At 44.6% G+C, this 224,612-nt stretch overlaps 6 protein-coding genes, 2 long non-coding RNA genes and 2 other non-coding genes across 24 annotated transcripts; 2 read left to right on the top strand and 8 right to left on the bottom strand.

Annotated features, from left to right (window-relative positions):
- Nucleotides 1-34,899: 34,899 nt before the first annotated feature.
- On the bottom strand, nucleotides 34,900-36,514 carry CDKN1C (cyclin dependent kinase inhibitor 1C). Its single transcript, XM_072865315.1, has 3 exons — nucleotides 35,932-36,514; nucleotides 35,717-35,843; nucleotides 34,900-35,600 (listed from the first exon to the last, which is right to left on the bottom strand). The coding sequence occupies exons 1-2, from the start codon at nucleotides 36,380-36,382 to the stop codon at nucleotides 35,722-35,724; spliced, it is 573 nt and encodes a 190-aa protein (XP_072721416.1). The 5' UTR covers nucleotides 36,383-36,514; the 3' UTR covers nucleotides 34,900-35,600; nucleotides 35,717-35,721.
- A 54-nt stretch (nucleotides 36,515-36,568) lies between these two features.
- Nucleotides 36,569-42,157, top strand: LOC140653333 (uncharacterized). Of its 3 annotated transcripts, none has more exons than XR_012043085.1 (4): nucleotides 36,569-36,941; nucleotides 37,863-38,193; nucleotides 40,156-40,346; nucleotides 41,164-42,157. It is a non-coding gene; the product is annotated as an uncharacterized lncRNA (long non-coding RNA). The 3 variants fall into 3 exon arrangements; XR_012043084.1 differs by having other exon boundaries at nucleotides 37,863-40,346; nucleotides 41,164-41,318; nucleotides 41,652-42,157; XR_012043083.1 differs by having other exon boundaries at nucleotides 37,863-40,346.
- LOC140653334 (uncharacterized) lies at nucleotides 37,862-42,444 on the bottom strand. Its single transcript, XR_012043086.1, has 2 exons — nucleotides 42,269-42,444; nucleotides 37,862-41,806 (listed from the first exon to the last, which is right to left on the bottom strand). It is a non-coding gene; the product is annotated as an uncharacterized lncRNA (long non-coding RNA).
- A 9,078-nt stretch (nucleotides 42,445-51,522) lies between these two features.
- Nucleotides 51,523-119,271, top strand: SLC67A1 (solute carrier family 67 member 1). 5 transcript variants are annotated; one of them, XM_072864712.1, is made up of 12 exons: nucleotides 53,721-53,771; nucleotides 53,903-54,032; nucleotides 55,614-56,412; nucleotides 58,380-58,477; nucleotides 61,127-61,272; nucleotides 62,023-62,155; nucleotides 93,300-93,415; nucleotides 93,904-94,014; nucleotides 99,998-100,098; nucleotides 109,933-110,034; nucleotides 113,803-113,923; nucleotides 119,006-119,271. In XM_072864712.1, the coding sequence occupies exons 3-12, from the start codon at nucleotides 56,230-56,232 to the stop codon at nucleotides 119,191-119,193; spliced, it is 1,299 nt and encodes a 432-aa protein (XP_072720813.1). In that variant the 5' UTR covers nucleotides 53,721-53,771; nucleotides 53,903-54,032; nucleotides 55,614-56,229; the 3' UTR covers nucleotides 119,194-119,271. The 5 variants fall into 5 exon arrangements, with proteins under 5 accessions (XP_072720810.1, XP_072720814.1, XP_072720811.1 ...); XM_072864711.1 differs by having other exon boundaries at nucleotides 53,731-53,771; nucleotides 53,906-54,032; XM_072864709.1 differs by lacking the exons at nucleotides 53,721-53,771; nucleotides 53,903-54,032 and adding an exon at nucleotides 51,523-51,654 and having other exon boundaries at nucleotides 56,204-56,412.
- A 1,481-nt stretch (nucleotides 119,272-120,752) lies between these two features.
- On the bottom strand, nucleotides 120,753-122,270 carry PHLDA2 (pleckstrin homology like domain family A member 2). The gene is made up of 2 exons (XM_072864290.1): nucleotides 121,716-122,270; nucleotides 120,753-121,188 (listed from the first exon to the last, which is right to left on the bottom strand). The coding sequence occupies exon 1, from the start codon at nucleotides 122,146-122,148 to the stop codon at nucleotides 121,750-121,752; it is 399 nt and encodes a 132-aa protein (XP_072720391.1). The 5' UTR covers nucleotides 122,149-122,270; the 3' UTR covers nucleotides 120,753-121,188; nucleotides 121,716-121,749.
- Nucleotides 122,271-140,777: 18,507 nt separating this feature from the next.
- On the bottom strand, nucleotides 140,778-170,134 carry NAP1L4 (nucleosome assembly protein 1 like 4). 5 transcript variants are annotated; one of them, XR_012042944.1, is made up of 17 exons: nucleotides 170,007-170,134; nucleotides 168,188-168,228; nucleotides 165,979-166,010; nucleotides 164,699-164,760; nucleotides 163,057-163,156; nucleotides 162,155-162,296; nucleotides 161,961-162,047; nucleotides 160,282-160,407; nucleotides 159,439-159,510; nucleotides 155,467-155,606; nucleotides 153,313-153,458; nucleotides 151,655-151,677; nucleotides 150,887-151,006; nucleotides 150,563-150,592; nucleotides 149,160-149,237; nucleotides 147,967-148,004; nucleotides 140,778-141,757 (listed from the first exon to the last, which is right to left on the bottom strand). XR_012042944.1 is itself a non-coding variant. In XM_072864046.1 (17 exons), exons 3-16 carry the CDS (start codon nucleotides 165,990-165,992, stop codon nucleotides 147,999-148,001), a joined length of 1,125 nt encoding a protein of 374 aa, XP_072720147.1. In that variant the 5' UTR covers nucleotides 165,993-166,010; nucleotides 168,188-168,228; nucleotides 170,007-170,134; the 3' UTR covers nucleotides 140,778-141,757; nucleotides 147,967-147,998. The 5 variants fall into 5 exon arrangements, 3 of the variants coding, with proteins under 3 accessions (XP_072720147.1, XP_072720145.1, XP_072720146.1); XM_072864046.1 differs by having other exon boundaries at nucleotides 149,160-149,216; XR_012042945.1 differs by lacking the exon at nucleotides 147,967-148,004.
- Nucleotides 158,084-158,204, bottom strand: LOC140653778 (small nucleolar RNA SNORA54). The gene has a single exon (XR_012043217.1). It is a non-coding gene; the product is annotated as a small nucleolar RNA SNORA54 (small nucleolar RNA).
- On the bottom strand, nucleotides 161,616-161,743 carry LOC140653779 (small nucleolar RNA SNORA54). The gene has a single exon (XR_012043218.1). It is a non-coding gene; the product is annotated as a small nucleolar RNA SNORA54 (small nucleolar RNA).
- Nucleotides 170,135-176,195: 6,061 nt separating the features above from the next.
- Nucleotides 176,196-212,473, bottom strand: CARS1 (cysteinyl-tRNA synthetase 1). 2 transcript variants are annotated; one of them, XM_072864447.1, is made up of 23 exons: nucleotides 212,391-212,473; nucleotides 206,211-206,456; nucleotides 203,237-203,328; nucleotides 202,329-202,417; nucleotides 201,923-202,019; nucleotides 201,361-201,459; nucleotides 200,232-200,381; nucleotides 198,860-199,000; nucleotides 197,430-197,518; nucleotides 196,169-196,290; nucleotides 194,192-194,304; nucleotides 193,510-193,638; nucleotides 193,166-193,295; nucleotides 192,739-192,842; nucleotides 191,626-191,723; nucleotides 189,969-190,158; nucleotides 189,379-189,447; nucleotides 186,461-186,542; nucleotides 181,857-181,937; nucleotides 181,403-181,470; nucleotides 179,953-180,012; nucleotides 178,800-178,883; nucleotides 176,196-177,693 (listed from the first exon to the last, which is right to left on the bottom strand). In XM_072864447.1, exons 1-23 carry the CDS (start codon nucleotides 212,413-212,415, stop codon nucleotides 177,559-177,561), a joined length of 2,493 nt encoding a protein of 830 aa, XP_072720548.1. In that variant the 5' UTR covers nucleotides 212,416-212,473; the 3' UTR covers nucleotides 176,196-177,558. The 2 variants fall into 2 exon arrangements, with proteins under 2 accessions (XP_072720548.1, XP_072720549.1); XM_072864448.1 differs by lacking the exon at nucleotides 206,211-206,456 and having other exon boundaries at nucleotides 212,391-212,466.
- A 269-nt stretch (nucleotides 212,474-212,742) lies between these two features.
- Nucleotides 212,743-223,624, bottom strand: LOC140653770 (uncharacterized). 4 transcript variants are annotated; one of them, XM_072866270.1, is made up of 10 exons: nucleotides 223,243-223,617; nucleotides 221,724-221,817; nucleotides 220,733-220,891; nucleotides 220,418-220,529; nucleotides 219,748-219,821; nucleotides 218,949-219,044; nucleotides 217,965-217,999; nucleotides 214,838-215,173; nucleotides 214,308-214,356; nucleotides 212,743-213,485 (listed from the first exon to the last, which is right to left on the bottom strand). In XM_072866270.1, the coding sequence occupies exons 1-10, from the start codon at nucleotides 223,273-223,275 to the stop codon at nucleotides 213,190-213,192; spliced, it is 1,284 nt and encodes a 427-aa protein (XP_072722371.1). In that variant the 5' UTR covers nucleotides 223,276-223,617; the 3' UTR covers nucleotides 212,743-213,189. The 4 variants fall into 4 exon arrangements, with proteins under 4 accessions (XP_072722371.1, XP_072722373.1, XP_072722372.1 ...); XM_072866272.1 differs by having other exon boundaries at nucleotides 220,733-220,880; nucleotides 223,243-223,612; XM_072866271.1 differs by having other exon boundaries at nucleotides 220,733-220,864; nucleotides 223,243-223,609.
- Between the last annotated feature and the right edge of the window lie 988 nt (nucleotides 223,625-224,612).

Below are 224,612 nucleotides of genomic sequence, written 5' to 3'. Positions count from 1 at the left end.
GCCATCCCCAAGTGCTCACTGGAGACAGGTCTGACCTTTCTGCTCGGAGGACCGGACTGGATTTATCTTGCCTGCTGGGGCTTCATACCTCAACAACTTCTCCTGGAAGTAGGTACCTCAGAATCTTTCTTTCACAGAGCATTGTGGAACGGCAGCAGGAGGAAGATGAGCTGAACAGTTCAACGCTGGACCAGCCTGAAGTAACCAGCATTAAATGAGTATGTGTTTCTGCTGAAGCCTTACCTGCTGGTGTCTGCTGTTCATCCAAACTGTCTAGAGTGGGTTTTTTAAGTGGGTAGGAAATGTTTGTAAATAGCTTGAAGGGGAGCAAAGGAAACTGTAAGGTAGGCAAAGCCTGGACGTTATAATTTTCTACCCCATTTTGTAAACTGTGTTAAGGCATCTGAGGCTGCAGAAAGGAGTCTCTTTCGTAGAGCAGCTCAATAGCAGTTTGCATTTCAAGACTGGTGTAAGCTAGGCCTGGACCCCCATCCCTGCCTAAAAAAATAAAGGTCAGCTAAAAAAAAAGTAATCTAAAAAGAAGTGAGCTGGCTCAGCTTCCCCAGCCTACCAGGGTCTAGGTGCTATGCCGGATACGGAAGGTAGGAAGCCAGTGAATAGGAGAAGAGGAGAAACATGGGGCTGCCCAGCTGAAGGTGGTGATGAAAGCTCACCCTGTCTCAGTCCACAGCAGAGGCAGACAACCATGCAAGTTTGCAAAAAGAAAGATTAATGGGGCTGGGGGGATGTGTGCAAGGGAGGAGGTTTAGGACATGAGCAAAAGCATGGGCTTCTGGTGAGGGGGGTATGTTGGCATTCAAGAGACAGAAGCACTGTGCCTGGCATCAGCATTAATCTACAGTGTGACCTCAGGGCGAGTCATTTAACCTGCTGGGCCACATGTGTTGCCCGCTCTCCTCCACTCAGCCCACTTGTCTATTTAGCCCACAGATTCCTCGGGACAGGGACGGCCCCTTTCTATGTGTTTGCTCAGTGCCTACCACAAAGGGACCTGCAGTCTGGGGACTTGAGGTACCATTCTTATATAAATAGTTACTCAGGAGGTAAAAGCCAACCTGGAGCCCTGCTGTATGCAAAGTCTTTATTATTCTGAGCCCAAGGAGTTTCAGAGTTGGAAGCGCCTGCTGCCAAACTGACAATTAGAGGATGTTGGGGTTTAGATCCCCTTTGACAGCGTATCTTACAAAAGAAGACCAGAAGTCCAGCCATCGCTTATTTTCACTCTTGTATTTTAAAGCAGGTTTGTTTCAAATAATGCAATGGGCCAGCACTATGCTCGAATACTAGCTGAGGCAGAAATCTTTGGATGTCAGCGGATTAAATAGCCATTTTACTGCAGCAAGTTAAGGGCTTTTGTTGCTAGCAGACACCCCTGGGCTGATTTATCACCCATCAGTTCTGAGGAAGGTAGAAATATTCCAGGGCACTGAGCTGAAAAGATCTGGGCAAGAAACAAATTGCTTTTTGGAATATAAAAAAGTAAAATACAAGAAGATTTGCTTTTCTGGGAGTTTAAAGGAGAAAAGGTAAAAACAGTTTTAAGCTAATCCTCATGTACCCTGCTGAGATGGGTATTACTGTTCCCATTTTACTGATGGGGTGGTGGTTTGGGAAGAGAAGAGGCATTGAGAAGAAAAGCAAAAAGATTAAAGGTCTGATGCGACTCCCATTTATGTCCTACTCCTGTGAAAATGTACTTGTGCGCTTCATTTATACACAGGAGTTGGGCTATTGCCTGCAGTGGGACTACTCGGCCCATGTGGGTCAATGTAAGCCTTTGCAAGTTCAAAACGTGTAGTAAAAACGCCTTTCCATGGTCTTTCAGTGGAAGCTGGGCTCAGTTGTGTATGCAGTGTTGCTTTCCTCGTAGTCAGAGAGCCCTGTGAATTCACAAGTTTCTGTTTCCCATTTCTGTTTTCAAGTCATAGGTTTGTAATACTCTTGCATGCCACTCGTGTTTTCAAGCCACAACAATTAGCGGTATTTCTTTCCACTTCAGTGATATGAATTTCCTTACCTACCACACTCAAACACACACAATGCAATGTTTCTGCACACAGAGCAAAGGCTTTTTAAATGCCCTCCAACTTCATTTAAAATAGCTTGTGTAACATTTTGCATCCTGGGCTCCCTGAGCAGCGGCAGCTGTGATGAAGGTGCATGAAAGGCAGTGAGTTGTTACACCAGCGTGATGTGGAGGTGACACTTAGCTACATCCCAAGAAGGATTTGCTCCCATGCAATGACCAAAAGTTGTTGAGTTCAAATCGAAAACAGCAAGTAATTCTGTGAACACCGGCTTTTTTCTGTCTTGTCCATGGGCTGACTTTGATGTCTAAGGAATGCAAATTTCAGCTGAAGCTTTTTTTTTGCAGTTGCGATGTACAGCAGGTTTGTTTTCTGTGTCGTTCCCCTGGTGCCCAATGAGATGTGCATTCGCGCTCAGCCTTTCCTCAGCAAGGACGTTGATACCGCCCCTCTCTCTTCTACCTCAGTGCCTATTTTCACAAAACTTATAAGAACTTAATTATTTTGTAGACCTCTACCCTTCTGTCAAGTTGAGTTGAACAAGGTCGACGGGTTCAAAAGTTATTAGGGAGAGGCAAAACAAACACAGCATGAGTGCATTAACCTTGTTTCCACAGGAACTAGGCTAAAAGTCCTCTTTCCCCCCTGAAACCCAGAGGCCTGGAAGAGATGTAATCCCTCACGTTGGAGCAGAAGACAACTTCTAACTTCTGGGGTGAGGAGGAGACTTGCAGAAGACATGTTCTTGGAAGTTGGTGGCTCCTGCAAGGCTTGGTGCACGTTGCCTTTGGATCAGCTATTGAAAGATGCTGGAAAATAGCGTTTTTTTCTTATATTGGTCCCAATGACAGCGACCTAAAAGCTATATACAACAAAATGCTTGGCACCACAACAAAGAAAACGCAGGTGCCGGATAGGCGTATTATGAAACACATCCATGCACGTTATTGTAATACGGCGTGGTGTCCGGTGAAAAGATGTCTACATCGCTGGCGAGGGAGTGCTGCTGGGGAAGGGCCGGCCCGAAAGAAAAGGCATTGTCCAAGTTCACATCGCTCCTGCATGGGCTGGCAACTGCTGCCTGTGGGGAGACGCTTCCCGGGGGCCTGACGTGAGGTATTATGCTCTCTGCCCATGGATTTGCGCCTAAGAAGAACTGATCTATAAAGCCGGTCTTGAAACCATCTTGGAGCTGCATTTGCTTCAGAGCTAGCATTGCTCTGGCGAGCTGCCCAGGGATTTAGGCTCTGTTAATCCAAGCTCGGCTCTCCATGGCAGACACCCGTGGAACAAAGGAAATAAAGCTTCCATGACCCCATCGAGTAGCTGGTCAATCACTTGGCCAGGTGCAGAAAGTGGGCTAGGCAGCCTTCAGCGAGCTCTCTGGGATCAGAGAGGGGCAAATCCCCAGCGGGGGTGAGCAGACAAATCTTTAAAGATTTTTCTTGCCATAATTTCCCAAGTCTGGGAGCGTTGCACTCCAAGCCCCCAGTGCCTGTGCATTTCACACAACCTTTAAAGCCAGCTGTGCTGAAATGTGTCGCTGCTGCTTTTTCTGCTGGCAATCTTATAGGGAAATAAAAAATAAGAAGCCAAGGAGGAAAATAAACTCAGTTTTCAGTTCTGCTGTATGTTATATCCTTAGAAGTATACTGATCATTAATTAAAGATTAATATGTTAGATAGAGTTGTTACAAGCACTACCAGTGCTGTAAGAATGATAAACACATATGAAGTATTAGGATTACAAGCCGCTTGTGAGATGCTATCGTCTGCAACTGTTGCTTAAGCATTGCCTAATAATTTGTTAGTCCTAATGGTTGCCTAATGGGGTTATTGAGCTGTCTATAAATGGAACCTAAATGTAAATGTGATTCAGATTTTACTCCTTTTGCGTCCTTGGCCCTTACTCTGCATGTAAATATTCTGCTTTGATTCCGTCCCTTTTCCTTGATTTCCTTAGGGATTTCCTTCTAAGTGTTAATTGAAACACTGGATGTGGGTTTGATGGGCAGAGGGATACGTGACCTTCAGATCACTTTTGGGAACCATCAGGTAGGAGTTACTGTCGTGGTTTAACCCCGGCCAGCAACTGAGCACCACACAGCCACTCGCTCACTCCCCCCTGGGTGGGATGGGGGAGAGAATTGGAAGGGTAAAAGTGAGAAAACTCGTGGGTTGAGATAAAGACAGTTTAATAGGTAAAGCAAAAGCCACGCACGCAAGCAAAGCAAAACAAGGAATTCACTCACTACTTCCCATCAGCAGGCAGGTGTTCAGCCATCTCCAGGAAAGCAGGGCTCCATCAATGTAACAGTTACTTGGGAAGACAAAATGCCATCACTCCAAATGTCCTCCCCTTCTTTCTTCTTACCCCAGCTTCATATGCTGAGCATGATGTCGTATGGTATGGAATATCCCTTTGGCCAGTTGGGGTCAGCTGTCCCAGCTGTGTCCCCTCCCAACTTCTTGTGCACCCCCAGCCTACTCGCTGGCAGGGTGGTGTGAGAAGCAGAAGAGGCCTTGAACCTGTGTAAGCACTGCTCAGCAATAACGAAAACATCCCTGTATTATCAACACTGTTTCCAGACAAATCCAAAACATAGCCCCATACTAGCTACTATGAGGAAAATTAACTCTATCCCAGCCAGAACCAGCACAGTTATCCACATGAGGACTGATCACAACTGCACAAGGAAGTATTCTGCAAGCCGCAACATCTTTTTAATCATAGTTTGTCTTTTAAAATCTGAATGACAGAAAATGTGCTTACCCCTTCTCTCCTCTGCCTGTGCTGCAGGAGCTGCAGACTTGCACCCAGTGTGACGTGTGCTCACTTGCAGCCGTTATAGAATGGATTTTAAATAATGTGCTGGCTTAAATGGTTGCAAATGTTTCTCTGTTATTTCAGTCGGCAATCAAGCAAGTATTTTATTTTCCATTTATTTTCTCTCCTGTGCTGTGAGGTGGGGGATCCTCAGCAGTCACGGGACAGAAGCCAGAAGCAGGGGAGCAGAAAGGTGCACCAGAGGACAGGTCCTGTCTAAGCAAAAAGTACTGCCCCAGGCACACACGTTTCAGTCCCTGTTTCTTGCAACCCGAGCATCGCTTTTACTACCCTGGTCCTGATCTTCTTGAACCCAAGTGCTAAGCCTTAATACCCTGAAGTGTCCTGAACCTTACTTTCCATCAGGTTCTCCCACTCCCACAAGTTGATTCAGGGCTCGATCCAAAGCCAGCGGAAGGCAGCAAGGCTTTCGGCTGGCTCCAGTGGCACTTGGGACGGGCCCCCGGGATGTTTCCTGGTGCCTGCACCCCACAGGCGCGTTAGTCACTGCTCCTTGGCATTGCACAGCCTGTGATTAACATTTCCTTCCTACGCCAGTCCTTCAGACCGCCGCTTCGACTCTGACTTTTTGTTTTCCTCCTTCCCCCCTTCCCAGCCAAAGGGGAGAACAATTCCTGGAAAAGAAAAATGTTCTTTCCCCCACGTTGCCGAAACCTTCGCAGGGAGTTTCAGGGAGGAGAGAGGAGACTTTGGAGAACATATGGCTAAAAGCGTTTGGGGGTTTTCAGATGGTAAATGACCGATGAGGTCTCAAAGGGGTTTTATTTATAAATGATAGACTCCTGAGAGAGAAATAATTGCTGCTCTCCCAGGCGTAAAAAAGCAATTCACCTGACATAAAACCCAGGGATAAAATTAGCTAAATGAAAGCTAGATATGGTAACTGTATTAAGCATTTTTTTCCCCTGCTGAATGGTGAATCATTTTAATTTTGTTTTCCCCTCCTTTCTTGGAAGGAGAAAAAAAAACCAAAGCCAAAACAGTGCCTTGGGTCTGAAAGAACAGATGGTGCCCTGGGCAGCCCTCCGGAGCGCTCTGCGGCGTGCATTCCTCCACTCCGCCGCTCAGATAACTGAGTTATACAGCACACGACCATCTGGTGTATGACACATCTTGTGTCCCCCGGACAATGCCCCGGCAAACCTCTTCAGGGGAGAGGTTAGTTTCTAGGGTAACAGCAGCATGTGCAGCTCCAGGCCTTATTGAGATTCAGGGCTCCTCACTTGTCCCTATTCTTCTCCTCCCTATTGTTGTCACTTGAGCTTTTGCTGCTTGGTTACTCCAAGACTGACAATATCCATCAGTATTTTGTCCCTGGCCCAGAAACCATTGTCTCCAAATTTTGTTTCATTATTTATGTTTTCAATATCCAATGGCTGGCTGAAGCATCTGCTGTAGAGTGATAAGGCAAGTGCCTATTGAGGAGGACGGCACTGCTGCCTGACAACGATGGTTTGAATTATTTAGGTTGTGGTTGGACAAGCCTTTGCAAAAGCCAGGGTATCCATGAAGCGCTGAGGTGACTTTATTTATTTGTCTGCTTCAGTTTTTTTAGGTGCTCACATCTTTTAATCCAAACCAAAAAAAAGCTTAAAGCCTCCATAGATAAGTCAGCTCATGAAGAAGTAGGTCTGCTCATTGTCTCTGGATTTTTCCTTGCTGGGAACTATTTGAAAAAAATAATGGGTTTCACCTTCCTTTTGGATTTCTAAGGGGTTTCTTCTGAAGTGACTTTTATTTTTGAGTGCCTATATTCTCCACTTATTTAAAGAGCCAAGGTCTGGACTATAACCATGATCAAGCACAGGGACTATGCATAGTACTCTGAAATTCAGTTTTAGCAATGTAAGTCAGATGATAGTTTCATCAGCAAAAAGAAAGAGTAGATAGATGTTTTCTCCATCAATAAAAGATATATGTCCCACCAAATTCTTTACTCTGTTGCAGAACAATTATATTAGCAGTGTTACCTTCCTCAGATACCTGTAACTGTTGCAGCTAGCCAAAATCCCCCAAACTTCGTCTTATATCTGCATGGAGTAGACTGTTCATTCAATGGAGTTGAAAATACTTGTTTAAAAAATTAAAACATAAGCATGAGGTTTAAATAAGTATTAAAAACACACAATTAAGGAAATACCAGTGATGTCTAAGCACAAATATGCTGAACTGCAGGCCTAAGTGCTTTCCTCAGTCAAGGTATGAGTAACTTTAAAATACTGCATTGTATCTCAGGTTAAGGTCAAGTATTAGAAAACCAGCAAAAACAGTTAAGAGAGATTCTGTATCTATGTATCGAATAATAATAACTTATATATCTATGTTGATATTGTGGTAAGTTTGTTATAATGTCAAATGTGATTAATTATTTTCACTCATTTATAACTTTCTAGAGATTTTACTTTCAAAGTAACACTTTTAAAATATATATGTATGACCTAAAGGCAATTTTTAAAAAGATTTGCCTAAAATATTTCAGATCTACTATGAGGAAAAGAGGAAACAAATTTTAGGATTTTCCCAGCATGAAACAACCTTTGTTTTGTAGACCTCAGAGCTAGTGGCAGAAAATGACAATGAGATGTGACCCTGAGCCAGAAGACGACTGTTTTTAAATATTCTCATGAAATTCAGTTTTGATTTGCAGCATGTTTTGCCCTGACCTGTTCGTTAGGTGTGCCATGGCAATAAGTGTATTTACTTCATCACATGCTTGAGATGGCATGTGATCATAAAAGCAGAGACCACAGTAGAGTGCGTCTGCAAGAGGAGATAGAGCTGATGGTGAGCAAGACTTGCTTAGCTGTGTTTTGCTTGGCAGCTTTCAATAGCGAGGAGGAGGGGCTGGATATATCCTCCCTTTGTTATAGATTTGGACAGAGCTCCTATTTTTCTATCTAACTATTGAAAGTTATCAGCAATTTGCTCCAGCAGAGTCTCTGCATTATCTTTGTAGGTGTGAAGCCCTACATTCTGGCCAACAGAGCAGGGCCAGCTGGGAAGGTACAGTCAGAGCACCTGGGCTTGTGGTATTTGTGAGTGCGCGAGAAGGGTCCGTACATTGATATCACATAGATTGGAAACTGGGTCTCAGTTGTACAACCCTTCTCCCCCTCTTGCAGCCCTCCCTACCTCCCCTCTTCCATCCTCAGAGATGGGGGGCTGCAGCCCTGAGGTCCCTCAGCATCTCTCCACCTTCAGAGCATGAGAACAACTGAAAGTGAGCCAGAGCAGGCAGTCCGCTCCTGCAAAAGGTACTCAGTCTGAGAATAGTATTAGGTGAGGTATTTCTTTAGAAATTGTGGGAGCTGCCTGCAGTACTGAGCCTGCAGCTGGAGTGCTGTGTACTAGTTTGGTTACTTGAGCTGGATGAGTCTTTCCTGAAAGTGGCGTGGAGCAGAAGTAGGGTAACAAGGGCAGTCAGAGGAATTGAGAGCCTGTATTAGGAGTTCCTCTGTCTGACCTAGCAAAGCAAAAGGCTAATGTTGCTCTCCATAAATATATACAAGAAGGAGAAGTGCTGTTTCACCCAAAGGACAATATAACTGCAAGAACAAATACGTAAGTTGTCTATGAATACATTGTTGAAGGTTTCTAAAGATCAGAGAAGGGACAACAGCACCCCAGTGTAAATATGGGGGACCAAAACTCCCAGCTTTAAGAAGTCACTTGATTAATTTCTGAAAGAGATCACAGGCTATGACTGCCTGCAAAGGCAGGGAACTGGTCTACATGACTCAGGACATCTCTGCTGCTCCAGCATTTTGTAGGTTTTAAAGGCAGAAGAGCCCATCAGACCATCTGGTCCGAACTTCTGTATGACACAGGCCATAGATTTCACTCAGTTGCTCTTTGCTGAGCCCAGCAATTTGTCCGACTTAAGCATTATCTTACAAAAAATAATTCAGTCTTGACATGAAGACACCAAGATCCATTTCTTTCCCTGAGGTTTGTCACAGCCTTAATCCCCCCGCTATTAAAATGGACAGCTTTTCTTGTTTTGGTCTGAATTTGTTCACCAGTATCTTTGATTCTTATTAGGCTTTCCACAGACAAATTAAAAAGCCTTCTAGTGTAGGAAATGATCCTGCCTTACCAAAGATTACAATAAGCCTGGTCAGTGAGCGAAGACTAGGGTAAATACACTAACTGACCCGGAAAAGTTGAGGTTTTTAGCCATTCCTTCTGTGCTGTACCTTCCATGTTTAGTCATCCTTCTGACATTGTACCTTGGTATTTTAGAAGCTTGTTTGAAAGCGATAAAATTGCCTCAGTGCCGTGTTGCAGCAGAACCACCCAGGTTTGCCTCGGTGACTGTGGGTTTTGCACAATTCAGTGGTAAGGCTTTGGGATCCTTAAATATTCTTCATGTGCATTGTGGGGGCAGAGGAAAGGGAGGGGCAGGTAAAAAAGGAGATACTGCAGTATCTCTAGGCATGCCAGCTGCCCAGGTTATCTGCAGGCAGTGACTAGGGGACCTCAGTTACCATGGCTGTCAGTCTGTACTTACAACAGCACCGAGCGTATTTGAAATTATTTTTAAAATACTTAGCAAAGGAAAATATGCAGGACGATAAGACACAGAGTTGAACTCCTGAATGAGGATGGGTGTCCCTACATCTTTTTAGAGCAAAATAAAATGGTATCTGTGCTTTCCGTTTTTTTTCACTGGCCAGAGCATAGTGCTGCCTAATGGGTAAGACTGACCCTGCTTTCTTTCTTGTATAATATTATGGGGAGTTCCCTGTCCTGTGCTGATCCAAGCTGTTTTAATGAGTGTCAGTCAGACTGGCACAAGCTTCGTCATCTGAGAAAGTGAGGAGTGTGTATATGGATGTATGTGTGCGCATGTAGTATCCCTCTCCAGAGGAGGAAAGATTATATATATATGTGTATATATATAATTGTTGATCATTATTTAGAGAAATGTGAAGCCACACAGGCAGAGGCACAAGTGATACATGCAGTATGGAAAGACATCACAGAACTCACTTCATTTCTAGAAGAAATTATCACCCGCAGACTCAGCCCAGAATGGTTTGTCCAAAGGAGCTATTTTTATTTCTCTTGTGGAAAAAAGGAGCTGCCATTTTCTTGCCTCTGATAAATCCAGAGTGAGGAAGGTAAACCGGGCAGACACTGCATCTAGCAATATCCCTGCCTTTACTGCCCTGTCACTTCAGGGCAGATAATTAGGAGCAAATAGGGGCAAAAAGAGTTGTGATCATAAGGCTCAGCACAAGGGGTCTCCATCTGTGAAAGCAAAGGCCGCTTATAGGAAAGATCTTAACCGAATCAGGAGGGAACTACCATCTTTCCCATTTTACAGAGAGGAAGGACAACATCACAGAGAATAAAGCTTTGCTCGATTACATGAAGAGGTGATCATTTTGCTAGGTTTGTACTAAGACATCTCTGTACCATATGAGGGCCGCACTTGACCACTGACGCTGCCTTTGTCCAGACCTCCGAGACCCAGATGAAGCCAACCAGCTGTTCATAACATCTGCTTCTGTTGAGAGAACAGCAAAGGGCTTCTTAGCAAAGAGGTTTCTCTTTGGAAAGGACCGCTGAAGAGTCAGAAAGGCAAATTAAATTAGGAAGCATAAAGCAGAGTGCCATGAGCAGAGGGCAGAAGAATATACTGTCGTTCCCATGTGAAGCAGATCACTTGCGAAGGAGTCAAATGTACTCGTTTTTTTCAGGAACGTCTGAATATTTTTATACTTTAAAAAAATAATGGCGCAGTCTGTTTAGAGGAAAAAGCTAAACAAAACAAGTGGGGCCATGAGACATGATGCAGTTTGCATCTAAATACGTTTTAGAGATAAGAACGTGTTCAGAGGAAAACACAGTATTGCCAGTTCACGAGACTTACTTTCTGGTATCTTTGTGGGAACCAAATGAATTGCAAAACATCTGCAAGGTCCAAAGTGTCAATTATGCCTTTATGTACATGGAGGAAATGTCACATGATGGAGGCAGTCATTGGACATGGTCAATTGTAGGGTTTTATCCTCCGCTTAGCCTTAAAGCCTCACTCAACAGTCAGGTTAGACAATGGCACTGTCAGAGCGGGAGATGGATCAGTTTGGCCACTCAGAGGAGTTGCTTATCAGCACAGAAAGTGTCCCCGGCCTCGGACAGCACTGACATTTTGTTTGCAAAGCCTGGCTCAGGGCTTCTTCGAACAAGTCTGCTTCCAGATTTGCACATCTAGAAGCAGCCAAATGAAAAACCGAACACAAAGCACGGATATGGGCTAGGATTTGCAAAAGTAATCATGCAAATGAAGTAGGTTTCCCAAGTTTCCCTTAGACCAGATCTGTGTTTCTTTATCAGATTTCCTCTCCACAAGTTTTTTTTTTTAAATGCCAACTTTGCAGAAGCATCTTATAGCAAAATATAAAAGGAGGTTGTGCATCATTCAAGGACCGTAGGAGCTGCCAAACCAGAAGAATGGTTTTGAAAGGCCCATAAGTGTGACTGCGAATGCCAAATATCTTCATTTTAATGTCTTGCATGTTACAGTTCATATTAAGCACTTCAGCAAGTCCCAACAATATTCTTTCTGGACATGCAAACTTGCATTTCTTCTCCAGGAAACTTTTAAATCCAGCAGCATTTGTAATGTACAATTCGTGTGTGTTTTACTGCAGTCAACGTCTGCAGCAAAACAGCATCTATAGTCTGTAAAATGGCACAGCAATGCAACTGGCACCGTTTCCAGCTGCACTCCAGGCTGGGGTCCAATCTCCAGTTCCCACCATCTTTCATCACTCTGTTCAACACTAGCAGTATGCCAGATGACATGCTTAGGTCCTTCAAAGCCCACACAGGTGCTATCGCAACCTGTGTGCAACACTAATCTGTAAGAGGGGAGCCGTGGGTGACATTTTTGTGGCAATTAATGAAGGATGTTTCTGCAGACCATCAGAGAATGCTCCAAAACTTGATAGTTTCTCCAAAGTCCTGTTTCTAGGTTTGTGGAAAAAAAACTCCAACAGCCTGAACTACATCAGCCTTGTCACCTCCACAGCTGCAGCCAGCATCCTCTTACTCTTTAATTACACATTGTCTCATGCAAACTATTGGCACTGGCAAGTGCTGTTGGACTTGATACACCTCCCCTCACGTCAAGGGAGGTTTGGATAGGGCTTGTAATCGTTATTATATTTAATTATTATATTATTACATCACTATGGATGCTCTTGTAAAATCTGACATCTGTGTGACTGGGCGAACGTGTCTGGATTCACTCTGAGCGGGTGTCCCACCAAATGAGATGCCATTCACAAGATGCAAGCCGGGCTGGATAAGAAAACGAGCAGCAAATGGGGGGAAGGGGGAGGCAGGGGGAGGAAGTGTTTGATAACTAGTAAATAACTCTTTATGATTATGTGCGTGTCTGCTGTCGGACTATGGTATTGTTGGTGTCTACACTGTATAACACAGCCTTATAAGCTAGAGGGGAAACACAGAAGCTAAAATATGTCATTTGTAAACAGTCTGGTGCATCCTTTGGGGTTTTTTTTTCTCATTAGGCGTTGAGTGGTCTCCACATCATGCCAGTCCGAGTGCTCATATGTGGCATCTCCCAGCAGTAGTGTGAGCCCACGATAATACCAACATTAACAATTCTGAGGCCAGTCATAATACCAGGATTACCCAGCTAACATGCTCGTGACACAAGCCCTGGGCTTCACCTTGTGCTGCATGCCCCAGCAGTCCCTGCTCAACTGCCCGCACCTCCTCCTGCTGCACACCCGGGTGGCGATACTGCAAAACCCTGCAGCTCTCTGGGAAACGGGAGGAGAGTAGGCAGAGTAAGTCACTGAATTTTGTATCATCAAAACCACTGGCAGAGATTGTAAATGATTTTATTCTATTTTTTCATCTTGAGCTTGCAGAAATCCTCTTGCAGAATTTTGTTTCTGCCAGACCAAAAGAAATCCAGGAAGCCTGGTACAGAGTTCGAGACCAACTTGTTGCAGCATAAGCAGGGCCTCGATTACAACACATCCGGAAACAGCCGCTGGCTGGTGTGGAAACAGGGCCAAGGCAGGGCATTCGCTTAAAAATAACTCTTTAAGGGTTGAAGTAGAAATATTTTTTCCATTTTTGCCATTTTTTCGTGGCACTGTAGGTGTACGGTTCAGGCAAAGAGACAAATGAGCAGGAAGTGAGATGGAACAAATATCTTCAATTGCTTTAGAAAGCGTGCAGCCAGACCTGTAAATTATACAGTAAGGATAAAACCTGTTCTGAATTGTAGAAGCCTTCACATGGTTTTAACTTAGGTTTTTGTATTTAATGTAGCTATGTTTACCAGTGCCATTTCAGATAGAGTTTGGGAGAGATTTTACCTGCAGGAGGGGTTCAGGTCTCTACTGCAGCAGCAGCAGTCCTCCTCCCACTGCCCACTCCCTGCATCCTCCCGCCCTTGGCCTGCAGAGACTGTTAAGTCCTCATTCTTTCTAAAATACTGGTCAAAAGCCTGGGTTTAATTAATATACCCAAAAAATGAGAATGACAGTTTTGCTCCGGTTGTGGCTAGCTGTCATATCCAACAAGTTACGACAAGGTAACCCATATACTTAAATAAGAAAAACAACTGGAAAAGGGATGGGGCTTGCTCTGTTGTTAAGGAGTAAGTTGCCTAGTAACCAAAATGAAGGTATTTGTTTAAAGTTGTTGGATAAGCCTACCAATACAGGTATTCCAGGGAAGGATGGAGTTGTTTGTTTCACGATTCCAGGAATGAAAAGGAGTTTTATGAAGTGAGCAGACACGTTAGCACGTGCACAGTGAGATAAACCCACTGGACAGATCTGGAATGCAGCATGGATTTGGAAGGTTTAAATTGACATGAATTTGGCTCCATGTTTTGTAGAGGAGAGCTATACAAGACCATTCTCGCAGTAAAATTACCTGAAGAGATGATTTCTGGAAACTGTTTTTAATCTGAATTTTAGGGCAACAGTTTCACTGTGCCAGTGAAGCTTGTGTAAGTAACAGCTCTGCAAAAGAGAGCATTTAATACAGTGTAAAATCCAGCAGCCGACAGTGAATGGATCAGGCTCCAGCCTGCAAAAACCTCTCTATAGAAAATCAGTAATTGCCAGGAGGGGTCAGACTGTTGTCCATCATCCGCTGTCTCTGCAGAAGACAATGGTTTATATTTAGGAAAAAAAAATGATACAAAACCCTACAGTTTCTAACTGGAGAATAAGCTATCCATAAGAATTTATCATTTCTGTATTGGTTAATGTCCTTTCACATGTTTAGAAGAATTGTCTGCCTACTGAACTGTAACTCAAAATAGAAGTCCCTCATCTTCTAAGCTCTTGTCATCAAGAAAAAAGAGCACAAGACAGTGTTTTATGGACTAATACTATTTTGAGTTCTTGAGGAGTTGCTGAGTAACCAACTGCTAGGGGTAGGATTCCTTCAAAACCAGTTGTGCATGGGAAAATGCAGGTTTATCAGGAGAACGGTTTGTATTTCTTCAAGACATTACACAAAACACAAAACGTATAGCAAAACATGTTGTCCTTTACTAAGCCTACTGAGAAAATGCCAGATATGAGGACTATCTAGATGGTAGTTTCTTCTGGACTTATTTTGAGAGTATAGGTGGCACTTCCAGCTTTATCCTGCCTTAAAGGTTAGGATAGAAAGCTACGAACACAGTGATAGCTCCTGTTAGGTAATGTGCTGTCTGCAAAACAGAAAGGACTGTTTCTCCTCCAGCTGCCTTGTGCCTTCTCTTTGATACATTCACTGCTCACAGGTAAAATAAGAAGGCATTTTCTACTCTGGTTGCAATGAGGATTCATTGAGATTGCACGAATGCACTGTTCATCCAGGCCTGATGTACCTGCTGCTGGAGTTGGTGAAAATACTGTAAGGGGACGCAGTGGGAGCTGAGCCAGGCTTAGCATTCTTCTGGTTACACAAATTGTAGGATGAAGGTTGATGTCTCCCAGGAAACCAGCCTGCCACACCAATTCACTGCTAGATATTACGCTATGGCTTGAAATGAATGGTATTTAGGCTATGAACAGGGAAAACATAGCTGCTTAAAATGGCAGCATTGCCATTACTTGTGACCAATGATCATCTGGTGACTTGTTTTCTGAGAGTCACAGCTTCTGAAGCCATAGGAGCACATGGAATTCTTAGGTCTTTTGTTACAAAACGTAGCTTCTTAGCTCTCTATTTGGGGAAAAAAAAAAGCTAGGAGGTGTGATCAGATTGCAAAGCATCCCAAAAGCCAGCAAAGCCTGATTTGTATGCACCTGGTACATAATTGACTTCAGCTTGCAGCCTCTGAGCACTGCTGTGCCCTTTGCTAGATCTGGGATGCTCACAGATGTGGGATGGCCAGCAATCTCAGAAGCAGGAATAGTCTTGTGAATAAAGGTCCCTTCTCCCTGCTGATCCTTTGCTGACCCTTCTTACCTAATTCCCTCTGCAGGGAGCCTTGGAAAAGATGATGTCCTAGGTGAGTAGTAGCACTACTAAGCTGTTCCCAAGGAGGATGGAGGTACATCTGTCTAGGGGGTAGTGGTGTTATTGTTTTAGTTTTTCTGTATTTGCCTATATAGAGTCTACAAAACAGCTCATCAGGTCCTTTTTCTGATAACCACAAGCAAGGAGAGGTTAAGCTGGTATTTTCCTTTTGATGTATTTTGGAGTTGTTAGCTAAACAGGTTTGCCCTTAGTTGAGAAACCTACTCCATGCTGGTTTATCAACAAAAATCAAGAGCAGAAAACATGTACAGAGCTGTTAAAAAAAGCACCGCCATCTCTGATGTTATCCACAGATATACATTTAGGTTTTAACCAGGTATACTGTATAGGGGAATCATGCAATATGCTATTTGGCAGATATACAAATGCTTCAAGCTGCTACTGATGGATAAATATTTCAAGTGTTAGACAGGGTCTCAGCAGTTGCTCAGCTAAAGGTGGCTGTCCCCTAGGAAAGAGACAAGGCAGATCAGATTGGGCTGGTTTTTTTTAGAGCCTGCTTCTTCACAATGCAATGACTCGATCCCCAATCTATCTGTTTATAACATGTGTGCTCCTTCTCTAGCTCAGGGCCTCCTCCTCCCCTGGGGCTGCTGCCTCTTCCACAGCCCCATTCACCGCAATTCCACCTGCTTATTTTTCTTCCCTTTCCATATTCAACAGCACAAAAACAAGTTAAAGCAAGTTTTCCATATGTAATCAGCAATGTTAAGTCCCTGTGTTTCAATGAACCTAGCCTGAACCCTCTTGAAGATGGATTTTGGCAAGAACAAAGCACCGGACAGCTGAAAACCAGGACCAGTTGAGATCCCCACCATGAGGCACCCAAATTTTCCAAACACTGTCACAATCCTGCCCTTCAGTTCTACGCTACTTTGACTAAAACTTTTCTTCTTTACACTCTCACTGTTGGCCACACTCTCACTGTTGGCCTCACTAGTTGTCTGATATTTTTTTAGATCTCTAATATGTTTATTCAAGTAGCTTTTGTTACGATTTGAGCTTTATCTCCCCTGTTTGAATACTCCTCCCATCCCTTTTTTTTCCCCATTTGCCAGTCTGGGATTCTGTACATTTTGTTACCTCTTCCTTTTACTAAATACTCCTCTTAAAAATATCGCATTTGGTTTTGTATAATGGTAGATTTTGCTCCTGGAACAACTCTGCCACCTCTCTTTGGCCAAATTACATGTACACCAGTTCTTATTAATGAACCATTATCTAGCATGACACTTATGGTATTTCAAATATATCCAAAAATCAACATTTAAATGCTTTAATTTTACTATCACTCACCTGGCTATTGTGAAAAAGCATTATCCTCATTTTAAAATCACTTCAGATGTTTTCTTTGTGCAATAAAACTAAAACTGTACATACTTGTCTTAAAAAAATCATCAAGGTTACTCATTATGTTCTCTATGTTATCACTAGAGATTTAAAAGTGCCACATACTCCGTGGCCAATTAAAACACTCAGTGCTCTGTGAGTTCTGTTCTAATTGCAGCAGTCAGACTGGAGTCTGGGTTTGGAGGGGTTTGGGATGGGTGGAGCAGGTGGGAAGTGGGATGGCAACAAGGGCAGAAATTTCTCCATTTATTCCTGCACAAAATACAGGAATACATTTCAGTGAAACACAAATAAAATTTTAAGAAACTGAAACTTCTAGCCCTACCACATGGATAAACATCTTAAATATCAAATGAGTTAGAAGCGTTTTTTTATTGCCGCCTTTGGTCTGAGAAGACAGGCAAAACTGTCAAGGTTTTGAAAGTGCACCTGAGGATCTGCACTGGTAGTTTTAAAGCTGATGCCATTTGCCCCCTTTGTCTCAAAGACAGGCTAATTCTGAAGTACTGCATTAAAAAGGTAATATTAGATATGAGCTGTTCCAGTGCCAAACATCTTGGTTGAAAAGTCCAACTGTTGTGAGAACAGGAGCAGTACAAACACTTAAATTTTCCCCCTCCAGTATCATTAGCTCTCCCCCTTAGCATTTTGTAGCTGTTATTAAAATCGGCTGTGTTAAGCTCAGCACTGACACTGGAGTAGTATCTCACTGGAGTTGAGCAAGTGACTTTAATTCCTGGTGGGTGGCTCTGGACATGTGTCTCAGTCCCAAAATAGACTTGCTTTTTTGTTGCACTTTCTCACCTGTTACTCTTGTTTCCCTTGTAACCAGAGGCAGCGCAGGTTGTCTCCACAGCCCACCTTACCTAGCCCGGAGTCGCAGCTTCATGTCCTGCTCAATGTTAAGGCCTCCACAGCCAGAGCAAAACTGGGGCTCCACACACACCTCTTCACCCAGAAACACTGCAGGACGTGGGAAAATGTACTGTAGCTCCTCTGCTTGTCTGCCTCCTCGCTCCCTTTGGAGGAGGGAGGTGACACTGCAGCGAGACATTCACCCAAGGTGGGAGGTGACATTGCAGAGAGATAGGGTGTGAGCTTAGCGTGTCGTTTTCCTCCGCTCTCCTTTTCGAGGTGGATGCTCAGCAGCCTCGGGGGGAATGCACTTGTGCACGTTGACTGCAATGTCGATTTTGGACAACGGCTCAAACTACTTTTTATCGAGAATGCTTAGACACGGGCCCACGCACCGAGACTCGCGTCCTCTCTCACCTCTGAGTGCCACGCTCCCACCCACGGCAGCACCCCAGTGAGGCCGAGGGCTGCGCTGGGGATTTTAATCCCTCCCCAGAAGAAATTTGCTGTGTGCCTCTTTTTTTAATTGCGGCGTCTGCCTTCAGCTGCGCCGCCGCCCAGCAGAGCGGCCGGGGACCCTTCGGAAGGGTCGTTCATCGCCCCCCGCCGCCGGGGGCGCGGAGGGGCGCGGAGGGGCGCGCTGCCGCGGCGGCGCCAGCAGAGGGAGCGCACGCGACGCGGTGCCGTTGGGTGCGGGAACTGGGTGTGTTTGGGGGAAATGGTTATTTCCGAAACCGCCACGTTTGGCCCTTTCCCCACCCCGGCTGCAGTCTGCGCGAATGCGATTTTCCCATCGTTTTATGTTGCGACGTGATTTGGGCCGTTCCTGCTGCGGGGCTGAACCGTCGCGCTAAGAACGGTAAGGCTGTGCTTTGTCCATCAGAGCATCTCTTTAACCATACTAAAAACTCCACAAATAGCCACTTTCCTTTTCAAGCAGGCGCTGTTTCTGGGAATGCCATCTCCAATACACTGTTGGTGCTTGAAACGTGGTGACCGTCGCCTCTGCAGCGGCTGTTAACATCCCTGATTACAGATGCTGGAGCGATCACGCTCTGATGTGGGACAGGGCCCGAACATGCTAACGGACACCTGAGGACAGGTGCTAACAACTGTCCTCAGTCCCAAACTCTAGTGGTCCTTGATGCGGGACTGGTTTGAGTACATCTTTTGCATGAAAATTATCAAAATTTAAGAAGAAAACCAGGTCATACAAAGAAAAGACTCATGAAAAGACCTATGTATCGAAAAAACTGATTTCTGCATCTAGCGCTCAGAAAGGACCAGCTGCTTTGTAGACAAAACCCACCCCAAAGAGCCTGTGATCTGAGACGCCAGACTCACAAGCAGATGCTTCATGGGGAGCTCCTCCACCTGCGCAGAAGCCCACTGACTTCAGGGGAGTCTGCACAAACCATTTTGCAGGAGTAGACCTGAAGTCAGCAACACAGATAAGCAGTGTGACATCACTTTGTCCATTGCCCTGGATTACATTCTTAGCCCATCCTCGTGCCCTATCTAATCTTTATTTTCTATGTACAATGGGGGAAAATGGCCACTCCAGATGTCTCTAAGCTCCTCTCAAAAGACATTATCTAGCAGGTCTCTCTGCAGGACTGTGCTAACTGTGGGAGAGTTTGCAGTGGGTATATACTACCTATCCTCTACTTTGATGCTTCTACGAGTAAAAGATCTAGAGTTGTCTAACACACTTTAAGCAAATAATCAAGACAAGCAATAACAAAGATGATGGGGAAGGAAAAAAGCAAATGTTGGAAGGACCTGGATATTTTTGACAAGGATTAAGAGTAATTAAACTTGGATCTGCAGAGCTTTTTTTTTTTCCCTCTCCTGACAAGCCCAAAACACTCCCTGCCCCGTGAGCGCTTCCTGCTCACTACTTCTGTCTTCTTACTGCCTTTCTCTGACCTCTCTAAGACTCTCAGCTGCCAAGGTCCCCTCTATCCAGGCTGTAAGTCTGTGGGTTGTTCCATTCCCAAATGGTCTCCGCCTGCACATTCCTCCTGAACTTGGAGGGTGGAGGAAGAAGGCAATTGAAGGGAGGTAAAAAGAACGGTTTCTAGCCTGCAGAAGTCCAAGGTGTTTTGTGAGGTGGAAATAGCTTTCAAACACAGAGATTTCTTCTACCACTTCTCACTCCTGAGTGTGGTCCCATCAAAAGAAGGTTGAGGGAAGCCACATGGAGGGGAGAGGAAGGAGCTTGTGTTGCTGCTTCCCCTCCTGCGCACTCCCAGAAACCTGGGACTCTTTGGAGGCTGACACAAGGCAAACCTGAAATAGGCTCACCCTGCAGGAGCCTGCAATTGCCAGTACAGGTACTGCTGCTGTGCCATCCTGGGTTATATTCTCCTGGCACAGCTGAAGCATTTTGTATATCCAGCCAGGAGTTGCTGGTGGTCCCAGCTGCACTCCATGTTGTGGCTGCAGCCAGCAACACAAGGGGAATTGCAGCAGCAGTGGAAACCTGTTCCACCGAGCTATATATATATTAATCTCCTGTCCTAATTCACCAGAAAGGCAAAAAGATGTATGCTGGGATTTCTAGACTGCACTAAGGCTAGAGGGAAAAAAAAACCAAAACCTTTGAGGCTAACTCCAATCCAAATTCTCCTCCTTTAGAGTTTGCCAGGGCTGTCTCAGGACACAAAGTGGGCAATTATTTAAAGCACTGACTGCTCAAGACAGCAAACTGGCCTGCAGGCTGTTTTGCCTGTGCCAGAGCACCGTGACTGCTGTGGTCAAGGCTGGGATACAGGAGCGGGCATCAAGGAAGAGCATTGCCTTGCCGAGGTAGCACTGAGTGCTCCTGAGCTTGTCCCGCTTCCCATCAGGGAGCAGCCTGTGTCGGCACGTGTGTGCCCCATCCGTGCAGCAGCAAAATCCAGTCTTGCCTGTGCTGAGCAAGATCTTCCAGCTGGCTCTGCCTGTAGCCTGTTGCTTAACCCAGGTAAAACAGTGAACCACACAAAATCAGATACAGAAAAACACACGTACACACATGCAGATATAAATATATACCATCTATGCACCAAACATAAACAAAATAGTCTCCTCTTGTATACATTTGAGCACTTCTGCTTTGGTTATTATCCAACCAAACATCTTTGTTGGAAAACTTCACAGCCTTTTTTCTTTTTACTACAGAGGACACAGATTTCCTCTGCCTAAGTTTACAAACAACACCTATGTCAGATTTACCTTACCCCCTCTTAAAGATCCCGCTATTTAATAAGATGTAATGTCTGTTTGTAATGTCTTTCAGACACCCAACTTACAGTAGGCTACAAACTATTGTAGGCACCTCACCTAAGAGATGGGTCTATGGCAGCTCAGGCAGCTTTTTTTTCCTCGTTGCTGGTACAGGTGGGGTTTTTTTAATCCTATTCATATCCAACATAAATTATGCTAATGGATGCAGCACTCTGATCCATGTTTGATACCAGGTTTTGAAGTGGTTGTTGCTAGTACATCAGTCACGAGGGTAGGCAGAGGAGCTAAGCCATTGCCTTCAGTTAGGTGGCCCACTTGGTCAGGGGTGCTGCTGTTTTGTTCAATAACCCTTAAAATGTCTTTTCTAATCACCGTATGCTTTTTCCCGTTCCTTCAGAGCGCTTTCACAAACCCAAATCTTTATTTTCAGGCATCCTATTGTGTGCCCTTGCTATTGTACCTAGCTTTTCTCTCCCCCAGGAATGAAACTCAACCGTAACAGCTAATAAAGTCATTTGGGGGACTACAGAACATTAACACAAGGTAAACATGAGGTGAAGATGCAAAGTTAGTTAGCATGCCACCCGCATGACCAGGATCTATCCAGCTGTGGAGCGCTCTTATCTTACAGAAAGTAGCATCCACTCTGCTTAAAATACACTTTGAGGGTACAATGGGGACTGTAACACATTTGTACCCCAGTCCTGAACTGCACACCGGCCCCAGACGTTGCAAAGAGGAATGGTTACTGCTAACAGCTTCAAGTGTGGCGCAGAAAAGACCTAAGAAAGAGGGGAAAAAAGCAGGAAAGAGCTTATGCTTGGATGTCTAGGGCCATCTGCCACCGCAAAAGTACAATACTGGATTCTTGAAATGTAAAAATAGATCTCAAAAGAGACATGTTTTAATGAACTGAACACAAAGAAACATGGTCGAAATAAACTGAAAACAGAAGCAAGGTTCAAGGATCTGTTTGTTAAATGAACACCCAAAGCCAGAATATGTTTTTAGTGCTGGAGAATGCTGGCTGTCTGGTTTCTGCTAAAGCCTCCGGTCTCTCTTTGGGATGCATGCGGGAGAAGGAGGGGGTGAATGGCAGCCCTTGTTTGTCCTCTCTTGAGGAATCTAATTATGTATCAATTGATTTCAAAGCCTGGAATAGTAACTCTCTAGAAAACACTCGCTCAGAGACATTGTTCCAATTTTCGCCTGTTCATAATTTATTCACCTCCGGTTTCAATGAGAAGGGCGCTCCCTCATACTGATTCACCCCCCCGCAAGCTGCATAGAAAATCACAAGTTTGTGGACTTTTAAAAGAACAGAACACATGCACACAGAGCAGCGCTGCGAGGCGAGGGGAAGGCGCCTGGGCAAGCGGGAAGGAACAAAACGCGGCTCCTCCATCGCAGGGCCCACGCACACCCCCGTGGCGGGCAGCCCCTGCCATGCCCATCTGGGAGCGGAGTTTCTTCCCGCACCCCTCGCTGCCAACACAGCCTGGAAATAACGTGGGGGGCGAGGAGAGCCGTGCACCCGGAGGAGCGTTGCTGCTCCATGGCACCGCAGTGCCCTGAGCAACAGGGGTGCGAGGTGCAGGCTGCTGCTAGTCTCCGTGCCCAGAAAAACCCAAAAGGTTTTGGTAGCCCACCCTCCAGCCTCGGTGCCACCCTACCTGTCAAGCCAGCCCGGCTTGTGGCCATCCCGGGGCTCCCCTCTGCACTGTGGGTCTGCGGGCCCCTGCCAGCCTCCTGCCACCCCACAGCGGCCCCCATGGAGGACCCCATCCCTGGGCACTCGTGGCTCACTCACGCCATACGATATGGGGGGTGACCGACCAGGCCCACAGCCCTTGCAGCCCACAGGCCCCATGTGTGTGTGTATTTGGGGTGGGGGTCCCCCCGAAGCCCCACCTGTTTGCTCACAGGGGGAGGCGCGTGGTGCCCGGTGTCCAGGACAGCTGCCTCGTCCCCACCCAGGGCAGGGTGACGGCCCCCGGCAGGGCAACCCCTCCCCCAGGGGCTGAGGGCCCCCCCAAAAAAAGCAACGGCAGCGAGTTGGGCGGCTTGAATCCATCCCTGCCCCCTCCCCGAAAGCAGCCGAGCCACGAGTCTTCTGTCATTCAGCCTTCTGCCCGGCTGATCACTGTGAAAAGAGCCGCCCCGGTGACAGAAACACATGAATATTGACTGCAAACAAACCCCGGGGAGCGGCACCTGGGGGGCTGCGAGCGCCGGCCCCTCAGCCCGCGGGGCGGGGAGGGGGAGCGCGCTCACCTGCTGCCGGGCGCGGGGGCACACGCGTGCGCACGCACACACGCACGCACATATGCGCGCACAAGCGCCCGCCCTAGCACGCACACATCCGTGCATGCACGTGCACGTTCCCCTCCCCGAGCAAGGGTCTCCGCTCGGCTTCGCAAAGCCCGGCCCAGCCGCGCCGGGGGGCCGTGCAGCCCCGGCCGGGCGGAGGGGTCCGGCTGGCTGCAGCCCCCCCCCCGGGCCGGCCCGGCCCGGCCCGGCCTCCCCCGCGTACCTGCCGCAGGCCGGGGAGGCGGCAGCTGAGTCTATATAGCTGGTGGGTTATAATGGGGCTGTCCCCCGGGGGGGAGGACCATAAAAGAAACACGTTTCATTTACAAGTTTCCCCCAGCTGGCCCCCGACTTCAGTCCTTATTCCCTTTCTGGAGAGGGGATGGGGGGAGATGGCTTCCCCCCCTCTTTTCACGTATCCACCCCAGGCCGAAATCTTTGCTTTCACTTCAAAATCCTCAAGCTTTCCCAGTTTAAAGGCAAGAGTCATGGGGGAAGGGGGTAGGAGACAAAAGCTCTAACCCTCACGGTTTTCCATTTCTTTTTGGGGCATGGCATCCCTAATTATCCCTTTCCTCTCTAACATCCCCAGGGGGGGAAAAAAAAAAAGATTAATATTTGCTTTAGAAATATATTTTCCAACAACCCTTCCCCCCCCGGAATTAAATAAATAGCATCTGGAAGCTAATATATCACCAAATGCCCCCCTCCTTTTAGTTTTTCCTTCCCTATTGTTTAGGGCTAGGGCTATAAATAACATTTCGGTTGGGCTTTATGGACGAGACACGTTTCTAAGGTGTCCCCCCCGTTATACTGTCAGAGCGGGGTGCAGAGCCGGGGGTGCAGCGGGGCCGCCCCCCCCCGCCAAGCTCCCATTAACCGCCTATTACGGGGGTGGGGGCAGGGAAGGTGCAGATTTAAATGGTCTCTCCCCCCCCCTTCAAACGCAGACAATTTTGATGAGTGGGTTTTTGTCCCAATGGTTTGTAATGGTGCCTGTTTTGGGGTGTCCCGGGGGGTCCGGGAAGCTTTAATTCGCTCACAAAGGCTCATTTGCAGGTCAATGCCATGGCACACTCGCCTCTCCCCTTTGCCTAAATCTCCTTTTGTTCCCCATCGCCTGCTCCTCATGCCAGATGGCCGCGGAAAATGCTAATTTTCTCTCTCTCTCCCCCCCTTTTTTCTTTTTTTTTTCTTTTTTTTTTTTTTTTTTTTTTTTTTGCATTTAATTGCGGCCCTTTGCAGATGGGGGCTGCGGAGTGTGTGCTTCATTCAAATGAGGTTTGCTTTTTGGTTTCCAGGCACGTTTCTAAAAGTCCGATCTGAGTCAGGCAGGGATTAGTTTGACAGGGAAGTGATCAGATTAAAATCCGTGCATGAGCTCGGCCTCCTCACTCCCTCCCTTTAAAGCTCTCCTCCTTCCCCACCTCGCCTGCCACTTTCCTCCCAGGAAAAAGGCAAATCCTTCTCTTTCCTGAGCTGGCGTGAGCGATTTGCGGTGGGAGGCAGGGTTATTTTGCCTGAATCCAGGGAAAATTCATCTTCTTGGCGCAATGGGAAAATAAGCTTCCCTTAGTTAGCATCTTGCCATCAGTAGGGTCATAAAGCTGGATTTGGTGTGAAAATAAGCATTTTCTCTCTTTAAAACTTCCTTTCGAAAAGGCAAGTGTTGCTGTTGATGGGGAGAGGGGAGCAGGTGCCACCGTAGGTCTGGGTATCTGAGGGTGGGGATGGGGACCCGGGCGTACAGAAGGGCAGCCATGGGCAGCTGCCGGCACCACAGTGTGCAAGACCCCCCCCGGGGAGACCCAGCCTCCTCCAAACGTAGGGCGCAGAGGGGAGAGCCACCGAAACAGGTCAGGAAGAGATGCTGAGAGAGGTGTGCCCTCCTCCTCGGGGGTCTCCAGAGTCTCACTCAGTTTTAGTAGGATGAGCTTGCCCCAAATGGGGTCTGTGGCCTTTGAAATGCCTTAAAAGTGGTTGCACCTAAATGCTTGCTCTCAGCAAGGAAAAAAGTGCAAAAAGAACAAAAGTAGGGGTTTTTTTCCCCTCTTTAAAGACAGTTAGACAGTGCTTGCAGCAATTGCACGGGATGAAACGCAGACTCCTTCCCGCCTCCTTTTTATAAGGGTGCAAGTTAACGTGTCTCACTGCACGCTGGCAATCGGCTGCTGCAGCTCAGCTGCGCAGGGGTAGCTCAGGGCAGAGCCATGGGCTGGGACTGCCCCTTCTCGTGGGTATTTAAGCCCCGCACTCAAGGCTTTGTAACTTGGGGGAAGGAAAGGCTGTGCTCCTCTTCACTGCCCAGCAGCAGGATGGTTTTGCCCCTGGGGTAGAAGGTGTGGGTTTGGCTCCTGGATTTTAAGCTAGAAGGAGGGTTATTCAAGGCACATCAGCCATGTAAGCATTCCAACTGCTGTGCTGCTAACACAGCAAGCAAAGCCCCCAATTCCTTGTCCCTCAGCCATATTTTTAAGGTACTTCTGCATTTTGTGTGGCACTGGGTTTGGAAGCGTGTTCCACAGCAAGTCCCTCAATGGTAGGAAAGGTCTGGGGATCTGTCCCAGTTGGAGATGGGACTGGATGTGGATTAGGGACCACCAAGCTTTTCAGCTGGACCGAGGCTGGGGGTCCTGGGAGCACACAGAGGCAGAGCTGTAGGATGGCTTGTAGTGAAAACAGAGGTGGCACCTTCACAGAGCAGTAGTAGCTTGGCAGGGGAGAGTTGCAAGCTGGGCTTACAGAGGTACATGGGCCTCTTAAAAATGCTATAAGCCTGTTCCCGTGATGGAGGGGAAGCGGGACAAGTATATTAATGTTAGAAAAGTTTTTAAAACTATTTAACACTGCAGAAAGACAAACTTATCAGACAGCTTATCATTTTCTGTTCAGTCACAAACCTACACTTTAGTTTTCTTGTATGGTTTGTTCTGTTAGAGCAAGATGCTGATGTTTTCTTGCTGACTTTGGAGCATATTAGCCAACTGCTTTGCCCGAGTTCTCCTTAGTTTTGTGGTTTAATTAAAGCCAGCCTACAAACACTGACCCAGGTGTTACGAATGCTGGCAAATTGCTGGCACAGCCACCTGCATCCATGTCTGCAGGCTTGGGGAGCTGCTCTGGAGCAACGGTTGGCTGTCAGGTAGTACAAAATATTTCTATATATACATACATTTTAAACTTTTGAGTTTTGAATGATCTGTCTATTGTGATTTTTGGAGCTTAAGAAAAGTACTCATTAAAAAAATTCATCAGCTTTTGTGATTTGATTGTGCCCTCAGAGAGAAACTGCAGGTTTCAGCTATGGGATGTGTGGGTGAGAAGGAATTAAGCGATGCCTTTGCCTACCAGGTAGGACTCTGAACTGGTGGTGGTGGGGGGTGCACATGCAGTCTGCTTTTTGCCTCTCTTGCTGTTGGGGAGTCACAGTTCTGGATTGAATTGATTTGTTAAAAATGAACAATTGCATTACACTGGATATTAGGGCTTAATAACTCATTGTGAATATGGTCTAATGCAAAAACAGACATTCCCTTTGGGATAACTAGCAAAAATAAAAGAAAATTACAGTAGATAAAGATTTAACCCTAGCACCCCTTAAATCTTTAGTAATTATGTGTGTCTCTCTCTTTTTCTTTTTTTTTTTTTAATTCGGGTCAGGGAGGGGCAAATCCCATATATTCTGGATTTTTGTTTAAGTTAGATTTGTTTCTCTAAGAATTCAAGAACATTTATTTGCTTAAAGGCTTGCCAGTAAAAAGGCCCCAGGTCTAATCCCCTTTCTGCTACACACCAATGAAACTTAGGAAACTCTTTGACTATTGACTTTTTCACGTGGAAACCGATCTGCTGAAAGTGAAAAGAAACCATTTCTTGGGGGAGGGAGGGGGGGAGAAAAACCTCTGTGAAACTCTGTTTTGAAGAAGTCGTCGTCCTTGGCCTGTGGAGTAGCAGCAGAAGCAAAGGCTTTTTGATCCTCAGATTTGTAAACTTGTAGACATAATAATGCCATTTCTCTAGTGTTAGCAGGTGTCCTGTCTGGAAGTTGCTGCCTCAGCCTCCAGCAGAGCTGGGAATTAGAAAATTGTCTGTCTTTCCTGAACCGTGAAGTGCTGCTCTTAAATAAAGGCCAGGTCAGATGTTAAAGGGACATTCTTGTCTCCTGAAGCCGAAATAATCTACAGTCACGTCGAGAAATGAAGGCATCCTCCTCCCAAAATGGTCAATCTCTTTATCTCCCATTATAGTCCGCAGGGTCAAGAAAAAACCCTGCCATGCTGACATTTTGCAATATTTCTCCTCAGCCTGTAATTATCCTGGTTCTGTATAGCTGAATTTCAGGGAAATATGATAATTGGGAAAGTTTTATTCTCTTCCTTTTTTTTTTCTCCCCGCTGTTGTCCTTTCTCTGACAGAGTAGTTCAATGAACACAGATTAAGCTTCAAATATAAATTCTGTATTTCCTCTCTGCTTGTTAATAGCTCTCTAATGAAATTAGGAATTTTTTTTTAATATGGTTAAGGAGAATTTTTGCACCAAGTCCTTGAAATCCTGCAGGCAGGCACAAAACTGAAACCAACAAGTGCATCTTTGAATTTGCAGCTAATTCCGTCTGATAAGGTGTCTTTGTGCACTGTGTTTTATGGGTGTTTGGTAACAGTGATTATTATGGAAATCATCCCCAAATCTCCTGCTGTATCCCCCTGCAGAGGTAGTTGCTGCTGCTTGGCACGGTGCTGTCCTGTGCTGCACACCCAATAGCAAACGGAAACTGCTGTTTTTATTTACGCTGTAGAAAGGCTGTGCCTGGCCATTTCTCAGAGGAGCGCCCTGGCTCGGGAGCTGTGCTGATGGGGTTCCCCCTATCCCCCCCAGCCGTGCCCTGCTGCCCCGCTCGTGCCCCGGGTGCTGGAGGGGGAATGTGAAATTTGGCAGGGGGGTGGACTTTGTGTCAGGGAGGTGCCTTTTGCCATCCCAGCGCAAATTAAACACGTGTGTTCCCCAGTGCTGCCAAACCCCTGTAACATCCAGTAACCTGCTGCGCTCCCTGAGCTCCTCGCCAGCGTGGCACAGGACAGCAGTCCTGCGTGGTAGCTGGCGGAGAGGAGGGATGGGAGTCCGGGAGTGCGGAGGTGGGTTTCAGGCACCACCACACCCTCTCCAGCAGCTCTCTGGGCGGAAAACCTGGTCCTAACAGCTCCAAAAGGTTTGGTCTTGGCACGAAGGGTGGGCCTCCTTCTCTGGAGGGATACGTATCCAGATTCCCTTGGTTAGCAGGACGAAGCAACAGGTTTGGCCTAAAGATGCGCAGAACAAAATGGAGAATCAGGTGCCAGATGCTGTCACCCTTCTGGGTGAGAGCAAAACCGAAAAAAAAAAAATTCCAGAGCTTTTGGGACCACCAGCCAGCAGACGGGATGTTGTACAGCCCCAGCAAAACTGAAGCTATGTTAACTAGAGCCATGTTTGAAAACTTCTTGAATGAAAGTCCTAGGAAAAGCAGGCTTTGCTAAATCAATTACCCTTGGATGTATGAAAACAACTTAATTCGTGCCCATTGTTTTCTGGAGTAAATTGCTCTAGACTTCAGGTCCCAGTATGTCTCAAGCTGCTTAATGTCACCCAAACAGGGACTTTTTCTCAGTATTTTCATGTAACAACAGATGGGGTGGTGGTGGTGTATTCTTGGGGAAGGGTGGTTTTGGTTTAATTTTTTTTTTAAGGTGCCTGGTTTGCATGCCACCAGCCCTCACAGAGAGTGGTGTGCAAGAGGAGCCGCATGTTCATGTCTCTCTAACCTAATATCACTCAAAAATGGCCCCAATCAAAGCATCTTCCAGCTCTGAAAAACTCTTCTCCTTCCTCCCACCTCGTAGCCAAGGCACAGTGGTGATTTCCTAGGCTTGCTGTCATGGCAAGGGTGGTGGAGACCATGGTCGGGGGTCGAGGTGCCGTGCCTACAGGAATTTGGGAAGTCGTCCTGTCTCTCCCCTCCTGGAGAGTCGGCAGGGACCGAGAGGGTGGGACCGACGGGTGACAGGCAGGGGAAAAAAGATGCAGTGCGGTGAAAAAACTTGTCAAAGCTCAGGTAGTGATTTCTGCTAGTGTAGGGGCTTGAAAAAAAATATTGAATGTTTTTAGGTTCCTGTTCTAGGTTACATCCAGAAAATATTCTGGTGGGTTTGATGCGGAGCAGGCGAGGATGAGGGAAGACAGGGCCTTGGCTCTGCCCCCTTGTGTCTGTACACGACGATAAAATCTTTTAATTAAATGATCGCATTGAGTGCACAGAGTGAACGGTGCTTGCTTAATGAGCAGTTGCTCAATTTTGTTTTTCTTGCCGTTCAATGGACGGTGCTATGTCTTTTTAACTGTGCATTATTCAAACCCTGCTCAAAGACATTATTAATTTCCCTGACGGATTTATACGGTGCTGTTCATGGCAATATCTGAGCGCTTTCCAAACATTAATGGATTAAAATATAAATGGTGAGTGTTATATCCCTGTTTAATGATGGGGAACCAACATAAAAAGAGATGGGAGCTAATAATTAATTTGGAGTCCTGGTCCAAGGTACCCCATAGCCGACCCCTTCCAAGCCCTGGGCTTCATCTGGCCGAAAACATGTGCTGAGCCCGGTGCTCGGCAACCCCAGCTGCAGCCATAGATGCTCACTACCTTTGCAAGTCAGACCCAAGCATCTCCTATCAGATGCCCAACAAAGGTGGGCACAATTAGTGGCTGCTCATGAAAACTTCAAGCACCTTGCTCAGGACTGCACAAAGCCTCTGTTGCAGGAACAGGTCCGGAGGAGCCAACTGTTCTCAGAAGTGTTCTCCAAAGAATAAAAACCTGCATCCAACTGTTGGCATTGGATTAAGCGTGAAAGCATCCTGCAGGTCCTTGCTTTACTTTCTCAGCTTCGCTGGCAGGCGTTACCCAGTAATTTCCCCCTTGCCACACAGCCCAGATTCATCCTGCAAGGGAAAGCACTGCATAAAGTGGGTAGCGTGTGTCCTGAGGGAAGAAATGGTGTGCATGCCTGTGAAAATGCACCGTGAGCAAAGGATGTGGGCTGAAATCATACAGACAGCTCAGGCACCTCTGAAACTTGAGTGTTTCCTTCCCAGTCCTCATTCAGCATGTCATACACGTGTAGTGTGTGTACGAGAGAGAGCATCGAGTATGCTAAAGCGAATCTGGGAGGAGAGAGTGAGTAATCCTGAGGTGATGTGAAGCCTAGTGACTACTCAGCAGGTCTGGGGCATTTTAGATCCCACACTGACCTGAGCCACAGGGATAAAAAATAGCAGATTATCGTTAGTGCCCATCTGTATATGAGTTGAGGGGAGGGATGGGATGTTACTGGATGGGTTTCATGGGTGTTTGCTGGCAGCAGGTGTGTAGGGGCCAGGCAACCTCTGAAGGAATGGGCAGAATATACTTGAATATATAATGCAAAATATAAATGTCATGGCCTGTTCCCTTCTCTCCTTCCCCTCGCGCACACTGGCAGAGTTTGGTGCCCTCTGCCCAGCCTCTTCCAGCATACCCCAACGTCAGCCGTGATTCTGCTCCACCTGCGCCCTCTTATCCCCATCCTAGGTGTTTTCTGGTGCTGCCCCCCCATCCCTGCTTCCTGTTCCCTCTCCCTGCATCCCCATCCTCATCCTATAGATAGGGACACTGTGACACCACGGATGCAGACATGAGGCTGCACAACAACCACTGGCCACCTGTTTTCCTGGAACAGAGGCTTGGCCGTGTGGATTGGGGAAAGTGGCTCCAAAATTTAGTTTGTCCTGTGTTTAAAAGAGTTTGAGCTCTTTTTTTTTATCTTGTAGCAGGGCCTGCTTCAGGGCTTTTACATTCTGTACAGCTCATCTAACTGTTTAGCATCTTTCTTTCTCCCTTTTTCCCCCAAAATCTGTCCCAGTAAAAGTTTCTTGGAAATATATGGCTAAAAGTCCCCCTTGGTTTAAAAAACAAACAAACAAACAAAAACATTAAGTTATTTTCATCGGGAATTTCACCACTGACACCAAAAGAGATTGTATGGTCTTTAGTACTAGGTACTGTGTGACAGGAGAGGAGATATTTTATTCTCCTCCTTTCTCTGAGTCAGAATAACAGATATAATCCCATCCTTTCATCTTACGAAAAGACTTTTGGTTTGTGTTTTTGGCCTGCTTTGTGCCAAAAATGCTTGTCAAGAACATTTCTGAGAGGGTACAGGCTAGTGGGGGGGAAGGCATTGGAAAATCATTGAGAGTTTATTCTGCAGGAATAGGTGACAAGGTGGCTAAAAAAAAAAAATCCAGCTCCCTGATTAATTACTTTTTACTCCCTGGTTAGTTATTTCATGTATATATATGTGTGTGTTTGTATATATGCATGCACTCTTTCTCTTCGTATCTGTTTCTCTGCTTAAACATGGTCAATTCAATTTCCATCTCCCCACATGCGTCCTTTGCCCAGATCTCCCTGTGTAGCCATCCTACCAAGCAATTGCAACTCATTGCAAGTGAATTGGGCATTTAGTGAATTTATTTCCGTACCCAAACGTAGGAAATTATTCTTTAAAAATTATGTTTTTTTCCCCATCCTGTTGCCTACACCTCCTGCTCATTAGCGACAAATATTTGCTCAAGAAGTGGAAAGCAGCTTTTTGTTTATTTTAAGCAATAATAGAACAAGTTTTGGCCCGGAAAGAAAAGTCGCAGCTAGGAAGGAGAATGATTCCCAGTGTCAACCATATGTTGCATTCATCTAACTGAAGTGGCTTAATTACTGGTAGATGTTGCCGTGCTTATAAAGATAGCGCTAACCTTTTTGCCAAGATTGTTTGCTGATAATTGCATTTCCTAAAAAATAAAATAAAATTTTTTAAAAAAATCTGAAATACTTTCTCCACCAAGCTTCCTTTCTAGTCTTCCTGCAGTGCCCCTTCCCTTTCAGGTACCCACCGCAGGATTCGCATCGTCAGATGCTTGTATGAAACAAATCTCTGGAGGTCCAGCAATGCTAACACTCCTGTCTCGGTCTGTCTCGGGGCAGGGGAGGAACTACAGTAGCCATCCCCCAAACATGCGGCTCTGCTCCTCGGAAGAGGGAGCGGTGGTGATTTGGGGTAGATTATTCCTCTAATTGCGTAGCTGGCTTCAGCCTGGGATTAAGGCAGCTCAAACAACGACCTGACTTTTTGTACCTGTAATGAACGGCAAGCTCGGTCCTTCAAGACCCCTGATATTTTGAATCCTTTCCAAAAATATTCCTGTCCTCAAATCCAAAGTGGAATTTGGGATTTACCACTAAGGGGTAAGTGGGTTGGCGGTAACAACCGGCAGCCTCCCTCTGCTTCTGCCTATGCATTCTCATGATAAAGGGCACTTTAAAGCCCCTCTGACAATGAATGAGTCCTAGTTAAATATTTCAAGAACTTCTTTACATGGTTTCCTCTGATGCATGTACTGTTGAGACATCTGTCTTCCGTACTAATAAAGTAGTCTAGATTTAAAATGAACTTCATTGGATTGCTTTGAAACTATAGGCACATATGGTTCATAATTAGCTGGATATCTCTTATAGTTAAATGATTTTTTTTTTTTCTCTCTCTCTCTGTCGCCCATTCGCATCAATAATAGAAGCAAACAAAGTTCCAATTGTTCCCTGTTGCGGGACATTATGTGCCTGAATAAATGGATGTTGGCTGTGTCTACATGGATTTGCCATATGGCTACAAAGGCTGAAAGAATAGGGGCAGTGTGCTTTGTGCCGGGGCGCGGAGGGCCGGCCGGGCTGGGTGGGGCAGGGCGCAGGGGTGGCAGGCGGCTGGCCGCACACCTTCCCGCACCCCTGGGCCCTTGAGGAGAGCAGAGCCCAGGGGGCTGTGGGACGCAGCCCTCCCCGCGGCAGGCTGGAAACCCGCCAGCTCCTCTCGGGAGATGCCCGAGAGCTGGAATTATTTGCTTTAATAAAGAGCCCCCTGCCTAAATTCTCCCCGGGGTGAGAGCTTTCCTCCTGGGACGGGCTGGGCACACCTCGGGGCAGGCGGTGGCTCCTCCGGCCGAGGTAGCTGGGAGCTCGGAGCAGGGATCTTTCATTGCAGAAAGTCCTATTATTAGTTGGGGGCTGGGACAATGGAGGTCCCAAAGGCACCTGCTTTCATGAAAGCGAGAGAAAAGCCCATAAATCCTGGAGGATCCAGCTGCCTCACTCCGGGTATTGTTGGCTTTCATAAGGAAAGGGAAAAGCTATTTTTCTTTTCAAAGGGGGGGAAAATCGTATTGAGTCAGCGGCCACTGATGCGGGCGCGTAAAATAATCCCGTTCTGATTAAGCGATCACGGAGCTGGGGGTAATCAATGTTACTTTTACAGCCAGGAGCGTTTGGCGGCCGTGACGGGGTGGGGCAGAGAGGAACGCTGCGGGGGCTGGGGGGAAGACGAGGGGCTGGGGGAAGCCGATGCGGATAAACTCGGAGCCTTATTCACCCGGAGCCTTATGCTCTCGGAGCCTTATTCTCTCGGCTCCCTCCCCCCTCTGCAGAGCTCAGCGATGCCCTTGCACCCCCCCCACCCCACTGGGTCCAGCATGGGAGTGCAGCGCTCCACGGAGGTTCCGGGGTGGGGAGTAGGGTCTGAAAGGGACAAATCCATCCAGCCGGTCCCTGTGCCTCTAGGACCCCCGTCCCCCTTCCGCATCCCTGCTCCCCATCCGTGCTCCCCAGCACCCCAATCCTTGTGCCACCTGCAGCTGGGACCAGACCTGCTCTGTCCGCCGTTCCCTGAGCAGCACAGGGTTTGGGACCCTGAGCAGGGCGCGCATCAGGCTGTGCACAGATCCCATGGCTTTAACCTCCTGGGCCAAGGGGATGGGGTGTCCCCTGCAACTGCCTGGGGGTGCGTGGGTGCGACAGCACTGCCACCAAAGTGTTAACGCCAAAATGCTGGGTATTTTGTCTGTTGGGAGGGTTTATTCTGACTGTTGTTTTTATTTTTTTCCCCTCTTTTATGGGAGCTGGAATTGCTGGTTTCCCAGCACGGTTGTGTGTTTGCCCTGTAAATCATTGCTGGACTTGGACAAGAGGTACCAGGAAGTGTTTCCCTGCAGTAGCCACAGCTTCGAGCTCCAGGTTGGGGTTTGAGGGCCCACAGCTGGGGAGGGGTTTTTCACACACCCCCAAGGCAGGGGGATCCCCCCAGTGCTGAGCCCACCGAGGGCACTGTGGGGCTGTGGTCGGCATGCACTGGTGTCGTTTGTGTCCCCCCCCGGCTGTCCCCAAGTGAGGGAGGCAGCGGCCCGAGCCCTGATGCAGTGCTGAGTTGGGCTGCCCGAGCACCCACAGCACTGCCGGGTCCTGGAGGGGGCGCAGATACAGTTTTGGCAAGAAAAAGAAGGAAACGGTTTAAAAAAAAAAAAAAAAAATCATAAAATGTGCTGAAAGGCCAAATTCAGGGTGTGATGAAGGATGTGCACGCCCCCTCACACTTGGTTAACTCCAGCAGTGCTCGGAAACACCCGTTTTTAAGGGAAAACTCCTTTCCCCTCGGAAATGCACGCAGGTTTTGCGGCGCGGAGGTGGAAGCGCCGTCCCCGCGGGCGCGGGGTCCTGCTCCGCAAGGGAGGAGCCCTCCACCGCCCGAGCCTCCGGGGCTGCCCCAGCCCCCCGGGCTCCCCCCCCGCGGGCGCCTGCACAGTACACACCAAGCAGCCTGGCAGGGGTTTCCTGGATTTTTATTTATTTATTTATTATTATTATGGAAGTTGTGGCATTATTTGCAATGGCAGTGGTACAGACCGGCTCAGGAACCATTGAAACAGATTTGTCTTCAAGTAAAGTCTAAAAAATATTTTGATTCATAGCTACATCTTGTGAATTGAAAAAAAAAATCCCACTATAAAAATAAATTTACATTTTGTAAATAACAAAAGCAAATATAGTGCCCTTTGGCTTAACCAAAAGAAAAAAAAAAAGACTATTGGATGTCAAAGTTATCCACATTTCTGACATAAATAGAAATATAAGTTAGTATAACTCTTAAAAAAAGTTTTGTACAAATATACACTTGCTTTTTTCCTTTTTCTTTTTCCTTTCCTTTTTTGCACTGAGAGATCAGCAGAGATTAAACATTTCATATAAATGACTTTTAAAGCTTTACACTTCTGGCCAGTGTACTCACATTAGGCATAATACATTTCTATATAAAACGTAATACATTGCACAGTCGTACGTTAACACTGCTCCGTGCGCGGCCGCGGCCGGCGGGCAGGCGCTCCGGCTCCGGCTCCCGGTCCCGGTCCCGGTGGGCGCGGGGCGGGTCCCGGCTCGCCGCGCCGCCCGCCCCGGCCCCCCGCGCCTCCGGGGCGCCTTGCCTCCGGGGGCGCCGTGCCTCTCCCGTGGGTGCCGTAGTGCAAAAGTCTGGGGGGGAACAAAAAGGAGGAGAAAAAAAAAAATCAGGGGGAGGAAAAAAAAAAAATAAAGAGCGACGCAGAAAGCGCCCGGACACCCCCGCCCGCCCCCGGGGCGCGCCTCACCTGGCTCACCGGAGCCGCTTGCGGGGGGTCTGCTCAGCCGGCACGGCGGCGGGGGGCGGCGGGCAGCCGGCGGGGCGCTCCGCCGCCGCCTTGGGCTCCGCCGGCCTTTTCCTCCTCGCAAAGAAATCTGGACGGGGGACGGAGGGGGGGGGTCCGTCAGCCGCTGCGGCGGGACGCCCACCGCCCCCCACGCCCCCCCAGCGCCCCCCACGCACCTGTGATGCGGGCCGTCGGGCCCCTCCGGCGGAGCCGCATGCCGCGGCGGCGGGGCGCGGCGCGGTTCTCCCGGCTCAGGCGCCCCCCGGGCCCCTTGCCGGCGGCGGCGGGCGGCGGCGGGGAAGGGGGCGCCCGGCGGAGGGGGACGCGGCGCCGCCCCACCTGCAGCGTCTCCCGGTAGAAAGCGGGCACGGCGCCGCCCTCCACCTCCTCCCAGCGCAGGCGGCCGGGCCCCGGCAGCGGCGTGTCGGTGTGGAAGTTGTAGTCCCAGCGGCGCTGGTCGTCCTCCCCCATCTCCCGCAGGCGGTTCCGCAGCTCCCGGCCCAGCTCCTCGTGGTCCACCGGCCCGAAGAGGCTCCTGCAGACGGGGCTGCGGCCGTGCCCGGCCAGGGCTCGCCGGGCGGAGAGGCGCTCCAGGGCGGCGGCACCGGAGAGGTGCACGTTGGACATCGCCGCCGGGGAGGACGCGGGGTGGGATGGGGTGCGGTGGGCTGGGAAGGGGTGGGTGCCCCCCCGCCGCTCCTCGCCTCCCGTCCCGTCCGCGCTCCAGCCGGCCCTGCCTCCCGCCTCTGAGCCCCTGCCCCCGGCCGTCTGGCTTTTAAACCCCGCTCCCCGCGAGGGCGAGCAAAACAACCATTAGCATAAGAGTATTTCCCTGCCACCGGCCCGCCGCGATTGGCGGGGACCCCCCCGCCGCCCCCCGGCCCCCGGCGGCAGCCGTCCTGCCCGCGCCCTCCATTGGCTGCGGCGGGCAGCGCCGCGCCGCCGCCGGACGCATTGGCCCGGCCCGGCCCCGCCGCGGACCGGGGGGGGCGGCCCCGGCGCTGGCCCGGCCCCGGGGGGCGGCCGCGGCGCTCCCCGCCCGCCGCCGGCCCCGCTGCCTTTGTCTGCCGGCGGCCGCGGCTCCGCCGCCGCTTCCTCCCCGGCGGCTTTCGGGGTTGGCTTTTGCCCCCCGACCGCGTTGTCTTTTGAGCATGCGGGTGTGGGCGGGGGGGCATTATTATTTTTGGTATTATTATTACTATTTTTCCCGAGGGGTGTCGCCGGGAGGTTTTTCAGCATCATCCGTGGGGCGCGGGGGTTTGGGGCGGGGGAGGTGATGCGCGTGGAGGAGAACGGGATCGTTTCTGGCTCGGGGTTTTTTATTACGCTGCTGCAAAACAAAGCGAGATGCTTGCAGATTTCAAAACAAGCTGAAGGCTATTTTTAAAAATAGGGCTTCTCAGCTGCATGGAAGTAATAAGCTGCAGCCTTACTGAATAGAAATACATGAAAACCACAGCATTTTCCTCTCCTAACTTTAAAACCCACATAATATGTGTTTGTTCACTGCAGATGAACTAATCTCGCTATTGTGTTGCCAGGGATCAGCTGGCTTGTGCTTTACATTTTCTGCAGGTCACTGCAATCATTGCCTTTTGTTGTTTTGGGATGGGGGAGTATGAAAGGAAAGGGAGGGGGAGCATAATTAATACAGTGCTAAAATTGGGCCCAGAACATCATCGTCATTTTGATGCGCGCCTCGGAAGCTTGTTACCACAGTGAGCTTTTCATCTGCAAACAACAAGGGAAAAGATGGACCTTTATCGCTCTTTGCACATTTGGGGACAGCCTGTCTCTCCGTGTACCTATGGCTCTTGCCTCTGGGAAACTCAAACCCTTGATCAAAGACAACTGGGATGGTTTTATTCCCTAGAGGGAATGAAATTAATTTGAAATCCTAGGGTGGTGCTGGCTGTGCAGAGACTGCCCAGGTGCCAGCTTACTGCAGGGCTGGAGAGGTCGCAGCTTTAGGCCCCTGCGGGCAATGGTGACCGCAGGCAGGTGTCCACTTCAAGAAGAGGGGCAATAGCCTTTGCACCCATGGAAAGCCCTTCCTTTTCCCCAGCTGGGCCAAAGTAAGTAATCTTCCTCTATGCTGTTTCCACAGTCAGCGCACGTCTGTGACAGAGCAGCCCTCCAGCACCACTGAGGGCACTCGCTCCTGCCCTTGCCACGCTGGTGAGGAGCCTGGGGCAGCCGCGACGGCTCCCACAGGCTGCCAGGACGGCTCCCACGGGCTGCCACGTACTGCACCTTCAGTGGTGCTCCCAAGGACCGGCCACGCCAGGAGAGACCAGCAGCGCCCGCAGTTTTGGACCCATGGACCTGGGGTTGGCCCTGGCTGGTGCAGAGGTGCAGAGAGGAGGTTACAGCCTGGCTTACAGCACAGGAAAGGTCTTTCCATGCTCGGGCTGATGAGCAGCGAGACACCGCAGCAGGTTTGATCCCTGAAATAATTTTCTGATGTCCTGGGGGCAGGTGGGCTGCTCAGCAGGAAAGGTCTGTAGCTTTGCAGTTGAGAGAAGAAGAGACAGCAAATGTCTTCAGGGTGCAGAGCCGTGCTTGCTTCCTGCACAGGCATAGAGTCATGCCTGGCAGAAGACTTTGCCGGCTGATCGTACAAACAGACCACTCTCATTTCACAAATAGTGGTAGCACAGGTATTTTAGGATATATGAAGGCATTTTTTTTAAAGACACCCATTTAGATGTGGTGTTCTCAACAGGTATTCTTGGTTTCCCAAGTTTCTTGGTTTCCCTTGGTTTCTTGGTGTGAGCTGGACCACAACCTACCAATGTGGTGATTTTAGGTAAATACCACCACACCGTCCTTTCCTTCCCAAAACAGCCCTTGAGGGTGGCCAATGCAGAGGTCTCCTGGCCCAAAGGATGTCATTCAGTGAGCAGGTCACGAGAAGGCTCTCCTGGTTCCTCGTCACTAAAAGCACATCATCTTAAAAAGCAGGAGGTGAGCATCAGTTAGCAAGGGTTCAGCCAGGGAGAGAAGGGGTGGGTCCCGGGCCAAGCTGGGACAGTTGGGGAACATGTTGAACATGGCACAGTGTCCAGCTGGGACTTCTTTCAGCAGCCATCAGACGCACCTCTTGGGATGTAGGATGGGGTGGTTTTAGAAATAAATGAGCTATGCGGAGAAAATGCCTCGAGTTCCCCAAGAAACCTGCTGAAAAAGTGCCCTCTATTCAAGATGCGAGCCAAATGGCAATGGCCGGATCCCTGCAGACAGGGGCTCTTTGTGAGGAGTCCTCGCGAACCTGCTGCCATCCTCCCCCAGCGCCGGGAGAGGCCAGCGGCCGCCTTTCCTGTTTTCTGCCTCCTCGGTTTTATACATTCCTGCAACGCAAGCCGAGCGAGCAAACCTCCCTGCTATTTGCAAGATGTGGGCGTGCCCTCTGCAAAATCCACATCGTGGTCCTTCCAAACCGTTTTCAGACGTTAGCCAATATTTACGCAGTGCTTGAGGGATGCTAAGAACTAGTTTGAATGGGGAAGTATTTTCAGGGGTTACCTCGTGTTTGAGGCCACTTCACCTTCTAGCTCACCTGGGAGGTAAAGCAGCTCAAGTTTGAGGTTACCAGCTCTTTTTTTTAGCTCATCTTCCTCACTGCCAATGCTCCCCATCTCCTTGACCTGTTTTTTTTGTCCCATTATACACCTATGTTTTAAGCTGGTGGTGATAACGCTGGGGACTTTCCACTCACAGTCTCCAGTTCTAGCAGTCCATGCTTCTCTTCTGTGTGGAGATAGAGAGCATCCAGCCCATTTGAGGAAGAAATACTGCCTGCATGGAGAGATGTTTTTAATTTAGTGAATCCATGAACTCTAAGGCCAGAGGGGTATGTTATGATCCTCTAAACCAGCAGTTTGTGTAACACGAGCCACAAAATCTTACCCAAGAGCTCCTACCACCAAGCCCATTAGTTTCTTTAGAAATTCCTGCTCCAGAACACTGAGCGGAGTAATTACCGCTATGGTTAGAACAATGCCCCATAAGAATGAAACATTTTTTCTCAAAATATCCAAGTCATATCTGCTTATGTCAGAAAAAACAATGACTTTAACTAGCGTGTATTCCTGCTGGCTGCTCTGCTTTGAAAGGGTGAGGGGAGGGAAAGCAAACTCCTTTATGGCTTGTGCATCATTGCAGAGGGATTGTGACTGCAGGAGGTTTATTGCATTTGACTATTCCTGTTTGGAAAGAGTCCAGGTTGACCATCAGAGCCACGGCTGAGTCTGATGGCTTGGCAGATAGGGAAGAAAGGTCCTTGCACTGTAAACTGAGCAAGGAGTAACCAAGGAAATTTGATAAGAAGTTATGAAGGTAACAAAAGAGAGAGCCTCAGCACTGTCGTTCTGATGGGGCTGGTTGTTGTGGAGCTCCAGGTTAATTTCTGCAGCACAGAGGGCCTGGTGAGACGTTTGTGTATGGAGGCGAACAGGTCCCCATGACATGGTGCCACGGAGCAGCACTCCTCCATCTTCTGGAGAGTCTCAGGGTGAACATCTCCTGCAGGAATTGTCCTCAGTGTGCTGCCAGACAAGCAAACCCGTCGTTGGGCCCCTGAGGCTTGAAGGTTTGTGCTTTGCTCCCTTCTCATTTCCTTTAATACACCGTTATCGTATATGCTCAACAATGTTTAATTCGGGATTCTTCAAATGCTGTGCAATCCACATGCAATTGCTTTATTTCAGAACATGTTGTATTCCATAATTGCTTTAGCAGAGACACAGACCAACAAACATCGGTACTTTTTCTCCCATGCACTTCTCTTTTACTGTGCTTGTGATCACAAGCAATTCGCAGTTTTGCATTTATACCAGTGGCAATTTTGCGTGGTACTTTGGAATCCTGCTTAAATAAACCATTTGCAATTAACGTTCAAGTTAGCACGGACTGCCCAAACTTCTAATTGAGGCTTCTTCACCAGCGAAGTAACCCTTTGAATTATTAAAGCTGGTGTACATTCAGAATTTTCCATTTCTTGACACGGTCGTAAAAAGTCAAATTATTAGATTTGATAGCTAGGCAAAACTATGCTAGTTCAGGGTTAAAATGGGAAAAGATCATCTGAACAGAACCCTGAAAAAAATTCTGGTAGTTTTAATTAAATTTCAGTTGCTTTTTGTTGCGTTCTCAAAAATATGTAAAAGCTAATATCTCAGAAAAAATGCTTTATTTCATTTCCTTTATTTTTTTTTTTAATTATTCTTTCTGTTCTTGGTTGTTAAAAGAAGGGCTAGCCTTGCTGTCCAGCTGCTGCACATCATTAGGGTAGCACAAAGGTAGCGGTGAATTTAGCCTAATCTATTGATGGACCTGCCAGTGCACCAGGGGCCATCACATTCTCTCTTCACAATCTTCTTTTTCTTTCCATCGTGTTGTTTTACTAGATGAAGTCCACTGACCATCTGGCCCTTTGTGACTGGAAGCCTGTCTGGTTTGCGGGATGCTCTCCGTGAACCGCAGCAAGCCTTACCGACACCATGCTGTTAACGTGGAAAGCAGGCGGGAAATGGCGGGTACCAAACAGCATTTTGGGCTCACAGTACGTACGCATGGAGGGTGGCTCTTTTTTGCTGTCTCTGTAGTCATATTTGAGCAGCAGTTAAATACTCAATTTACTTGCACTCCCTGCTTTTCTGTTGGTATCATTTTTGTGAAAGTCATGCTCTACGCTCATAGGTACTGTTTGTTGCCATTCTTTGTATCAAACGAGAGGTCTGCATTTTGCTTGCTTTGACATTCCCCTTGCCTTTCATCTTGATCCATGGTAATATTATTTTTGGAGTAGCTTTTCATAGGTTATTTCTACTTTCTGGGGGGTTGGTGGTGAAGGGGCCATTACACACGTTTTATTTTTAGTTTCGTGTTTCTTAAGTAAACAGATTTTTTAATGCGGATAGTCTTGCACAAGTCCTAAGAAGACTCTTCATGGCCTGGACTGTTGCAGAGGGGAGGTGCCTGGTCCAAAAACAAGCCCAAGAGCAGCGGTAAGTGCATCAGGACTATCTTCAGATGGATCTCAGCGCACACCTAGAGGAAACGAAACCTAAGAGTATGAAAAAAAAAACCCAAAACACTAGAAGATGCTTGAAATCTGGCTATGAAAGGGACAGACTTGCGAAAAGTGGAGGGTGTCTAAAGAATCCTGATGATAAAGACTTTAAAAACAGTTTCAAGGGAGAGTAAATGAATCCAAGTCTTAACTGCCCCAGCCATGTCCTCTTCCCCGCCCCAGCCACCTATTCCTGCCCGCTCCCGTGCTGCCTGGAGCCCTGGGCCCGCGGCCCCAGCGCGGGCAGCCGAGCTGACTGAACACTGACCCGGCAATAAATGGCTGTGCCGCGGCCTCGCCCTCCCTCCCCGCTCCCGCACGTTCGTGCCCCTCGCCTCCCCACCGCTCGGCGGGGCGGCCCGGCGCCAGCGCTGCCGCCGGGTCTGCCGGGGGCCGGGCAGGGGAGCCGGGGGCCAGCCGGAGCCGCGCCGCATCCTCACCCTCTGCCAGGCTCTGCCTGCCCGGCCTGGCTGCAGAATAACGGAGAAGCACGGCATGCCGCCGGCTCCCGTGCCCGGCCGCTCCCCCCCAGCCCGCGGGGCGGACTTGAGGCAGCGCGGCGGCGGCGGAGCGGCCCGCGGGATGTCCGCGATCGTGGGGCAATGGTGCCCTCTAATGTCGGCGGGGCCCGGGAGAGGCGGGCGCTCGCCCCCGGGGAGCGCGGCCTCGCCTCGCCGCCGCCCGGCGGCAGGGGGGTTTCCAGCGCCATGCCCCACCCTCCCCCTGGGCAGTTGCAGCCGGTTGCCTTCCCGCGCCTCGGAGGCCCCTGGCTTGTTGGCGTATTCTCCCGCGATCCAGCGCCCGGGGATGTCTGCGCTTGGCCCCGGGACTTCAGGTGCCGTTCGATGCATCGCAGGAGCCCTTGGCTGGGCTGTACGTAATAACACGCTCCCCGCTTTCTCGCAGCTTGCCCAGAGAGCTCTAGGTAAGGTTTGCTGGGGAGACTGCTCTCCACGCCACCAGCCTGCAGACAGCCCTTTGCAGCTCAGGGGAGAGCAGCTTACTGAAACGTGCGGATTTTAAATCTACGTGACGTGCACAGTACTTCTAGAGTAATAAAATATATTGTAGCTCTATTCACCATCCTCTAGATTTTTCAGGTTGGTCTGAGTCCATCTGATGACAAGATTTATGAATAGAAGAATACATTCACTTTATTCTGTGAAAATTAGGGTTAAGGTATAGCTTGGCAATGATAGAATCATAGAATGGTTTGGGTTGGAAGGGAACTTAAAGATCATCTAGTTCCAACCCCCCTGCCATGGGTAGGGGCACCTTCCACTAGACCAGGTTGCTCAAAGGCCCATCCATCCTGGCCTTGAACACTTCCAGGGATGGGGCATCCACAACTTCTCTGGGCAACCTGTTCCAGTGCCTCACCACCCTCACAGTGAAGAATTTAATCCTTATATCTAATCTAAATCTACCCTCTTTCAGTTTAAAGCCATTACCCCTCATCCTATCACTACATGTCCTTGTAAAAAGTCCCTCTCCAGCTTTCCTGTAGGCCCCCTTCAGGTACTGGAAGGCTGCTGTAAGGTCTCCCTGGAGCCTTCTCTTCTCCAGGCTGAACAACCCCAACTCTCTCAGCCTGTTTTCATAGGAGAGGTGCTCCAGCCCCCGATCATCTTTGTGGCCCTCCTCTGGACCCGCTCAAGCAGGTCTATGCCTTTCTTATGTTTGGGCTCCCAGAGCTGGATGCAGTACTGTAGATCTAGGTCTAGATGTAGGTCTCACTAGAGTGGAGCAGAGGGGGAGAATCACCTCCCTTGACCTGCTGGCCACGCTTCTTTTGATGCAGCCCAGGATATGGTTGGCTTTCTGGGCTGCGAGTGCACATTGCTGGCCCATGTCCAGTTTTTCATCCACCAGTACCCTCACGTCCTTCTCCACAGAGCTGCTCTCAATCCACTCATCGCCCAGCCTGTATCGATGTTTGGGATTGCCCCAATCCAGGTGCAGGACCTCATACTTGGCCTTGTTGAACTTCATGAGCCCACCTCTCCAGCCTGTCAAGGTCCCTTTGGATGTCATCCCTTCCCTTTAGAGTATCAATGACACCACTCAGCTTGGTGTCATCTGCAAACTTGCTGTGGGTGCACTCAGTCCCACTGTCCATGTCCCCAACAAACATGTTAAATAAAACTGGTCCCAGTACGGACCCCTGAGGGACACCACTCGTCACTGGTCTCCACCTAGACATTGAGACATTGACCGCAACTCTTTGAGTTCGATCATCTAGCCAATTCCTTATCCACCAAGTGGTCCAGCTGTCAAATCCATTTTAGAGACAAGGATGTTGTTCAGGAGAGTATCAAATGCTTTGCACAAGCCTAGGTAGATGATGTCAGTTGTTCCCTTATCCATCAATGCTGTAACCCTGTCGTAGAAGGCCACCAAATTTGTCAGGCACAATTTGCCCTTAGTGAAGCCATGTTGACTGTCACCAATCACCTCTCTGTTTTCCATGTGTCTTAGCATAGTTTCCAGGAGGATCTGCTCCATGATCTTGCCGGGCACAGAGGTGAGACTGACTGGCCTGTAGTTCCCCAGGTCTTCCTTTTTGCCCTTTTTAAAAATGGGGTTATGTTTGCCCTTTCCCAGTCACTGTGAATTTCACCAGTCCGCCGCAACTTTTCAGATATGTTGGACAGTGGCTTAGCTCAATGGTAGCTCAAACCCTGGAAGTCCAAGAGAAGGAGATGCAGTTGTAGAGGATGCGGACCTCGAGACACATACCTGGTTTCATGCAGGGCTGGCATGCCTTGGGGAGCCTCAGGAGCTTCGTCTCCTCTACATCTTTCTGTGGCTGGTTCCCTCCCTAGGAGCGGGTGGCAAAGTAATATGGTGCTGTGGGATCTGGCTGTTCCTTCTCTCACTCCCCAAGTTAGATTCCCTCTTGTTATTTGCCTCTCCCTCAGGGCTCCCTCCTTTCCCTGCGATGGGCTGTTGAGATATCATGCGATGATGCAGCATGATGAGATAATTCCTCCCCCCTCCCCACCCCCTGGCTTCTTGTTTGTATTCTTTAATTAATTTATCTTTCGCCTACAGCTTTAAATTTGCTTTTAGCATAGTAACGTTCTGAGGACACAGCACTAAAATTTTATTTGCTCTTAATCTTGAAAAGCAATCGTTTTATAATTTCCCTGCTAGATTCATAGCATTAATTTTGCTGCAAGCTTTGAATGTGGACCAAAGATAACCCAGCCAGTGGTGAACCTGCGAAGGGAGTGGTTCGATGAGCTCCCTTGGGGGAGTCCATCACATCCGTTTTACTGCCAGTTTAACTATAATAAGGCTGCCCTGCCTGCAGTATGTATTCCTACAGAGCAGGGAGTTAATTGTACCAGCAGCACACTATAAACACATTTATGTCATGCAGAACAATTAGTTCTGTGACTCATTGCTGGGAGCTCAGCCTATGTTATGTATGGGGCAGTATTTAAGAATTCATATGTGCCACCCGCAGCAGCAGCCAAAACAAATCCCGCTAGTGTTCGGCATCCTGCAGATCCAAAGAGAAACCAAGTGCCATATCCCCTAACAGAGCAGAGAAGGGTGGAAGACCATGACTAACACTGGCTTAAAAGTTTTTTTAATGATTTGCATTACATCTACTGGCATAGCTATTTCTTAATGAGCTAGTTCTCGAATTTTGGACAGAAGCTGAAAGGACCTGCTGCCTTGGGCCATGGTCAGAAATGTTGCTAAATACTCTGATTACACGCGATTGTAATGTCCTTTGGTAGATGGTGGAGGCCAGGAGAAAGCTACGTTTTTTTCCTGCGCTGTGACCAGGTTGAAAAATCATCAGGTCATTCTGTAGCCTTAAAAATTACCCTTACCAGCTGCTCTGCCACTTCTTGCAGGAACCATTGCTAAAACAAGTTTGTAGGGCAGCCAGCTCCAGGTGCCCGACCCTGAGTTTTAAGTAGGGTGAGTTTTGGACTGAGTGAGGACAGGAGGGTCAGGCACGAAGAGATGCACTTGTACCTGACTCAAACTTTAATTTCATAAAGGTGCAATTAAAGGCACACCCTTATGCTGTGCAGGAGAGCAGGTATCTCACTGTCCCCCCAGCGAGCATGCAGTCACACATGAAGGCATTTCAAAATGGCATGGTACAAATTCTTCTAGTGTGAACCATGAGACACATTCTCAAACATAGTCATGACTGAATGAGTCTGAAACGAATGTTTTCCTAACAGTAAAAGCAGAAGAGGAGCTGGATGAAAGACCTGAAGATTAAATCCTGGCGGTATGGAAATCAGAGGCAAAATTCCCAGTGAATTGGGGTCAGGGTTTCAGCCTAGAGCCAAGTAATCCAGATCTTGCAGCTCTTCTCAAAGTAAAAATGAGTCAGTTGGTCATTGTTGGTATTCAAAAGGAAAATATAAACCAGGTGAAATCATTTAAGCTGACAGTGGCCAAGTGGTAGTGAGTTTGCTTTGGAAGGAAAAAAATAAATCTGGAGGTGCTATGTTTATGGAGTCTCCTTGCTTTCTAGATCGAATGCACTTGCTTTGCAGATAGGAGAATGGCTTTTTTTTTAACTGCCACCCTGCAAATTTAATCTAGAGCCTTGCCTTTTCATGCACCACAACTGTTAAGCAAGATTTTCTGCTGCCCTGCCCCTGCAGTCCCAACGAGGTCCTCCACCCCTCTGCAGTCCCGTGGCTTCCGAGGGTGCCTCCGGCAGGATTTGAGGCTGTTGTCGCTTTACCTGTGCAGAGCTGGCTGAATTTGGCAAATGATTTAATTGGCGAGGCTCAGGAGGAACATAACCCACCACTCCCCTGGCTGTGCTGGGCAATAAATAAGAAGAATAAATCCTTATTATTTCGTCTTGAAGGTAATGAGGAGAGAGCCTGGGCAGAGCTGCTGAGTAGATTGGTGCTGGTTTTAATAGGAGTCTCCAGGACCCAGCCAACATAGGAAGCCAGGGGGAATTTCTTCCTAGCACCACCCCTGGGGCAGTTTGACAGAGATAATCCCATTGCTGTCTGGTGGGGCATTAGGAAAATAAACTGGGATAGGCCCCTTTTTCTAGTGGCACGTTTTCTCTTTCTTTGTTTCAAATATCCTAATTATTTGCAAAATCCTCAAATCCAATTACTGCTTTGGCAGAACTGGTTCTCAACCAGTTTGGATTGAAAATTTGCAAGACTTGCTTGATTTCTGGAAAAGCCAGATGACGGATCCTGATTTTAGATGGAGACTTTGATGTAGGGAGTTGTGTGTTCCAGAAATGGAACATGTGAACCCAGCTCTTCTTGGGTTATTTCCACCCTCTCCAGAGTGTGAAAAGATTAACGAATGCCAAATGGTACTGACAGTGGCAAGTCCAGCCCAAGGACTATGCAGGAATTGCTGTTTTATGCCAGCCTTGCATTTGGCTTTAGGAATGGCCTAGAATTAGGCATCAATATCAAAGCAAAAAGCCTCAAAAACAAATACTGCAAAAGAAAATGTTTAGTGCATCCTGGTCACAGGTGTCATCCAGCCCTCCCATGAGCAGCAGCCAGCTCTGGTTGGGGCTGGCAAACTCTTGTCCTTTGGCAAGTTTAGAAGCACTAATTCCCTCTCTGTGCTCTTTCCAGGGCATAAATGCTTTTGACACTCCTTGTGGAAGGGTCTGGGTCTTTCCTCTGGTGGCAAGTCCACGGCAAGTGCTAATACCTTTGCTCAATGACAAAGAGTCAGGGGGGTTGTGAGCCTGCGATCATGTTGGGGAGAAGCTTTAAAAATTATTTAAAAATATTTTAAAAAAATAAATAGCTCTTAGGGATTTTCTCTTAGGAAAACTTCTGTGTGCCACTCATGTCCCACTTTAAATTGCTCCTGATGCCAGAGCTGGATCCTAACAGTGTGCAAAGTTTGCTCTGATTGTTTACACAGAGTCAAATTTTGTTCATAGTTCCTGGTGGTGTTCCAAAATAATTCTGAAGAATTATTGTAAGCAATGTGCTTTCGAGAGAGCACTTTAAAGACACAATTGGGCAAGTTTGGGGGCTTTTTTTGTGTCAGACATACCTGCAACATGTTAGGAATGCATCCTCATCCTTTGCTCTGAAGAAATGCCATGCCTATGGAGATTGAACTGGAAAGAAGAGAAGCAAATGGTACCATGCAGGTGCTGGCCTCTTAACAGCGAAGTTTCAGATGTATTTGAAGTGGGACTTATTCGTATGATAGGGCAGATTGACTGTAAGGATGTGCTTTCTAAACTTTTCCACCTCTTATCTATCTGTCCATGCTAGAGTTGTGTTCAGTGTTCAACATTGATTTAACTGAATTACCTTGAAAATTTTCCCCAAACCACTGAGAAGATTCCTGATATCCCACTCAAGAGCCATTAGTGGGCCCCCCCTACAACCTCAGTGCTAAGGAGCCCATGAGGAAATTCCACCTCCAGCAAAGGAGGTTTGATTTCTTTTTGTCTCAGGTGAATTCAAGTGGAGAGTAGATGGGAAGGCCAGGAGGAAACAGTGAAGGGTCTCCAAAGCCATCTGGTGGTTTGAACAAAAAACCATCACTCTTGGGACTGTCATCTCTCTTGTATTCCTAACTAAAATGAAGATGGTAATCATTCTCCCCAAGTAGACCTGGCTACAGCCTTTATCGCTGATGCAGGGGATGCAGACCTGGCTGGCAGAGCAAATACTGCCAAGGGCTAGTGTCTTCTAGAGCTTTAAAAACTGCATTTTTCCCAGGTGAGGTGGATTACAGCAGGAGTACGTGCTCTGCTCTGACTTGCAACTGTGCGAACCTGGGGGTTTGCTCTGACCATACAAACCCCATTCAAGACTTCAGCTGAAATCAAGTGGTATTTGTTAGAGGGAAAAAAATAAAGACCTTGGGCGAGACTTTGGAAGGCATTTAGAGTCCAGATATATCACGAAGTGTCCGGCCACTTTTGGGATTTCACCACCTCTGAGCTGCTGATAAATCCAGCCCAGCGTGACTATGGATACTTTTGTCCTACGTCTTCCATCCGAGGGCAGTGAATATCTGTGACGTAGGGTTGTCTCCCACTCACGTAGTGAATGGAGCCAGCTGGGCATGGGGGCAGCTGTCCCCTTCCCTCCACAGCCCACGTTGGCTCCACGCAGGTCCCGAGTCCATGTGGAGAAACCAGCCAGCCAAATGGAGCAAGGCTGGGAAGGTACACGTGTCTCCCCTGGCCCCGAGCAGATAAGGATTTGTCTGAGGGTGTAACACAGATCGTCCTCTGAGCCGGGAAGCCGCAGCTGGGATGTGCAAGGTTTTACAGACACATGCTTTGTCCTTCCCTAATTGCTTTATGCAGAAACGTACATTAACAGAAACACTGAATACACATCCGTATTTTGTTTGTGCTGTGTATAGCTTCGTCGGAAGGCTAACCGACAGAGAGATTCTTGTTACATTGTGTTGCTGGTGGTCTCCTGAATGCTCTAGAGTTATAAATCAGGCAATTGTTTAATTCTGACACAGGAAAATGTTTTGGTAAATGCAGCAGGCTTAAGACTAGCTGAAAATGTCTGGGGCTCCCATTGTGTGCAGAATGTAATGTGTTCAGAGGAAATCTGCAGCATTCCTATGGCAAACCACAACAAGAAGCTCCATACAGCCCCAATCAGTTACAATTCTCATATAAATTATAATGGCTTAAATGTTATTTAAATGATAAACAGCTTTTGCATTCCAGACATTGCTGCAATTCCAGAAGGTGGCTGTATAATACCAGCTGAATGAAATATTGCATATTGCAGGCTAAGTATGAGGCTTTATTTGTGTGTGCATGTATCCATTTTTGTCACATCTAGCATATTCTTTGGCTATAAACCTTGGACTTCCAACGCACTGTGTGTATCTTGGAGCACAGGGCTTCATCCATTATCCAGCAGCGAGTTGTCTGAAGGTCGGTCGCGCCAACATGCCAGTAAGCTGAAGACACAACCACAGAGGCGGCAGAAGTATCCATCGCTTCTGGGCCGTCACCATCCCTCATTAGCGTGTGCAGTTTTGCCTGGACCCTGCTCAGCAGCAGATGGTATAACCACTCCTTTAATCACAGTTTCCTACAGAGATGGCCATGTCACGCTTGCTTAAAACAAGTGTGGCTTGAGCATTAGGAAGAAGAATGGCAAGTCTGGGGGAGATCATCCCTTGCCCAGGAGAGAGCTCATCCAACAGACCTGGGCTTTCACTACGGAAAGAGTGATTTTTTTCTTGCCAATTCATCAATGTCCTAGCATAGTGGACCACTAGAGGCTGGTGGCATTTGCTGGCTTTTGATGCCTTCACTTGAAGGTTGGCAGCTGCTCTCCGGGCAGCCCAGCAGCCCTTCTCCACTGCGTGGCAGCAGCTCATTGAAACTTGAGGGGTTTCTGTTTGCCCAGGAGATATTTTGGGGCAGAGGTGGGCCACAGCCATGGCAGCACCTGGGAGATGACTCTGGAAGCGGTTCTCTGGCTGAGCTGAAATACATCCTAAGCAAGGTACCACTCGGTGTGAGCAGGTATGAGAGGCTTCTGCTCCCGGAGGTCCTGCTGGAGCCGATGAGTCTGGATGGGTACAAAGAACTGAGCTTTTTCTTCCTATTTGGTCATGTTATTCTCGGTGTAACTCTTCTGAATTCAGGCCATGGGATTTTTCCAAAACTCTTTTACAATTGACACAGCCTCTGCCCCATCTGCATATTTTGTTGTCAAATTCCAGCATTCAGAAATGTTCTCTTTTGGTTTAATTTTTCCAGAATATTAGAGAGGAGAAACTGCCCTGTGGTTAAACAACAGGACTGGCATCCAAAGGATGATGGAGTCTGGCTCCAGCCTCTTCCACAGACTTCCTCTGTGATTTCAGGCAAGTCATTAAACCCTTCTGTCTGTTAGGGTCCCATCTGCAAGACAAGGAGGATCTAATTCTTTTCTCCCATCTGAGTCTCAACCTCTTTTTGTGTTTGCAGGGCACCAAACGGGGCCTCAATATTAGTTAGAGCTTTGGGGCTTTACCATTAAAAAGTTAATAATAACCAGCCATATTTCAGATAAAATGTGATTTGCAGTTTAATATGCTAAGTAACAAAGACTTTACCAAAAGAATGAACAATAGCCTTTTCCATTTCACAAAATAATTTGCCAGGCAGAATAAGCGCACCAGCATTTTTATAAAAACAAATTATAAATAATTGCTTTCTGCAATTTAATACACACATAGGAAGAGCCAAAAGAGTTCAGCAGCCACCGGGAATCTGATTTCATTGCCGATTTGGTCTGTCTCTGTAGTTTTTATGAAAATCCCTGAAGACTCTGCTATTTTGTAAACTAAACATGGCTTTTTTTGCTGGCCATGTGGAGTTTTTTTCCATTCATTAGTGAGCTGCTTTTTTCGTGAACACAATTAGACAAAGGAATAAATCAGTCAACAAACATGGGACATCATAATTTTGGCAATACCGGGCCGTCTATGCTCTTATTTGCTTAACTGTATAAATCTTTCACCAGACTACAAATGATACCAGTTCCCTCAGTGTTGGGGTTGGGGGAAGAGAGGGATTGGGCCAGATCCTGTGGATTTGATGGCTCGCACTGACCATGGCTGGTGTTGAGCGGTTTCCCTCATTACGGCAATTCAGCATTCCAGCTATTGGGAAATCGCTTTGGGATACTTCTTCCTTTTCCTCTCTTGTATTTCAGAGCATAAGAAACATCACCAGGATGATAGCTCCCTGAGGGCTGTGTCTCCGTAAAGGGTTTTTATGTCTCTTCTTGCCTGAATATCTGCATGCCTCACTGGTTTTGGTGCAGTGGCCTCACGATGCTCTTGCAAGGAGAGGAAGGTACGCTCATAACTATTCATCTCGCACCTCACGTCCCTCCTGGCACCCCCCAGCACACAGTCCATTGAAATGCAGTTTCTCTTTGCAAGGAGAAATGAAAGCTTTGCTGGACCCAAGAGGCAGCAATTCCCTCCCTGGCATTCCCAGCCAGCTCTCCCGCCTGCCATAGGTATGGGTGCATTTGCAAGTGATCTGGAAGTGGATTTGCGAGTAATTTGCGAGTGGATTTCGCAAGTGGATTTGCAAGTGATTTGCGAGTGGAGCAGGATTTGGTTCATCCTACTGTTTTTTTTGTGTAGCTGGAGAGATCTGACAACTTGCATTCATAGAGGATTTGAGGCCTGAGAGATGCCCTTCATTGCTGAGCAGCACATCTGCACTTCTGTTCCTCTTCAAGGCTCTCTTGAGGCTGTGAAGCTTGTTTTGACCCTCTGCAGACAGGTGAATCCCACCCAGGGTACCTCATGTTGCTACAGGTCATATTAAGCTTCCTCTGTGAAAAAATAAAAGTTGAGAGAAGGATTCGGGATTTATTTCCCCGCAAATTATCCTTTTTCAACCAGCATTTTCAACTGCTGGTATTGCTGTGGTTGGATTTCCCCTCCCCATGCATACGCACTTTGAGCTGGCTTTGCTTCCCATTTCCAGTAATTTAAGAAAAGATTTCTGCCCAAGTAACATAAACAATAAGTCTTTATAAATTTCTTTTTGTAAAGATGTTCTCAGGTTTCCCACTCTGTTTTTCCAGAGATCACCAGATAAACAGCCCTCAGGAAAGATATACTGGGGAAGGCAACTATAAATACTCAAAAAATGTTGAGAATAAGTGTCAAGACTTAATGCATAGCTAATGGCCTAATCTGCACTTTCATCACAAGGCATTTATCTCCTTGCTTGCTTTCACCGTAGTCTCCCTGGAATATCTGTCCATTTAAAGTTTATTTATCCTACCCCAGAAAATTCATTTCCTATTCATAATCTATTCCTCCCCAGTTTTTAAATTAATCTTTATTTTTTAAAAATGTCTTGTCAGTGACTGAGTGCTACCTGCATTGTAGTCTAAAATTGAGCCAGAAGGAGCCTTTAGATAAAAATGCACTGCCAGCCTATGCTATCTGTCATTAATGGTGCATTATTGCTGAACTGGTCCCTACCTGGATGACTACAAACGCAGTGTACAGCGGGGCATAGCTGGGAACGGGGTTAATCTCCATCATACTTTAGCTCCTGCAGGCGTTTTCAGACAGGCTTCTCACTCGGGGGGGAGGAGGATCAGCCTAGTGTCAATCACACTGGCTGTTTTTCCATTGGTGCTCGTGCTGCCACGTTTAGCCGACTGATTCATGGGGCGAGATTTTAAAAATCAGGCACTGAAAGTCAGGAAAGTCCAAGTTCCTGTGCAGAAGACCTTGTGGGACAACACCAAGATGATTTGGGGCTGCCAACATCTTGGCCAAGTTTGAAGAATACAGCTCATCCCTGTGTCCTTGGGGCTAGGGCAGCATGGACATGGCTTGGCTCATGTCTTGTAAAGGTGGCTTAAAACTGCCACCCTCTTCCCTTTGTCCTGTCCATGCCAAAGTGCAGGGATGGGGAGATAAATGATCCTGCTCAAAGAGACTATTGCTAGAAGAGGATTACTGAGTTGGGCCCAGGGCTCTTTCTTACTTGCAGCCTGATCTGGGATGCTAAGGAGCAGGCTTGGGCACTGACCCGTCAAGAGGCACCCAGTGATGCACAGCAACGGAGTCCAGTGATTGTAGCTCATTCTCCATGGCCACCTCCACACCAGGCACTGAGTTTAGGTCCCCACTTCTCAGAGCTGTGTCTTTTGCCCCAGAGGCTGAAAATTAATCTCCATTTGGGTTTTTTTTTCCTCCATTTCCCTTGTTAATGCCAGTAAAAAGAAGCTAAATCTGAGTGAAAGCATATGGCTGGTTAGCTGTCTGCACTGCATGCCCTGGACAGGACGAGGCTCGTATCTAGTGGAGAGTGGCTGCATCTGCAAGTCATTGCTTCCCTCGGTCGCCTTGCTGGGATCTGTTTTCAGTTGCTGCTGAGACAAACTCACCAGTCAAAATATTGACACTTTTCAAGTCCAAGTCAGCAAGTTTCCCGTAAGCAGTGTTTTACATTGCATTTGCATGAGTTGCTTTTTTGGTTGTCTTGAAACCTCCATAAACAGAGTTCTGTCATTAATTTTACTCTTCTATTCAATGCTGGTAATTTCTACATTGTGCCTGTCCAGCAGAAACCAGGGAGTGACAATGTTGGTGCTGTGCTGCAGGACATTCAAAGTGCAGGCAAATCCATTGTTTCACGCTGAGATGAACCAAATGTTGACCACTGATCCCTTGCTAAATTGGAATACATGCTGGGTAATCTTCCTTCTTTGGTAACAAATACGACTTCTAGGGCATTGTGAGTTGGGTCTGTTTGAGCGCTGCTATCACTGTTAGGAAAGTCATTCTTTAAAGGTGCTTCTTTTACTCATGTTCTGTCTGAGTTTGCGAAAGGTTCTTTCTGTACAGCCTCCAGTGATAAGGTACCCGCCCCTGGTGAAACTTTAAACCTTTGGTCTCCCCCCTCTTTCACCAGGAGGCAGAGCCTGGCAGCCCTCACCAAATCCTGGGGCTCTGGGCTTTGTGGTGACATGTGTTGAATTCACCCTTTCCCTCGGCTTAGTTGGAAACCTGGGAGCCCTGACAACCACTCTGGATCCAAGCCAGCAAAAATCTGTGTGTGACCCTGTATTGATATGTCTGTGTCAGCCTTCACAGCTAGTCAAGCCTCTGCTTCTGAACGGAGGTGTTACTAAATTAGAGGGACTGGCTGACACAGTCAATAACGGAGCCTCAGGTTGGAGGGTCTGGATGAAAGGTGAGAGATGGGTCAACCAAAACCTCAAGGTTTTCAACAAGTTGAAAGTGGCGACAATTTGCCACAAGCCTGGAGCAGAATATCCACCTGTATCAATGCCAGCTGGGGACCGACTGGCCGCATAGCAACCCTAGCGTGAGGACTGTGGGTGATGGCGATGCTGTGTGAGCCAATGGTGCATGCTCATCAGGAATAAGGCAAACCACGTAATGGGCCATTTGAGGAGGAGCATGGCCAGGATGTCCAGGGAAGTTGTTATTCCCCTTTGCTTGGTGCTGGAGAGGCGGACCCAGTGCTGGGCCTCCCAGTTCAAGAGGCTTGTGGGCAAACTGGATTGAACCCAGGGGATGGCTTCCAAGAAGGTCAGGGGTCTAGACTACATCATCTTTGAAAGAGGTGGAGGGAATTGGGCTTGTTCAGCCTGGCAAAGAGGAGGCTGGGGTAGTCTAACAGCCATGTGCAACTATTTGAAGGGCAGCTCCAGAGATGATGCAGCGTTGGTAGTGGCAGCTGATACCATGAAGGACAACAGCCACAAGCCGCAACTTAAGAAATTCAGATTGGACATTAGGAAAAACTTTCCCAGATACTTAGGGAGGGGGCAGATCTCTCTTCTTGGAGATTTTCAAAGCTTGTCTAGAAAAAGCCACAGCTGAGCTGGTGTGTTCAAGCAGGAGGGTGGATGAGATCTCCTGAGGTCTCTTCCTACCAAAAATCCTATGATTCTACAAAATCAGGGCATTGGGATCTCTGCTTTCTTTTTCTCTTTATTTTAAAGATAATGCTCAACCAGACTTCCAGGCTTCAACAAGTAAGAAAACAAACAAATAAACCCCCAAGCAAACAAGCAAGCAGACAAACAAATAAAAGCCTAAGTAAACAAGCAAGCAAGAAAACAAAACCCCCAAAGGACAAATGAGTCTTGTTTATTTAATTCCCCAGTTTGCAGTCAGCCTCATGATTTGCGTGGATTTAATAGGGGTATTTTTTTAAATGTTTTTGGCATTGACTGGTAATTTGTAGTCTGAGTGGAGTTGCATGGGAACATTTGCTAGCTCAGTCTCTCTATAAATTTGCAGCACCTGGTGTAGGAGAGAAAATGGCTCAACTAGAGGTGTTGATGAGAGCAACTCTAACTGCGTGTAAGACCTGTGCTTGTTCCAGGATATGTATAAATCTACTGCAATAAGCATGAGGACTTCAAAATAGCTGTTCTGCTGTAAGCTTCACTTGCAACCTTCAAAAATAAAATTAAAGTGCCTTTCATGAAGAATTAAAACAGTCATCTTTTCCGAGCCACCAGAGGCAATAAAAGTGAAAGAAGTGAAAGGGTTAAAGAGTTGAAGAGTTTGTCACGTGCTCTTGTTTGGGGCAAGGTCCACTTTCATCCTGCTGGGACTTTCAAGCAGGTCTTTGTTGTGATGGTACTTGAAGCAATGAGCCCACCTGGTATAAGGCTGGAGAAGGAGATCCATGGTTTGATGCGTTGTTGATCCTGCCTGGCAAGTAAGAAAAGGGGAGAAAAAAAACAAACAAAGAAAAAAAAAATAAATCCCTGGCATGCTGACTCAGCACCTTTCACACTGCAAGTTTTGAACTACACGCAGCTCCTGCACCTTACCTATGCTCCACGTTCCTAGCTAGAAAGCACCTGCCTGTCATTTTTCAGCCCATCAGCCTGCAGTAAGTCCTTCCATGAGCGCTATGAACACAAAGGCCAGCTCTGGAGGTGAGGAAGAAGCCTCGGAAATGAGGACTGAGACCCTGGGGAAGAGCAGCTACTCAGGAGACGTCAAGAGGGGACAAGTGATCCTTGTTGCCTACCTGATTGCAACCCTAGAGCTGACCTTCCTCTTCATGCAGATGGGAGTCATGCCTGTGAGTATGGGTTGTCCTGCTTCACAGCATATCTTGCTTTCAATGCTAGGCTATGTAGTTTTCCAGCAAAGTCAGAAGAGAGTTTCTAGCAGGAGAAGGTGTATTCCTACCTAGCAAGCAAACTGTGACTGTGTTCAGGGTATGCCCAGGCAGTAAAAGATGGATTACTATTTGTACTGGCCTGATGGCCCTGGGTGAAGCTGATGTAGTTTCTGTCTTCTTGCTTGCAGCAGGAGAGTGACCCAACAAGCAGGCAGCAGAATCAGAGGTTTCAGATCAGAGGTGGGTTTTTCTGAGAGCATAATAAACCAGCTGTGAGTGGGAATCATTGCTTCTCACTTACTGGACTCTTCTGTCTGGTATCATAGAATCATTTAGGTTGGAAAAGACTCTTAAGATCATCGAGTCCAACCATAAACCTAACACTGCCAAGTCCACCACTAACCCATGTCCCTAAGTGACACATCTACACATCTTTTAAATACTTCCAGGGATGTTGACTCAACCACTTCCCTGGGCAGCCTATTCCAGTGCTTGATAACCCTATCAGTTATCATGAGAGGCCATTTCCTCTCATCCTATCACTTGTTACTTGGGAGAAGAGACCGACCCCCACCTCTCTACAACCTCCTTTCAGGTACTTGTAGAGAGCAATAAGGTCTCCCCTCAGCCTCCTTTTCTCCAGGCTAAACAACCCCAGTTCCCTCAGCCGCTCCTCATAAGACTTGTGCTCTAGACCCTTCACCAGCTTTGTTGCTTTTCTTTGGACACGCTCCAGCACCTCAATGCCTCTCTTGTAGTGAGGGGCCCAAAACCGTGCACAGTATTTGAGGTGCAGCCTCACCAGTGCCAAGTACAGGGGGACGATCACTGCCCTAGTCCTGCTGGCCACACTATTTCTGATACAAGCCATTGGCCTTCTTGGCCACCTGGGCACACAGCTGGCTCATATTCAGCTGGGTGTTGACCAACACCCTTAGGTCCTTTTACCTCCAGGCAGCTTTCCTGCTCTTGTGAGCTCCTGGATCTATGATACACCTGTCCACCCCTGTCTCTGATGAGCCCATGCCTTCTGGGAGATCTCTCCATCGGTTTTGTGCCTCCAGAGGCAAACTGCTCCCTCCTTCTGGGACTAAAGCGGCTCGTGGTGCCCTGAGCCTGTAGGCTGAGAGAGAGTTTATTTATGGGAGATCAGTGTAGCTGATCACCGATCAGTTACAGGCGGTTTGGGGACCTGAGTGCAGAGCACATGCACCCAGGGGAAGTGGGCAAGACTGGGACACCTCCACGCCTTCTGAGAGCTGAACTTGGCTGAGACTTTTAAACAACTCTTAGCAGATGACACAAAACAAAAACATGAATCAGAAATAGCTGTCTCTTGAGCATACAATTTTTAAATAAGAAACCCCAAAGGATTGTGGCCTTCAAGGTGTGCATCTGTGTTTTTTTGCAAGCTCAGATTGTGCGTGTATGATCCAGATTATAAGTAGAGGCAGTATTTTGCCCATGTTGTGCTTGCATTAATTCTGGCTTGCTCAATTAAACAACAGCTCCAAGACCTTACTGCAGTCATCTCCTGGGTGATGCTTGGGCTGCCCCAGGTGTTGGGTCTGGAGGCACGAAGCTACTTAAAATCTACCTCATCCCCCTTAGCAGTAGCTGAATACATTCAGCTGTGCAGGACTGCAAAGATAAAGGGTGGTTCAGATTTGTCACCTGGTGCAAAATTGATGGGTTTGATCACATCCAGCTGATCTCCATTAGCAGATGGTGTGGGATGGAGGCTTTTGGTCTTTATTAAGCAGCCTGTGTCTGACCTAACAAAAATTTTATCTGTAGGTATGGGGAACTGAAGGAAGTGCATGTTTGGAGCTGTAGTCCTCTCTACGCAGACATTAAGCTCTTTATTCAAAAATATAGCATACTTCATTTCCCCTGACTTTGTTGGGTTTTTTTCTTTTTTTTAGTACTTGGCAAAGAGCCTAGGTTTGGATTCAGTGGGGTTTGGCTACCTCCAGACAACCTTTGGTGTGCTCCAGCTTGTGGGAGGTCCCATTTTTGGAAGGTAAGTGAGAACAATTCTCATGACCCTTTTCATAGCTGAAAAAAAGCTAGGCATTTTTATACTTTAATAAAAAAATGTTTAGTTCTGGTTCGTGATCCTGGTGAAATGTTTGAAGATTTCATAAATGGGAAAGGGGAAAATAAATACTATAATTAGAAATACTGCAACATAGAACTAGCCTTTATATTAACTTAGCTATGTTTTAATGACACATTTAAGTGTAACAATATACTGGGAACAGGCTTAAACCATCAGAGTCCTCAGAGCCCAGGTCCTAACGGCTTAATCCTGCAACCATTTTACAGCCATATGTAACCTTAGAAATATCTTGTGACTGGGAAACCTAAAAAAAGAGGGTATTTATTGATGTTAAGTAGAGCTGTCAATGAAAATAATGGAGGGTCATGTTATTTCTATAGCTGAATTTCACTGTATCTACATCAGTGTTTAATACAAAGCTAGACTTAAATGAATCTTTAAAAACTGATGTATCTATAAGCTCAACTATTAAAGTAAGAGAAGAATGGAAAAGACTCAGGTTTCCTGCCTCTCTACCCCATGGGACACATACTCCTTTTCCTAACAAAATGTAAACGGCCCCAAAAAATTCAAGTGGTGGGGGAATGCATTCCCAAAAGGCAGAAAAAATTGAAAGAGCAGTGTAATCCAGTGATAGCAAACTAAAATGAGGCTGAGAAAAATCTAGCTTTTCGTCTTAGTCCTGCTACTGATCAACGAAGTAATACACGGATACAGAGCTGGTGTGTGCCTCAGTTTTCCTGCATGGGATTTACCATTCTGGTTGATGTAGATTGTGAGCTCTACAGGATCCTCTGGTACGTAGTGTGCAGCACTTCAAGGATCTGATCTCTAAAAGCCCTTGGACGCTACCATAATACACATTTAAAAATTAATAACGGTAACATTAAATTCTCCAGTGCAGCTTGGAAGAAAATGTGTTCCTAAGAATGGAGATGGTGCAAAGGGCCCAGTTTGAATGCTTTTTCTATTAATACACAAAACTGGAGTAATATTTCAGTTCTGGATCTGGTGCCATCTGAAATCTGGTTTTCCTCTGTGCATGTCATTCACTCATGTCAGAAGAGATGCTGAAGGGAAGGAAAAAGGCAAACCAGAATCTATCTAGGTCTGGACTCCCACTGGTGTAGATGGGACTGAAGGTGTATAGTGCCATATTGAAGCCAAAAATTGCAATGTAGGTTTGAGATAAAAAGGATTTTCCTAGGTGTGAGGCTGCTTTGACCTCAGTGTGAAGGCAGATAAAGAGAAAATGGGAAGGAAGGGGATAAGAGAGAGAAAAATGTGTAGTTTAGTCCTTGTTCTTCTTGCCTGATGCTGCTAAACAGCCATGAGAAGATGAAGCACTGAATTTACTCTTAAGGAACAAAATCAAAAAAGCCCTGGACTATCTAGTTAATCATGGTCTTTAGGTTACAAACAGCTAATATAAACTTCCTTGGCTTTCATGTAAATAGAGAAGCTTGGACCTGTACCTCTTCCTCAACACAAACCCCTTTAATTACTTATGCATAGCTTTGTAGACCAATCTTGGCATTTTTTTGTTGTTGTTTCTTTTAGTGTAATCACAACTAATTGCTATGCAAGGTAACATTCATCTGCTAACTGTAATATGCAACTTCAATAAAAAGAAGGAAGGAGGAATTAGAGTGAAAAACTTTATCTAAGGCCTATTTTATGGTCAGCGTAGTCCCTATTGCTCAGAACCCCTTCTGTGGTACTCTTGGACTTTGTCCAACTTAACTTTTAAAAGTATTTTGGAGTTGAATAAAACCTATACCAAAACCTCATCTGTCTGTTTTGGTTTTTTTCCCTCAAATAGAAGAAAATTTGAGTCACTATTGTGCAGTCTTTATCGAACCTAAATAGAAAGCTATCTATTTATTTTCTTTAAGTGGTGCTGAATGAGAAATGTTGCTTTGAACATCCTCTGGAAAGACTTTGGAATAACTTCTATTGCCATTGAACCTGAACTAAAAAATTAGCTAGCCTGATTCCCTGGTCTGAACCCACTCTAAGTCGCAAAGTAAAATTTGAGGGAACTATGTGCTCTGAAGTGATCACATTGAATGGGTTACTGGGCTGCCATAACTGCTTCTGCCTGTGGCTGGTCTTTAGCAGCTCTGAGATTAAATCACATTTATTCATTGAAATGCCAGTGGAAGGGACTTAAGCAAGCACATGTTACCTTGTGCTTACAAGGGGTCTGCAGACAGTCCGAGCGGTGGTAGCTGTCTGCATGTTCCCCTGTTACACCAAAGTGTCAGTGCCCACGTTCCCAGATGGGCAGCTGGTACTTCAGCACTGGTCCTTGCACTCCTCCTCCAGGCAAGGCTTCCAATTCTGGGGGCTTGTTTGGGGGTATTTTGGGGGGTTTGGGGTTTTTTTGCAAGGCAAAGTTTTGTATTCCCAGTAGTCAGCAATGAAGAGAGGTTACTCAGTGAGCTGAGCTCCTCTGGGAACAGAGCACTTCTGAGAATCTGGTCAGCGCTTCCCATGGCGGATAAATGAGAGTGAGATGGCCATGCAGTTCCATCCATCTGGGTGCATCATGGTTGTAATGACCTGCACGGTCCCACTTCTGACAGCCTTGTACCATTTTTGTACTAGGTTTATGGATCAATTTGGCACCCGAGCTGCCTTAATTCTCTCCAGTGCATCTGGAAGTGCCTTCTTCCTGCTCCTGTCCATCTCCACCAGCATCCCCCTCCTCTTCCTCTCCAGGCTGCCAGCAGTGTTCATGCACGGGCTACCAGGTAAGGTCAGTCAGGGCTGAGTAACTTTCCAAATTGCTTTTATTGCCTGATTCCTCTCTTCTTGCTCATGTTGCTGGAAGTCAGTAGGCTCAACAGTATGAAGGAAGGCAGGAGAAACACCTGATGGTTATCAGGGGTGAAATGGTGAGAACCTGAAGCAGCAGGTGTATTGGTTATGGAAAGCAGCACTGGTAACCTGTAGTCCCAGGTCCATTCTCCTGTATGATCTTGAGCAAACTGCTTGGACTTCACCATTCAGATGTGGGTGATGAATACTTGCTGGCAGTGGTGCTATCCCAAACTTCTCAGCTGCCTTCTTGTAAGCAGGATATTTTATAGGAGAGCTTTTCCCTTTCTCCTGGTAAAATGAGCATATTAGTCAAAATGAAACGTGGTTACAAAAATACCTTCCATTACTCACCAAGCTGTTCTACTTTAGTTGGCCTTTCCTAGCTGTTTCTAGCAAAAACCATACAACAACCTTTAGCTACCAGAAGTCTCTGTAACTCATGCAAGAGGACTCAAGTTGATAGGGTGTTAAGTCTCTTCTTGCCACTTGTGCAGTGGTTTGAGTGTTTTGTTTCCTATGACTGACAGGCTGAACCAATTCCACTCAGCAGTGTGCACAAGCATTTTCCCCGGGGTTGCAAGGACTGTTTTGTGGCAAGCACTGTTTCTGTGGCCTAAAAATTTATACCTGCTGGGCAGACCCTGTGACAAGCTTCTTTCAAGGGATTTGTTTCCCTGCAGGTGCTCAGAAGGTTATTACAGACCTGACTACTCCTTCCCAACGCGCTGACGCTTTGGGGAAGCTGGGTCTTTGCTTTGGAATAGGCATCATCATCGGCTCTGCCCTGGGAGGTGTCCTCTCCACCAAATTTGGGTGAGTGGTCCACTTGTTTGGTGTTGGCCTTGTTGCAACCATTAAGGGAGCTGCTAAGGGGTATTTTGCTCCCCTCCCCCCAGCTTTTGGTGATACCTTACTGCTGGTGGCAGTAGAGGATCATACCAGAACTCAAAATTTTGCTTTCCATACTGCTGCAAAGAACTACTCCCACTGTTTTTAAGGGGACCTTGTTGAAAATCTCATCTTCTGTCTACTTAAATTGATTTAAAAACAAGTTGAAGTGAGAAATTGAGTCTCTCTGTCTCCTGGTTGTCTTCTCTTTGGAGCTGAGTGTGCTGAAAAGCAGCCCATATTGCATCACTTGCTTTTAAGAAACAGTGTTAAAGAACTGAGAAATGGAAATCGGGAGCAGTGTGAAAATCATGGGGAAATTGGTGTGCTTGGGGGATGTTCAATATAGAGCAAGACCTTGGGAAAGGGGAAAGCAAGCTTGGGACAGTGGGGGAAAAGAGGGAGGTGGTCTAGCCCTGTCACAGCAAGATGAAGCACGTGCCTGCTGCTTCCGTTTGCTTTCCAAAGCCTGGCACATTGTAGCAGGCTACCACCTTCTCTTATGTGCTGCAATAGGAAAGAAATGCCTGATTTTACTGTATGTACTGGTCTCTGTTCATTATTAGGAAAGGAAGCTCAAAAGGTGTGGTGTGTCGGAGAACTTTGTGGGCAGGGAAGTGCACGTGGCTGTAATCTTCCTGGAAGATTCCCCAGCATTTCTCTGGTGGGGAAAAAAAAAATCCCTTGTGAACTTCTGCTCTATCTTTCTTTTGCTCTACTTCTTTTTATTACGGACATTTGCTTCTGCAGATTCAGGTTAGCATGGAAATAACTCTTTTCAACCTTTGTGAGCATTACAGCTGCTCTACAGCCTAGGATGGAGGTTAAAAATCATTAGGGGAAGCTCTGGCTTTCAGGAACTGGGCTTGTCCTGGAAGGGACCAGCGTCGCTGGCAAGTGCCAGTGTCCGCTCGCAGCCCCTGCCTCGCAGCCCCTGCCTCGCAGCCCCTGCCTCGCAGCCCCTGCCTCGCAGCCCCTGCCTCGCAGCCCCTGCCTCGCAGCCCCTGCCTCGCAGCCCCTGCCTCGCAGCCCCTGCCTCGCAGCCCCTGCCTCGCAGCCCCTGCCTCGCAGCCCCTGCCTCGCAGCCCCTGCCTCGCAGCCCCGCGCTTCTACAGCAATGCTCTCTCACTTACAGTCAGGCAGCTAAGTCAAACGTCACCGATTGTTTTTCATGATCCTTTACCTAGTGCCATAAGCACTGCGGAATGTATGTGGTGCTACGTCACCTGGGCATTTTGCATAGGGCACACTCGGTTACGGTGTTGGGCATTGTGCGTTGGTCTCTGAACCCTGGTGTACGTCCACGTGCATTCAGGTGCTGCAGGGATGGCTACCTTGCATCTCAAATCTTTGCAAAGGTTAACTGAGTAGAAGACTTTGACCTTGCTGCCTTAGGGAGTAGCCCCTGAAAACTCTGCTGATGTACCTTGGCAGTGTTGGGCCAAATTAATTGCTGCAGGCAATCTCAGGAGTTTTCTTCCTCTTACTTGGAACCTGAAAAGGTTTTCCTTAGTTCTTTTGTGGTTGGTGCCTGTTCTCTGTTGGATAATTGACACGACGCTGGCTAGGAGGATTAATTTTGTAGTTGTTATATGGTTACATAAAATGAAAATTGGAGATGTACATAATATTAACTAAGTTGGGATTTTAAAGTATTTATAGATGTTGGTGGTTGAGTGGGGTTTTAATGAGTATTATTTTTAATCAAATACAATGATCGTATCCCTTCTGCATGTTAACAGTCTGAAAGTAAAGGTTACCTCAGTTCTCAGCTTAATCTTTGGTTATACACCCATATTTAAACATCAACATTCAAGTAGCATTGTTATCTAGGAAAAATTTATGGGGTTTCACTTTCCAGCATGTGCATCAGTCACTGGTTTATAGAAAAATCAGCAGTGGGAGAGAATCCCCTCTTTCAGTTAATTAGTCAGAGTCACTTGAACACAGCCTGGCTCTTGGATGTCAGGGCTTGGTGCTGTCAGACAACAGGATGCTTCCAGACTTCCCAGATTGCTGCTCATTTTGAAAGCTTCTGGCCCTTACGTTTTGTGCCTGCAACACAACGCTGAGAAAAGTGAATGTTGCCCCTAATTATGGGAAAGTAAGGGACCTGCATCTGAAAAAGTACATAGCTTTTGACTTTCCCAGCGCAGGGGGTTGTTTCCCTTGCATCCGGCGGAGGGCAGCTTTGGCTCGCAGTTCACATGCTGCTGCTGGAGCATCCTGTCGCAGCGGTTTTGGGGCTGCTCCTGCCATCCCATAGCAGAACTGGGGCAAGCAGCCTGTCTGCTGCCAGCATTTGGTTTTCTCCACGAGGATCTGTGCATCCCCCGGGAAGGATGGTAGGAATTTCCATTAACAAGGGAGAGACCCCAGCGTGCTGGCAGGACCCTTCTGACCATGCTGATGTGCAGAGTGTTGATTTGATTTTTATGAACAGCAGCTCCAGGCTGAAGGACTGCACAGGGAGGCCACTCTGGGTGTTTGGTAGCCACCTTTGCTGCAGCCAAATCCCACCTTTGCTCTGACACCATGCTTAGCACCTCTGCCAGATTTCTGTGCAAAGATTAGAGGAGCAATCTACTGATTTTTAGTGTTTTGGCTGATATTGGTGGTGTGTGCAAATTCAGCCCTGCGAGCAGATGAAGACAGCTCTGTGCCAAGAAACAGCCCCCAGAGCATCACCAATGCCTCTGGCTGTGTCTGCAGCAGTGACCTGGAGGGAAAGGAGTGGGTGTCGCATTATGGACATACCCGAGGCTCCTTGGCCCTGTTGCCATATCCCACAGACTGGCTGTTAATCATCCCTCCCCGTTTCCCACGTTTGTACAGGAAGGCTCCGGCTGTACTTGGAGCTGCGTAATCACTTCCATTTTTTCATGGAATGACCCAATCTCCTTCCTTTGAAAATAAGCATTTCTGCCATGTCACAGAAGAGCAAAGCTGGAGATTTCTGTCCACTCTGCATTCTTCATTCTCCCTCACCACAAAGCTGGCCAGCATTCCCCGTCTGTTGTTGACAGCATTATTCATATGTTAGCAGCGGTTTGTATACAAGAGAGGGGGTAGAAATCAGTCTTGGTTCTTTAGCTGATGTCATTTTGGTATTATTCCACTGTATTGTATTTACGATTGATGTACTTGACCTAAAGAGCTGGTCTGTGGTTGTTTTCATTGTTGGAATAATATTTGTCAACCCGTATTTATTAAGGGAGCCCTGGAGCAGTTGAATGGCTTGTTCTGATTTGCATAAGACTTTTCAGATGTCAGATCCTGACCTCTGCTCCTAAGCTGTAGCCACCAGCTCCAGCCCTTCCTCTTCCTCTCTCTGAAGTACTACACTTTTCCTCCATGTTTTCCAAAGCTTCGAATGAAGCTGTAGCAAAGGAATTGTGACATTTAGATCTGGACATGTTTCATCTGTGAAATGTGGCTTTGCCTTTTGCAAATCAAGGAGCTGCTTGCCAGCTGGCTTCACCCTACCAAATTCAATTGCTGGAGACCTTGCTTTTAATATATAGCCCTGTCCACTCACCTCTGTACAAACAGTGCGTACAGCTGTGAAGAACACACTTTCTATGGGCAGGGTGATGGTCAGGCAAATTTGCACCACCTGAGGATCAGGTATAAGCCAATTTATTAGCACAAGCAGTTGTAATCTTAACATTTGGAAAGTGTTTTCATGTTTGTATGCTTTTTTTTAATTGGTGTTTTCTAGTCATTGATCAGTTGGATCAGGATTGTGGATATAAAATAACTAGCTTGAAAATAACTCCTGTAGTTCAGCTGAGGTCTCCACGTTCTTGGAGAGTCTGCAAACTCCATCACAGCTCATCCACAAAAGATGACTAAGAAAAGGAGCTCTGTATGCTCTCTGCACGTTACCCCCTCCCTGTACACTTACTGGAAAGCTGTTGGGGGACCACAGGCTGCAGGTGAGTGTGTACCCCTGGAGAGAAGTGATATGGTATTTGTAGTAGGCTTTTGTGGGAGCACTGTGGGTGAAGGGTGAAAGAAGAAGGCTGGATTAGTGCAGCCTTTCCCTTTTGAAAAGTGGAAAGATGAGCCTAGGTAGCTAATTACAGATATTTCATCCTTTCTTCTGGGACTATGATTAATTGCATTTGGCTTCTTTCTTCTTTCTTTCTAACAAGGACATACAGAAGCTCTGTTGCATGACCCAAGGTTTGTTTGCTTTCTATGGACAAGGAGAGGTTTCTTCATTTTAGTGACTCAGCTGTAGGCTTAAATGTCTTGGAGCAATTATTCTTTTGAACTTGGGATTTTCCTGGCCAAACCCCTTTGGCCTCTTATTTAATATTATTACAGCAGGCTTTGGGGATAGGTTGTTTTTTTTTTTCCCTTGCTGTGCTATTATCCTTCTTCCTCAAGGGGAAAAGAAGAAGCTTGTTCGCCCGGAGTAGGGAATTGCATTTCTTTTCAATAACCCATTTGAACAATGTCCTCTGGCAGGGAATTTCTCATTGCTTCATGGCAGAGTGGAAAGACTGTGGGTGTTGAAAGGGCTGAAGGTTGGGAGCTGGGAAGGCGGGAACATGGCAAAGGGTGAGAGGGTTGCACTCCATTTTGGGACAAAGCAGGGCATTCTGTTGCTGGGAGCTGCTCCCTTCCAGTAGAAACCGTGGTATTTCTCTGCCTGGGATGATGTTGATTAGCCAAGTAGCATGGATCAGTGACGCTTGTATAGGCATTGCTTTGTCCTTTGTATCAAGAGACTTTGGGGAGAGGGAGGTTGTGTCTGCTTGCCAGCAAGTCATCCACGAGCTGCAACATGGTCTGTCACTGTCAGTTGAGCTCTGTGGTGCCTTGGGAGAGATGGGGAGCGAATAGTGAATGAGCTGTTTGAGAAGGAGCTGATGGTTTGGGGAAAGCGCAGAGGACCTCAGTTGTGGCCTTCTGTGAAAAATAAACCAAAACAAAACAGGATCCAGAGATTTTCTCATTTACTCTGCATGACAACAATCTTAGTTTTGGAAGCCATGGTCTCAAAGATTGTCTGTAAGGTCTATGTTATTGGGTCTGGATAGAGGATCATGCATGTGATCCCTCCACAACTTCTTGGTTCAGAGTTCAGGTCAGGGGCACTCTTCTCCTCTCCTCTATTCCCAGCACCAGAGCTTTCTAGTTCTGATAACTTAACCTATTCTTAAACCCGAGAAATGCCTCGGTGCGCTTTGGGTGACGTTCCCCTGATCTTATACATCTACAGTGGAGACAGCTACACGTAAACTTGCTGTTCAGACTCTGTGGTTGATGGAGAGGCACAGACACTTCTACAGCACCACTTACCTCTTCATGAAGCAGGCCTGAAACAACTTGGGGAACAGAGTACTTCGCAAGCTTTCTGCTTGCTTAACACCTGAGTCCCAAAACACTAGCTCTGGCCATCAACACATTGTGCCTGTGGTCACAGTCCTGGAGTTTAATGCTGGATTGTGAATGTACCAGAAGTCACCAGGATGCAGGTCCTGAGCACTTTCCTCTGTCTATGCTGCCCTCATGCAACAGACAGGTCTGCGCTAAGCTCACCCCCAGCCCTTCCTTCCTGCAAACCTCTACCCCACCTACCACTTCTAGGCCACCAATTTTAGATTTGGGTCCACTGGCTTTCTTCTATTTACCCATTGGAAGACCACACTGATGCTGCAAAGGTGCCCTCATTCCCCCTTTGCAGACCTTCAGTAAACCTGGCTCTTCCATCCTCTCCCTACAACCCCTTGTCTGAACTTCAGTGGAGGGAGGCATGATGATGGGGCTGAGAGCTCCTCTTTGGTCCTTCACCCATAGGTGGGGCCCTTTCCCAAGGGAGGAAGAGTGGGGTTCAGGGCAGAAGTCAGCAGCTCATGGGAGGGAGAGCCCATGCCTTGGGGCTGCCCTCAAGGGTACAGGGGTATGGCTGAGGAGGGCTGGGCTTGGGTTGAGCTAATGGGGTGCTGGTTGGCAGCCCCTTTCTCAGCCTTTTCGGGAGCTTCCCATTTTCCTTCAAAACCCTCATTCCCACTTAGCTTTCTCCAGGGATTTGGTGGGAGGGCTGTGAGCACAGCTGTGCCAGCTCACAGGGGATGTCCACCTGCCCCTTCTCCCCACAGCACCCTCCTTCCTCCCTTTTCAGTTAGCTGCTTCATCTTCCCAGGGAAATCATGATGAAAAGGCATTAAAAAAAAAAAGTAAAGGGAGAAACTATCCAGAACTTCCTTGTGTGGCTGGTTTGTGCTGCTTAGACAGAGCTGAGGTTTGGGGGCTGCTGGAAATTGACATGGAGCAGAGCCATGGGAAGAGGAATTCCTGGCATGGTTTGCCTGGTGTCCCTCTGTGGGTTGACAGCAGTTACCCCAGCAGACGGACAGGTAGGAAATAAATAGGGGGGGAATATCTATGGAGGAGCTAAGGAAATTTCCCTGCTGCCTTCTCCAGCTTTCATCACGCCTGTGTGTGGGGGAGGCTGCCCCGCCACCCCATGCCTGGAGTCAGAAAGTGAGGGGGCGGCGGGTGAGCGAAACTGTTTTGTGCGCGTGGTGGCTAGATCGCAATCAAAAGCGTGTGTGTTTGTGAAGTTACCTCTGCTAAACAATTATGGATGTTTGAACACCGCTCCCCTCAGACGATGCTTTGAAAGTGCTGGGTTTGCGCACGGCGCGGTGCCCTGCCTGGTCGGTTGTTAGCTGTGTTCCTGCAAGGCTGCATTGAGGTGGTGGCTGATTTTTCTTGTCAAGCCTGGCTTAACAGCCCCAAGTAATAAGTGTAAAAAATGGAAAATAAAAACGCCCAAAACTTGAATTTTATGGAAAGGCATAAAGTATTTTGGGTCTGGCCTCGCTAGCAGAGGCAGCATCGGAGGGCTGAGCATGACCCTTACCGTGCAGGTTGCACAATAAGGCAGTGTCTGCTCATGACTCACTGGAGCTTCATCTGCTCTTCCCACTCCTGGAATATTTCACGACTGGGCAGCAAATCCAGCAGTATCACTGGGGATTGAAATCCACGGAAATACTGTTTTCTTTGTTAACAGAAAATAGAAAGCACGGAATAGGCTGTGGTTAAGTCCCTGAACTGGGATTTGGGACTTGGCTCTGCCACAATTTTCCTGTGATGCAAGTAAGTTGTCCCATCCGTCTGCACTGGTGTTCCTCATGCATAATATGGGGCAATGAGATGTTTTTTCCTTCCCTCTCCCAATACATTTACAACATTGCTATTTAGATTATACAGCCTTTGAGATGCAGACTCTCTATCACGAGTTGTGCTCATGCAAATATCTACTACCTTGGGGGAATGCATCCAGTCTTTCCTGGATGTACTCTTCTTCATCCCCTGGTGTCCTGGGCAGGCAGAGTCTTTGTGAGCCCAGGTCCCATCGCATTTTTTGGGCTTGGTGGTTTGTTTTTTTTTTTAAACTATTTATCAAAGTAAGTGCCAGCCTTTTGCTGTTTCAGAAAAGCAGCAGAAAAAAATTAGTTCAGCCAGCCATAGAGCTTGGTGGTGGGGGAGTCCCAGAGGTTGGGGGCTGAAGTGCAGGGCTGCGGAGCTGAGCCCAGAAAGAGCTAGCAGAGGGACCTGGAGGGCAGCATGGGGTGGCACAACCTTCCTCCATTCATGCCTGCACGTGTTTGTATGGACAGCTCTCTCCTTTACATCTCCTAATCCCTTAGATTCAAAGGATCATGCTTATGTTTCATTCTGATCTGCTTCAGTGAACGAACCCAGCCTTGTGGTGAAGTCAGGGCAGGAAGGATGTGGTGCTTGTGTGGGAAGGACTGTCAGACAAGGGAGGGAGGGAGGGAAGGTCGGGATGAACGGAAATGTGTGGATTTGGCATGTGAAGGGTGGACTGGGAGGAGTTAGGACTTGGGGAGCTGAGGAGTGAAGCTCTGCAGGAGAAAGGCTTAGTGCTTTCAGATGTATTGGGTCATCTGGGGCAGTAAGACTGGGGCATCAAGGGGCCTGGGCTGGAAGGAAGTAGTATTTCTGAAATAGGCCTTCATTTGCTATGGGGGAAGAAAGGGAACAGCACATCTGCTGCTCCTCTCCTGTTTTCCTCCTGCCTGAAATACGGCTGCTGTAAAGGATGGGTGGAAAAGCAGCCCTTTTGGAGGAGTTTGGGGTTGGGTATCAAACTCTTCCCGGCGCTTCTCTTGGCCACTGTTGCTGGATTGATGGGATGAGCGGGAGGCTGCTGGGTGGATGGGGAGAGGCAACACCCTGTTGTCATGGGGTGCTGGTTCACCGTGGCCCTCTGTGAAGGCCAGGCTGCTGGGATGGGGTGCTCAGAGGGAAATAAAAAGGGTGTGACCTTTGCATGAACTACACCAGCTTCCACGGCCCCACCCAGGGTTTCCGTTTCCTTGCAGTCTCTTTATGAAACCCTGCTCACAGCCACTCCGCCAGCCGGCGAGAGCCCAAGTATGTGAAGCATTCAGGCAGTGAAAGCAGCCAGAGGGCAAAGGAGTTTCTGAATGGCCATTTCCAGGCTAACACCAGCGTTTGTTGGGGCTTGTCTCTTTAACCTGACAAATCATGGGTTATCGCAGCCAAGGGAGAAGGTATTTCCAGCATCAGAAATGTTCTCTGTAGCATTCAGATTGCAAGCTGCTGACTGCTTGGGCTGAGCCCTGTGCTGTGCCAAGTAGCGCAGCAAACGCCCTTAAGCACCACTGGCAAACAGAGATGCTGGTCCAAGAGGAGGGCAATGCTGATGGTGTGATCTGAGAGGCCGAACACCATGGTGAGGGTCTACCAGTGCACAGGACATAGCACTGTGTGTTGAGCCAGGAACGGGTCTGTGCCATAGCACATGCAGAAGCACTCCCAGTTTGTCCAGCTGGCGTTTGCAGGAGGCAGGGCGACATGCCCTGTAGGGTTGTATCCTGTTTTGGGGGATATGGAGCAGCAGCTTTGGAGACGTAGCATATCTTCTTGTAATTAACTATTGCCTGGGAGAGACACAGACCCTATAGGCTCATTAGAATAATTTGCTTTGCTTTACAAACGTGTAAGGGGCTCTGCTCTGCTCTCCAACTGTCCTCTAAAGAGCAGCAATCAGGATTTCCATAAATTACTGTGATTTTCTTTGTCTCCCACTTGGGGATGTCTAACATGGATTTTCAGAGGATAGGAATTTAGCACTTTTGGAAATCTGGTCCATTTAAGGTAGTTCAGGATCTGAAAAGCTCAAATGTTTTTGAGCATCGGAGGTTTTCTTGTTTACTTGTTATTACAGCAATTGTTGCTTTGATTTTATTTTATTTTTCTTAGTGGAGAGGGGATTATACGTCTAATCCTTTGTGGTCTGTATGCAGTATTAACTTTCTTGGTCTCACTAAATGTTCCTTTATTCTGTGATATTCTAGGCTGAAACTTTTGGACTAATTACTTTACAAAACTTCACTGTGAATCCTTTTGAAATCTGCACCATCTTTATTTTTATGGGACTTGGTTTATTTCTCTTTTACCCCAGGGTATGTGATCTGAGACATATTGAAGTAATTGGAAGTGTTTCCTTTGAGTTTGGTTTTAAATCAAGCTCTGGGTAAAGAAATTTGTAAAGGAAGGAAGGAAACCTCCAGAAACCTAAAAAGATTACTACAGGATATTTCTTTAAAAAACCCGAATAATTAGAAATCCCCTTGGAAAGGCCATCTGGGGAGCATCTGAGCAATGCTTACAGCAGGCCAGAGTCTTAAATGCTGTTCTCAGACTTTAAAAAAAGGGGGGATGAAAGACAGTAATGGTTATTAAAGCTGAGGATGCTCATGCATCAGATGTTTAAGCTTACTTCCTACAGAAGCTTAGAAAGGCTCTTTCCTGATATAAAGCTGTATAACAGATTATCTGTATTGTGTGTGATGGGTTTCTTCCCCTCCCCTTTCTGACTGTCCAGACACAGTTGGATATGAGACAGATGATGGATTGATTCTTCTGGCTGATGTTTTCCAGTGTAGTCCTGGATGTGTCCCAGTCTTCCAGGAATTAGTTTTCATGGCAGAGACAGACCTACTTCTAGATGGACCTACTGATGTTAGAAAATAAATTTTGAAACCATTTGTTGAAGAACTCCTTTAGGGTAACCAGAGGAGCCTGTGGTTGGTGACACCAGACTTGCGCCTCGCACTACACCCACGCATGTTCTCATTGCATGTGATTACACGGTCTGGGATGTCTAATTGCCCGATTGTAATCTGTCCACCCTACCAAAAGTTGCATCACTTTGATTTTGCCTGGGTGCTGTGTGGCAAGCACTTTTCAGATGGAGTCTCTTGGCCCTTGAAGGATTCAAGAAGTTTTTCCTGTGCTTTTCTATAAAGCCTGATTATTATTTTTTTAGTTGTTTTATTTCTTGGGGATGGAGGTTCAGCTGTGGCAGGGAAGAATTTGCAATAGCTAGAAAAGTACATCTGTGGCACAAAGCTGCTCTGAATAGCAGTGGAGCTAAATTGTTCGAAAGGTTTCCAAAACACAAACACTGCCTTGACTATTACAGCATCCAGTGTGAGCAAATCCCGTTTGCCCTTCTCCAGGTGTGCCAATTCATGCTATTCTGTGTTGGTGAGAGGCCGGGTGCCCACCAGGAAAGGGAAAGCAATCGAGAGTCACAGGTCCAGCCTAACAGGACCCAAGGTCAGATGATGCAAAAATGACTGCCAAATATCCACCAAGAATAATCCAGCTAGGAGATAAGGCCTCACCTATCTGCAGGTCTGTCTTGAGAGAGAGATGCGGCAGCAAGCTCAGCGCCAGGCAGTGGCGGCACCTTCATTGCTGTAACGGGGCAATGAAGCCATCCGATGACACACCTTGGCACTTTATTGTGGACGAGGATCTATTTCTGGACTTTGGAAATGAGCCATCCAAAAGTAAATGTTTAGTCAGCCTTGCAAGCTGTCTGAAATGCATGATGTGCCTGTGACAAGGCGGTTTTATGGGGATGGGGCTGACGTTTCTTTGCCAAATGTGACTCTGCTATAAAGAAAACCTACATTCAAAAGAGATGGTAAGGTGTGGCTGAAGTTTAGTTTTCTGTCCTAGAGAGCTGAGCTGTAAGGGAGAAAAGGGAGTCTGCCACTTCTGCAAGGATTCATAAAGGGCATGGGAGGCTTTCCCCTCCATGGAGGGTGTGCCCTTCAAAACAAGCCTTGACTCTGCGGCTTAGGCACAAAACTGAGGGTGACTGTCAATATTTGGCTTGCAGCCATGAGTGGAGGCACTTGGCTTTGTGTTGAGGCAGGCTTCTTGCTTTGGCCAGGAGCTGCAGCTGTAGCCTGCGAGGGCAGGGAGAAGGTGGTGTAGTGAAAAGTAGGGCTCAGTCACAGTGCTGGGGATGCCATGGTTGCTGGAGCAAATGGGGATGTGCCTTCAGACACCAAACGGGCATCTCCACCTTGAGTCAGTGATCCAGGGGTATGCTGCCAAGCAGCAACAGCTAGCTCGAGTGGTGGGGCAGAGTGGGTCCCTGGGGAGGCACTGGGCGGTGTGGGGTGAGAGGGACAGAGGGCACCAGCAGCCAAGCGCAATGGCTTGCCCAAAACCTGGTTGAGAGTAGAAAGCCAGATCTACAGGCTTTGGCTGTTGGAGACCTGCAGCTCAGACTGCGTGACGGTTGGGTCTGGGGCTGGGTTTTAGTTCATTTGGGAGAGGAGCAAGTTACAAAATGTGGATCTGGGTTCAGGTTACAATTCTGCTCCCCAGGGCTATTCCAGGTGTTCAAATACGAACTTTTGGCCCAGGCTCATCTCTAATTAGGCATATTCTTTAAAAGTATTTTCCTTCCTCGGCTCCTGTGCTCTTGGCTTGTCTCCACTAGCCCTCTTTGCTGCGCTAGAGCGCAGTTTGCTGGGTATATTAATGGAACTGTTTACACACCTGGTTTCCTGCAAGAATAGACACCTAGCTGCTCCTTTTGAAAAGTCTAGCCCAGAGGCTGTAAACAGGAATTGTGCTATGTCTGGAAAAGCTGAACTGCTGCTTATCTGCACTCCCTTGGGCTGTGGGAGCAGCAGCAGCTGCAGACACGGGTCAGTTGAGCATGGAAACCAGCTTGCACACTCTTCCCACCAGTCCTGTCCTCTCACCTGGCTCGGATCCTCCAGCAGCTGAGGAGCCACCTTCTCCACAGGGTTATTCCCTTTTATTCTGATAGTGACAGGAGGGGCCCCACCTGGAATTTAGGTCAGCTCAGATGTGTATTTTGCCCTGTATATGAAAGCTGTGGGTGTCATCCTGGAGTTATGTCCTGTGCAGGACTGCTGCTGAGACCTTTCTGCTCTTTTCATGGCTTTACCTTCCAAGGTTAGTTTCTGTCCAAGCTCCCCAAAAGCAGTGGTGTGTTCATTACCCCTTATATACTCTTCTAATCATGGCTGAGGGGTATCTTTCATAACCTGTTGTGTGGCTCAAAGAATGATTGTGGAAAGAAAAGGTTGGTAAGGCTTGTGTAGCACGGATCAGGTGAAATAGTCCCTCACGGTGTCTTTGGGCTTAAAACATATAAGCATAAACGAGTGCCATTGCACAACTTTGATTTCAAGGTATAGGAGGAGGAGAAATGCAGCACAAAATCACTTGGCTGATGCTGTCAAGGATTTCTGTTTCCAAGTCATGTAGTATTGGAAAACCCCACAGAGATTCCTCAGATGCTAAAACAGACCTTCGGACTCTGCTGGGGAGTCCCCCTTCACACCAGTGTGCACTCTGTACTGCCTTAAAATGTGCTGATTTTGTGGACATACTATCAGCTTCTGAATCCCACTTTGCAGCCATTGTTTTACTGGGTGACATTGAGTTTCTTTGCTGCTTCATTTCTTTGCTGAACATTACTTGAACTTCATCTGGAAGATTACCAGCTAATCTCTGTGTAAAGCCATGAGTTGGGAGGGTTGGTGTACTGTGCCATTGGTGGTCCACAGGCTATGGGGTGTGGTGCTGATGTGCTGGGCCTTGGCATCTTTAACTGTCTGTACTTTTTGAGGTTTCTGAAGCACTGTTGGTAAAGGGCCCTGGAGGAGTCCCCCCAAGGCAGGCCCTTGGGAAGGGGCATGCAGATGCCTGGGCTGGGAATAGGGAATAGGAAATCAGATGCACCTTAGGGCAAAATTTGCTATCCAAATTCTAGTCCAGCTAGGAATGGAAAGTGCTGCTGTTCCCAAAGCACTGGGCTGGACTGGGATTACTCTAACAAGTTCCCAAAGGGGACACAAAGTCATCTAGTGGGGAACGAAAGAAAGCGTGTTATTAGCTTTCAGGTGTTTGTGCCATGGGGGAACTCCAGCAACTCTGTCTGGGACCAGCACAGCTCCTAATTGCCCAGCAAGCAGTGACTTCGTCGTTGAACTTTATGTTGGCATTGATTCCTGCTTGGCTGCTGAGTGTTGGTTATATGCCATAAATGTTACGAGCTGTAAGGGCTGGGAAATCTCAGCTCTGGAAAGAGGCCCAGAAGGATGAAGGTGGCAGGTACTTTCATCCAGGCTTGCGTCAAAACCCTTTGTGGAGGAAGAGGAGAGGGCTTACGCTATCACCCCACTTATCTTTTCCTTCTGCGCAATTGTGCCCCTCTGCCAAAAAAAGAAATCAGGGCTTTTGCTAGAAACCAGTGGCTAGCTGGAACCAGCGTGAAGTGGCATGACCGTTCATGCTGCGCTCTGTGCTCCTGCTAATGGTATCAAATCAAGCAGGAAATTATTTTTGGAGCAGCGAAGCATGTTGAAACCCAGCAGAAGGCAGCTGTTTGCGTAACCGGAGTTGTGGGAGAGCTGCCTCCCTTGTTGCCAAGCGCTTGACTTCCTATACTGGTGAGAAATGGTTTCCCTGCTCCTGGCAATGTGAGCAAATCCCTTCAGGCTTAGGAGGCTGGGCTTGGTCCAGCATCCATCATTCTTCTAGTGCCTGCTTCACTGCTCTGAAAGTCCCCGGACACTTTTCTGCAGGGCTCTGAACTACCTGATTTCTGACTCCTTAGATCACTACTCAGTCCTCTCCTTAAAAACAAGTGACCTGCAAAATAAAGGGTTTTGTCCAGAGTTTCAAATGCATTTCGGTTAACTCTCAGCAGAGGTCCACATCTGGCAAACAGCCCATGCTGGAAGTGAAACGTTAGTTCTGCCTCAGTCTGAGCATCTGCGCTGTGTTTTCACACCCTGGCTGGGTTTCCAGCACCGATTTGGTGCCCTGGTGGTACCCGCAGTGCTTGGCTGCCTTTGCAAGGATGTGTCCTGGCATGCAGCTCGTCTGGCTGCATTTCAGCAGCTCCTTTTCAGTTTGGCTCTTTCAGCAGCTCCCAACTGTGTAACAGGGGCTTGATTTTTTTTTGGGGGGGGGGGGCGGGGGGGGAGCAGGGAAGTGTCTTGGCATGCTGCTGCTTTGTCACTCTCTGGCAATACCATTTGTACCTTTTCTTTCTGCTCCATCACTGCAAGCTGGTGTCCAGGCACTGGCCTTGCCTCTCAGAGGTGGCTCCAGCTGTATGTTGATGGATCTCCTACGCAAACAGGTTTGTCACCCTGGGCTCTGCTTGGCTTTTATACCCTCATACCAGAGCAGAAATAAATCCCTTCAGTCCTACAGTGAAACATTGTGCCCCATAAAATAGCATCGTTAACGTGTGTGGTAGGATTGCATTAGCCAGAAAGAATGAGATAAAGCCACGGCTGCGGAGATGGCAATTGACCCAGTGCAGATGGGGCTTAAATTCCTGCCCCCAAAATGCAATGTTTCTGCACAGAAGGGAAGGACCAAGCCAGTGCGGAGAGGTTTCAAAAGCCACCATGGGGTTATAAAGCCTCTTTTGTTTGCAGATTTATTATGTCATCCCTCGGTCATGCAAATGTCGCCCCAGAAGAAAGACTTTTTGACATTACTGCCTTGTTCTGGAAAAGTCCCTCCCTGATTATTCATGACTACTGACTCCTTCAGCCATGTGCCCCTTTCCCAAGGGCTGTAGGGTGGAAAGAAATTCCCTGACGCAGTGAAAGGCAGGAAAAAAATCCAGTGCACCCAAACTGAGTCAGTCTGAAGTATTTATGGCTTTCCAGTTGGGTAATTAAGCTCTCATGCAGCCTAGTTATGGTTAGAAAAGGTGTCTGTCCTGTGCCGGGTTCAAGTTTGTTACCGTTACACAAATGTATGTTGGGAATAAGACCCCAGAGCTGGGGTGAGGAGCAGGGTGATTTCCATACTCTATAAAAGTCTTGGTGAAGTAAATTAAAAATTAATTTTTTTTAAAAAGCTGTTGTTTCACTTTATAGTAACCTTTCAACATAAGTGCTTGATGGTTTCAGAGTGGTTTGGTGTAATAGATGATGGAGCCTTTTATTTCTGCCTATCCCATCCATATCTAGGATTGCAGCTGTCAAATATTTTGCTGTCTAAGGCTGTTTAGTGTCTCATGGTTTTAGTTGCAAATCCAGTTATTTTTCCCTTGCCACTTAATTGCGCCCTGTGGAATCGTTATGCCCCGCGCCTTCGGTTTTGGTTTGGGAGGGAGACAGGAGGGGGTGGGTGTGCCCTCAGAGACCTCCCAGATCCATCCCTGTCCTGCCTCTCAGCCCTACTTCTTTTCTTTGAGCCCAAATGAGAGGATTAAAGAAAAGTGGTGGAAACCCCCTGTTTGGTGGCTGCTTTAACTGGTCCCTCATGCTTTGCCTGCTCCAAAGCCATCCTATAGTCCACAGTGCTTCAGCCCAAATTTCTTGGGACCTAAACTGAAGCATTTAGTAAGTTGTACCCCAAAAGGGAATCGCGTTTTCTGACAATAAAATACTATCCATCCCATAAAATGAAGTTAGTATGAGCCTTAGAGGCTAATATTCTTGCAATGCAAAGGAAGGAAGCAGCTGCAGAGTTTGAGGAGCAGTATACTAAATTAATCTGTTTGAAACCACTAAGGTAAGTCTTATTTCCTCAGATGAGTGCCATAGTTACATCTGAAGCAGTGCCTCTCTTTCTCTGCTGATCTTTTACAGAAGGGTAGCTGTAGGGAAGGGTTTAATTTCTTTTGTCGCCTTATCTCTGGCAATCACTTCAGTTCCATTTCAGTGACGTTCCTGTGAAGTGTAAGACTAAAAGGGGTTTATTGTCTCTTTGAACTGACTTTTGCTCTGAGGAATGAGGATACAATTGTAACATAGGAAGGAGAAACTGAACATGTTCAGGCTTGTCCTGCCTGATCTTTCCTCCCCCCCCTCCCCCCGCAGCTAGCACTCATGATTGGGATTTTCCAACCGATAGTCTTGGCTAGCCTAGGGGCTAATATGCTCTTAGCTAAACAAGATCTCTGGACGGCTGGATGTGCGGTTTCTTTTGATGCCAGCCAAGACCAGGGTTCGCCACTTTATTTGTGTTTGCCACCAGAGCATCAATCTCTCGCTGTTCGTGTCTGCGGGATGAGTGCAGAGGGAGTCTTGGGCAGATGGCTTTCATATTCCCTCTGGGATAATTTTTTCCACATGTTTAGTGATCTTTCAGTACTCTCTTCTGTTTTTTGGTCATGTTTGGATTTTATGAGAAATAGGTCTGTGGAAGAAATTAAAGGCAAATATTAACAGGACTTAAAGCAACCCAAAAAGAACATCCCTAAAGCCTTCAAATGCTGTGGTGTTTTGCTTTTAGGCAATCTCTTTATTAGTATAGTTGAAATACAGGGTTTGTTGGCTATATGTGTAAATACAATAAGTTGTGCTTAGTTTGTGTCATTCAGTAAAAAATTGCCTTTGAGGCTAGTTTAACTTCTAGCCTTGGCCTGAAGCAGGGATTAAAGATAAAGGTGTTGGTGCTGAACCCATACCATCTTTTTTTGTCAACTGCTGCTACCTGACGACTTTCTAAAGAGAAATTAATTTCAAGTCCTTTCCTGCTGCTAATCCACATCTATGTTCTGTGACTGGGCTCTTTGTACTGGGTGCTGCCATTTTCATGGGTTTTGGCAGCCATCGTATCTACACTGCTTTTGGGCCATATCCTGTAAACCATTTTCAGCTGCTACTGACTTTGCATCTTTTCCATGATGCCCCTGGTTGATCTTTTCCAGCCCCTTTTCCATGATGCCCCTGGTGCAGCTGGGATTGCAGCGTTTCTCGCTAACTCCTTAGGATCCGCATGGCTTGTTTTACTTTGACCCTGTGGTTTTTACTCAGTCCTTCCTCAGACAAGTCTCCACTGACTCAAATTTGTGTTTTAATTGAGTCAGGGCTCTAGGATGCATCCCCGGGGCGAAGCCTGTTTCTGAGGCAGCTGGTTCCCGTGGAGCTGGGCCAGCCGACACCAGTGCATGATTGCAAGGCTCCTCGGGAGGAATTCTTGAAACAGTAATAGGGATGTCACACCCTTCCAAAACCTACATATGTGTGCTTCTCCCGTCAATGGTGCTGTAATACGCAGTGCTGGTGTTGCGTTGTCAGGGTGTTGCAAGGCAGAGCGAGTTGTGGGTTCCTGTTGCATTGGTGTTGTGGCTGGGGCAGCAGAAAAGGTTTTCGGGGGATCCAGGGAAAAGAAAGAGGAGAGGAAAAGTGTGGTCCACTGAACTTGCATGTGAGACATGATTTTTAAGGCTTTTTTTCCACCATGATCTTTATGGGACCTTACCAGGGCACTTAGGTTTTCTGTGCTTCATTTCCCCATGAGTACATATGGGGTGTTTGCACCACCAGCACCCATGTGGGGCTGTTATGAAGATAAATTGTGAGATTTAAAATGTGAGTTTCTCAGCTGCTACTGCATTAGGTCTGTCTCTGTACGTAAGAAAGGAAAACTTTATATAAGGACTATTATGAGGACTGATGTGGATCCAGGTCTGGAGATGCTTGTACTTTGGACACCCCAGGATTTCCTTGGTGCTGTACAGATGTATGTCCAACAGGCTTGGCAGCACTTTGAAGTCCATGTTTTCATGTTTTTCCCCTGCTGCAAATAAAATTGAAGTGAAATGAAAACACACAATTCGTGCATTGAAAAGAAAAAAAAAAACCCAACCCACTAGTCACCTCAAAAGGTAAATAATTTCCTCATCAAGGAACAGACAAGTTTGTCTGTTTATGCAGCCATATTTTCTGCACTGAAAGCAGCCAGCTTCTGCAAGGCTCCAGGATATCACAAGCACCAGTCTAAAATCATCACTGCTGGCCCCTGAAGAACATGGCCCATTGCTGCCTTGAGTTACCTGGTTGTAGCATGTAAAGTACAGGTGTTCCTTAAGATGTCCTGCCAAAGAAGTGTGTGGCCTCTGGCTCTTGCAACACCAGATGGCTTGAAATGTAAATCTTCTAGGTACAGCAAACTCCAAGCGTGCAGCGGGCCAGCGCTTCGCTCATTGGAGCTACAAAAATGTATCATCAGAGGTTTCCAAACTCCTCTACAGCTGGCTGCTCACTCAGTGCTCACCCCTCCTTGTTTCCAGCTGCTAATTTGCAATTAAATGCAACTAAAAATACAGTAAACACTCTGCTCGAGATTTTCTATGTGAGTCCGTCAGGTAGCTTGCTCCATTCACCATCATTTGGTGGTGAATGGAGCAGGCTTCTGCTGTAAGCGTGTGGCTGGGTGGAGAGGCTGCCCATGAGGCTGCCTAAGATGTGGTTCCCACCAAGCACTCCTGTAAATACCAGTTCAGCATAATGCAGCTGATACTAACTGGCATCTCTGTAGGTGGTCTCAGTAGTGGGGCCAAGATGAAATGTGGTGCGGAGAATGAACAAAGCGCTTTTTCTCCCTAAGGGGAGTGCCTCCAACTTGAGAGCAAAGGTGTGTTAGGCAGAGCTGGAAATGCAACTGCTGCACCAGGTCTGCAAGTAAAGGATGTTCTCGTTCAGGGCTTTGGCAATGCTGGAATCCACTGAAATATGCAAGATGCATAGAAGATCCTGCAATTACATTTAACTGGTATGAAGTACATTAAATCTGTTTTCAATTCATTGCTCCAAAAAGTGCAAGCAACTTCAGTTAATATTGAATGTGCTTTTTAACCCAAATAAATTATTTTCTACTATGCTAAACAAAGTAGTTGCAAATACATCATTCAGTGCAAAGTTTCTTAGCTGTTCCTTGGCTAGTGTTTGTCCTACAGCCTGTGTAGGGAAGAAAACTACTACAATTTGCAAATATGAAACACAGAACAACTTCCTTTCTGAATATATTTAACATGCAGAAACCATTGTCGTTATGGGATGAGGGAAACAAAATACTTAATTGGGGGAGTTCAGTAAATATAGTAACAGTGAGACCACTCCTGGTTTGAGTGTAGGAAGCCTGCCCAAGCAAGCAAACTGTGCACCTTTAATTAATAGTTTTGCCCGTTATTGAAATGGAGTGACTCACTCTTCTCATGCAGATGCCTCCTTCTGGGGTAAAACTCTTCACAAAATCAAATCAGCTGCACCACAGCCCTCAGGCTCTGTCTTTGCTGGAGAAAGGGTTGCTTTCAAGGGGCCTGTTGTGCAACCAAAGAGGTTAGAGTGGGATGCTGGAAAGCCTTCCACCTGACGTGTGAAATGTTTTATTTGCGACTTTTGGGTATTAGTGTTCCAACATTGCTTCCTGTAAAAAATTCGCCCTAATGTGTCCTATTTCATTAAAAGGTCTTATTAGGCAAAAGGCGCTGGAGCCCTTGATGCAGAACGGCAAGATTTTTCACACCTCGAGGTAGGAGGCGTTGGCTGCCACTACTTTTTCTAAGGCAAGATCAGTCTGTGCCGTACCTCTGGTAGGATGCTGCATTTACAGTTACTTACCTCGAGGTAAACAAGTAACTTGTTTTGCCAGGGATTACGTAGCTTACAAATGTCATTCACGTGAACCCAGTCCTGGTAAGAGATGAAATTTAAGTGTCAGACTTGGCTAGTCAATGACTTCGCCATTTACCTCCACTAGCCTTTGGGCGTGGGGTGTGGAGGGAGCCCTCCCTTCTGTTTGTGTGATACAAGGATTGCTCTCTTGGATCATTGCAGTAGCCTCGCCAGTGCCCTACTTGCAAAAGGGACTGGCAGAGGAAGAAGCTTGAGTCCTTTGGTGGGCCAATGCTGGGACGCCTCCAAGCATCAGCAAAATAGGTAGTTGCCTGCAGCATCGGACTGTCTGCCCGCAGTTCTGTTGTCTGCTTGCCTGTGCCAGAGTGGTGAGAAGGTATGCTCATTGAGGAAAGCCAGAGCATCTGGCATCTGTGTCTGGTTTTGGAATGTGGGAGAGGTACTTTGGAAATAGCAGCCACTGCCTGTGTCTGTAGTGCCAGCAAAGGCAGTGGTCCTGACTCTCCAGAGCCCTCTTTGTGCTTTCTTTCCCAGCCAAATCCTACCCCTTCCCCTTGCAGGAACTACCTGAACCCCACCCCTTGTCCTTGGGCAGCAAAATTCAGCTCTGCCCACGTGTTGCTTTGAGCCAGCTCTGAGTAAGCGAGTGCGTCGCAATCGGTGAGAGGTAACTCCAGCTGATGCCAAACTTGCGGATCCTCCAAAGCTACCACTATGAGCCAAGACCTGACGTGCTGGGAGTGCAGCCCAGGTTACTATAGCAAATTCTCAACAGTTTCCTGCCTAGTTGAGTCTTTTGGAGTCTGAAGCGTTGTAACCTCATAAAAGCTAGAAAAAGCTTGAACTCATTCAAAGATTATTTTACACCACCTACAGTACTCTATGAAGTCAGACATGCTGTAACATATGATTAATGATGCGTTCAGTGGTGAGTCACCAGGTAGTCTAGCAAGCACTACTCGCCTTCTAACCAGTATGTGCGTGGGAGTCCTTACCCAGTGACACACCCAAACTGAGCATTTTAATAATTTACCACATTCTGAACTTGGAAGAGCACTTTTTGTTGCTTAAAAAAAAAAAAAAGGATTACTTAAAGGTTTTGCCACCTGCTAGGGAACAAACCTCCACCATGAAGAAGAAGGTTGGAGGAACCCCAAAAAAGTATTATTACTTTGTATGGTTGGAGTATCCAAGAAAAAGACTGGGAAAAATCCATGTTTAAGAGATGGGTGATTGCATCTTTGTGTTATATTAAACAGCCACTTGATAAGATACATGAACGTTTCTTGGACTGAAATGTAGCATTACCTTTTCCCAACTGAGCGTCCCAAGCGCAAAGTGAGAGTTGTTGTGTTTATTCTTATTTATTATCTGGAATGTTTAAGGATTGTAGGAAAAAAGTAGCATTTTCCAGGGAATGAGCAAAAATGAGCCTGTCTGGTTTGTGAGATGATGGTGGGAGACATGGTTTTGATTCCTGCTGCAGAGGAGGAAATTGCACTTGCATCTCAACATGAACTGGTATCCTTTCTCCGATAAAAATCATAGTAAGAAGCCTAGGGAAGAGAAAGAGTGGGACAAACTTGTATAATACTTCACCAATTACTTTTTCCAGCCTCCAACTATTTTCAACTCGGGGGATTTCCTGACATGAATGAATGTGGTTCGTGACTCTTTAGTAGCCTTCAATGGATCATTCTTCCAAGTGCTTGTCCAGTCTCTCCTTGTGCCTGTCTAAACCTTTTGCTTCCACAACACCAGCAGCAACAAACTCTACTGACCTTCTACATATTGTGGGAAGAATTAGGCCTTTCTCTTTGTTTTGAACCAATCTCTGACAGCTTTGTTTGGTGCTTCCCAGTTCTTGTGGTGGAAATGATCATGTCAGTCACTTTCTAACCCCCTGCTCCAAGTCCCTCACAAACTTATGGACCTTTATTAGATGTCCCTTGGACATCTTCCTGGGGTGAAGGCTCTCAGCCTCCTTGGGCATAAAACCAGTCACCATGAATTGTCCTTGTTGCTGTCCTCTGAACCTCTCCCACTTCTTAAATACCTTTTTGGGAGGAGGGAACCAGGATTTCATGCATTATTCAAAGTACTGGTGAACCAGGAGTTTATACAGTGGTCTAATGAGGTTCTCTTCTCTGTTCACTTGCTGTTTCTTTCATGGTAATCCCTAACGTTTGATTAGCTGAGCACTGAGCTGATGGTTTGGTGGAATAGTCTATGATAGTCCAAAGGTCTCACTCCTGACTAATAATAAGCAGTTCAGAAACCATCATTTCATATGTGAATTTAAGACTTGTTTTCCCTGCATGCATCACTAAATTTAATCTGCACTGACTTTCAGCTGCCATGTTATTGCCCAATCCCTCAGCCCTGTAAGGGCCATATGCAATTCCCCACTGACAGCTCTTTTCCCCAGTACTCTTTTAGTTGAGTATCCTCAGCAAACTTTCTTACCTGACTGCTGCTCTAGATCGTCCACAGATAGATTGAATGGCATATGTCCCAGCCTCACCAGTGGGATGCCTCTGTTGTGAGAACTGACCACTTACACCTACTTTCTGATGCCTATCTTGACCTGCCCCAGCTCATCTAGTATTAGCACCGCTGGGATCAAAGCCAGATGTTGCAAGCCCCTGTTCAGGGAGTGCAGCTCATACTTTGTCCTTGTCTAGATTCCTCCATTTCTAGACATACAGGGTGATACTGCACAGCATGAGGCAAGCAATGCCAGCTGGCTAAAATGTTTCAAGGAGTGCATCTTATTCTCCCATTTGTTATAAATGCATGTAAATGTGCAAGTGCTTGGTGCACCGAGATGCCAGTGGTACTGTCTATGTCATGCAACAGGGAAAAGCAATAATCACGCGTGTAAGTGCAAGCTTTGAATTAGCAAAGTGCAGTATTTTGAAATAGGGTGTTTTACCAGAAAAGAGCACATGAGAATAAATGATACTCTAAATTAGTGGTGGATTACGGGCAAAGCATATAAATCTGCCCATGTATCGTTGAAGTGTAACTGATATGCCTCTTGCGGCAATTAGCTGAGTTCCTCGGAAGAGCACTGCTTTGGATGAGGCAGCAGGACAGGCTGGCGCAGGCAGGCTGCTTTAGCTGCCTTGGAATTAGCATCCTGCCACAACCGTCCCCTTCACGCCCCAGCGGCGGGATCTGTCGTGCTTGAGCTGGGGCTGTGGCAGGGGCCAGTTAGTTCGAGCTGCTTTGCATTGCTGGGATTTTCTCTGCAGCAGGCGCTTGCAGGGGGACAGATAGCCTTGTTGCTGCAGAGCCTCTGATTGACAGACAGCCTTATCTGTTCACACAGAGCACCGCTTACATAGGGAGCTCTGACAAAGGAGGATTTTCCCTGTGGAAGAAGCCCAAGTGTTTTTTCTGCAAGGTTGAGTGTCAAATCCCACCAGCAACCCTCCTTGTGCTGGGTCAGTGATGCACACAGGAGCAAATGTCCCTTAAGGGAAATTAAGCCACGGGTAGCTCCGATGACTTTGGGGATGGCTGTGAACTCCTGGCCCCCTCCCACGCCTGGTGTCCCCAGCACACAGTAGCTCTGACATGCTGCTCCTGTTGCACTCCTGGCTCTTTGCCCTGCTAATGCACCAGTGCCAATCTTTAGCATCCCTCCCTCACCTAGTTCTGATGGAAATGGGTGATGCAGGATGCCCATACTCCCTTCATCTTCTTTTCCTTTCCCGCTACCTGAATTTTCCAGATGTGGCTGCCACTAGAAATAAGCTGTTGAATGAGCACTTTTCTGTGGGTGACTCATTCTCACCCTGTGAAGGGGCTCTGCGGAGGGTGCAGACGCAAAGTCTCACCATCTCCTTGGACAGCCTGCAATGATGTCAAGTTCACTGGAGTGAAAAAGAGCCTCCTGCTCTCCCCAGAGCAGCAGCAGCCAACTTCTGCTGCTCCTCATCTAAAACATGTGTGGCAAAAAGGACACCCTGGTCATGGTTTCCAGTTGCATCAGGGCAGTGAACTCCTTCCTTTTCCTGCTGATGCATGGTTTGGGGGTGGGTATCCGCTCAGGTTTTATGTTCTGTCTCTAGACAAATCCCAGGCTCCCAGTGAAATAATGGGAAAATTGCAACCAAAAGCTCCACTGAGGGGCTACAGTGAAATACAGATTATTTTTCCTAGGTGATTTGTCCTACCTCTTGTGAAGTACCTTCTACCTGACCACGAGGAAGCAAGTGAGAAAGGGCATCTTCCTCTGGCACATGTCCCTTGGAGGCTGTGTTTGTTCCCACTTGGGACTTAACACTCCTTCAGCTGGCATTAACCTGTGCTCCTCACTTCGCATACTGTTTTCACATGGGCATTTGCTTGGACAGGAGATCTGGGGGAAAGACTCGTGCTGCACTTATTCATGCCTTTGTGTGATGTTTTTTCCATGAGGACAAGGGAGTAGGAACTGCAGAAAGCAAGGTTTGGGGTTGTTTTTTTGTTTTCCTCTCAAAGGCACGGATAATGTGATGGGTGGTACTGGCCGCCCTTCACCAGCAGGGCTGCCTTGAAGCCTGCTGAGCACTGGGCTGCCTGGGTTTATTTGCATTATTGTGCTGTTTCTTGCCTTGGGCTGTGGAAGCCCAACTATCTCTGTACATTTGCGTGAACGTCCTAGGAAAAGTGTGAAATTTTTTGAGGCTCAATAAATCTATTTTTGATTGAGGCTTTTCTGGTTTTGTTTCTTTAAGAAGGTTTGATGAAATTTTGTGCTTGCTTTTTTTGTCTTTAGGAGGAATCTCAATAACATAGACCAGACCACGATGGGTCAAAGGTGAAATACATTCAGCAAGCATTGTCAAGGCAGTAAAACAAAGTTCCTTGAACAATACCATCACTAATTTACAATAAGTTATGCACTAAGTTTATGTATCACTAAGTTATTAGGACCACAGTGGCCACTGCTCACCTTCTTACGGACCCAAAGCTGTTTACTGGAGAGCATGGTTTGGTGTCGTGGTTTCACATGAACTTCTGTTTTTCACCTCAGTTTTTTGCTTTGCTTTTCTTTTCAACTCACCAGCTGTTTTTCACCCATAGCTGCCCCTCGAAGAGTGTGAGTGGATGAGTGGATAGTGTGGCCGGACTGCAATCAAAGAAATATTTTGAGAGCCCTTTCAGAGCTCTTTAAGGAATCTGGGCTGGCTATGAATGCCGGCTTTATGCAGTGCTGTTTTGAAGTAGGAGTGAGTCACTAAAAAACAATTTGTGCTCTCTCCATGTTCAACTTTGACTTTATTAAGAAAAAGAGAAAGAAAACAAACACAATCCCATTCACTGCTGAAATACGCATTGATCCTTAAATCCTCAGGGAATCGTTGGGAACTGCTTCCTCCTCAAAAGAATCGCTGTATTGACGCAACATTTAATTGTGCAATTACACACGCGTGTTTTTCTCCTGGGCTTTGCAGAGCAGGGCTCTGTGGCTGGAATGCTAATCGGAAAGCGATTGATACCATCTTGTGGCACACACAGCCTGAATGCAGCCTCCTGGCTGGCAGCAGCCCTTAGGTACCTTCATGGGTCTGTCCCAGCCTTTTCAGGCAGGGAACCAAAGATGGGAGTTGCAGCCCAGCAAAGTCAGAGCAAGGACTGGAATTTGGGCTGGAGCCCAAAATTGTGTCCTGTATCGGTGGTGGAAGCAGGAGGCTCCAGTGCCCATCCCTCCTCGGCACTGCCTGGGGGCTGCAGCTGGCAGGTACCAGCGGGGACTCTGTTCAAATGCTCTCATCTGGAAGCTGAAAATATTACCTGCCTGCAAATGCCTGGTCAGTGGCCTGTCTCCTGCTCCTGCACCACTGCCTGATCTCCCCATGGTGCACATGCCTTTGTGGGATTGAATTTTTCATGGAAGTTTTGCTTCAGAGCTACTGGGAAATGATCTGCATATGTTTGTACATATATATGTATGTATATACACCCACACATGAGTGGCCAGGCCCTGCTTTCCAAGATCTACATTTGCTGTAAACTCCTCCAGATTATTCTGATGCTTCACGTGTGCCACTTCTGACTTCAGGGGTGTGCGACACTTGGGACAGAGCTGCAAAACATCACTTCCAGGAGTTGGGGAGCCTCTGGGAGCCCACCTGTGTTACTGCCTCACATCTTGATTCAGAAACTGAACCCTGATTGCGCTTGTTTGCCTCATACTAATTGACCCTGAAGTGACGTAGAGCGAGCATGTCCTTGCTTTGCCTCACCTGGGAAGCATGGTGCACACTGGGATTTACAGTTACCTGCAAGTAAATACAGAGGCTGGTTAAGTGTTAGATGGGAAGAAATGCAACCCTCCTCTAGCTGGCTTTGAATGCTAATATTTTCTTTGGGTTTAATCTGTTTACCATGACAATTACTATTAACAGTTTCATTATCAATTCTGCATTCCCACCAGCATTAAAGATGGAGTTTCTAGATGGGTAATCCTAGCTATCAGCCACTTGTCCCTTATCCATGGCCACAGGGCTACCAAGTGAGCCTTGTACGTGGCCACACCTTCAGTCTTTGGAAGTGTGTCCTGGGCTCACCACCCTGCTTTTTGAAGCCCTTTAAAACTCTTCTAATGGATGCTTTTAATGCATCCACCACACTTGCCTAATGGCCTCAGGAAAATGAAAAGAAGAGGCTGATGTTATGGACTCCTGGCCTCCAGGTCCCTCTGCTCATCTTTTCTTCTTATTTCTCTGGAAGCTTTAAGTCAGGGCAAGCTGAGGCTGCTCCTGTTGGCAAAAACTAGCAAAAACTAGTCCTTCTCTGAGTTCGGCTGTTTGCTTTCTGCAGATGATTGCTCTGGCAGCAGGACCTTGGGGCATGTCAGTCCCGTGCAGGACAGGGCGATGCATTTTGTTCCTCCCTTTCACAGCAGGGCTGAAAACACATGAAAAAGAGTGGGCATCTGTGGTCTTAGCTGACAGCCTGAGAGGAGCTTTGCTAGTGGAAAAGCCCAGGGAAGAGCAAGGAAGGCTGCTGGCAAAAGTCAGCAAGGGACTCTCTCTCTAGATGCAAGAGAAGCAAAGGAATTATAAGTAACATGCTGAAGTACGCAGATAAAGTCACCCAAGTTATTTTGACCATAAAGCCCAGGACGGTAAAGGCTCTTAACCTCTATTAATCAGCGAGAAGCTGGAAGAGGCCGCACAATGATCTCAGCTGCTGAAGCTGCTGCACCCTTTTGCACCCTTTAATTTAATTGTATTAGTCCTGCCCGTGTCCTTTGTTCTTCCGCCCTGCTCAGGAAATCTGCTGCTGGTTTTGGCAGGGCTTGCTCTGGCTCCACGTGGCTGGTTTGCGGACAGCCAGGAGGGACAAGAGGGAGGGCAGGAAGGGGAAGAGGATGGGAAAAGGTCCTGCGGGATTAACCTGCTTAATGTGCCTCATTTGTCTTAGTAGCGCCACCGCATCCCTTGCTGGTGAAACTTTCTCCTGATAAGCCAAACAGGCAAAACTGAATGCAGAAGGACTCGCACTGATTTCAGCAGAGATAAAATTTCATGCTTAAATCTTAAAAAAACCCAAAAAAAACGAGTGCCTGCCAGCCAAGTCTTGAGCAGCAAGAGCTGCCAACCCAGCGATTTTTCCTACCCCTAGCCTTTGGCTATGCTGAGGGCTCAGGGTATCTCGCCTTTAGCTTAGCTGTTCTGGATTGTATCACTTGTTCCTCATCAGACTGGTAAGAAATAAGAGCAACAGCTTAGCCCTGGGTCCTCCACTTGCTTAGTGTGCAGAAAAGGGTCCAGCGAGCACAGCAGAGGGATTATCAGTGCTAACCCCCGGCTGTTTTCTCTGTTGGTAGCAATAGCATCACCATACCCCTTGCCAAAGCTCTGTTCCTCAGGGCTGTCATGGCGTTCAAACCCTCCCGTGCCATCCTGCTGCTTGCTGGACTCTTCCAAACTGCCACTGCCTCCTTCCCACCCACCTCCACAGGGCTGCAGCTCCCCTCCCAGCAGCATCCAAGGGTGTATGTAGAGTTTTCCCTGGTGCCAGTGACATGGAGCAGCTCTAGCTGAGGAGGCAGCAGCATCATTGCAACTTCATCAGTTTCCCCAGCAAACGCGTTGGCCTCCAGTCTCCTGTTCAGCAGCATTGCAAGAATGCTGTCAGCTCAACCTGGTGGCGTTTGTCTTCCCTGCTGCCAGAAATAATGATTCAGCACATGCACACTGGTTTTAGCACTCGTGCCCCTTTACGTGACAGTATAAATGTGTCTGCGTTGTCACATAAGAGGAAAAGACAGCCTACAGCCTACAGTCCCTCACCTACCCAAGCCCCAAAGCAAACATCATGGGGAGTTCAGAGGCGATAACGTGTCAGGGCTTCAGGAAAGCCACCCTGCACTGCTGCTTTGTAAAACAGTTGCCTTTCACTGCAGGAGTGGAAGGTCGTGTCCCACTGATGCCGTACCAGAAGGGTGGCACAGGACGTGTCGTCATGCGTAATTCATGGGTTGTAACAGAAACATCAGAAAAAAAGAAATGAAGATACATCAGAAAAAAAAATTAATGATCTGCTGTGTTGATATAGCATTTTTTATGACCCTTGGTTTTACTTCATCTTTCTTAAACAAGCAAACAAACAAATGCGAGAGGTGGTTTCCTGGACACGGATGCATTATCTCCAATTCCGGAGTTCGTTCCTGCCACATAGGACAAGGTAGTAGCGGAGCAGCTAACGCAGGGGTGTGCCTTCATCACCTCTCCATCGACAAATGATAATGCTTAATATGTGGAAAAAGATTAAGCACTTACAGAAAGCTGTGGCTAAGAAAAGGGATTTTCAGATGATTTTGAATGCTTCGGCTTGTCTGGGAAACGTGATTTTGAGCTTTATATTTTACTGGATTTCTCTGACTTCAGAGTCCAGCCATACAAAATGCCACAAATCCATTACAGCGAGCCCAGGTTTTCCCAAATATGTAAAATGCCAAGGTTCTCCTCTCCTTTTCACAGCAATGAATTATCAGTTGTATGCTTGCAGTGAAGTAATGCATCCTTTGCTTACTAGTTTTATAGGAGGATCCTTCCCTCATTGCTTGCTGTAATTCTTGGATCTGAAGAGTAAAACATATTTACTTTGGCATGTGGGAGTCTGGAAAACCTCAGGAAAAGGAAGGACTGGAAAGGAAGTTTTTCTGTCCAATTAAAATTTTTGTGATGCATTTTTTTCCATATCAAAATGAAAGCTTGAAATACAGAAATCCCAAAAAACTTTAAGCCAGCTGCAGCTCCTTATTTTGGTTATTTTATTGTTTCTATTTTGTTAGTAAATTTACTTTATGTTGCAATGCAAAGTAGAAATTCCAGATTTCTTGGATAAAAACATGGGTCCACAAAGTTGATTTCAATAGATCGGGAACTGTTTGGCAGATAATTTTAAATCAGAAAGCGGCAATCTGCTGCACTAAAAATAAAAAATAATGATCCAGTAAATGACTAATTTTGTGGTCCAGAGGAATTAGCGGAACAGCTTGGTGGATGGAAGGCAGCAGGTCTAAATTACTGCACTAAGTCTATTTGCAGGAAGATATTATCTGACTTTGTTGTTATTAATAATAATTAATGAGAATTAAAATATTCAGCTGGGATTTTTGCTGTTGCTGTTAGTGGGAATATGTGTATATATATATCTGTATTCGCTCTTTGATGCTTTTCTCGGTTGTTTGCATCTCAATCCTTGAATGTCTTGCTCTGGGACTTTAATAATACTCTAGAAATTATTCAGACCACACCTTTGTCTAGCATGGAGGAAACTTGAGGCTTTTACAATTAGTGCTGCTGGTTATTCCACAAAAAACATATGCCACGGTCTGACAGGGAAAGCAGCAGTAAAAAGTCAGGCAATAAGCAGTGCTTTATCAGCAGGCTCACAGGGAGCATCGGCTGGCGGCTCACAGCTCCCTTTTGCATCCTGTTTTTGCAGCACAGGTTGCTGGGGATGCAGGGATGGCGCGGTCGCCTCCGAGTCTGCATGGACTCGCATGGCTCCGAAGCCTTCTCCGGTGAAATCCAGGCATTGTTTTGCTGAAGTCCAAGGTGCTTTAATTTCAGTGCCCCAAAGAGACCATGATGGTCACTTAGTCTTGTCCCCTCTGTGACACCAGTCTTCAGTGTTTCTGCTGGGCATTCCCACCCCAAACCTGCATCCTGTGGTAGGTTTTAAGCATATGTTTTATGAAACTCTTTGACTAACAGGGTTCCCATGCTGGGGAAGACTTTTAATGAGCTGGTTTAGTGGATAATTGCTCTCCCTGTTAAAGACAAAATATGCTTCTCCCTTTGTTTTCAGCTCAACTCTCCTGACTTTCAGTCTTCCAGCCCTGGATTTTGCTCCATCTGTGTTTGGCAGAGTCTGAAATCTTCCCACATGCCCTTAAAGCCTAGGAGGAGTTATTTCCTAATCTTCTCTTTTAAGAAGATAGTGATAATTGAGGACTTATTATTGACTCTATTGACTTCTATGTGGTTTGTGTTTGGGTTTTTTAGATAGGTTGTAATTGTTCCTTTTTATCACTGTAAAACTACTGTTAATAATTGCTGTTCACTGGGTCTACATCTAAGGATGTGGCCCTACTTCTGTTGAAGATCCAGTGTTTGGGGCTCCGATGGGCAGTTGAAGGGGTGCTGATTTGGTTTTGGGCACCTTTGGAGAAAAGTAGGTGCATCAATCAAAGTGCTGTTTACCTACCTCCTCAAAAGGCTTTGTAAATAGTGTTTGTTATTTTTAGTAGCTCCTTTTCAAGTGGCATTGTGTCTCTGGTGGTTTCAGTTCTGGTTGTAGGCTGGGCTGTATTCTACCGTCCCTAACCATCTTGAGTACTTTCTTCACTTTCCTTAATTTCATTTGATTTTGCTGAGAAATTTCAAGGAGTGAGATGATACTTAGATGAATTAAACTGGGGATTAAATGGGGGATTAGATGGATCCTAACAAGCAGTTGCTGTGCTTTCTGTGGGAAGAATTCCAAGCTTCATTACACCAAGAGGGGCTCTTTTCCCCGACACCTACAGATTTAAAAGCATTGTATTATACCCTATTATTAACACAAACTATAAACTATCTTGATGGCAATAGCCATCTTTTGGTGAAATTTCAAACTGTGGTCATATCCAAAGCCCCCATGAAAGGATGTGACCTCTTTTATAGAGGACCTCTGTAGACCTCTTTTATGTACTGTGACTTCAAGGGGATTGTTCCTCGTCCAAGTGCCCAAGCCATTGCAAGACAGAGGTGTAAATGTCTTGTTTATGCTATTTATCCACTTACCTGTATTTTTTCTGTTTGCAGCATTTTTGTTCCTACGTATGTTGGGCTGGTGGGAAATCTCATAAATACCATGATAGCAATCGTTTGGATTCCTTTGCAGGCTAAACCAAAGTCAGATCATCACATGACGGAACACAGTAAGTATTCAGTGTTTCTGCTAAATAGCACATGAATAGGGACAGGGGACTGACATGCTGCAATGACTCTGCTAAAGGACTTGGGGTTGTATTTAAGGGCAAAAAGGTGCCAACCTTGAAATGCTGACACTTTAATGCCTAAGCTGTGCTTGTGGAATAATATTATTCCCTACCTGCCGACCGCTCTGCCGTGCAGAATTGCAGGCTTCCAGCCCAGTGCTTGCCGCACATCTCAGAAAAGCTGAACGTGGACCCTTTGCTGGCGGTTAGTTTGGCCCGGCATGGGAGGCAGTCCTGCTGTCTCACAGGGGTCCTCTGCATGCAGACCCAGCACCACCTCCCACCCTCCTGCTGTTGGCAGAAAGCTGGTGTTGCAGAGACTCACCTTTTCAGAAAGGTGGTGGTGAACCTGAGCAGACGGTCTTAGAGTCTCTTGCTTCCTGCCTCTAACCTGTATAAATAGAGTATTAATATGTCATCTTCTGTAGGCACATCACAGTCTGGCAGCGTGTTCAGCATCAGAGAAATCCTACGCCTGATGAAGTTTCCAGGAGTAATGGAAGTTTTCATAGTCAAGGTCTTTGCTGGACTTCCCATAGGTAAATCTCACCCATTACCCGTGATTGCTGATGTATTTAAAATAAGACGACATACACTGTAGAGGAGGCTTGTCTCAAGTTACTGAAAGCACGTTGCATTTGATCACGGAGCAGTGAGGATTCAGCTCCTAACTCGATGCTGGATGCTTTCAAATGCTCTCAGCTACGTAGGGTCAAAAACCTGGGACTTAATGTAAAACAGACTACTTGCCCCAGGCTGCTTCTGCAACTTTTGGCAATTCACTTAATCTCTCTACTCCATCCCCCTGGATATAAATGTTTTTTTCCTCTTGTCTGTCATTTCTATTTAGGCTGTAACCTCTTCAGAGCAGAAGGAAATAATTTGTACTCTGCCAGAAACACCGAGGTCCTTCCTGATTTTACTTAATGATTTTAAGGGGTATGTGTACCTTTTTCCCAACAACTAAAAACTATTTCTGGACAAGAGACTGTAGCCACTCTAACTGTCGGCTGTATGCAGGGACACCACAGCGTGTTTCTTCTATCACACACTGATGGTGGTGCTTGTTCTTCTCTTTATATATTCTGCTCACACTTTTTGTGTCATGGTAGAAACCTGCTGCTACCTCAAACCCATCCCAAACCTGCCTGTTTCCCTGCTCCCTTTGAGTCAGTTGCTGTCCTGGCATAGTCTATGTCTCCCGATTTGCTTGGTTATACATATCCTTGGTCACGATTTAATAGTCTTTAATTTTGCCTACCCTCTAGCTTCTTTCCCCCCAGTTTGTCTAGAGATAAGCCAGCATGTCAGCCTTGTTAGTGGTGGTGTAAGGAAAGGGTGATGTTCTCTGCCTTTCCACACAGAGAGCCTTCACAGCTCTTTTCCCAGTCAAACCTAAAAGTGCAGTTTCTCTTGACTACAGTTTCAAGGATTGAATTTCTACACATCAAACATGTGCACATCGTGCATCTGAACAAACTAAGGCAATTCCCTTCCAAACAAGGATCCTAAGAGAGGATTTAAGGTACCTTAGCTTTTATACGTTGCATCTTCATCTGTGTCTGGAGAAGCCCTTGAAATTTAAATAACATGAAACATAATTTACAAATTAAATTCTAATTTATTGTCGTGGTTTAGCCCCAGCCGGCAGCTAAGCACCATGCAGCCGCTCACTCACTCCCCCCCCGGTGGGATGGGGGAGAGAATCGGAAGAGCAAAAGTAAGAAAACTCCTGAGTTGAGATAAGAACAGTTTAATAATTGGAACAAAATAATAGTAATAATAATAATGAATTATAATGAGAAGGAAAACAATAAGAGAGAGAGAGAGGAACAAAACCCAAGGGAGGGAAAAAAGGGGGAAAAATAAAAGATAATAATTAAAAAATAAAAAAAAAGATACAACCGCTCACCACCCGCCGACTGACGCCCAGCCAGTCCCCGAGCAGCGATCGCTACCCTCCGGCCAACTCCCCCAGTTTATATACTGGGCATGACATCATATGGTATGGAATAGCCCTTTGGTCAGTTTGGATCAACTATCCTGGCTGTGCCCCCTCCCATTTCTTGGGCACTTGGCAGAGCATGGGGAGCTGAAGGAAAAAAAAAAAAAAAAGTCCTTGACCAGTGTAAACACCGCTTAGCGACAGCCAAAACATCAGCATGTTATCAATATTATTCTCATACTAAAATCCAAAGCACAGCACTATACCAGCTACTAGGAAGAAAATTAACTCTATCCCAGCTGAAACCAGGACATTTATAAACGGTAAATTCCGTTTACAAATGAAAGTAGATTTGGCTGTGGAGAGTGGCTGAATCGGAAGGGCATGGCATTTCTGGGCTTGGCCAGGTTCATCTGTTATTCCTTGCTAAGACTCTGGGGGAACAAGTCCGACTGGAGCTGTAGAATAGCATGCAGGAAAGTAAAGGACTTCTGAATTTTTTTTTCATTTTTTCTTTTTGTGTGTAGCTGGCATTGGCTGAGATCAGTAATGCCAGCTGGTCCTACCGCCACCACTGGAGACAGGATACAGTCTCGATGGAGTGGTGGATTGCCCTAATAATGCACTTTTTAGGTTCTTCTGAAACTAAACTTTTAAAATTGTATTTTTAAAAGTGTTTATAAAATGACAGCGTTCCACAGAATCAGATAGTCAAGTGATGTTTTAAGAGGGTTTTCTTTGCTGATTCTGGCTCATTTCTCAGCTTAAAGTAGCATACATTTCTCTGTTTAAAAATGCCATCCCGAGACCACATCCCTATGCAGTCTGCACGGTAATTTCCTGTGTGCTCTCCTTTTTCCAAAGACCGGGTGAGATGCACTTTGTTTTAGTCACCCCTGCTGAAATGCAAATTCCTCCCTGTTGCAGAAGAGGTTCTTCTACCGTCGCACAGCAAAAACGCGTGCCCAACCAAAATAAACATCTCCTGCCCAAAACTGCAAGGGACCTTCTAGGCAAAGAGGATGGGGACAGTGAAGCTGAGAGTTAAGGCAGGACATGGGCTGACAGCCTGTCACTGAAATGGCTGGGAGTATTTCAATGAGAGTAGGAATGGGTTCGTCTGAGGCACTCCTGCTACAAGTATAGTGCTTGCACTACAGTGAGGCGTGATCAAAATCCTAGTGACTTCTCTTTGCAGGTCTCTCTTCAGGTTACTGACTGTACCATGGCAGCTGAAAGGGGATTTGGCCATCACCTACTTCACTGCAGCTCACAGCTGCAGGCTGAGCTCTTCATGAGCTCATTTACCTTTCATCTCCCGGCTGCAACTGTATAATTAATTAGATAGCCCAAATTACAGACCATTCTCTGTTTACTTTGTAAACAAGTTTGTGATATACACAGAAGAAAATCTTCTGTTCCTTATGGATCTCATTGTTGTCTAAAATTAGCTTGTTTGAGACTGAAAGAGCCTCCCCCAGAGGGCTGCAGGGCCAGGAACCTCCTCCCTGTGTTGCATAAAAGCAGAGACACAGGCTCTGTGCCTCTTGCAGGAGGGTAGCTGCCAAGGGATGGACGGGCAGCAGACCCTCCAGCACAGCCAAATTACATCCTCTGCTGACCTGGGAAAAGCAGGTCTCATTGCACTGCGGTAGATAAGAGACAGAAAAGAAAACACAAGGATAAAAATGCCAAACATACTCTTACTGACCAGAAATCACCAGGGCCTTGAAAATACTGATAAATAGGTGCTTGTATGAATCTTTGGCTGCCTAATCCCTTTGAAAAACCTGGTTTGAACACGACTGCTTTAGCACCGGCATCCCCTTTTTAAAAGGACTTTCTTTCACATGCAGAGCAGGATTTTGCAGTGGGCCCTGGGGCTCTCCATCCCATTGCATTTGCAATCCAACATAGGAGGGCTGAGACGGGCTCCCAGAAGCCATGCTCACCTTTTCACGCCGCCTCTCTGTAAGGGTTGCTAAGCTGGCCCTCCCAAAGCCACGGGCTGCTTTTAGAAATGTCATGTCTTTTTTTTGAAAATACAGTTTTCACTCCTGTGTCTCCTTGGTGCTTTTTCTCATCTTTATTGTAGGTCGCAAAACATTTACCTGCCTTCTGCTGCATAACCCTAGTTACTCATCCCTCTGGGGCCAGGTTTTCTAAGGAGTTCACCCCTTATTTAGACTCCCCCCCAAAAAAAGGTGAGGTTTTTGAGGATTTTTTTTGCTATTTTCCACTTTTTTCCTGTTGAAAACCTGAGCCTCGCAGTGGGGATTGCAGCTTATTCCGGCAGCTTCTCTGTGGGGTTTTGGTGTCCCCAGAAGAGCCCTCCCCAGGGGTACATTACTCACGTGGCTGTGCTCAGCTGACCTGCAGCCTACCCAGACGGGACCTGCCGAGGACTTTGTAAGAAATGCTTATGCGTGTTCAGATGAGCAGAAAATCTTTTGATTTCAATCTAGGGCTCACCCTGCGGGTTTCAGCAAAAAATGTGTTGCCAGTGGGAGAGACCCCCTTAGCTGCTGAAAGCAGAGGGAGCAGGGGGGTCTCCCTTGTCCAGGTAGCTTTATGTGACCATGCAGGCAGGGGGAGATGACACCCATCTAAAGAAGAGACCTTTGCATCTCCAGGGGAGCCATGCAATGTGTAACGCTAATTAAGGAGCACAGCCTATCCCCCTGCTCTGAAATAAATCAGTTCGTTTGGAGGAGAAAGATCCAAATCTGCCTTAACTTGGTGAGGGACTTCAAAGGGGAGAGGAGCTGTAGAAGCTGGCACATGGTACCAGGAAGAGGCATCAGGCATGTAGGAAGGTCGAACCCCTCCTAGGTGGTACCTGCAGCGGGGTAGCAGGATGAAGGGCAAGCACCCACTTCGATCTAATCTTCCTGCAAGTGAAACGAAGTGTGGGTTTTCTTTCATTTCTTCACGTGTGCCTTTTATAAACATGTGCGACTCTGTTGCCTGGTTTGGATGTTGTGAGTAAATACTGTTATTTGCATGTTACCTTAAGCTGGCTTGAGCTAAGAGCGATTTCAAAGTAACTGGATAACGATGGGGTGCTCTCTGCAGAGGGGTGTGGTGAAGCCATAAATCTTCACAAGCGCCAGCTCCCCAGCACCTTCTCCAAATATCCAGAGAGTAGCAGAGCAAGGCACCCTTCCTGCCCCCCATCCCTCTCCCCCAATGCCATGGGGCCAGCTGGGGTGCAGCTATCCCCATTAAGGGGGGGAAGACGTGTCTCTGGTGGGGTTCAGGAAGGCTTTGTGGCAGGTCCTGGGGTGGGAGGGTGGTGGTCCCTCCAGGCAAAGGCTTGCGGTGCTTGGAGGGAGGTCCTTGTTGCTGCAGGTGCTCCACTGGTAGCAGCGCCGTCAGGCTGCTGGATGCGGTGGAGTTGTGCTGGTTTGTTAGGGTGCGAGTCCTCCACGGCGTTTTAGTCAGCGACTTGGGATCACTCTCCTCACGCTTCCAGGAAATGCCAGCAAATCCTTCCCATGCTGTGGGGTTAGTGACTCGCTTTGCCAGGCCACAAGCTGTCTTCTCAGTCCTCACACGTTGCCTCCTGGGCTCTGTTTTCTTCGGGAAAGAGAGGACCGTGGCTCCCTATTTACCCAGTCCTTGTACCTTGGAGGATCCTACGAGGAAGGGCAGGACCCCTAAAGGTCGTCTGCTCTCTTCTCCTCTCCCCAGCAGGATCAGTGCTCTCTGACGGGCACGCTGTGGGGATGTTCACACGCAGAGAGCCCCAGTTTCCTACTGTCTTGGTCCATCTGAGGTGCACAAGACATTAGAGGAGGCAGCAGCCTCCTACCCTATACCAGCTCTTTGAGAGCAATGTTTTGTCATAATATTTTTAATTTGATGGCTCTTTGTGTACGATGGGAGCATGTGTCTGTATTTGTGTGTGTTTGGCATTAGGGGAAACACACGCTGTTGTATTTTCATGTGAGATTAAGTGAGTGGGCATTTTCCGTTATGCTTTCCAGAAATTGCCTTAATTGAAAAGCAGACCCAGCCTGTACTGTTTCTGTCCGTACTTTCCCAACTGCTTGTGTTGACACCGCTATCGGTCCAGGAGAGCGAGAGATTTCACGTGCGACTGGTGTCACGGCCAACGTGTGCAATGAAACGCTGTATTTAGGCTGTTGTCACCGGGTTGTTTCCCAGGCAGTGTTCTTGATGGTGAAAATCTGAAGTTAGGCAGAAGAGGCGAGGAATCCAATCAGATTATTTTTATGGTTACAGTCTTGTCTGAACAAATGTTTTCTCTCTGCCTTAATGGTTAGTTTGGCTTTGGTGATAAAAATATTTACCAGTTTATAATAAACAGCTGAATCTACAGCCTACATAGTCACATTATTTTAAAGATGAAAGTAAGGGGGATAAAAAAGTTAACATTTAAAGATTAAATTACTACACTGACTTTGAATAGGATTCTGCTCGTGTTTATATCCAGTCCCGGTAACCCCAGGGAGAGCTACTGACTTATACTGGAGGTGACTGGGAGCAGAGTCTTGGCCACTATATGCAGTGCAAGTATATTGATGTATGCTTTTCATTAACCCTCCCTCTAGGTTTATTCCTGATTATGTTTTCCATCATCTCTATGGATTTCTTTGGCTTGGAAGCAGTGGAGTCTGGATACCTGATGTCATATTTTGGTGTCCTTCAAATGGTAAGTGAAGTGGAAGTCCCCTTCTTGCCATACTGCTATCTAATTTGCTACCTTTTTGACACATGCTCTCCCAAATCCAGACATAATACTGACGGGCAAATCCTACCTCTGCCATGTGGCACTTGGCTTAAAAAATGAAAGTGACTCCAAATTTATTCTGCTCCTTGGAATGGGAAGAAATCAGAGCAAAGAGTATCCTGAAAGCTGTCTTCCCCTTGTCCCTCTTTCCAGATCTTTAAGCTGTGGAGCTAAAATTTCCTTGGACTGACATGTTATCCTGGTTTTTGTAACAAAAAACTTACATTGAAGCTAAAGTGCCTTGACTAAGGTTTTCACTGGTGCAGGTTAGCTGAATTACATTTACTTAGTAGCACCCTGTAAACTTATATAAGTAGACAGTCTTACTGGTGTTTTCACAGATGCCTTCAGTGTCAAGGAAGGACTCGTTTCTTCTGCATGGAAACAAGCACAGCAAGCTTGTAATTTAAAAAAAAAAAAAATTAAAGATGGGCAATGGTACATGATTAGGAGACTTGCAAAATGGGTAAAAAGGAAAAGTCAGCTGAATTAGGCAGTAGCAGGGCCAAAAAAATAAGATGCTGTATTATAGCAGAATTCTCCTTTTGGAGGAAGAGGCTAATAATCTTGCAGAAAGAGCAACAGATGGTTATAAGCAAGCCTCAAGGTAGGAATGCAAGTTAAGCAATATCCTGAAGGAGGGTGGTCTTGTTATTAAATCCGCCTTCATTTCCTGGGCATTGCTGCAGAGTTCCTGTGGGATCTGGAAGAGCTTCTCATCTGGGAAGTGGCAGCTTTAGTTCCTTTCCTTGTGATTTGGATTTGGCATAGCATTACCAGTCGCCTGGGCTCTGCCCTGGTCTCACCAAATCTGGGCACCTTGGACACCAGCTGATGAGCATCGCCGTACATCAGCAAGTGGAGTCTGCAGAGTAAACTGGCTGGAGCTGAGGAGCTGGTGCCTTTGCCATGTCTGTTCTGGGAAGGTGGCTTTGGACTAGCTGTCACTCAGTCCTGTGAGCATAACATCGGCTACCAGCTGGATGCACTCTCCCATCCAGTCTTGTTGGAAAGAAAACCAGTTTGCTGCTCTACAGCATGGAAACAGCGTGACTGGTGGGGTGATCGGCAGCTGCTTTCCAAAGCATGCTTCTGATCCAAACTCCACTGCTAACAGAGGCTTTCCTTACGTTAGTCTTTGTATGCCCCCTCCTAGCCGAGGGTCTGCAGGAATCACTTAGGTTTTAGAGAGGCCGAGTAGCCCTCTGCTATCTTCTTTCCCCTTTGAATGTAGAGGGACCTCCCAACAGCTATGCTCTTAACTTAGACCTACCAGTTAAATCCCTGTTGTATATGTCTACACTGAAATCAAATTTGGGGTTGCAGCATGGATATGGTGTGCTTGTTTTGAGCCGGCTAACATGGGCAGCAATAGCACAGAAGGTAAAAACAGCACTTATATGGCCGGGGCAGGAGTGGCTTCATGTTGCTAGATGGAGCTTGGATGCTGCTGTTAGGTCCAGGATATCTGTCTTCAGGACACTGCTGTTAAGTCTGGGATATCTGTCTGTCTTCACTGCTATTGTTTCCCAGGTTAGTTTGGTTGAAACTACTGTAGATAATGTTACCTGTGCTGCTCTGCCAGTGCACCCTATGTATAGATACAGCCCTGGAAGATATGGGAATTATAGTGTTCACTCTGCTTCCTAACAAATAATCAGATGTCAGTGCTAACCAGGGACCTGCCCCTTCCCATAGTCACAGGGTTTCATCCCACAGAGGCCAATCATACCTATTACCACGCTCTAATCCAGCAGTGGCCTACAGGCTCAGGTGCAGCATCTGCTTTGCTGGGGAGTCTTTGCCTTGGGACATTTGGCACAGAAACTAGCTTTTGTCAGGCAGGCAGTTTTCTTTCATCTATCTGTGCAGTTTCTGTCCCTGTTGCTATGCATATTCTACAGCACATGACTCTAGACATCAGAAATATAGGAGGATTGAAGCGGTCATAGGGTACAAACTTCTCTTCTTCATGGTGCCACACTGGGGTTTGCTGTCAGAACACCAAAAAGGACAGGGGAAACAAATGCTTTATTTTTTTTTAACTCTCAGGACACCTGATTCCTGGTGGCAGCAAAGCCATCCTGCCCGAGAGCTTGCAAAGCACTGCTTTATGTTTTGTTGCTTGTTCTTTCCACTGTATCACTGGCAGTTCCAAGCTCTGGTCTGGTTTATGCAGGACCAGATCCTCAACTGGTCCAAACGATACTCTCACTATCTGGCTTTTAAATTATTGTAAAACATTAGAATTTGTGTGTTTACTTTCAAATCAAGTCTCTGGCTGGAACTGCCTAAAGGTGTCTCTTGCAGATGGTGACTGGATTAATGTTTTACAGCTGCTTGCTATTGGGGTTCCTCCAGTGGAAGATGTATGCAGGGAACGCAATGTGTGCCAGCTCTGTCCTGCCGAGCCTCAGAGCTGCCTGTGTGCCTTCATCTTGCCTCAGCTGGCATTTCAGATGCATTTGTTTCTGTTGTACACTGAACTGATACTGTTGGAGATATAAATGCAGATTAAGGTGCAAGCAAATTCTGCCAGTCTGGATGGGTGAACGGTGATTAATATCTGCTGACTGGCTTCCCCACTTCACTGAGTAAATTATAGCTTTATTCATAAGGAATATAATGTCCTTTTCAATAAATTTCATCAACCAGATCCTCAGCTTTGATTTCTCATTCCTTAGTTTCTCTTTCCATAAAATATTGTGGGGATTTTCCTATTCTCCTGGGCTTGCTCTGAGCCCTCCTGTTAGAGGAAATGTCCCCTTCCTGTCTGCATCCCTCCCTGGACCTGAAAATGGCTCATGTTTAAGGACTTTTATAGATGGGATCAGACGTCACAGAAATGAAGGGGAAAATAAAAATCGAGACATGTCCTGTTTACTTTAAACCTCCCTGTAGACATTGAACACAGTGCCTGGGTGGTTGCACAGCACAGCTGGCTGATACGCCCAGCGCCGTGTCCCAGGGTCTCATCTGCTCCCAGCACACATTGCATGCACTAAGAGACTTCAGAGGCGCACTGGGAACAGCACAGTGAGCAAGGCTTAGCTGAGCCCTTTACTCAGCTCTTTCCCAAAAGTCATGCGCCAAGAAAAGCATTGCCTGGTCTGCCAATTCCTGACAACTTTTAGTAGTATTATTTCTTTGTGTTACTGTAGTTCCTATTTTTTTTAATGAGATCTTCTAAAAACTAACATCTTCCTCTAGCACAGAAGGTGATGTTGCAGCCTCCTTTCCCAGCCCAATCAGTAATCCCAGGATGACTTGAATAGCGACGATCTCTTCCTGCTTTCCTCTCCCACCCCAAGGATATTATGCTCCAATTGCTTAACCTAATTTTTCAGCTTCTCAGCCTCATTTAACCTACTGTGGTGAGAAGCGGCCAATGCACTGTAAACATCTCCGTTTCTCACTGTTCCTCCCATTCAAGCCAGCTGCAGAGCACCTAGAGAGATTTTGAATGGCTTTGGATCAGTCCACCTGATTTTCAATAGGCAACTCAAATACTTTGTCATTGGTATCTCAAACACCTCTTTGCATGGGGAGATCAGCACAGAAACACTGACCCCGTGGGAGGCAAGGCGTTTGCCACCTTTGCAGATGGAGGATGTTAGCGAGCAGCCCAGCTAATTCAGGCAGCCCTCCTGAGGGATCCCTTCTGGAGCTCCTCAGCCTCAACTCATTGTGCTTGGTCCTGTCTTGTCACTTTATGACCCTGCAGGACTCCAACATATGGGGGGTTGCCCTGTGCCCAGCCTGAGAGGATCCCTGCAGGTTTGGAAGGCAGATTCGGGGCGGGGTTTTGGAGCTCGGAAGCCTCATGGGCTTTGGCTGACCGCTCCCCAGAGCGCCTCTCTTGGTTGCTCCCTTGCTGAGCATCAACTCTGTCCACATGGGAACACTTCACGGCACTTGCCAGTAGTGAAGTGGCTCAGCTGGTGCTGGTGGTGGGTTTTGTCCTCGCAATGCTGTGCACGTAGCACCAATGACCACCACTCATGGCATGGGGCATCCTTGGCACCCTCTTCCCTTTACCAAGTTGACTGCCTACAGCATGGTCACCCTTCACCCCAGCGCTGGTGGTACATCTCCTTGCTGCCACTTGTACCCCTGCGTGGAGGGACGTAGGTTGCCTTGCTGCTGCTCCCAGCCTGTCTCATGGAGACATGAATGGCCCAAAGCAATATGTCTGCTGATGTATCGTTGTAAAAGTTCCCATGGGAGTACCTGTCCATGGGGAATGGGGGCTTCCCGGCTCTCTGGATGAAGCATTGGCCCGGGAGCTGGCACCAATTTACTGTTTGTGATTAGGCAAAGAGCATAATCTAATAGCAGAGGTTGGAAAGCGTGGGGCAGGCTTAAGTGCAGTGAGGGTGGGAAGGGGCTCACTTCGGGGTCGGGACAGAGCCAAATGAGGTCAGAGAAGGGTGTGCGGGAAGGCAGTGTCAGAGCATTGGGATGAAGAGCTGCCTGATGAGGAAACAAAGTCGTTGCTTAGAAAATTAAATATGGCCAAGGCTGGAGCGGGCTGATGGGGAAGTGAAAATAGCAAGTGGGGGGTAATTTAAGCAATCCAGGGCTCTGCAATGATACTTGAAGCACCCTGATAGCATGGGGCTGTCTGATGAGCTGGGACTGTGCCAGCATAAGCCGAGGAGGAGGAGTCGGGTGGGAGATAACGAAATGAGGAGGGGAAGGCAGACAGCGGGAGGGGTACCTCTGCATCGGGCGTATTGCATTGCAGAGATTCCCTTGCTCATGATATGTTTGAAGCATCTTTATCTGATCGCTGGTGGGTCTCCAGGCAAGAGGTGTGAGACCCTGTCAGGGATGCAATCCCTCTGTCCTCTGGGGTGGGCTTCCAGAGTCCTCTCATCTCAGAAGCCATGCGAATGAAATTTCCCTCAGAGTGAATGCCTGGGAGTGTGAGATGCCATTGAATCTCCCTCCAGAGAATAATTAATTTCATAATAATTTAAAATAATTTAACTTTGCATAATGGGCAGAAGCGGGCCTAGACTCTGGCTTTTTTTGGAGTTGCGAGCACAATAGCATGGAGAACTTCCAGGCGTAGTATCTGGCTTGGAAAATGCCGCCGGAGGATTAGGCAAGTGGAGTCCCTGGTTGGTATCTGAAGTCATATCTGATGCTTAGATTTCAAACCGCAGGAGGGGGTGGGGGAAGCTTTCCTTTAAAAACTTTTTCTCCGAAAAACCAAAGCAAAACGCACCAAACACAAACTCTGGGTGGGACAAAGGGGTAGATATTTATTACCCTGAGGATCAAGAAATCATAAGACATCTGTTCTATTTACTGTGTTTAAATTCATATTGTTATACAAATTCCACCTCTAGCTGTGCAGCTTCTGGAGGGACAAGTTGGTACGGAGTGATCCTGAAAAGATGAGAGAGGTTCCTGGAGGAGAGATTTACATTGCGGATCATCTTATCACCAGTCTGTCCCTCTTGCTTTTTTTTTTCCCCCTGCACAGCAAAAGAGATGATTAAAGAGCAAGCGATTTAATTACAGCCAGGTATGCCTAGGGGGAAAACCCACTTGGTGAAAGGACCTTGCAACAACAAACAGAAAGTTCTTCAGTTTCCTGGCTTTGAAGGATTTAAATCTGTGGAGGGGGGCAGGTTGGAGGGGGAAAGAAAGCGATTAGGCTGGAGTTTGCAAAACACACCGTCCTCTTCCCCCTGTTTGGCGAAGTGCTGCCTTCAGCAGTTTGGTCCTCACCGTCAGCTCTCCTCCCAGTCCCACTGCCCTTCTGCTCCTCTGCAAGATCTGAACTACTTCTCAAGCTCTTTCTGGCATCGCCATGTCAGTAAAACAACTCCCTTTTCCCCCACCCAAGGTTTTACACCACCTTCATCCTGTGCAGAAAAGCCTCGTGATTTTTGTTGCCCCGTGCGGTCTGCCCCAGCCGGTGCCCACCTGCCCGTCCCACCCCAGCCGGCACTGCGCTCGCCCTGGGAACTGCCAGCAGGGCACAATATCAAAGGCGAGAGATACGGGTCCAGCGCGTGGGAGGCTGCCTCTGATGTGAATCATGCTATCTGCGCTAGGGATGGGGCCCTGCATCTTCTCTGCTAGGCCATACCAGCTTATGTGGCCTGCTGCGCCTACCCCTCCGACCTTCTCGCATCTTTTCATTTCCAGGCTGTTGGGTGAAAGGGAATTTATTTTGTTGCTGGGCTCTGTCAAGCTTTCAGTCGGTGGTGATGGAAGAATCTGTAGAAAGAGTCCTGTGTCCGCTGAGCATGGAGGACCAGCCGAGCATCTGTGTAACACCTCTAGCCTCCACCGATGAGGTTAGCTACTTGCAGGTGCCAGCCCTGCTCAGCAGCAGCTGCACGCAGCAAGGGTAGTGCTTCACCGTTCAAAAGTCTTCCAAAATCTAGCACCTTAAACCTTCAAACAGCGACAATCTTTTCCATCCTGCAAGGGATTTCTGGAATTTGTTAATGAGGTTAACAATAAAATGGGCAATTGGCTCTTCTGAGCAAATGCGAGCTGCTGTCTTCCCAGGAATCAAATACAGTGATAGAAGTAAAGAGTATTTTTCTACGTGATCAGCTGAACTAGTGTAACGAATCCCCAATTTGGCAAATCCAGCATAATGACAAGGAGAGATTTGGCTGCTCTTATGCATTTATTGGGAGACTTATTTGCCTTTAAAGAAGGAGGGAGGAAGGAAAAAAAAGATGAGTTGGTTTATCCTGTGACATGTGTACACTGCCACAGGCGGTGCCTGTTATTTCACTTGCAAACAATTTCCTCTCTCTTTTGTTTATTGATGACAGAAGGCATTCCAGCCAGGTACACTGGCTCTTCCCCGACTTCAAAGGAGGTCGGGTTACAAAGGCAAGTACCATCCAGGCAAAATGAAATGCAGGAGGGGAAGGCCCATCGCAGTCAATCTCAATGGGAGGTTGTGTGCAAGGGAAAAACCAGAACGCGCCAGCAGGAATAAAAAAAAGGATAAATCCCATTGCTGACTCTTCGGTGCCACCAGGGCTTATCCATGGGAGTGATGATGGCCAAATCATCGAGGATGTCCCCGCTACCTCCCTGGCGATGGCAGCACATGTCCAAAACCTTACATGGGAGAGTGCACTTGAACCACCTTTTGCTTCCTCCTTCCCAAATGTGCCTGTGCAGGCGGCTGCCACTCATGCAGACCAGGGGACTGCACGCCCAGGGAAAATTGCAGGCTGGAAGTAATGGGTTTTCAGGTCTCAATTCAGACTGGAAGTGAGGCCAGAGCTCCTGGTGACTGGAAACATTATCCAGCACCTAAATGAAGGCACTGGTGTTTGATAGTGTCCAAAGTTAAGATGATGGACCTTGCCTGCCTGGGGCTCATGGCTGGATTGGCAACGACTGTGCTAGGGGAGGGAGTCTGGCAGCCCAGATAACCAGTGGGGAAGCTGCAGTCTGTATAACCCAAGGATGGCTGCTCAGCCGCGAAGGGAAAACAGGTGACTTGGGCTGATGCTTGCCCTTGGAAAAAGTCCTAGCACTGAGACGGTTGGTTCAGCAGTGGTGTTTTACCTCATGCTTATATTGCCCCAGTCCGAGTGATGGGGAAGCCTGTGCTGAATGCCAGCCTTGCCACAAGGACCATTCCCCTGGCCTGCTCACTCTGGGGACAGCCCTGGTGGCCTCCATTTTGCCTATCTCCAGGTCCTGCCTGCTTTGCTGCGGTGGCACTTGTTCCCTGCGCCTTAGGTGCCCATGTATAGTGATGGAGACATTTTTGGGTATGCCATTACCTCCCATGGCCATCAGACCAGGCTGCTCTGGGACATTGCTGATGATCTACCTGAATGACTCAAGGAAGGGCAGGGACCGGGCTGTGCCTGCATGGTGTATCCCCATTAAATATGCTGTTCAAGTCCGGGCAAATTGAGAAACATTTCGTTTCCTCCGGTGGCTCAGCAGACCTGAACTAGGGTTTGGGTGATGCCACTGCTGAGTCAAGCCATGCCCTGTGACGGGGCTCAGCCCCAGTCGGGGTGAGGGACTGGGAAGTTGCAAAAAGTTAATGACGATTCTTCATTTTGGGAGCACTCAGCTTAATGAAGCATTACTCAGTGGCTTCTCCACCCACCCTCCGAGTAGGAGCCGCCAGGGCTGGTATCAGTCTCCTCCCATGTCCGTGGCAGGGCTTTCAGCCAGGATGACTCAGGTCACCCCATGCATCGTCCGAGCATGGCACCGCAGCAGGTCTGCCAGTGTCCCCAAGGCCACTCAGCGGATGACACGACCCAGGAGAGACACGCGGGGCCCATGCCAGTCATGCAGTGGCCAGGCACACGTGAGCCGAGCTCTCAAGCCCTGTCCAAGGGTGGGGACAGGGACAAAAAGGAAGCAGGACAAACGTTTACTGGGAACCAGAATGTCTGCTTGGCGCGATGTTCCCTCGCGTCAAAAATGGCTTGTGCTCCGAAGCAATGTGAAGAGTTGATTTTGTTTTTTTCCATTAAGTTGTAGCTTGTTGGAAATATATTCAATTTGTAGCTATTGTTCTTTAGGTCAACTTTATTTTATTTTCACTCCATTGCTATTTACTTTTTGCTTTTTAAATTTATCGTAATAATTATATTGCTTTTTCTGGACTGCTTGTCATAGATTAACATTTCCTTTCTTTTTAATAACTTTCTTATTCATTGTGCACTCATTTCCTTTCAGCTGAGTTTGAGTTTCACCCTTAGGACTAACACAGCAAGGTTAAGCGTGGCGTAGCGTCGTTCCAGGTCCAAGCAGAGCACCGAGGTTTTCTCCAGGCTGGACTGCCATTAGAACAAAGCCATCATGCCAAACAAAGCATTTTGAACTAGAGCTCTTCTTTCAAGTCAGAGGGGTTTTCACTTGGATCAAACAAACCCTTTCAAGGCAGGGAAAACTTGGTAGATTCCTATCTGTCCCTCCCCTGAAACACAGTCGGTCAGGGTTTTCAAAGTGATGTCTTCCAGCCTCTGTCCTCTTGTGTCCACTTGGGCCAGCATCACTTGAAGCATGGGAGATGCTGAACAGAGAAATAAAAGAGGGAATCTTTGCTCTGCAAAGTGCTGGAAAAGCCAATACTTCCTGGGATTTAAAATTTTTTGCTCCTCCTTCCCTTCTTCTCTCCCCCAGTTTTTATTTAAAATCTGTAAAACCAGTTCCCCATCCCTCACGTCTGTGCGTACTGCTGGGGCTGGCTATTAGCATCTCCGTCGTACTTGTTTCCTGTCTAGAAACAATGAACCGTGCAATTTGTATACTTATAGTTTAAAATAATGGCAAGAGAAAATACAGGAAAGGAGGCATTTTCCTCCTCTCCATACAAATGTACAGTTTTTCTTTGGAAGGACTTGCCAAGAATGAAGACCTTAGTATTAATTGTATTTCACAAAGCCATCGTGAGCTAGTTAGAAAAATTAATTTGTATCTGCAAGTGTCTTTAGAAAGTTTCAATCATCACCACTGGTGAGTAGGCAGTGATGGTAAACTCAAGCGTGCGCCCTGACTAAAGACTTTCAGCTGATGGGATGGATCTATCCCTAGGATGCAAAATGCTTGAAGTAATGGATCATGTCTTCCAGCCATTTACCATGACAGTGAGGTCCCCTTTTCTCCAAAAAAAGCAAAGGAATAACCTATTTGCTGGCTTTCATTTGCTTGAAGCACTATAGCAGTTCTCATTTGGGCTTGTTTAAATTGTTATACATCGGGCTTAATGGTGCTCATGTGCTTCATTCCCAGGTTGTCCAGGGTTTGGTTGTTGGAAAACTCTCTAACCTCTGCACGGAGAGCACCCTGCTCAGGCTCAGTGTCTTCATCTTCGCCGGCGTGGGCCTAGGCATGGTAAGGCTCGGCGTGAAATCATCCATGGTGCCTTTTAATAATGCAGCGGCACAAGGTCCGTGAGACCTGGCTGCAAGCTCTGCCCCTTGAAATGCCACCACCGGCTTTGCTGGGTGGTCCTCGGCAGGGAAACCAGCTCTCCTGGGCCTCTGTGCAAACAGAGCCATGCTCAGCATAAGCACCGTGCCAAATAACGATACAGAGCCGCGTGAGTAATAGTTCCAGGGATTAAAAAAAAAAAAAAATCTCGCACAGAAACTCGTTAAGTCCCTCCTGAGTCACTGGATTTACATAGAAATCCTGCCCTTGGTCTTGTCAGTGACTGCATTTCCTGAACTACCCAGAAAGTAAATTAAGATTATGGGGGGGGGAAATCATTGCAGTTAGTACACTGCTACGAGACAGTGGAGGTTGGGTGCTCTTCTTCTGGGGCTTTATTTTTGCCTAATTTCCCCAAGCTGAGAGTATTTGGGGAAGGAGGTAGCAAGGGAATAATTTTGTTCCTCCGTTTTGGGATGAGTGATGTTACCCATTGCCGGTTGTGTCTGCATGGGTGACAGTCGATGCCAATCTCAAATGGTAATTGGAAAACCAAGTTGACGTAGGCAGCTCTGCCGGTAATCGTGTTTGCTCAGATAAGTCATGCTTGGGGAACTGATAGATCTGCCCAGGTGATGGGGATGGAGGAAGGGTGCGCACCGATGGGCCCAAACGACAGTTGAGCTGCATCAGCCTTTCAACATTCCCTGCAGTACTTGGCCTCGAGCCTTGCTGCCAGGGTGCCGGTGCTCCCACTAGTGCGGTTAGGATGGTTGCCATTCCCACAACCACGCCGCAGCCACGGGGAGGTCAGGGCCAAATCCTGGAGGGTATTGAGGCTCATGGTTCCCAGCTACACAGATGAGATGAGGCACCTACGCACCTTTGCTAATCTGAAGCTAGATCGCTTGTCCGAGATGAGGCTGGGAAGGGAGGATGGATGCAGACAAGGGGTTGGCTCTGCAGATTGAGCGTGGTCCCCCTCTCTGGGATTTCAGGGCTCATGGAGATGCTGCCGGGTGGTGGGATGCTTAGGAGGGGTCCCTCCCAGCTGGTGTTGCGTGGTTTTGGCTGGCATCGATGTGCCACCTTAGCACGGGACATCTGTACAGGACTTGGTGCTCCTGAGCATGGCCTGGGAAGGGCTTTGAAGGTCTCGCTGTTGTTTTTTGGTTATGGGTGGGAGCAATTAGGTGGGACCAAGGTGGACCTGGCCCATCGGGAGACCTGAGCCCCTAACTGGGCGCAGGGCAGGGTGCTGCTGGCTCCCTGTGCCGAAGCCCAGTCCCATGGCAATCAGGCAGAGGAGCAACCATGGAGTAAATGGCTTTTGTGCACCAAGGTCTCACTGAGAGGGAAGGCTGGAGGCGGCTGGAGGTAGGAGAGCAAGCCTCAATGGTAGTGGAGGGGCACACAGGGTGGCACAGCTTGCAGCGGCTAATGCCCCAGCACGCGGAGGCTCACAGAGGCTGTGCAGAGAAGGGAAATCGCTGCTGGAAGTTCATTTTAGAGTTGGCAATTACACCAAGCCCGGAGGGCTGTGGACATCCTGACAGCACAGGCCCGGGGACAAGGGTCAGCAATGACTTCCCACGAGAACTATTCATAGGCAAACGCAGCTGCGATCCTCTGCACCAGGGACGCCTTATTAAAAAGCGCTCTGTTCAAGCGGCTGCCGAGAAAACATCCGTTTCTGGGGTGGCTTTCCGTCTTGGCGGGGATGAGTGCCGTCACAGCGGCAGGCCCCAAATGCAGAGATTAATGTGTGAAGCTTTTAATCCTGCACAGCCGCCGGTAGAGGAGCATCCCGCCCGCTGTGCCCTTGCTGCATCTGGCCTCCAAATGAAGCAGATCCCCTCCCCAAAGGGTGGAATCGAGGAGAAAAGCTAGCTGTTAATAAAACACACTCTGAAACCCATCTTCATATTGCTGGGAGGTGGGCTGAAGTGTTTTTGGAAGGCGGGCACCAGCGGCCGTAGACAGACAGACGGCAGTGCAGCTGGGAAGAGGCTGCAGGATGTTCCCAGCAATCGGCGGCGGGAGAAGGGAAGGGGTGGCCTGCAAGCTCAGCAATAACACCTGGAAAAGGAGAGGAGGGGAGAGCCGGTGTCTGATCTGCAGATGCAAGCCGGGAGCGCGTGGGCAGGGATGTAGGAGGGCTTGGCAGTTGCGACGGGGAAGTTTTTCTCTTTGAAGGCACGGCTGTGCCTTGTCCTGCCTTGCTGCCTGCGTTTCCCAGGCATTTGCTTTTTGAACCTGTCTGCTGAAACTCCTGGTTCTGCCTCTCTCACCTGCAAAATGCCTTCAGATCTGCCTAGGTCAAAAAGACTGCTTCCTACCTGGCTGAGGAGTAGCAGAGACTGGGCTCTGCCTGGCTGCATCCTTTCTGAGTCCCAGGGGAGTGAGGAGCCATTTCCCCTGGTTTTACAGGAGGCACAGACGTGGCTCAGCTCTTTTCTGCCCACTTGCTTCAGCCCATGAGGGGATTAATACAAGGCAGGGGAGGGTTAAAGCTGTTTTTTCCTATGAGCTCTGCAAAGTTGTCCTGCAATGACATTTGCCCTAGCAAGGAATTATTCTCCCTCTGTCTGAATGTTTATGTACCAAATACCTGTTCCTCTGTCTTTGTTCTCTGGTTCCTTAATCAGAAGTGCCTAGGTCTTAACCAAAATGTAGGCAAAGAGCCCCTCCGAGGAGAGAAACCTGGCTGTGTGTGAGTCTAGAGGGGAGCTAGGAATAAACCTCAGTATTTCCAAGTCATTAGTGAGCAATGTCTCTGGGCTTCTCCATCTTCTGTAGCCGAGAGGCAGGGACCAGATCTTAGGAGAGAGAACTCCAGAGAATGAAACTTCTGGCTAAAGCAGTGACAGAAATGTTTTCCAGCCGCAATAACACACCTTGAGACATGGGTGAGGGCAGGAGACTTGCAAGAAAGGGGAAATTTCCTTTCCATGCCCCAGAGAAATTCATTCATTTGACCAGCAGAGCTTGTGAATGAGCCGAGAGCCGCTCTAGCCCCACGGCTTAGGGAGCTTCACCGCTTTTGTTTCAGTATTAAACAGCTGGAGGGATGTCTCCACTAGGAATATGTGCAATAACAAAATCATTACTCTCCCTAATTATGCTCGCTAATGTGCACTCATGGCCAGAAGACCTATTCCAGATTACTGAATTGGGTGAATTTATTAGCAAGGAAGCAACAGAACAGGATTAGAAATCCCAAAGGTACGGCGTTACATAATGCACCTCACTCATTTATTTTGACAAGCTCCGTTTAGTTTTAATTATTTATGATAATGAACTGAAATGCCTTCTCTAGGCTGTTTTGTATAAGTAATGGAGGCTTCCTGAAGTACACCACATGCATCTGCTGTTCAACGTTTCCTCAGGAGTTGGACAAGAGACAGAAGATGGGGGGAAGGGTGCGGGGACGTCACTAATTCCCAGACGCTAAAAATACCCGCAGCAGTGCCGGAGAAACGTGCTGCCAGATTGTAGGGTATCGTTTGCTACTTGCGCTGCATGCTTGGAATAATTCACTGCAGACAAATGGTGGGCTATGAAAGATCCTGCAAAGACCAAAGCTGCACCATCATGTATCAGTTGTGGCTCCTACAATTTACCTAATTCATGGGTTTGGCTTATGATGGTTTTCTAGGTTGTTTCTTCCCACAAAGTCACTGCTTGTGCTCTCTAATGATCCATGGTCCATTTTATCCTGTCCCTTAGGCCCTGATGAGGACCGTGTGGCACTACTGCATCGTTGCAGTGCCGCTGGTGTTTGCCTTCAGCACGCTGGGTACCATCACCGACAGCATCCTCACCAAGGCTGTCCCCTCCTCCGACACCGGTAAGACTCATCAAAAAAGATCAGACTGGTCTTTGCTTGTTTTTGAGTCCATCAGCTATCGAGTGCTGGGGCACATTCATGGTGAATGCCCAATTCCCCAGCAAATCTGACTTGGCAGTTGCGTGCAGTGGGTGTCAGCAGAGCGGATGAATGGGGGCTGGTGAGGCTAATACAGGATGAGCTTGAACAACATTGAGCAAGCATCCTGCAACCTAGTGCTCCCGGTCCTGTGTGCCTGCTGGCATCTACAGTGCCGGACGCAGTAAGAGAAGCCTCTCCCAAACCCTCCTTTCCATGTGAACCCAAGATATGTTCAAGAAAAAAAAAATAATCTGCTTTTCTACTATGAGCGTGACTGAGGGTGCTGTTCGTTCATGCCTTTTAACTCAGGGCATCTCAGGAGGGTATTCTGGATCGCTCTTTGGAAACATGTTTTGCCTGATGCAGTAATTGCCCCCCTCTCTACATTTTGTCTGTGTTTCAGTCAAAGAGTTACTATATTTCTCTGTACAAGGGGGCTGAAATGCAGCGGTAGACACACAAATCTTTATTCCTGGGTTTTTTCCTTCTGTTGACAAAGGAAATATGCCTATGTTATTGTCATGGGAGCCTTGCTGAGTTTGTCCCAGGATGGAGCTGGGTTAACCCCGTTTGGTGTCTTTTGCTCAAGCTCTTTCAGGGTTTGCTCCCCAAGCTGTGTTCTTCAGGTACCCGAGAGTTTCTCTGCTCTAGCTGAGCCTTTCTGGGATGCCAGCCTGCACCCTTCATCTTCCCTAGAAGCTGTCTGAGCAGATACCTCTGTGCAGACCCTACTGAGAATGGGAGTTATAGTTTGTACAGCCCATTAGTGAAGTTTATAAAGCACTTTTGAGATGCTTCTGGATGAAGAGCTTTTCTAAATGTCACTTCAGTAGTTTATTTGTAGACCTGACCACCGCATCTCCTACAAACGCTGGGAGCCCGCAATTTCCAAGTGCAATACTTCTACCTGGGAGGACCACTTAGTTCCTGGGAGGTGAGGACTGGGGATGTCCCAGCCGCTGCGCTCAGTTGGGAAGAAAATCTGCTGTTTCATGAGATGGAGTGCTGCTCATTCGAGGAGGGAGAGACGGGGGGAAGGGCACCAAGCAGCTTTGGGATGTACAGCCAAGTTGGAATTCATCCAGGCTCTTCTCAAAGGGGCTTTGTGAGGAAAACCGGAGCATTGCTTGGCTTTTAAAGCCCAGAGGCAAGCTTCGGTTAGAGAGGAAAATGGGTTTAGTTGCCTCACCCTGCTCCTCGCTTGCGTATGTTAGGTCAGCTTGTGCCTCGGCGGGACGGACGGTCTCCACATGGCAGGGCAGGACGGCAGGGCAGGACAGAGGCAGCCTGCGGGGCGGCGTGGAGAATCAGGAGTGGGTCATGGGATGTCAGGAGAGCCATGGGCTATCCAGGGCTTTCTTCTGGCTGTCCATCCTGGGCTGATGCCATGACAAGTGCTACTACAAATTGCAGAGTTATGGCTGGCTCGAAACTGGGCATACCGAGGAGGGATGCTGCTGGTACGGAGGATCGCGGCGCTGGGGGAAAACCGTGTCTCCACCGCTCTTCCTTGGCCCTCACCTTTCAAACTCTGCTTCCTCCTTGCAATGTTTCCAAGGGAAGAGGCATCTAATGGTTTTGTGCTTGTTTTGGATGCACCCAGGCAGGGGCCGGGGTGAAGGCAGGAATGCCTGACACAGCAGAGCCGTGTCCCGGCGAGCTGCCTCTCTGCAGCAGCTGCGGCAGTGATGGCGTGGGCGTCTCACAGAGAAATGCGGCTATTAAAATGCCTGCCATCCGTCTCTGGCCGTGGGTGGCACCCCGCAACAGCTGCTCCACCCGTACAGCAGCTAAAAGGCCGCTCCTTCCTATGCGAGCCCGAGACCGGCTCTGCAAAGCGAGCATTTTGGTGGTGCGCCAGAAATCCCCACTTTTCTAAGAGCATGGAAATCTGGCTTTATGAAAAAGCCTCACTGTCACTGCATCAAAAACCTGAGCGCTAGCTTGCAACGACTTTTAGTTAATGCAGGGAAATCACACTTCGGGAATTTGCCTTTGGAAACATCACTTCTGAGCCTTAATGCTGTCTTTTCCTGATGTTTTTTCCAGCCTGGGGCTGGCAGAGCCCGTGGAGGTTTTTCTTTGGGCCAGGGAGAGGCTTTCCGAGGAGCTGGAGGTTGGGCTGAGCTCAGGTGTCCGTCTCGTTGTGGGGCTGGAACGGATGGGGCGTTGCAGGAGGAAAACCTGTCCGCCCTTGCTAGACACTTGTCCTTCCCTTTTAAATAGGTGTCTCAGAAAAGGAACAGTGGGATGTAGGATGGCACCATCCCTTGCACCCATCATCCTGCTTTCAGGACCAATCTGAGGTCACTTCCTACTGAGGCTGATGAGTTTGCCACTTGCTCTTTGCTTATGGCTGGGGCTTTGCACTGAAGGGAAGAGAGCGGAAATGATTTCATTCATTTCCCTTTGATATTTTTTTTCCCTCTCCTCATCTTCAAAGGCAGGAAGGGAAAATTCTGCCCCACGTGCACGTGCTGCTCAGCTGGGCGCGCAAGCTGGTGGGAGGGCAGCCCCGAGCCCAGGGGGACTTGCATCTGCACAAGCACTCCTTGTCAACCCGGTCCCTCCCCGAGAATGGACGTCTTGTTTCTGCACAGAGCCCCCCGCCCTGGGGGGAGGGAGGGCGGGAGGAAGCCCAGCAGAGCCTCCCTGCGTAATGGGCCCACGTTTCGTGATTTTATTTGCACGTCAGACATGAAACCTTAGGAGGAGAGCTTGCAGCCAGGCAGGGCTCAGCACATTGAACCCCCCAGCTTTGCTTAGGCTTTGCTGGTTTGAAGGCGGCTGCTGGTGGCGATGGCCTAATTGTTAAATTGGGCCCCGCGACTGCCCTGCAGGCACGAGGCTGATCTGGGCCAGCACCATCATCTGAGCACGGCAACAGGATGTGAGCTGGAAAGGAGGGAAGGCCGGGGCGCTCCGGCACAGCGGAGGGTGGGAGGAGGGATGGAACCGCCCAGCTTGGGGAGCCTCCAGCACCCAACCCTGAAACCTGCGGGACAAGAGGAGGGCTGGCGCAGGAGGGGATGATGGGCTCCTGGCCGAGATGGGTCATGCCAGGTATGGGAAAAGGGGGAAAAAAGCTGGGGAGGGAGAAAAATGGCAGGGAAGGTTCAGAAAGTGGGATAGCCATGATGAAGAAGGTAAGCATGTGCGTTGGCAGAGCTGCGCAAAGCGACGCAGGAATTTTTCTGCTGACGCGGTGACTTGTCCTGGTTAAAAGTCTTGCCTTAAATGAGATCCATCACATGCGCAGCTTTGCAACAGAGCTAGGGCCATGCTGCAGAGCCGAGATTTACAGTGTCCTAAAGCTCGAGGGCGTCTGACACGAGGGATCTAATTTAAGCCCATTAAATGGAAATTATCTTTCTCAGCAACGTGTTACAGAAGTGCAGAGGGAGAGCCTGGCCTTTTAAGAGGATGGAATTCTGCTCCAGAAAAAAAAAAAAAAGAAAGGAAAAAAAGCACCTCCTCAATCATAAGAGCCAGTTTGGCAATTGTACATAGTAATTAGTTTAATTCAGATACCTAGAGGGGAAAAAATAATTGCAAAACCTGCCCAGAAAGTTTGGTGGTTGTGGGATGGTTCCCATTGGCAAAGGGTCAAGGCAAGATCCCACCCATCGCCTTTGTGTTCCCATGCGCGGGAGGAGCGCTCGGTAGCGCTTCCTGGGAGATTTCCCTCTCCACACAGCTACGCCTTTGGCTCGGGCTCATTGCACAAGTATTTTAAGCATGCTGATAAAAGCCCAGCAGTCGCTGGCCAGCATTACGCAAACACCTGGCTGCCTCTTCTCTCCTTGGAGCCAGGGATCGTTTCCCTCTGGCTGCCCACGTTAAATATCGCACTCGGCTCCACATCTTCTTGCATGCGGGACAGCATCCTCCTCTTCCCAGACACTGCTGGCCTTGTGCAACAACAACGCCTCAACGCATGTCTTGGTGGAAAATTGATGCCAATAGCCCAAATAGTCATACTGATATTAAAAAAAATAATTGCAAACATCATTTCAGAGCGGGACACAAATTTCTTGAATAGGCTGCCAGCTTGCCCTTCGTCCTGGTGTTGGGGGCTAATGATTTTCTGGCCAGGCGGGTATTTTCTGCTCCCCTGAGCGTGATAGATGTTCTGCACAAAGACTGCAGGGCAAAGAACACACGAGGTGCATGGGGGCTGTCTTTGCGTCCCATGGGACGTCCTGGCTATCCGTCTGCGCGTGGAAAAAAACCTGCCTTTGCCAAACTTCCCTGTCTGTCGGGTTCCTGTTAATGATGCAAATGGGGAGAGCTGGAGGGGGAACTGGCCCAGCCAGGTGAAGGGCTCACATTTCCATCCAAATTGAAATATCCATTCTTTTTGCAAGGGGGAGGTGGGGGAGTATCTCAAGGGGGTTCAGTCTTTATCTGTGGTTTTTATTTATTCTTAAAGACCTAGTTAGACCTAAGCCTCTTGCTCCTGCTAAGCCCTCGAGAGCTGTTCCTCTGTCCCACACTAGAGAATAAATGGCAATAGCAGCTCAGGTGGAACAGGGTCTTCTCAGGTAATTACGATATTGGAAGAATCTGTGATTTGCTTGGAAGTCTTGAACACGACCCTAGAAATTACCTCTCCATCCCTAATGCCATGCAGTAGTTACCAGCCCTGTTGAGTGCAACATTCAGAAGCATCTTCTGGGGCCAAAGGCATTGGAACCCAGGGAAGGCAGCGGTGAGCACCGGCTTGCCTTTTGGGCAGCATTACAGTCGTTCAGACCGCTCAGTAAAGAGCTGAGCTGGCTCGTGGTGGAAACTAGTCCCCATGCCTCCAGGAGTCCTTAGCCTTAACGAACCCTAATTGGACCTGTATAAATTAATGCAAGAGATTATTTGAAGTGATTTGCTGCTACTGCAGGAGAATGCCATCAGGGATGAAGGGACTTCTGCACACTCTTCTCTGCTTTCCCATCCCAAGACTTGCCCTCACCCTTGACATCTTCATGTCTCTGCCATCTCTCCTAGGTACCATGCTTGGGATTTGCGCCTCGGTGCAGCCCTTGACCCGGACAGTGGGCCCCACCATCGGTGGAGTTTTGTACAAATACTTTGGAGTCTCCTCCTTCGGCTATTTACAGCTAACTGTCAATATAGGTTTGTTTGTTTACCTCTTAAAGAGTAAAATCCCACTGAGAGAGATGAAAAGCCAATAATTCAGCTGCAAGAAAGGAACCCCCTTACTTTTTCCATGGAAATAAAGATGTTCTTGAGTTTTATTTTTGATTCCATAAACCTGGAATAAAACCATTTGAACAATACCTTGCCTTTTGTCAACATTTGCATCTAGAGTAAGGGACAGCTCAGTTTGCAAAGGCCTTGGAGCTGTGCTGGAGCAGCTGGCGGCCACGGGACCCCAGGAGCTATCGGGTTCCCCCTGCAGCGGTGGCTGTCATTGCAGGCAATAGCTCCAGATCCTCAGCTGTTGTCAGGCTTGGATTCACCAAAACGAAGGGGATTAGGAGCCAGTGCCTCTGCTCTGGTTTGGCCTTTTATTTCACTCCCCTGCAATGGTACCAAAGAAAATGGGGGTAAAACACATCTGCTTTTGAGTGCTATTTTGCTGCATTAAATGCACCTCTGGCATTCTTGTGCTAGATGGGAATCGAGGCCAAAGGCTTTTGAACACTGTGGCCAAACATTTACTACATCCACAGCTCAATCATGTGCAACCTTGCCTCTGCATGAGTCTGGCGGGCGGCAGCATAGCTGCCAGCAGTGTGCAAGGGGGATGCAAAGCCCCAATGGAGCATGCTGCAGTGCCAGAGTCTCGCTGCTGCTTCCAGAAACATGGGCCAACCCTCCTTCCGGGGTTGGTTTGGTTTTTTTTTTCCCCCCCTGTACTGAGTCTCTCTTGCTCTTACTACAGGCTGCTTGTAATTACATACTTTGCAACTTCCTCTGGTACAAAGTCTTCTGCAAGAATTGCACTGATATTGGGAGCAGGAAATTACCAAGTTTGGAGCATTAGTAGTAAGTACTTTGCCTGCTAAGCTCGTAGTCCTGACTGCCAGAGCTGACTCATGTGCTGCAGCATTGCTCTCAAGGAAGCCCAGGTTAGTTAGTTATTGAGCCTCACAAGATAAAACTTCAGTAGTTTTACCCCCAAAAAACTTAGTTGCTTTTTTCTCTCCAAGCTTCTTGGTCCAGGTGCTATCAGAAAAAGACTGTCTCCGTTCTTCCCAGTTATCCTGTAGAAATGTAACTCAATCTAGAGACTGCAGAAGTGGAGGAAGAGGAGAGAGCGAAGAGTTCACCTTGCTTTGTGCCAAAGCTGAGGAATCCCATGGAGCGTCGGTGCCGTGTTACTCCGAAATCAAGAATCCAGTTTTCTGCCTTAGCACAGCACTAAGCTATGGGGGCCGGGGGAAGGACACAGGGCATTAGCAGACAGCAACATTTTATTGTCACAGGGAGCTCTTGCACCTTCTGTAGCCACCGTTACTTGATTATATGCAAAAGCACTTCAAAAGCAGCACTTATCCAAGATGTGGTAGGCTTTTCTATTTCCACCACTGACCAGAACTGGACCTCAACACACTTTCCCTCCCCAGCTGGGAGACGAGGTCAAACGCAAATGGGTTATCTGGGCTTTCTCCACCTCCCACTGCCCAGTCCAGGGCACCAAAAAGCTGAGCTTACCCACTCCTTTTAAGCCACTACACCACTGCCCGCTCCACAAACGCGTGTCAACAAAAGTTACTGCAGCCCAGAGTACAGTAATAAAAAGTGAACATTTCAAGTAATTTATTTGGAATGGACATATTAATGCAAAAGCAATATTAAGACCAGTAACTGCTGAAAGACATTCATCAAAATAAATACAAATATAGATACTACAAATAATTTAAATTGTGTTTAACGCCACCAGTCAGTGTTGAATCTTCCTTGCGTCTCATAAATAGAAGATAATCGTTCGCAAAGCTGTGCCACTCAAAACACGTGGATGCTTCGCTAGAGGTCCTTTACAAAAGTCTTTGGTTTTTCTTTAAATGCATCTCAGGCAAAGCTCAGGGCTCTTTGCTCAGCAGCCTCAACGGGCTTGGAGAAAACCAAGCTGCTTCCAGCTCTCTTCTTCGCTTTCCTTCATTGGTACCCTGTCCCATTTCAGTCCAAGACACTTGATCTGGTTTATCATCCAGTGGTATGTTCTAAAGGCAGCAAGAGAAAGCAGGTTAGTTAAAGGAACAGGACAGCGAGGCAGAAAAGAAGGGGGTCTTTAAAGGGAGAATACACGTTCAGCATTTATTTTTGCTGATACCGTATTTTTAGCAAATTCCATACGGAAAGCACTGCCAAGTGCCATTGCTTACTTCCTCCCTAATAGCCGCAATTCTCAGCGCCCTGCCTAAGCCCGGCTCCCACCAGAGACTCCCAGTGCCGCACCAGCAAAGGGGGAGCAAGCCCCGAAACTCCCGCGCTGAAGCGGCCGGGCAGCGCACCCCGGTTTCGGGGTGCGGCCGGGCACCTCGCGGGCCGGCAGCGAGCCGGAGAGGCGGCGGCGGTGGGGTCCCTCCGGTAAAAAAAGGGGGTGAGCGGTGCCAGGAGAGCCCCGCCGCCCGTCCCCGTCTGATTTCCCAAAGCCGGCGGGGGGAGAGGGAATAACAAAAATTTTTAAAAAATAAACATAAAATTAAAAGCCCAGCAGGAGCGGGTCAGGGGCCGCGGAGGGGCTCACCTGGGGCCGGGCCGGCCGGGCGGGCGGCGGCGGCTCAGGGCGCCCGGGCCAGCCGCCGCTCCTGGGCGCCCGCCGCCTGCTCCATCTCCTGGCGGCTCTTGAAGTCCTGGATGGCCCGCTTGTTCTGGAAGTCGATGAGGGCCATGGTGATGGAGGCGTTCCAGCAGCTCTGGTCCGGGCACCGAAAGTCAATCTCCTTGCGGTCCTTGGTGACGATGGTGAAGTAGATGTACTTGCCCGTGCGCTCCACGCAGTCCACCTTGAGGATGGAGCCGAAGCCCAGCTCCTTGCCCTTGGCCCGCTTGTGCCCGTCGGGGAAGAGGCTGAGGCTGTCCTTGGTCAGCACCACCAGCTTCTTCTTCCACAGCTGGAAAAGGCTGTCGCTCCGCTTCTCCAGCTCGCCCTCGCGGATCACCTCGGCTTGCATCTTCATCCTCCCTCCCCGGCAGCTCCGGCTGTGGCTCCGGCGGCGGCTCCGCTGCGGCTCCGGCTGCGGCCCCGGCTGCGGCCCCGGCTCCGGCTCGGGCGGCGATGACCGAGCCTCGCCGCGACGGGAACAATTTATTGCAATGAATCAGCGCCGGGCGCCTTCCGGTGCCTCCCCCGGGGAGCCCGGCCCGCCGCCCCCTCGCCGCCCCGCCTCCCGCCCGCCCCGGGCCGCGCTCCCTGCCCGCCGCCGCCCGTCGGCGCGGGGCTGCGGGGCGGGGGGCCGGCGGGGGTCCCCCGGGCGCAAAGGGGACGGGGCTGGAGGCTGCCCCGCCTCGGCCGGCGGGCTGGGTGTGGGGAGGTGGGTGCCTCCCCGAGGGCCCCCGTCTCAGCTTGCCGCCGTGGGCAGGGGGACAGCGGCCACCCCGTGAGGGGACCCCAATTCTGCCCTCCCCGTGTGCTTTCTCTGCCCGGCAGGGATAGCCCCCCCGGTGAGGATGGGGCCGCTGTGACCTGATGCACCCCCGTCTTTCCCCTCTGAGCACTCCCTGAGCACATCTCAGGTCAGCTCTGTGGTACATGATGCTCCCAAAACCACTTCCCTGTGGTCCTGGGCCCGGGCATCTCTGCCACATTGGGTCTGCCCTGGCACCATCTCCACCTGGCGTAGAAGGGCCTGAGCCCCGCCTCTGGCAGGCCACTGCCGTCTCCCACGGGTACTCCATGGGCACCTCGTTTGGGCCTCAGCCCCTGGTTGCTCCAAGAGGCTTAGCCAGGACCTGGCCAAGGCCACCAGCTTCATTTGAGGGCCCACATCCAGCCAGCTCTGCACCATGACCATCAGCCCTTCCTGCATCCTTTCCTCAGGGCACCCCACCTCTCCCGTTTTGCATTAACACTGCTCCCCCTTATCTTTTTTTGTTGTCCCCTGCAATCACCAGATTTGTCCCATTTTCTTCCCCCCAGCCCACTCCCTCCTCCCAGGGAAGTCACCACAGTTCGTTATAGTCTGGCTAGTTCCCAGCGCCCCAGGGAAATCTGTGAAGGCTGTGGCATTTGGAGGTGATATTTAAGAAGCATCCACAAGCCTGCAGTCACTTCCTCTTGTACACCATTAATTTTGTCACCCTTTTACGATAGTTGACACAAGGCTGATCCAGCTTCCTAGCCATTGCCTCGATGCTGCAGCCAAGGGCAGGGCTGCTCTTAATGAACTTATTCATGCTGTTTCCAAAGCAGTATTTGCTCAGCTACGTACTCTGTGCAGCATTACACTTTGGACTTTGAGCCCTGTTCCCCTCCGTAATTTTTCTTGAATGACCGACACCTCTATAGGTGTTTGCAAGCCAAACCCCAGAGGTGAGTTTACAAAGCGAGGCCTGGCTCCTTTGAAGAGCTTGGCAGCATTCCCAGGGACTTCGGCAGGGTCAGAAGCCCATTCCAGGCACCAAATTAGAGCTACAGCCAAACCCATTTCCGCTGCAAATCACTCATCAACTGGAGTATACGGCCGCTCTTTGATAATTCGCAGCAGTGTGCACATCTGTGGGGAGGGCCACAACAAAGCAGGGGGCGGTCTGTGCGCTGCTCTCGGGGTTGATGAATGAGCCAGGAATGGTTTGGCTGAGCTTCTTGGGGTGGGATGGATTGGGGACTGCTCTGGGAAGACCATGCTGGCCATCACTGTTCGTGGAGTTGGGGAGCGGCCACAGACCATACGCGTGGCTGTGTGCTGGCGTGAAAAGATGCAGACTTTTTCCTGAAAGCCAACACTGTAGCTCACTTTTTAGTGTGATATAGTTTGTTTTGATTGACTAACCATCAGGCTGCACAGATACATTTTCTGGACAAATGCTGGTCTGCTCTGTAAAACAGCAAGTTCCTGCCCAAAAGGCCCCGTAAGAATAAAGGAGCTGGAGCCAGCCAGGAGCAGAGCTGGATCTTAAGCAGAAATCATTATGATATTTTTAATTGGGCTCCAAAATACAACAGGGAATGGTCTTTGTGCACAGGAAATGGGACACCACTTCAAAAAGAGCAAAAAAACAAGGCAGCAAGTCAGGAGCATACAAGGAACATCTGGAGGAAGGCTCCCAGTATGGAAAGGCTGCAGGACTTGGCATGTTTGTGCACACCTTGCTTCAAAACGTCCAGCAAAAAAAACCTGACTTCACTTTTAAATGAAACTCGCATCTGGGGATATGGGGTCAGCAGCCTGCTTTGGTCTCTGTCTTTCTGCTTTTGCTTTCATCTGAGTGATTTGTCTTATGCATTTATCCATCATTTTGAACAATTCAAAGCTTCCCCCAGCTGTCACCACAGTTAACTTGTCTTAGCACTGGCCAAATTAGAAAACTCCTAGAAAAATAAAAGATTAATAGGAAAAAAAATGTGAAAAAATTGCTGACAGTGTAGAAAAAGGTAGGTTCTTGCAGAACTGGGACCCTAGTTTCCAATGTATGTCCATTCTAGGAAGCCTTTTTACATAGCATGGGCTTGTCAAGTGGATAACCACATAAAAGGAAAGTCCAGTGCATTACAATACCATAATTTTAGGTCTCTGGCATTGTGACAAGGCAAAAATTCCATAAAGTAGGTTTTAAAGCCTACTTACTGAGACAGAAAGCAAAGGTGACTCTAACTGAACCCAAAGTGGACAGCAAAGTCGAATCATGGGCAATCATCTCCTACAGGAACACGTCTCGGGAAAGAATGGAGAACTTCAAGGAGCTCAGAGCAATCTGACCTGGGAAACATGTGGCAATTGCTTACAAGTCAATGGCACAGCCCTAATCCTAGTGCATGCCGCGGTAGCTGGTCACTACTGTTACAAGTATATAGCACTAGCTTTGCTTGGAAAAAGAAAAAATATGTATATTGACTTATTTTTTCAATAATAAGGGTTAATAACTTAGGTGAGGAGCTGACAGCAGAGTGCTAATTTCACCTCCAGTGCGCCTGGGGAGAGAGGTAAGATATGCGATGCAGCCCTGCACTGTACCCTGGCACCAAAGCTTGGGACAAGCATGGGATGAGTGTCACAGGGCGGTTTGAGTACATGTAGGTAGTGGGTGGCTTTGGTAATTAAGGGCCACAACCCAGCTTTAGCTAATAGGAGCTCTGGGTGATTGCAGTTCAGGAGACTGCTGCTGCCTCTGCCCAGGCTGGGGCTGGTGGCTAGGAGAAACCCGTCGCTGCCTTTAGTTCAGGTTTAGTTCAGTTTGGTTTAGTTGTGTTATCAGTGAGAGCAAGAGAAGAGATTTTTTTTCTTGCAACCCACCACATCACTGTGCCTGTGCCTCGGCAGTGCATGAGCTCCCAAATACAACTACTGTGGCTGCCATTAAAACAGGTCATTATGCACCAGCCTTTCATTACCCCCTCGAATACAAGAAATCTGCAGGAATTTGAAAATTTAGGAATTTATCTCTCTTCTTAGAAAGGGGAGGGGAAAAAATGCAGTGGGGAGTGTTAACCAGGGGGAGGTGATGGGAAATGCACTGACATTTATTCACTGGAGCTTCGTCCCACGTGGCCATCTCCCTCTTCCCATGCTCACCAGGGATGCTGGTACCACCCTCCGCTTCACCCCAAAGCAATTTATATTCTAGTAAGGGCAATTTTAAAAGCCTACGTGGCAATTTGGCATGAAAGTTTGGCTCCAGCCCTCTCCCAGGTGAAGGGCATAGCATTGGGTCGCTGTGGGGGTGTGCTTGTACATGCATCTGTGTGTGTGTGTTGTGTATAGGGATGTTTTTAATGGGTGTGGGATGGGGTGACCACATTTAGCCTCGATGGATGGGCTGGCGGCACCAGCATTTGCAGGCTGGGTTGCTGGCTCTGCCATGGCACGTGTCCCTTAAGTGAGCGTCTGCTCCAGAGAAGGGATTTGATCATCATTTCAAAGTCTGAGGCGTCATGTACCCTGCTGCTGGCAACATCTGGTTGCCTTAGCTACATGAGTCATGGTAACACAGCACAGCAGCCATGCAGGCGCTGCCAGGAGGACCCCGCTGTCTGAGGTCAAGGCTGAGGATGGGTAGGGCTCACATAAAATGCACAAAAAAGGGGGTTTGGTGGTTTACTTCCTCTGCAGCTCTCCCCATGTGCCCATCAGCGGGACCTGCTAGCTTTTCTGCGGGATTTAGCAATGCATTTAGCCTGCCAAAGTCTCTGGCTGGCCCCGACATCGCATCTCCCTCCGAAGAGGTATGGGAGCTCACGCTGCCAGCTATCAGCCTTTGCAGGGTACCGGCGTTCCCACTGCCATCATGTTTTTATTCCCGTTGTCACTCTGTCATCCCAGAGACATGCATCTCCTCTCCAAGGGGGTCTGTCCCTGGAGGACCCCTAATATTGCTGGCATTATGCCAGCATCTCAGCAGCAGAGGAAAGTGGAGACCCAAGGCTGTATAACTTCTTTTATTATAATGATTTAAACATGACATCTGTAGGGAAAAAAGCTGGTTTACAGGATTGACATTGTAATCCTGCCAGCTGAAGTCGATTAGTAACAGAGAAACATATGCTCTTGCACGTAAATTGTTGCCCTCCAAGTTTATATTAGGGCATAGCTGTATCCACAGGCACGTATAGCTAGAGCTCAGTATAGTGACCACTGGGTCTCCTAGGAAACTTGTACTCAGAAAACCCCTAAATAGCTGTAAGCAAAGGCTGTGGGTTGCTATTGCAGAAAGGTTGTGAGGAACAGCATTTTTTTTCATGTTTTCCCTTTTTTTCCCCCCGTTTTTTCACATTTTCATACTCCTTAAAATGTGTATTTTTTTTTTAGTTAGACTATTCCAGAATATCTCTGTGAAGTTTTTTATTATAGTTCCTTATTATTCTCCTCCTTCAGAAATGTCCTGGGACAAACTGGTGCCATTGGGTCCCCCCAGACCTCACTGGTCAGCTGGTGGGTGCTGGTCCCTCTGCAGGCAGGACCTCCTGGAGGGAAGTCAAGCCCATCAGGGGCAGCTGCCCAAGATGGAGACAACCTGTGAGGGGGGTCAGTCTCACTTTGGAGGTGTTCAGGTCTTTCCATGAGCACAGAGGGAGCTCAGGTACTTCACTCCAAGATGGCCAAGTGCAGGTGAAGAAGCTCTTCTCTTAGGGGCAGCTCACTTAGGTCTCAGCCAGGGAGACGAAGGCCACCAAGGTTGTTCGCTTAATGATTACAGCAAATGAAACGCAGCAAGGCTGGAGCTTTTGGTTTAAGTTAAACAAGGGCAGCAGTGGAAGCATCTTTGCTCAATCTGTGAGAATTTTTTTTGTACCGTACGCAAGCCATGCATTAATCAGCAATATCACGTAGCCCCACTTGCTCAATTTACTAATATTTATCTGACTAAGACTCTTTTTTTCCTAAGCAGCTTGAAACGTCTTATCCCACTGACTCACTCAGTGTGTTACCATTACATGTTGTAAACTGCTGCAGACAGTCATGGAGCAGGCGTGAGGGGCTGGGGAAAAAAGATGTAATTTCCAGTAAGCCGGTCCTTAGTTGTGCTCTGAAGGAGACAGCCGAATAAGGGTGGATATGTGCCAACTCAAAACTGCCTAGGAGGACTTCAGGCACTTAAGTTCAATACTGGGATTAAAAACTGGGGAGGGGCTGTTTTGCTCTGTCTCTCCCCAGCAGCCTGGGCATGACCGTGTGTGTAGTATGTTTACAACTCTTGGACATTGTGTAGGTGTTTAGTTTGATTACCAAAAAAAAAGGAAAAAAGAGGCTTGTGTTATCTGGTCTTTTGAGCTGTTGGTCATGCAGTTCCCTGCTCTGGTTCCCCACCTAATGCATGTATCTTTGAGCCTCTTGGCCCAATTTCAAGCCCATACGGCAGAATTAAAGCAGGTGAAAAGTTGCTGCAAGGTCTGTGTGTAGCTGGGCACAGCTTGGCCCCCCACTTGGAGGCAACTGGATGCATCCTCATGCAGGCAAGAAGGGTGTTGGCCCAACAGGTTGGGTTTGGTCCAGGACTGCTGTCTAAATGCTGGCAGACCTGGATATAGCCTGTTCTCACAATCGTCTTCATGAAGCAGCTTGCTGAGCATCACGGGGGGATCCACGAATACCTTGAGACTTATGTCAGCAGGGAGGAGAGAGCCCCATTGCATGGCTGCCGTGGGACCCATGGTGACTCAGTACTTCCCCTTCAATAAAGACTTCTGCCAAGAGCATGGGAAGACCAGCAGCTTGCCAAGAGCTACCCTGAACTATGCGGTTATTTACTGGCCCCTTTGAATGCCGTCAACATTTTTTCATGTCTAATGAGCTCAGGAGATGGTTTAGGCTACAGCTTACAATTTCAAAATGACGGGACATTCCCCCTCCGAAGCGTTCAATTTCCCAAACCAAGTCTGTTGGGATAAATATTTGGGATATCTTTATTTTGCAGCAGCAGTAATAAATGTCTGAGACCTCAGCCCTGACTGACACTGATGTGCTGTTTGCATATGAAGTCTCCGGTGATTACAGCTCATGCCATTCAGCCTGACATTGCCTGTCTGCTACCAGCCAGCCTTTTATTACCCTGGTGTGCTACAGCAATAACATTTACCAGAGATTATGAAGGGCCAGGCCTTGTAGTAACATGCTGACACCACACGCCAAACTGAAGGTCACCGCTCTAGATAACCTGCCCTTTTGAAATCTGCAGAGGTCAGTAAAGTGGCTTTTAGCCATCTTTTTCCCATTTTTATCTATGTGTGGAGACTCCGGCAGGTCCAGCGCTGACAAGCGCATATGAGTGGGATGTCTTGCCTCACGTCCGAGAGCATCGCTTGGCTGTGCTGCCTGGCATCAGCGTGGCACATGTCCCAGCATCCCATCCCGGCTGTCCTGCCAGCAGATGATTGAGCTCCCTGCTTGGTGCATCCTCCCGGCCCTGCTTTCTGCTTTTCACCTTTTGTTTTGAGCTAACAGTGTGTAAACTTTAACAGTAAACACTGAAAGGCATCACAGGACCACCTAACCACAACATCAGCAAACTTGAGGGAGTTGGGGGAGAAGATGGGGTCATGGTACTGTCCAGATTTGGGATGTTTCCTGTCTCCAGGTGAGCTGGAGAGCCATCACAAACAAAACCCTCCAGTGCATCATTCCCAGCAGTGGCTAGGGCCAGAGTGTGGGGAGGAGCTGGAGGGGGAAGAGCAGCCTTTCTTTCCCTCCCGGGCGGCCAGCATGCGCAGCAGGACAGGTGGTAGCGCTGATGTCGTGTTTCACATTGTCCTTTGGCCGCCAAATTTTCTTTCTGAAGCCAGGACACCGCATTGTGGCAGGCGTGAAGAGAAGCGTTTTTTGGCACCAGCTGTCCTCTCCCAAGGCTTTCCACCTCCTTGCCAATGTTCCTGCTGCCATGACCTTTACCTGCTACCATTACTCTGCTGCTCCCCCCTAAACCCACACCCACGGCCGGCTCTCTGCCATTGCAGCCAGCGGGAGCTGAGGATGCCACATTGCCCAGGCAGTGCCCGGGAAGGCTGGAGGGAAACAGGTGACCGATACGGTGGATTAAAAAACCAAAAATACTCTCCATGCATCAGCTTCAGGTGCTTCAATGAAAGCCAAAAACCATGGGAGAGAAAAAAAAAATCCTAAAACCATGGGATAAAAAGGAGAAGGGGAATCAGCAATGTGTATTTTTCCAGTTTTGATTGACTTTCCCAAATCTAACCTGTTGCTGATTTATTTCCCCACTCCAACCACCAAATAAAAGGGTATGGGGTGAGTTCAACAGCCCTGAGCCATAGGATTTGGTGTGTATAAACTCCAGGTGCCACGCAATTTGTACCTGTCCTTTGCCTTTTGGGTCATATGGCAGGGGATAGTGGCAGCCCGCTTGCTCCGCAGTGCTCGTTAGTACTTGCTGGTGGGGCTAACATGTAAAAGCCAAACTTTCTTTTTTCCTGCCAGTTACTCAGCCTGTCTCATGTTCAAACACCCAGCACCACCTCGGCAAATATTTGCAATAAGTAGCTCAGGGCATGTCCCAGCCTTGGGTCCTGGGGCCAAGCCCAGCTGTCCTGCTGTAACTTGGGCTGGGCTGAGGGCTGGGGCTGGGGAAAGCAGCGAGCATCAATGATGCCATTATTCTCCTCCTGACGGTCCCCATGCCGCTTGGCTGAACCAGGAGGTGGGGAAGGGAAATCCTAAGTCATAGAAAGCTGAGGATTTGATTTTTTTGTGCTCTGTTAAAGAAACCACAGTTCGGTGGCAAGGAGAAATGAGTTTTCAGAAACCTCTCTGTGTGTTGTGCGAGAGCAAAAGCTGGCACTTTTGGAGATGGGCACAAGCCTGGTGGCCCGGTGGTCTGGTGGTCCGGTGCCTCGATGGCCCAGGGGCAGCCTGTGCTGCTGGAGGCACCAGTGACTGCAGCCTTTACGAGTGGAAAAAAAGATGAAGCAAGAAAGTTTGTGATAAAGCAGGGAGGCAGTTAACGGGAGGAAATGAGGGCACTCGGCATATAACCTTGGCCAGGCTCTGCTCCCTGGGGACGAGCCAAAAATAAATCTCCCTGGAGCCAGGGCAGCCGGCACCCAGGTTAAAGTCCCTGCACAATGGGCGGGGGGAAGCAGCCACGGCACGCACGTGGGATTGGAGGGGCAGAGATGTATCGGCTGGCTGAGGGCATCCCGCTGCTTTACTGGGGGCAGCTTTGTCCCCCCTTCCCGGGGGTTTCTTCAGGAGCCTGGTGCCCACACTTTCCCCTTCACGTGCCCTCCATCGGCTCAGTGGGGCTCCAGCCCAGGGCCTGGTACAGCTGCGGGGGGAAAAGTTATTTTCATTGAGCTGAAAACACAGGAACCCTCCTAATGCTGCGTAATACCTTAAAACACAGAAACCCCCTTACTGTGGTGTAATCGCCGAGTGCTCACTGGGCCAAATGTCATAAAAGCTTAGCTACTAACCCCAAATTACTGGTGTTCTTTAGAAGAGGGGTCCCTTCTGCGAGCAAAGACAGGTAGTGCTGACTGGCATTTACCACCCCGGGATGGGTTTATCGGAGCTTTCCTGGAGTTGTAGTAACCAGAGGGGTTGCTACAGCAGGGATAAAATGCTTTAAATTCCTTGTTTCCTCAATCTATTTATTGACTATTGGATATTTAAAGTATTGAGTCCTGCTGGCCGGCCGGCCTTAGGAGCCAGGAAATAACCTCCAAACGGAGCAAAACGAGTTAAATGCCTTGGCGGGCAGCCGGGATGACTAAGTCATTCTTCCAGCCTTACTGGAGCAGGAGTGAAAGTCACAGAGCCCGACACATTTCCCATAATTGGAAACCCTTGTCCAGAACCGCAGGATCCAGGGCTGCAGCAAAAGCTGTGGTGGGCTGCAAGCGGCCGGTGGGGCCACAGGCAGGGCAGCTCCAGAAGGGAGATGCACGTCCATGAGTGTGCATGCTTTACAAAAAAGAAACCAATGAACAGAAATAGCAAATCACACATTTGGCCAAAATAGTGGCAAACAAGGCTGGAGTTTCTGACATGGACACTGCCAGCCCGGTTTCATTCCCAAGGTCTTTCTAAAAGGCTCTTGAGGCTCACACAGGCACCCCTCCATCCTTAGCTTTTCTTACGAGACCCAGAAGTGCGAAGCTATGTGAGAGCAGGATGAGAAACGTTTGATTTCAGTGAGGCGATCTCCTTTCTTCCTTCTCCTCCAGCCATGGAGGAGGGATGCAGCAGCACCCACTGTTTGCCCGGCCGTTGCCAGGATCACTCATTCCCTTCCCTTCCAGACGGGACTTATCTGCAGCCACTCCAGCAATGCGTGACGACAGCCAAGCACCCTGTGGGAAGCCGTGCAGGTGCTTCACCACCCACGGCTTATTTAACCACCCTATCGGCACTGCTCGGCTCACAGCACCACCAAAAACCATCATCATCATCGGACGCTGCTGGGAAATGGGCAATGGAAGAAGAAAACTGGGCGGTTGCCCCGAGCGTCCCCCCGGCTGGTCCTCCGGGTGGAGGTCTCCCTGGTGTTGGGATTTTTGGCTCTGGCTGCCCTCTGAGCACATTTCTTTGCAGTATGCCCAGCCTGCAGCCCGGCCTCTCCCATGGCTGATAAGAGAAGGAGCTTGACCTTTATCTTTGGTGACTCATGGCTGCTCCTGCTTCCATTGTGAGTCAAGGGCAGGTTGCCTCCTCCATGGGGAAGCTCCTAAGTGTTGACCAGGGGCAGGAGGAGCTCAACGACACCTGCACCCAGAAATCCCCTTTAGCCACAGTCATTCAATCGCTTATCGCCCTGTGGTGCCTCACTCGCTGCTTCTGCTGCTCGTCTCATGGCGTAAAGCAAGGCTATAATGGTAGTGCCATGGGACAGTTTGCTTTACCCCTGCTCAGAAGTTAATGGCGATTGCATTGGCACAATTATTAATTAAAAATAGAAATCCTCCCTTATTTATGCCACAGGCCATTGCCAGGTGACCAAGGTCTTGGGTGCCCAAAGTCACCGCATCTTTCCCAACCCCCAACAGGCACCTCCAGGTATCCCAGTGCCGTGGGGCAGCTCGTCCCCACACCGCCCCCAGTTCAGGAATGGAGACACCCAGACACACCGCCCAGCTGGGGACTTAGGGTATTTTCCAGCGGAGGGAAGGGAAATCCCCAGGTCAGGGTGGGATGCTCAGGAGCACCACAGCCCCATGGGAGGTGTGGGGTGCTGTGTTGCCACGGAGGAGAAACACCCTCCCAGGCACAGCGTGTGCCCAGTAAGTCACCACCCCACGCTGCCACCACGATGGGCAGTGGGGGTAGATTTATATTCCCCCCAGGTTTCTTACAGCCATGTCTTCTCCTGAAGGCTATTTACTTCTGTGCACACACACGTTGCATATGCGCAGAGACCAGCACTGTGCACATGAGGTACCAAGACAGGAGCCCGGGACCCCCTTGCCTACCCTTGGCTACACCAGCACACGAACCACAGGTGATGGCCATGCACGGATGAGGATGAGGATGAGGATGAAGATGGGGCTGCCCCAAGGGAAGGGCAGCTGCTCAGTGCCACTGACACACAGCACCCTGCTCCCCAGCCTGAAATGCAGGAGGGTGGTTTTATTTTCATTCCCCACAAGCAGTTGCTGCAAGTCATCTTGAATCATAAGTGATTTCTCATCTGACAGCAAAGAGGGGAGAAGAGGGAAAAAGGCCTTAACCTCATGAGAAAGCTGGGAACTGGGATGGGGACGCAGCCATCCCCACGGGAGCGGGACTGCATTTCTCTGGGAAATCAACAGGTTGTGCGTCACTGCAAAAAAGTCCCCTCCACAAAGCCAGGCTGTGACCGAAGATTGCTGTGGGCTTCAAGGTCGATGAGCTTTTATCAAGCATCTGGGACCCCAGGACAAAGGGAGCGAGAAGGCAGGGAGGACATTTGTGTTCGTGCTGACTGGCGGGGAGCCTTGGAGTGGGATCTCAGCCCCGACCTTCAGAAGGAGGAGGCTGCTGGCTCGGTGCTGACTGATCAACCTGTCCCAGCTCTTACATGTTGCTCCCATCCAGGCATTTAAAAAAGCAGGTTTCACTTCTCTTTCGTCAAATGCAACCTTGTTCTTCCACCTGGCACAGGGCTGGGGTGGCCTGTTGGCAGCAGCAGGGTGACTCAGCCCGCCCATGCAGCAGCCTGCCATCCAGCCCCAGCTACATTTGCCGAGCAGGTGAATCAATCATTGCACAGAAAGACCTTGGACCTTGCCTTCTTTCCCTTTTTTTTTTTCCTTTTTTTTGCCCTACCCCTCCCTGGAGCCTCACTCCCTTGAACGGCACCGGCTGGGCGGCAGCCCTGGCTCCCTGCCTGCCCGAGGCTGGTGCTCTGCGGGGTGGCGATGTGTTGGCCATCCAGCCGGACTGCGGACAGCCCGGCCAGCAGCTTGGTGGTCCCGGGGCCACCTGCCCCTGCTAGCCAAGGACAAGCCCAGCAGTGCTGGCCAGGGGCGGAGGAAATGCCGAGGGCACGGTGCAGCCACAAAGCCACCGGTTTTTTTTGTAATAATTTTTTTATCTCTGGCAGGAGGAAGTTATAAAGCGATTACATTTCATTGAAACACGAGGAGGAACGACATCCCAGCACACAGGACTGAGACAAGGCCAAAGCTCTGGCCTCCGGGCTGCCAGAGAGAGCAATAAAATACAGAGGCATCGTGGGACTAAGCCGGCAGTTCAGCCCCTGCAATTATCACTGCTTCCCAAGGGAGATTTCTACCACGTGCCTCCGTTTTTTCCTCCCTGGTCACACGTTAGGACAGACAGACAAGGTGGTGCCTACAGGAAAAATGCACACGTGGGCCAGGTGGGTGCTCGCTGTGCGGGGTCACGGGGAGGGTGTCTCTGACAGAGTACAGCTGCCTACTGCTTGGCATTACATGAAATAAAATAAAATAAAATAAGATAAAATAAGATAAAATAAAATAAAATAAAATAAAATAAAATAAAATAAAATAAATAATTACTTTTTGAGCTCCTAATTATGGCTCTGCTTTTGCTTTCAGACACCCATCCTGCCCCAGCAGCTCCTCCCCCTGCCAACAACCACCCGGTTTCTGGCTGGTGCCGTGTGTGGGGAGGGCTCGGTTTGGCTTTGGAGAGTTTTTTGGGTTTGGGGGTTTTTTAAGCTGTTTGCTGCCCCTTTGATGTGCTGGCTCTGACACCAAAAAAGCCGATTGCAGCTTGCCCGGGGGTGCCGGGACAGGATCCGAAAGCGCCGGCAGCGTGGCCAGGAGGCAGCCAGCTTTCATCTGCTCCCGCCAGTCACCCCAGAGCCCCCCGCAAAGCCCTGTCCACCCGGGGGGGCAATGGGGGAGCCCCCCCAAACCCTACTGCACACCATGCCCAGAGATCTTCTGTGGTGCCACTGACACTTTCGAAGGGGGCTGGTCCCCCCCTCCCCTGCATCGCCAACCCCTTTAATTAAAAATTGAAATCGTGTAATTGCCTCTTCATTAAAGCCAATTAAAGCCCGGCTGACGAGGGAGGAGGTGGCACATTTTGCAACTCACTGCGGAGATGAGAAAGCACACACCGCAATTACGGTGTCTGTTTGCTTTGCCTTCACCCAACGTCTTAATCAGGGCTGGCTTTGAAATTGGACCCCGGGTGAAACGGCGCTGGCGGGTTCCTCGCACCCAGCAAACCCTGTGTACTGGTCGGGCTGGGTGCTGGGAGAGGCCACCATGTGCCGCAGTGAGAAAGGGAGGCCAAGCTGCCTCCTCCTCCTCCTCCTCCTCCTCCTCCTCCTCCTGCCCCGCACCCGCAGACAGGGCCACGTGTGGAGGAAGGATGCTCAGGGGGATGAGGGATGGAGAATGAGACTCTTCCATGCCCAGCTGAGGAGCCCCCTGCACCGGGGCTCGCTGGGCTGGTGCCTGCAGCTCTGCCTTTTGCTCTCCATCTCTCAGTGATGCTTCAAAGCTGGCAGCGGCTCTTCACCAGGACCAGGACCACACACATGGCAGTCCCCACTCCTGCTTGGTTTGGGGCACTGCACTGGCCTCGCCCTGCGACGTGGGGGGGTGTGTTCAGAGGGCTCCTCGTTAGCTGTCCCTAGCCATAACTGTAATGAGTTCACAGGGGGTTCAGTCCCAAATGAAATGGGGTATTTGCCACCTCTTCGGCCTCACTGGGGGAAAGGGACTGAAACCCCCGGTTCCCAGAAGGCACAAGATGAAGCTGGGGGCGGTGGGAGGGAGGGCTCCATCCCTTCTTCTCCTTGGCCAGGAGATCCCGACACAAGCCATCTCCATGACCGCAGGAGTTTCCAGCCAAAGAAGCTCTATGAAGTCTACAAGTGCAGAGCCAAACACGCGTGCAATGCTGCAGCGTTGCTGCTCAAGATGCCAGCTCAGTGATTTACCCTCTTGCTACCCAGCTTTGAAATGCCTGAGCAAGCAGCCCTTGCGAACGCTTTGTTGCAGACACTGCACTTGCCTACGTTTTGACCTGAACCATGCTTATTAACCCCTTTTTTTTTTTTGGTATAATAACAGTCCAGCGTTCTTTGTAGGCGATCTTTCTTCAAAGATCTCCTTTTTGATCTTTTCATAGGCTAAGCAACAATTCATCCTATATAAATCTCAGATTGAAAGTACATAATTTGTTTTTCCCTGCTTTTTTGAAGCGGTAAGAGATGAAACGGCTTAGGGGAATGTCAGCAGCAGTTATATCTTAATTGGTTTTTCTCTGCATCAAACCGCCTTGAACTATTCACTTGTGTGCAGGAGCTCTACATGACCTTTATAGCAAGTGCTTTAACTCCCCTAACAAGTTACATCCCATTGCCGACTACAAGACTTTGCTTTGGTAGTGACTCCAGTACTAATTTTGTACCCAACCCTCCTTCTCTCCTGCTATTTCTGTCCAAGAAAATCAAAGAGTTTCAAATGTGCCTTAATTCAGGAGTGTGAAAAGAGAGAAGGAAGACCAGATAATTGGGTGAAATAAAAAATAATATAAAGAAGGAAAAAAACCCCCAAAGCCCTCCTAAGTGTGACCTTACCACTGTTGGCCAAGTAGATGTTAATGCTAAAACACCAAGGCACGTTCCTCCTTTACTCCTAAAAGGTGGACGAGCATGGACTCAACAACCACCAGGGTGAATTTGCTTTGCGAAAAGATCAGTTTAACAGCACTCAAAGAGTATTTGTATGTGCAAAAACTGTTTGCATTGGTGATAGACCAATGGTCCTTCTTTTCCAGCATCATCCTATGCTCTTTGGTTTTTGCCCCATGTAGGGGCAAATTATTATTTTTTGTATTAATTTTTTCCCCCTTTGGGTCATGTTGCATAATGAGTAAATTCCTTTCCGTACAATTTCCCTTCTCTTCAGCCCTTTTCGTAAGCTGCGTTGAGTCTGGTATCGGTTATGTTTAACTTGCAGATGCTGGGGGCAAGCAGCAAGGCAGGGGCGAGTCAGCAAGAGGCCACTGCATCACTGATGATGGCTCCTTGGGAAAGGAACATTTGCTAGGAGGGTTCTTTTTTTTGCAGCGAGGGACTGTTACCAGGAAGGCTCGTATGAGCCAGGAGGCTGCGTACAGCTGCGCTGGCAATTGGAGCGCACACTCGCCGGGTTGTGTTAACCTGGTTTGGCATCCCCACAAGGTGTCCGGATTCCCACGGTAAAAACCGGAGGGTAAGGTGGCTTGTGCAAGAGGCGAGTGAGCTGCTGGGTGGAGCATGCGTTTTTGCTTGTGTAATGGCGAAATGAACAAGCAGAGAGGAAAGCCGGTCTGGAAACAAAAGCTGGCACTTGGCAAACAGCTCAGCCTTCATTCACATGATGGTTCATTAACAATGCACAGGCTTGGATTTTTTTTTTTTTTTCATTTTTTCTTTTTTTTTTGTTTGGATGCTTGTCAAACCTGAGTGACTTTTGGTGTTGATTGTCTGGGCTTCCTGGCCCTGGCCCGCGAGAGGTTGGAGGTATTTAGGACAGCAGTATGAGCATCCGGAAAAAAAAATAGCTCTGCCTGTTATTAGTGTGATGACTACAAACGGTTTGGGAAAGGCAGGATGAAGGTTCATCCATGTGCAGGTCACAGCTACAGCAACAGGGCCGTTTGCACGCTATTATAGTGAAAAACATGGGCAACAAAGGTAAAAATTGTGAGGCCTTCAGCTTCAAGGGAGAAGTCCTGAACAGCTACTATATTGACACAAAACCAATGCCTCCTAGGCTTCATTTGGGAAATAATACAGATATGTATCAGTGGGAAGAGGCAGAGGATAAAGAAGCATGAATGCAGCTTTATTTTTTATTTTTTTTTACACATTGCCACTTACAACAGGCTATCGAGAGGTAATTTGCAGGAGCCCAAAGTAAACTTCATGTTTTTCCAACAGCTACATGCTGGTGGACATGAAGAGCCACGGGACCAGGTGAAGTTTAGCGATGCCAAGGCTTTGGGACACATAACGCGTGCTCCCGTGGTGGGAGAAGCAAGGCTCCCATCTAGCTTGCATAATTCGCTACTTGCGCTTATAGGCTCAACTAGAAAGGATGTTTCTTCTGTTTTCTGGCTGACCTATAATCACTTCCAAAAGGGCTCAAGCTAGGATGCTTCAGAAGAAGGTGCAAATTTCAAGCACAAGTTCATAAGGTTATATGCTACCTCAGTGTAACGTCAGGCAGCCAGGGCATGTCTCGCATCTTAAACTCGCCTCCTGAATCACCAAGCTCTCAAGGAGCGAGCAATTTCCTCATGCCATAACTAGTCTGACCTCTTCTTACGCGCTCCTCTCCAGCGTGGGCCTCCTCCGGACTGTACTGTGCTGAGCTGGCTTCCTCAGCGAGACCTCATTTGCTTGAGGAACTGCCATCAAGGCAGCATTTAACTGAGGATGAATTTATTACAAGTCTTCTCTATTTTGAAACAGGAAAAGCCTGTTTAATAAGGAGAGTGGAAACGCAGAGAGACCATTTTAATTTTTCCACCACAAATCCTAACCAGATAGCAAACCCCAGATAACTGAACTTAACTGCAATCGGACTGAAAGCCTACATCTCTCAGTTATCCCAAATACCAAGCTCCCGTGAAGGTACCCGAACACTGTGCAAAAGCCTCCTGAGAAACCACAGCCTGTCCCCGATTTTCAGCTGTAAGCAGAATATTTGCCATTTGTTTCTGTATCAGATAGGGCAGCAGGGTAGTACCTCCAAGGCTTTCTTCCTAGACAACCGAGGCGCTGAGAAGCTGTTAATCACACTGCAGCCTGAGTAGGTGATACACCAAATTAATCTTGCCTGGAGCACTTCCAGCTGCTTCAACTTTCAGACCCAGAAATGGAGCTTTTTTTTTCCTCAAATGAGAAGCTACTGACATGAAGACTGCATCAAAAGAGCATGTTCCCACAGACTAGACGTCACAGTTTCTTTTATCAGGTTGCTGTGATGGTAATCAAGCATGTATGCATATAGACTCCCTTTCTTGGTATCACCTCACCATTTTTAAAACTTCCCACTTTAATTTTGCATAGGGCCCCCAATTTATTTGTCTTAAGACACAGTCTTCAGAAAACACCAATATTGATTTTTTTTTTAAATTTTGTTTTCCAACTGTTAATCACTCTTACCTGCTTTTCACACACCTACACTCCCTGTATTTAACATCCAGCCTGGATTAGTCCAGCCCCGACATTGACAACCAACCCATGAGTTCTTGATACTCTTTTCTGCTGAATGAGCTGAGCTGTTCAAGTACCTGTTAGTCACTTTTCCTGTAGACGAAGTCTATAAATAACCATCTGAAAACAGAGAAGAGTCTACAAAATGCTCATCTTTGCCATTATCAGCTAGATCTGTAATGGCAAGAGCACATCAAGGTTTTGACGTCTGTTTTCTATTAGGCTGTGTCGACTGGAGTTAACCCTGCTTTAACGAACCCCAGCTCAGCTTTCCCATTGCTTTCCTGCAGATGAACATCTCGCTAGGCAGCTTCGCTACCCACCCATCTCATTTGCGCTCCCTGAATGCTGGCACATTTGCTCTCCATGTTCTGGAATTTCCCGTTTTCTCAAAATTAAAGTTAGCCCTTCAGGATTCATGCACATAAATTACTTCAATGTGCTAATTTGCAGATGTTTATCTCCAGGTAGCAGCACTGCTGTTTAACCATGTAGTAGAAATGACTTCTTTAGGATGGGGGAACTATCATTCAATTTCTTTTGATATAAAAAGAAAAAAAGCTGGTCAAACACCTCTATTTGATGTGCCTAACATCACTGGCACTGTTATTAGCCATATGGCACACGTGCAAACTCCATTCGTTATTTCTCCCCTTGTGAGATCCACCTTTACACTGTTCTCTGTGCCTGCCATAGTATACTATAGTCTAATGACTGGTTACAAAACCTTTTTTTTTTTTTTTTTAAATAAAAGTCCAGAACCTATTCCTGCCTTCTTCCCTCATTCCTGCCTTAACATTGTAACATGTCACCTGAGCATTAGCGCTATGCATTTTCTGACTGCAAGGTATCAATGTGGGGATATCTAAATCATAAACCAGTTTATGTCCCCAGCACCTCATTTCATCCAGGACCAAATCGCATAGACCATGTGGAGTCTTTTGCCCCCAGAAAACCCCAAATGCTAAAAAACATTCCAGACTGTTTACTTGCAAATTGAGCAAGTTTGTTCTGATTTACATCAAAGAACTCTGTAATGCAGTATTTACATTTCTTTTCTCCTTTTCTTTGGCATTTGACAAGAAAGGAAACTAGCAGGATGTTCAGACAAGAGCTGTACAGGCCAAACAGCTGGCATGTCCCTTGTTAAACACTTCACCCTTCACTACTGAAAGTCAAAGGGATATTCATTTAACCTGGGAAGCATTATGGACCAGACAGGCACCAACGATCATGTTTCACAACTTTAATAGAATATTCTATCTATTCTGTACAAATTGAAAACACTGTATTAAGTTACAAATGTGTAAGGTAAGGCTGGAGCACTCTACATGCCTGGTCACAGTGTTGATACAGCTGCTATTCAACTGCTGCCAGAGGTTGGCAATGGATGCTGAAACTAGAAATGTGTACCCGAAGTGCCACACAACAACAAAAGGTAGTTTTGAAGACTTCAGAGCTTTAAATAAAACAAATTGTGGAATGGAATAATTTCAGTGTTGCAAGTAAGACACCAAAACTTCAGATTTATTGAACTGAATTTTGATAAATTTCCGTGTTCATAGTGAAAGGTCCTCCCATGCTGGACACTAAGCAGTAAGAGTACTGGAAATTTTCTGGTTCTTTGGCTGCAACCCACTTCTATCAACAGCAACAGTTTGGCCTTTGCATTTTGATCTTCATCCAGAAGAGTTGTCATTTTGATGCAAGTTTGTTTCTTCAGTCTAGACTACTATGTTGAGACCAATTCAAATTATTTGTTTTACAAGTACCCATATCGTATGCAAAAGACGAAGATTTTCAAGTATATTAAAAACTATTAAAAAGCACTAATTCTGTCAAAGTACTTACAAACATGAATAAATAAATAGTAAGATGAACAACTAAGTCTCAAATATGACACCCCCTTCAACTGGTTTTACTGAGATAATAAATATGACATTTAAAGCTGCTCAAGCACTAGTTCAATTTGTAGGTTGCAAGAAACGTTAAAAAAGGGGGGAGGGAATTAGCAAAAAAGTCATATTGCTCTATCTGTTTCAACTACCATACATGTAATCCATTTACTTTAGCTTCTCCGTACATTGCTATTCCACAATTTTCAATGTTTAACAAGAAAATGGATAATCCTCACTTGGTAGTCTGGATTATTCCCCTATGCATAGGGCAAAAGGCTCTAAAGGCCTACTGACATACTTAGCTACAGTGTACCAACGGCTGTAGAGTGTGCTTTATTTAAATATCATATTTCCCAAATGCATCGAAGTTGCCACTGTACATGTTAAGCAATAAAAGAAAAGTTAGTGAAAACCATGCATTTTAAAACAAATTAATTTTAAGCATTGTTAATAAGATTGTGCTGCAGCGATGGAATATCCTGAACTGCAGGCCAGGTATCCAAGTTATTTGTTACAAGTTGTTCAAATATCACTTCCAAGTGGTATTTCCTTATTACTGTTGTTTGCATTCAGCAGGTTGGCTGGAATCTTTCTGTATAAAGGGAAAAAGGAAAAAAAAACAACCAGTTAAAAATCAAAATGGCATACAAGAAAATACTTCAACAAATAAAAGAAATTTGCTATGCAGTTTTGAATTAGCTAGAGGTATCCTTAGCATGTACAAAAAAGCTACATGTAAACTCAAGCTAGATCATAAAGGTCTGAACAGCAGTCACCATATTTATTGGGTTCCCCCCCTCAACTGCTTGGTACCCCATAATATTTTTAATCTACATTTGCGTTCTTGACACTCCATCCAGTAGGCCAAGGTTCAAACAAACAAGAAGCAAAACACCTTCTACTCCCCCCCCCCCAGAGGCTCAATTTGACTTTCAGTTCATATTAAACAGTTTAACAATAAACTGCCACCTCCTCACTAACTCTGAGGAGGGAGGAAGGCAGGGAAGGTAGGCTGCTTATTCTGCAGCACGTTTGAGTTTTTCCTTAGAAGCCTTGCCCTTTCTGCTAAGGTGATAAAAATGTAATTAATGTGTTGATTTCTTCTAGGTTCTGCATCACCAGCAGGTAACTATTCAACATTTTAACACAGGGCAAGTTGTCCACATGTTAATCTGAATATGTAAAAGTAGAAACACCTTCATTAGGTAGTAAAACAACTTCCCTTTGGCAAAAGGAAGTGTATTTGGGAAGGAGAACAAGTACTCAAACAGCTAAGAACTTCAGGTTTTACACTGCACTGCTTGCTTTTTTGTTGTAAAATCGGATTCTTAGAGAGGAGGAGAATTTATTCAGTGTATTTCTTGTTTGCTTCTCCCTTTACCATTCTTAATATAGTTTATTATAAACAAATAGCAGTCACAGAAACCTGCTGAATTCTAGTAAAGAAAAATACAGGTATAAAACATGACACCTTGAATGTCACTGACTGCAAAATAAAATGTTTCTTAGTAACTACCCTAAAGAGCAGCTTTATGTGTTGTGAAAGAAGCAAGCATGCAAGAGTTCATTATACATCAAGTGACCAAGAGCTAAGACAACTTAAGTGTTTTGCCTGTAGTGAGGAAGAACAGGTGCAACTAAGATTCCTTATCATAAGTTTTGCCCTTGATAAACTGCACTAAACCCAGACTATTTTTCTCTTCCTCACCTAAACTGCTTTAGGGTTATAGTGGTCACTATCATTCCCACTGGAAGACTGGATTAAAGCCAAATGCTGTCTCTTCTGCACATATGCCAAAGACCTTTCAGACTTCTTCCTTGTGGTTTTCCTCCCCCAGCACATCTGGCTAACTTCAACTTTGTACTCTCTCATCTGCCTGGGGTTCAAAATAACACTGATGTGAATTCATTTTCACTGATCTGGCACTAAATACAGCATGAATTCCTTCTTGAAAAGAGCGATACATTTACACAGAACACAAAATTAGCATTCTCTCTATTAAAAAAATAAATCTGACTGCCACTGGCAATACATTGCATGCTATTCCTTTTCATTTAGAGGCAGGCAAAAACCAGCAACATTTTTATCAAAATGCTTTCCAAAAGTATCTATTTTTCTTATAACTGCTTTGTATTTGAACATGGCCACAGAGTAGTGCACAGCATCACTACCCCTCCCTCATGCATTCTGGATAACAGCCATAATCAAATAACAAACCAGTCATTTAGAAATTACTTTAAAATCTTTCTATCTCCCTCCTTCTGTCCTATTCACCTCTCACATTTATATCAGACACACTTAGGTTGACCACTGGAACCATTTCAGCCAAATTTTAACAATCAACCAAAACCATTATTATATTTTCTAATAGACTTAATTATCTTTTCTTTATACTTGTCCTTATTTCTGTAAACGTTTGAACCATATTACTGCATATAAATCTTTATCCTGTAAAAACTGAGTCAGAGATACAAAGTTCCTTAAGGACCACCTTTCAGCATTGATTACTGCTCTCAGACAAAAAAAAAAAAAACAGTTTAAGGAGTCCTTGGATACAAGTCAGTTGTTGGAGACTTTTGAAATACTGCTAGTTTATGCTATTTTCAGCTTACAGTTGAGGGGATATCTATCTTGACCATATATATAAAAATGTTTAAGCAGGGCATAAGTAACAAGACAGTATCTCAGATCCAGATTCCAACATAATCAATTTTATTCCACCATTTCAATAGCACTGCTCTTGCTGAGCAAGCCAGTATGCGAGCTCCATATTGCTTTCAGTTACCCATCAGACTCATATAAAGACACATAAAGCATTCCACAGTCTAATCCTAAGATGACAACAGCACAGGTAGATGACTACAATTTTCTTCAAGTTACAGCTGCCTCATCAGGCACATGCATATTGAAACTTATCTTTGGCCTCTAATAGCTCCTGTAAGATCAGGGACCAGACCTCAAGCTGCAAGTGTGATCGAGATACTACATCCATACTCCCTCAGGTAAGGCTATTAAGCTCAAGCCTGCTCTTCCCACGGTGCCCAGACTGTTGGTGACATTTGGTCAGCCAACCACTCCCAATCTATTTACTGGCCTTAGACTGACCCTGCGCTATTTTTCATCCCATTCTAGCAAGATTTCAATTCATGCTGTATTTCCCTCAATTAACTTCCCAAGATATATTAGAAATGGTGGTGAAGTGCATCGGCCAGGCAATGAAGACCAAACAGAGAGACTTTAACGGGCAAAGATAAGGAGGAATTGCATCTTATTTTAAAATAAAATTTAGCAGCAAACACATGTACCAGCGCTACAGAGACAAGCAAGAATTCTTCTTGTTGTAAAGAGATTCTCTATAGTAGTCATGAACAATGACTTAAGTTCATACAAAAAGTGGTAGGATTCTTTTTATTTTTACATCTTTAAAGTATTTCATAATATTTACTTATTCTATGCAAGGAGTTTAAACTGAAAAACTGGCCTTTTTATTCCATTCCAATGGAGACATACAAGCTAAATAAGTGAGACTCCCACCTATTTTTTCTCTTTTGCTAACCAGCATCAATATAAAGCTTTTTTGCCACTGCCTCTTATTTATTGCATCACTTGTTCATGCTCATTGTAGCAAGAGTATTTTTTTTTTTAAATTCTGAACATTTTTCTTCTGGCACTTGATTACCCAGGAGAACAATGCAAGAAACCTGAGCTAATTAGCTTACATACAGACCACAATCAGCAATTACATCAGCTAAACTGCACCAGCTGCTTATGGACATAGAGGACATGCATCAAATTTAAAGAGGGGATTTCACCTAAAATTTGCAAGATCATAGGGCTAAAATGGAGAAGTATCATGGTTTAACTCCAGTCGGCAACTAAGCAGCACACAGCCACTTGCTCACTCCCCCCACCCCTGCTGTGGGATGGGGGAGAGAACTGGGGGGGGGGGGGGGAGTAAAACCCATGGGTTGAGATAGGCAGTTTAATAAGACAGCAGAGAAAGAGAATATAAAATAATAATAATAGAATTTACAAAACAAGTGATGCACAATGCAATTGCTCACCACCCACTGACCGCTGCTCAGCCCATCCCTGAACAGCTATCGCTGCCCCCTGGCCAGCTCCCCCCAGTTTATATACTGAGCATGATGTCATATGGTATGGAATAGCCCTTTGGCCAGTTGGGGTCAGCTGTCCTGGCTGTTCCCCCTCCCAGCTTCTTGTGCACTCGGCAGAGCATGGGAAGCTGAAAAGTCCTTGACTAGTGTAAACATTACTCAGCAACAACTAAAACAGTGTGTTATCAACATTATTCCCATACTAAACCCAAACCACAGCACTATACCAGCTACTAGAAAGAAAATTAACTATCTCAGCTGAAACCAGGACAAGAAGAAAAGCAGGTCTGAAGTAATATTGCTTTCATGACTTTCATACGCACAGCCCACTGCTTCTACCCAGCCAATTAATCTGGTGTCCTAGAGGATGGGGGCATAAGTCCGAAGTACCCATGCCATTTATTTTAGCAATTTAATCCTTTCAAACCAGATCTTTTTCACATAAAGTTACTGCTGAAAGAGACACTGAATTTCTCTTCATCTTCAATGTTTAAACAGATTAGGCAGGACACATTCCTAGCTGATTCAAAGACCAAATCAAGCCTTTACCTCCTTACTTTTACAAATCACTTTTTGGGAAGCTTCCCATCCACTAAAGTAGCACAGGCAGCCCATCAAGGTCCCACCTGACTCCCAAACAGACTTTGCTGCCAACAGTGGGATCAACGCAGGCAGTAGGCACTAAAGCTGATGTCCTTTCCAGCAGAGAAGGAAGAAAGCCTTTCAGTATTTCAAATGTCCTACCACGAAATAACCCACTTAGGGGTCCTAAAGATAAACCTTATCTTTGTTCATTTTCTAATCTATGTTATTGAATGAGAAAAAGCAAGGATATAAAATATATACACGGGAAGTAAACTCAGAGCTAACTGGAGCTAAGCAAGCAAGTGGTCTGAACTGCCTCCTTCACAACTGCACAGAACACTTCAAAGGTTCTGAAAATGTATTTGCTAACAGGCCCTTTTGCCACTGTTACTTAAAAGATAGACTAAGCACCTTGAAGAACCTGCAGTCTCTCCCCACAGTAGCTTTTTAGTTCATAATTCAAAACAGTGTTCTATATTACCTTGTCAGCTACTTTTCTTTTCAAACTTAGCATCAGTAATGTGAAATAAAGGCAGCTAAAAGAAGAGGGCGTGCAAGCACATAGAAAAATATACTAGACAAAACAAGCTACATTATCTGCTTTTGCAGCACCTTCTGAAGCTACTTCCAATTATCTCAGTCCTCCAAAGCCACAGCTTGTATATAGCTTAAGTGCTTTGTGTAAGAGACGATAATGACCTGGTTCTAACTGAACAACTCAAATGTACTTAAAACTGACAGGAGTGAGAGGAAGGAAGGAGGAAAAGTTAACAAAGCAGAAAGCGTTGACATTTACGTAGCAAACGGAGTACGACAACAGAGGAGGAGTTAATATGGACATGACTGAAGAGGAGAAATTGGATTTAAAAGGAAAACAAACCAAAGAATTATTTTTTGTGTACATGAAAAGGAAAACTATTCTAGATATAAGAATAGTAGGGGGGAACTGAAAGGCAAAAAGAGGCAGGGGACAGGGAGAAACAGGACCAGAAAATGGGATGGACAGAAGAAGGAATGGAAAACAGGATCAGGGGTATGAGTCTTTTAAAAAAGACAAAAAACAGAATTCCAAGTTGACTTCAAAAACTGAAGCCAGTGGCTGACAATTTTTAATTGTAAGAAGGGAAGACAGCTGTGTAACAGATTGCAGCAGGACAACATATAAGCTGCTGTGACAAATGGATGTTCTACTATTGCAGGTGAATAAACAGCACAAGTATGTTGAGGCAGGGTGGCTGGCTTCTCAAAGCATATCAGATTGCACATAAAATAAAAAAACCACCACCCCACAGCTCAATTTTGAGTTTAACAAAGACAAAGAAGGGCATTATCTATGCAGAGAAGGAACAAGTTGGAAAGACTACAGATTCTCCTAAGTAACCAAAGGGGGAAAAAAAAAAGATACAAGCCTAAAATACAGGGGGGGAATTATGGAGCCTGTTGCAGGCATTGTTCTCTATGAGGCATGGGATAAAAGGTGAAAGATAACAGTTTACAATGGAAGGAACTTTTTTTTCTTCTTTTAAATAGAGACAGATGAGCAGGAGAACAATACCTGTTCACAACCATGAGCTCAAGAAAAGGCCTCCAAGAGTGACTGACTGCCTTTGTCAGGCAGCACAAATAAGAATAATGTTGGAAAAGACATACTAAGTAAGCTGATGACTCACAAGAGTTCAAGAAGAGCACAGGAGGTATTTAAGAAATAATTTGCAAGTACACTAGAAACAGTAAAGAGACGCAACATCAAATCAGAAACAAGGAAAAAATAGTCTGACCAGTCTCAGTATCTTTTATCATGCTTATATAAAATACAGTTTGACTGCTACAAAGGCAAAGCAGAAGTTGTGGCAGGAAGGCAGAGAGGTCATTCTGAAAAATCTAATTTAATTATATGATTTAAAGGCATTCATCTCTATACACATTTCTTTCTATTTTTTTCTAATGAAGCCTAGACTCTGAAGTCACCACTCCCCCATTTCTTTTCCCCATACAAGGAAAAAACAAAACAAAACAGAAAACCCTAGAAAACAAACCACATTGCATGGCTATAAATGGGACTCTTGGAAGTTAGGTATGAATGGAATTCCACCTTACCTAGAAATGTATGAATGATAAACAGACTTAAATTACACCTAAATGGGGAAAAAATTGAAAGGAACTGTCAGCATGAAAAGTGAAATGTACAAAATAATACAGGAGGCAACAACTACAACCTTCCCAGATACCTTAAGCTTTTTTTCTACATAATATCAAATCCTTTAAAAGGATATTTGATACTTAGCACAAATATACTTCGACTCACAACTAACATTTTGTTTCTCAGCTGTCCCACTTTTTCCCATTACAGGTACACCACTGCATTTTGATTCTGCAGAACACTCCTTTCTGCCACTCTAAACCTGTTTGATCAATCTTTCCACAAGACAGACTTTCTTTAGTATACAGTACTTCTCATTAAAGAAAAACAAGCTCAATTCTTGATACGGTGACAAAAAGCATTTACTAGTGATATGATAATGTATATAAAACTCTACATCAGAAGAGTGACTTGTTAAGCTGCTAAGACTTTCATCCACAGATCAAGCAGTTTTGCATGTCTTTCACTTTTTCATCTGTGCCTTTAGAAAAAAATTAAAAGCTGATGTTTTAACAACTAAATGAATGCAAGTCTGTCATCACTGCCCCAGCTTCACTAAATATAAGTATGAACTGCACCATGACTGAAGGACTGAAAAATACCTATCAGAAGGAACACTAACCTTTAAGGCTGAATTTTAAACCAGGTCTCAAAGTTTAAAATTAAAAGTTGGGGACTAGCTTTTTTTGATTTCTAGCTGAGTACAGACATATGGAGTCTAACCTGCAGCCATCAGGACAACCAAAAAGAACAATTCTAAGAAAAAGACAATAAACAAACAAGCTAGCTGAGACCTCTCACACTAATTCTAAGTTGAAGTCCAGCCACAGAATATTTGAAATAAGACCTTTCTAAAGGAAAAATAGATATCATTATTACACAGAGATACCATTAAGAAGTAAAGGCACACAGTTCAGAAATTATCTTGGTGCAGGCTGGAAGACAAAACTTACATTTTCTCAATTTATGGAAACATTAACTATTCTTTTAAGAGCAATCTGAGTGCTGAAGGAGATGAAAACATTGCAGTCAGAAGCTAGGGCAGTTTGTTTTTTAATAATTTATTAATCTTTTCACAAACAATTATAACCTTAGTTACATTTCTCATGATTATAGTCTGCATTATGACTATGCACACAAAAATCCTTACCTTAGGATCACTCTCTGCATCTTCCTCCTCTTCTCCCTCCTCTTCCCCCTCCAACTCCTATGACAAAATAGAGATAAACTAACAGAAATTAAAACAGGTTAAAAGTGCAACTTTTTTGTAATGGAGAAAAAACAAAATAGCAAATTATATTACCACTGTATTCCAGAGCGTTTCAGATGTCAACATTAAAACTACTTGGGCTGACTTAAAAGAATTCAGCATCTTCAAAATCTTAAAGCAAAATCTTTAAAAGAAGACTTAAAACATAGATTTAAAAGATTCAGCATGGCTTAAGGCAACCTTCCTACATAAGCTGCTGCAGTCTCCCAGCAATTTTTTAACTTCTACCTGACCTATTATTTGTAATTTTACAGTTCTGGTAATAAGTATATGTGTCTAATTTTGTTCTTTGCTTTGACCTCCTTCCAAAGAGTCTCTGTTTATTTGGATTACTGTGGACAGGCTATGTATTCCTGCACAGGATTTTGCAGTATTTTCACACTATTGTACACACGCCTACATCCAAGTAGTAACATCTGGCACTGGAGACAGATTAAAAATACACATATACTTCTATCAAGACCCAGCTTAAAAAATAAAAAAAATAAAGTGTTTAGCCACTCAACAGCCTAAGCCCGGAAGTCTGTATTGCAACTTGCAAAGAGAGAAAAGAGACTGCATGCTGTGAAGGCTGCCAGCTCACATCAGACCACCAGCTCGATAACTTCTTATGTACTCTACCATAGTGAACTTGATGACAGTCAGATATGTACCTCTAACCAATTAGCAAGAACACCACAGTAAAAGCAGTAAAATAAAAATATAATTATCTGTAAAGGATATTAGTTCACTTAAATGTGGTATCATTTAGTGGTTTTGTGCAAAGCCTTTCACACTATGTTTGTATTCATACAACACTACTATAAACGGACCAGACCTCTTGGTATACTAGAAATTCCAGCCTAAATTAAGCCTTTATCCTGAACAGTTGCTCACTCTCCCTTTTTTACTTTACATTTAGCAAGGCCGTCTTCAAGCTTATGGCAACTAAAAGCTGACAGCTGAATTCCACTACCGCCTAAGTAACAGATATTTAAAAATAAGACTGAAGCTTCTTATCATGCAGCACTCAAGAAAAAAGCTCATCTAATTTTTGACTCATGTCAGAAAGCAGCTTTTAAATAGTAGAAAAAACTGGGTAAATGTTCTTGCAAAAAGTACTTTTGTGAAGAGGAAAAACAGCCACAGATTTTGTAACTCAGGAATGCTGAACTCTTTTGGAAAGAGCCATCATACACAAGAGCACTTATGAACAACTATTTTCTGCTCCATATAGAACTATTTCTGGAACTAGAACGCAGTAGGTAATTAGTTATCTATAAAAGATACAGTATGCATCTCACCTCCTCTTCACCTTCTTCACCTTCTTCAAACTGAAAAACAAATCCAAGGTTTTATTAGCTCTGTTAATATTTGCATAAAATCTTCTGCAGTAATAGGTCTAACATATTCAAACACAGTAACTGAAACTAAGCCCCTTACAGAAGCAAAGATTAACAACTCATAGCAAGCTGAATGATTCTTTCCTATTCCCAAGTAATAGGAATCTCTTCAGGTTTTTTGTTATTCTCTTGTAATTAATACTACATACTAGTCTAATCAGAAAAGAAAGAGAATGTTTCTATCTACATGGTGACTAATAAATAAAACGTTGATAGCATACATACATTATCATCATCCTCTATAGCTTCCCCAGTGAAATAAAGCACAGCACGAGGGACTATCCTTTCACGGAAGAAGTGCCCGATTTCAAAGTCGGCTGCTAAAGTAAACTCTGAATCTTCATCCTGTAAAGGAAGACAATTCGATTTTTCTACTAAAAATGTGATGTGCTACAGAGGAGTGAACAGAAGTATTTCAAAGTTACAGGTTTAAGAAACATCACACTGTCATCAACATCAGCCTTCAGGTCACATGTACTTCCAGTATACTTAACTTTGTAACAATAAAAAAATATTGGAAGTCTAAATCCAGTTGCAGAATTGAGATTTATCTTAAAAGTTTCCTGCTTTCTACATACCGGCTACTGGCCTGCTGAAACACGTTCTACTAAAAAGGCTCATACAGACTTTGCTGGTTCTGACACCTGATGTTACAGAATTGTTCAGACTGCTCCAGACTGATTTCTAAAAAAATCAGATACCAGCCACGTAGTAGTGCTGAGTGGCTAGAGAAAATAATGACCTCTTCTCAACAGTGATCATTATAGATGTATTGGATCAGCAAGATGTGTAACAGCAAAATGCCAATGGATTACTTTGAGAAGTCAACAGTATCTTTCATTTTATCAAGATGAAGCTCAACTTTGGCAAAAGCAAAAATAATGATAAAAATACAAGGAACGTAATAAAAGAATCCAAATAGTCACTGTAGAGATGTTTAGCAAAAAAGATATTGCAAAGAGCAGTTGTGCAATTTCAGAAATGTAAACTTACCAAAGACTCCCCATCACCAGATACTGCAAAAAAAAAAAAAGACAGACAGTAAATTTAAGAAAATTTTGTATAGTCTAGCCCACCTCAATATTCAAGATGACAAAATGCAGTATAAAGACCTTCACATACCAGAAAACACTGGTGTTTATAAAGCCTTCAGAAGCTAACTATTAAAACGTTTAAAGACAATTCAGATTTATCCTAAATTAAACCCACAGAAATTGCACTTGCAAGAATTTTATGTGCTGTAATAAAAGCATCAAAGCTGCCATTTTGATGTCAAAGATTTTTGCACAGGAAATACTTTTTCTACAAAGATGGGTTCCGAAGGCATGCAGATCACATTTCTCCCCTCAAAGAGCAATAGATTTTGTTTCTATACTAATGCTGTAATTGCAATAACTTTATTTTGCTAGAGCACTACAAACCCTCTCCTCTCCCCAAACACCAATGCTACCAAGTAGATTAACATTTTGTCATGAATTTGCAAAGCATTGTTGAGAAGAGGCCTGTTACTATAAACAGTAAGGAACAGGGTAGGGATTTTTTTGGTTGTTTTTTTTTTTTTAAACAAACAAAACCACCAAAAGTACAGCAACCAAACAACCACCACCACCCCAAAAAAAACAGATTTCCCTCCTCTACTTGGGTGCCATGGTACTGTGATCCCACTGTGAAAGTGATAATTTGGCTCAGTCTGTTCTCAAGTTGAAAATGCAGCTATCAACTGCCAGCAGATGTCATAGTCTTATCTTTCTTACACAGCAACCTCCAGAGTATGTCCTTTAAATATTTTTTTAAAAAAATATAAAGCCATCATGAGGCAAGCAAATCTCTATCCCTTTCTGAAAGCAGCAACTACTTGTAACAAAAAAATAAAGTTATTTAAGTTAAAGGACATTTCTGTACCAAACTCCAACTCTGGAAATACTTATCACTTGTTTCTGATCCCCATGTACACAGGGATTTGCAGTGGTATTTAGAAGGGACAGGTAGTTCATAATAGTCCATGACTGAATCAAGAACTAATGTCCATTTTGTTCAGTGTATCTCTGAAGTCCAAAGTAAACTGCTTCTTCCATCCATGGGGGGGGTGGGGGAGTGGGGAAGAGTACAATGGGAGATGTATCAAGAAGAAATAATGTTTTTGGAATCCATCTAAATTGTTTTAAATATGTAACACATCTAACATTACAGAACTAGGAAAATTAGGAAGGTATGTATGGAGCATTAGGGAACACTAAGTAATCACAGAAGAAACCACAGGAAGTTCCATCACTTAACACAAAGGTTTAAATGAAACAGATATGCTAGAATGTGACCAACACTAGAAGAGGCTTCTTTCACACGTTAAAAACCTCAAATTGATGCATGGAGCCATCCTGTGGTAAAACAAGTCAACTTCTTTAAGAGATTCTATATGAGGCTTTCCATACTATGACTCCTATTTACACAGCACACCTAATGGCCAAATTCTATACAATAATGTCAGAATGAAATTATCCCTTTGGATGGGCTGCAGTTTGCTATCTTCCTCTAGTAAGAGGAAAGTATGCAACGCAGCAGCATAAATAGTTTGTAGGTTTAAGCTGTATAAATACATATAAACAAAACACAACCTATTTTAAGAATCCTAAATTATCAATTTCCAAGCTTACCCTTTATTGGGCTGAAGAAGTTAAAAAAAGAATCATTAGGTACTTGTTTGGTAATTGTCCGAACTGTGCCTCGACCCTTGTGTTTCTGTTTTTTCTTGATTGTTTTAACTGTAACATTTTTTCCTTTCTTCCAGTCAATAGTACACCTAGAGACAATATGTGGTAAACAGCATTATAACACAAGACATGAGTGAAAACAAGGAACTGAGCATTAGAGCAGCAAATATCAAGGCAAAGATGGCTTATCATTCTCTAGATAAAGCTAGTTTTATACACACTGGCAACTGAATCTACTCCACATCTTGTCAAGTAGATGCACCATAGTGCTAGAGACTATGTGTATGTTGGACATATCAAATATTTCCCTAAATGAAAAAGCTAAATAGTTTGTCTTTGCAGAGTAATCACTGCCCCCACCCTACCCATACTTTAATACCTCTTTGCTCCATCTACTGGAGTTTTGTAACCAAGGACATGATTAAGATATTCCAGAAAAATCTCAACAGTTGAGAATTATTCTTCCAACAGTCAGACCAGTAGAAAACAATACATTACATCCTCTCACTACAGGCCAAGGAAAGTGTCCAGTTACCCTAAAAGTAAATGCACAAAGAGTGGCCAGGGAGAGGCACATTTTAGCTCTCCGAAGAGCAGCACTCAGCTTGGCAGTCAAGTACGGCAAGCTAGAAAGAGCTTACTTTTCAGTTCCTTTCTGCTACTGTGCAAACTGACACTTATCTCAATTAAAAGTCTCTCTCCATCCACCTATAGTTTTACCCAAAACTGCACATGGCAAAGAATGAGTGGTAAACACAGCTAGTTATCGTCTAATGGAAATAATGGTGTCACAGTAACCCTTAAGTGCCTCAAAAATATCTTGTCCTATAGATAAATGGTCTAAGTCAGTTTTATAGTTAACCTGTATAAAAAGTCAAAGAAATGTTTTCCTGCTCTACTTATTCCAGTATCTAACATCTTCATCAGGAAGCATGAACCAGAATCAAAGTTTTGACATACCAGCAATTTTAGAAAGGGATTCTTCTGTAAGACTTAAACAGAAAACATTTTGCTGTAATTAGCTAAAGTTTTGTTCAAAATGGACTAGCCTTTTACTTGGGCACAACTTTCACTAAACATGCAAGTAGACATTTTGCCTCACTGCAGGTGAATACTCAATTCAAAAGCCAACATGTAGCACTAAAAGCCAAAAAGTTTTGAGGTTGTCAGGGTGCCTTCAAGAAAGTAAGTATTTGGTATTTCTTAAATGTTAGTTAAAAAAGAAAAAACAACAAAAAACCCTCCCATGAAAATCCAAAACCACATCCTTCAATGGTGGTGGGGTGGGAGGGGGGTGGGATGTCATGGGGCAGGGAAAAACCACCACAACAGAAAAAAAAAACACCAAGGAAGCTAAGAAAAGTAAGGTACAAAACATTTTTCAGTTGTGCCAGCTCTGCTCTGGTGTGGCACTGAACATCAGTTATAGAGCAGAGATCACTGATGGGAAGAGAAAGGGTTAGGTTAGACAGAACGATCTTTTACCCAGAGAAAAACTCTAATGTGGTGTCCAACTCACTAGACTTCCAGAACAGAGATGAAAATTCACCATCCCACAGTTGGTTTCTGAGCACATTTTGCCAAAAAAATTGCTGCGTTAGCCACAACTGCCAGAACCAAACTGCGTGGCCACTATGTTCCAGCCTCAAAACAGGCCGAAAGAACACATCACACATATGACCAATTGCTGACAGATTCAAAAGTACTGCTGGAATAAAAATTGCTGAGGAGATGAGCAAGAGTCCAAGAGAGTCTAAGGCTACTTATCAGACTGAGGATGTGGGTCTATGAAGTGTAACGACTAAAATTAATTTACCCAGTTATCTGGAACTAAAAGGCTTGTTACCTCATTAGTAATCTATTAAATTTGAAAGGTGTAAGATGCACACAATATTAAAAACATATCTATATATATGTAGCTGTTGCTTCTGCATGCTGAGGCTAAGATCACCATCATCCCTACAAATATTCCCAGTTTTTAAGTCAGCAAAAGCTTTATTTTATCCTCATTAATCATTATCACAGTAAGAGAAAACAGCATCTGGGAAGTACGGACTATTACTTCAGAAGGTTTTTTGAATTTTGAGTTTTCCTTACCCCTCACAATCAACTATTTCAGGTCCTTCAAATGAAAAGGGATCTGTCTTGTCTGGCTCCGACTTCATCTTGTATGTTTTTGTCAGGATTGAATTAGAAAAGTAGTCATTGGGCCCAAAGTGGAACTCTAATGAGAAAGACTGGAAGAAAATTCCATTATAATTTTATGTTACTACTAATTTTTATCTTTGAAATAGTGCATCAGCAGAATTACCATTAAACAAACTCTGAATACAGGAAAAAATAAAAATTTGATGGCAAACATATCTTTCAAACTACAGCAGAAGCAGGAAATTAAGAATGTCAAGAATTCTGAACATGCAGGAAGCTAGAACAACTATAGCTAGTATTAACATTCAAATTATAATCAGGTAATTACTACCTTTCGTTCACCTTTACATATAGAACTTCCATCTTAAAAGCAGCCTTAGAAAAAAGTACTTTGAGAAATGTCTTGTTTCATTTTCTATGGAAGCCTAGTCATCATCCTTTGACTAGGGATGAAGAAGTTGTTATTCTGAAGTCATTTTAACATCAGAATAACACCATCAGGTTCTGTTACTCCCCCCACTCTGATCATTCAATGCCATGATCTCAAGAGACTGAAAGAGACAGCTTCTAATTAAAAAGTTTTAGACTGCAGGAGCCTGTATTTAAACAGTGCACTCCACCATGAACCAGAGGGGTTTTTTTTCCATTTGAAAATAGAAAATCCTGCAAAAGAACACCAACTTCATAAACTGAAGCCTAATATTATACATGTCTTAACAGGTTACAGCCTGAAGCAGGTGTTTCTGTTTATGTTTGAGCCTCTTGTGGCACCTGAAAACTGTTTGCAGAAATTCAGTTTCTTACATGGAGAACAAAAGGCTCCAGTTATGGAAAACTGTAGCATACACAATGCATGAATTTTCAAATCTGTAAAGCTTTCAAAAACTGCTTGCACAATGCTATATATGCCCACTTTGCCTCAGGATCAACTATGAACTATTTAAAAGTAAAATAAAACTAAAACTGCCTTGGAACAGGGGAAACAATACAGGTTTTCAGCAGCATTGCTTTAGTTACTTGAAGGGGGGAAAAAGTCTGCAAGTCAGTTCAACACCACAGAAGGGCTGAAAGTCAAAACCCCCAACATCACCATACTTACTGCACAGCCACAGCATGTGTAACAGTTACCTTAAATATTTTATTTACTCCCCCAGCAATATGCCATAAGAACTAGACATAGTGTGCATACAGAACAGGTTAGGTAATTGGCAAAAACACTAGCCTCGAATATACTTCCCCAGGCACTCTTCAGACTCAGGCCAGAAAATGGTCTGTTATCACCCAAGTCTGCCTTGCCATCCTCTCTTTTTGAAGGCCCACCATGTGCAGACAGGATAAATAACTCTGGGGACAACACCATGTTCATCAAAGATATTTATCCCTCACTCATCTCCCAAAGGCGCCTTAGTCTAAGACCCCATGAATTTCCTCACACAACTGAAATCTGGAAAGACAGTGGTCAAGGAGTGATGGAGACTGGTGGCAACAGCAGCCTTCCCAACTCACATGGTCACAGTTTAAGGAAGCCACTGGGAACCAGACGTGCACTGCAATATCTGTGTTGGCTTCACATAGCCTATTTCAACTTTACTTCCATTTTAAAGCAATTCGAGACAGCTAGTATGGTTCGGAAGGTGTCTTCAGCTAAGGCAAATCTCTCTCCGGCAAACATGCTCAGGGGAAGAGTTACAAACTTAGCTTATCCACTACCAGTGACAAACACTTGTACCCAAATAATCCCACAAACCATCACTGGGGTTATAAATAGGTAACCAGTGGCACTACTTAGCATGCAGGATCCCAAGGACTAGCAAGACAAAAATATCGCAAAGACTGCATTTCAGTATTTCATTCTATACCTGCTAATTAGGAGACAATAAGAAGCTTCAAGTTTCACATACTATTTGAAGTGTTGTAATAACCTTTCCAGTAGTCTTTATTTGTTTATTTAACATCTTAGCTTTTGATATCAGCTTACCTTTGTAGCATGTATTTCTAGATTTTCCCTGTAGTATGAGATGTTCTCATGAAGTTCAAAAAAGAGAACTTCCTTATTTTAAGCTACTTACTGAAGTTATACCCAGATGCATCATCCAGGTCTGAATATGCTAGCTAAGAATCCTGATGTCCAAATAGGTATATAAGTAGAAATTATATTTATACAAACATATGTAAGTTTATTCATATGATTGTAAATAAATTGACGCAAATAGTAAGAGAATCGCTTACGCTTCATGCAGATAAAAGTTGACAGATACAGGCTATAGCGAACAGAACTTTGAAGCACCATTACTGTAGCCAGGTAAATGTACTTTTGGAGGAGCATAACTACAGTTAATCACTTTGGGTCAACGGTGAATCAGAAAATTCCTAACTATCACGCATTTCTTTTAGTGGCAAAACCTAATCCCAGCAGAATCAGTGTATTTATTACACACCGGTTATGTGAACCTTTTACAGTACACAGCTACCACTGCTGCACCCATTTTCAATAGACAGAGAATTTCAGACAACAGTCACACACAACTGGATAACAGCTTTCACTCAAGCAGTTAGGAATGCATCCTTTTGTCTCCAAATGCAGAAGGGACATGGAATTTGTCAGCCTTCCATTACTGGATTTCATGTAGCACTGGAATGGAACCTATTCACAGAAATATGCTGTCAAGAGGTTACGAACAGTGCAAGACAAGATAAATCCATTGATGTTTTAAGAGCAGTTCTTCAACTTAAGCTACTGTAAAACAAAGCTGAATGAGAACACAAAAATGCTGTAGGCAAAACCAACTATTCCCAAATCATCCAAATGCCACCGAATAGATATGCTTCAAGATAAAAACCACCAACTTCTTAGCATACTTTACTTTGTGCTTAAACAATTCATTTTCTTCATAAAACTCATATCCTGTCCTTCAGCCCTAGCAATATTTAGGGAACTTAATTCCCAATTTTTCTCTGTCCATGCTACTTCCCTTGCCTATTATCAGCTCGAGTGTTTTGGTAGTAATAGGAGAAAGACAGCGAGGACTAAAAAACTTAGCTTCAGCTGTTATTAACCTTTAACAGGTATTTGGAGAAAGTCCTTCCATCTTTCTTACGTGAATCTTCAATGAAATATTTATTGCATTTACTTTAGACTTTGTCAGAAGACTGTAACTCCATAAGACAGAACAAAAAATACCAAATGTAAGGAAAAAGCCACAGGGATGAAGTTTAAAGAAAGGATGTGTAGGCTCAAAACCCATATTTCTCCCTGCCCCCCCCTCAAAATGAGTTCAAAGAGTAAGTATAGTCTGCATGAATTAAATAAGCAACAGAACAACTTCTTTTTGACAAACACAGTATCTGTTTCTGTACACTGAACTTAAAACAAGAAAACAATTTCCAAAAAAAGGGCAAAGTTGTACTTTAAAAATTACTCATTAGGTACACTTTTAAAAGACCATCTAATATGTTTTTCTATCCTCTTCAACAGGCACAGTATCCATCATCATTGTCTTTGATTAATATTACTAAGTCACATATGCTCTTTTGATGATATATCAAAAATACTCAATATAGTAAGTAGCACCCAGAATTTTTTCCACAATGAATTTTCAAACCAAAAGCAGCCATGTAACTTTATTAGTAAGAGTAGCTAATTTGGAATTTGAGAGAGAAAAAGAAAGTGAAAACTAGACAGAATTGAGCCAGAATTTTAAATCTAGAAACTACAATGATGTCAGAGATGTCCAGGCTAAGGATGAAGGAGCAAAGGGTCAGGAAAAGTGAAGATAAATCTTTAAAAGGCAAGACATGAAGATATTAGCCTGGAAAGAGACCCCACATACACATTCTAGCCAAAGAGAATGGAATGAAAATTTTGAAGTGCTGTTTACATCATTACTACAGTCTTAATGAGAAACAACTAGAGAAACTCACCATAGGCTGTCCAGGTTCAGAAAACTTAACTTTAATATCCTGCAGATGTTTCAAGATTGGTTCATCATATTCCTAAGAAGGAAAAAAAAAAAGAAAAAGAAAAAGAAAAAAATTCCTATTCAGCAGGCAATATTTAGAAGAACAAAATTTCAACCTAGCTTGCTTGTTCAACCTGTTCTCAAGAAAGAACCAAACCTTGTAATTATTCAACAATTTCAGCTAAAGTTCAGATTTGGATCCAAATTTCTTAATTGTAGTTACAAACACCACATGCCAAATTCTCAATCATTAGGCCTCGTCTTCAGTAAATAAAGCTGCTACCATGCTAGGCTGCATAAACATTACTGAAAATAAAATAACTTCATTCAGGATATTTATTGCTGGTGAGATTCACAGACACATATGCTTCAGGGAATTCTTCCTTAACAGCATTAAAAATAATTAATATAACTGAGGGCTAAACTACATAAGCTATTTAACACTAATTCAACCAATTCATGGGTATGCTTATAATATCCTTGCAAAAATAATCCTTTATGCACTAAATTAACAAACTACAGGGGCACAGCTGTTGTAAGCAGCACATAAGCTTGCATTTTAGTATCTACAAAGGTTGTTACAAGATAATTTCTTAAACAATCCACATAGTGTTTAGCAGTTTGGGTCAGCTGTTCTGCTTGTCCATCATTAGCCTTTCAAACATCTTCAGGAATAATATTAGGGATTCTGAAGACTCAAATATTTGGTCCGTCACACACATTCCACAAGCACTCACTATTAATTGAAAAAAGTAGCAATTCATTTAACACGACAGAAGTTATTCTTTTCAGAGCAGGAACTTACTTGTACTAATTCACTTAGCATATCTACGTTCCTAAAGATAGTAAACCAGAAGTCTGGAATTCCTTTGACATTTGTCTCTTCTGCTTCTGCTTTTTCTTCTATTACCACTACATTTTTCAGGTCTCCCTGTGAAACAAATACAGAAACATTTAAGAAATGAAATCACAACTTCTTAATATTTAATAAACAGAGGTAGATGTTCAAAACATTTGCTGTCTCTGAAGCTGTGTCTAAGGAACATTTAAAATTTACACTTTTTTTCTCTGTAAATGAAGTTAAGAGACACAAGGTTTATTTACACAATTAAACATATATACATTTAATTCAGATTTACTTTCAACTCATTTGGAATTCTGTACAAAGACTAAATAGACCAAGTGACAGTTTCACTGACTTGACAAACAGAAATAATTAACACACATTTCTATCTTTCTACAAACAGAAAAAAATATAAATACATTTCTATTTTTCTATTCATCTCATTCCTGTAGCTTCATGTGCCATTTACAGCGTTTCATCTAAAAATTTAAAATTTAGCAAGTTTTAGCTTCCCAATTTTGCAAAATACTTGGTAAAGTTGGTTTTCATGGTTATTTTTCATTATTACACTGTCTTCAATTATTAATCTTTTGTGATACAGGATTCCCTATACATAACTGATGTCAAATTTATAAAAAAAGAAGAATGACTAAGTCACTTCTCCATCCACCAAAAACCAGGAAATTCGCAGTTTGAATTAGTTGTATTGCACCTTTCCTTTTACACCACTAGGTAGCAGCAAATATATAAGATCTTCTGAACAGCAGCTACTTGGGTTATGACTAGCCAAGAAAATGAAGCAGCAGTTTACTTGCCATCTAGACATGTTTCTGATCTTATAATTGCATGGAATATGGCCTGTCAATGCTGTATTTACACAAAGCCTAACAAACCTTTTTTTGCTTATGCACATGGACTACTGTGTCACACTAAATCTCATGAGATCAGTAAAAACAAAGAGAACAATTTGCTTTGTATACAGAACAGTGTCCAAAGGAAACTGGAGGAAAACGGGCCAAGGAAAAAATGCAAAGAAAACCTGACAGAATGGCAAACACAGCATTATAAGTAGGTCGCTTCTCTGAGAAAAAGCAGCAAGCCATGAGTATACACCTCCAAAATGATGACAGGAGAGTAAAAGGCAGACTACAAATTATATCTCTCCTAAAACCTAGATAGTTCCTACTCAATAGACAAGTAGGAATCCACTAGCCAGCACACATTTTTATTAGGTCAATTCCATTTTATGACTAGGTGACTTGTGTCTAATCTGTATTTATGGAAATGAAAGCTAATTATGTCCCCCAAAATAAAAGGGACAGGCAGACAGCCAGCCAGCCTTCTATTGTCTTGGGGTATCATATAGCACTGGAATGGAACCCATTACCAGAAAGATACTGTTAACAGGTTACGAACAGTGCAAACAAAGGTAAATTTCAATTCACTCAAGCTACAAACTTGAAAAAAGGCTAAACAAAGTTTAAAAGCTTTCACTGGACATAATAGTGTATTCACCACAAGAGCACATTACTGATAAAAACTCTGTTTCCAAAAGTTGAGTCTTTCAATGGAAAACACTGTACAGGCATTAATTCTGACAATCTGATATACCCGTAGTTCATTACCCGGCTTGTACTCACAGCTAGTTTTTCTTCTTCCTCATTTTCACTGTGCCATTCTGACTCTGCATCTGTGGGTTCAGCTTCCCCATTAATAAACTCTCTTCTCTGTGTTAGAAAAACCAAGAATGTAATTGAAGATTTAAAATTACATATATGCAAACAGAACTGACTCAGCTAGAAGGACACAAAGATTATATACATAGTCTTCCCACCTTATCAAAAAGGGGTTGATAGAGTGCTGCATATTTTCTCTCTAAATCATGTACTTCTTCATAGAATTTAGCTTCTATATGGGCACATTTCACCTGGAGCTGTTTCAAGGCATCAATTCTTCTTTTCACTGCTTTTGGTAAACTAAAAACCAAACAATTCTTTAAGGTTAAAAGTTAGTTGCCTCAGTATTATTTAACATATCACTGTGAAATAGGCTGCTTACAACTAAGTGCAATTTTTAAATAAAAGGCTTATATCAAACATACCTATTTCTTCAAAACCTATTTCAAAAAGTTCGAAGAATCCCCTCCTACTCAGAAAAGTACACATTGCCCATCTGTACTTTAAATTATTAAGTATTTATATATATATAGTCAGGTAAAAAGAACTTTTTATAGCATTTTTATATATATATTTATTTTTTTAAATAAGATGTCTACCAGCTATTCCCAGCCAAGAAATAAAAGCACAAATATCTACTAAAGGCAAAATTTTTGAAGTTTAAGTCTACTCTACAGTTAATAGAAAACTAAGCTTCAAACTAGGGATTTACAGGTCCTGAACTTTCCACTACATCCTGGACACCAATCTTACAGAAATCATCAATCATTGCAGCACACACCCTGACAGAAGGAAACAAAAGAGGGGCAGGAGGGGAGTTATTTCTAACCAAAATAATAGCCAAGGAAAATACTGAACTGGACAAAATTTTGTTTGCAATTTTGTGTAAGTAAACTAAAACTTGACTCTTCCTTCCAGAAGTAGGCCACTACGAATCATGGTTTAAGTCAACCATTTTTCTTAGTGAATCATTTGTTCTAATTTCCTACCTTAATTATACAGTAATAACATTCTATTATGCTTTCAGTCTTTCGATAATTTTATTATGCCCCATACTTACGTTTCAATGTAACTTGAAGGAGTAAGTGCCGTGTTGTCAAGACGTTCCTGTAGAGCTGCCAGCACCTGTGGATTTTGCATCACTTGGTCCGCTAGCTTTTCTATGAAGACAAAAAAACACTTTTAAAACAAATTTGAATATATTTATGGCACCTTTGTCATGCTGTGTGTCTTACAGCAGTCACAGTAAAAACACTCACTATTTTCCAGATCTCAAATAGAGCCACTATAGTTAACTAATAACTTAAGCAAAATTACTTCAGGATCAGATTTCAGAAAGATAAAATTGGATAGTGATAGAAAATGCACCTTTCTCTTTGCAAATATATCATATTTTTGCTTTTAGAAGCAAGTAATACATTGATGACATAAGCAAATTTCCTGTCTTCCCTTTTATGTAAGGAAGTGCAAAATAGGAGTTTCTCCATCCTCCCCCTATATTAGCTGTAGCTTATAAGCCACACATAAATTTCAAGAGAAGAACCACTGAATTATACTTCCAAGACATTTGTAAAAGCGTTCTCCAGTTAGTCTGACTCCTGAAAAAAACTGACGAAAACTTTGTGTACTGTACAACAAAGCAGCACAGCACTATGACTATTTCTTTGGCAACTACTAATTTTTTACATCACGATACTTTTACAATCTGTAAGACTCCTCAAAACAGCCATCACAACAGTTCACAGAAGACTATTTTTACAGGAAGTCAGACCTAAAATGCTTCTGGTTAGGAGTTAAAAATCCTTACTAATAACCGCACAGGTGGTCATAGTGGGAAGCCATTTGCTTTTCAAATCTTTCCATTCTTTCTCACTGCTCTTCTCCCCAGACATTAAAAAAATCAATAAATTGCATAGCACACACTAAGTTGATGAAGCTTTTATAGAGGTGGATTTGTGTGTTGTTTGTTTGGGTTGTGTTTTTTTTTTTTATAGTCGAGTTCGATTAAGAATTATTCAATGGTGTCTAGCAGTTTATATGTGATTTCCAATTGCCAGTCACAAAGGCTTTCTGAAAAAAAAAAGGTAGTAAGTGAGACCTAAAGAACATTCAGTGACCACATATGTGAAACACATTTCACTATAACTTACAAATGTGAGCATTCAGGTTAATAACAATGGAACTGTAGCTTTTCCACACACAGAAGTATTAATTTGAAAAGCATTATTCAGCAGTTATCTATAAACCTTCCAAATGAAGAATAAAAACTCAAGAGGACATATTATAAAGATGCATTTTCCTACAAACAAGGTAGTAAACAACTAACATGCATACAGGACTGCTCATTTTAATAATTATGCTGGTAAAGATTACATGTTGTTAAAAGCTAGTCTATACAGGCCTTATTGCAAGTGCCTAGTGGGTTATTTCATGCAATAGTGAAGCATCCGAGTCACAACATATGCAAAAATACTTTCACTGTTACAAAAATATAGCCTTTATTTTGCTCTCGGCTGCAATAAACATGGAAAACATCAGAAAGTGAAAAGTTAGCCTAAAAACCATTGCTTTGCTTTCAATAGTGAACACATCTGTAGTTTTGACTGTAAAGGTTTTGGAACTGTAGATAAAGAAGCTTGAATACACAAGGCAATAGGCTTATTCCACCTTTGTAATGTTACCTACTACTATGTATTTCTTACCTTTTTTGTCGCTTGCATTTTTAGCAGCCTCCACAGAATCTGAAGCAGTATCTTCTGTTTTACTAAAATAATTAAAAATGTGACATATTAAAAAGGCATCGCTTTATAGAAACGTTAACATTTAAGAACAAAAGTACTCTGAATTTTCGGTGTTTACTATAGGACAAGTTTTATAAACTACTATCCCACTAAAAGACATGTATTTATGTCTTCAAGCTTCTCAAAACTTAAGAAAAAAGTTTGGATATGAAATTAGTTCTCCTAAGATGAATAGGATGCAAAGGAAAGGAAATAAACAAAACAAAACACAAAAACCCCCAAACAAGAAACACGGAAAGATAAATTAATTACATTAAGTGAATGGCTGGCCTTTCATCTGTACTGGGTCACACTCTGGACAGGAAAATGTTATTACTTACAAGTGAAAAATACAGGACACCTTTTTAGTGTAAGTGATGAAGAAAAACATGAGGAAGGATACACATAAGAAAGGAAGATAAACACGAGATCAAAGTTCTTTGTTTTGAATTTCTATATCAAGTTGTTTTGATTAATAGTAAAAACATTTGCTTCTACTCTAAAAAGAGATGTCCCTGTCCTCCCCATCTCCCCGCTGCAATGTCATCCACCACACTTCCTGTGCTGGAGAAAGAGAAGGCCCAGAAAGAGTCAACGGCCAGCAAGCATTCCGTGTGTTCCCTGCCAGTCTATAGGTCGCAAAATACAGATTGGACATTGCTGAAATTAACCCTAACTCAGATACAAAAGGAGAAAAGATATCATATATGCAAATGGGTATTATTAGTTTCCAGATAGACTAGTTTATCCAGCTTACCCTGGTGCACTGCAAGCCTTGAAAGACCAGCATCACATACGTATTTACACCAGCTTAATACCATTGTTATTTGTTCCAAAAATGCTATAAAAACTAGAAAATAAACCACTGCCTTTGGATGCTTAAATCATACAGATTAGAGAAACAGTGAGGATGAGTGTACTCTTCAAGTCTTTAGAGCATTTAAATGTGAACACTGAAAACTGAATCAAGACAACACAAATTATGTTAATCCAAGAACAGAGTAATTCTGTATCCAATACACTACAATCTCAGCTTCTCCTGTACCAAATGAGCATTTTGTCCTTGCTGTAAGGAAACAGTCTAGTTAGAGAAAATATTACCATTTTATTCTTATCCAAGTTTGGTAATCCATTCTTCATAGGTAAAAAAAAAAAATACTCTCCCACAGAAGACCAGATTTCAAGAAAACAATCCAATGTACCTGTTATCTGCCATCTGTGTGCCTGTATCCACCTGCAAGTTGAAAAACAGTGTTTAAATATACTTTAATGGTAATTTGTTTACCTCAACAGAAGATGAAAATAAAACAGGTCATTGTTTAAAACCTAAGTATAAATTAACAGCTGCTGGTTTTGCTAAGAAATTCATCATGCATAATCTCTTGCAGTAAAGTGAATGGCTCCTATAATACCCAGTCCAAACTGGAACTTGCTCGTAGTTTTTAAACAGTCTGTTAGGCGCTTTCATTTAACCCTTTTAAACTTATTTTTTTTCTGTTAGGTATTCCAGATGTTGATCCATTTTTACCAGATCATAAGTCTTCAGTCTGAAGACAAGTGTCACAGTTACCTAGACTAGCTCTGCATTCTATTAAAAAAACCCCTCAAGCCAAAGAGGAAGATAGAAATATATTATTTTCTAATTCACTGACAGTATCACAGTAAATAATGAATTTTTAATCTCTGCATATACTATATTACTATGCCTGATATGGAAACAATGAAAGTTCAAATTAATTACAACAGCTTCAGAATTACTTTTTTCTTATGCCACCTGAGCAGAAAAATATGCCTCACTTGTCTGTCTAATCAGGGCTATTTTTGTGAATAGCTGCTTCTGCTGCACTATACTGAATGACAACCTAAAACTGCTGCTAAAGAGAAGCAAAACACTGAAGGAAAGAAAATTATTTACCAAGAGAATGGTTTTTGACAGCAGCTACGAAGGCAGAATCCCCTATATAAAGATTTGCCTTCAATTTATTTATCAGGAGCGAGAAAACAAAGAGGAAACAGAAGTTGAAGTCTTGGTATTAGCAATGATTGGAACCAAGTTTAGCGCAGCTACCCCAGCCCCCAAGATCTAAATTAGCTCTTCTGAGAAACCAGAGAGAGCCAGATTGCCTAACTTATTTTGCTGTTCTTTCTTTACTGGGGTGAAATATCCAAGACTGTACATCTATTTTAGTAATACAGGTTGGTTTTTTTTCCCCTCATTCTAAACAGTTCATCACAAATCCAAGTAATCACTACATACCATACAGAAGCATAGGTTATATTTTCCACTATCAAGCTTTCAAGAAAGCAGATGCTAGTCTGCAAGTCAAATTTAGAATAAAAAGTACCTTCCATCATTCATGAGAGTCAACAGGTCTGATTTCTTAGATTCTGTACAGGCCAAGCAGGCTGATCTTTAGCCCAGCTTCCAATACATGGCTACCAAAGAAGAACCTAAGTGCTAAAGACATCTTGAGTGGCAGCCAGAGCAGGGGGCCCAGAGATAGCATGCACTCTCCCATCTGGAAAATGGCGATTCCTGCTCTAAGCTAGAAAAGCAACACTTTCACAACCACTTAAATAGAGATGAAAAGCTTCATTCATTTACACAAGTGCTAAGAGTATATTTTAGATTATTCCACAGGAATTAAAGCTGCTTAATGTCTACCAAAAAAGCACGAGCCCATCCTATAGATTAAGTCCAGGAACAAACAAAAGGGGCTTCTTGTAGACCAGCTGTGTTTCAGCCACCCAGGCATATTTATTTGCAAACGCTTATTCTTGCTTTAAACGTAACAAGGGAAAGTGGCAATGCCAGCAACCAGTCACTAGAGCAAAACAGAAGAATTTTACTATCTTACAGATGAAGAAATGAAGGAACATACACGAGTCTTTCCTTCCCTAGCAGACAGAAGGGGGGGGGAAGATAAGAGTAAAAAGGTAAGACATAGCAAATTGGCCTAGTGTCAGAGTTCAGCCAACAAGTTACATGATCCTAGTCAATATTAGAGGAAGCAATAGTAAGCAACTAAAAATGCAGACTCGCATTACTTAAAAATTAGCCTCGAAGACTTGCCTCTTCCAACCTAGGCCCAGTGACAGAGCTAATGGAAAAAATCCACTCCACATACAAATTCTTCTGCTCAGTTGTTTGTGCTGCATTTTCTGCAGGGAACTACTTCTCAACCTTGCTTAGGGAAGACAAGATTCTTGTTCCATCCTCATTTGTGTTTAGAAAACATGGAATAAAATTCCCATAACTTCAATAATTTTTAAATAGCAGTTGAATTAATCTCCACTGGAATAGACATGAATATTCTGACAAAAGCCATTCACCTAAGTAACAAGAAACAACAGTAACAACAAAAGAAGAAGGAAAAAAAAAAGACACCATTCCCTGGTGCAAATACATACTTTAAGTCTTGTTTCGCTCCTCTAAGTTGTTCCTTTGGTAACTAAAAAGAAGTATATAAATAAACAATTAGAAGAAACTTTCTTACAAAACAGCTTGTGATTCCCAGTTGCATTATAGTTGTCTTCCAATGACTAAACTGCTGCAGAGTTACTAAACAAAACTGTTCAGTAAAAGCAGGTGAGGGCAGGGGAGGGGAGAGCAAGGTGATTTTAGAGAGACAAAGTTAAATGCACACCTAGTTGAAAACATATAGCAGCAAAGCACTGAGCCTTCATATTTATTGCCTTAGTTATTTTCCAAGCAAGTGAGCTCAGTTTACAGACAATCAAGACATGAAAAGTGTAAGGTATTGCTATTATCACTACCACCACCAATAAGAGGCCAAATTCTTATCTTATTTGTTCTGGACAGTTCACCGTTTTCAAATACCTAATGCAGACATGAAGCTTTGGGGAAAAAGGGGACTACATCTACCACTTGTCCCACAAAACAGGCTGCTGTAATTTGTCTAGCACAAATGTCACACACTACTAGTCACTTAAAACAGCAGGAAACTGTAAAGTCGATGCACACTAAGGCAGCAAAAGTTCATTATAAGGACAAGTAGTATCCTGAAGGATGCAACTTTAAAGGAAAAGTCTGTACATTTAATGGCAAGACATATTCATAAATACAAGTGTACACAGAGTAAGTCTTCTCTACTAAAAAGCAAGCCTATGACTTGTACAAATCTTCTAAACACAACTAGAATATGAAGCAGGAACTGATGGACTCCTGAACTCACAGGAAGACTTCTACCCGCAACTGTTACTGTTTTTCGTAACTACAACAAATCAGAAGGGAAAGTTATGACTTCCGTTTTAGAGCTGCTTGGATGTAACCCTGTGGGAAGCCACAAACATAATAGTCTGATACTTTTCATAAGGAAAGTTAGAAGCAAAAATGAAAAAATAGTCAAGAGGAGGAAACTCATTAATCTATTCCGCAAGCCCAGAACATTAGCAATACTTAAGCTCACCTTGGAAGTTTTCTTGAGGGAACACTATTTTGGTTAGAGATGACTTTATAAAAAATTTGCCTAGTGGTTCTGGTTTCACCTATAACTTACATACTTGCTTCTCTACCTTTTTATTGTGAAGCCTCGTAGGCAGATGTTACAGGAATGGAGTCACACAAATTCTACAAACACTGGTATTATATGCAGTAAACAATCGTAGCAGCAACAAAAATTTTAAACAGGCTCTCACTCAGGAGACGGGGACCTTGAGATGAAAAACTGAGCCCCCAAAATCCCACACCACGCTAAGCGAACACAAGATCGTGGCCAAACCAAAGAATCGCGTCTGACCTAAGCGGCTAAGGGTTTGACTCAACTCGAGCACCACGGGCTGAGAGACTGAGAAACTGTTCACCACAAACAACAGCCCTCCCACCCTCTTCCTCCCCCACTTCCCCCGGCAGGGCGCAGAGCTCGCTGCCAGGCTCCCCAGAGCGGCCATACATGTGGCCGGAACCGCTCTGTCCCCCCTCCACCAGAGTCAGCGCAACACAGACAACCCCTTTCCTCGGTCCAAACTTCTCAAGCCAGCCTTAAAATAGTGCCTGACCGGGCCGGGCCCGCCCCTCTCCGCCAGGCGGCTCCAGGCGGCCCCCGCCGCCACCGAGCTCCACCCCGGAGCAGGCCCTAACGGCCACCTCACGCGCGCCCCATCCCCGCGCTGCGGTCGCGGCAGCCAGCTCGGGCCCTCCGCTACCCCCACCGGCCACCCACCACCCAAAGGCCGGGAGCTCAGCGCTGCGGCCCCGCCGCGCCCTCACCTGCCCGCGCCCCGCGTCCCCTCACGCCCGCAGAGGCAGCAGCGCCAGCCGCTAGACTCCTCGCAGGCTCACTCGGGCTGCGCCGCCGCCAAGAAAGCCCCCTCCCATTGGCCGAAGCGCGGGCGCCTCCCTCAGCAAAGACGTCGCCGATTGGCCCTGCCAGCGCCACAGGCGCCGCGCCGCACGCGGGCCATGTTGACTATCCGACGGCGCGGCGCTCAGCCAATCAGAGAGCGAGCGCGGATCCGGGGGGGGCTCTCAGGGATGTGCGCGCGGGGCTGGCGGCGCGCGGGGAGAGCGCGTGATGCGGGGCGGAGGGGGTGGGGAGGCGGCTCGTGCCTGCGTCCTTAAAGCGACAGAGCCGCGCGAGGGCGGCGGGCGCCCGGTGGTCGTTCGGCGTTGTAGGCCGCGCTCTCGAAACGCGCCGGGAAAGGCCCTCCGCGGGGCGGCCCGCGGCCCTGGGGGGCGGCAGGGACAGACCCCGCCCCGCCTCCGAGGGCCGCCCGGCCCGGGCGGAGGGGTGACCTCCCGCTGTTCGCGCTGCGGCGGCGCCGTGGCTCCTGCGGCGTGAGCGATGTGCTCGAGGCCGGGCCTCGGGCGGGGAGCGGGCTCCGGCTGTCCTGGCGGCCGCGTCAGGGAAGGGCTGAGGGCCGGGGATGCGTGCCCGGGAGCTGGCGGCTCGGTGTGCGTTGCAGCTTGGAAGAGGAAGCGGGCGGAACGCGCGTTTGGGATGCCGAGGACCGGTGACTGCTGCATCTCCAACCTGCAGGCAGTCTGCGTCTGCCTTGCCTTCGGTTTGTCGTTAAGATAAATTCGTGCTGAGGGCTGGGAAATGCAGTTTCCGAGGCACCTGCGGCTGGCTGTTAAAATGTGCTGCTGCTTTCCAGTTTCTTCAGCAGCAAAGATAGACTTGGCAGTGCCAGTCTTCTGCTCAGTCACCTGCCTGCACCGTAAGGTTTGCTGTCCTCGCAGATACACATACGTGTGTTTGAAGGGTTGCATTTTAAAAAGATTAAGAACGTGATTGTGGTTTTAAGAACCTCTCTGTATATCATCTGCATGGATAAGACGAAACTTTCAAAGTTGGAAGGTAAATCAAAGAGCTGAGTGCTTCCTATTAAAAAAAGCCCTTTTTGATGTTTCAGACTGGGCACCTTTTTGAAAATGCAGATATTAGCCTTTCCAGCATTGTTTCCTAGTCTAGATATGGACATAATTTCCTCTTCTGTAAAAAAGAAAAACAAACAAACAAACAAAAACCAACCCCAAACCTTAACAGCCCGGCTTCTGTTTGTATGGCAATTTGTAAGCAGCACACGCTGTCTAGTGTGGTGTTAGGAACAGTGCAATTTCAGCATCTGAAGCCACCTAAGAGTCTTAGTAATCTTTCACTCAGTAGGAAAAACCTCTAACCCTTTATGTGTCAGTGGATTCCCTTGCTCTATAAAAGGTTTTCAGCAGGTCTGCAACTTAGTCTTGGATTTCAGTAATTAACAACTAGGGTTTATCATCACAGTCCTTTCATGGGTAAAATTAAAATTTGGAAATGATGAGACCAATATTTTATTAACAACTAATCAATACATTAATGTTGGATTGATTCAGTTACCGTAGGAATTTAGTGACAGCAATAATTTAAGAATTGTTAGTTAAATAGGTACCAATACTGTAAGTAAAGAATAAGATAATTTTGAATTACATTCAAACAGCTGAAGAACAGCAGGAATGTTGTAGAGTCAGTTGCACAAATAAGCAGATTTGGTGGGCCAGAGGACATGCTCAGTGGAAGGTTCTTCCACTTCTTTTCTTTGCTTCCAACTCCCTTTCCCTGTTTCTCCAAACCAGCCATTTTTCTAACATCAGCAGGTTAACAGTCTCCTCATACTTCACAAATTCTTATTTTGGGACAACTTTATTCATGATAGTAGCTACATTTAATTCTCAGTCTTCCAAAGAAGAGCAAAATTAACTCTGAAAGGAGGATTTATCTGAAGGTACTCCTACTCCACCTTTTGTTCTTGCTGTTGGTTCATAGCTGTCAAGTATTCTTTTAAGCTTTTTCTGTCAGTCTCCATTTTGTTAAAAGCTCATTCTCCTTTCCACCCAGAAGACTTTTGGAGTACAAACTCCAAACTTTGTCTCCTACAAAGATGTAGGAGGCTTTGCTTACATATATGATCTAGCTGTGCCTTTCTGCTGTTGAAGGAATATGCTGCAGCCCTTTTCAAACTATTTGTTGCACTACTGCATCTTCTGTGGCATGTGTAGAGTTTGTCCCTCCGCAGTAGTTGCTGTCTTGTTAATGCAGTTCTCATAAATGGTGCAAACCCTGAATTGAACTAAAATTAGCAGTCTTGTAAAAGTAGATTAGGTTTCCTCTGGACCAATTATTAAAGCCTTGAAACAGGCCAGAGTGCTGGAAGTATTTGTCTCTCTTCCTCCAGTGACATATATCGATGTAAACATACATTTAAATTACCTTACATCCTTGGATTTTTAGTGCCCCTCTCCAAAGGCATTCATGTCCCATGATCAGTGAGGGATTTTTGCTGACTATTGCCTAACCTCTCGTAGCATGGTGGTAGACTTTAGGACTGTGGATGAGGCACAGTCTGTGGAGTCATCTTGCTGTCAGGTGCTCCTACCCTGCAGAGAGCTGCAAAAAGATATCTGCTGAATCACCCTGGCTTGATTTAAACACCCAGCCTAGTATACAAGAGAGCTTGGAGAACCAAAACTGAGAGAAGGGATTATGGCCGAGCTGCTGAACAGATGCACTAGACACTGGAGAGAAAGCTTAGGCTGAGATCTGCAACTGGCATTAAAATGTCTGTGTCTTCTGCCCTTGGGTGGGTATTAATGGAAACTGCTCTCACTTAGTGAGATGCCAGACATTCACAGCCTAATTTGAGAGATAAGACATAGTTCGTCAATTACTTTTTCTGGAGGGGGAGGAAGAACTTTGATCATTTCTAAGTGGAGTCTTGGTACTAAATAGCTAATGTGCTTCTTAATTAATTTTTTCTGTCTTGGGAGATGTTAGGTACTGTGCATGTGGTACAGTGTCCTATATAGAAATTGCCCTGTGAAATCACAGAGAGGAGTAAAAGTTCCTTTCCATATTTGTGTGGTAGAAATAGTGTAATTAAAGAGGGAGCTAAAGTTGGTCCAACAACTACCACCACCTGAAAATGTTAGCTTAAAATGTAGAAAAAGAAGCTGAAGGTATATACTGTACGTGGCAGACATTTGCTTATTTGCACATTTAAAATGCATCAGTGGTTTCCTGGAACAGCGGACAGCAAATACAAACATTAGGATAAGGAGGTCAAAGAGAGTATCATAAATGTAATTAGGCACTCATTAGTTTAAAGTCTTTGAAAAAGATTGGTGGCAACAAGACCAGACTGAACAATTCACGGATTTTTCTACCAGTATCTGAACAAACTGAGTGACAGAGGAACTTGTTCTCTTTAGTGGAACAGTATTCACATTTGATGTTAATGCACGTTAATGCTGAAAGGCACACTCTGAGCAAAAGACAGGAGCAAAATTTGCTGCTGCCAAGTTTGGCCTTCAGCCAACGGTGCAATTAAAAACCGTTGCTGCTTTTTTTACCTTTTACCACACTTTTACCTTGCTGTGCCATCTCTGAATAAATTCTGTGATAGGTGGGAAATAAAAAGCTCTTATGTTGTACAGAGGTCTGTTGTTGTACAACATGAGGTCTGTGTTGCAGAAAATTAAAATATTAAAAACATTCCAAGATTTTGCTGTGGGGATTTTTATTTTCATAATGCTTGGAAAATCACATTCCAGACTGGCGTCCCTCAGCATGTGCATGCAGACATGCACATTTTAAAATAAAAAAAAAATTAAAATACTGTGGAGTCTGTCCTCTCTCTTTTCTTTGCTGAGACAGACAGGTGACTAAGACACTAAGACACTAAGACCATTGCTGTTGCATTCTCTTCTCCTGGTTGCCAGGTCAGTCTCGCTAGGCAAGTGCAGTGGAATTCACTTAAGTGCCACCTTGACGGCTTGCCAGGGAAGAGGTACTGTGCTGTGCGTTTCAGTGATGGAACAGATCAATTGGCACACCTTCACCGAAAAAGTCATCTTAAACAGTGGGCATCCAAGCCTGGCTGCAGCATTCTTCCTTTGCTAGCAAGTTTTCCTTCACCAGGACTTTATGCATACTGTTATTTTTTTGCTAAATTGTGGCTGCAGAGAGGATAAAAGTAACTGATCTGTAGTAGCTCTGGAGCTTGTTTTTTGTCACAAATTCTAGGAGATGAAGTCTATTTTTCTGTCTCTCTGCCAAGGTTATTGTTTTTATTATTGTGCTACTTTTGGAAAAAAGGAACTGAAAATATGATTTTATTTTATTCTGATTTTATTTGGAGAGAATGAATTAACTTCCTGTTTGTGTATCAAGGTAAAATATTTTAGCAGCTTCTTTACAGGAGGAGTTGCCACTTTGTGTGCTTTTTTTTTTTTTAATAGAAAATACTTAGGCATGTCAACTAACTCACAGATGCTTCATGAAGCAGATATTCTCCTTGCTGACAATGCTGAATTCCAAGGACAGCTGAAACAGATAGGAAGAGAAAATTGTAACTGGAAGACCAATTCAAGTATGGGAAGGAAAGTTCAAGTATGGGAAGGTTTTGAGGGCTTTATTGCTGGAGGAGTCAAGTGACAAGCTTGCTGGAAGAAGGCAACTTCGAAAATGCATGAGCTAGATAGCAAAGCACTATAAAAAGCAGGGGAGAATATGTAGCTGTGTGGAAGAACAATGATCACCCAAGGCACAAGGTGAGCCCGAAGAGGAGAGGATTTCAAAGGCTCTGATCCTTATGATATCTATGAAAACAATTTTCATTGATTTTAGGAGACTTCTGATTGTGTTCAAAGAGAATTCAAAGACAGGAATGCTGTTTCTGCTGTAGCAGAAGAGAAAGATGACTTTAGCAGCAATGATGTTTCGGATAAGGATTCTTTCAAACAGTCTTAGTTTAAAACAATCAAATTGACAATCAAACAAAACACAGAAATGGCAAGCATGAGCTAAATAATTTTGGAGGTACAATAAGACCTTAATGGGGCAGTAAATACAGCAGAGGCCCTTATATGACATGACTAACTATGAATTTTAAAAAAATACTGAGTGAGGAAGCAGTGTGTGCATGTGGGAAACATACAGAAAAAACAGAAGATAAGCTTTCAAGAATGTGAGTCTGAAATGGTCCTAAGATCTATGCAAGAAGAGTTGTCCCAGAAAAAAAATGAAGCATTTGGGAAGGGAAAAGCGCATTTTTTTAAAAATTCTTCTTCATTGATGTAGTAGATGAATGATGGAATTGAATGAGGTTCTACTAAAAACGTAGCAGGAGGAGAAAAACCAGTGTGTGTGGGGGGAAAGCCAGGATGTTATCATGGAGATATCTTAAAGAAACTAGAATCCAGGACAACAATGGACTAATAGCATCTTCTCCATAGTTATATACTAACTAGCTTTAAGCAAGTGCTAACTCGGATCACCAACACAGAATTTCTGTAAGCAAATTACTGTCACTATTTGACATTAAGTAGCAACTTCAGAAGCAGTTCATGTTCAGGAAAGTAGTTAAGGCATTGAAGTCTATGCTGTGGTTAGAAATTTTTCAGGTCTAGGATTCCTAGGAAAGTTTGCAGAACTAGCCCTGGAATCTGTCTAGGACTGCAGGGAGTTTGGAATTGGAGAACCTTATCTGTCTGAAAAGCAGCATCTTGTGACTGCAGCCCAGGCACATCCCATCCCTTGATGGATATCCTGAGTGCCCATGTGTCTTGGGGGAGCACGCTGGAAAGAAAATGATGAGCTGATAATGTTGAAGGGGGTTAGAATCTAGAATGGTGTAAAAATGCAACTGATCCTCTTCTGTTCACAGACCAGAAGTTGCCCCCGTGGCTGTGGCTGGCTGTTTGAAGTACCACTGTGCAGTTTAAACATGCATTTATACAATTAATTAGAAATTAGCAGGATAATCAAATACTGAATGCAAAATTAATTAGATTAGTAATAAGCTAAAGGAAAAGCTCTGTAAACCGTATTTCAAAAAGATGGTTGTGGAATAAAGATAAGCTCTATATTCTTCCCACTATAAAAAGGTCACATACAACTTGTACTTTACAATATATTTTATTTTCTGCATACAAGATGCATGTGCTTTACTGACCTTAACATTACCAATGTTTTCAAAGGCAACTACATACAAACCACAAAAAACCTACTGGGCCTTTCTGTTACTCCAAATATGTTCATTCCTCAGAAGGAGGAATATAAATATAAAAATACAAAGCAAAGATGTTTCAACTCTTAATTAAGGAAAGGAACACAGCCTAATGGTTATAGCATGAACCTAAGATTTGAGAGAACAGAGGTGTCATGGTATGACCTTCTGCAGGTCACCTTGAGGCTTAAGAATACTTGAATATAGTTCTGCATATTGGACACTTAGCTGTTATATGCAGTTGTGAAGTAGGCAAGATATTTTTTAGGATTTCATGAAGTAGCTACTGCCAGTGAAATGCATTATTAGGCCACAGAGAACTGTCCCTGCAGGCATACTACATCAGAAAGATTATTAACTCAGGGTTAAATTGTCATGTTAAAAACATCAGTCTTGAATAACAAGCAATTTATAGCTGTATTTCCCAATTACAAACCAATCCACAAACTGTATCTCAGTAAGAAACCCTGTTCATTCCCCTTGTCTCTGAACAGGTAATTAGGTATGGAGTACTTTGGGTAATCAGTTACTTTGGCAGCACTCCGTTTCCTTGGAGGGACAGCTCCAAGAACGCACCACCCTCTGCCATTAGCCCTTCATGTCTTCCCCACCTGCTTGTTCAATGCAGGTACATTTGCCTTGTACTTACCCGCTTGATTGCAACTGCAGGTTGAGCGAAGATGATGATCTGTTCCCTTTTGCAACAAAGGGACTGTTAGCTTCTACTATGCAAAGTGTTCTGGGTATACTTATGAAAGTTTTTAATAACAGCAGCTAGAGTAAGTATCATAGTAGAACTACCCAGTTTTTCCTGCTTATGTAAAGATACTAAAGTCATCTGGAAAATACTGTTCTTACTGTGGGACAAATTACTCAGCTCCCATTTAGTAGTAAATTTTGCTGACTGTGACGTATTCCAGAATGCAAGCTACAGTGGGTTTTAGATAGAGATCAGTATGCAGGGCAAATTAACCAAAGTCTGGACAGCTATAATAAACAAGAATCCTAATGTGGATTTGCTGACTGAGCAGCACCTTCCCAAATAGAACTGGCAACCATTCAACCTGCTACTGTTGTTGCGAAGAAACTTCTTACAGGTTGGCTTTTTTAAAGAATGGATTTTTATTGACTTTCCAGATGACATTATTAACCCACGTAAACAGGATTTTTACTTTGCACATAATAGAAAGTGTAAACAGAAATTTGAGCATCGGTATATGCTCACTTCTTCAATGGTGACCCAGCACTCGCCTTCTAAAAAAAAAGTCCTGTTGTTTTCAATTTGCACTTCCATTCTGAACCATTTGTAGGTACTCCTTGTATAGCTTTTCTTGCGTTTCATAAAGTTTCTTTAGCTTCTTAATTTGTCCTTTGCTGAGTTCTTTGCCTTCTGTATCATGGGTGGGAAATCCCTGAAATATATATATATAAAAAATAAATATTTAAGATAAATTCTTGGACTGCTTTTGCTCCTTATGGAATTGTGTTTTAATAAGATAGGGGGATAATGTAATAATGACAAGCTGTCAGGATGGGGTGCATCTTGGCTAATTTTAGTCACCTAGAAGTTTGACAACTAACTTTGACTATTTGTGTATGTTCCCTTCCTAGTTAATGAAGGGGCAAAGGGTGTATTTATTTTCTGTCCTGTACTAAGTAAGGGAAGCTTAAGACAACTAACTTCTAGATGGTTATAGTTAAGAGAATAATGACTAATCCCTGAACAGATGGTTAAGAGACCACTTTTATTCATACTAGCATATTGAATCCAAGGCTTAAAGCAAAAGCAGTAAGACATTCATGTTCTCGATGGAGAAGGTATGATCAGAGCTTTTATGGACGTTCTCCTCGGCTTGCAGGGGTATTTTTGAGTATTTACACTCTCCATTCTTCCTTGCCACCAGGGCCTGAATTTGCGTGGGTGAAGAGGAGAGGCAGAAGCAGGATCAATGTGCTGGATCAAGCGCTGAAGAAACAGTGCTTTATGTTTTCTAAGTAACACCTTTTAGTCTCAAGGGGAGCAATCAAGAGCAAAGTTATCTCTACAGCCCCTTCAGAGATCCTTTGCTAGGAGAGAGAAAAACAGCGGGCAGAACCAAAAAGGAAGCACAGGACCTCTCTGAAAAACATGAGTTCTAGCAGAGTTGGGGAGTTTGTACTTGCAAGTGAATTCCTTGCCTTGCAACAGGGTAATAAATCTGTGAACAAACATCGTACATGTTCCTACCTGCAATATCTACAGGGAATTTTGCTCTGCAATGAGGGGCCAAAGGAGACCAATGTACAATGAAAATACCCTTGAAATGACGGCTAACAGTTGGAGAACCTTGCTCTCCAATACAATATGTATGTGCAGTAAAATTAATATATCCCCTTTTCTTTCTCTCCTTCCCTCCTCCTGCTACGTTAATAGCACTGCCCTGGAGGTTTTGGAACAAGATCAGCTACATACATGTAAAATTGAGTATGTACAACGGGGGAAGGAAAACCACTCCCTATCTAAAGAAAAGGCTCTTACGTTTTCATCAAACATGGAATATTTGTCATGTTCCGATTTAAACATTTCATGTGGTGGAATCTTCATTTTTGCCAGTTTTGCTACCTGTAACATAAAACGTGCATTAACTGCATTAGCATCACAGTTGATTACTGACAACCTGTCACATATGCAAAAGGAAAAGTAGACTATAATTTGCAAATCAAAGAGCATGTAATTCACAATTGTTTATCATGTGAAAAGAAACTTTCAGTGAGGAACAACTCAGCAAGTCTTAGCTATGCTTGGGTGGGGGGGATTTTTTTCCTGCTTACAAGCACAGGTTTCTATGTACGTCACAGCAGGATCGGGATGCAAGTAATTGCACTGAAAATAAACTGAACTTTCACTTATCTGTAAACAAGCACATCTCAGAATCTTTTCCAAGCAATTTATGCCCAATGCAAGGGAATCACCTTTTTGAAAGAATGCAAAAAGCTACTTCGAATTTGTGGATAATAAATGCTATTTATCTGGTTTTCTCTCTGTACATGGTGCTCTCTAAAAGTTTACTTCCTCTTTTAACCCAGGAGTGCATTTCCTGTACTGAGTCATCAGCATGGCAAACAATCTTTTCTTCTTACGAGTTCATCTCCTCTGGCTGTCTACTCCTCATCCAAAGCCTAAAACTTTTGAGCTATCTCAATTCCAACTGTAGAGACAGAATGTGTTTTTACAAAACACTACATTTCAGAGTTCAATCGTAGGGAACAGGTGGATTATTATAGAGAAAAAAACACCCTGTTTTCAGACATACCTACAACACTGGAAAGGGAAGAAAATAATGACACAAGCAAAATCTTCTCTAACAGGCATGTAAGATACTACTTTGGCCATTAAGGAAGTAGTACTGTCTACAGACTGAGATATGTGCTACAAAATCTTCTAAGAAGGTTTTGCAGCCTTTAGTTGTGTTTTCAAAGATGGCTTCTTTATAATGGGAGCTGGATATTCAAATCTGAACTGCAAGCCAAAGTCATTCTGAGCAGGAAATTGTAGACAAAAAAAAAAAAAAAAAAGGAGGCCCAGTTAAGGCTGGGCAGAAAGCCTGTGTTCTAATGTAATCTTTGCTGCATATGACTATTGCTACTAACACTTTTCTTCAAAACCAGGTTAAAAGGATCTCAACACTTACTTCCTGCTCTTGTTTTTTCCTGGCTGCTTCTTCTTTCTTCCTTTTTTTCTCTTCTTCAATCTATGAAAGGCAATGTTAATGAGTAAAAGGTAACTAACTACGTCATTTGGTTGTTTTCTGAAAATCTGAGCCAGCTAGCTCCCCTGGATATCTAATTACAGACAGAACAGGCAGCATGACCTGCAGCAAAACCACCATGCCTTATAATTAGGATTGTCTGATACTTCCCACTGTACAACTTTGATTTCATTTGCTTTTATTCACAGTTAAACCAGTTTTAACTGTTCAGAATGCTTTTGCATGCAAAATGTATACATATGAAAGAATACCTACAAAGCCTGCAAAAGAAATGGTCCTGCCTTTTCACAGGGAAAAATCTTTTGCAAATGACTTTAAAAAAAAAAGACCGTATTTTGCTGATATTTTAAAATCTTGCCTCAAACTGTGAGGACATTACACTTTCTCAAGAAGCAGTTGTATCCCTTGATGTTCCTAGGGAAACAACTATCCAAATTTAGCCAACTTATAAAACTTAAAAAAAATATTAAAAAGTCTCATCCTGCACTTGCTTAGGAGAGACCTCTCAGTTCTCCAAGGGTTCTGCCAGTACTGAACATAATACTGTTTCCAGGGAAAATGTACTCTAGCTGCAGGCTCCACCCAGCAGCTATATACAAACTGCCTTCAAATGTCTTTTTGATGAAAACATCTAGAATTGGCTGAAATCACATTATACTTCTCCTTTTTCTAAAAAACATCTACATGGAAGGAGAAATGCTGGAAAGTCTTCCAAACATTTCTAGTCATGATGGGATTTTATTATTTGTTAAAACTGAAGAAAGACATATGAAGTGTTACTTTCATATGTTACAAAGTCAAATATTAATGCTAGGAAGTGCCAAAAGGAGGGTTTCTGTACAGACCTTGTGCATGTGAATTAGGATTCACAATCTTTATATAGTAACATGTGAATTCTTGCCCCCACACTCTGAATATCTCATTCATCTGTACTACATTTATTAAGATTTAGCCAGTGCATTTTGTTCTCACATATCAGATAAATACAATTCTATGGAAAATGTCAACTTCATTTGTACAGACAAAAGAAGTCCGAATTAGCTTCTCATTGGAATCATTCTTCCAGAGAGATAAGACAGTACGCATGCAATACTCAACATCCCTTAATTATATGAAGATCTTAAAAACCAACCAACCAACCAAAAAACCTTACAGGTATTCATTAGGTCCCATACAAAATTTTCAAGAAGCTACTGTTTCAAAAATTCTTTTCCTGAACACCACTCAAATTTTAGTATCAATTCTCTTACGTTATTTTCCTTGTTGCTAGTCTGTTAAGATTTTTCTTACAAGTTATCAAAGAAATGTAAGAGTATCCACAGCTTACACTTTACTTTAAATTTAAAAAATATAGAATACTTAAAATAATAACCTTTTTCTTTTCTTCTCTTTCTTTCAATAACGTGTCCTTATCCACTAATTTAACCACAGTTGGAAGTCCTAAAGAAGCAAAAACAGATGAATGAGTTTCCAATGCTTGAATAGTCAAAGATAAATGTATTTACCCTATGATAACTGTTTTCTTTTTGCAAGCTGAATGCAAATATAACTGAGTGACTACTCAAAAGTGACTAAGAAATTAGGTGCTATACAAAAAGATCAAAAATATTGCAATGTACATTTTTATAGTCTATACATATTTTCTGATATACCGTTCTAGAATACATATTCATACATCAGAAATACGATATGCTATAGCTTTGCAGTCCTTGAGTTTGTTGGATTATTCCAGATTAGTCTTGACAGGTTGTTTATCCACTTCTTATGAAAATAGTAAGATTATAAAACCAGCTACCTACAAAGTTGCAAGACGTATAATTGGGTACCTTCATGATCTTCAAATCGAACACCAAGTTCAGGAAGGATATCATCTCGAAGAGCATCACTCAACTGCAGCACTTCAGTTACTACAGAGCATGAAAAATACTTTTAGTGAAGTAAGATTTGGTGAAAGTATACTTCTGTCCTGCTACAGTTATTTAAATGCAATTAAGAAATTGCCACTCTCTCACACAGGCCAGAGAAAGGTCTTTTGTTTTAAAGTGATAAACCTTTTAAGTAAGTTCTACCTTCTTTCAGCTACACAGAGAAGAAGCATATTCCTTTGCAGGGACTTGAAATTCATAAATTTCTCCCAAGATACACTCATTGTTCCTGAGGGGGAACAGAAAGAAAATCCAAGGAAATTCAGGAATGATGCAACAGTTCTGCTAGGGTATAGTGCAAGGGTATATGACTCAGGCAGATCCTAATGGTTGCTGTAGGATTTCCAATAAGAAGGGTTAAGAACCCTATTTTAGAAAAATCACAAATCAACATATCCTGTGCTACATCTAACAGTGCCTTTGAAGGACTATGATTTTGTTGTTTTGATAACTACACATATATTTGTTATAGCAACTGTAATCCAAACATCCTCTGTTTCTACAGATAGTTATCTTTATTACCTAGTCTGACCAAGCCAGTTTTTTTCAAGCAAGCCAGTTGCAGCAGAACAGAGAATTTTGATTTGGCTTTCTAGATGGTGACCAGGACATCGTGACTAACATTTTTTTTTCCTTGCAAACTTATCAAAGAGCCTTTGATGACAGCACATGGTTAAGAACTCAAGATTTAGCTGAAATAGATGCTATCAAGTCTTAAGAGGAAAGTAAATCTTCATACAAGATACTTACTTGGATGAGAAATTGTATCAGCCAAGAAGCAGCAGAACAGTTAAGAGGAACAAAATGCATCAAGAAGACCCAGTATGTTGCTGTTGTGAACTTAATTCAGTGGTATTTTTTATAGACAGTCTTGTATTTATGAGGAAACACTTACCAAGTGTGACAAGATAGATACTTGGGTTAGATGATACCACGTGCTTATAATAAGCAAGTGTTCTCCCTTTCAGCAACTCTCAGCTGGTTAAATGTAAGAAGTAATAGGGGTCTCAAAGGTAATAATTCTGGCAGTAGAAGCTACCATCCAGATGCTGTACTAAACACTGCAGGTATCAGTAGATACAAGTACCATCCCTGAGCCTTCGTCTCCTCCATAATTCTCAGAGCCTCAGCTGAACAGTGAACAGAGCACCGACTATCCTAATCCCATAAAAAGGAACAGCCACCCTATTTCATTGCATGGTAGTGTTCTGCAGCTCTCTCTTTGTAGAGGAAAGCACTGCATTTTATAGAAGCTCTTTTGTCTGCCGTGAACTAAGTTGTTATTTTTCTTGATCCAGAGCAGTTATACACAGTGAAGCACATTCATGTTTGATGCAACTCCAAAGAAGCCCTTAAGATAAACAAGGGATAAGATCACCTCACTGGCTGTTAACACTAAAAGGTGTTGACTTTAACCTAGGCAAAGGAATTACACATGTTGTATCAAGAATGTATCAGAGACACTTACTGCTTATTCAATAAAACACTGTCTGCTCAGTTATAAATATTTACGTATCTGAAATAATGAGTAATTGAAAGTTTAAGAAGAAGAAATCCATCAAGGTAGAGAATAATGAGAAATGTATAACAAAACATGTATTATTTATGAAAGGACACATCCTCTGATCAATCCTCTGTCATCCAGAGGAGTCCACACCATGCTTCTTAGGGCTGAAATGTGCCTGTTCTTTGCATGTGGTACCTCCAGAGCAAAGATGTTTAAGGATTGGGTAGGGGGTTGTTTATGGGCTGCCCCAAGATAGAAGCCTTCATCCTCACTGAGGACAGTGATCAGGAAACCAGTGGGATACAACCTTACCATCAGTGCCCATGAACACCCTGGCAGCTAGGCACTCCTTGAGCCTGTGACTATTTCCCAGACCTCTTTTTACACTTTCTGTGAATTTCAAGCCGAAGAGTCTCCAACGTGAAACAGATGTTGTGCTGTTGTGAATGGGAACACTGATGGGGAGGAGGAAAAGGAGGAGCTTAGAAAGCACCTTGAGAATGCTGGATGTTAAGACTGGCAGCAAAAGATGAGAGCACGCACGGTTACAATGAACAAGTTTGTCCTAATTCTGGTCAACTCATGATACATTAGGCAGAGGGTTTCCCACTGTGTCCTAGAAGCAGCTTAGAGCAAGATACCACATGGCACCAGCACCCATGGCAGCAAATTAAAATGCAGAGTTCAGTCATAGACACCTTTACCACAGGATAGTCAATTTAAGCAGATGTCCTGAGGTAAGTAACCAACAACAACTGAAGAGACTTGCTCCTTTTAAACACCTGAATAACAATTTGTTACTAACGAGAATTCTTCCCAAGCATCGGGGATGGCACTGGAGCACAGATCTGCTCCACTGTGCATCCTCGCAGAGACAACTATATGGGGTCTTTGCAGTTGGTGAAGTACTCAGGTAAAACATCAGGATGCACAATATAGAGATGCTCTGACCAATCAATCATTGATGTCTTTTGCAGAGGTTTTCTGCATTTCTTTCCTTTGTACAGCTAGCACAGTGTTTTCCTTTTTCTGTTTACCATCATTGCTAGATATGTGCACAAATTAAGTCAAGACTCAACTGGAAATGATCGGTGCAGGTCTCCAGTTTGCATACTAATAAGCTTATAAAATAGAGAATTAATTTTATTAATATGTTTGAATGTTAGCCATTCTGGATGATGGTAAAATTTGTGTAGAGTATATACATTTTGATTCTTACCAAAAACCAAAGTTTTACAAATGGCTATTCTGTGAAATGTTTTGGAACTATAGGTACATTTTTAGCAGTTATATGTATACGGATGGGGACATTTGTATTACTCTGCAAGCTTTACAGAAGCAGCATACTTTTTATTTAACCTCTAGTAATACTTAAAGCAACACAGATCACGTCAATTAATATTTAACACCATCCTGCCAGCATGGGGCTATGATGTGGAAACTCCCTTCACTTACAACCATGTAGAGGCAGTATCGCCAGCCATTAATCAGAACAACTTTTGCAGTAATTTAACACTTCCTGCAAGCAAGAATCTAATGGGTACAGGGAAACAAATCAGTAGCATGTCAGTACAGGTCCTGCCAACCACCACTCAGCTTCCATATATCAAACAGTTTAATGAAACGTGCCTCCCTGGTCAAACTGCAGAGTGCTCTGTACCCCAATCAAATAGCAACTAGATCCAGCTTTATTCTTACTGCCCAATTTATTTCAGGCAAAAAATCAATACCTTCCAAGTAAGAAACTCAAGTGCCAGTAAACAGTCTAGCGCTAAGTATGTTCTAAAAGTAATCTACAAGAAGCCCCGTGATATTTAAACCTTACCACTGTTAAGAGTGAGGATCAGTTTAGCTCAATCATCAGAAAGCAAGGAGAAAAAAAAGCCTCATATAAAATTAGTATTTACGTTAAATACTGAAAAACCAAAGGTCACATTTTTAGCTGAGGAGATACACACAAACTTCTTGAATTAATTCAAATTACAGAAAATATTTGCTGTTGGAACTAATAAGCCTATTTCTCACCATCAATTAGGCCTACAGGAGTTTGACAGTAATAGCTGAGTAGTCACATTAACAAATAGAGTTTTGTGCTTTTAAGGTAAACTTATTAGCCCCTAGAAGAACTCAAAACAGTAGCAGAATTAAGGTTCACATTCTTTGCCAGCTGAATAGATTATCAACCAGACACTACAAGTAATTTTATATTTCTGTATAATATATGGGTTATTTATATATGTTATATATATTAAAAATGCTCTCTTTTGCCTTCAAGTACAAATCTCAGTGTAAAGTTTTAAGAAAATAAGAATCAAATACATATTGAAGACATGTAAAATTCCACAGGGAACAGCAGAAAATAGTAAGAGCTCCAGTAGGAACTAATCAACCAGTAAAATCAAAGAGGGCTTAATGGAACAACCCTTTTAACACTATATAGTTCTGTTGCCAACACACACAGCATGATCAAAGCTTTTCGGGGGGGGGGAAGCGCCTAGAACAACTTCTAGCAAACTCCGAAATGAATTCTCCAAAGGGAGTGCTCAATTACCTTCAGGGTAGCTGATGGGTATTCCAACTATGCTAACAAATAAGAACGAACATCTCAGGCTATTTAAACACAGACAGTATCATTGTGTAGCAATCTAAACTTTTAAGAGAACACAAGCTCCCTGGGGGGAAGAGATCATGGGTACTTTCATACCTAGAAAGCAGGGAGTGCCCTAATCTAGAGAAACAACAGCTAGTCCTCCTCATTCCAGAACTTTTAGATTCTTTAGGAAATTAAAAGAAAATGAGTTTAGCAGCCTGTAAAAGATTCCCAAATTAAAGAGACAGGTAGCAGAGATGCAAATACTCAAACCAACTCAGATTTAAAGATGCCTTACGTTTATTCTCTAAGCAAAGAGAGACTGTATCAGCTGGCTCACCCCTCCGGTTTGATTCCTACAACCTCTGAGTCTCATGTGCAACAATACAGGAAAAAGTGAACTCTCACCTTTCTTCTCTCTGGCAATTTGTCGCACTCCTTCTCTGAACTCAGAAAGAACTTGTAGGTATGGCATCACTGTAGATTCAATCTGCAGGATAATTATTTCTACAGTTAGCTAATCATCATTTAGATATAAAACATGTCCTTACCCACTTTATATTTATGTGCTGTTGGATGGAACTTGACCCTCAGGGCAGATCTGTATCAATAAAAATTGTCATTGCTCTATCGATGTCAAAGAGTAGATGATAATTTGCATTAGCTGTCAATTTTTGTTTTGTGCAGATAAAATCAACTTGTGAAGTTCTGCCTCTCCCCATTCCTTTTTTGTCTCCTTTCAGTTACAGATACATCAGTTCCACAGGGTTATGCTACAGTCCAGCTAACTATAATGCAGTACAGGGATAAAAATAGCACCCAGATGAATTTACCACTTCATGTCCTGTGTTGTCTTACTTAGGTCCAACTGCTTGTCAGACATAATACCAGGTGAAACTGATGTTAGGACTTATTTTCATTAGAACATAGATCTGTTCCTCAAATGTTGGCTTAGGCTAATTGTATTTATTTCCAATACAGTACAGTTGTCTGTATTCCTCACATTACTCCCTCCCCCACAAAAAGTGGGGAGACATTACTGTTGAATTATTTCAGGTGTAAGTAAATGCTGGTCATGAAAGCTCAAAGAAAAAGTCCTGAGAATCCTGCTCTCAATGATAGTGAATAGCAACAGCAAGCACTTAGTAAACAGCAGTGAACAATTACAAAAACAACTACAGATCAGCGCTGTCTGCCAGCACTTCTCTGGAATCCCAAGAGGAGAAGCCAGGCACCCAGGGGACTGCTTAAATTAAAAGTTTCATTACTTTGGAGGGTGGGGAAGAGAGAGAAAAAAATGCATGCTTTTGTTTCCCCTACAGTTTCCACGTGTCTTTCCCATCTGTTCAATCTCCATGACAAATTTCTATGCAATTAACAGACAAGGTAGTCTGTTATGCTCTAAAAGTGCCTATATGAAATGAGCTGAGGAGCTCCGTTTAAACTTTTCATAAATGTGAATACTATGCAATCAGCTTCACAACTGGAACCATTGCTGACAAGGTTGGCAGAAAGAACAGACTCTGGAAAGTGAACAACAGTCACATCTCTACTAGCCCCTCTACACTGAAACTAGCTCAACATGCAAATTACATGGTGTCAGGAAAGCATGCACTGTCACTACTTTATCAGTCATTTAAAGAAGAAAGATTTTTATTTCCAGAATAACTAACTTGACAGCAACGCTTAATTAATTTGGAAAATGAGACTATGGAACCTGAGGTTTTCTGACTTCAAATCTCTTCTATCCCCTTTCAAGTAAATTACTGAACTATGGTAATTAAGCTAGTTGTTTTTTCAGAGCTTTTGAAGAGGCTTGTGCCTTTTTTGGAGATAATGACTCTATTGGTTCCTTCATCTCCAATTCAGAGAAAAAAACAATAGGCCTGATCCACAGCCTTCTGTAATTAATGAGAAGTTTTCCAACCTTGAAAGTTCACCTGGTAATTTTTGCTAAGAAAAATAAGTATCTGCATGGAAGATTGAAAGAGGGTGTAATATTTAATGAAACAGCCAAAACATTTGTGATATTATGCATCTTTATATTACAATGCTTAAAACCAGTAAAGTCCTAGGTGATAAAAGCAGGAGTTTCTTGTGTGTAACAGGTGTTAGCACAAGATTCTTCTGACAAGCATGCTAACAGGTGTGCACAGGATTCTTTCTGCACAGATTCTTCTGACTCTACTACCCTTGGCAATGTTACTTCAAAGGAGAGAAAGGGCTTAGCTTCTTGTTCCAAGCTATTGCCAATCCTTCCATAAAGCATATCTGTTGTAAACACTGCCTGAATGAAGTGCTAAATATGACTTTAATTTTCATTTTCCCTAAAAAGGTAAGTGTTAAGGTACTGCCTTTCTTCTGAAATTCAAAATAATTCTGAGCTAAATTAAAATTCACTATTGATGGGTTTTGATATGGAATGCTGAGCATCTTCCTTATTATCCTTGTTAATGTGCATGGGCAATTATCAGATGAGTGTTCATTCACATTCTTCAACCACAAGCAAGCTTTCCTCTTCCTTTGATGAACAAAAAGTTTAGCTTTTTCACTACACCACAAATGTTTTAATTATTCCTTCTAAGCAGGAACAGAAAAACATTTTTCTGCATTCAAAGGTGTGACCATACTTGAAAAACAGCACTGATTTGTCTATGTCAAATTTTTCACATGAACAAAGAGAGCAAAGTTGATAGCTTTCATATAGAGTTATTTCTCCCGCCTGCACCACAAAACATTACTGTTATTACAGGGCCCATAAGCACTTTCATCAGGTATCTCCCAAGTATTTCCAGAAAAATTCTGCATCACAGTGGAACTGCTGGGTGACCAAAGCAAAACAGCCTTTAAAAGCCAGATAAAAAGCATGGCTACAAATGAGATCAGAAAGAGATTGAAATGTGGATAAAACTCCAGCTGCCTCCAGGCTGGTTTTTGGTGTACCACAAGGAAGTTTAATCAGTATAATTATATTTTTGAAACTACTTAACATACAAATACTTGTAATGAGACTTTAGACTGTAGCATGTGTTGTCTGTAGTTAACATGTGGTTTCTTAAACAGACTCATCATTCAGAAGACAAGATAATTCTTTTTCTGGTTGCTATACAATTTGTCTGTCATTAAGTCAAACAAACCTATAAAAAACCCCAACTCTCATAAAAGAAAAATCCTGCTTCCTACGCCAATTACTTACTTCAGATTCAAATGTTAAAAGCGGAAAGAATGTAATTCAGCTACATATCAGTAATGTAATCACTTTATCTAACCTAAGCTTTCAAAGGACACAGAGTAATTTTGTATAGTGTACTTTGTCCTTCACTTACATTTATGTTTTGACTGTTCCCTCCAACAGGAAAACCAATTGCGTCATCACTTTCTATGGCACCAAAAATCTGGTCAAAGGAGCAAAAAAAAAAAAAAAGAAAAAAAGAAAAAAAGAAAAGATTGTATACATCAAGTCACAGGTATGTGAAAACTAGAGCAAAATCACATCTACTAGGTTTTTGAAGCCACTTAGTTCTCCTTTAACTCACAATTCACTGCTCTAACAAGAAGATGTTTTGGTTTTTAATTGATAAAGCATACTAAGCTTTCAGATTTAGCTTTAAAGCTGTCAGATTTGCCATTCTGACTTCATATTTTTTCTACTGTCTAATTTTTCTTGCATGTATTAGGGGCTCTCCACTATTCAACAAAACATTAGCTGAAATTATAATGTAACATAAAGGACTCCAAATTGTTCCTGCTGCAGCACACACTGCAGTTTGGGGTTGGTTTGGTTGGGGTGTGTGTGGAAGATCTCTAGTTTCCTACAAGTTTTAAACAAAGACTGTACAGATCCCTACATACTTGAAAAATACAACAGTTATAATTGCACAGTGCAATAGCAATGTTACTACTTGCTATTACATACCTTTAGCATTTGAGTGAGATAGGAACTGATGTTTTCTAAAAGAAGTCTGTTTGGCATTTGTCTGGAAGATTTCTTTGCAGCAATATAGGAGTTACTCTGACTGACTAATGAACGCATTTCTTCTAAGACAGAGCGAGTGTCAATATTGTCACACAGTGCTTCATGAATTGCTGCCTTCTTGTCGTAAAAACTAAGAAGGAAAAAAATTTTTTTTACTATTGATGTCAAAAGTATCTGCAACCTACTCTGAAGAACTTCTGTTAGAAGAGTAAGGGGACCTAAAAGTGAGATAATCTTTTGTTGGTCATAGTTTATATTTGAAGGAAAAACAGATGAGCAAGAAAAAGGCATTATCATGATGCTGCTGTTTTGTTGCTATGGACAAAGGCAGGCACGATAATCTAACTGGCAACAACTATCCAAACAAATTACATCTAACACTTTTTCAGCAACTGACCTTTTCATACCAGTTTTTAAAAGCAGCATAAATTGATTATTTAGTACCTTCTTGTGCTTACTATTTTTTTTTTCTTCCAGTATTGCTCTCCTATTCCTATGTACCAGCCAAGTACTCTATTTAGTATCTTTCCAGTGAGGAGCACCAATTTGGAAGTTAACTTACCACAAAGTTAAGTGTTATGAAGCTCTTACAAGCAGATACAAGGAATAAATTCATGTAAACCTTTGTAATGTTCATGACTAGGCATAATAAGTAATACAGTATATTAAGTACCATTTCATCACGCAAGGGGTACTACTGTTTCAAACAACATACTTTTTCAAGAGAAAAGAGAAAGAGAAGTGGTAGAGAAAGGAGACAAAACCAAATATCCATGAAGCGTATCTTCTGTTCCTCCCACTCCTTTGTCCCTTTCCCTTTGACATCTCTATTACTTACTGTCTTCCCCCTTTTTTAAAGAAAGGGTTATCTCTACCAACCTCAAGTACAAGATGACATTTTCAGAGGACATCACTAAACAGAAGCATCTGCACTTGGTCCTTCAATAGTCAACATCTCTGTCCACAACAGTGAACTGAACTAGGAACAATTTTAGTACTGCAGCATAAGATCCTTCTATTTTAAATTTCACTCATAATAGAAGTCATATAGGAAGCCGTTCGTGTTACAAACAGTAATGTAGTTTTGTTATAAAAGTGAAAAACTGCAATATTGAGATCACTGTCTCTCAATAACACATTTTCAAACATTGGCACTCTGATCTTCTGCACTTTTAGTCAGGTCATTTAACTTCTGTTTGTCTCAGTTTTCTCACTGCACTTTGAAATGTGTAAAATACTATTTTTCCAGTTGTAAACACTGTGAATTATCAATCACTTCTCAGATAGAAGGACAACATTTCAAGTAGTGTAGAAAATGACACCTATCTAACAAAAAAGTTATCTTTCCCTTCACAAACAGGGCAATGAGGCATGCCAGTGTACTTAACATAAATGAAAGAGAAATTAACAATTTCATCTATAATTCATAAAGCTGTTGCAAGATTAAATTCACTAGCTTGTATAGACTTGGGGTACTCAGTGGAAATGTACAGACTTACAAATATCACTATGTACATAGTAAGTCATTTTGCAAGGAAAAAAAAACCATGTAGCTACACAATGGCTATTCACAGAGAAGTAGGAATGATCCACTCACTTTTTGCTCAGCTCTGCTTCCTGATTTTCCCATTTCTGAAACTGGCCTGTCACATCAGTGGGAGCTCGAAGAATATCCTTCACATTTAAAAAGAACTCCTATAAAAGAAGAACATAGCTAAAAATCAGTTTAAATTAGACACAACCAATATTTACTATGAAAAAGCATTATTTCTTAATTAGCCTCCTAAAGTTTATGATTTCAACACTGTTTCAGCCAGGATCTACTGAATGTCTGTCAAAACAAGGAAACCCACACATTTTGCATAACTCTGTAAATCACAGTTGGACTGTAATTCAGTTCTATCTCTTGGCTGTTACTACATGATACACTATGATACTCTAACACCAAGCTGCTCAAATACAATACCATTTTAAAAAAGTTTAGACACGAGTTCTTACGGCAGATTTTTAAGTGTGTTGCTAGCAACAGAAGCTGAAGAATAAAAATGGCTTTATAGTGAGGGCCTATTTTATGTGGGCATCCAGCTTGGTGAAAAGTCATTTTCACTTATTCTGTGGCCCAAACCAAACATTTTAAATAAAAAGCAGAATAGCTTCAGCTGGAGAGACCAAGATCAATGATCTCAAAATGCTGTACAGCCTCCTTGTGGGAAACATGGGTTTAAATCACAGCTCCAAACTAAGCAGGGAAAGGAACTGTGCTTGACCCCTCACACGCGCCTGCAAGGCATAGAGGCAAATGCTCGATGTATGTGGTGAGGAGACAAGGTAGGAATGATACTCCCTCTTCCCCTTTGGCTATATTTGTGTAAAGTCTGATCTGGTAGACATGTTATGAGAGTGTCTGTTGGACTGAGTCCTATAAGCAAGCTGAACTGAGAAACTAATCTTGCGTGTAAGTGCCAAGCCGCTCAGAGATGTCAAAACTTGGAGGGGGCACCCAGCTGCAGAGAAATGTAGCTGTCTGTGGAATCTGCATGACTTGAATGTTCAATGGTAGCTAAACAAATACTGTGGCATCCCACCTGATGAATTCAGAAGGCAAACTCAGTCTGTGGATATGGCCTATATATCCTTGGATTCTATTCCTTGAAACACATATGGCAACACAAAGCTTAGACAGCTGGAGAAGGAACAGAAGCCTACTTACATTCATAAACTTCTCATACTGAATAGCTGACTCCATGGTATTATTTGAATAATCCAGTGTATCCTTCCAAGAGTGCATGAGAAAAGCCAACCGTAACTGTCGTGCTATTAGGAGTTTCAAAATAAACAAGGAAAATAATCATAATCTAAAGCCTTTTTATGGCCTCCAATACTGCAGTGGCTAAGAACATAATTTTTAATATTCTTACTGTCAATACATCTACCAAAAAAAGCAAGAACACTATTATCCATACAAATAATACTGACAAGGAACAGAAGAACAAGGAAGCTGTTCTAAAGTTAGTGAAGAAGAAAGGCACCTGAAGTTAGCCATTTTTGGAAATTCCATTTTGTGCCTGAATAACAAAGTTACCACAGTCACCACTCAAAGTACATCACAAACATTCAAATTCCAAAGTAATTTTTACCTGTATGCTTCTTCAGTGCATCTTTTATGGTAATGAAATTCTTCAAAGATTTGGACATTTTACAGCCAGCAATTGTTAAGTGGCCAGTATGCAGAAAATACCGAACCCAGTGATCGTTTTCAAAGTATGCCTGCAGCAAAAACAAAAAACCCCAACAACCCAACACTGTTTATATACATACCATGAAGTAGGATAATTTAAGAATAAAAGCCTGAGAACAAGAAGTTATGCTTATACAAAACACACATAAAGTTTTAAAAATTAATTGATGGATTTGTGTAAGTTGCAGTCAAAGCAAAGCACGTTGCTTTTTCACTGCAGAAACTGAAGGCCTGTTCATTCACCTCAGACTGTGCCAGTTCATTGTCATGGTGGGGAAATCGGAGATCAAACCCTCCTCCATGAATATCCATTGACTCTCCTAGAATGGATCCAGCCATTGCGGAACATTCAATGTGCCAACCTGGACGACCCTGTTAAGAAAAAGACATTACTTGCCTACTAGTTAATTGTCTTCCTGTCCTGCCTATGTATCATTCCCTCATTGGTCTGCCCCTAAGCAGTTACACGCCTGAGGAAATGAGATACAGAGTTACCAAGAAAAAAAGATTCTTAGTCTCAGCTTCATAAAAGTATACTATTAGATTTAAAGATCAAACATGGCATATACATCTGCAATGCTTTGCTTATCCTGCTTATTATTCTTTTTAAAATTACATTAATATTTTTGTTCACAAGGAAAAAAAGGATATAGAAATTACTGCAGATAAAGCCTGCAGATAAATAGAGGACAAATGACCAGTAACAGCCATGGTGAGCCGGCATGCAAACTTCTGTTTAAAAAGTATCAAACAGAGAGACTGATACACATTCTAAATTATTAAATGAACATAGCAACAGAATCTACGATTGAATACAAGATCTCCATAATCTATATATTATTAATATGAGGTGAGGCAAAGTATTTGTGTAACATGCTATCTAATAAGGTGTAGAAGATCTAAATCTGGATTATAATGTCCTTACCTTTCCCCATGGAGAGTCCCATGAGGGCTCTCCTGGCTTGGAAGATTTCCACAAAGCAAAATCATTTGGAGAATGCTTTTCAGTTAAGCGATCAGCTGAGATGCTCAGGTCACCTTTCAAAAGAGAAAATGTAAATATATATATTTTATTTAAACACCAGCTTTATTGATTTTTGGCCTCACTATACCTCACATCAAGTGAATTTAAAAAAATAAATAAAAAAGAAAAGAATAAACCTCAGCCCTCAAAATTCCTCATAATTAACCTTGATAATCCTTTGGGTTTTTGATTAATGTTCGGTTGACAGGAAATCTGACAACAAGTATCAGCTGCACTGCTTTCTATGTTTTGACATGAGATTCATCTACATTCTCTCTGCAGGCACAATTCCAATATTGCAGTTACAGAAAAAGAAATACAGAAACAAAAAACCCTATACTCATAGACAAGTAAGACTGCAGAATCAATTTACTCCAAAATTAGAAGGATCCAAATTAAGACTAGGATTGTCTTAATCTGCACACATAACATGATCATAGGATATTTCTTCCACCCCTAATCCCAGTTGCTGCACAGAATGGCTGGTAGTTGTTCAATAGCTATATTTACTGTTTTGTTACCATTACAGATGTGTTATGCACTATTTGCTGTTAGCTCCTTATGATCATTTAGGTGGTACTCTCATTATAACATCTTTAAAACATAGGGAATTTACCATTTCTGCAGTACTGTCCAAGACTAAAAGTGGTTAACAATACAACCTACCGCATAAGAGTTCAAGACAGATTAAAGACAAAACTGCCAAGGTTAAACTTGTCAATTGATTTTGATGTACAGGTTGAGATACCTGCAATCTCAATTGTTTAGGATACCTAACATTATGCACTTTAAATATAAAAGTATTATGCCTTTATTTACATTAATTGCAACTTTCAAAGCTTAGCATTTCTGCTGCCTGTAATAGTCAAAATGACATTATCTGTCAGGGTAAGGACAATCATCACAAACGAGTCAAAGCAGCTAAGCTGACAAGCAATAACTTGACATATGCATACTCTTGGTTAGTTACATTAATCACTCAGCGTCAGTTCCTATTTGCAAAAGGACACAACAATTCAACAAAAGTGACTGGTTACGTGGTGGAAATGATACATTCATGTTACCACAAAGATGTGGTTTAAGCTAGCACCTTTTATTTCACATAGAAGATTTCAGCTATAACGGTTTGAATTAAGAAGAAAAAAAAAAAATCATATCCATTTTAAGCTGCATCTCAGATACTGCTAGTTTCACCTAGCATGAGTGCTCTAATTTCACCTAGTATGAGTGTTATATAAAACCCTTTTAATATTCTTCTGATAGACTTTGCGGATTATTTGCTACTAAAACTGTACAAACTTAGGAACAGATAACTAATGAGTCTGGTTTATTGAGCATTTTAAGCTACTCCCCTGCTATGGCTTGACTCAGAAAAATCTATATTTGGATTTAGTTCAACACAACAAGGTTTACAAAGTAAAAAGAGTTCTCAGCATGAAAGAGGAACCAAAACATTTGTCATTAAATAACCACAGCCTGATGTGGAGAGCTTTCACCTGGCATGTGGAAGACCCAGCTTCAAGTCTTTGCTCCTCCTACTTTGAACCAGATGAACAGCTAAATAACTGGGCTATACTCAAATGACTGAGCTATTCACAATTCTGACCAAAAAAAACCCCCAAGCAAACAAAAAACCCAACCCAAAACCAGTCTAGAATGAATAACACCTCTTGGTATTTTCCAATTAAAAACTTTCAATAAATGCTGGCTCAAGCTACAGAACTTTGGAAAATAAATCTATTGGTAAAGGAAGTGCAGCAGGTAAACCATTCAACTCTGACAGTAACTTTGATCCAAACGTCAGTGAAATCAATTGAAGAGATCAACACATCATCAGTTTCTTCAGCAACTTAAGCAAATGTTATTTCCCCTTTTTACCTTCACCCTCTTGAAGAGCTTTTTGATCACCTACAGCTTCAGGAACCAACTTAGCATAGGAGTGTTTTTCACTGGAGTCAAACTTCACAGTATCAAAGTATACAGATCCATTAGACACATACCTGAAAAGTTAAAGATCATTATTTAGCTAACTTTCTACCAAGACTTAACTGCATTTTATCCCAAAAATCACTGTCTTAAACTTAAGCTCTCTAGTGAAACCACGTACAGTCTGGTACTGCTCAGTATTGTAAAGATTACTTAGGTGAGCCTGAGTTTTAAGGCCTTACCATTAAGACTTCAGAAAAATCATTGGAAGTCATAATAAAATTGATCAAAGGGAAAACAACTAACATCTTTTGTTAAACATAGGAGGTGAGACGTCAGATAACAGTCCCAAGAGAAGAAATACCTACAATACTTCTGGTCCCTTTTAATATTTTGCAATAATATTAATATGAATCATGTTTGTTTCACAGTCCATTTTGTCCTCCTTCACTTTGCTAATTTTGTCCCACTGCAACCATAATAAAAACTCTGACACAAAGGTAAGTTTCAGGACCACCAGGAATGCTGATAATTCAGTGCAAACAATTTTGAACTGTCCCCCCCGCCTTTTTAAAAGAAAACTTTACAATGTAGGTTTAAAGTAAGACCACGCAAGATAAATTATGTCAGTTTGAACCACAGGTTTGCTTTTTTCACAATAAAAATACATCCGTGTCAAAAAATTGAGGCTATTAACAGAAAGAGAACTCAAAAATTTCAGACAGGAATCTATCATGATACTTAGGAACTTCTAGAGTATTAGCTTGATTTTCACCAATATTAGACAATGACAGAAAAACAGTTCATGATTACTTTTTATTTTTAACTTACGTTATTTACAACTGATTTCTAGCCATCTACTCAGACATCCATTTTTGAAACCCCTTGCTGAAGGCCAAGAGTCAAACACAGTTCAAGTGAATGGGACTTTGAGTATTTATTTTAATGAATGAGGATTTCACCCTATAAATTTAATAATCGAACTCCTCTCTTTGTAAGAAATCATAAGAAGTATAGAATAGCACATTTGCATCTGGTGAGAAATAACGGGTCTTTTGTAAAGGAACCTGAGGTTTCTTTATTTGACGAAACAATACTTCTGGAAAAGACTACTATTGCATATGAAAACAGTTCACAGTTAAGTGTTGAAAGCAACCATTCTAGCTCTGATAAAGTATAAGCGCACAACAAAACCATCCAGTAGCAAACTTACCCATAACCATTATCCACAATCTTTTCCACAAAATCCACAATTTCTGGCACATATTCACTGACCCGTGTTAAAACATCTGGAGGTAAAACCTATAGATAAAAAGTAGATTTTTTTTAATATATAAAAATAGTTATACATATGCAAATATGCACTAACTATATATATTATACATTGCTTAAAAACTGGCTCAAAAGCAAATGACAGTAGAATCTAAGACTCTTGTTTCAAGCTTTCTGCTCTGAAACAATGTGTTGTGGCCATTTTTTCCTCAGCCTTTAAGGTGACATTAACAAAAAACTACTGCAGATGTCAGCTCTTCCACATATTGCACTTCTGACAGAACAGGCAGTAAGTCCCTCTGATTTGCAGGTAAATAAATAAACCTTCACTGATCTGAACCATTGCATATGATACGGCATTTCATCTGTAACAGACAAATCTGCCCTTGATTGTTATCTGTCGTGGTTTAGCTTCAACTAAGCACCACACAGCCACTCGCTCACTCGCTCACCCCCCCCCCCCCCCCGCCCCCCCCCCGGTGGGATGGGTGAGAGAATCTGAAGAGTAAAAGTAAGAAAACTCATGGGCTGAGATAAGAACAGTTTAATAATTGAGATAAAATAAAATAAAAATAATAACAACAACAATAATAAATAGTAATGAAAAGCAAAACAACCCCCAAGTGATGAAACCGCTCACCACCCGCTGACCAATGCCCAGCCAGTCCCTGAACAGCGATCACTGCCCCCTAGCCAACTCCCCCCAGTTTATATACTGAGCATGATGTAATATGGTATGGAATAGCCCTTTGGCCAGTTGGGGTCAGCTGTCCTGGCTGTTCCCCCTCCCAGCTTCTTGTGCACTCGGCAGAGCATGGGAAGCTGAAAGGTCCCTGACTAGTGTAAACATTACTTAGCAACAACTAAAACATCAGGGTGTTATCAACATTATTCTCATACTAAATCCAAAACACAGCACTATGCCAGCTACTAGAAAGAAAATTAACTCTAACCCAGCTGAAGCCAGGACATCATCACATAATTTCTTAGTGGCTGAAGACTGGTAAGTAGTCAGTCTAAATGCTGAGGTTGGCAGGGCTCTCTTGTGCAGCTAACAGACTCTATCGCAGACTTCTGGATTGGTTTATGATTATAAGCCCATGCTACACCAAGGGGAAGGGATGGAGTGCGCACGTCAAACTTGATCACCAGTTAACTGGCTCTGGTAACACACACAGCGGATTTAAGATTGTTGGGATGGAAACAGAACAGGTGCTAATTTAACAGCTACCTATTCACATTAAAGGAAATACTTTATCAATAAGGTTGAAATATGAGGTTTTTGAAAGCTATTAAGGAGCTAAATGTATTATGGGTATTATGAGGCACAGCACATATACTTTTAGAACAGAAAACAGTTTGTTTACTTACATTGAGTGCTTCCATATCTTTATGAAATTCCCCTTCCCAGAATTTGGGGAGCTTTGAGAATATGGAATTGTCAGTCACCTGACTGCCAAATTTTGTGTCCAACCAGTCAGACAGCAAATCTTTGGCTTCCTCCAACAGTATCTACAAAACAGTAATTGTGAGTGCAACTGATCAAAGACTTGCCCTGTTTAAACTCCGCAGAAAGATCTTATTCTGAACAGAGAGGTTTGCTTAAAGAAAAATACTTGGCTATGAATACAGAGTAATCCATGCTTCTACCAGATTTTTATCATATTGCCTTTCATAAATACGGATTAAACAAACAGATGAAGGAAGATAAACTGATAAGTGATACTTGTTTTGATATCAATCACTTAAATAGGCATGTGGAATTTATGCTGTAAACACTGGATGGGACCTGCAGTTATATCACATCATCTGTTCCCCCCATTACTACTGGATAATCCTAACAGAAGCCTTACTGTGAACATTGCTAAAAAGTGTTTGAAAGACTAATTGGAACATCAGCAAGGATACATTTCAGTCTTATATTAAAAGATGACTTTTTTTTTTTTACAATAGGATATAGCCCAGAAGGTGTGATTGCTTAAATTTTAGTTGTTTTTTAAATTCTGTTACGTCAGTATAAACGTTTATAAAGGCACCTGATATTAGAATAGCTGGACTTTTTTTTAAAAGATAATTTAGAGAAAGAGTCTTCGCAACAAGGGAGCACATACCCTATGCTTCCTACAGTAATTATCACAAATAATCTGAAAGCAATAAAAGATGAAAGTGGAAACCAATTACTAAAAGACAGTAGTTATATTGACTGGCTTGGTTACTGGGACAGTACCGAAGCCCAATGAAGTCAACAGGATTATTGTCACTATTGTCTTTGGATAAAGATTATCCTGAGCATAATTTTTTGGGATGTATTTTCTTCTCTGATCAGAGAAGGAAACACCTGTGTAGAAAACTGCCACCAGTACTGGAATGTCATAAATGCATGTTCAGTAATTTATACTGAAACTAATTCATCAAGACAAAAAAGTCAAAGAGAAATTCTAAATATATGCAAGAGAAAAATCCCCACCGGAAAGGTAAAAATAACTGAGTAATTATCACAGTGGGAGGGGGGGAAAAAAAAAGTCATTGATAAAAACAGCATCCAAAAACTATATAGTTGAATTCAAGGATCAAATTTCCTGTATTGAATGCAAAGTACTAAAAAGTCCTCAGGCCCACCATTCCTCTTTTTATGAATAAAAATTTCCATAATGTTTCAGGGAATTACTACAAGCTAAATATTATTTTCAAATCCCCTAACAATTATAAGCCAAATATAATTCAAAAAGGAGCTCAAACTGACCTCATGACATCTGTTGATCTCTTCTGCAGGGAGTTTTGCTTGCACAGCTTCTTGTAGAGGGTCAAAAGCAGACTTCACTGCATTTTGAATTCTTTCCAACATTTGCTTTTTATCTGGGTCTGTTGTCTCATTTAATTTAACTGAGAAGAGCTACAATTAAGAAAAAAAAATTAGAAAGCAACTTGCAGTACAGTAGTGCTATGTTCCATACACATTATCTTAGCCACATAGTACCTTGGTAGTGATGAATAATACATTATGCCACATAAAAAGCTTTGATATCAAACTACTGAAACATACTCCTCATCAGAAATAAAGGTGAAGTCAAAAGAATTTAGTTCACATCCGAATTCAGTTTTTCAGAAAGACTTCATAAATTACTACATCATCATTACTATTGTTTAGTAATTTTCATTTTCTATGCAGTTGATCACCCTAATTACACGGTTGATTATCACAAACCTGAACAGGAGAAGCTGCAATGTGAAACAGAGAGATTAAATGCTATCCTTAGAGACTATGTCAGGCAATGATAATTGCACAAAATTTCCAGGCCTCTTATTCCCAGGCCTATATTCAATTAATTAGACTGATAATATCTTTGTGATCTGTAGTTCTAAGAATGACCAGAGAATCACCTTCCCCTACTTCAGTCCAGCATACACAATTTATTAAATCCCTAAAGCTTTGGAGACTTTTTGCTCTTTCCAAGGTCATCAATGGTACAAAAGAGAAATCTCACAAGTGTTAAAAGATTATGGACATACCACCATTTAAAAACTATTTTAAAGGGTTATTTTTAAAGTTTGAATGCTAACACACAAATATCCAAATGCTTTTTGAGCTTTTTCCCCAATATCCCAATAACAATATACATGCACTCACAAACAAGTTCTATGGACATAAAAATCAGGCATGCCTTTTACATGGATAGCTCTTGTCGATTCTAAAACAATGGAAAATCAAAGTTACAATAACATTTCTAATTTGTGTGGTACCAGTTCAATAGAACGACTGAAACAAGCAGAAAGTTTAAGGAGGTAGCAAAGTCAGAGGCACTTTTTAGATGCTTTGCTACATTACTGAGTAAGAACCTAAGACACTAGCAGGGATTAAATGCCGTGCCCACCTCTGAGGCAGTTTTAACATCTTCAAGTAGCTGATCTGGTGCTGATTTGTTCTCTCTATACCGTTCAAATAGGTAATTTTGTCTTGCTCTCTTGATGATCTACAAAGCAGAAACATGAAAATATTTTTGTGAAGCGACACACAGTTATACAATGTGCAAATAAAGTCTATTTACATACCAAAGGCATTTCAGAATCCCTATAAATTTATCAAGCTACAAGAATTACATGCAGTAATACAAATTAAACACACCATACATAGTTAATCAGCTACCTCAACAGAGTTAATTAGGTTTCTCAACAACTGGCAAATAAAATGAGTTACCTTTGTAAAATGTGTAGTCTTCATTATTTATGACAACACTCATTTATATACAAGAATACAGGCTTTGCTATCATAGGAATGCTACAAAACTGAGAAAAGTCAATGACCTTGTACAAAATGTATGTCTAAGTTAATAATTGTAAGATTTATCTTGGCTTATCAAATGGCAATTACATATGACTCTCTGACTTCCATGCTCAAAGTACAGTATTCTAGATTGCAATTTAAAAAGACCTTACCTTATCATCAATATCTGTAATATTCATACAGTAGAAAACGTCATATTTAAAATAATCCCTCAAGATTCTTCTCAGGATATCAAATGAGATGTATGACCTAAAACCATAAAAGATACAGGGGTGTTTTTAGTGAACACCTCAAATCTATTTCTATTCTATGCACAAACTACTTTAACCTCAAGAGTCAATAATTTTACAGCAGTTTTAATTTTCCCTCATCTACTAGTAAGTTTTTAATCACACAATGACATAATATAACATGCTTTTAATCTTAGATCTCAAGCGTTGCGTCTAACAAGACTATTTTCTAGTAATACACTCATCTAAATAAAGTACCTTTTTCTATTAATCTTTTGCTTCCAATAGGCACTGTTATTACCTATACCAAAATAAGGAACTGCAGTACCTGGCGTGTCCCATGTGAGAAGCATCATAAACTGTTGGACCACAGCAATACCACAAGACCTTTTTTCCATTCTGAGGCTGAAATATTTCCTTAATTGAAAGGGAAGGTAGAGTGATCAGAAGAAATTGAAGACTTGATTTTAGGCCAGTAACACCACGTTTGGAGATTAGAACATGAAAACATGGATTATAATTACAAAAAAGGAATAGTTATTCTACTCCCATTTTTACCATAAGAAAAGATCACCACTAGTTTTATCATGTAAGAGAGATAACAGGGTGTGGCTGCTTATGTTATCTGCACTCTTATCAATCAAGATATCAGATTACAAAGATTTGGACTAGGCAAGGCATTATTCAAGCTGCACTCGTTTTGTAAAAGGGAAGATCACGCTTTCTTTTGCATTGAAAAAAGGTTACAGAGTATAATCATTTCACACATACTTGGATACTACATCCCATATAACATTAGTATTCTTAATATTTACCAGTTTATATTACAATAAAATAATTGGGGAGACTTTTTTTTTTTTTTTTTTTTTTACACAGACATCTAAAGAAAGAAACTGTGATTTTATTCTGTTCACATTGCCTATACTTATGTGTATTACAGTTGAACCCCTGGCTATTTTGCATGATGATAACTTGCAATTGGGAACTATATATCATGCAGCATACACATACATACACACACTTGTAGTATATGTATATTTATTATATACATTAAAACCCTTTGCCCAGCAAACACACTTGACTGGCACAGCACCTCTGGCACGTGCTTGTTAACATTCCACAAAATGCAACCCAGAAACCTGTCTACTGATAGGGTAAACACTTAAGAAACAAACATTTGATGACTTCTCTATTTGTGTTTCTATGGAAATCTCCACTTGTCTTTCATTTACTCACCTTATTGCGAGTCAGGCTGTTGTAGAGGCAGAGCCTAGAATGTTTTGTCCCTTCAGGGGGAGACCAGGAGGGCTGCACACGCTTGCCTTTACCTAGGGGAAAAAAATAGCTTAGAGAGAACTGAAAAGACACCTTCCACAAACAGATTTGCAGTATACCATTTTCTCCGTATCACATCATTAAGTTATTTCAAAAGAAAAAAACCATATATAATTAGACAAAGCAGCTCCAATCCTAGTAATCCAACTACTTTTGTTAGAGCTTCCTACAAAGCCACTAAAACCAAAGTAAATTATTTCAATCTAGTTTATTTTCTACTCTCTGACTTGCCATTCCTATTAACTTTTGATTCAAGTAACAGGAAGGAAGAGGGTATAAAAGTAAGGGCATGCAATTCAGTTAAAGCATTAACTAGAGCTTTGAAATGTAATGAATTATTAATAAAGTGTTATGGCAGTCCTGGGCTTTCTGCAACGCTGCTGATTTTACTACGACAGCATATCACAGATCTCATACAGAATTTGCAAAAAATCTCCAGAGACCAGGGTTAGTCTCTAGAGCCAATATTGACAGAGTATGTGTACTCAGGGTGAGAGGGAGAAGAGACAGAAAGGTTTAGAAAGAACTTCAGCTTTTTATCATACATTGTTGCTATGTACACAAGGCATTTTTGAACACACTCTTTTACCACAAATATGCTCCAATTCAGCAAGAGGCTACATTTTGCCATTAAAGAGAGTAGAAAAAACCCAGGGTAATATGAGTGACGATATTCTTGCATTTGTTTTCTTTTAAATTTTTAAGAAGCAACATAGTTGTTAAACTCATGTTTTTTTCAAACAGAAGTATGAGTATGTCATCTGTTGAAGAGCTGCAGTTTGCTATGCACAGGGCTGCTTACAGCTGTAATGATGTTACGCTAATTATCACATTAACTAGGAATGAAAGCAAACCAGGAAATTAAAAAATACAGCAAGGTTGCCAGCTTAATACACACAGCACTGTCTTTAGGAATTCTCATGGTATGCATTTTAACTGCAATTAAAATATTACACAAACTATTTGTTTTGACAACAAATTTGCCTTTCTGATCCTGTGTCTCAGGGTGCTCTTCATTAACTGTTTCCCCGATATCTTCGTATGAATATTTTGGCTGAAAACCTTCAAGTAATGTAAACATTCATGTTATAAAAAGTTTAATCTCTTCCTCATCTTCCTTTTTTGAATACCTGCCTAAATAAGAAAAAAAGATACTAACTGTAGTACTCTGTCTCACAAATGGACTCCATTTAATGTCCATGTTATGGATCCATGGAAATATGTGTTTATTCTAAACATTTCATTGTATAAGGTACTCCTGAACAGAATACCTCAAGTTCAAGAGCAGTCTATCCGTAACACAGACCATTAACAAGGTATGGATTTGTTTACTCTTTGATTTACAAAGATTACGCTGGCATGCTTAGTTGCGGCCAATGTTTCCCTTGCGGAAGGAAGCCTATGTGGGTTAGTCTAATAAAAGATAAATCTGTAAAGCTTTCTTTACTTACAACCACACTAAACATAAGAAAAAACCCAGATACTGCACCCTAAAGTTCTCAGCTTACAAGTTAAGTGTCACGTTATATCCACTACATGGACACCAAGGGCAAAGTAAAAGGCATACTGTTTAGTCTGTTCAAATATGCCTCTGCCAGCTATAGTCTTCCCCCTGGTTGAACGGAAGTTCATTTGTTCTAATCCGCCCCTGGAGTTCTCTGATAGACCCAAAAGAACACTGATAAAATATCCAAGGTCTAAGAAGTGTGGCAGATTCACGTGTCATTTTCATAGTGAACACTGCAGAACACCATTTCAGGACTTCTGATACATATGCACAGATCATGAAGATAACAAGACATAATCCTTCAGAAAGACAGACTTAACATTAGAGATTTCACGGACAGGAAAACAGAAACCTTTTCTCTTATTGCTCCACCCTGATCCATGAAAGTGTGCAGACAAATTGTAGTTAGTGGCATTAAATCTGCTATTAGAGCCAGCGGTACAGCTGAGATTCCCTTCACTACTGAAAGGAAATCAATAACCAGCACAAATGCATGCAGGCACACATATACAGAATCTACTCGCAGAAGTCTGATTTTAACTGTTGGTCTGCTAGGAATTGAGAACACATATGACGAAAGGTTGTGAGAAGATGGCATTGGAGTAATATTAGTCAACAACCATAAGCAAAAATGACAGACATCATGCATTCAATTTGTAGGTATTGCAAGCACTATACAACAGCTCTGTGTTATTATTATTAATTATTTCATGACTCCCTGAGCAAGGACCTCACTATAGAGCAATTAAATTAGACTAGCTCATTGGAAAACAATTCAGGAGAATGATGCAGCTCCCAAAAATGCCAGCACCCATGCTTACACAATGACCTAGATTAACCAGTTAGTATTTCCTCAAATCATCACCAATACCTAAATTACCAGGGTTAAAAAAGAACCCCAAACATTCTTTTTGAAATTCAGTGTTAATAACAATCGTAAGATGAAGTATTCAGTTTACTTTATTATGAATTTGTGTATTATACAACAACTATTTAGTTACCCTTGCAGGGAAAAAAAAGTGGACTGAGCAAATCCTGATATTTTAGGGAACAAGCCAAAACCCCCATATTCTTTTACAATCCAGTGGCTAGCTTTTTAAAGAAAATACACATAATCGAATTCTGTACACTGAGGAATTTTAAAATCAAAGAAATGTGGAAACAGAGCTTTAGCATTCAAATAGGTCAGGATCTATCAATCACGCAGTAACTGTATGCAAGAATTTCATGACCTTGAATACAAGTTGATATGGTAAATTTTAAAGCGTGCAAGAGAGTATGAAAGGGAACTTCTAGGAATTCTCAGCAATAAAAACCAATACAATGTCAGCTAGTCTATAACCTGCCCACCAGTTTCATATTACTCACTTGTTTGAAGTTTACAAGGCTCATTTTTTTCACTGCTGCCATCATAGATTGCTTCTATGTGTCTGTACCACCGGACAACATGGATATACTGGTCCACAGGTGGCCCCGAAAACTTTCTGAATACCTCCACATCTGCATGTGAAAATGTGAACCCCTGGATATAACTACGAGTGCTCAGGTACTCGTTCAAAGCCTTCACCCTGGCTTCCTCTTCACTAATGCTCAGAATAAAATTGTAGCTGGAAGCTGTAAAGAGAGGCACAGGACATTTGGTCAGCATTAAAAGAAGAAGGAGATCCCATGACCAAAATATATCCTTATACTATACATCTCCCCCTCTAGATTAGCTCTGGCAACTGACAAGAAATTTGAGAAAAATATATTTAATACAAGCTACTGAGTAACTATATATTTCCTATTAATAGGATTATGTTCATGCTGTGACAAGTTTTTTGGAGACATCTTTACAAAGAGTAACAAGGACAAAAGCACAGGTCCTTTTAATGAAGAAATATTATCTACTTGAAATTGGATAAAATTCTTCACACACAGCAAACCTAATCAGTCACTCTTTTCCACGCTGCTAAAACACTCATACTGCAAATATTTAATATGATTAATTTTATACACTGTGGATAGGCTGTGAATATGTTTACTGAAGTTGAGCATATCCTTAAATCTTTGCAGGACTGGTGCCCGCATGCAAGCTCCCAGCATGATGCTCAGTTACTCCTACTTGCTCTAACAACTCGAAAACTTAAGCTGTCGCTGTGTATTTCCACACTTCTCCTATATCACTTTCTCTCCTCAGACATATGTATAATATTTAAAATTAGTAAGATCTACACAAATTAACAGAAAGGGTATTAGATCATGCTCCTCCCTCACAATTTTTTAATTCCATGATTTATTTGGTATACAGGCAAAGCAGGTTCAATTATGTTTCGTCTTCACAAATGCAGGGACAGGGAGGAAGCAGCAGAAGGGTTCTGTGACTTGGTGGGGAAGCTCACAGTAACAGCAAGCCCTGTGCAAGTCAGTGGGTAAGAAGCACTGTGGAGGTTACAGCATCTGGGCTAGTGCTGACATTAGGTAAAGTTAGCATTTATCTTTTCCTGCAACGATTCAACATTTGTAACTCCGTTCATGTTCAAAGTACTGTATAAACATTAAGCTAATATCCTGCTTAGGTAGTCGGCCAAGAAGGTAATTTAAGCTGTAGTCAAGGTCATAGCACAATAAAGTGAGAGAGGCAGTATGAGAACACCAGTCCCTGCTCCCAAACCCTGACAGAGGCCACTGCCACAAGTGTTGCTTCTTACATTAGCATGAACATCTTCTGCATGAGTAGTTCACGAAGCAAAAGAGGTGCTCGTAGACCAATGATCTTGGAAAGGGAAAGATGAAAGGAGATGCGGACAGCGATGGCTAGGAGAGGATGTGAAAAACTGCAGAAATGAACAGTTTTTCCAAATATCATCTGTTACGACTTTATGAGAAGCTCATTTCCTATATGGATATCAATTATTAAAATATTCTATAGGAACTCAGGAGCACAGGGAAATGGCAGCTAGATACCAAGTATGTTTGTGTTTGACTCTCTTGAATGTGAGATATAGTGGCACACCAGCAGAACAAATAAAACAGATCAGTGATTAAAAAAAATAAAAAAATCAAAGGTCACAAAATATATTTAAAATTCATACACAAAAGCAAAGTCAGATTCATGTAAAGTCTCAATCCTTCTCAAGGGCTATCCATGTAATTGTTCAGCATAAATAAGGAATAACAAGTAAATAATGGTTCATAACTAGAACTTATGGGCTTGCCTTACCCAGATGAGTGGTATTCAGCTTTGGCTCATATAGTTAATTTTACTATAAACTTTTCAAGCTCCTAAATATTTACTGATATTTATCATCATAGAACTTTACATGTTTATACACATGAAATAGTTTGAAATAGTTATGTTCACTAACTATGGAAACCTAAGACATAAGTCTTCCTTGAATGTGAATTTTGTATCCATGAATCATATGAGGGAGAAGGCAAAAAAAAAAGTATTACAGGAATGATCTGTGTAGAAATGAAACTATATCTCAAAGAAATTATCTTTAAAGATCTACTGCAAGGAAAGCAACACTCAATTTGCAAAATATTATTAAGGTTATTATGACCATTATTCACATACCAGGCTGCTAATGGGAAGCAAGTCAGTGTATCTGAAACAATATAAGTGCTTTCCAACCACATCTGTAAACCAATCTAAAAGGGAAGTTGCACAAACTTACACACAAATACAACAAAGATGACAGAACTCATACAAGTTAATTTTGGTGAGGAGAGATGGCAAATACTGCCTGTGATGTCGGTACCAGCTCAGCCCTGATAAGCAGAGCAGCCAAAATTACTTTGAACAATCTTGGCACGCACATTAATACTTGAAATTATAAAGTTTGACGTTACATCTAGTTGCAAGACCTACAGCAGACCTGAAAGTGTAATACATCAAAGAAACCAGTTAGCCCAGGGGACCTAATAGGAGGATGTCTTTATGCTGAGACTGATCACTGACTCAAATTCAGCTCAAACTCATGTCCATGACTGCACACCACAGCAAGTGCAGTATAGCATGAACACACCTGAGCAGTTGTTGACAGGGTTTCTCAGGGTGCAGCAGCAGCTGAGCCACAGCAGTCTCGAGCTCCCAGCAGGCTTGCTGTACCAATACAAGTTTCCCACATTGGTTTCACAGGCTGTGCTGAGCTCCAAACTTCCTTTTCTAGACTGACGGCTACTTTTCAAATCATGACAGCTAGCTTAAAGCTAGCACAGGTGTGTTCTACTCTCTGCTGCAGAGATACAAGCAAATTTGCTGTGTTTGAGCGAGTGCTGAGTGATCAGTGCAATTCTGAAACACCTCTGAGCATCCTATTTCAGTACATACAGGACAAAATCATTCTCACTTCTGGCATTTTTGTGAGTAGCTCCAAACAGGACTGAACTAACAAAATAAAAGCTCTTCTCCTGAAGCACAGGGTACTCTCCTGGGAAGAAAGAATGACTATGATAATGCTGTCTTTTGGAAGGCAGTATACCAGAGGACCATTTCTTTTCAAGCAAAAGAAATCAGTCAAAACTATATTTACATAAAAGTCTGTTCTGATTTCATTTATATCACTACTAAAAACAAGAGTAGCAAATCTACAGGATCTCGGTTTTCTGTGATTTATATCCTGCACCCTCAGCTCCCACCCCCCCTCAGTGTCTTGCAATGCCTTTAATTCATTGCACGCTCCCACTGAATATGTCCTAGTACCTCCTAAGTGCTTCATCCCCTCTCCCCATACACTTCAGTATCCCCATCCTCTCGTACAGCTCCAATGCATCTTTGCTCGGTCTGCCAACTGTGTGCAAGAGGCAGCCCACTGTCAGATGTAGTTAATACCAATCAATTGATTCAAAAACTATTGAGGGAGAAGGGCCAATGGACACATACAGGTCTAAGCTGCTTTACCCCTGTTGCTTTAGGAAACCAGGCTAAGAAACAGCCCTTCTCTCTGACTGCAATTTTTTTCCCCTCCCAAAACAAGAATTAGTTTCTACTACTCAGTTGCATTAGGAGGTGTCTTCTTGAAAACAGAAAAACAGGAGTATTACAGAGCTGTTGCATAACACTGAATGTTAACTCATGTGAATGGAATGATCCGTAGACATCAAATCATATCACTCAAGAGCAACTCCATTCAGAAAACAAGCACTGAGCATGAGTGTTGGGAGAGGTAGCAAAATAACCTTGAAAAATCATAAGAATGAATGTTAATGTAACGCTCCCCCCACATTAAAAAGGTGTTTCAAAAAAATTCCACTGTAGACATTAATACAGTTGTCATACAATAATTGCCAGTGCATGATCTCTTTGGGCAATATAATTGTCACACACTCTTCTTTCCATGCATGGAGTGCTTCAGAGACTACTAAAGGACGCTGGAAATTTGTCTGCAAGACTGCAGCAACACACAGACTCAAAGGCATAGGATCACTTCTACATTTTATTTGCACATAAAATACCTTTTGAAGTTTGATCAAGATGTGTAACCCACACAATATCAAATTTGATAGAAATTTTTCACTTTTATTAACTTGAATGTGAAAACTCTGTTCCTTTAAGGTGTTGACACCAAAGTAAATACAGAAAAGCCATAAAGTAGGCAGTAAGCTAGCTGACACAAAAACAGGGAGTTACTTTGCCTCAGGGAAAAATTAGGTTTCCTGGGCTTCCCTGAACCTGCTAACCTTGTCAGTCATAATTAGATGACAACTGAAATGTTCTGAGATTTCTGCAGAGTCATTTTCTGAGAAGAAATCTTAGATGTTTCTGAATATTTTAAAATGTAATTTCTCTTCCAGTTTGGCTTTCACAGATTTAAAATAAACTCATAAAAGTTAAGTGTAACATGCCTCATTATTAATATGGCTCCAAACTGGCCATTTATCATTCTGGCTGACCACTCTGGTAGCTTTGGAAAGAAGTCCAACCATCTGTTCAGCCAAGACAAATTACCCTTTTCCTTAAAAATTTCAGAAGGACTGAACCAATGCAGCTATCTCATCTATGCAAGACGCAGCATACGCAAAGAGAGACAAAGGACTTTTCAAGACTCACACACGAGGATCAAGAGGCTTTTAGCAGAGCAGGGATTTTTAAGATGGGAGTATCCCACCAAGGAAGAGCTTGTCAGTCCTGTTCACTTTAGCCCTGTGAGTTCTACTTCCACTTTTCCTGAACTGAAACTAAATGAAACTAATCACAAGTTACGTAAAAAGCAAACACTATTTACCCATTAATAAACTTAACTAAAGAGTTTCTTAAAGTGCTCCTGAACTGAGCCTTCGGTGGCATTTCCCCCCCACCTTAATTAAGATACTGAAAACACATCTGAAAAAGCCAGTCCCTTGACAAGAATAAATGTTTCTGTACTCCCTTATGTAGGATTGTTACTTGGGATAAACAAAGAGGATAAACTTTCAGTAACAAAGAAAAAGGGGCAAATCTTTGAATCTACAGATCCTTAATTGGAATGAAAGAAATTTCCAATCCCTTACAAACCATAATGGTATTTCATACTTGTATGACTGGTATTCCAAGTTTCCATTTGCTACAGTAGTGCCAAAAATTACAGGACTACCCTGGCCCTTCTTCCATATGGAAGAGCATAGTATAACCCATCATTAAAACATGACCACAAAAAAAAGTCCAGAAAAGTCTAAAAGTTCAGACATGAGTTCAAGGGAGAACATAGACGACTAGGAAAGACAGTAAGGGAGACAGAGGCAGGTGAAAGAGAGCAGACGATGCCATGATAAGCACACAACTGACTAAGTGGTCTGGCAGCCACTGAACATCTTTTCAAACCCATCAAGCTGGAGAACAGCTGTTTCCAAACTTCAGTACTGAGAAGCTCCGAGTTTTTTTCCACAAATCATCATGTGTCATCATTAACCTTTACATTATAGGCGAGGCACGATGTGCATTGCCTCCCATGGTCTTGCAAAGCACCGGAGGTCCTCCAATCCATAGGCACCGGTGTGAGAGGTGCAACCAGCACCTACAGATCCACATTTCCCACTACTCCATACCTGTACAGACCCAGTCACATGCTACACTTTGAACTCCACACTCCTGATACCCTGAAGTGGCATCAGGAGCTGCTTACGTGTCACCCACCACCAAGGGACACAGGTGACCTCCCCAGGGGCACCCACCCAACAATGGGCGTGGGGGGCTGATTTCACACGTCTCCTCTGCCCCAAGCATGCCTGATGGCTGCCTGCCTCGCACCTCAGGGGCCGGCGGCGGCGGCGGGGTCCCCCCCAACGCACGTGCGTTGGGGGTGACCCCGCCGCCGCAGGCCCCGAGGGACGCGTTGAAGAGGCCGCCAGGGCGACGCCCCCAGCCGCCATTTCCTGCCCCGACGCCTCAGCCGCCGTGACAGGGCGGTGGGTCGGCGGTTCCCCCCCCCCCCCGCCGCCGCCGCCGCCGCCACCTGACGTCACAGCGCCCACCTGACACCGTGACAGCGGCGGAGCCGTGACACCAACCCCTGCCAAGCCGTGACAACCCCAGCGGACCCCTCGCCTCGCCTCGCCGGGCCTCCGCGGCGCCGGTCGTTGACCTACCCTGCTCGGCGGCGGCCGCTGCCATCCTGCTGCCTCCTCCCCTCGCTCGCGAGCTGATGCAACAGCGTGCCCGGAAGCGTCGCCCCGCCCCGCCCCGCCCGCACTACGCTACTTCCGACGGGCGCCCCGCGTCACCACGGCAACGGGGGAGCACCGCCCCCCTCCCTCCCCCTTCCCGCCCACACCGCCTTCCCGCCAAGCGGGCGGCCGTCGCACGGCCGGGCTCTCCTCAGGAGCGGCTGTTGTGCCGCAGGGCGGCCCCACAGCCGGGCGGCCCCACAGCCAACTGGGAACGGGCTCCCCGCACAACACCCTCCCCCCTCAGACAACAAGATCCAAGAGTCAGCCCCAGCTTCTGGCTTAACCGGGCTTTTATTGCTGTGCTTCAAACATAACAGTTCGGAGCATACCAGTACAAAGCAAAACACAATCGTTTCAAAAACCAAAGCATTGCAATCCTCTCAAAAACAGCAGCCACCTCTTCGTTCCCACGGCCCGGGCTGGAACAGCATGGTCCTGCCTCACACGAAGGGCAGCGTGAGCTGGAGCTCCTCGCTCTCAAGCTGGCATCCGGTGCCTGAGTTTAATATCATACAACTCAAAAGACCTCCATGAACATCACAGCTGGAGTCCGTGTTAACACTGACAGCATTAAATCACTTCCAGCTCCCTGCGTGAAGGTGAGGAGGATATCAAGTCCATGCCATCATTTTTACTAGCAGATTGCTGACGTCCTCATTTACAGGAAGTTTGTAGACACATATGTACACAGGAGCATTTTTTAAGTTCATGGTAAACATTAATCTGTAGCTTCTAATTTACTTATAATGTTATTACTTTTTAAAGTGTTCAATACATTATCATAAGCCTTGGTATCTAGATACCTTAACTCATCCAGTAACTTAATAATAGATTGTTTCTCTCCCAATGTGTTTTTCCAGGTGAGAAGCATCTGATAAGATTGCTCTTCTATATCGTTAGGAAAGTCATAAATAATTTTAACAATATCATTTTCCTGCAGATGAGTTCTCATAAGCCGCTTCCATTTTTTCGGTGGTACTTCATTTATAAAGGCCCAAAAGCTATCTCTCAGTTCTGAAAGAAAAAACACACGACACATCAGCTTAGGTTTTAAAATACAGATTTTTTTCATAGCTAACGTACATGCTTTCCCATTAATTTTCAGCCAATACATGCACAGACCAAACAGCAGCAGCAAGGCCAGGTTTGGCACCTAAGAAGCAGCAGGACAAATAGGTTTCCTGCTGAGTGATCTTGAAAGAAGCTAAAGGTATCAGTCTACGTATCTCAAAAGTAGTCTCTTAAGACCATTCAGTAAAGGTGGTTTTGAGGAAGGTTTCATTGGCATGCACATCTTCACTTAAGCTTAATAGGGCTACTCAACGGTAGGCTTTAACCACGTCACTATGCTACCGGTATAGGTTTCTCACACCAAGACCAGCATGAGCAAAGCCCATTGCTTGGACATCCAGCACATCAATTTGCTGGGTACAGGCACATGTATGGGGATTCAATGGGGTCTTCCATGTGAGCAGACATTTGACGGAAAGATCTCCTGCTCTGACCTACACGTCACACATTAAGGCAGAGTACACTGCTGCAATGCAGACTTGTTTAAAACATACAAAAAAATTTTGTACCATTCTTATTCTTAAAAGCATGACTGCACTATACTCCTGTGCAGAAAAGCCATGCTTTAAAGTAAAACAATTCACCACAGGGATTACAACTTCTCTCAAATGTAGTAATAATCCTGTTTCAGCATATTTTACAATAAACTGAAAGCCTTATAGCTCTAAGCAATATTCATTAGCCTCTCTACACTATTCCTTAAGTAGATTAAAGTCAACAGGAAAAAAACAAATTCCAAGTACTGCCAATTTATGGAATACTTACCTTTTTGAGAGAGATCTTTAACAATTATTCGACACTTTGGTTCTCGTACCTGTAATACAAAGTTGGACTGTTACTCCAACATATCAGAGCACTTCACTCATGATTATTCCTGAGCTACTTGATAGCTTGCTTCCACAGCACACACACACCAATAAGGGGGAGGGGGGCAGATTTCACAGCACAGCTGAAAGTATTTGAGTAAAGAAAATCGCATGCTGAAACAGCCATGCTACTAGCTCTGAAGTGAAGCAACAAGGTAGCACATTTGCTGCTATTGCAAAAGAATACCATCTGTGTAAATATTGAACAGGGCGATTGGAGAGGCCGAGCAGATTACATGAGGGGCTGAAGTTTGCTTTCCCAAGATACCACTTCCCATACTTTCTATTACATCTTTAAGGCAAAGCCCTCTCTTCCCTATCATTCTGCCTGAAAACAGCATCTATCCCTCAAGGAATAGTTAAGAACTTAACTGAAATTACATGTGTATCAGAGAAAATATGATGATAATTTCACACACACACTCTTACCCTATGATTTGCTGGCATCCTACTACTTGGTACATTTGATGGGGCATTGTGATGAAAAGCAGAATTCTGCCCAGTTTTTGCTGGTCGTGAAGACTCAGTGATCCTCCTCCAGCACTTTTTCATGTGGCGCCTCCAGCCCCCCTGCAGGATGGTGCCCTGCTCAGGAAGCACAACACTGTTTTCTTCTAGTGACGTGGTTTTTACTTCCAAGTTAACGTTGGTTTGCGCTTGGCCCTCTGAGCTCTCACCACATTTCTCACCCTCTGGGCTGGCTATGGTAGTTGCAGGTGTCTCCACTTCTGGTAAAATGAGGCTTTCAGTGCTGCCCTCAGACTCCTGTAAAGAATAAGAACAGATTTTAAGAGATGTTTCATAGGTAGGCCTTCAAGGACAGCCTGGAGGAAGAAAACAGAATACTTGAAGTCACCACATGTCAGAGAAATAATAGGAGAGTTACTAATTTGGCAAAGTTACAAACATGCAAAAGTTACAGCCTTTATAGACTGGGACTTCAGATGGTTTCAGAGCCTAAACTCTCCACTTCGCTGGCTGTTCTGCTCCCACTGGACTGCAGGGTAAGGCTCACAGGCTACCTCCACAACAAACACAGGAAACTTTTCCTAATGTTTTCACTGGTGTGTATTGCTGCTTGCTCCTCTCTAGGTATGCACCCCTCCTGAGGCAGGAGGAAATTAAATTGCCTTGCTGCACCTGAGCTGACTTAACAGAAACAGGGGCCTCAAGCCTATCGCTGTTATCAAGGCTGATGCTCTCAGAGCTTTTGCCAAGCTGATAATAGCCTATCAGCTCCATGGAAGTGCACTAGCTTGGGCTTTCTTTGGCTAGATTAGTTTTTCTGGCAGATTCATAAACTAGAATCAGTTGAAAGCAGCCAGTGAGCACCAGCACACATTGCATAGCTTTTGTGAGGGGACAAAGAGGGAAGCAAGTGAGGAGAGCTGCATCATTTTTAGCATTGTCAGTACATTAAACAAGCATATGCCAGGGAGTATAGCTCCAACTCATCAAGAATAGTACAACTACAAAGCAGACCAGCATCTATCTAGCATATCAGCCAGCACTAAAAGTGGAAAGCTTTAGGAATTTTCTTTTTTTTAAAGGTGGAAAATGAGGGTGAGGAGTGACTTTTTCCAATTACACTTGTGTTTGTTAAGGTACAGTTCCCCCAGGAGCATAAGTCAGTGTGATTTCTGTTTGCATAAGGTCAGTGACCCACATGTGACACTACCCCATGACCAACATGCATAAGCAGGGATGTGAGGGGAACCACCCCATGCATCACACATGTAGTTGTACATCATCCTCATTGAATCCACTTTCTGTTTAAAGGTGCAAACAGGTTAAGCAAGTTGATCCTATTTATACAGGATAGTTCTTAAATAGGTAACCAAGTGACTGAAGGTACACAGCATGGCTGACAAATAGCTGCTGCTCTATTTTGGAATAAAATAAAGTATCAGCAGTTTCTGGTGGGGTTTTTGGACTTTTTTTGGTTGGTTGTTTGGTTTGTTGGGTGTTTTTTTTTTTTTTACAGCAGTATAAATTCACTGGTACTTTGGAGAGGACTGTGTTGGTGCCAAAACACCTGGTCTCAGGACTGCATCAGTGTAACTCTCCTTAGCAAATAAGCTTTTTGTTACAGTAGCATGAACACTCCAAGTGGGCAGACACCACAGCTCAAGTCTGTGACAACTCTTACATCAGAGCTAAGTGTCACCATGCACCCATTTATGATTGCATTATTCTACTACCACTTTATTCAAAATAAAGAGATGTTGTATTTGCCTATTCCTATGCTACAGCATTTTGACCAGGTTTTCTGTTATGTTTCTTCATCAGCTTCTACGAATACACGAAGTGCTGCAAATCTGGCCAGGGCGTGGGGGAGACACAACCCAACAAAAACCCACGGGTAATTCACATATTTGAGCCACTTATGGACCTTAAAAAAGAAAATAGTTTAAAGTGATGTTTTTAGTAGATCTTTCAATTCTGTTTCTTCAGTCTTCAAGTATTTGTGACATAGTTAAGATGCATTTAATAACTTGAAATGTCTAACTAGTAAGATGAGACAAGAGCTTATGCACTGGGCAAGTAGTGCATGCATTGGGTGGGGGACAAGATAAGGCAGCAGAAGGTGCTGTACACGTGCTACGAGAGGAATCTGGATGCTTTTTGTAGATCCTCATCAAGACAAGTATTTGTTTTACAGCTTGGTGTTACACATCATTAAATATACTAGTGAAGAGTGAGCTCATTTTTGCCTCGCCGTGCTGTTAGGAGTGTAGCTTCTAAACAGAGATGCTAAAGATAGACTAGCTAAATACAAGCTAGTCTTGTATTTATCTTGCAAAATACTAGACTAGCAATAATCTTTTTAGACTGAAACAGTAAGGTTCTGAAATAGTGTTTGACTACAGGACGCCAGGGTGAACCTAGCTTTAAAGTGGAGCATATGCCAGCAGCCAGCCTTAGCTTGGTAAACCCTTTTCAGGGATGTACTTCTGAACTGGTATGCTCTGAGCCCTGAACCCCTTGTCTTATGGGATTGTCTAGGACCAAGAAGTTAGACTGCCACATCCTGGTCTATAGCTTGTGACATGAGCCCAAAGGCAGGAAGACTCAGTCACTTTGCTCAATCAAGAGAACTAAGTCTTATGAACAAATAATGTAGCCAAAATGCAAGGACAGCTAGACCACCACCACACAGGGAAGCAATAGCTGACCTTGCCCAGGGAATACACACATGAAGCAGCAAAGAACTAATTGGATCAAGGCATCACTTGGAGACAATTTGAAGTGAAAGCCTGTATTTAGCCTATTTTTTTCCCCCCACTTTCAAAACATCCTGGCCACAGGCTCTGGAATTTTTCCAAGGAAGTACTGGAAAGGCCAACTGCGGTGGACACATGCAGCTAATGAATGCATCAGGCCCCTGCTAACATCTGGCCCCGTATGAATCACAACTTGTTGCATCACAGGAACACATCCTACCAGAGGTCTACAGCGAGACAAAAATGGAGAGCTGTGTATCAGGTACAATTAAGCAGTGCACAATTAAGCTGCACAAAACTGAGATGAAACACTTGATCCATCATATACTTACCAGACCTTTCTCTACATCTTTGTCAGTTGAAGCAGCTGGAAAACAAGATAAATGTCTAATAAACTTTTAGGAATGGCAGCAACTTAAGTATAGCTGAATTCACACAAGATTTATATGTAGTAGACACATTCATAACACAAACCAAAGCTCTAATACAAGCCATTTAGTTTCCTTGACCTGTCATACATTTCATGAGAATACTACACCTAGCTTCCACCAATGGTAAAATACAGACCGCAAGATGCGGTTTGGCTTTTAAGCCACTCTTTCAACCTCTCCACCTCCAGCTTATGCTTCTTAGCATTTTTGTGGGCTATTGCAATACAAGAGAAGGCAGAAATTATCTTTACTGCAATACAATCAGTAAGACATGATTTGAACAAAGTTAACATTCAAAATTCAGAATTATTTTCAACATTATTCTAGCTAAACTAGTTGCAAAAATACTTTAATATGCAGTAGTGGAAAGAAAAGTTTCTCAGAAAAACATCTCCATTTCCACTAAAAAAATAAAATTAATTCACAGAGGACTTATCAACCTAACATTCATGTTAAGAGGCTCAAATGATGAAAGGGCAACAATTTGTAGAAAAAAATCTCCAAACACAGCAAGTGAAAGTAGTTAATGATCTAATCAGTTGCTACTTCTTGCCCCATACGTCTGGGCTCAAACACTGATTTTTCCTCACTCTTTGCCAATACAATGCAAGTAGATAGGAAAAGCCCTTTTAAGGGCCTTATGCTAATCTTGCTTTGAAGCAAAGGCATCTGTCCACAAAGTAAGAAAGCTCATAGTTAAAGTTTATGCATTTTATTTACTGAACAACACTAGTCTCCATTATATGGAGTTACTCAATTGAATCATATACTAAGTGAACTAGAGCTTAAACAGATCCCCTATAAGGTAATACAAAAACCAGGGATAACCTTAGTGCATGCTTTGCCTAGTTCTGGAAAATTTATGGAGAGTAATCAAGCAGTTACCTTTATCACTCTTCAGCTTTCTAATTAGAAAGAACAGCAACAATCCACCACCGACCACCAAAAAAATCACAATAATCCCAACAACAGCTGGGCTTCCTGCAAAGGAAAAAGGAATAAAATTAGTACTGAAGCAGTCCCCAAAAGATATTCTGAGGTGTAAGTCTTCCCTGCTGTCCTAGAGAAGAACCTAAGCTCAGGACTAGTACAATGATCCAGCTAGCTTGTCCTGGAAAAGGCACTGGGACTATCAGCCGACCTCACCATGCAAGTACTCGTTTGCACAGCACATCATTATCCCAAAGGCAGCGGGGGATTCTGTACAGAGCTGCAATACAACCTCCACAAGCCTTTCTGAAGAGACATTTAAGAAAAGGGGGAAACAAGTATGCGAAAGATTACAGGGAGCTTCAGGTGCTGTAGCATTGATAGTGTCAGTTCCTTCTTCCTCTAGTCTGGCAGAAGCCATCTACCAGCAGAAGAGAAGCCACTCCATACACAGCTTCTCAGACAGAGAAAACATGAAAGAAATGTTTGCACTACTCAACTTTCAACAGTGCCACTGTTGCAACTTTGAAAACCGTGGCGATACATGTAGCTTCTCACCCAGTGAAATTTAAGATGGTTTGTCACTCCAGCCCCCTTGAGAAATTGTCTCCAGCAAGTAATTCCCAGACCAAAATACAGAAGCTCTTAAACATGTTACAGTAGTTCAAACCACTGTTTTACAGACTGCTCTGACATTATTAGCCTGAAGCCACAGACCCAACAGACCAAGCTGAGCAGTATTTGTGTACCAGACCTTGATTGGGTAAGCCACATCCTAGGTCCATAGTAGCATTGCAATTCTGCACAATTTCTTTCCCTTCCGGACACCTGAAGTGGATGGCAACACAGGGTTGTATCAACATTTCCAGAGAGCAATATGCAGTTCTACCCAGGCCTGTTTTTTTTCAGGCAGAGCTTAGAGACATGAACAGAACATGCATAAACAGATAACTTTGTTAGAAGTGCACCTTTAAACAACCCAAGATAATACTACAAGATTAAATAAAAGCAAAGCAGATAAAGCTCATGTATGTTAGCCTCCAAGTGGTGAGGAAAAAAACCCACAGAGCAGATGCATTATTCATGCACAGTTAGCTCCCTTTAACAAGTGGTTCTACCTCCCAAAATTTTGGACTGGCTGCTACAAAGCTCATTCAAGTGTATATGTGGGGAAGTACTAATCTGAAGACATGAAAAGTGCAAGCTCACAGCCATAAGCAGCAAGCACAACAATACCAAAATCCGTATCTTTCTAGGTCTCAACCTCATGTATTTTGACACCTAAAATTTAAATGCATGAATGATGCCATTTGGCTTCAGGGCAATTATTTACAGCCTAATAACATGTGTTAGGTATTGGCACAGATTGGGCCACAGCTCTAACATTCCCTAGAAGGAAAACAGTCACTTATTATCAAACTTACATTGTACTGCATCTCTGACATATTTCACAGCCCTCAGCAGGGCAGAAATACCCTTGTTTGCATTGGCATTCAGTATCATGCGTCAGAGTACATGGTCTCAAAGTTATCTGATCTAAAAATAAAATATAAGTTAAAGTAAATATAAAAGTTGTGAGACTCTACAACTGTGCAAAAGTTATACTCAGGCCATAAAGGCAATTTATTTATAAGTTCAATATTCTCAATGATTGGAAGTGCGAAAAACCAGAGGACCAGGCTTTCCACATTAAAAAAAAGGGAAAAGGGTTAAGGTTTCATCAAAATTGTGCTTCGTACCCTCTTTGCACTGTCTGCACGGCAAGCATTCTTCCAAGCCATTCTCATGGGCGGTATAACCCTCTCCTTCAGTACAAGGGACACATCTTCCTCTCAAATGCGAAGCACTGCAGTGCTGAGCAACGTAAGTACCTGTGGAAGAGGAGACCTGGCAGCAGTCTCAAGGGATCGTTTAACGGGCAGAGGACTGTAACAGGATATTACAACACAAAGCCATTTTTGGTGAAAGTTCAACCCCTCCTCGCAAGTGAAGGGTACGCCACATGAATCGAGCAGCGCAGCAGGGTCAGGGGGCATGTTCGCAGCTTGCTGCTCAGACAGGGAGTGGTGGCAAACAAGGCATCCAGCCAGGCCAGGACGCATGGGGGATGAGGATGACTCACTGCAGTAGCTCAGAGTCACCCACAGGGCCAGCACCATCTCCTCCGAAGGGGCATGGCGGGCACAGGGAGAATTGCTTCTAACAGCCTCTCTTCTCCTTAGTTTGATTTATCTTTAAATGCATCCAACAGCCCTCTGATGCTATCTAAGGGCAGGGTGCTTCTTGGCACAAAGCTTGTTAACTCTGCACACATTGAGCAAGGAGGGGAGAACAAAGGCAAACCAAAGTTTTACCTACAGATACAGAAATATCAGAATTCCCCTAGGCTTGTTCTTGTGCTAACTAAAAAAAAAAACCAAAAACCAAAAACCCAACAACAAACTAAAAAACCCCCAACACCACCACCCAACTTTGAACACTTCATCCTCAGCAGCGGGCAGAGGTTTCCTGGCTTGCTGCCTAGGCACCTCTCCCAGTCATCACCTATTGCACAAGGGGCTCTTGCTTCAAAATGGAGCCTGGCCTTAACAGCACCAAGAAGCCACCACAGCTCCAAGCGGGCCTACACTTTCATCGGATGCAATGTAAAAAGCAATCAATAGTGACACAGTCATCTCCATGGGGAAAAAAAACGTGGCCTTTATCAGCTATAACTGCCTGAAGTCTTACCTGCTGGACAAGATACACAGCAGTGACCTTCATGTAAGTATTCTCCCTCCCCACAGTCCTCTGCTCGCGTCCCAGGCATTATCAGTAGTGTAACCTACAGCAGAGACAAACAGGTGTTCGAGTGATTCATCTGCCCAGGACACGATAACCATCTCGTGGAGATGTTCCTGTAAACACTTGAAAACACGTTCAGGAGTTCATGGGAAGCCACAAAGGAAACCCAAACTAATTTCTGCTAAGCATGCCGCTCACAGCAGTAATTACAATCACAAAGCTGGGGTTAGACCAGTACAGTGCAGTGGCTGATGGGCTTTAGGCAATTATTGCCCCAGAGCCCCGCCTCCATTTTAAACTTCCATTTTCTTTTTACTAAGTCACTGCAATTGAACTTCAGAGGCCGAAGTTTCTGCCTTGTGCAAGGGATGCGTTTCTCCCTCCTCCCATCTTTTTAATTCAGGAGGATCAGTGTTAGTCTTCCTCCAGCAAAATGGAGGAAACGCCCCAGAGATCGCATCCAACATTTCTCGCTGGCTCGGTAATCTTCATCAGAAGGCAAGTAGTTGAGTCATTAACAAAAATAACTTACTGTAGCTACAGGAGCATTAGGAACTTTTTTTTTTTTTAAGAAACCCGCGGGATGCAGGCCCCTCGGCAAGCCTCCCGCGGAGCGGGGCGCCCGGCGGCGAGGAGCAGCTGCCAAGCCCCGCCGCACCGGCGGGCCAGGTGCTTGTCAAGGGACGAACGGGGAGCTCAGACACCGCGGGTTTCGGGCCACCGAGGTACATCCCTCACTTGTAACACACACACGCGAGAGAAAGTGGTAAAACGGAGGCAGGAGGGGGGCAGGGACGGCCGCGGAGCTCCCCGTCGCTAATTGCCACCAGCGGCCAATTTCTAAGCTGAAACCGAGAGTCCCCACCACCCGGCTCCCGCAGCTCCGCTCTTTCAACTCTCTCGCCGGGGGGCTGAAAGCCTTCCCCGTCGTCGTGCGGCTCAGAAAACCACCAATTTCACAATTAGATAACGTGAGGACTACTGAAGAGCTCACTCCCGACTTGCAATTTTCTTTTTCCCGAAGAGAGAAGGAAGGGCGGCAGCGATCGCCCCAGGGAGACCCGGGAGAGGCGCCACCTGCCCCCACCCTGCTCAGGGGACTCCCCACAAGCCGGGGCTGAGGTTAGGGCCGGGCTTACCCCGCGACAGCTGCGCTTCCTTATCCTTTTTAGGCTTAGGAGAGCCGCGTTAACTCGGGATTCCCGAAACTTCAGGCAACACGAAATAAAAGTTACGGGAAGTTACTCAAGTCTCTTGAGGAAGAGGAGGGTAGAAAACCCTCCAAGGCTCCTCCACGCTGGACTTGGAAGAAGGTTTTTTTCTCTCAAAAGCAGAGATTTGGGGGCTGGCTGCGGCCAGGTGCCAGCCTCCACTCGCGGCGAGCAGGTGGCGGACGAGCCCCTGTCCGCAAACAGCGGCCCCGGCCAGAGAGTCCCCCTCGGCCCGGCGCGGCCCCGGCACTCACCAGCAGCAGCCCCGCCAGCCCTCCGGCTCCCATAGCAGCGCCCGGCGCGGCCCCGCTGCCTCGCCGCTCCTCTCAGCACGTCCTCGGGCGGTGCCGCCGCCGCCGCTTTATCCGCCCCCGGGGCGGGCCGCGGCCGCCCCCCGCCCCCGCCCCCGCGGGGCCTCAGAGCCCTCGGGGGGGAGAAGCGGGACCACCGGGGAGCGTCAGCCCCAGGAGCACGCCGCCCACCCACTGGAGCCACAGAAGACCACCTCGTGCGCTAGGACATGCCCGGTACCAGGCTTTGCACCTATTAGGAGCAGGCGGAAACCACGTTGGGGAATGGCCCGACCCAGAGCTCACGTGTTGCTGCTGAAGGGCTACTCGCTGATGGCGAAAAGGAGGGGCAGAGGGTGGAAGGAGAATTTTTCCAAAACCGCACATGGGTGCATAAGTGGGTTTTCTAAAGTCCTGAAAGGGTTCTCAACTTTTTAACCAGCACTCGTTCCTCCTAGAGAAACAACAACATTTCTGGCCGTGATTTTCCTCAGGAATACCTTTCATCCTCCATGTGCGCACAACTGGCACGTAGGAACATTCACCTCCAGATGTTGAAATTGGATTAAAATTAATAGCACGAAGATTTATAGATTGTTCCTTTTTGGATTTTTTAATTCCCTGCGGCAGCAGCAGTACATGTTGGAAACTCTTCCTCTGCTGACGCATAATTAGTTTATTTAGGTTAATAGTTTCTTTCACTGAACTGCTCCTCTCGTGGTAACAGCGTTTGTTTTATTTAACTGCAGTAACAAGTCCCAGTGAAATCCCTGTGGGTGCGTAGTTTGGTAAAATGGAAACAATCCAAAGAATTTCAAGCATTCGCTTTACACCTACTGAAGGCTTCCTGATCAGCACTGCTTCTCTTTGGTTCAGGTGGGTTTGGGGATTTATTTTTTCTTTTTTTAGTAACTATTTCTCAAACTCAGAATACCTTTGTACCCAAGAGATGTAAATATCCCTACAGAAGAGGAGAGGCTCCTGTCAGTAACTCAGGTACATGGTCCCACAGGGGGATGCGTGTGATGAGGACAGGACAGCTGTGCTGACAGGCCAGATATGTGCTGACTTGCTGAAGCATTCAAAGGGGGATTTAGGCAGGAAATTAGCAGACGTGTTTGCACAGCATTAGGAGCGAATGCTCTCAAGGTGCATATGGGGACTTTGCATAGCCAGGCAGGCAGGGCATTCTTTCACAGGGAGAGGCCGGGGGGACCCCTGCTCACCAAGGTTTACACCACACATGGCATGGGTCAGACTTCCTCAGAAAGGAGTGACTAGGATGACGTCCTTCAAAAAGGCACCCGATCCGGATTGATAATGTTGACATTTTT

The sequence above is a fragment of the Ciconia boyciana genome, chromosome 6 (assembly GCF_034638445.1).
Source record: "Ciconia boyciana chromosome 6, ASM3463844v1, whole genome shotgun sequence".
Classification (NCBI taxonomy): domain Eukaryota; kingdom Metazoa; phylum Chordata; class Aves; order Ciconiiformes; family Ciconiidae; genus Ciconia; species Ciconia boyciana.
Note: the sequence above shows the minus strand (reverse complement) of the source record. Positions and strands in the feature narration are given on the sequence as shown.

Coding starts and splice junctions, on each gene's coding strand:
- LOC140653770 (XM_072866270.1), bottom strand. CDS start 223,275: ATGGGAGCCGGAGGGCTGGCGGGGCTGCTGCTG. Junction 221,818..223,242: donor GGCTGGCGGGGCTGCTGCTG/GTGAGTGCCGGG, acceptor TCTCTGCTGTAG/GTTACACTACTGATAATGCC. Junction 215,174..217,964: donor AAGATGTAGAGAAAGGTCTG/GTAAGTATATGA, acceptor TATTCTTTACAG/GAGTCTGAGGGCAGCACTGA.
- CARS1 (XM_072864447.1), bottom strand. CDS start 212,415: ATGGCAGCGGCCGCCGCCGAGCAGG. Junction 202,418..203,236: donor ACAGCCTGACTCGCAATAAG/GTGAGTAAATGA, acceptor CTTTCAATTAAG/GAAATATTTCAGCCTCAGAA. Junction 193,639..194,191: donor GGGACTCTCCATGGGGAAAG/GTAAGGACATTA, acceptor TTTTCTTAACAG/GGTCGTCCAGGTTGGCACAT.
- SLC67A1 (XM_072864709.1), top strand. CDS start 51,600: ATGCCTCACTGGTTTTGGTGCAGTGGCCTCACGATGCTCTTGCAAGGA. Junction 93,416..93,903: donor TCATCACATGACGGAACACA/GTAAGTATTCAG, acceptor CATCTTCTGTAG/GCACATCACAGTCTGGCAGC. Junction 113,924..119,005: donor TGTCCCCTCCTCCGACACCG/GTAAGACTCATC, acceptor CATCTCTCCTAG/GTACCATGCTTGGGATTTGC.
- PHLDA2 (XM_072864290.1), bottom strand. CDS start 122,148: ATGAAGATGCAAGCCGAGGTGATCCGCGAGGGCGAGCTGGAGAAGCGG.
- NAP1L4 (XM_072864044.1), bottom strand. Junction 155,607..159,438: donor CTGAACCTGGACAGCCTATG/GTGAGTTTCTCT, acceptor ATTTTCTTCCAG/TCTTTCTCATTAGAGTTCCA. Junction 150,593..150,886: donor CTATAGAGGATGATGATAAT/GTATGTATGCTA, acceptor TTTGTTTTTCAG/TTTGAAGAAGGTGAAGAAGG.
- CDKN1C (XM_072865315.1), bottom strand. CDS start 36,382: ATGTCCAACGTGCACCTCTCCGGTGCCGCCGCCCTGGAGCGCCTCTCC. Junction 35,844..35,931: donor CCCGACGGCCCGCATCACAG/GTGCGTGGGGGG, acceptor TCCCCCGTCCAG/ATTTCTTTGCGAGGAGGAAA.